This window comes from Haliotis cracherodii, unplaced genomic scaffold, assembly GCF_022045235.1.
Source record: "Haliotis cracherodii isolate W230 unplaced genomic scaffold, xgHalCrac1.p SCAF_4, whole genome shotgun sequence".
Classification (NCBI taxonomy): Eukaryota; Metazoa; Mollusca; class Gastropoda; order Lepetellida; family Haliotidae; genus Haliotis; species Haliotis cracherodii.
In genome coordinates, this window is record NW_027266297.1 from 7,388,136 (window position 1) to 7,676,493 (window position 288,358).

At 41.0% G+C, this 288,358-nt stretch overlaps 2 protein-coding genes across 3 annotated transcripts; both read right to left on the bottom strand.

The window, feature by feature from the left end:
- Window positions 1-29,143: 29,143 nt before the first annotated feature.
- On the bottom strand, window positions 29,144-158,410 carry LOC139478649 (allatostatin-A receptor-like). Of its 2 annotated transcripts, none has more exons than XM_071261209.1 (7): window positions 158,275-158,410; window positions 153,830-154,529; window positions 85,372-85,493; window positions 62,672-62,795; window positions 44,962-45,164; window positions 43,265-43,403; window positions 29,144-31,965 (listed from the first exon to the last, which is right to left on the bottom strand). In XM_071261209.1, the coding sequence occupies exons 2-7, from the start codon at window positions 154,112-154,114 to the stop codon at window positions 31,537-31,539; spliced, it is 1,302 nt and encodes a 433-aa protein (XP_071117310.1). In that variant the 5' UTR covers window positions 154,115-154,529; window positions 158,275-158,410; the 3' UTR covers window positions 29,144-31,536. The 2 variants fall into 2 exon arrangements, with proteins under 2 accessions (XP_071117310.1, XP_071117311.1); XM_071261210.1 differs by lacking the exon at window positions 158,275-158,410 and adding an exon at window positions 156,244-156,296.
- LOC139478471 (uncharacterized) lies at window positions 154,459-155,361 on the bottom strand. The gene has a single exon (XM_071260941.1). The coding sequence runs from the start codon at window positions 155,359-155,361 to the stop codon at window positions 154,459-154,461; it is 903 nt and encodes a 300-aa protein (XP_071117042.1).
- Window positions 158,411-288,358: the final 129,948 nt, after the last annotated feature.

Here is a 288,358-nt window from a genome sequence, read left to right on the forward strand (position 1 = left end):
GATGTAATTTCACTTCGTTGCAGTACATTAATGTGCTTTTAGGAGTGTGGTGACTTAGCAACGCATTTGGAAACAACCTTTATAGGGTGTGTGGACACTGGACGAGGATTATGTTCACCTATTCCCTAGATTTGCCCCATAATAGTCGATTGTATTTACAAACATTTCATACCAGTGGTAAAAGGTATCTGGGCTCATAATAAAGTTTTTAATAATTAAACATAAATATTATTCGTGATATTGAGTCGGTTTCTTCTGTGTATATTTCTTAGTCTCGCCCATTATCTGAATATAAGTTGTACATATGCTTATAACGAACTACGGTTATAACGACTTAAAGTTAGTAGTTCCTTTGAGTTCGTTACAACCGTAGTTTACTGTACTACGAATCTCTGGTCACATATTTCTGAAAATCTTTCTAACATGTAATTGAATAAAGAAAAAAGGTAACGGCTAAACATGTTCTTACCCGTCGACAATTCGCTGTGCAGGGTTGCGTCCCTTGGGCACGCCATAAACCTATAGTCGTGCTTTTAAATCCCTTTTCGCCCCAATTATGTTTCTCAATTTGTAAGCACCATACCCATGCTCGTGGGTTTCACAAAGTGGTAACGTGTGAGAGCTACATCACTTCGGGCTTTCCTCTCTCAGCAAGCTGACACGCCGTGGTGTAACTGGAATACTGTTCAAAGCGGGTTTATACCCAACTCACTCACTCTTTCCCGTCGAAATTTAAACTGCTCCAAACGCCCAAAAGAACCTTGTTTGTGAACCAATATTGCTTGGCAGAATCTTAAGTCCAAATCGTCCTATGGCCACGAGGACGGGCTGAGCACGTGTTTTACAGTCGAAACCTGATATCACAAAGTTCGATTTAGTTTCAGTTGTTACGTTTCTTATCCTTTCATCTGCTATTCTAACTATTTACTGTCTGTTTACATTATTTACTGTCGTTTACATTATTTACTGTCTGTTACCGTGACAACTTTTAGTTGAATGAGGCATACTTTCCCCTTGAATCACACCATAAATTAAATTACCCGTCAAGGTCTCGATGGGGTGTCGATGTACAGCGAAACGGAATTCTTCATTGGTGGTCAAGAGTATCCACTCTTGTCACAGTTACATCACACCTTTGACTTCTGTAAAGGACTTTTAATTTGTCATAGGGGAAGGATGAGTTGTGAGAGTAAGACAATAAGGGGTCACCAATGAATTACAAGAGTGGGGTTGCCAAAATTTGCCACAACTTAATTTTTATAAGGCGTGAGTGAGTTAGCAGTATTAGCAAAGAGAGTTTAATAAGGGGGGTGGGGGGTGATTAAATGACACCGTTATATTTTTTCAAATAAAAAAGTTTAACATTTGTACATTAAATACTTGGTCTGGTAATTTTGTAGTCGTAGGGATGGGGTAGGGTGGGGAAGTCGTGTACGAATGTTACATGTATTTGGGGGAGGGGGAGGGGGGGGGGGGTTATGGCCATTCCCTAAATAGTGGAAATGGTAAACCTGTTATTCATAACTTAGCCAAAAAAACTTAAGGAGTTGGAGGGTAACAACAACATCAACCGATCAACAACCGACATCGGCGCAACTGTACAAACGTACAGCGTAAGTGTTGACGTGTTGTTTCAGAAACAGGCGGTGCAGCTGCCGCTGATGCCGTGCGCGTCCAAACCAGCGTGCACGACATTGCCCATTTGAAGCGCCGTGTCTCGTGCTGAGATTTTCGAGGGGTGTTTACAGATCCTCAGTAACGAGAGGTATTTTATACTTGTCTGATCAAAGGACGTGTTTACCTCCATCGGCTAACATCTCATTGTAGATAAAGAAAATGAGATGAGGAAAGCATTAGCTACAGAGCTTGTCTGATGCTGGAGATCGGCTTGTTTTTAAACCATATCACATTCTCAAGAAGACGTCGTAGGCTTCGAGGGTGGTTCACTTTCTTCTGGTGGATGCCGCCATCTTGTCGGAAACCCGCGAGATTTTCCGAGATCTGTTATTTGTCTGATTTTTTTTTTATCCCAGTTATAGAGACGGACACGGTTCCGAAAGTTCTATGGTAACACACCGCTCAACAAGACTTTGTAGCACACTCCAGTAGTAAAATATACTGCACATCGGTAACAAATGCAGAAATTATGGTATTACGTTTAATGCGTTTATACGTGTACTCGATATGTCTACTTGATGCCCTGCTTCGGACCTTAACATATTATATATCCAGACATATCCTAATCCTTTATTATGGTTATTTATATATTGCACTGATTGTAGTTGATGCTTGAGTCCCATCAAAGACGTATATAGATAGGAATCTAGTATTTGATCACATCCTTAATAAGATCTCAGTTCTACGGCTGCCGTAAGTCGTGGAGTTACGATCGTCCATGCACGAAGATCGTTTTTATGTCAGAGCAATCTTATGCTCGTTGTTTCACCTAAGTGGTAATTTGTGGCAGATACCATTTATCGGTATATGGTCTCTGTTTGTGGATTAAAGACAAAGTTGCATGCCACACGTGGAATTGTCTCTGGTGATTGTATTTCATTATCCTTGAAATGGCATGCCAAGGTTTAGATTTATCTTATTTCATATGCTGATACGCTCAAAGCGATGCATTACATGGATGTGTATTACGTAACTTACAATATGTATATCTTTTACAAGCGTTGGGAGATTAAATATCAACAGTCTGTGAACACCCTTTTAGTCGCAGAATATTGTGATTGGCAGTGATAGTAATTACAGTAACAGGAGAAACGGTGCAGCATTCACTAGCTGGAAACGTCGTAATACTGTCGGGAAAGGTGTGTTTTAATCAGTTTCTTGAAATAGTCCAAGGATGGTGCCAATTTAATTTCTAGTGGGAGTTCATTCCAGAGAATTGCTGCGCTAAAGCTGAAATATCTCTTGCCAAAATATTTCCGTTTCCTCATGGAGAGAGTTAGTACATGTTTGTCAGCAGATCGTAAGGCTCTTGGTGGAGAGCGCTTGCTTGTTCGGTGAGGTAAACTGAACACATTTGGTGGTTAGACAGATATGCATGAGTTGTTCAGTTCTTGCACTGGCAGGTAACCAGTGTCAAGCTTGTAGCACTGGTGTTATATGTGCTCTCTAGGGTACACTGGTGATGATACGGGCTGGTGTATTCTGGACTCTGCAATTTGTTGAATAACTTTTCGGTCCTGCTGTAATATGTGCCACAGCAGTAATAGAATTGATAATTCGAGGGATCTCACAACAGCGTGAGCTGCATAGGTAGTCAAGGAATTTCGGATACAGCCGATGTTTCGCAGCTGGTAGTAGCAAGTGTTGTTATCAGCAGACGCTCGTAAACGTTCGGTCATAGGTAAATAGAAGATTACCATACTGACCAATGAGCATGTATCATCAACTGACAGAGTGATATACATCATAATACTTGAATTATGAATTTATTCTGAACCAACACAACTGAGCAAATAATTTCATAAAAATATCCCCCCATATATAAAGAATCTCGCCGAGCCTAATCTATCTAATCAAATCTATCAACACGAGTTGATAAAAGTGGCAAGACTCAGAGGCTTGCTGAGGATTTTTTCCACTTTTATCAATGAGTGTTGATATATTCCATATCAAGACACGAGGGAAAGATTTTGTTTATCATCCAACTTCATTCTTCCAACTTTTTCGGTTTGTAGACAGTAATAAGCAGTGTCAAATTATATCATATTTTAAGTGTAAAAAGTACTGCTAACAGCTTGAGTAGCTGAGCCATTAGTGATGTCATTTGATTCTGACGTCATGGTAACCAATGAAGTCACAATGGTCTGCAAAGTATTGTGATGCAATTTTAATGTAGCGATATCTACAATTTAGATATCGCTTGATCTCACCCAAGCGATATCTCCTGTGGAGCCAGTTTTGGATGATAAAATCGCGATCCCTATGAATATATTTCAAGGCTATGATTAACATCAACCAAGCAGATCATTATTACTGTCCACAGAGACAATGTTCCGTTTCGTTTCGTTTCGCACAGGGCACTAAATACAGTGTCTAGGTCAACAATGAAATAAGTGAGAGAGTCAGTGAGGTAGGTTCACTGTCAGTCTGAACAGTTTTCCTGTTATATCGCGGTGTGTCAGCTTCATGTGGGAGGAAAGCCCCAAACAATAGAGGTCTCAGGCCTCTACCACTTCGGTGAAACCAACGAGCACAGGTATGGTGCTGACAAAGATAGAAACATAATCAGGGCGATCTAGGATTCGAACCCACAATCACATATTTCTGGCGTGCCCAAGGAACGCTACGCTGCAACGCGAAATGCAGCTCCTTTCACGACTAGGCCACCCGTGTGCCACGAGAAGAGCAAAAGAACGTTCTTCAATTTTGTGAAATTTAGGTCGTCGAATCTTATATCCAGTTCACATGCTCAACATTTACTCACATAAGTAATTTTGCGTAACATAACATACGTTTGTATATGTATATTTACTATGCGTTCACGTGACAATTAAGTTAGGTGTTTAAATAAAGTTTGTAAATGGTGTGAGGCACACATATTCATGACTTTCAACATGAACAGAAAGCTTCCAAACACAGTGGGAATGAGAAGAGAGTTACCTTTTACAGAAATCTTCACACAAAGCAAAATGTGTTTGATTTAATCTGTACACACAGTTCTGACCCCTTGAAATCCCAAGAAAACACCGTCCGTCCAGAATTGGATGTCTGCCTAAAATGGATAATGTTGCACAGCGTCAACCTAAGAATACAGAACTGTTGAGAATATGTTTGGTGTTGGCAAATCAACAGATATATTGATTAGAATATACTATGACGTTGGCATATACGTTCACATTGGAACATATACATACGGTGTAAATTAACATTAACCTTTGCAGTTGCCTTATACCCCGTTCACACGCGCCTCTATACATATGTGTGTATATGTGCATACGTGTGTAGGAATACATACGTGAGTATACTTGTCATGTGAACGCGTTTACTCATGTGTGTATATTTACACCAGGAGCAAATTTGCATCATGTCTGGAGCAGGTGCAAATGTAAAATTGCCCTGTGTGTATATGTTGCAACGTGAACGTTTATGTCAAGTGAACGTTTATGTCAACGTAAGAGGATGATCTAATTAATATCTGTTCTGTTGCCAACACCAAACAAACTGTCAACAGTTGCCAACTTTTTGCGTATAGGCAGAGCTGAGCGGACGGTGTTTTCTTTTGGTTTCAAGGAGTCAAAACTTTGTGTACAAATTAATATGTTGCGGTGAAGTAACTCTCTTCTCATTCAACTTTGATTGGAAAACAACCTGCTTTGTGTTGAAAGTCGTGAACAGACTGACGAATATGTGTGCCTTAAACAATTTACATACTTTATTTACACACCTTAAGCCCCATTCACATGGACAAAATATACCCATGTAAGCAAATTTACTCATGGATTATATTTACTCATGTAAGCAAAAGTACATTTACATTGCGTTCACATGAAGTTTATGCAAGGCAGAAGTAAACATCATTTCATAAATAAATTGTGGACTTTTATCATTTGAGGCCATGTCGCTGTCGAAGATAGTCAACCAGAGGCGAAAGAGAGACTTTCCATACTTTCTTAGTATGGGATTAGTCTTAGGATTATGCCAGGAAAGAGAACTGTGGAAGAGAGAACGTTCTCAACACTGGTGGAGCAATGTCGTCAAACGATCATTTGATGATAAACTGTGGATCGATAACTTTCGCATGACACGCGAAACATTTTATGTTCTTTGCAAGGAACTACAGCCGTATTTTCCTGCACAGGAAATGTATGTGAGGGAACCATTGGAGCTGGATCACAAGGTGGCCATAACAATTTACTGGCTTGCTCCAGGAGCATTTATACTTATGTGTAAATATACTTTTACTAGACCTCATCGGGTGTAGCAAATATACTTTTACTCATGTCTCTCTACTCCTGGAGTATATTTACTCACGTGAGCAAATGCGTTCACATGCCACCATAAGTAAATTTACTTATGTAAGTATATATACTCACGTAAGTAAATGTGTCCATGAGAATGGGGCTTAAGATGCTTTTCATGTGAACGCATAGTAAATTTACATATACGCACGTATGCATAGTTACTTACGTTAGTAAATTTTGTGCATGTGAGCAGGGTATTAGATATGATGCAAATTTTCACCAGCAGTAATTATACACACGCGTAAACGCGTTTGTATGACTAGTATACACGCGTATCTATATTCACACAAGTGTTGAGGTGCATGTGTCCGTGCGCACGAGACCCCCAATAGTAACCCTTTAAGTTGACACGCAGCGATATAAATAAACATTATACATGAGGAATTTAATCTCAGTCACCTTCATTAAACTTAATGTCAAAGATTTCAAGTAACGGAGTACACAACAATCTTCATTACTCTACAGTGCTCTACATTAGCGGATACATTAATCACCGAAAAACGAGTGTCAATCTTCCCGTGGACGTAAGTACATAAACTATACCAACATATATGTAAATACACCCTTGTCTAATTTCCTAAACCAAACACTATTTCGCTTATTTGTAGCAACCGGTAAATGAAATTCTACTGACAACCGTTGTATAAACTCCATAACTCTCTCGCGGGCGGCTTAATTCTATCGGATTGAGTTCAAACAAGAGGTTTATGCCTGGTCGCCCGGGATGTACCCTTTAACAGCGGGTGTTAATTAAATCAGAACCATCTCAATCGTTCCTTTACCAAGAACTATTTATAAACATTTAGTCAATATATCACCCCTACAGGGTTACTTACTGACCTGTTGTCAGATCTATATTCCAGCGGTATTCTCGTTATCAGATTTCAGATTCCAGGTGAAAAGGTGCAACCGAGAAGGAAGCAGACGATATATTCCTCGGGCAACATGGCCGGACTGGCCCTCGCATTATTCAATTTACATATCCAACCAGGCTGACATTTGTTAAGGAAACAAACCTCGATGGATTACAAGTTCTTGGCTTCAGCTCTCTCAGCTTATATAGGTGTGTGTGTGTATGTGTGTGTGTGTGTGTGTGCGTGTGTGCGTGCGTGGTGTTTAATGACTCCCCAATACCAGAGCTGATGACTCGAGGGGTTGGGGTGTTCTCTGTCCATGTCCTGTCGTCTCCAGGGCGTCTCAGTGTGAACCTGGAATCACAGAAACAGTTACCTGGTTTCCGTTATCGGTGAAACGGCGTCCCAAGAATCGGTCTGTAGAAACATTTGCTGACGTGCAAAGTAGAATCGGGTCAATGGTTTTGAGACGTTTGCTTACCAAAGTACACATCACTCTCTTTTTCACAGCGAATACAGATCCAAAGCGGTTTACAACAGCTTCTCAACAGATCAGGCATAAACAAGGATAAGCCCGTATGAATACATCATCATAGCTCGAGCTTGAATCGACCATAGTTCCTTGATTGTTACATCTCTCTTCTTCTCCTCTTTCAATGGTGTTAGTCTGACCCTGATTGTGACGATACCGAGGACCGCCTTACCACCTTACAAGAATTTAACATATCTAATTTACCACACGTGTAAACTAGTTTATAAGTATGAATATTATTTATCTATTTTTAACATACCTATCTATAGAATTGCACTGACAAAATATAGACGTTGTCATTACAATTTGATAATAAACTGAAATAAAGACATTTTAGCATAGTTTTAATTCACGAAAGATAGATGCATGAAGGTCACCCACACCCACCCACCACCCACACCCACCCACACCAACACCAACACACCCACACCACCAACCCCCCACCCACCCACCCACCCACAAACACACACACCCAACACACAACACAACACCCCCCCCACCCACACACACACACACACACGCGCGCGGGCCCTAAATCATTCGTCGCTGATGACGTCACAGTCAGGAGTCGATTCCGGAGATGCGAAGTACGTTCGTACCGGTCTTCATTGGGCGTAGTTACCCTGGGTCTGCCAGTTCTTGGCCTGTCAAAGTTCTACTCTGTCTGTAACGTTGCATCGGCTTAGTTACAGCAACACGGGAACAACAAAAAGCTGGCAATGTGGGCATGGGTGGCTCCCATCTATATCATATCCAGGCCCCGATCGCGTTGTTCTGGTGTCAGTCGTGGTATTTCTGTGGTTTTATTTGTATCAGTGTAAGTGGTATGCCGTCCGTATCATTATTTACCCTTATTGCACGTGTAGTTTGCATGCGTCACTGCGTGACTGGTTTTTCACTTTTTCGCATTTTCTACATAAAAAAACGTGATGTGGATGTGTATCACTTTCTGCATGGAGCTTTGTTGTGTTTGGACGATGTGTTTTGCATTGATTAAGTTTGAACTTGTGTTTTTAAATTTTGCAATTTCATTTTAAAAGTGGTACAGTTTCTTTTGGCCGTCAGTTTAGAAGAAAGTAAAAAAATAGGAATTGTAAACCCCCCACAAAAGTTGAATTAATGTCTATCCATTTCAACATGCATGGGTTACACGTGACGTCACTGTATATGTTTTGTACTTCTTGAGTTTTAACACGAAGATGATTCCGTTTCAAGAGGCAGATCAGCATCTAGACTAACGCTTAGTCTCTGAAAATATATAATTTTGATGGAAAACAGGAAGAAATCCATTAGAAAAGGAGCCCTAGTAAGATGGGAGATTGAGAACCTGTGGAAAATCTAGACTTGCTTCATTTAGAGCTATAGAATTACATTAAGGGCTGGTCGGAAGAGAAAATAATATGGTTCAGTGACTGTGTGACAGGCCAATCAGCATCCCGTGAGGCTAGGATTCAGCTTTGCTTGTTTTATGGTAAGATGAGATTTGTGCCATGGGGAGAGGACCTTGGAATGTCTGCTGACAATGAGCTCTTGACTGCTAATGAGCCGTTGACAGTTTTATTACTGAGCAAGATGTTTTTGGATAGGAGCTTTCCTTGCGAAATGCTTAGGAGTTTATATATACATGCTGTGGCTGTTTGTCGCCTGATCCACCCAGCCATGCTGTGATTGTTGACCTATTCACCTCCAATAACTGTCGCCACCTTTCCAGTGGCCAATTACAGCTAACTCAGTTACATATCTGGCAGGAGTAGGGGGAATTTACTCCTAATGCATGACACTTGCAGTGATTGACTGCTGTGGGACATGGGGAGATTTGGACTCTGATCCTCCGGAGGACTTCTGCCACAATGAACTTCACGTTTGGCAGTGATAAGAACGTTTCATGCCACAACAATAATGTTTTGAATGGCTAGATAAACCAAATACTTCCACCACAACCACTGCAGTCACACATAGCCATGGAAGCTGGGTCTGTTTGATATGTTTTTGTATTGATCGAAGCCGTCTAATCATATCTGATAACTCAATAATTCATTGTTCTGTTGTCACGAATATAAAACGTCAACGCCAAAGAATAACCGGTCCTAATTATCCGTAGAAACAGATTCGATTACGCGCAAAGGGAAAAATAGCGGTGAAAATTAAAAACACTTATTTAAGAATCTTTGAAACTGAACCCGAGATAGTCTACACCCTAGATAGTCTACACCCTAGACGTCTACACCCTAGGCGGGGTACCGCAGCAAGGTCAAGGTCAACATAATGAAAACAAAATTGAAGGGGCATACTGAGAGAAACCTGATCTGTCTTTAAAAAAGCGTTTTGGTAAAATACAAAATTGTTCTGCTCTGACATCAAAATATCGATAACAAGTAAAACATTAATAGTTACCATGAAGGTCAAGCTACATTATCGATAGACATCGATGGGCGTTATGAAGTGAAGGAATTATGTTACTCACTGACCTTTCCATTGTGATTTATCCTGAATACATCTTGTTTAATCCGACATTTGAGTGTCCTTTCACACGGAAGGACGCAGGATGAGTGTCCTGCTTTGACCCCCTCGAATATAAATGTCATGGAATGCCTAATATTGACATGAAATTCATCCGTCATGTTGAAATGGTTGATAATTGTAGTTTCTGTCTGTCCAAAACGTTTGACAAATGTCAAATGGGTGGCTGAAAAGTTCTGAGCCAAACGTCACGCCGAAGACCCCGACATGGGTACAATGTGTGAAGCCCATTTCAGGTGTCCCCCGCCGTGATATTGCTGGAATATTGCTAAATGCGTCAAACTCACTCACTCACTCTGAGCCAAACTACGAAGGATGTATGCAATAATAATACACCCTTAACAGTGTGCATGTATTAAATACAAAACACTCCATGCTTACAGGCTGCATGTGCACCAAATACACAACAAGGTAGCATATTTCTGCAGACACGAAAGTGTCTATGTATTCACTGGTGATGAAAAACAAAACTGGTGATGGAAACAAAATGGCTGTCATCAAATAACTCCGTCTGGAAGGGCTAACTCCACCAGCTATGCATGTGGATATGTTGTTAACTTCAGGGGATGGGGCTCCTCCAGTTTCCAATTGACAGCTGAGTCCAAGAAGGGAAGAGAGTGCCTTGAAGATGATCCAAGATTGGGAAGACCTTCAAACGACCCAACTAAGTAAAATGTTGAAAAAATACACGATATGATTAAGGATGAATCAACAAACGTCACCTAGCCAGTAACACACAGTACACAGCCAGTGAGATAAGCTACATAGCCAGTAACACACAGTACACAGCCAGTGAGATAAGCTACATAGCCAGTAACACACAGTACACAGCCAGTGAGATAAGCTACATAGCCAGTAACACACAGTACACAGCCAGTGAGATAAGCTACATAGCCAGTAACACACAGTACACAGCCAGTGAGATAAGCTACATAGCCAGTAACACACAGTACACAGCCAGTGAGATAAGCTACATAGCCAGTAACACACAGTACACAGCCAGTGAGATAAGCTACATAGCCAGTGCTGCAGTTGAATATATTCTATGGATGGACATGACAAAGGTTTCAGCATGCTTGGCTCTAGGCTAAGGCTCAGTTTCTGAAAATACATAATTTTGATAGAAACAAATAGCTCAATTTGTATTGAAAAGGAGCCCGTTAGATGGGAGATTCAGAACCTGAACCTGAGAAAAATCTAGACTTGCTTCATTAAGGGCTCTGCATTACAGAAAGGTCTGGGAGGAAGGGGAAGTGATAAGGTTCAGGGACTGTGAGACAGACTTCCTTTGCGCCAAGGCTGCTGACTCCAGTCCAGAAGCTCTTCAGGTTCATCATCTCGCGTGAGATTTTAAATCGTTGTGAAGCAGACCCAGCTGACTTCGTTGAGCGATTTGTACCCATGGATGAGTCTTGGGTTCACCACTACCTGCCAGAGACAAAATCTGTTCCATCAGCTAGTAAGGTGATGGCTTCCGTATTCTGGGGTTCCAAAGGAAACCTACTGTGAACTACCTCCCAAGAGGTCAGATCATTAATGGCCAACATTATGCTAATCTGCTAAGGGAACTGCGTGAGAGCATCAAGGCTAAACGTCATGGAAAAGAAGGTATGTTGTTTCACCAGGACAATGCACCTGTGTACAAGTCTGCTGACACCAATGCACGACTGTGGTTTTGACCTCATTGAACATCCTCCACATTTACAAGATTTGGCATCGTCAAATTTCAAACGCTTCCTAATCTTGAAGATAGAACTGTCTGGCAAACGTCATTATGATGGCGTCATTTCTGCTGTGGAGGACTTGTCACAGCACCAGGAAGTACCCTGCTACACCAGTGGGCTCCAGGCACTCAAACATCGTTGGCAGAAGTGTGTTGACCTCGGAGGGGATTATATAATAAGCAAACTCCATCAATGCAGCCAACTACCTCATAGTCTGGCCCGGAAACTTTCAGCCAACACTCGTATATTATGTCATTATGGTTTTTGTGTCGTTTGACCTACAGAAGATGTATATGATCCAAATCTACCTAATGAATGACTGGATTCATACAGTTTGCACATCGGTTGTTCGATTCATACCTCAATTAACCGAAAAAAATACACAGTCAATGCTTATAATCAAATTCGACAACGTAAAACATGTTTTATCTACAATAGTTTAACCAAAAACAGTAGTATATATCAAAACAGACAAAAATGATAAGATTGATAAACATTCCAGGTGTAGGAATACATACTGTGGCGTGACATGAATCAGGTGATCGTTTAATTTATGCACATAACTTGACACGCCTACACAGTCAGTAGCCAATCAACGGAGAGCAGGATCAAAACAATGTTCATTGGACTTGTCAATTAAGGAGAGAGGTGAAAAGAACTGCAACAGTCAGACTGTAACGAACAGGAAGGAATATGTCCGGTAGAAGGCGGCTGTTTCAAATAACATGGTCAGTTATCGCAAGATTCAAACATTACTTCCTTGATTACGGTAAACACAGTTGGAAAAATGCTAGATAGAAATGAAACCCGAAGACATGAAAATTGAACCGAGGCGAGCGGGAAAAAAACAGGCGTTTGCTGTTTCATTCATTCTCGGCCTTCAGTTCCAAAGGGTAGTTTGGACAATGAATATGCATGAAAGTCGCTAAATGCCCCGTGCATGACCATACACGTGAGCAGAAAGGGAATTCCCTCGACTGTAATATTAGGATTCCGAAGTAATAAAAGTAGTGCGCCTCGGTGGGCTTGGCTTCATTTTTTACATTCATTGGGAAATGAATGCAATAACACGTGACCAATTCAGCTAATCAGAATGCAGGAATTTCAATGAACACAACGAAACTTTAACTATATATATATATATATATATATCACTTTCCTGAAGGAGGTCATGATTGTCACGATAACAGTTGCACGCATATCCGCTGAACGAGACCGCCTCCGTGGTCTGGAGGTCGAGCGTCAGTCCGGAGAGCGGTAGGTCCGGGTTTCGATCTCCGGCCGCGTCATACCAAAAGACTTTAAAAAATGGTCCCTGTTGAGGACTGGTCGGCTCGTATTCAGCAAACTGTGTCCGAGATGGGCTGAACTGTGGCATGGTATTTCATATGGCTGGAAGTATAAAATCAGCATCAGTCTGGACAAGTACAAGCGCGCACGCACGAGCACGCACGCGCACGCACGCATGCACGCACACCAAACTCCACACACGCACACCACAACACACCACACACACCACACAAACACACACGCACATCACAACACACCACAAACACACGCACCACAAACACACACGCACCACACACACACACACCATACACACGTCGCTGTATAACTGCACTAATCTTGGACGCGACGTGTAACCCTATTTGGTTATTTGGTGTAATCCCAGGGGGTTGTATACTCCCCAGGGAGCTGAGAATGATTGTTGAGTGCACACTGATCCATTGACCGGGGTAATAAATGTCTAAGCGTTTAGAGCATGCTTATGCATGGAGTACAGCGCCACATAAATGAACTATTATTATTATTATTATTATTATTATTATTATTATTATTATTGCCTCGGGAAGATGTACGATAATTTTAAGGACACGTTTTTTTACAAGATGTAACTCTCAGGGACATTTTGTTTTGAAAATAGTTTTGTACTTTGGGTCTATGCATATAAACTTTGTCTAAAACATGCAAGTGTTGACATGAAAAAGGTTAAATTTTCATTCCTATGCACATATCTATTTACGCTTACAACGATTTCTTAAAGTTTCCCCCATTTCTTGAATGATGTCGATCAGTTGCAGCAGTGAAACCGCTCCCAATAGTCTCCCCAATAGCAGCGTCGCGTGAGAAAACCATACACACTAGCCGCGACCCCGACCCCAGGGCAGTCTTCCACGATCAGACTCCTATACTTTATCACAAGACTTACCTCGAATAAAGTTTGTTTGTTTGTTGTTTAACGCGGCAATTTTGCAGCTCTATGACGGCTATTTGTAAGTGTTCGGACAAGGAGGACAAGACAGACAGAGCACCAGACCATTGTAGGTATAGTCCGTATTTGAGGTTGTTGTAGAAATACGTGTCCTGTTAACATCATTCCTGTATTAACACCATTCAGATCTTTTACATTGTTACCACACCTCTCTGTGTTTGTTTGTTTGTTTGTTTATTGTTTAACGCCGCACTAAGCTACATGATGGTGGTCTGTAAATAATCGAGTCTGGACCAGATAATCCACTGAATGAAATCATCAGCATCAGTAATTGGGATACGATGACATGCAAAGTAGTTTCGCTTCAAATATTTAATTCGACCAAGGTTATTCTGTAACAAGCCCTAGGGCCCATGGATCAGGTATTAACTACATCGTGGCGTTTCTTCAAGTTAAATTGACTGGGTTCTCCTTGGATGATTTAAAGTACATGTATTTCTGCGCATAATGTTTGACATTGTTTACCACAGTCTCTGACATACGATTCCAAAAAGTCCAACAGTGTTTACCTTAAAGCGTCACTTTGTGTTATACTATCCAAATGTCTCACGCAGTTTACCACCGCCAACAAGAACGCATGGGCCACATTTTAATACACAGTGTTTATTCCTATTACAGGATATTTACCATATCATGACACACATGGGCTATAACCTCTTTAAAAGTAGAGTCCAATGAAAGATTCCTACTATACTATCAGCATGTGTTTAGGTATCACTATCAAAAACTTTTCGCGAACACCTGGTATCATCACTATTTGATAGCGATTCATATACACAGTAAGTGATTTATGTGGTAAGAAGACTGATCAAGCTCCCAAACACAACTTTGTGACAGTCATAAAACACATGACCTTGGACAGCACGTGCAAAGGATGGTATGTCAGATTTACCATTGTCACTCAGACTCGGTTGTGAGCAGACGCATATTGCCTTCTTGGAACCAAACGCCCAAAGACACTTGATTAAACACATTCAATCATGAGCAAGCAGCATCATTGATGATGGGACGCCTGCAACGTTCTGAACATTAACCACGGTGATGTTGCTGAAGAGCGTAGCCAAAAACGCTGTATGTTTCTCAACCTGTCATCAGCAAATGCCAAGAAACACATTACGTCGATGATCGACGCCGCTATCGACGCCCAAGGACATCCAGCCTAGGACATGTACAGATGAGTCAGAACGATGGCACTACTCCCACACAGATAAGGGACCGGATGCAACAGGCAACTGGTGTGAGAGCACAACCCGAGACGGTGCGAAATCGTCTGTGAAGTCGACGTCAGCGTGTCATCCCACAACTTACTGCACGTCATTTGATGCGTCACTAGTATAGGATGTCAGCACTTGGATAATCGACGTTGGGCTAGTGTCATGGTTTCTGAGGAATCGATGTTTTTCTCTCGACTTCCTGGCTGAAGGAATCGAGTTTGGAGACGCCCTAATGAAGTTTAATGGACGTTAACGTCGTGCAGCATGATCGTTTTGGGGTCGGGTCCATAATGTTATGGGGTGGTAGCACATTGACTGGCAATATTGTCCATGGCAGGTTCAGAGGTCAGTAGTATCGGGACAACATCATTGCAACACTTGGTGCTGTTTGCACAACCCATTTGACAACGTTTTATGTTTCAAGATGATAATGCGCGTGCTCATTGTGCCAGGATTGTGACCAATTTTTCCAACAGCAAAATATCCATGGCCAGTATTTAGTCCTGATCTTTCTCCCATTGAAAACGTCTGGGGTGTCATTGGCTGATGTGTACGTCAACGTCAAAATACACCCACCACTATAAATGAACACGATGCTGCTCTCACTGGTAAGTGGAACAACATGAGTCAAGCTGACATTAGTCGACTAATCAGAATCGACCCCTCGAAGAATGTGTGCATGTCTGGCCAACAGAGGTGGTTATCCGATATACGTTGGCTGCAAAATTCAAATTTGGAATTTGACCCCGGACTTTTTTTACGACCAAGTGAGCCGCAAACTCATCACGCCAACCGTTAGAACCAATTAGATCTGGTCCCCTTCTCTCCAGCAGTATTATATGTTTTCCAATGTCCAAAGCCATATAGATCAGAAGATATGTCTTTTCACTTTCCTCTACCTTTTTGGCATATTTTAAAATTAAATAACATTATTTCTGGGACTAAATATTAGTATGGCCACTATCCAAATGTCAAATCTTTGGTCTCTTGGGGACCCTAGGGAGTGTTATCCATAACAGTACCATCAGGAATCACAGCGCGATATCAGACATAGTGATCGATTGCAGCAGTGTCACGACTCCGGAGCTGACAGTACAACTCTGTCACTGGAGAAACAAGGGGATGGTGCTGCAACTGGGGGATCTACTGTGTCCTCCCTTGTCAGGTTTCTGTCACACCACAGGAAAGCAGACCAATTTATGGAGATATCATTAGTAAAACATATTTTTCGGAATTGATTTCGATTGATGGCGCCAAACAGTCGCGACTCCAAATTGTAAAATTGACACTTTTCCTGACGATGAATTTCTATGAATATCAAGAATATTTTTTCTCTCAGGTGGCATTTAAAACTATTTCAAAAAGTGAAATTAGACTTTTAAATGTAGAAATATATACTTGTCTAATTAGATTCTTAAAAAAATATTTTTTTGCAAGTGTAATAAAACATTTCCTTTCCTGATTTATATACTAAGCAGATACTGGCAAGAAATGGACAGTAGTTTCCGTAAATGAATATATTTATACTGTTATCCAGAAGCTCGAGCTAAATAATTATGCTAGACAACACACCAGTGCATCGTGGCATGTTCTTCAAAGGTAAATGATAACCTTCTTGCATCCCGGTACCACACTGTGGGATAACCACTTGCACCCAGGTTCCACACTGTGTGATATATAACATTTTCGCACCCCGGTAACAAACTGAGTGATAACCTTCTTGCATCCCGGTACCACACTGTGTGATAACGTTCTTGCACCCGGGAACACACTGTGTGATAACTTTCTTGCACCCTGGAAACACACTCTGTGATAACTTTCTTGCACCCTGGAAACACACTGTGTGATAACGTTCTTGCACCCCGGGATCACACTGTGTGAAAACTTTCTTGCACCCTGAAAACACACTGTGTGATAACTTTCTTGCATCCCCGTACCACACTGTGTGATAACTTTCTTGAATCCCAGTACCACACCGTGCTTTATTTCCGACACCGCTCGGCAAAGTCCGGCGGCCGTCGTGGTACATTGCATTCTAAATAAGAGAATAAATGACCCTCATATTTCATTCTTTTGTGTTTTAATGACGCACTCTCACAATGTATTGACTTGATGTATGTTATCAAATAGTAGTTAGTTAACTATTTGTATTTACCCCATGTTTAAAAACACACGTTGGCTAAGCGCCCCAGTCTATTGAATTCCCCGGATGTCCAGTAGAGATTCACCTCTCCGAGGTCCGCGCGCAGTATATTTATACTTCTGTCAGGATGTTGTGTCTGACCCCCAGGCTTTTCGTTAGATCGTTTACGATTGTCTCGCTACTTGGTGGTCATGCGAAATTCGGGTTTCGTTAGTAAGTGATTACCTAGCACTTTTTATCTAGTACTGACTTACTCTGGTCGTATTGAGCTAAACGTAGTGACTAGGGTTTCCAGTACTCAGTTTTTCTAGTTATCCGTGGATAATCAACCTTGTCTAGCTTTGGGGGAATTTTAGTATTTCATTACTCAGTCAAAGTGACTGAATCACTAGTATGTTAGACTAGTTTGATATTCTGACTTTCCCGTCTATTTTATTGCACTAGTGGCTTATTTTAGGGATAGACCCTCTGTGTTTATTTCCCGTTATTTAACCCAGCCGAGGTTATTCACCCATTAGAGTATTGAGTTAACTGACTCAGGTCTTAATTGGCTGTCTAGGCATCTTGTCTGTTTCTTGTCAAAGTGTTGCTTTAGCTACTCATTATATTACTGTAATACAGTTGCTTAGCTTAGCCGCTTGTGTATTTACGCTCATTTAATTAATCTGTGATCTTTGTCAGTGTATATTGGGTTTATTTGATCCTTTTATTGTCATCTATTGATACAATCAGCTGTTTATGATACACCTGTGAACCTATTACCACGTTTTCATTATTACTTTATTCTTGTTTAATGACACCCCTCATCATTGGAGCACAGCTCCGTGACAATAGATAACAGTTTTGCACCCTGGTACCACATTGTGTGAGAAATTTCTTGCATCCCGTTACCACACTATTTGATACCTTCTTGTACTCTGGTATCACACTGGTCAATTATGTTCTTGCACTCTGTGTTACACTGGTCAATTATCTTCTTGCACTCTGCGTTACACTGGTCAATTATCTTCTTGCACTACGTTGTCCCGCTGCACGATGAACTCCGCTCTCTCCAACGTTATGGTATAATTGTTGATTAACAGATTTAATGTCAAGGGAAGGACTGCTTGTATCGTGTTTTGAATTTGCGCCACCATGGGTGTATTATAACCTGTTCTCTTACATACCACCAGAGGCGGGACTGAATATACTCACCAAAGCAATACTACAATGGCTGTCCCGTTGGAGTGGCATCCGGTGCTTGCTGATACGTGTGAGCCCCATAGAGAACTCCTCAACGCGGGAATCGGACCCAGTGTTCTACTGGTCTCTGCGTATCCATAATGTGTCCAACTGGATATGAAGGATACAACCGGGATGATAGGAAATGTAGGTCAGTGTTTCACAGGGATGGATCTGGTCGAGTTGCAAGGACTCAGTGAGGTGAGGTGTGGTGTGGTGTGGTGTGGTGTGGTGTGGTGTGGTGAAATTGGGTTTAATATATACTTCGTAGGCTTCGAGGGTGGTTCACTTACTTCTGGTGGATGACGCCATCTTGTCGGAATCCCGCGAGATTTTCCAAGATTCGATATTTGTATAAAAAACTCTCCTATTTAGGGGAGGTTGTGAAATGGGGTATAACCTCGATTATTCTACTTATTGTACGCGATGTGTGTGAGTGTGTGAGTGAGTGGTGTGTGAGTGGTGTGTGTGTGAGAGAGAGAGCGAGAAAGAGGGAGAGTGTGTGTGTGTGAGTGGTGTGTGTGTGTGAGCGTGCGTGCGTGTGTGCGTGTGTGTGCGTTTGTGTGTTCGTGTGCGTGTGCGTGTGCGTGTGTGTGAACGTCTTTTGGTATGATGCGAACAGGGAGGACGCTCAAAAACAAACACCAAAAACAACACTAACAAACAAACCCAAAGACAAAACAGACATAAACCAAACAACTGAGTTTTTCAAAGTGAATGTATTCATGAATACGTTGTTTTCATGCTAGGTCCAGTAGATGTGTCGGTGTTTACAGATAGTAAGATGGGAAAAGGGGAGATCACAACACCAGCTTCATGCATCACTTCCAGACCTCATCCGTGGCCTAGTGATAGATACAGCATCTGCCCGAAGAGCGGAAGGTCGGTGGTTCGGTCCTGACCTCATCATACCGAAAGACGTTATCAGATGGTACTTGCTTCCCTGCCTCGCGCTCGGCATTAAAGAGATAAAACAAGGACTGGTCAACTCACACAGATTTACGCACATATATGCATGCATGAATGCATGCATGCACTTCGCTATGTATGGGGCCGGCACACAATATTAGTATTATGATTCTGCTACAGTATGTGCAGCTGCAGCAGAAGCAACACACCTCCTCCCCCAGAATATCAAATGGTCGGCCCCAAAGTGCAAAAATCGTGAACGCCACGCTAAACCCTCTAAAACCTTAAACCCAATTTCACTTGTCATCCTATAGAAATACATTCTTCCAATTAAACACACCAAGGATTTTTTAAAAATAAAACAGGATATTCTTTCATTTTGTTCAGAGCGGTGGTATTTACTATATATTCAGCTGGCGAAAAAGAGGATTCATTTTATTTTCATTTTTTAGCGGGACCGTAATTAATGACAGGCGAGAGATGAGAAACACACAAACTAATACAGGCGGCTTGCTACAAAGTGCGCGCTGCAGGATCTTCTAAGACGTGACCTTGACCGCCATTAATCAATTTCCTACAAGAGGTTATTATTGTGGCACTTGTTTCATCCCAACGAAAGAATAGAATTAGTTGGGGTGAGGAGAAATGGGGTTTAACGTAGCCTTCAAGATAATATCACACGGAGACTTTATCGTAAAGATAACTCATACTATATCCTACAAGTAAGTATGTAATGTGGGTTCCATGCAGTATCCTGGTTGAAGGGTTCAAGTTCGTTTAGACATAAATCTAGACTGATCTCTGAAATGAAAATATTTTACACTAAAGACAGTTGTTACATTATCTAAATATAATGTGATAAAAAGAGGCCAAGTCAGTCTTCATTTTCAGGCTGCAGTAATCTAGACTTGCCAACCATTATAGACCTGCGTGCGCTGTAGTGGATATAATTGTTTCAGTGTATATTTCTTTGTTGTTTAACGTCGAGCTCAGCAATATTCCAGCTAAATGACGGCGGTCTGTACATAATCAAGTCTGGACCAGACAATCCAGTGATTGACATCACGACCATAGATCTACGCCATTGGGATACGATGACATGCATCATCAACCAAGTCAACGAGCCTGACAACTAGAAACCGTTAGTCGCCATTTACGACAAGCATGGTCACTGAAGACCTATTCTAACACACATAATTAGTTCCTCACACATAGAATCAGTTCACAACACACATAATTAGTTCCTCGCACACACAGAACCAGTTGCTCACACACAGAGTCAGTTTCCCCCACACAGAATCAGTTCACCAGGCATAGAATCAGTTCACAACACACATACTTAGTTACTCACACATAGAACCAGTTGCTCACACACAGAATCAGTTCACCCCGCACAGAATCAGTTTCCCCACACAGAGTCAGTTCTTCATACGCAGAATCAGTCCACCACATACAGAATCAGTTCACCAGGCATAGAATCAGTCCACCACACACAACACCAGTCCACCACACAGAATCAGTTCCTCGAACACTGAATCAGTCCACCACACACAGAATCAGTCCACCACACACTGAATCGGTCCACCACACACAGAATCAGTTCCTCGCACACTGAATCAGTCCACCACACACTGAATCAGTCCACCACACACAGAATCAGTTCCTCGCACACTGAATCAGTCCACCACACACTGAATCAGTCCACCACACACAGAATCAGTTCCTCGCACACTGAATCAGTCCACCACACACTGAATCAGTCCACCACACACAGAATCAGTTACTCGCACACTGAATCAGTCCACCACACACAGAATCAGTCCACCACACACAGAATCAGTTCCTCGCACACTGAATCAGTCCACCACACACTGAATCAGTCCACCACACACAGAATCAGTCCACCACACACAGAATCAGTTCCTCGCACACTGAATCAGTCCACCACACACAGAATCAGTTCCTCGCACACAGAATCAGTCCACCACACACTGAATCAGTCCACCACACACAGAATCAGTTCCTCGCACACTGAATCAGTCCACCACACACTGAATCAGTCCACCACCCACAGCATCAGTTCCTCACACACAGAATCAGTTCATCACGCAAAGAATCAGTTCATCACGCAAAGAATCAGTTCCCATTCACCCAGAGCATCACATACAAGTGCACTCTGAATCACTTCATCCTGCACCGGTTTCATTGCGACATCCAATGCCGACGCAATGGCGACGTGCATGTCGACGGGGCAGTTATTGAAGACGACTAATGGATTTAGGCTATAAAGGACATACTATTAAACAATACATTGCTGTGTTGATCCATGACACATTGAATGGGTGTTACACGCATATATTCTCTTAACAATGTGTATCTTTACACCATACACAAGTGAAGTAGTCTAGAAGTCATAATTCACAAGACCCTTGAAGATTCCGGGGTAGGAGAGGTCTTCAGCAACCCATGCTTGCAGGTAAAAGGTGACTATGCTTGTCGCAAAAGGCGACTAACGGGATTGGGTGGTCATCGATCCCAATTGCGTGGATCGAAGCTCATTATGTCAATCACTGGATTGTCTGGTCCATACTCGATTATTTACAGACCGCCGTCATATATAGCTGGAATATTCCTGAATGCGGCGTAAAACAATAAACCAACCATAATTCATAAACTTCATATACCTTATCCCAACAGAATGATGTTAAGTCAGCCTGTAACAGTAGCATTAAAGTATTGCAGTGTACGTACCGAGAGCGTGCATACTCTCTCGTTGAACATCTCACCCGATCAACAGACTTCGATTTTTTATATGTCCACGTGGCTGGCCCAACGGGTCGAAGTATGTACAGGCCTAGTAGACACTACTTGGGCAGAGCTTCTGATATTCGCTCAATCGTGACATGGTCCATTTTCTGATGTTTGTTAATAATTTGTACATGAAACTTAAGCTCTTTAACATAGTTATTACATCAACAGACTGAAGTATACCCATTCACACGTCTCCTCCAGTGACTGATCAAACACAAAACTGACGATGCTCAAAGTTTATTTTACACGTCTGATACAAATCGGATGAATAGTCCATATTGAAATGACCTTTGTATTTAGATTATAAAGCTAAATGTTATGTTGGCAAATGATACTGTAAAGTGTCTGAGACAATCAATCGACTGATCGGTTTCTAGCCGCTGATCACATTCCCCGAAACGTTTATAGTTGGAATAAATTGAAACAGCCATTACAATAAAATGCTGTATATAATTTTTACGAACGGACACGGGTGATTAAATATTTGTTGAAACACAACTTCAATATTTTAAACAAATCTGTGGACCCCGTTCTCCACCGACTAACACTTAACCTAGAAATAAAGTTATCTTTTTTACAAATATATATGTATATTATATAGATTCAAAAATCCAAATGGAGTCCGAGATAATGCGTAATTTCAGGCTGACTTGCTCAATCATTCTAAACTTGAGTTGGACGCCATTTTAAATTTATTCTCTAAGGTCTGGGAGATTGATTAGTCCTGACCTCTCTTGTCACAAGTATGCAGTAATTTTGATTGAATTTTGTCATTGCTACGTGCTACCTCAACAGGTGTTACAATTTGGGTTCATTAACGGAGGTGAGGCTTCCTCCTGACCAAATGCATACCAATAACGAAATCCAATCAACATTACCGTCTACTCGTGACAAGAGAGATCCAGACTAGTCTGTCTCCAAGACCCATGAGAATACATTAAGAAAGGAGTCCAACTCAAGTCTAGAAAGATTGGTCAAGTCTAGATTGTCTCAGCTGTTGGAAATTAAGCATTGTTCTGGCCTCCATCAGAATTATAATATTTTTTTCATATTTTGTAGACCCGTGAAGATTCCGGGGTAGAATAGGTCTTCAGCAACCCATGCTTGCCGTAAAAGGCGACTATGCTTGTCGTACAAGGCGACTAACGGGATCGAGTGGTGAGGGTGGCTGACTTGATTGATGCATGTCATCGATCCCAATCGCGTGGATCGATGCTCATGATATTAATCACTGGATTGTCTGGTCCAGACTCGATTATTTACAGACCGCCGTAAAATAGCTGGAATATTGCTGAGAGCGGCGTTATACAACAAACAAACAAAACATATTTTGTAGATATAACCTTTAAATAAGAAACTTTATACCTGGGACTAATGTCACTCAAGGTCCATGCGAACAGGGATGCGGTGAGTTCCAACCTTATCCAACATGTCTCATACGTGACCAACATAACGCTCACTCAATCCATTGACTGGGATTCTGTCTACCTAAACGACAGACAGACATTAAACATAACATTCACCCTTCCTCGGCATGAAGTGAAAACAAATAGCGGACTACGTGACGTTTGTTTGTGAAGTATAATTGCTCTCGCCAAAATAACACCAGCAGAACAGTTTGTTGTGATTTTCATCGCCCAAAACAAACTTCCGAGGTGGAGACACGTCTCCCTGTTTATTTATATACGCAATATAAGACGTTACGCATGCGCACATATAACCGGATATGGCGTGAGCCAACAGTGGAACCAGTTTACTCTATCCGTGCACCGCTCAAGTCTCACAATGACAACACGTTGGTATCAACAGAATGCGGGTGATCATTTGTTGAAAGAAAATTACCAGCTTTAAAAAAATATTCTACGGTCTACGAGGAACTTCGGAATATCTGCCCTGAATGACTTAATTTTGTAACATTATACTATTTCTCGAGGGACAGATGATCCCTAATTCCGATTTGTGAGTGTGTTATTCTGTATATCACCTATAGTCTTTCATGAGAAAATATTGAAAATTGTGGGTTCCGCGCCTATGTGGAGACATGTCATTGTTGAAACATCAAAACAATTGTTTTAGATAACGTGCTGATATGACGATACGTTGCTATGGGCCGCTTCGCGAGCAACGAAAACATTGGAACAATTTGTGCGAACTAGACAGTCAGCAGGAAGGCAACAGCATCATGCTCAGTGGGAATGACACTGTGAAAATGTGTTTAGAATGTAAACACATACAGCACATGCAAGAACTGTTTCAGATCTAAACATGATTAGGAACTTGTTTAAATCCTAAACGGAATATAAGTTTGGTGTGTCCTATCTAAACACGCTTAGGGTCTAAACAGATGAAATGAGCTATCGTCTCTCAGCGTAAACACCACCCAAACACAACAAACACAATAATCATGTTTGGACTGTAAACATGTTTATGGCCATATGCATTCCATTGTGTATTCTGCACGTTTAGAATAAGTGCATACTTTTGGCAAACATGGATTTTGAGTTAAAGCCAATTTATTGCACCTGGCACTGTCCCGAGTTAGCGCCATATACCGATACCAAGGTCTGGTCAGACTGCGCCATCTATCGGTCTCCATGTAGACTCTTGCTGCCAGACAGAGTCATGATAGGATTCTGATTCAAACAGTTGATACTGATGACATTGTCCTGGCCATTGCATTGTTTGGCGGAACTGATGTCACCTCTGGATAGCTTTTGGGACTGGCAAACAAGACATGTACCTGTTCATGGTCTTGTAAGACTTCTTGGACACGAGAAAGCCTGGTCACGTCCATCTTTTCCTGCAATTACTGGCTGAGATCAGACATCTCTCTGCAGGGAGAAATAAGACAGCGGAGTGTGTATGATGAGAGACTTTCAATCTCAATTGTGATGTACCAACCGACCATGGTCTGAAGAACATAAAGCCAGTCATTCAGCATGTTGTTGTCTTAATGCATGATCGAACCAGTATCTGTACAAGAGTTGCTGAGGCTCGCAAAGACGTATTCACCGAGAAAAGTAGATCAATTATTTCCATTCATCCCACATCAGCTGACATGTAAAAAGAGTTGCATTTCAAGCTGACCACTGTAGGGAACGAAACTTGGAGGCGGAAACAGACCTCCCCACTAAAACTGAGAGGGGATGGGCAATGTCAGCAGCTCATGGCTATGAGCCTTTCGTGGTCATGACAAGAACTTCTGAGATGCTGCTATAAGTTTGAGAGAGGTGCAGAGCAAGGTGTGACAGTGCTGTGCCACATTTGATTAGTACACCCGTTTGCACATTTAGTTTCCACCAGATAGCCAAAATATTAGCCATGTACAAGCATATTTGATTTTTAAAAATTTTCTGTTATGTACCATATGGGAATACGATATTGGCACAGTTATAATTGGCTTTGATTATGTATTTCTTAAAGATATGCCGAAAAAGAAATGAAAACATATTTAATTCACACTTTAGATTACCTAAATCAACATAAATAGTAATTAAAATATAGTTATGTATTTTAGAGATGTAGCGTTAGGTCAAACATACCAAAACGTTCATTGTTCATAGTATATTTAGGTTGTGAATACTATATTGTATATTATACTAGAGTTTAATTCCTCCATGGTGGCCATAAAGGATTTGGCGGCCATATTTTATTTGTTTGGGTGGCCCCATATCTGAAAATATTTGGAATGTCATTACCTACAACTTTCATGCCTTTATCACAAAGTGCACAATTTTTCACGAAACGGTTGCCCACCTACCGCGATGTGGTGTTTGAAGTGATGAAAGCGTTGTTGCAGCGACCAGCTTGCGCCATCTAGCGATACATAGGTGTGGCCAGACAGCACCATCTACCGGTACCAGGACGTGACCAGCTTGCGCCATCTACCGATACATAGGTGTGGCCAGACAGCACCATCTACCGGTACCAGGACGTGACCAGCTTGCGCCATCTACCGATACATAGGTGTGGCCAGACAGCACCATCTACCGGTACCAGGACGTGACCAGCATGCGCCATATACCGATACATAGGTGTGGCCAGACAGCACCATCTACCGGTACCAGGACGTGACCAGCATGCGCCATCTACCGATACATAGGTGTGGCCAGACAGCACCATCTACCGGTACCAGGACGTGACCAGCTTGCGCCATCTACCGATACATAGGTGTGGCCAGACAGCACCATCTACCGGTACCAGGACGTGACCAGCATGCTCTATCTACCGATACCAAACTGTGACCAAATTGCCCCATCTACCGGTTTCCAGTGTGTGACCAAATTGCGCCATCACCGGAACAAGTGTGACTAGCTTTGGCAATGTACTGGTCTACCGCACATGCTTAATATGTAGTTGGGTTCGTACAATGCACTCTGTTTTTATCAGCGATTTCTTATGATTATCGATTGTCGCTTTAATGTATTGAGTATTTGATGTGCGTAAATTTCATTTCTTTGTTAAGGGTTTCCGTGAGTTTGTGTCTTTCCGAAGTGCCCTAAAGGGAAACAAAGACCTGTGTTATTCCATGGACAAATGACAGAGTATTTGCTGAAACAACCTCTCTGCCTTCCTTCCAGAACAATGTCGAGTTTGGATTATCGCCATAAATCAAACACCCGTTGAAAGAAAAGAAACACATTTCAACTTCTGTAATTGACGGCGGACGTCAACGCGCCATTGTTGGTTACGCGCTTATCGCGGATTAAGTGTTGTCGAGGATGGGGTTCCACTTGAGCCAGACACACATAACAAGATATCCTATAGTGGCTCCATTGAGAGGGCGGCAGACAAACCCGGCATGTGTGGGATTGAGACAGCACAGAGCCTCGCAGGTTGACTCACAAGTCCACAGCGGCTGTGTTCAATAGTTAGATTATCTTCCTGAGGAAAGGGCGTTACTGATTATAAAAGTCCAGTTTTGACCCTTCCCGAACTAAGCTGGAATTCCGGAGTTACGTTTTGGCTGGACTAACGAGTCTATGCATAATCAAATCAAAATCGAGTAACGAACTAGACATCCGGTTCGTAAACAACATGAATTTAAACGTGCAGATTTCGGTCGACTGCAGGGTTTGCAAAGCATGTGTAACGCCAACTGGTGACAGATATGTTGCAAATCATTCCATGTTTTTAATGAAGGTGCTCAAGTGATCCGTTTTATTATAATATAGATCTTTATTATCGATCATAGGTTCCGTTCCACAAAGCGCTCGAACAGCTACGACTGTCGTAAGCCTATGTTAAAGAATGGGAGTTACGATCATCTCAGCGCTAAGATCGCTTTGTGGAACGGGACCCAGATCGTCTTCACTGTGCGCCGCCATTTTGTTTGAATGCAAGTGATATAAGAAGTGGAATCTGATTGGTCAATAGGAGGGACATAGAAGGGACAGAACTCGTAATAACCACTGGTGGCACTACTACTATCGAGCCTGGAAATTTTCTTAGTGAACTAACGCCCTTGCCTCGGGAAGATGTTGTTGGATTATCTGTTGGTGTGGACGGCATAACGAGTTACATGTCAGTAGCGGGTGTACGGGAGTTTTGAGATAGAAGTCTGAAGGTCGAGTAGTTGGGGCGGGTGGTATGCTGTTTGAAGTGATGAGGTGAGGTAATGTGAAATGGAAATGTGTGTGTGAGAAGTACATTGGTGTGGCGATGGAGAGCAGAGAGCAGTGGATCCACTGTGAGTGCTTTAATGCTGTCTGTTGTAGCAAATAAGCAGATTAAATACACGGACACCAGCACCTTCATTGGTGGATGTCGAGGTGACATTAACATTCAGCGAGAGAGGAAAGGGTCTGCTGGTAGAGCATGTGAAGTACCGGTTTAATTCTCGTTTGAATGAAAGGTAGATCTCGACACTCAAAACACGAACGTATTTTTACACAGAATACCACGCAGTTTATTCATATGTATTGTTTTACAGAACACTTTCAATCAAGATTTAGCGCCGACGTGTGTAGAAACGTAAATTCCATTATGACGTAATTAGGTCACGTGTTCAGTCTTCAGGACTTTTTTATAAGTCGATGACTGTCTTTATCATTTACGTGACTGATATACAGGGGTTTGTCTAAAATAAGAATTTGTTCGCAACACCCTCAACATGCTTAGAGCTATTCCGTAAGAGAAGGGCACGGGTGGCCCGGTTATCTGCGCAGAGTTGCGTCCCTTGGGCACGCCAGAAACCTATGATCGCGGGTTCGAATCCCGGGTTCGAGTCGAATTTTTGTGTCGTGGTTGCTCGTGGGTTTCAGCAAAATGGTAAACATCTGAGACCTGCAACACTTCGGGCTTTCCTCCCACATTAAGCTGACACACCGTGTTATAATTGGAATACTGTTAAAAGCGGCGTTAAATCAACTCACTGACTCACTCGCTGGTAAGATAAAGATACTCAGTCAAATAAATCGCTACCTCTTCATGAAACAATATGATTTTATGAAAACAATCGCGATTTCATAATCAATTCAAACTACTGACATACACACTTTGTACTGGAGGCTGAATTAAATGTTTGTGTGCTGTTCGTAACGACTCACTCAGCAATATTCCAGCTATATGACGGCGGCCTGTAAATAATCTAACAGACCAGTGATTTGTATTGTGAACAACGATTCACGCACTCGGTGTAGATTGACACACTCTTAGCCATTGGGCAGAACTCCCCCTTTCTCACAGGTCTTCATGTCAAAACATTGATTTCAGTGAAATTGGCGGAATGCATCGAGAAAATGAAATATTCACAATGGTTACCCCCAAAATCAATGACAAAATCAACTGCCTTTCAACGTGAAGAAATATCGCCCTACGGCTCGACAGTTTGTAAAAACATCTAAAAGTGAGGTCTTTTTATATGGCTATTGGTGGCATCAGGCGACTAGTTTCAATTGATGTTTGTAAAAAACACGAACACGAGGTTTATTGTATCACATGACTTTAATCACAACAGACAGGAAAGAATGCAGTCATGAGTTCGTGTCCTTGGCGTAGCCACATGACCAGCTCTGCCTCCAAAAGGCACTGCATTGTATAGTACATCAGTACATCTTGATTCCAAGCATGTTATCAGACACAGATACGAAAAACATTTTGATTTCACCATGTTTATGGAAATCACACAGACACAACTGTTCCACAGTACTGACATTTCGTTTCCTTAACATAGAGTTTCATTTATCAAAAATAGTATATCAGATCCGATGTTTAAAGGTCATCAAACGCTCATTCCGAACGCGGTTTGTTCCAAAAAGAGCTTACGATCGTGCTGTTTTTAGCGTCACTTTGTTTTTTCTCTCATTAGTAGTTATAACACTGTCCTGTGCAGAAAGGTACTTCCACTGTGGCGTATTCATGTCACGTGTTACTTTGGGTCTGATAACCTTTGGATATCGCTCGATAGCCTCCTTTAAACAAATTGAATCTTTTTCAGCCAAACATCGTTTCCAGAATCGTAGGTGCTGTCACAATGCCGTCTAATTTGGGATCTAATTAAATTGACATGCAGTATGCTTCAGCTTATACACGTACAGAATGTATTGATGGCCAGATTTTACATGTTCATAAACACGACGGACCACTGATGGGCGCTCCAGTACACAGCTCAAATCAGCGGCGGAAGACTTAATAAAAGTCGATTCGTAATTCAATGAGTAGGACGCAAGCCAAGCCGTGTGTATATTCTGTGCGATCATGGAAACAGTACCGCAACAGAGAGTCATCAAGCAGAACATATTCCAAAGAGAAAGGACCCGTGAAGATCCGGGTAGAATAAGTCTTCAGCAACCCATGCTTGCTGTAAAAGGCGACTAACGGGATCGGGTGGCCAGGCTCGCTGACTTGGTTGATGCATGTGATCGTATCCCAATAGATTGGATCGATGCTCATGATGTCAATCACTGGATTGTCTGGTCCAGACTCGATTATTTACAGACCGCCGTCATATAGCTGGAATATTGCTGAATGCGGCGTTAAACAACAAACAAACAAACAAAACAAAACAAACAAACAAACAAACAAACCAGAGAGAAAGCAAATACAGCCACCTGCCACCCTGTCTATTCTGCAAGTGTACAATGATGGAACCTATCTCTCCTAATCGTGCTCACCTCACAAACACAGCGTTACATCACCGCCTCCATATCTTTCACATCACAGCAGCCCCATCCTCGTTTATCTAGGGTATTATATCGAGATTCTATTGTGATATATGCCCCAAATTTTCGTTTCGGATGTGATGCCGCAGTAAATCTTACTTTAGGAAAAATGTCTTCTCGTCCATGAGCTTGTAATTAACAAGTAATCAAATTACCTCGCCTCGGCATTTATCTTCATTTAAAGTTGCGCCTCGTATGAGCTTTATTCGTTATTCGATGGTGTTTGGGAAAGTTGGCAGTGTTTTGGCGACCATTTTTAGCCTGGTAACGTTTAGATGACGTTTGCTATTTATTGCTCAAATCCATTTTTCAAGTGATTAGATTCTGACGTAATGTAGTTAACATTCAAAATAGCGCCCAAACGCACATTCCAAAGGGAGAAAAGTCTTAATTTATGCTACAGACGTTCAAATTTCTGTTTTAGACGACCCGCAAAAAGGGTACTGATATCGCCGCTTGTTTTGACTGGACGGTGAGTGTAAGTGTTATGTCACGCGACCCTGACTCAGAACGAGGCTATAGTGGTGCATAAGTCCAGGGATTATAGCATAACATCACGGAGATGCGATACACTGGGTAATCGAGGATGCAGCAGCCCTGGGACGTGTGTCTGTCACACAGCCAATCTATATCGTCAAACCTGAGTTCTTCCAAGATCTTGCGGCAATGCAGGCCATACACAACGTGCAAGTGTCTTCAGTGTGTAGAAGAATGGTGCGGCACTACAACCCCTCTAATATAATGACAACGAGAAAGAAACAACACTTTCAAGGCATTTAACCCGGTGAAAATATGACATACCCGTATCATGCCTATCCTAGCGGAGTCGCATTACACAGCCATTGATCAGTCTATATCTTATTAAAAAGTAAAATAATAAAACATGAAAATATAATATACAAAACAAAATAATAACTGAAGAAAGTTAATTACAAATAAATAACAAATAGATAAGTAACTAGTAAATAAATAAATAAATAAATAAATAAATAAATAAATAAATAAATAAATAAATAAACTGTCCGTCTACTTATCCAGTCCAGTCTCGTTCCCAAATCAGTGGAAAAATTTATTTTCTACAATCTGTGAATCATTCAATAATGTTATCCAGTATCATCATCATCATCATCATCATCATCATCATCATCTGTTAAATAATTGTTTTTCTTTTACCTCACCAACACATTTATTAATTTTTACTCTGTAAGTTTCGCCAACTCAATATATTCCGACGACGTCGCAACTCGAGGAGCCATGGTGACGGAGACGTCACTGCTGATCTTGTCGTTTGGATAGACAACGCGGCCATTAGACTGCATCACAGACGTCCGGGTGCTGTTGAAGGATCTGCTGAAACGATAAGCTCGGACGAAAGCTTTGCCCTTGACGCATGCGCACAGTGCGTATTTGAAGGTTTGTCTGAAGTTCTTTGACATGAAGGCGTAGACGACGGGGTTGACGCAGCTGTTGACGTAGGCCATCAACCAGAAGGCCATGCGCATGAACCTCAGCCAGTCGATGTGGTGATGTCCCAGAACGCCGAACGCAGTGAGCAAGTTGTTGAACATGATGGGGCCCCAGCAGACAGTGAACAACAAGACCACCACCATCAGCATCACGACAACCTGGAACAGCAAGGGCGGACACCTAGGTAGCATCTTAACATGCATCATCTAAAATATTTACCCACGGATTTACCTGGGTTATTTATCATATAGTTTCAGGTACTCAAAACCTTTAATTACAGGGGTCCATATTAAAAAAATGGGAACCCAACTCCCAAATGTGGGTCTCAGAGAAACGCCAAAATATGAATACAATACTCAACCAGTGACGCAAGATTGCGCATGCTCAGAGGGTGTTTGCTTAAAATAGATATGGATTTCCCGAAGTGTTAGCGCTGGAAGGGCGCGAAGCATTCGGCATGTGATAGAGCGACCGTTTTGGGACAACGTTTGTCTAACATTTAATTCCATGTATATTTTAAATTTAAAACTTTAAATTATAGTTTCACTCACTCACATATCGGTGTACAAACAAGTGAAACGCATTTGCATGCTTTAAATGTATTTACATAAGAATTGACTTCAATATTTTTTGCTTTTTGGGAGGTATCAACGTAAAACACGGTGTCCATACTGTGTAAATCCTCGTAGCAGATTGAAGTGACTTCTTACAAACAAATAGGTCAACACTGATAACATCACAGACTGCTTATTTAATCATTAACACACAAAACATGACGGCAACCATACGAAATCGGCGACATATCAATCATCGCATTAATGTAACACAAACTCCGCCCATTCTATTTTCAGCCAATCAATATGTAATTTTAATTCACTAGTTTCACTTGTTTACGTGACTATCACAGTACACAACACAAACTGGCAGCGGTCGTAACCCTTACAGAACTGTTGCTCGAAAACAAATTGTAGAAATTATTTCTATAAACCATGTAAATAGCTTTTTATGTACGAACTATATGCGGAGGGATACGTCGGTATGCGGTCTACACTAAACTAAAAGGTACAATATCACTACTCCACTGTTCCCCGAAGAAAGGTTAGACCCACTGGTACAGTTGCTACTTAAATATTGATGCCATGTTGTCATAGAAACAATAATGACATCAACAGTGAATCATTATAGAGTTCTCAATCTCAGTACATTGTTTAAGACAACAATGATGATCGCACAACCGTTTCGTTTTTTTCCTGAAGATTAATGATTAACATTTTTGCTTTGTACAAACCCCCAATTAACCTACATTTATATAGTCTCCATTCGTCTTCTACACATGCGACATGCATGGAATTTGTGTTTTATATGCCCGCAATTGCAACACCCGCATTCCACACCATTGGGGGTGGTGTCAACACTCGAGCTCATTTTTATGTACTGATTGTGTGACGGTAGGCTATCCAATTATATAATGGTTGATCCCTGTTCAACTATCGTTGTTGTTTCAGAGGTGAAACGTGTGATTTTAGATCATTTTCATACACAGTGGAGTCAAGACGTGTCACAGCCTCGCAGTTATACTGGTTCAGGGGGAATACATTGAGATTATATTCTAATTTTAAACTTTTACTTGGTGCTGAATATTAATATGTAGAAAGCGATATCCCCAGAACACACAGGAGAGTATGAGCAAGTTTTAGATGTGGTGTTGCCCATATTCGTGTTGGGACAGGGCGTTTTCATGGGGCTGTTCTAAATGAGAGAGTCTGTCTGATGTGACGAATATCTTAGTGTATTTTCCATTTATATAATTGTCTCTCAAAAATACATATAGGCGTGGCTAAAATTTCATTGTTTTTTCTCTATACTCAATGTATGCTATTGAGGTGAGACTATAATAAACAATCTGTCTGTCTGTCACTGACCTAAACTCGCCAACTACTGATAAATTCTATCTGCCGCTAAGACAGACTTTAGAGCTGAACGATAGGAGCAACATTTGGTAGATAGTAGACTACTTTTTACCCATTCATCACACATTATTGATTCCGGTTGTGTGGATAACGTCAATCTCTTCAATTATATGTATCTTGTTAACACTGGCGTCATCTGCATTGTTAATATGTCATGCTCCCCATCCGGTCATTCACCTGATGAGGAGGCAAGAAGTAGTCCTGAAACGTGCATGTAAAGTAAACAATTTGTTCACCATACTACACTTTGCTTGTTTACATCCAACCTCTAAATGCCGATAAAACACTGAACTTGAAACGATAATCAAAACATATAACAGACGTTCTGTTTTTTAATCAGTTTAGTTAAAGATATCTATGTTTACCCTGAATGTAAGTCTTGTTTTGCTACAACCTATATCAGGAATGTACGCCCGCAGGTGTATACACACGTGGTTCCTGATATCTCGGCCACGACGACATTACAATCCATCAGCATTACGTCGTTGCCACGACGTTCCTGCTCTGATAAAGAGAAACCAAGAGATGCACACAGTGAGGTGTGGAAAGCAAGTCAGTCTCGGTATTAACAGGTTCTCTGTTTGCTACACTGCAACCAGTAACGACCTGAGCGCCTGTTAAGATCTGTAGACAGAGCCAAGTCAACATTACCACGTGAAGGTAATCACCACTTCTTTTCAAGGTGCTCAACACGAGGAGATCCATTTTTGTGGATCATTATCTAACACGACTGTGGAAACATATTTTATTTGCTTTGTTGACGGCAAAATAAATAAATCTGACAGGTTTTAGATATCTTGTGAGCAATATGTTTTTATTTGGCACATACCTTTCGGAAAGCTGTCGGCATAGTCTCATTATGTCTTATGTCGCTTTGTATGTTTGGATCCTATTGGATTGTCATCAAACACGTGATAAAAACATTCCCAGAAATATCATGATAGATTCCGCACATACTAGGCATTTGACCAACTCGCTTGAAACTAATCCCTATTTCCTTTTATAAGTAACGATCATAACAGTTCCATGTTACCACAGATGTGTATGTTACCTGTAAGTAACGTGTGGTATCTTATGTTACTGACATGTTACCAACATGTTGCCAGTCTGTATCCCTTATATAACATGTAATTCACCTTAAGTGTATGTGTTATTCCATGTAATTACCTGTGTGTTACCTTATTTCATGGATATTACCTTATGATACCTTAATACATGGTTATTACCTTATGTTACCTTAATACATGGTTGTTACATGCATATTACCTTAAGTTACCTTAATACATGGATATTACCTTATGTTACCTTAACACATGGATATTAGCTGTATATTACCGGTATGCTACCTTATTACCTGAATATTACCTGCACATTACCTTTATATTACCTCTTATAAATGGATATTACCTGTATATTACCTGAATATTATCGGAATGTTATCTCCGTATGCCCCCTCCGTATGCCCCATGTTACCTGTAGGTTACCCTTTTCACCCGTATGACTGCACACCACCTTCCCCTCAGACACCTCTCCACCGTCTACACACGACCTCCCCCACGACCCTACCCCATCTGCAGGACCATGTACCACACCCCGCGATCCCCCATCTGCACACAACCTCCCGCCACAACCCTCCAACCCCCATCGCCATTCCTATCATATCGCATTGCCAAATGTTTCCGTTTCAAATGCACCTGATAATCAGGTGTCGAATGTTCGTTTGAGTATCTCTAAAGTTAAAACCCATATTGGTTGAACAGCTAATTCCTGCTCTTAACATAAGCATTGGATGATGAGGATAAGGTCTTTCAAAGATGCTTAGTATATTATTTAAAGCTCTTAAACAGCTGAACCGCAGAGATGGAGATCTGGACGAGTCTTCTTCAGTACTGTCGGAGTGTTACGGAATTGGAAAAACTGCATCCAAACTGCTCTAAGCTCTGAAATTTTGCGGTCGGTGTATATTGTGTCGGGAATTAGCAACAGGTGCGAAGTATTTGGGTATAGGATCACGGTTAATGGCCCTATTAGGATGAACGGAGATCCAGGCAAGTGTCTAGAGCTCGTGAACTTCTCAGACAAGTGTCCTTCATGAGATTATTCAGATGCAATGTTTGCCAGGTGATGTTGGCTGCCAATTCTGTTCTTATGATAGGAAGGATAATAATCGATCTCAAAATAAACTATTTATTGCTGCATGAGAAAAAAACACAAAACTCAGGGAGGCTAGGAATATCTCGAACAAAGTCTGGGTCAAAATAGGTCACGGAAGCCTGCCGTAAGAGGCACTTTTGTATCTGGAATGTATATGTGTGCTTTGTAGTTACTGTGCATCTATTTTGTAGGTTGTAGAATACAGCCACTGTTTCTTCATGGAATAATATACAATAAATATCTTATCTCACAGCATTTCTACAGCCTAAATAAACTTTCGCTTAGACTCATGTCCGACCGTTCTACTGATTTAGAGAGTTGAGCGTAAGTCTTACTGTATAGTCCCTGCGCTACATGTCACGCAAGATGGACAGCAGAAACAAAATCGGGATAAATATTATTTATTATTTTTCTATTTGAGCATTTACGGAGAAATGGGTCCTGAAAAAGCAATAAACAGACTTGCCTCATCACGGAAGATAAGACGTCACCGATAGGACGTCTGTCATCAGTTGATGCGTACGCAGTGTAGCCATTATTACAATTCGATCATGGGTAGAGCAGATTAAAGTATTTCGACATTAAGCGAGTGTTAGTTGCTGGTTGCGGGAACTGGAACCGCCAGTCTTCAGTTCCTGTCGGTATTTTGAATATTTGACTCTGGAATGATGCTTAATATCAGATGTATCGTAAAGCTGCTATTCCAATCATACTTACAAATCTTGCCATGTTTTCTTACACCAGACAATGGTGAAATCATCATTTTAAATTATATAATATAGAGTTTTATAGATATTTTAAAGTAGCTTATTCTCAACAATAATAAAAATGTATGATTTTGGTCAAGTTGACATTCAATACTTGAAGAGTACATTTTAGATATATATTTTTATCCGACTGTTTAATGAATATATTAATCCATACGAAGTTTGTCAACACATGTTTGAACATTTCGCTGAACCAGATCACAAACAATTTTGAAAAAAATATGGTCAAGGTCTAGTTGCCATTCAATACATGAAGAGTACAATTTAGATTTAACTTGTATTCGACTGTATAGTGTATCAATAATTCCGCGAGTACACTGTCAACACACGTATGTACTTCTCGCTATATCACAAACAATTTTGAAAAACCTTAAAAAAAATAATATTTGGTTCAGTCTTGTCATATCGTAATCATTGATTGTGATAATTTTCTCCTTCTGGACACAACACAAACGGCGTCATACGACTTTTGTTCAGAAGTTGTTTTGATCAAGGTTACAACATTCAAGGCCTCAGTAAAGTTTTCTAATTGTTTATGGTAGACATGTGGAGCACATTTCCAATCATTGACAGAAGATGATGTCTGATGCAATTCATTATTTTGACTTGTACCATACGTTCGCGTGTTTTATTTCAGGTGAACAAGTGACCAGCCTTTGCATGTGTTTGTGACGGGTGACACCGGTGGGACGGGACACGTTCACATTTTGGCGAGCACCTGGTATCATCACTATTTGATAATGATTCATAAACGCATGCTGGTGATAAAGTCGGAATTGTAAAATCGACTCTGCTTTTGGCATAGATTTCTTATGAAAACATTCTATTATTGACCATAACTTCTTCATTTTATACACCATGTCGTCGATCCTATTTTCACTGATACCATAGCTTCAATACCGTTTAAAGATATTCTACTATTCTCCTCTTGTAGCATTTTGGGGATATATCCACCAATCCAACACTGCCGTGGTGATTCAAAAACATATTTAGGTTCTGACTTCATTATGAAATATACTTGCTTTTATCGTGTCAGGATTTTAATATATGACAGCGGAAAAAAGACTTTGACAGCATCCTGCAGAGAGGTACACTAACAACGTTGTCCACACTTCAGATAAGATGTCACCGATACGGTCGTCATTCATCATTGGGTGTATACAGAGTGTCATCGTGTATATAAGCAGGTCTGGGGCTGAACAGATTAAAACATATCCTGTTTGGACCTAATGAATGTTGTTCTTTATGCATCAGTTTTCTCCTGGTAAATGCCCTTCGTAGGAATGCAAGGCTAGATGGTGTTCAGTATATTACTGTGGAGTGAAGGATTTGATTTTACCCCGTAGCAATATTCCAAGAATATCAAGCCGGGCACACAAGAAATGGGCTAAATGCATTGTACCCACGATGGGAATCCAACTATGGCATTCTGTGTGCAGTGCGAACACTAGGCTACCGTTTTAGCCATTACGTGGAGATTACCGGTTAGAATTAGAGCCCAGCAATCTAGACTTGTTGTGTGAGCCGACAAAGGATCGGGTGGTCAAGCTCTATGAGTTGATAGCGTGTCAACGTGTCACAACTGCGTTTCAAATAGTTTTATGACAGACTTGGTGAAGTGTTGCAGGTCGTTGTCATACAAGGGTTAATGACAGACTGGGTGTAGTGTTGTAGGCCTTTATCATACAAGGGTTAATGACAGACTGGGTGTAGTGTTGTAGGCCTTTATCATATAGGGCTGAATGACAGACTGGGTGTAGTGTTGTAGGCCTTTATCATATAGGGCTGAATGACAGACTGGGTGTAGTGTTGTAGGCCTTTATCATATAGGGCTGAATGACAGACTGGGTGTAGTGTTGTAGGCCTTTATCATATAGGGCTGAATGACAGACTGGGTGTAGTGTTGTAGGCCTTTATCATATAGGGCTGAATGACAGACTGGGTGTAGTGTTGTAGGCCTTTATCATATCGGGCTGAATGACAGACTGGGTGTAGTGTTGTAGGCCTTTATCATATCGGGCTGAATGACAGACTGGGTGTAGTGTTGTAGGCCTTTATCATATAGGGCTGAATGACAGACTGGGTGTAGTGTTGTAGGCCTTTATCATATAGGGCTGAATGACAGACTGGGTGTAGTGTTGTAGGCCTTTATCATATAGGGCTGAATGACAGACTGGGTGCAGTGTCGTAGGCCTTTATCATATCGGGCTGAATGACAGACTGGGTGTAGTGTTGTAGGCCTTTATCATATAGGGCTGAATGACAGACTGGGTGTAGTGTTGTAGGCCTTTATCATATAGGGCTGAATGACAGACTGGGTGTAGTGTTGTAGGCCTTTATCATATAGGGCTGAATGACAGACTGGGTGCAGTGTTGTAGGCCTTTATCATATAGGGCTGAATGACAGACTGGGTGTAGTGTTGTAGGCCTTTATCATATAGGGCTGAATGACAGACTGGGTGCAGTGTTGTAGGCCTTTATCATATAGGGCTGAATGACAGACTGGGTGTAGTGTTGTAGGCCTTTATCATATAGGGCTGAATGACAGACTGGATGAAGTAATGTAGGCCGTTATCATATAGGCTTAGTGACAGATATGATTTAGCAGCGCTTGGGATAGTAGCTTGATGACTACCTTAAAGTTTTCATGGAATGTCCGATGCAATTCCCTACCATGAGTTCCCGTGGTTTTGTCAGGCGAACAATTGACTTGTCTTTGCATGTGTTTGTGACGTATGCCACCGATGGAGCAGGATACGCTCACCTGTTCGCGAAAACCTGGTATAAACATAGCATAAACATGTATACGATATTGTCGCAGTCGTCTTCCACTGCTTTGAGCAGAGATTTCTTATAAGTATGGAAAGGGTTTTGTGCCTTTTATTTATCGGAATTCACTGGCCGACTCCTCCGGCACCTCCGATGCCAGGAAAACAATCTCACGGCAACTTCCGGGGCGTATAAGGCGCCGCAATTCGCTTACAGAGTTACGTCCCTTTGGCACACCGGTAACATGTGATTGTAGGTTCGAATCCGTGTTGTTTGTATTTCGAGGTTTGTCAGCACCATTACCGTTCTCTTGGCTTCACCAAAATGGTAAAGAGCTGAGGTTTGCATCACTTCGGGCTTTCCTCCCACATTAAGCTGACACGCCGTGATGTTACGTGACTACTGTTCAAAGCAGCGTGAAACCCAACTCACTCTTGACAACTTCAATGGAGTTGGAGCTATTTACTCAGCCTTTCAATGAAGGATAAAGGACAATTTGTAGAGATGAGGGCCTCCGCTAGATGAACGGTGTATCGGCCACAACGATTTACCGACATCACAATCACTTCACGGTCGTACTTTGCGACCAGCCTAATGAAGAGGCCAGGGCGCCACTTCGGGTTGGTTCCTAATGGCCACGAAGTACAGTGTCAAACAGGGTAATTAACTTCCGGTTAATGTCACGTGGACACAGTATTTATGCCCAAATGTCTGCATGGATGGTGAATTTAGGAGATGGTTACAGCGAATCGAAGTTGTCGTCTGATTATAGCTACAAGCGTGAAATGCGAGGTTCCCTCAGCTCGATAAAATCAATGTCCACAGAAACAAATGCAAAGTCAGGAAAAGTTATTTTTTTTAAAGAGTGGCTGTAACTGAGAACCGTCAAGCCCTGTGTAAAAAGCCAGATCGACGTGTTTTTCTATTGCATCACCTGCCTGATGAAATGAACAAGCCATTTATATTTAATTTTTACTGCAAAACCATTTCTAGTATCAATCATTAGCCATCGTTGCTGAAAGAATGACACTAAATATAATCGATACCATGAGCATTACTTTGAAAATTACTGCCGTTACAAGACGCAGAGAGAAGAAAGTTTCTTACGACCTGAGGCTAACGTTTTTAAAAAAAATATTGGACCATATTATTGTTTTCGCAAAATCCGTGGTTCCCGAACGCATCCCGCCACAATATGAAATGGTCAGTTCCTAAATGATATCACGTTTACTTGCAGAGATTTGCTTGCTTTGACCAAGTGATCAATATGGAGAGCAACCATTCACGTCACCGGGGAACGGTGCCACTAAGTCGGTGGTTCTTTCTTTAAGTGGACCGACTCCGGGGTGTAGTGGATAGAAAATCTGTTCGGACAGATGAACGTCGGGGTTCGATCCCCGGCCGCATCATATAAAAAATGATTGTGCTTGTGCGCTCTGCTATAAGGGGATAAGAAAAGGACTGGGCAGCGCCAGTATACTGTGTCTGGGTTGAGTATGCATGTTAAAAAGGGGCATAGTATCTGAGTAGGATAGCGATATTATTCATGACTAGTACAAGCAGCCACAGCCACACAACCACACCCACACGCACGCACGCACGCACGCACGCACGCACGCACGCACGCACGCACGTCGTTATTTAAGGGCAATAAACTATGGCGCGACATTAAACCTAATTTTATCTAGCCTCACCTCCCCATCAAAATACTTCTCACTGTGATCATCCTGTCATTGCGACCATCACGTGATCGCGTTTTACCAATACCACTTATGCCCAGCATAAATCTACTAGAACGGCGCCTGATAATATGTTTGCATTATTTTCGAGTCTGAAGAACCCACTTAATATAATTTTCATAAACTTTCAGGTGAAATAGTACAAGTAGGAATGGAAAGAAAAGAAAGGGTATAAAAGAAAGGATATAAGAGAAAGAGGAACGTATTGAACAGCAAAAGAAACACAAGTTTCATTTAAAATATTTGAAGAAATAGGACACGAACATGTCAAATCATTTTAATTCATTTATTTTTCTGATAGGTCAAACAGATGGTAATAACTTAGAGGGCATGTGTTTGATTACCATATGAATGTTCACAGAATATCGTCATTCTCAATAAGGTACCCCATGAGTGCCCAAATGACAAGTGTCTTGCAGCCTCAATGACGTCCGCCCATAGCTTGTATGGCCTCCCCGACCAGCTATACAAGTGGTGCAGCCCAGTCGAGTTGATGAATGTCTGATAAAATGCCCAAGGAAGCTGGTTCCTCTTCCACACCAGTGTAGCTTCCAGCTGCTGTGGAGTTAGTGGCTTCCTTGTGGTTGCCAGTCGACGTCCAGTCTCTTCCCAGATATGTTTATTTGGTGCCATATCGGTTGACGGAGAAGGCCATGGTATCACATCGATGACGCTCTTTCTCTGAAACAACATGGAACCCTTGCCGTGTGGAGACGAAGGTAGTCCTGCTGGAACACTAGGAGTTGAGGATGAGCTACGAGGTCTAACACACGTTATTCGCTATAGACCATTGCTGTCACACGTTGACGGAAGACGTGTGCAGGCATCCTTTGATGAAATCTAAATCCCCCCCACACCACATCTCTCCCTCCTCTCCATACAATGCGTCCATCGGCGTTTGACAGGTGGAGTCTTGATGTATCTGAGAAGACTTGACGCCACTGTTACGTCGCCAATGTCGATGCTGTTTGGCACAATGCAGACGTTGCTGTAGGTGCCGAAGAGTAAGAAGTATTGGGCCAATATAAGGGCGCCGACACTGGATCCCTGCTGCTCTCAGAGGATGACGAATGGTGTTGGATCACACTGGACCATGTGGGCCTTGGAGACTGGCAGCTGTCGGATTCTGAGGAGTGACATCCGGATGTGTCGACCTTGAGCTGCAGTTGTTACCCTTGGCCACCGGGAACGGCGTCTCTCCTGGACACTGCGTGTCTGTTGATGACGAGTTATGAGTCTTGTGATGGTGGCCATGGTGGTTAAGGCGTTGATCCGGCTTGCAACTTGCCGATGGCTATTCCTATCTGTATTTTGGTTGGTTCGAGATGCTTCTTAAACCGACTGTAGTCGCAGATTCAACTGATTATGTTTTTCAATTTCCGTGGCTTACAACGGACAGAGATGACAAAAAATGCACGCGAGTTTTCATTCGTATTATATTGCATGTGCAAAATGTGCCGGAGATGACACCGTTGCGTTTATGCAATGCGTTCAAAACAGTGTTGCTTGAGCTTTTATACCTACAGTAAACTACGGTTATAACGAACTCAAAGTGACTACTAATTTTAGTTCGTTATAACCGTATTTCGTTATAAGTACATCACGGCATGACTACAACAAGTAGTCGGGACCAAAAAGTAAGTTCATTTTATCCGTCAGTTCGTTATAAGCGTGTTCGTTATAACCGTAGTTTACTGTAATTCCTTTCTGTTTTGGAAGTTTACAATTCAACGCGACTTTCAATCCCATTAATATTTAAATATTCATAATATCTATATTTATATCACAAACCTATATATATCATCTTTTGATGTAACGTAATCGGGGATCGAACCACCGACCTTCCGCTCTCCGGCAGACGTTCTATCCACTAGACCACAGATACTATCGAACTACGAATTCCATATCTGTCCATCATCCAATGCTGACCAGAACAGAATGTTCTACACAATCATGAAAAACAATGATCACTTTTGACATGTACACTGTGGGCCTATGTTCTTTCAATAAAACAATTACATTACTGGAATTGACATGGAGTAATGGTGATAGTCCTACCTGCTTTCTGACGACATTGTCATCTGAGAATGTCTTCTTTGGTTTGTGGATGCCATGGCTAGTGAGCGGCGTGGTGGCGTCATGGTTCTCCCATCGTACCCCATTGCTGCGGAACTGACATGGCGCCGACGAGATGACCCTAGAAGCGGAATGAAGTGTCAGGATGATCGCTGAAATACACCAGGGTCACTAGTCCTGTGTGAGGAGAGGTTTTACTCGTAACTCGACAATGTATGTTCAGGGGTTTTGAGACCCGTGATGACCCGTGGTAGAATAGGGCTTCAGCAACCCATGCTTGCCGTAAAAGGCGACTATGCTTGTCGTAAGAGGCGACTAACGAGATCGGATAGTCAGGCTCGCTGAATTGGTTGATGCATGTCATCGTATCCCAATTGCGTGGATCGATGCTCATTATATCAATCACTGGATTGTCTGGTCTTGATTATTTACAGACCGCCGTCCTATTCCTGGAATATTGCTGAGTGCGGCGTTAAACAACAAACAAACAAATCAGAGGTGATGGCAGGCTACAGATATATGGCTAGGACATAGGGCATCCTTGATATGCCTAATCAACTGAGACAGAAAGTATATCAGTTGAGGTGATCAACTAAACAAGTACTATTTTATACGTGATTGTGGCAGCTGAGTGAAAGTTTAGATTTCTTTTACAACATGCACCCAGATCACTCAGGCCTCCACACACACACACACACCAATTCACCTTCCAGACCTCCACACAACCCACCTTCCAGACCTCCACACACACACCAATTCACCTTCCAGGCCTCCACACAACCCACCTTCCAGACTTCCACACAGGCACCAACCCACCTTCCAGACCTCCACACACACACCAATTCACCTTCCAGGCCTCCACACAACTCACCTTCCAGACCTCCACACACACACCAACTCACCTTCCAGGCCTCCACACAACCCACCTTCCAGACCTCCACACAGACACCAACTCACCTTCCAGACCTCCACACAACCCACCTTCCAGACCTCCACACAGACACCAACTCACCTTCCAGGCCTCGACACAACCCACCTTCCAGACCTCCACACAGACACCAACTCACCTTCCAGACCTCCACATAACCCACCTTCCAGACCTCCACACAGACACCAACTCACCTTCCAGACCTCCACAAAAACCACCTTCCAGGCATCCCCACAGACACCAACTCACCTTCCTGACCTCCAGACAGACACTAACTCACCTTCCAGACCTCCACACACACACCAATTCACCTTCCAGGCCTCCACACAACTCACCTTCCAGACCTCCACACACACACCAACTCACCTTCCAGACCTCCACACACACACCAATTCACCTTCCAGACCTCCACACAACCCACCTTCCAGACCTCCACACAGACACCAGCTCACCTTCCAGACCTCCACACAACCCACCTTCCAGACCTCCACACAGATACCAACTCACCTTCCAGACCTCCACACAGACACCAACTCACCTTCCAGGCCTCCACACAGACACCAACTCACCTTCAAGACCTCCACACAACCCACCTTCCAGGCCTCCACACAGACACCAACTCACCTTCCTGACCTCCACACAGACACCAACTCACCTTCCAAATCTCAACACAAACCACCTTCCAAATCTCCACATAACTCACCTTCAAGACCTCCACACAACTCACCTTCCAGATCTCCACACAACTCACCTTCCAGACCTCATGCTAGCCCGCATGCCGGCCACCTTCCAGACCTCCACACAGATGAAGGAGTAGGCGACCACCATGAAGCAGATGGGGACGAAGAACATCATGATGAACATGTACATCTCAAACAGGATGCTGAACATGGGCGGGTGCCATTCCTTGATGCACCAGTATGCCTTGTGGCGGACCCCAACTTCTTTGTGAATCTGAGAAACAAAAGTACCTCCGTCAGAGAGAATTACACAACAGCAACAGTTATTACTACACCTCTGTTCCATCTTTTACAGAAGAACAGCAGTCTTCCTGATGGCGTTTGACACTGCCTGTCCCGATGGATTGGCAACTTTAAAAATGACCATGCCCTCAATTTTTATCAGTCTCAACTGGGGGCGGTCGGGTAGCCTAGTGGTTAAAGCGTTCGCTCGTCACGCCGAAGACCCGGGTTCGATTCCCGACATGGGTACAATGTGTGAAGCCTATTTCTGGTGTCCCCCCGCCGTGATATTGCTGGAATATTAATAAAAGCGGCGTAAAACCATACTCACTCACTCACTATCAGTCCCAACTAACAAATGGGAAAAAGCGTATAGATCTTTACCTGGATTTACTACTTTCAACATGATGTCGAATGCAGTGTGTGTTCATGGCTGCTAAATTCAGTGACGTTATCTCTGAAGTAACTTATTTAAATCTACACGTCATTCACACACAGTTCAGTTAGTCTTCACCTTGAAGCAAATCTATTTTTTCCCTTTCACTACAAATAGACAACGGAAAACCCTGATGATTTTGTTCAACAAAAAAGATTAAGAAGGTACTTTATTTGCTGGTCAACAGGGACTGACAGTCAGATGAATGGCCGGTCCAGGCCTAACTTTACTAAAAACTGGCAATTACTAGTAAACGGGAACACTGGAACATACCAATATTTCCGTCGGAGAGAATTATACTACAGACGAACATGCTAATATTTTCGTCGGAGAGAATTATACTACAGAAGACCATACGAATATTTTCGTCGGAGAGAAATATACTACAGAAGAACATATAAATATCTCCGTCGGAGAGAATTACACTACAGACGAACATAATATATGACTATTTCCGTGTCAGAGAATGCAACTACAACAGAACATGTAACTATTTCCGTGTTAGAGATAGTAGAGGTGCGAGAGTAGTGGTAGTGTTGACAGCGGTAGCGGTAGTGCTACAGCGTCATTGTAGTATGACGCAATGCTATTCCAGATGTGGTGTGAATTTACCAACTGTTTACGTACAAATAGAGCAGAGAATGCAAAGGCAAATCATCTAAAACGTTTCGTATTTACAATGACGATAAACACTGTTTCTTTCAGATTGGCGGGTGTTATTATGTATTCGATGAGAGGAACATTCTCCCTTTGTATCTCAGTTTAACCTGACAAGACCTCAAATCTGATAACACACAATGTGCATCTCGTTGCTAGGTAGTTGGAGCTATACCCAGTAAATGTGAAACATAAACTGACGGGCAAAAGAAACAATATCAAAGTATTTTTTATTTAAAAAATATCACATCAGCACTGAACTGGAGTTTTCAATGTCAAACAAAATCGCATGAACGCAGCTTCATCATTACTGAGTTTTAAAAATCCTGCTTCTTCCCGAATATGGAAATGTGCATCACGACAAAATGGCTCGGAACGGTATACACCACAATCGTACCGACCACAACAGCTGACATGCCGAGACTGACGGCACAAGAGCGAGAGAGAGCAATTGGGATGTTGCAGTTGGGAGCACGCCATGCCCATGTTGCTCGCATCTTCAACTCCACCAGAACAACGATAACGAGGCTGCAGACACGACTCACACAAACAGGTCGTACAGATGACAGGCCAAGAAGTGGAAGACCCAGGGTCACAACCGCCAATGAAGATCGGAACCTCCGCATCTTACATCTACACAATCGTTTCGTCACTGTGACATCATCATGTGGTCAGCAGAAGGACAGTTGCCAGGCATCTTCGACAACACGGTATTCGGTCCTACCGGCCCTTTCGCGGAATGACCTTGAGCCGTCGTGACCGACGTAACCGCCTCCATCGGACAAGAATGGTACAGCGGTGGCAAAACAGGAACTGGCAACGAATTCTATTCTCTGATGAGAGCAGGTTCCAGTTGTATCGAGTTGATGGCCGTGTGCGTGTGTATCGTCGGAGAGGAGAGAGAACAGCACAATGTTGTGTTCAGGAGACCGTGCCATTCGGTGGTGGAAGCGTCATGGTCTGGGGTGGGATTTGCAGGGACCGTACAACAGACCTGGTTGTTTTTGACCGTAATTTAAATGTTCAAGTCTACATCGACCATGTATTGCGTCCTGTGGTGCTTCCCTTCCTCCAGAGGAATCCCAGAGTAATCTTCCAACAGGACAACGCTCGCCCCAACACCGCCAGGATCACCAGAGACTTCCTAACTGCAAATAATGTAAACCTTTTGCAATGGCCAGTAAGATTGCCTGACTTAACATCCATTGAGCACTTGTGGGACTATCTGGACAGACAAATAAGGGAATGAAATCCCCTCCGTCAAGTCGTCAAACGTTGATTCAGGCACTGCTGGAAGAATGGCGAGCCATCCCCAATGACGTCATCAGGGATCTTGTAAGCTCTGTGCGGCGACGTGTCCAAGCCTGTATTCAGAGCAATGGAGGCCATACAAGATACTGACAGTAATGCATTTGTGAAAAAAATGCGTTTTCTGTTTTCTTTCAGATAATTTGTTTACTCCTGTGTCATTCCTTACCTGATATTGAAGTTCCTGTAAATGCCACCTTTGTGGAATTTGAATCAGAACATTGTCAGATAAATTTTCTTTCCAACTCGCAACACTTTATTTTTGTGAATAATTTGATAATGTTATCAACACCAAATCAATGTCGGTATAGTTTCTTTTGCCCGTCAGCTTAGATTGTAGTTTCGAGAAATTCAGTCTTAGGCGATACGACAGGCTCCGTGGTCTAGTGGTAGAGCGTCCGCCCGGAGAGCGGAAGGTCCGGGGTCCTATTCCCGGCCGCGTCACACCAAAAGTCGTTAAAAGATGGTACTTGTTGTTACTCTGCTTGGCGCTCGGCATTAGGAGCTAAACAAGGACTGGTCGGCTCGGATTAAGTATACTGTGTCTGAGTGGGGTATTCATGTTAAACTGCGGCATGGTATCTCAGTGAACTAGCACAATAAATCGGCATCAGTCCAAACTAGTACCAGCAGCCACACACACATGTTAAACCTTATTTCACCTCACCTCACTTTAAACGATACACCGTATCAAAAGGGTTACAAGGTTATCATACGATGAATACGAGCCAGTGAAAATTTTGTGTAAATGCCCACCTGTCTCAGAAACAATAGTATATTCACACAGACGATGTATTATAATATTTATAGAAGAGACTCCGGCACTCTAATAGATACGTCTAAGTCATCAACAAAAACATAGCGATAAAACGTGAGAGGATTTGAATGCGGAAACAGGATTTCGATCGTGCAAAGTGATCCACGTTTCTTTCCCACAGAGAAGATCACATCGGAAGTTGGACCAGGTTTGGCGCCCGCTGGCAGCACTTCCTGGAACTGATGCATTTACATGGCACCAATCTCAGAGAGGAACTGTTGGCAGTAGGTGAGGAGAGAGTGTTCTCAATGCTACATATCTCATCAGCACACCACGGGCCTACAGGGAAACCGGAAATGACGTCATCTTCTCGCATACCTAGGTGTAAAAAGTCAACAGAATGTTCCTGTCGACCCTACATGTTCTACGTTTGATTAATTGGAAGGTATGAGGCCCCAGATGGGATATATCCGCACAGTTTATACAAGTCTGTTTGATTCCAAAGAAGCGCTTTATTACGTTGAACACCAATGCAGAGATGGAATATGTCAACAGACAAAAGACCCACCATCACAATTAATTTTTCAAAACCGTGTACATGGTTACAGTATATTAATAAAAGAACCATTTTCATATTGGAACGACACTCGGTCACAACAATGTGACATACAGGGATGTAACACAGGAAAATGACACAACACCGTGATACAACAACGTGACAAGGGCGTGACACAACATCGTGACACAACATCGTGACACAACATCGTGGCGCAAGGACTTGACACAACATCGTGACACAACACTGTGTGAGTGAGTATTGTTTTACGCCGCTTTCCAGCAATTTCACGGCGGGGGACACCAGAAATGGTCATTACACATTGTTCCCATGTCGGGAATCGAACCCTGGGCTTCGGCGTGACGAGCGAACGCTTTAACCACTAGGCTACCCGACTGCCCCAACTCAACACTGCAACACAGCTTCGTGGCGCAAGGAGTTGTTTCAAGAAGGCGACACAACACCGCGACACAACACTGCGACACAACACCGCGACACAACACCGCGATACAACAACGTGACAAGGGCGAGACACAGCATGTGACACAAACAACGCAACACACGTTCATGGCACAAGGACGTGACACTGGTAACTCCCATACACGTGACAGTAACGACCCGCAGTGAAACATTGATTGTTAGATCGAATCAAGTTATTCCTTATGTAACAGTTTCCTGATATGAAATTAATTTCCTCACCATATGGAAGGAGCGAGGCAGAATATCGCGATGACAGCGTTGCAAAATAAAATCTCTTTCTTAACGCACGCACGCATTTAAACGGAATTAGGCTGCAGATTCAACGACAAGAAACAGTTGTGTCTCAGCGATCCGTCCAACTGCTCGAGAAAAGCAGTGACAACAAATAAACTTTTGTCGCCTAACGAACTTATGCAATCAGCGGTCATTTTGATTTCCTCACTCAGGCGGGAAAAAAACCTGAATTAGACGCCGTCAGCGGCCTTGGTCTCAACAAACGCAGGCTCATGGCGTAACGTATCGACATATTTAATAGTCTGTACAGAATGTATCGTACATTTGCAGGTGCAGGTACGAGGGATGGTTAAAAGGTTCTAACTTTCTACTATTGGCCATAACAGTGAGTGAGTGAGTGAGTGAGTGAGTGAGTGACACCAGATGGCCACAACAAAGTGAACTTGGCAATGTAGTACATTGTTTGAGTTGTTCATTGCAAGCGTATTTGGTCTGTTGGGGCCGTTTGTATATTAGTGACAGTCAGTTGAACGTGATCAAAATGGACACAGCAATGGAAATCAACGAGTATCGAGCAGTCATCAAGTTTTTGATTTAGAGAAAAGTACTCCCCAAGAAATTCATGACCGCATGTCACAAGTGTAAGTGCCCCAGCTACTCCACTGTTAAACGCTGGGCAGCTATGTTTAAGGCTGGGAGAACAAGCCTTGGTGATGACCCTAGGTCTGGACGTCCCTCAACTTCCATCAATGAAGATTTAATCAAGGAGATAGAAAACCTTATACTGTCAGATAGACGTTTTACCATTGTTGAAATTGAGGAAGACACAGGTCTAAGCCAAGGATCCACTGAAACTGTTATTCATGAACACTTACAGATGAAAAAGATATCTTCTCGTTGGTTGCCAAAGTTTCTGAATTCTGATCTTAGAGCTAATTGAGGATTTCGTCAAATTCAAAAACAGATTATTAACAGGTGATGAATCATAGATCTACCACTATGATCCCGAGACAAAACGTCTAGCCATGGAATGGTGCCATTCCACTTATCCGTCACCAAGGAAATTCAAGTCTTCAAGATCCGTGAAGAAAGTTATGACCACTGTATTCTGGGTTGCAAAGGTTGTGATCCTTAAGCTTGTTGATTACTTAGAAAGTAAAAATACGATTACGGATGCCTACTATGCTGATTTCGGCGAGGAATGCTGGCTGCTGGAGTAATACTACTTCATGACAATGCCTCTTCTCACACCTCTCGACATGCAAAGGCTGCTGTGTGACAATGTGGGTTCGAAGAGCTTCACCCTCCATACTAGCCAAGTAGTAGAAGCAGTAACATGACAAGGTCCAGAATGGACTATGTATGTACGGTGACTGGCCCAGGGTGTCACTATGTACGTACGGTGACGAGCTTGGGGTGTCACTATGTAATGACGCTGACGGACCCAGGGCGTCACTTTGTACGTACGGTGACGGGCCCAGGGTGTCACTATGCATGTACGGTGACGAGCCTAGGGTGTCAATATGTATGTACGGTGGCCAGCCCAGGGTGTCACTATGTACGTACAGTGACTGGCCCTGGGAGTCACTATGTATGTACGGCGAGGGACCCGGGGTGTCACTATGTATGTACGGCGAGGGACCCGGGGTGTCTCTGTGTATGTACGGTGACGGACCCAGGTTGTCACTATGTATGTACGGTGAGGGACCCAGGATGTCACAAATACCCCTAGATTATATCAGATGTTATCATCAGCTCCGTCTTCCTCTTTATTATCGCCAACATCATCATCTTCATCGTCAGCATCACAGTAGAAGACTTGGTCCCCAGCATCCCATGCTAACAAGAGCCCACAACCGTGAATGAGATGGTCATCCTTGATGACATGACTGATTGCGTGTAGCCGTGATACGATGTCATTGATCATTACACATACCTTCAATCCTTTTTTTTCCGTCTAGACCCAGTCATTTGCAGGTCGACGTGATATTGTTGGAATCCCGTGACATTGGCGTTAAACCACACTCCCTCCCCCAACTACAACCCCCGTGTCCACAACGTCATCAACAACGTCCCTTTACCTTTGCACAATACCTCTCTCGGGACGACCATCCTTATCATTGATCAGCTCTCTCGAGCATCCTAACTAATTACATCAGCTTTATCCTCAGTAACGTATCCGTGAACAGGCCCCGTATTACCAAATCATCATAGAAAAGGCGGATCTTTAAGTCTTCTTTGTTTGATGATAGGAAAGCAGCGGTTTTTTTCGTTGCGTGATTGTTGATTATAGCATTACCCGAGAAAGCAGGATAATCAATATACCAGTACAGCAGCAATGACACGCAGGCGTGATAGTTGTAATTAACTTTAAATTATATTGGAAAAATCCTGAGGTCGCCAAAACTGATTCCAGGTATAAAAAAAACAGATAAAGTGATTGTGTGTGCTAAATGCCGAATAGCCGAGCAGAATATAATGAAACATGTCAGGCCCAACTTAGTTTTTTTGTACTTTTTAACCTTTTTAAATATCTTTGTTGAGAACTCGTTTATTGATTTTGCAGAGTATTTATGTTTAATGTTAACAACGGTATAAAATATTTACTTTTGCATTGGGAAACATGGAATATCTTGTAATATAATAATTTCCGAAAACTGATTGAAGATAAGCACTATTCCCTCTTTGTTTTTTCTAGTTGGGATTATTGAATTAGATGATGCCGATGTGTGCTGAAAAGTACAAGATTGCTGTTTTTTGTTCAAGAGTGTCGCAATTACAGGGTCATATCATATGATGCAAATGGTCAGTGAGTTGGGGTAACTCTGCTTTGAACGGTATTTCAGTAACGGAGTGTCAGCTTAATGTGGGAGGAAATCCCGAAGTAATGCATGCCTCAGACGTTTACGTCATTGGTGAAATCCACGAGCACGGGTATGGTGCTGATACACCTTAACACATGAGCAGGGCGAAACAGGACCCGAACGAAGACAATCAAGGGACGCTAAACTGCACAGCGAAATATGGCGCCTTAGATGACAAGGTACAGTTCTTCTGTTCCCCGCTCGAAATGTCAAACCGTTGGCATTACATTTGCAACAAACAAACCGCAATTTTATGTCTCGAATTAATGATGTAAGACGCCATTCTCCTATACTTACGACATTTTCCCAATGAAATAGATTCAGGGGGAATAACTCTAAGTTTCTTTTCTTTCTTAATATCGTTTGCTGTTTCGATGATTGTGAAAATTGAACTAAGTACATAAATACCGAACTGTGGTATTCTTGCCGATTCGGACCAAAGCAGGCATATATAATTCATACCTGCTTTGGGAAGATTAACTAACATGAAGGGTACATCAACTCATGTCCCCCACGAGACCGGTGGTCCACTTATAAGGACGCAGGCATTGCTTCGAATATTTACTGACCCCCGTCAAAAAGTTGGATACTGCTGATGGCGGCAACAAATAAACAAACAAACAAAAAGTAGGTTCCTTCATTTGCATATTTGTCGGAACGCGATACCAAGTTAATATGATTGGTTTATAGAATCAATAACAATATGCATTATATAATAACGTTTAATAGCTTCATAAAGTTCCAATATATAGATCCTGATTCCAAAGGCGCCCCCAACAAGCGTGCAATCTCCCTATCTTTAAAACATCAGAAAAGCTTGGCTTACTCTGGTTTAACCTTCTTAACTAAACTATTCAAGTAAGGAGTACGTCAGAAAACATAATCACGTTTAATTAGTAAGTGGTGCGCCTATTATATATCCTTCCGAAAATTTCTTTGTCAACAGTGAAGTACATTAGTATTGAGACCGTCTGTCCCGACATCAATAGATGTCAGAATAACGATGCATATCTAGTACAACAAAGATAGTCCTGTCTCACAATACACTGACACGCAACATCATTGACAGTCTGGAAGATTCTAATGAATGGCGGGTAATTACCATTGTATACCGACGGTAAACATTTTCCAATCTGTCTGTTTTGAAAGTAGAGGATTGAGTTTTTTGATTGGCCCAGAGGCGCTCGTTGCCTCACCGGATGTGACGAAGGACAAGAAGGAATTGTGTAAGTTTTTATGTAGTACCGAATTAAAAGGCGTAGGCTGTTACTTCTAATCTCTCGAGCTGTCTGACACAGTCACCGACACAGTTACCTCCCCTAAAGGTTACTACGACCAAGGACATTAGGAGAATAGTGCCCTGTTTAAACGGGTTTTTCAGTCTGTGCCGATTGTTTTGAGCGACATGTGATCATTGAAATGATGGTTTAGACATTACATTTCGTTAAGGTTGCTTTTGAACCACAATCTATATGTGACCTCAGCTTTCCTAAGATTTGACCCCAAGGTGAAGGCCGATGGGTTAGTTCGGCTCGATATTTCCGGTATTGTGGACCCAGACGGTTGACACGTTGGCGATATTACCTATTGTGGGCTGCCGTGCCACTGTAGGTAGCAATTAAGGATATTCATTGCTGTGTGAGGCCGTTTGCTTCTGCTTCTCTCTGTATGCATGCATGTCTGTATGTCTGTATACAAATATGTCTGTATGTCTGTACAATATTCGCCGTATTAAGCGCCCTGCTCTTATAAATAGTAATCATTATACGTGCCCCTTTTTTAAGACTGAAAATGTACACGACAGTCCGTATGTTCTTGTGTATATTACGGTTATTTACAGAAAACAACATCGCAAAATGGGAATACGATTGCCAAGTTACTATTATCGAACACGTTTTAGTTTCATAAACTTATGGGGGCGGTCGGGTAGCCCAGTGGGTAAAGCGTTCGCTCGTCACGCCGAAGACCCGGGTTCGATTCCCGACATGGGTACAATGTGTGAAACCCATTTCCGGTGTCCCCCGCCGTGATATTGCTGGAATATTGCTAAAAGCGGCGTAAAACCATACTCACTCACTCACTCAGTCATAAACTTATGAACTGAGTTTGTTCACTGGCTACCTCTCGATCTTTGAAAACAAATTGAACTCGCTGTCTTTGGACATAATAAGCGCCATAGCTCTCATTATGGCGAATACAGCATGTATCTGTCTGTCTATCTGTCTGTCTGGGCACCTACCTGTATATCAGTATCTGTATGTTTGTGTATGTCTATCTGTGTCTGTATGTGTCTGTCTGTCTGTCTACTGAATCCAGAGATTTAACGAATAGTGTAACGGGTAGTGTTTTCTGGATGAGGAATTTTATCTACTTTGATGAAACATATACTCCTTGCAATATTGGTTTTTTTTCTGTGTAATGCATGTGTTACAAGTGTATGTATGTATGTATGTATGTATGTATGTATGTATGTATGTATGTATGTATGTATGTCTCTCTCCCCCTCTCCCTCTCTGTCTGTCTATCTCTGTCTCTTTCTCTCTCCCCCTCTCTGTCTGTCTGTCTTTCTCTCTCTCTCTGTCTATTTCTTTCTCTCTATTCCTATCTCTTTCTTTCTCCCCTATCTCTCTGTCTATCTCTTCCTCTCTGTCTAGGTCTGCCTCTTTTTCCCTCTCTCCCTCTCTCTGTCTGTCTGTCTTTCTCTCTCTCTCTGTGTCTATTTCTTTCTCTCTATTCCTATCTCTTTCTTTCTCCCCTATCTCTCTGTCTATCTCTTCCTCTCTGTCTCTGCCTGTCTTTTTCTCTCTCCCCATCTCCCCCTCTGTATCTCTCTGTCTATTTCTCTCTCCCTTCTCTCTCTATCAGTGTGTCTGTCTCTTTTTCTCATTCAAAACATCGCCACACTACGATCTGTCGCCTTATTTAGAAGTCGGAACAGGCGAGCAAACAATTCTCTGATCACTGTGTGTTCTACAACTGCTGGGTGCAAATATGACAGGGACTCTGTTTCCTCACAACATACAATGGCCGAAAAAAACAGAAATTGTGAAAGCGAGCACCGATATTTATTATAACCAAGACAAATGACAATGTTGACACGCAAAGGACATGACCTAAATCCATGTCAAACTTGCATCTCAACTCACCAACGCCATTTCAGTGCTACACGTGTCTTAAAATTATTATTTAAGTCAAACAGTTCCACACTGAACTCACCAACGCTATTTGAGTGCCACATGTCTTCAGATTCTTATTCAAGTCAAACAGTTCAACACAGACTCACCAAGGCTATTTCAGTGCTACATATGTCTTCAGGTTATTATTCAAGTCAAACAGTTCAACACAGAACTCACCAAGGTGAGATCACTACTACATATGTCTTCAGATTCTTATCTTAATGACAATAGTTCAACACAGACTCACCCACGCTAATAGTTTACCACTAAGAACGACATAGAAATCAACGCCCTGACACTCGGGACTACCAACAGTCTGTGACGAAACTATTGATATAACGGTGTAATCATCGCTCTAATTTTACTACGTATCTCTTCACACTTGTGAATTAAGAACTGACTTCAATATTTTGCGATTATAGAGATATAAACGTAAACATCGGCGTGCACGCCATGATAATCTGCTTATTTAATCATTAACACAACAACCGCTGCCAGCTCCACGAATTCAGTGACTTCGTTCAGCGTAATGATGCAACACAATCCCCGCCTACTCTATCAACAGCCAATCAGGAAACAGTAGCCCGCTCATGGGCGTGGCTTCATTCTTGTAAGTTCATGGAAACATACGTAAACGTTAGAAATGCGTTTGGGTTGTCAGTCAAATGCCATGGAATCACTGCAACATATTTATAATTCTTTAATCGTCCTATTTTTCAAGAGGAAGTGTAATGTTACGAAAGAGACACCAGGTTACTGAACATAAGATAGAACACATTCCTGTTATAAAGTCTCCATATTAAGGTGTTGAAACGCGTAATGAACGCTTCAACGGTCGGTAAAAATGGGAGACATAAATAAGAGGATATGTTGGACATCTGTCTGGTCTCTATACTATGTTGTACTGAACAACCTACACATTAGTATACCACTCAAAAGAAGTTTAAGAACACCCGCTTGTTCCATGTTACTAACTTAATGTCATGCTATGACAGAGTAGATAATAAAAGCAGTTTACTGATATTTCAGGAAATGTGAATGAGAAGCTTCAAACAGATCGGATTTATCAAGGCGTCTCAGCTTTATATCGTCTTTTTCAGTGAAAAACTTGCCTTGCCCTTGCATGTGTTTGTGACGGTGGCAGCATGGGCTTACCTTTTCGCGAATACCTGGTTTCATCACTATTTGATAGTGATTTATAAACACATGTTCATGATATAGTCACAATCGTACAATGGATTTCCTAGGAATATGGAAAGGGTCGTGTCGCTTTTATTTTTATTCTAAAAAATGTCTGTTTCAGAAAAGTGAGTGAGTGAGTTGGGTTTAACGCCGCTTTTAACAGTATTCAAGTTTTATCGTGGCGTGTCAGCTTAATGTGGGAGGAAAGCCCGAAGTGATGCAGGCCTCAGACGTTTACCACTTCAGTGAAACCCACGAGCACGAGGATATGTTGCTGACAAACCTAGAAACATAATCGCGGTGAACCAGGATTCGGACCCACCATCATAGGTTTCTGGCGTACCCAAGGGACGCAACTCTGCACAGCGAATTGCGGCACCTTATACGACTGGGCCACCCGTGCCCCCTGTAAATACACCCGTGTCCGTTTTAGAAAAGGCTTGAAAAGTGGAATGTGTTGTCGGTCGTAAATTGTCCTCTTTCAAAGAAATAAATTGCATTTCCTGAAGAACTGATTGAAAGATATATTCTGTGTCAAACAAACATAGCAGGCACACTCGTTTGTAATGGTTTTAAATGTGGCAACCTCCGGGGAGAGAATACGCAATACCACCCGCAAACTTTAAAACACATGACGTTTATCGACCTTGTGAAATACGAAAGTTATACAGGCTATTTCATGTGTCGAGTGAAATGTCTCCTTTCCCCCGTCACGAGATGAGAGAAACATGATATATCCCTCGACACATGGTATATCCTATTAATTGTAATATTATACCCTTCGTGTAGTTATCTACCGGAATATTACTTTTTCCAAACAAATTAAAACCCTCCCTACCAGATAGGAAAGCGAAGGGATAAACCCTGGTCAAATTAAAAAAAGGCGCTTTGCCAAACGAAGTGTCGATTGACGAGTTAAATGAGAAATTTACATTGCATAACAAACAAATTTCAAGACAATAACAAACGTCAAGAAACGATATTAACTCCATTAATGACCATATGTTATTAGTTTGCCTGGTCAATGCGGAACTAATGTAAAAAAGGAAGTCAACAGTTTGTGTACGGGCCAGACACTTACGATAAAGGGGGACAATTTGCGAGGAGATAACTCTTGTATGACAACAGTTCCGTCAAAGCGTTATGTTCACTGCAGTGAAATATCAAGTGTTATGTTCACTGCAGTGAAATATCAAGTGTTATGTTGCAATGAAAATATAACATTCCTTGTGTTCATTGAAATTCCTGCATTCTGATCAGCTGAATTGGTCACGTTTTATTGCAGATATTTCCCAATGAATGTAAAACACTAAGCCACGCCCACCGAAGCGGACTACTTGTATTACTACTGAATGTCGGGGAATCCAATATTACAGTCGAGGGAATTCCCTCTCTGCTCACGTGTATCGTCATGCACAGGACATTTAGCAAAATCCATGCATATTCATTGTCCAAGCAACCCTTTGGGACCGAAAGCCGAGAAGGAAAGAAACAGCAACGTGCAGGCTCGCTCGACTGTTTTTCCCCACTCGCCTTCCACAACTTTCATGTCTTCGGGTTTCATTTCTAATTAGTATTTTTTCAACTGTGTCTTCCCGTTCTCAGGGAATTAATGTTCGAATCTGGCGGCAGCTGAACATGTCATTTGAAACAGCCACCTTCTCTCGGACATGTTTTTCCGGTTCCATACAGTCTGACTGTCGCCTCTTGCCTTTATTGACAGGTCCAGTGAACATTGTTTTGATTCTACTCTCCGTTGATTGGCTACCAACTTTGTAGGCGTGTCAAGATATGTGCATAAATGATACAATAATCTGATTCATGTCACGCCACAGTATGTATTCCTACACCTGGAATGTTTATCAATCTCGTCATTTTTAACTGCTTTAATATAAACAACAGTGTTTGGTTAAACTATTGTATGATTTCGTTGTCGAATTTAATAATAAACATTGACTGTGTATTTTTCGGTTCATTGACGTATGAATCGAAAAACTGATGTACAAACTTTTGTAAGAATCTTGCCCCATGAAACAAACAACGTTTGTCGCCAAGCCAGAACTACTTTGTTGGCCTAGTAACCGGGAAGCATGCAGTTTCTGAAGGTACACCTGGACCCGTAATGCAACAGTCTTATCGTCACTTAAACACGACTTTCTGCGCCTAACGAACAACATTTGGAGTCACGTCATTGCTACTTTCTTTTTCTTGTAATCAGAAAACACCGAAATCTGAAGGTAAAACTCGTCCAATGATGCCGACAACGTTGTCGTCACGTAAACTAACGACTGTCCTGAAAATCAGGTAACATAGAGTTATTTAAGTAAAATAACCATAGTCATCACTTATGGGACCGATCATTTGATTGATATTTCAAGAATTTTCTTCTCCTGGCAAGCAACGTTTGTCGACATGTAAACGCTACTTTCTTCTCCTAACAATGAGGAAACATCGAATTCTGTAGAAGCAAATATGACACTGACTATAAACGACCCCCTCACCAGCACATGATCGAATACAACGCCTACACGATCTTTTAAGGGTAATATATCTTCACAGCATTTTTCTACATATAAATTGAATCCTCTCAAATTAATCTTGGATTTATAAAAGTGCCAAAGAATACCCTCAAACGGAATATCTGATGCAATTATTAATGAACTATCGTGTTCCTACAAAGTCTATATGTTTATATTGATTGTTTGTCAATGTTTATTGGTGTCTACGGCAGCGTCAACTGTTTGATGAAAACGAAGAAAGCCTGTACGCGATTCTGACGGAATGTTGAACCAGAGTCATAGTTACCAGTGCCCTATATTTTAAAGTCAGGGGGACGATGTTAACGGGGATTTATTGTGGACAGTGATATCAAGAGTGAGAGAGTGGGTTGGTGGGTTGGTGAGTGTGTGTGTGAGTGAGTGTGTGAGTGAGTGAGTGAGTGAGTGTGTGTGTGTGAGTGAGTTTGTGTGTGTGAATGTGTGTGTGTGTATGAGTGAGTGTGTGTGTGAGTGAGTGAGTGTGTGTGTGTGTGTGTGTGTGTGTGTGAGTGTGTGCATGAGTGAGTGTGTGTGAGTGAGTGAGTGAGTGAGTGAGTGTGTGGGTGAGTGAGTGAGTGAGTGAGTGTGTGTGTGTGAGTGAGTGAGTGAGTGTGTATGTGTGTGTGTGTTTTTGGGTGGGTGGCTGAATAGTTGAGTGAGTGAGGTTTGCCAAATATAAGAGTCCAAACTGAGATAATGAAAAACCTTGATTGACACGTGTGTATCTAAATATATATCAAATCAATTTCAAATTCAAATCGTACATGATTCAGTTTTTTTAGATCAAATTTGTCTAGAGATTTGTATGGCGGTGGTGATATAATGATCACTGGTTGAAATTAACCTGCAGAAATAAAACTATTCTTCGCGAAACTTTAAAAATATGACACTTATATTTCCCTGAATACTAACTTATTTGCCTTAACGTTTATTAATGCGCAATCGATATTATCCCAAGGCTAGATCGTATCTCATGGATACACATAACGCAATCTCTACGTTGATTTCTATTCCGTCACCATTACACGCTGACATTTAATATATCACCGATGCCATCAGTTACCCAAAGGCATGGCGGTACGCCCTTGACGTCATGTTGTTACGGAACACGACACTGAGATGGGGATGCTGATACTGAGTGAGATGCTGCAAACACAATTTGGCCGAACGTCTCTTCGGTGTCTTTTCCCGGCGAGGCCGATACCTACACTTCCCACACAGAAGAATGATAGTGTATGTTTGCATGAGTTAATGTATAATCTGTTTGATGTCGCAGCGTGTACATGTATGAATACATAGTGAGTGAGTGAGTGAGTTGGGTTTAACGCCGCTTTTAACAGTATGTTACATCACCGCGTGTCGGCTTAATGTGTGAGGAAAGCCCGAAGTGATGCAGGTCTCAGACGTTTACTACTTCGGTGAAACCCACGAGCACGGGTATGGTGCTGACAAACCTAGAAACATAATCGGGGCGAAACGGGATTCGGACCCACAATCATTGGTTTCTGGCGTGCCCAAGGGACGCAACTATGCACAGCGAATCGCGGCGCCTTAGACGACTGGGCCACCGGTGCCCCCTATAAATGCATAGAATAAAATATACTTTTATGCATAACGTCGACCTGTTGAGCTAAAGTATCCGCACGAAGTCCCAGTGCTACCCAGAGGGAATTTGGGGAACTTTGTGCCAGTGCTAGACTAACTTCTAGTTTCATAACTTACAGAAAACAACAACAGTTGTTAAAATATCTGAATAAAGATATGATAAAAAGGAGTCCAGGTACTCTCTTCATTTCCTGATACTGCAATAATCTAGACTTGCCAAACATTATAAGACTTGCATGGGCTGTATTGGATATTTTTGTATCAGGTTCTGTAAGACAGAGCATCAGTTTGAATCTCCAGAAAAATCAATCTTTCTACTACCTCTTTTGAGGTTATGCTCTTGGCCTATTATTAGGCAGGGGCGTCAAGTTTGGCCGTCGATAACCCTCATTGATCCTACAGCTGGCGATTAGCCTTCAATGACGGACATGGCATCACATATACTACTCAAAAGAAGTTTAAGAACACCCAGTTCTTTCATATTACTATAGTTAATCTCACATGCCAAGACAGATTAACTATAGTAATATGAAAAAATCGGGTGTTCTTTAACTTCTTTTGAGTTGTATACATCTATATGTCGCGAATGAAAGTTTCTTATTCTCAACATTTGGTCGAAATGCCATTCTACCGGTCATTAAGAGTGAAGGAGTGGAGTGAAGAGTGGTCATTAAGAGTGAAGTCAAGGAATACCAGAATCTGTAAGTAGCCTGAAGTGTTTTTTCATGTAACTTTTGGGCACGCGCACGAAGTGGCCTCAGCGCTGCGGCGATCGTGACGCTATACTTTAACTCAGACTTAACTTTAACCGGTGGGGCAGGATACGCCCACCTTTTCGCGAACACCTGGAATCATCACTATTTGATAGTAATTTTTTAACACATGCTTACGATATTTTCGCTGTCGGAATTAATCATACAATGGAGTAAGGTTTTAGTTTATGTATGATTATGGAAAAGGTTTATTACGATTGTTGTCGTGCTGACATCGCAAGTGGCCCCAACTGGGTACTTTGTTTATTTGTTTGTTGGTTGGTTAACGCCTCACTCAGCAATATTCCAGCTATATGACCGCGGGCTGTAAATAATCGAATCTGGATCAGACAATCCAGTGATTGACATCATGAGCATCTATCCACGCAATTGGGGTACGATGACATGCATCAACCAGCGAGTCTGATCACCCGATCCCGTTAGTCGCCTCTTACGACAAGCATAGTCGTCTTTCAGGGCAAGCATGGGTTACTGAAGATCTATTCTACCCGGATCTTCACGGGTCCCCAACTGGATACGGATTTGACGACCCAAATTTCACAGAATTGAAGAATGTTCTTCTTTTTCTCTTCGGGCACAAGTGTCCCAGTCTAGTAAGGAGCCACCATTCGCGGTACAGAGTTGCGTCCCTTGGACAGGCCAGGAAACTATGAGTGTGGATTCGAATCACGCCACGCGCCGGCTATGTTTCAAGGTTTGTCAGCACCATACCCGTGCCCGTGGGTTTCAAAAGAAGTGACCAAAGTGGTGAACGTCAAAGACCTGCATCACTTCGGGCTTTCCTCCCATAATAAGCTGACACGCCGTAATATAATGTATAGCGGCGTTAAACCCAAACTCACTCACTCTCACTATCTTTTCTTCTCGTCTTTATCAAATTAACCTGCAACATTCACTTTGGGTGTTGATGGATAAAAAAGCATGTCTGACTCACCCTGCCAAATATGATGGGGATAGCGAAGATGAAGGAAAACACCCATACAAGCACCGCCACCAGCCGCGCATGCGTGATGGTGCACACATATTTTGCTCTCAGGGGATACCGAATTGCAATGAATCTGAAATAAAAGAAAAACATGTCAGTGTGTTGAAAAACATTCACCTCGTAATTGAATATCAAGTGTAGAGAAATGCAACAACTACCTGGTTGTTTTGTGTGGTACATTTGCAAAATAATTTGTAAGATAATCATGTTTTCAGGACACGTTGATAGATGCCGGGAACTGAAATTACCTGCGCCGAAGGAAGCAGAAAGCCACTTACTCGAGTTGCAATTATAAACTTGGAGATTTGTTTTCGCTATTTGACCGCAAGCATGAACCATATTAGAAATCGCGTTGGGTAGAGATACTTTGTACTGTACTTTGATATAACAGTAATCAGAGGTGAGGTGAAATTGGGTTTAATTGCGCGTCCAAGATAAGTGCACTTATACAACGACGCGCATGCACTGAATTGTGAATGTGTGTGTGTGTGTGTGTGTGTGTGTGTGTGTGTGTGTGTGTGTGCTTGTACTAGTCCAGACTGATGCCGATATATAGTGCTAGCTTACTCACTAGATACCATGCAACAGTTTAACTTGAATACCCCACTCTTCTCAGTGGGAAGAAAACGTGGATCACTTTGCACGATAGAAATCCTGTTTCCGCATTCAAATCCTCTCACGTTTTACCGCTATGTTTTTGTTGATGACTAAGACGTATCTATAAGAGTGCCGGAGTCTCTTTTATAAATATCATAATACATCGTCTGCGTGAATACACTATTGTTTCTGAGACATGTGGGCATTTACACAAGCTTTTCATTGGCTCGATTTCATCTAATGATAACCTTGTAACCGTCCCTCCCCCCCCCCCCCCCCCCCCCCCCTCCCTGTTCGTGTGATGAGACCCCAGAATGGCCCCGATTATTAACCTTGGACAATTGAACACCCTACAGTGAGGTGTTGCACCTAGAACCAGCCCCGGAACACCCTACAGTGAGGTGTTGCATCAAGAACCAGCCCCGGAACACATTACAGTGAGGCGTTGTATCTAGAACCAGCTCCGGAACACCCTACAGTGAGGTGTTGCACCTAGAATAATCCAGAGCTACCCTACAGTACGACGTGCACATGGCACCATAAATATACCCCCAGGCCACCCTACAGTGAGGCGTGGCACCTAGAACCTCCCCCGGGCCATTCTGAATGGCTCTTAGAGTTTCTTCCGGACACCCTTCAGTGAGGCAGGTCTGTCCCTTCTCCTTGTTGAACTGAAGAAGGTTACATCAACTGAGTCTTGGGACTCAAAAAGCAAATCTTTTCCTTTCATAACGCTGTTCATCAGTCATACTTCTGTATATTAACACTTTTGGTATGACACTATCATCTGGCACGACTGACAAACACTTTATTTTTCAAACATGAATGTGTCGGATACGTAAGACGATAATGGATAGCTTCATGTTTTACACTCTCTGTCGTGTGTCGGTTGCTGGGGTGTGATGGATGCAATGGAGAAGCGATGAAGTCGAACCATTTTAAAAATCTGAAATGGTTCCACTTTTTAAGGGACCGTTACATGGAGGAGTAAACTTTGGTGAAGACGCTGTTTTTCACAGATTATATGTGTTCGCCATTATGTCCCATTAGTCAAACACCTGACCTAACGCCCGCTTTGCATGAAGTGATCACCGAATGTTTTTTGTTCGCGATTGTGAAATGATAAGCCCGCCCTCTGCTTTTCCCAGCTACTCAACTCTGAAGGCTTGTCTTGCATCTTCTGATAACATGGTTAGGTATTACTCGAACAATTTTCAAGACATTCAAACCAGATTGTCAGTCAGATGTATCCATACTTCATGGATGTATTGACAAACAGTAATTCAGCATCAACTAGAATAATCATATTGGTTTATTCATTACTTGCCTTTTCTGAAGTCCTCTGCCGGAGTATTGCATGAATGTTGAACGGTCTAAAACACCACAACTCACTCACTCACTATTTACAGTCATATATACATGTATATAGAGAAAATATGCCGATTCTCATTCTAAAAGAAATGCTATCATATGAATTACCTTTATACAGATCAATTTACTGGAGTGAGTGAGTGAGTTGGGTTTAACGCCGCTTTTAACAGTATTCCAGTTATATCACGGCGTGTCAGCTTAATGTGGGAGGAAAGCCCGAAGTGATGCAGGTCTAAGACGTTTACCACTTCTTTTGAAACCCAGGAGCACGGGTATGGTGCTGACAAACCTACGTGTGGGTGCCTGGTATCTAGTGACAGATTGGAACACCAGTTGAAAATCATTTTATTGATTTAATGGATTTTCTTAAATATCTTAAAAGGACAAAAAGGTCGATATTTGCATGAATTCTATTTATAGTGTAGCTAACTAAACAAAATACAACTTAAACAGGTGCCTTTCTGCTGACTGAAAACATGTTGTTATTAATGTTTGTGTTATTGGAATGAAGAACGGGATGAATTGTTATATTAAAGACACCACTTTGACAAACTGACATTGATAAATTCATGATCATTCATGACCATTCATCTCAATTGTAAAATAGGTCTGCATGCGTGCGTGCGTGCGTGCGTGCGTGCGTGCGTGCGTGCGTGCGTGCGTGCGTGTTAACAGCGTTGGACATTTTGATAACCTGGAAGCGTATTGTTTCTTTCATTTCAAGTTCAAAACGTTTTAAATTTATCTTAAAACATAATACAAAGGAACCCTGATACTATTTTCTTTTCCTGAAACTGCAGTCATCTAGACTTGACTACACTGTTAAAAAAAAGAAACGCCTAGGGGTTTGAGAATTCCAATTAGATTTTTTTCCCCAGCAATCGTCATAAAGACAATTCTTATCTTTGATTCCCGTTAATCATGTCATGTTTGTTGTGCATTGGGCGCAAACACATCTCAAAATGTTTTTTGTAAACGTTTATCAGCAAAAAAGGAAATTGCAAAAATGGAAATTGCTTTCAGAAAAGGTTTTCAGCACAATGCACGTGCAAAATGTTGGAAACAGGAGTAGAGACCCTGGCTATAAAAGACCGTACAAAATTCATCAGTTCATTACGAATTTTCTGACGTGAACGGAGATCGAAAAATGCAGCTGATTTACAGATTTACTGCAGCTGACCGAAAGAGCGCCATTGGACGTTTGGAAGCAGGGGAGTCCCAGACACTTCAACGTTCAACAAAGCACCATATCGCGACTATGGGATCGATATTCCCGCACTGGTATGCGAAAAATTTCCTACCAAACCATCAGAAATCGTCTGAGGGAAGTGGGAATTCGAGCGAGACGACCAAAAGTTGGACCTGTCTTGCGACGTCTACACCGTCAACGACGTGTCCGGTGGTGCAACAGAGTACATGCATGGGATCTCAGGAACTGGCGACGCGTTTGGTTCAGCGAGTCACGTTTTCTTCTTCAACGACGGGATGGAAGACAACGTGTATACCGATGTCGACATGAACGTTGTGCGCCGAACTGCGTTCAACAGGTGGACCGATTTGGTGGAGGGAGTGTCATGGTGTGGGGAGCCATATCCAACACGTGTAGATCACAGTTAGTGGATGTCCAGGGCAATCTTACAGCAAACCGATACATAGACCAAATTCTGCGTCCTCACCTCCTCCCAACTTTGAACCGCCAGAGGGAGCTGTTCCAACATGACAACGCTCGGCCCCACACAGCACGTGCAACAGTTAATTTCCTTGTTAATGAGAACATCAATGTCCTTCCATGACCGTCCAAGTCGCCTGATCTCAACCCAATTGAACATTTGTTTGACGAACTTGATCGACGCGTCCGTCAACGTCACCAGCGTCCCAACACACTGGCACAACTCGCCAAAGCCTTACAGGAGCAATGTCGAAGCACACGAAATAATCCTACGACTTGTGCAATCTGTGCCAAGGAGGTGTCGAGCAGTGACGGCTGCAAGAGGTGGTGTGACCAGGTACTGACCATGACGCCCCCTTGTGGTTACACATGGGCTGGAATTTATGTTAGTAACAGAAAATCTTAACGTCACTGGTTCAAAACATTTCAATTTTTGCTGATAAGAAGGACCGAAGAGGTTTTTTTTCAGAACTGTATGTCCAGTCAAAATATTTTTTTAAATATGAGAAAATAATATTTTTTCTGGAACATTTTTTTACTCTCAAAATGCCCCCCCCCCCTCCCCCATATCCTGCCAACAATATCAAATGGTCCAAATATCAAATGGTATTAACGGTCTGTTATTCAGCTCGTATTTCTTACGTACTTAAAACAGACATATCTACTCGGGCTAGGTACAAAGGTAAGTATTCAGGAGATAAATCGCACACTTTGTAACTGATAAAACACACCCAACTGATCCAAACCCACTGGCACCTGTTTACCCCTACCGCCCCCCCCCTCCTTCTCCCTCCCAGCAAACCCTCTTCCAGTTAATTCCGCGATGGTAACACGTTAATTCCGCGATGGTAACACGTTAATTTCGCGATGGTAACACGTTAATTTCGCAGATGTACAGCGTTAATTCCGCGATGGTAATACGTTCATTTCGAAGTCGTACCGTGGTAATTCCTCAAACGTTTGCAGAAATGACCACGGTAAAGAGGTAATTATCTGAGTTGCGTCCCTTAGCCACCAGGATCAGACGATCGCACCAGTTTGACTTTACCTTAAGCTGACACATGAAATAGTGTTCAAAGCAGCTAAAGACCTTACACGCTCACAAAATCTATAAGATGTGACATATGTCTTCCCGTAACGTGCGTTCTTCGTCATCGGCAAGACAAAGGGTGACGATATATTTTCAGCGAAATTGAGAGGATATTGTACATCTGAAAGACTTTAAGGTGCGAATAACGGAATATCTGAAGAACATATACCTACACTTGTTTGACTCACTAGACCCTGCAGGTGCCACGCAACGATCTCGTCAACACACACTCAATGACCAGCGAAACACAGAAGGACGTCGCCAGAGGGAAGAAAGCAGGACCTCGCGAGTTCAAAGACGGGAAGCTGGCATAAACTCGATGCGGCGGATCTCGCCAATTATCTACCAATCTGTTCTTTGAGTGGTCAAAACAGAAGCTAAATCTTGTGCACATCAAAGCTACATCTACACACCTCATCGTATCAGTGGGTGTGAGAACCCGGCGTCAGATAAGCTGTAATTCTCTTATCTTCATCGTGTTCTTTGATGGTCTTACTAGCATCACATATCATGTTGTAAGTCCTGCACATGTCCTTCTAAAGGTTTTCACACACATATTCAATACCCCAAAATGCCTCAAATCATATCTCATACAATGAAAACCGAAACGTTTGTCATGTTTGATGTCCTTATTGGGCGCTGCCGGAAACCTATGATATACCACACGGATTTGTCCGTGCACTTTACTTAAAGTAGCGCCATTTCACATTTGGTTACTGGTGGTTCTTGGCTACCGGGGATATTGAACATCAAAGTGGTGTTGATGTTGATGTTGAACACCTACTCACGCCGATGCACTAAGTGAAGCCACTGTGATGAACATGTATGTGTCACCATCACCAGCGGGTGATCCTGGCTTCCTGAGATATCAACGTAGAAAACATTATAAATTCAACAGGAAATTATAGGGGCAACGCAGCATCCATTTCGTAAGGTGAGATGATCAATGGTTCCTCGCCCCTTCTAACGCATAGGCTGTACAGATGGGAGGCCAACCACCATACAATTACCACCAAAGTAGAGGCATAAAATTCTTCCGACATCAGAACAACTGAACGGCTATTCAAATCTAGATGAATCAATTGTATTTAAAACAGTCGGTGTAATTAAAATGTAATAACGTGGAACTGGAGAGATTGGCATCAATGTATTTACAGTTAAGTGGTGGTGTAAACTTTTCCATCTCAAGAATGAGAGATTACCTTTAGTTATGCAGAAAACATGACACTAAGGTGTCTTGCAAAACTACATTGGCAACACTAATTGAAAACATGCCCTATAAGTTTTTGAGACAGATCATGGTAATGTATTTTATCTCTTTCTGAATGCCAAGGTAGACTTACAGATGACATCAATTACGACTGGTTCCTATCTATACAGTCAACATCTAAATGGTCAATAGGACAATCAGCGATATCCATCAATGCTTAATGTGGAATCCTATCTGACATCAGACTTATCACAGAACTTCAAGAGTCCAATTGGAACACTTAGTATCAACAATTTGAAGTTGAATGTAGAAGTAGGTAGCCATTTCAACATTTGTCATGTGACAAACTGGAGAGCAAAAGAAACTATACCTCTCAATTGAAAATAGCGACAATCTCTAAAAAATGAACTGTAGCTATAGTGGCGCTTGGTCAACACTCAAAGAATTCGTCTACATGGTTTTATTTTCAAAATATAATTTGATTTAAAACTTTTGCAAATTAAAATTACTTTTTCGCAGAATACACAACAGCTGATGGGTATGTTAGACATCCTATCTTAGAAAATCAATAAATGTGCTTTTTCGGGCACAAATTTACATTTCAAACACGGTAGGGGTCTTTGGTTGCAAATTCCTTTCTTACCTCTGTCTTCAGTGAACCAGTTTATGTATACACAAAATTAACAAGCCACAGATTACTTTTTACAAACCGTTGCAGGAATGAGTGATGGTTAAATAGACATAATCGAATGTAACAACAGTTCTTTCAATTTCCAATTACCTAAAAAACAAACTTAGAAATCTTTCTTTTGCACCTCAGTTTGGTTTCTGGGAATACAGTTTGAAGAACAAGAAGAAGTCTGTGGAAGGGGGTGGATACCATGTTATATTATTAAGTCAACACAATTCTAACTTAATGAAACACCATTTACTATTATTAACTTACCTTCCCACTGATATAAAATTAGTACAACTCAGGAACTCCAGACAAGCTTAATGAATATAGTGCTGGCTGATTTCTAGGTACAGTGTACCCACGAGATAACACAGTGACCTTATAACACAAGATATATATTAGCATGTAGATCCATATGTCCTTTATATGATTATTATGTTGTATGAAGTTTCCGATTGACAAATGCTCTTGGGTTTCTTTCCGAAATTGTTGAAGAATATATGTTGACATAGCAATTTCCTGCCGCTGTTGATGCAGTCGCGTCACATGCTTACAGCTGGATCAGGATACGTCCACAGGTACATTAATAATTCTATATTATACCAGGGTTGATTGATATATTCTGAGCCTTACATGGAAGGACGTACGTAAGAATGAGTTTTCATGTTTGTGTGGATATTACATTATGACATAGAGGCATATCCAGAAAGAGTCAACAGCAAGATTGTTTCGCTGTGAAATTTCATGATAATAGGTCCTGTGACATTTGGAGTGAGTGAGTGAGTGAGTTGGGTTTAACGCCGCTTTTAACAGTATTCCAGTCATATCGCGGCGTGTCAGCTTAATGTGAGGAGGAAAGCCCGAAGTGATGCAGGTCTCAGACGGTGAAACCCACGAGCACAGGTATGGTGCTGACAAACCTAAATCATAACCGGGGCGAACTGGGATTCGAACCCACAATCATAGGTTTCTGGCGTGCCCAAGGGACGTAACTCTGCACAGCGAATCGCGGCGCCTTAGACCACTGGGCCACCCGTGCGCCCTGTGACATTTGGATCATGGATAAGTGAGTGAGTATACTTTTACGCCGCTTTTAGCAATATTCCAGCAATATCACGACGGGGGACACCGGAAATGGGCTTCGCACATTGTACCCTTGTCGGGAATCGAACCCGAGTCTTCGGCGTGACGAGCGCACGTCTTAACCTCTAGGCTACCCGACCGCCCCGGAACATGGATAAACTTGAGGAGTATTCTGGAGTCCACAGATACAGATAAGCATCAACATAATAGTTTCTTCATCACCACTGTCTGCCAACGTAATCAGAGTCGGCGCCTTCGTGCTTGCCACGTTCTTCAGGTATGGTGAGACAGTCATTACACATATAGCTGCGTTGTGACTAATCAAATCAGGTTCAAAATGTCGATCGTTATCGATGTAGAGTGACTAGCCTTGTATTTGTTTGTTGTTTACACCACACTCAGTAATATTCCAGCTATATGACGTCGGCCAGTAAATAATCGAATCTGGACCTGACAATCCAGTGATTAATATCATGAGCAACGATCCACACCCTCGGGTTATGATGTCACGCTATCAACCTAGTCACCGAGCCTAATAGCCCAAAGTAGCCTTTTACGACCCTTTTTCTAACCAAGAATGCCGACGAGGTTGACAGCCCTTTAATAGAAGATGTAAAGATGCTGAAACAACCTGTCTGTGTTTACCCTCCGCTGTGACAAGGCCATTCACGAAACAAATATCAAGTTAATGAATGGTGCCACGAGCAAGAAGCAACGTTGCCTAGTAACGTAATAAAAGGCGTATCCCCGAACAGGCATTTATCTCAAAAGGAAAGTATGATTATGATATACCTTGCTGTCACTTTGTTCGCCTAAAACACGACAACCTACCATACGCTACTCTGATATGATGTGCATACTAGCTGATTCATCGTGAGCACGGGGCTAGCCTTTATGAGCCCAGTGTCATTGGTTTAATGGCCTGGAACGTGTCGCTAGAATAACACAGTCATAATAACTTATTAATGACGTCATGCACGTGGCGATAAAAATAGCTGCAGCAGCTTACAGCTACATCGCACACAAAGGAACGTTTTTGTAGCCTTATTTTGAAGCTATTTATATAATGAAATCATAAACTTTTGTTTGGCTTCCTAGTACGAAGCGGTTATTTAATAATAATGCCCATATTTAACTGTTTTTAGCGAGAAAATAAACACTCTAATAATTTGGAAGTGTTGCATGTATTCGAATCAGGTACCATTATACGTTATTCAGGATGTTGATGATCTTATGAGTTTGGAAGAGGAGGACTTCTATCGCGAACCAGAAATCTATCATCGTTGGTTCAATTCTTGGTTCGCCTTTATCATGTTTCTAGGTTTGTCAGTACCATACCCGTGCTCGATAGATTCACCTAAATGGTAAAAGTCGAAGAGTTGAATCACTTCGTTTTTTCTTCATACATCAAGCTGAAAATGAAGAGAGCATATGGGCTCCTTTTCATAATAAATTGTTTTATTTTGATCATTTTTTATTAACTTTTTTTTCTGAAAATATTTTCAGTTCAGATGTCTCCTGCAGTCTATATGATGGAGAAATGGCCACTATTCCGTCTGTCTATTTTTAGCCGATATTCGCACAGGAAAAAAACACACTTGGCGTTCTTCTTGCACAAAAACAAAAACTTCACCCTAGAAATAACATACTTAAAAATTATAAACAACGCGTATCCGACACTCGCATGGAAATCTATCAAAGTCAACAATTCCCCAATGCCTATATGTCAAGCCACTCTCTGGGAAATCGTTTTATATTTCGTATCCTGTTTGAATGTCCTAGATATGTCCTAAAAAAATATACCAATTGCGGCCACGCATCCGTCCAAAATCGATTTTAACAGCCCTTGACTGTTGCCGCTTTTCCAAAGTTACAAATGAAATCTCGTGATTTAAAGAATCACACAAACAAGGCGACTAAATCCATAACAGAAAACAATGGCAAGAAGTTATCCCAGCAAGAGAGGTCCTTAATTATTTATAAGCCCAATAATCAAATGTAAGATATTGCGGATGTTATGCTACCAAAACTGACACTCTTTGGAATGGAATGTGCCAATCTAAACGGCACTTGTTTCTCAGAATCCAGATTACTTTGTCAAAGACATCGACCTTCATCACATGGTGTCCCGTCTATCATCCGACAGCCTCGCAACAAGGCTTGGTTCAAGATTCAATCAATACTGTTGGGTATTTAAAGAAATCTACATTATATCATTCTCTTGACAATGCGTGAGGACTTTTGTAAAAGGAGGCAAAGACTTGCGTTACATGAATACCGATATTCTGGATTAATACTATTATAATTTGAGGGATGAAAGCATTTTATTATCGACCCTATACTGCGTCAATACGTTTGAACATTGTGGCTTATATTACTAACCCTAACTTGGGTCAATAATTTTGGATATTGAGGAAAATAAACACGTTATATAAATTGCCTGAAAGAGTGTCGATACTCTTGAATAGTGAGTGAGTGAGTGAGTGAGTGAGTGAGTGAGTGAGTGAGTGAGTGAGTGAGTGAGCGAGTGAGTGAGTAATTATTGCTTAATGCTGCACCAGCGACGTTGCAGCTATTTGGGACGAGTTTGAACATTGAGGGGAATATACATGCCATATATATTGTCTGAAAGAGTGTCAATACTTTTGACGTTATATTATTGGTCTTATACTTGTTTACTTGAGTGACAGATTGAGTACATTATATAACAAACTATCCAGGGTTAATACCAACGAATATTGAGAGAAATACACACGTTTCCATGGTCCCTACACTGCCTTAATAGTTGTGAATATTGAGGTAAGGTGGTATAATGTGTTCCCGAGCCCTTTCCCTTTTTGTGAACGATATATGCTCCAACTATATACGGCAGTTGAGCGGATCTTAGCTATATAACCATCTTCGCGATGCATGTACTTTGATTAACACGTTTTTCAATTCACTGCGTTTATCTTTACCTGCTAGCTGGGCCCTGTTTAACCAATCGATCTTAACGCTAAGTCATCGTATCGCCAAGGCCACTTTGTGGAACGGGGCCCTGGGCTACCATCAATAGTTTTGACTAATATTGTTTTAGTCACATTCATCGATAGGTATCTGGACAAGCGTAATATAATATTCATTCTCCACTGAATATTGGGAATAATGATTTTGACACTGTTTTGAAATGTTTTCGTCTTATGGCAGGTGTATTGCTGGGTGCGTTGTTAGGCAAAAAACAAAAACTTTTTTTATGCGAATTGTGAGTGGCGGGTGCTACCGGTAGACAGGACATGATGATTGTCCTATTCGCGACGGCCTGGTGGTCACTAACCTTTAATTTCAACACTATTTCACATTTCACGCCCGATGGAATCTGTTTTGGCAGCTAACGAAGACTGATTATTCTTTGTCGCTGATGTTCTATATTTTGTTCTCATTAAGGATAGATTAGGCCTGTTTGGACTTACTTTGCTGGTTTCTAATCGATCCGTGGATCTGGAATGTTTACGTTATCTGATCAGTGGAATTAGGTTTGAATATCTTTTGTGTTTTTGTACACTTCATGAACAAGAATGATGCGTCAGGCAATACCCGTGTCCTAGCCGTGGACCCACACTTTACTCTGCCCGTGTCGTGGACCACCCACACTTTACTCTGCCCGTGTCGTGGACCACCCACACTTTACTCTGGCCGTGCCGTGGACCACCCACACTTTACTCTGCCCGTGTCGTGGACCACCCACACTTTACTCTGCCCGTGCCGTGGACCACCCACACTTTACTCTGCCCGTGCCGTGGACCACCCACACTTTACTCTGGCCGTGCCGTGGACCACCCACACTTTACTCTGCCCGTGTCGTGGACCACCCACACTTTACTCTGCCCGTGTCGTGGACCACCCACACTTTACTCTGCCCGTGTCGTGGACCACCCACACTTTACTCTGGCCGTGCCGTGGAAGACACACACTTTACTCTGCCCGTGTCGTGGACCACCCACACTTTACTCTGCCCGTGCCGTGGACCACCCACACTTTACTCTGCCCGTGCCGTGGACCACCCACACTTTACTCTGGCCGTGCCGTGGACCACCCACACTTTACTCTGCCCGTGTCGTGGACCACCCACACTTTACTCTGCCCGTGCCGTGGACCACCCACACTTTACTCTGCCCGTGCCGTGGACCACCCACACTTTACTCTGCCCGTGCCGTGGACCACCCACACTTTACTCTGCCCGTGCCGTGGACCACCCACACTTTACTCTGGCCGTGCCGTGGACCACCCACACTTTACTCTGCCCGTGTCGTGGACCACCCACACTTTACTCTGCCCGTGCCGTGGACCACCCACACTTTACTCTGCCCGTGCCGTGGACTACCCACACTTTACTCTGCCCGTGCCGTGGACCACCCACACTTTACTCTGCCCGTTCCGTGGACCACCCACACTTTACTCTGCCCGTGCCGTGGACCACCCACACTTTACTCTGCCCGTGCCGTGGACCACCCACACTTTACTCTGCCCGTGCCGTGGACCACCCACACTTTACTCTGGCCGTGCCGTGGACCACCCACACTTTACTCTGGCCGTGCCGTGGACCACCCACACTTTACTCTGCCCGTGCCGTGGACCACCCACACTTTACTCTGGCCGTGCCGTGGACCACCCACACTTTACTCTGCCCGTGCCGTGGAAGACACACACTTTACTCTGGCCGTGCCGTGGACCACCCACACTTTACTCTGCCCGTGCCGTGGACCACCCACACTTTACTCTGGCCGTGCCGTGGACCACCCACACTTTACTCTGCCCGTGCCGTGGACCACCCACACTTTACTCTGGCCGTGCCGTGGACCACCCACACTTTACTCTGCCCGTGCCGTGGACCACACACACGTTACTCTCTGTGCCGTGGACAACCAAAGTTTCACTCTCCGTGCCGTGGACCACCCATACTTTACTTTGTCCGTGCCGTGGACCACTCACACTTTACTCCCCCCCCCCCCCCCCCCCGTGCCATGGACCACTCACACTTTACACTGCCCGTGTCGTGGACCACTCACACTTAATACTTCCCGTGCCATGGACCACTCACACTTTACACTGCCCGTGTCGTGGACCACTCACACTTTACACTGCCCGTGTCGTGGACCACTCACACTTAATACTGCCCGTGTCGTGGACCACTCACACTTAATACTGCCCGTGTCGTGGACCACTCACACTTAATAGTGCCCGTGTCGTGGATCACTCACACTTAATAGTGCCCGTGTCGTGGACCACCCACACTTAATACTGCCCGTGTCGTGGACCACTCACACTTAATACTGCCCGTGTCGTGGACCACCCACACTTAATACTGCCCGTGTCGTGGACCACTCACACTTAATACTGCCCGTGCCGTTAACCACTTGTACGTTACTCTGGCGTTTTGTAGAACACCATCACATTACTATGCCCGACCACTATTCCCATATTAGTTTAAATACTTCCACGAATCAGGATTTTCTCACTCAATGTCATCTACAGGGTGTCCAAGCTGTCTGAAAGACATTGCTATCGCCAGGTAGGAGTTGGGCTTGTCGCTGAGATTATTTTGTAAGGACGTAGCAAGACATACTAATCTAAACCACATTAATGAGTGAGTTCGGTTTAACGCAGCTTTTAACAGTATTCTCGTTATATCACGGCGTGTCAGCTTGATGTGGGAGGAAATCCAGAAATGATGGCAGTCTCAGTTGTTCACCACTTTCGATGCTTACATGCTCCATTAAATTAATGTAGGTATCGTTGATGGGTCAGTGACAGAAACCTATTTCAGTACTTTCACCGGACAGTGATATTGTGATAGCTGAGTGATATTGAGAATATATGACTTCTTGTTCATTAGTGAGTATGACGTATTGACAGTCATTCCCCATTTATAGATATGCGCCCGCTGGTTGTCAATTGACATTCCGATATTAACTGACGGTAGGTGTATCAAACCAGTGTTTGATCAATGCATTTCAGCCATAGCTGGTTCTTTTGAAGTGGCGCTTGCCAATTCTATACTCCGGCGCTAGCGATGGGGTCGTGACGTTGCTGAAATTGAGTCGTCGCCAGACAATAGTCATTATTGTTGCGAGATGCGACATCGCCATCTATTGGATCTCAGTAAGAAGCTCAAGAGTATCCTTGGACAACGCAAAGGAAGAGTCAAGCGATATGCTAAATGAATAAATGATGGCGACTTGAATACACCTCCAGATTCTCTGTCAACCAGGGCAGTGGATTTCATAGTTCCTGCTTGTTTCAGAGGCCGAGAGTAAATAGAAAATGACGGCCGGAAATTGATTCGGAAATTAACCAGAAGGGTCAGATTTGAAACTGTTTTTTTTTTGTTAATAATTGGAGTTTGCGAAAAGGATACATATATGTTGTTTGTTGTTTAACACCGCTCTCATCAATATTGCACTATATGACAGCGGTCTGTAAATAATGGAGTCTGGATCAGACAATCCAGCGATTGACGTCATGAGCATCGATCTACGTAATTGGGATACGATGACATGCATTAACCAAGTCAGCGACCCTGACCATCCGATCCCGTTACTCGCCTCAATACGACAAGCATGGGATGCTGAAGACCTATTCTAACCCGCATCTTCACGGGTCGGGATACATTTATAACGGCCGCATATGTTTTACATGTTGTGTTGATAATCAAAAAACTTATATTATAGCAACACTCGTCAGTTGGTAAACGTGTGGAAATCTGATTAATTCCAAGCGCTAATTGAACAGTTATTGTAAGCAGCCATACATACACGGTGGTCTCAGACATAAGGTGAATGTGAGAGTGAGAGAGAAATGGACTGCGGGATTGGCACCTGTTGACAGACAGGTAAGGTGATAATCAACAATGAGGAATTTTCATGTTTGACTGAATGTTTTCGTTTTTACAGACATCAAGCTGGTGAATCTTTTCGAACAAGACAGGACAAGGCCGCCCTTGTATGAACTTTATATTGATCATTGCCGCTTGGGATGGATAGCTGGTATGTATGTCTAATGACAACTTGGGATGGATAGCTGGTATGTATGTCTAATGACAACTTGGGATGGATAGCTGGTATGTATGTCTAATGACAACTTGGGATGAATAGCTGGTATGTATGTCTGATGACAACTTGGGATGGATAGCTGGTATGTATGTCTAATGGCAACTTGGGATGGATAGCTGATATGTACGTCTAATGACAACTTGGGATGGATAGCTGATATGTATGTCTAATGACAACTTGGGATGAATAGCTGGTATGTATGTCTAATGACAACTTGGTATGAATAGCTGGTATGTATGTCCATTGACAACTTGGGATGAATAGCTGATATGTATGTCTAATGACAGCTTGGGATGGATAGCTGGTATGTATGTCTAATGACAACTTGGAATGGATAGCTGGTATGTATGTCTAATGACAACTTGGGATATATACCTGATATGTATGTCTAATGATAACTTGGGATATATATCTGATATCTATGGCTAATGAAACTTGGGATGAACACCCGATATCTATGGCTAATGACAATTTGGCATGAACACCTGATGTCTATGGCTAATGAAAACTTGGGATGAATACCTGAGATCTATAGCTAATGGCAACTTTGGATGAATACCTGATGTTCTATGGCTAATGACAACTTGTGATAAATACCTGTTATATATGGCTAATGACAAGTTGGGATGTATAACACAATATGGGGGCAGTTTTAATGTGCGATGTTGGAATTTCATGAAGAGTTTAATGAAACCATTAGTTAATGAAGCTTTGATACAACGGGGTCCTACATGTCCAAAGTGTGTGTGAGTTTGTATGGGCATGTGAGTGTGAAAGTGTGTGTGTTTGTGTGCGTATGTGTATGTATGTGTGTGTGTATGCGTGAGTGTGCATGTGTTTATTTTTGTGTGTGTGTGTGTTTGTGTTTGTGTGCGTGTGCGTATTATGAGCGATAGTGAGTGTATGACAGTATTGGGTGACTATATAGATAAAAGCGACGGAAGCCTTCCCATTCATGAAATAGTGATACCAGGTGTTCACGAAAAGGTGAGCGTTTCCTGCCCTACCGGTGGCACCTGTCACAAACACATGCAGAGGCATGTCAGTTGTTCCCCTGAAACACATGGGAACATATGGTAGAAGTCAAAATAGGGAATTACATCGGACATCGGTTTTGTCACTTATGCGTCACACCAGGGAATGTACTCCACATGTCTGTCATAAAACGCTTTAAAAGCTTTATTGAGGCCTTGAATGTTGTAGCATTCATCGAACAACTTCTGAGTCGTATGTCGTTCACAGCGAGTCCACTTCTCGTGCATTTAATACGGGTCCTAGACTTTTAGCAATGGTGAAAACCACGATCACGGCAAACCAAGAACCAATATGGACGAATATGGGATAATAACCCTCTCCCATTGGATCCTGACACGACAAGAAACGTAACTCTGCTCAGCGCATTACGGCGCTCTTGGCCCGCCGTAATATACTGTACTTTTGATAGTCCATAAACCATCTGCGAGATTTCCTGCCGGCCTACACCATGTCGCATACATCAGTTCGGATCATTCGCCGTTTGATCCATTTATGAATTCCATTGTCTGAGATTAGCTGTGCAGTGAAGTTAAGAGATTGATATATGCTACAGTTGATTTAACTGAACATAACTGGAGAATTAATTGACCATTAGTCATTAATACACCGTTAATCCAAATACAGCCCTATGTTCACAGACCGCCTCGATAGGGTGGTATTATAACGTCTTTTTAATATTTATCAGCAGGGTAGGAAATCAACACAGAGTGCAAGGAGCGGCGTTTTTGCCAGTATAAGGGCGGTGTGTTAGCTCGTCTCGCCGAAGACCCGGGTTTGATTCCCCACTTGGGTACAATGAGTGAAAACCTTTCTCGTGTCCCCCGCCGTGATATTGCTGGAATATTGCTAAAAGCGGCGTAAAACCTACTCACACACTTTCCAGAATAAACCGGGATAGTTGGAGACTTTTCACTGTTCCGAGCCCCTTTGGGACCAGAAGTAGAATGTGACCCCCGGCCAACCCTTCTATACTAGTCGTAAGAGGCGATTTAATTGGGGACGCGAGGTGCCAGCAGCCTATGGTGGTCGAAAGTGGCGGCCAAATAGATCGGGGTGTCAGGCTCGGTGACTTGGTTGATTACGTGTCTTCGAACCACCGTCGTAGAGGTGGAATATTTACGAGTTTGGCGTTAACAACAAACACACACTTTTCCTTGTACTGCTGAACGGAAAGTTCTGACATGCTGACAATTCATAGGAATAAGAAACATCCAGAGAAATAGACCTTTCAAGTAAATGGGGTTCCCACTGGATCTACTTTCAGTAGATTGTACTTTGACTCTTTGTCTAGACTTAATGTACGACACAATACGTATGACACATTCCGGGGGAATGCAACATTAGATTTAAAACGTCAACACCAGAGAACAACCAGTCTCGATTATCCGTCGTAACAGATGCCATTGGGTGTAAAAAACAAAATAGCTAAGAAAGTTTAACTTATATGAATGGATAACTGACAACACGTCATTGAGGGAAGAATTCGTTCCAACTCCTGTGTACACTGATATAATGATGGCAGGGGTGACTGACGCCAGTTACTTTAACGTGAGACAGGTCCTTGCAGTATATCTATCCTATGAAAATCTAGAAATAATGTAAGTGGTATTTACAAATAGAAAGCGACAAAAAACGCCAGGGAATAACCAGTCTCGATTATCTACCGAAACAGATTCCAGTGGGTGTAAAAATCATTGATGACACTAGGTGTTTGCGGGAAGGGTAAACATATCCTGCTCTCCCGGTAGCACCCACCAAATACACAACTTGCATAAAAAGTAACATTCGTGACCAACTCGTGTTATTCCGGGACGAGGGCGAGTGATGACGAATTAATCAAGTGATCAATGGAACAGAATATTCAGTGTCACGATAGTGCATTTGCTAAATTTGTTGAAACTAAAAACGATATGTCTGATGTGTGCAGGTGCAGAGATTCTGCAGATTATAAGCGAGAATGGTTTTACGCCGCTTTAAGCTATATTCCATTATTCCATCCATATCACGATGAGGGGGGGGGGGGGGCTTCGGCTTCAGACATTGTCGAACCACGTGTTCGAGAAAAGGTGAGCGTAACCTGTCCCACAGGAGGAACCCATAATAAATACATGCAAAGGCACGTGAATTGATCACATGAAGACAAACACGGTTTCAACTCAACATAGGGAAGTGCATCGAAAATCCTTTTTTGTCACTGATGCGTAAAATTGGGAAATGTCCTCCATCATCATCAATTTTGAAAGCTTTGCTGAGGCCATGAATGTAACCCTGATCAAACAACTTTTGATTTTAGAAAACAATGGAATCACTCTAACGTCAGGCTGGTGATTAGGTAAGCTGACCTGCCCTTCTGTTAGGTTATACAACCTTCATGTATGAAGGTCAAGGTCACAATAAGGCTGTGCCATTAAGACCCTACAACGATCCCACGCCACGTTGTCTCTCAAGTATTACTAGGATGAGGATGCTATAAACATGCGATCAGCACACTTGGTTGAACCGACTGCATCAAGACAAACATACCCTTTTCGCGAATAGCTGGTGTCATCACTGATTTTCAGTGATCCAGTCGTAATATTTTCATAGCAGGTTTGTTTTTTACGCCGAATGGAATCTGTTTCGTAAGATAATCGAGGCATGTTATCCTCTGGCCTGGCGTTATATAAGTCTCTGAGGAGAGCCAACAACGCTTTAGGAACCACAAAACTGTTTATTTTAGGACAACCACCATTTCCGGTGATCAAGTTTTATTATGCTACATAAAACCCGAAGCCGTCAGGTCAGCAGAATGCTGCGAAACATCAATCAATTCGATTTTTTTCTTATAAATTTTATCAAGCGAATGTGTAATGGATGCAATATTGTCTCCACACCGAATACAATTATTATATTTTTCGGATTTGGAAAGTAGTCATGCGCAGTGATAAGTCAGGTCGATTTCCAGGATTCAAAACCCATTAAATAAAGTTTTATAACCATCCTGATTGCAGCAAGGCAATGGTGTCTCCAATGCAAATATGAAGTACCTGCTACTTTGTCTGTCACATAGTGTTAGCTCCGGTGAAAGCAATTCGCCGAGACATGGGGATAGATTTGTAGGCACACGTCTAACGATACCCTATCCCGCAATGAAATAATGGTAATAAGTGGAGCCAAACGCCAGTCTCCACGTCACGCTTGATGACCTGGAGTAGCAGTTACATATTAGTATGTTCTAAACGGAACACATATTGCCTGTTATTATTATTGTTTTTATTGTACAATTACGCGCAGTAAACGCGAAAGAGAGCAACTACACTCAAACACAGCCAATTGATTTTCTGTCAAGAAATATTCCAGCAGCTCAAGCCTTTTGGTGTCTACATTTCACAACTTTTGAGGTACATTCGAGCATGCTCTTTAAAGACTTCAAAAGGGCGTCATGCGACTCTTGATCAAAAGTTGTCTTATCGGGGTTACAGCTTTGAAGGTCATACTCGTAGTAATGTTTTCAAAATGTTTTATGGTATTACATGCACATGTGAGCCCCATACGACTCAAAAGTTGTTTGATGAGGGCTACAACATTCAAGGCCTCAGTAAAGTTTTCAAAAAGTTTAATGGTAGGCGTGTGGAGGACATTTCCAAAGTTGATGCTTCAGTGCCAAAACTGATGTCCGATGCAATTCCCTATTTTGACGTATTTGTCCAGGTGAACAATTGACTTGTCTTGCATGTGTTTGTGACCGGTGGGGGGGATACGCTCACACTGCTTTTGGACACCATGATTATGGATTTTTGTTTGGTCGCTATTTTTTAGTGCTCGTCTTACAAATAAACATTTAGAGTTCACACATTGCTAAGCTCACGGGGATGTGCTATGAATGAAGAGTTATGAATCAAATAAAGCTGAATCAATTGAAAACGTCCCTGGAGTCTCCACACATATAATGCTACAGTGTCATCAAATGTCTCTTTGATTGCACTCTCGACGCCGACAAGTTTTCTGTTGCATAATACCGTGGTTGACGCCGATCATGGGGGTTGAACCATAACTCAAACTCCTAGACAACCATGGTTTAAGATAATAAAACATTAATCTAACATCGCATCAATCCAACGTCGCAATATACTGATAATTTACTGTTGGAAATATAAGGCGTGGAAAACACGATTTGTCATGAAATGATTATAAATGAGTTTTTCTATATCCCAGACTCGACCATAACCACTGTTACTACTGTCTAACATGTTCTGTTAACAGTAAATCAAATTCATTGGAACCCAGCGTTCAACGCGCGCCCACTCCATCACGATGCACAGATCATGCTGCTCTTAAACTTAGCGCCCGCTGGTGATGATTTCCTGATAGTGAACCCAGTACACGCGGGATTGGATAAAGGTCCCTCACTTGGGTTTTAAATGGTGTGAATGTGTCTGGGGGGTTTGGTAATTGGTACCCCGGGCAGTCATTAAATAGACAAGGAAACTGAAACGTACAAAGACAGATCCTCCACCCTTCTCTGCAGCATGGCAAGTCTATTTCATTTCTATTGAAGATCCTACCAAGCGCCACTGAACAGTTAATTGTGGGGTATTAGGCGATACATGAATAAATACTACTACTACTACTACTACTAATGATGATGATGATGATAATAGTAATGACGATGATGATGACATCAAATTGGACTTCTCCCAGGAAGCGCTGCCTAGTTAAACTCACCCAGAACTTTTCGGAGAATGTGAAGGCTCCCAAACACTGCATCCTTCTGCATTACCCAGATTGTCAGAAGGGCTGTATTCCTGGTAGCAAACCCGGGTACTCTCCCAATGTCAGTCAACAGATTGGGAGGTACCAAACCTAAGGCACCGAGAACAACGGGGAGTCGGACAACTTGGTACTTGGGATGCAAGCGTGGCATTTCGAAAGCGAGGTCTGCATATTTGCCATGTTTTTCCTCAATCTTGTCAATCGCATTATTGTCAAAAGGGACATAAAATTCAATGATATAAATGATTTCATTGGCTTTATCAAAAGGACAAGATCAGATGTGTTGGCCTGGTCACGTTTGAGGCTGTATACGGCCAGGGGCTTTCTGTTTGCTGCACAAGACCAGTCTTTTCCCACTCGAAACCGTCAATGTGTGATTTTACAACAAAAGGTAAATATGAAATGTTAAATATGAAATGCATTCAATGAGACACATACCAAACTCGGACACAGTATACTGACTCGGAGCCGACCAGTTCTTGTTTTATCCCCTTAATGCCAAGCAGCAGGCAGGGTAACAACAAGTACCATCTTTTAACGTCGTTTGGTATGATAATATATACATCTACAAAATCCAAAAGTCCAAATTGACCCAGAACAATCTCTAATCCCTAGAGCTGAGGCAATATAGACTAACCAAATCATGCTAGGCTTGACTTGGACTCTTTTTTAAATATAATGCTCTAGGGTCTGGGAGAAAGATTACCAATATCGCAACGGTATGCACAAACGGCCAAACTTGTACATCCAATATGAAACAAATCCGCCATCAGACCGACCATTTTCAACAACAAAATACAAAGCTGACAAAACAATATGAATGTCAACAAAGAAATTTGATTCGTTTATGGAAAGACGAGATCCGACAGGAAATGACCAGTTCGCATGTCTTTCCAAATCATCTCGTCTGCGTTGTGTGAAAAAGATGGGCCAATAAAACCAACAGCTTCTTGCAGCTCAGAACACACGGAAACATGAGACTGCGGAAGCTATTATGGGAAACATGAAAACTAATTGCACAAGGCTTAAATACTAGTATTTCTTTCAAGGCGTTTCTTACGGCAAAACCTTTTTATTAAAGTTTGCAGTGTGCTCGAAGACGCGAGCACACAGCTCAGCAAGTCTAGTCTCTGATGGGGGACATATGTTTTACATTCCAATGATGATCAAGGGATATGTGGGATACTTTGAAGTCTGTGATTCGTAAAACCTGAAGCCTCAATACCAATATGGATCGCTGTGACATCTTAGGCGACTTGAGTAAATTTATTGATATTATGTTAACATTGATCTTGGAACACAATACAGAGAAGAAAAGAAACAAAAGATGCATTTAATCATTGAAACAAATTTGTATCAAATTTAATAATAAACAGGTATGTAATTTAATCTCACTATTTATACGAATATTTTATCATAGGAATTCTAGTGCCACGCCATGTCATGTCAAAGAGACATGCGCAGATCAGGGATGATCCGGGTATTTTGTGGTATGTTTGCAAAAAATGCAAAACATCATATTAGTTTAAAGCTGCGTGACCCTGTGAAACAAGCCGTACTGATTTTGTTCTTATTTTAACTGAATCAATATTATGAGTGAGTGAGTTGGGTTTTAACAATAGTCCAGTTCACGGCGTTTCAGCTTAATGTGGGAGGAAAGCCCGTAGCGATGCAGGTCTCAGACGTTTATCTCTTTGGTAAAAACTACGAGCATGTGTATGGTGCTGACAACCTAGAAACACTTTATGGGAGAACCGGGGTTCGAACCCACAATCATAGCCTATGGGACTTCACACATTGTACCCATGTGGAGAATCGAACACGGGTCTTCGGCGTGACGATCGAACGCTTTAACCACTAGGCTATCCCACCGCTCCCAATACTCATGGTAGTGAAATGAGTATCTATCGTTCTGTGTTCATGGCAGTTAAAACAGTACCTATCACCCTTTGCTCATAGTAGTGAAAGTGACTATCGTTCTCCGCTCATGCTCGTGAAAGGAATACCCACCACTCTATGCTCATGGTAGTAAGAGAGTACCTACCGTTCTATGCTCATAGTAGTAAGAGAGTACCTACCGTTCTATGCTCATGGTAGTAAGGGTCCACACTGAACAGATCATGGAGACGTTCTGTATGTAGTGGACGGACTTGCACATAAACTCGCCGTACTGCCACGTGAAACTGAAGAAAGCTGCAAACTGAAATATACAAAATAGAGACTATGTAATATGTACCTGTCAGATATAGCAAGACTGTCAGGTATAACAAGACTGTCAGGTCCAACAAGTCTGTCAGATATAACAAGACTGTCAGTTATAACAAGACTGTCATGTTTCACAAGACTGTCAGGTATAACAAGACTGTCAGTTATAACAAGACTGTCAGATGCAACAAGACTGTCAGTTATAACAAGACTGTCAGTTATAACAAGACTGTCAGATGCAACAAGACTGTCAGTTATAACAAGACTGTCAGTTATAACAAGACTGTCAGATGCAACAAGACTGTCAGTTATAACAAGACTGTCAGTTATAACAAGACTGTCAGATGCAACAAGACTGTCAGTTATAACAAGACTGTCATGTTTCACAAGACTGTCAGGTATAACAAGACTGTCAGTTATAACAACTCTGTCAGGTATAACAAGACTGTCAGGTATAACAAGACTGTCAGGTATAACAAGACTGTCAGGTATAACAAGACTGTCAGGTATAACAAGACTGTCAGTTATAACAAGACTGTCAGGTATAACAAGACTGTCAGATGCAACAAGACTGTCAGATATAACAAGACTGTCAGTTATAACAAGACTGTCATGTTTCACAAGACTGTCAGGTATAACAAGACTGTCAGTTATAACAACTCTGTCAGGTATAACAAGACTGTCAGGTATAACAAGACTGTCAGGTATAACAAGACTGTCAGGTATAACAAGACTGTCAGGTATAACAAGACTGTCAGGTATAACAAGACTGTCAGTTATAACAAGACTGTCAGGTACAACAAGACTGTCAGGTATAACAAGACTGTCAGGTATAACAAGTCTGTCAGTTATAACAAGACTGTCAGGTACAACAAGACTGTCAGGTATAACAAGACTGTCAGGTATAACAAGACTGTCAGGTATAACAAGACTGTCAGGTATAACAAGACTGTCAGGTATAACAAGACTGTCAGATGCAACAAGACTGTCAGGTATAACAATACTGTCAGGTACAACAAGACTGTCAGGTCGAACAAGACTGTCAGGTAAAACAAGACTGTCAGATATAACAAGACTGTCAGGTATAACAAGACTGTCAGGTAAAACAAGACTGTCAGGTAAAACAAGACTGTCAGATGCAACAAGACTGTCAGATATAACAAGACTGTCAGGTATAACAAGACTGTCAGGTATAACAAGACTGTCAGGTATAACAAGACTGTCAGGTATAACAAGACTGTCAGATGCAACAAGACTGTCAGGTATAACAAGACTGTCAGGTACAACAAGACTGTCAGGTCGAACAAGACTGTCATGTTTCACAAGACTGTCAGGTATAACAAGACTGTCAGTTATAACAAGACTGTCAGGTATAACATGACTGTCATGTTTCAGAAGACTGTCAGGTATAACAAGACTGTCATGTTTCACAAAACTGTCAGATGCAACAAGACTGTCAGGTATAACAAGACTGTCAGGTACAACAAGACTGTCAGGTCGAACAAGACTGTCATGTTTCACAAGACTGTCAGGTATAACAAGACTGTCAGGTATAACAAGTCTGTCAGATATAACAAGACTGTCAGGTATAACAAGACTGTCAGGTATAACAAGACTGTCAGGTATAACAAGACTGTCAGGTACAACAAGACTGTCAGGTATAACAAGACTGTCAGTTATAACAAGACTGTCAGGTATAACAAGACTGTCAGGTATAACAAGACTGTCAGATGCAACAAGACTGTCAGGTATAACAAGACTGTCAGGTACAACAAGACTGTCAGTTATAACAAGACTGTCAGGTATAACAAGACTGTCAGGTATAACAAGACTGTCAGGTATAACAAGACTGTCAGATGCAACAAGACTGTCAGGTATAACAAGAATGTCAGTTATAACAAGAATGTCAGGTATAACAAGAATGTCAGGTATAACAAAACCCGTCAGGTATAACAAGAATGTCAGGTATAACAAGTCTGTCAGATATAACAAGACTGTCAGATGCAACAAGACTGTCAGGTATAACAAGACTGTCAGATGCAACAAGACTGTCAGATATAACAAGACTGTCAGGTATAACAAGAATGTCAGGTATAACAAGACTGTCAGGTATAACAAGACTGTCAGGTATAACAAGACTGTCAGATATAACAAGACTGTCAGGTATAACAAGAATGTCAGGTATAACAAGACTGTCAGGTATAACAAGACTGTCAGTTATAACAAGACTGTCAGGTATAACAAGACTGTCAGATGCAACAAGACTGTCAGGTATAACAAGACTGTCAGGTATAACAAGACTGTCAGGTATAACAAGAATGTCAGGTATAACAAGTCTGTCAGATATAACAAGACTGTCAGATGCAACAAGACTGTCAGGTATAACAAGACTGTCAGATGCAACAAGACTGTCAGATATAACAAGACTGTCAGGTATAACAAGAATGTCAGGTATAACAAGACTGTCAGGTATAACAAGACTGTCAGTTATAACAAGACTGTCAGGTATAACAAGACTGTCAGATGCAACAAGACTGTCAGGTATAACAACTCTGTCAGGTATAACAAGACTGTCAGGTATAACAAGACTGTCAGATATAACAAGACTGTCAGGTATAACAAGACTGTCAGGTATAACAAGACTGTCAGGTATAACAAGACTGTCAGTTATAACAAGACTGTCAGATATAACAAGACTGTCAGGTATAACAAGACTGTCAGGTATAACAAGTCTGTCAGATATAACAAGACTGTCAGGTATAACATGACTGTCAGGTATAACAAGACTGTCAGGTATAACAAGACTGTCAGGTATAACAAGACTGTCAGGTATAACAAGACTGTCAGATGCAACAAGACTGTCAGATATAACAAGACTGTCAGTTATAACAAGACTGTCAGGTATAACAAGACTGTCAGATATAACAAGACTGTCAGGTATAACAAGACTGTCAGGTATAACAAGTCTGTCAGATATAACAAGACTGTCAGGTATAACATGACTGTCAGGTATAACAAGACTGTCAGGTATAACAAGACTGTCAGGTATAACAAGACTGTCAGGTATAACAAGACTGTCAGATGCAACAAGACTGTCAGATATAACAAGACTGTCAGTTATAACAAGACTGTCAGGTATAACAAGACTGTCAGGTATAACAAGACTGTCAGGTATAACAAGACTGTCAGGTATAACAGGACTGTCAGGTATAACAAGACTGTCAGGTATAACAAGACTGTCAGGTATAACAAGAATGTCAGGTATAACAAGACTGTCAGGTATAACAAGAATGTCAGGTATAACAAGACTGTCAGGTATAACAAGAATGTCAGGTATAACAAGACTGTCAGGTATAACAAGACTGTCAGGTATAACAAGACTGTCAGTTATAACAAGACTGTCAGGTATAACAAGACTGTCAGGTATAACAAGAATGTCAGGTATAACAAGACTGTCAGGTATAACAAGACTGTCAGATATAACAAGACTGTCAGGTATAACAAGAATGTCAGTTATAACAAGAATGTCAGGTATAACAAGACTGTCAGGTATAACAAGACTGTCATAACAAGACTGTCAGGTATAACAAGACTGTCAGGTATAACAAGACTGTCAGATATAACAAGACTGTCAGATGCAACAAGACTGTCAGATATAACAAGAATGTCAGGTATAACAAGACTGTCAGGTATAACAAGAATGTCAGGTATAACAAGACTGTCAGGTATAACAAGACTGTCAGGTATAACAAGACTGTCAGATATAACAAGACTGTCAGGTATAACAAGAATGTCAGTTATAACAAGAATGTCAGGTATAACAAGACTGTCAGATGCAACAAGACTGTCAGGTATAACAAGACTGTCAGGTATAACAAGACTGTCAGGTATAACAAGAATGTCAGGTATAACAAGACTGTCAGATGCAACAAGAATGTCAGGTATAACAAGACTGTCAGTTATAACAAGAATGTCAGGTATAACACGAATGTCAGGTATAACAAGACTGTCAGGTATAACAAGACTGTCAGATATAACAAGAATGTCAGGTATAACAAGACTGTCAGATGCAACAAGACTGTCAGGTATAACAAGACTGTCAGATATAACAAGACTGTCAGGTATAACAAGACTGTAAGATATAACAAGACTGTCAGATGCAACAAGACTGTCAGGTATAACAAGACTGTCAGATATAACAAGACTGTCAGGTATAACAAGACTGTCAGGTATAACAAGACTGTCAGGTATAACAAGACTGTCAGGTATAACAAGACTGTCAGTTATAACAAGAATGTCAGGTATAACAAGAATGTCAGTTATAACAAGAATGTCAGGTATAACAAGACTGTCAGATGCAACAAGACTGTCAGGTATAACAAGACTGTCAGGTATAACAAGACTGTCAGGTATAACAAGAATGTCAGGTATAACAAGACTGTCAGATGCAACAAGAATGTCAGGTATAACAAGACTGTCAGTTATAACAAGAATGTCAGGTATAACACGAATGTCAGGTATAACAAGACTGTCAGGTATAACAAGACTGTCAGATATAACAAGAATGTCAGGTATAACAAGACTGTCAGATGCAACAAGACTGTCAGGTATAACAAGACTGTCAGGTATAACAAGACTGTAAGATATAACAAGACTGTCAGATGCAACAAGACTGTCAGGTATAACAAGACTGTCAGATATAACAAGACTGTCAGGTATAACAAGACTGTCAGGTATAACAAGACTGTCAGGTATAACAAGACTGTCAGGTATAACAAGACTGTCAGGTATAACAAGACTGTCAGTTATAACAAGAATGTCAGGTATAACAAGAATGTCAGTTATAACAAGACTGTCAGGTATAACAAGACTGTCAGGTATAACAAGACTGTCAGGTATAACAAGACTGTCAGTTATAACAAGACTGTCAGGTATAACAAGACTATCAGATGCAACAAGACTGTCAGGTATAACAAGACTGTCAGATGCAACAAGACTGTCAGGTATAACAAGACTGTCAGGTATAACAAGACTGTCAGTTATAACAAGACTGTCAGGTATAACAAGACTGTCAGTTATAACAAGACTGTCAGGTATAACAAGACTGTCAGATGCAACAAGACTGTCAGGTATAACAAGACTGTCAGATGCAACAAGACTGTCAGATATAACAAGACTGTCAGGTATAACAAGACTGTCAGGTATAACAAGAATGTCAGGTATAAAAAGACTGTCAGATATAACAAGACTGTCAGATATAACAAGACTGTCAGATATAACAAGACTGTCAGATATAACAAGACTGTCAGATATAACAAGACTGTCAGATATAACAAGACTGTCAGATATAACAAGACTGTCAGATATAACAAGACTGTCAGGTATAACAAGACTGTCAGATATAACAAGACTGTCAGTTATAACAAGACTGTCAGATATAACAAGACTGTCAGATATAACAAGACTGTCAGATATAACAAGACTGTCAGATATAACAAGACTGTCAGATATAACAAGACTGTCAGTTATAACAAGAATGTCAGATATAACAAGACTGTCAGGTATAACAAGACTGTCAGGTATAACAAGACTGTCAGGTATAACACGACTGTCAGGTATAACAAGAATGTCAGGTATAACAAGACTGTCAGATATAACAAGACTGTCAGATATAACAAGACTGTCAGTTATAACAAGACTGTCAGATATAACAAGACTGTCAGGTATAACAAGACTGTCAGGTATAACAAGACTGTCAGGTATAACAAGACTGTCAGATGCAACAAGACTGTCAGGTATAACAAGACTGTCAGGTATAACAAGACTGTCAGATGCAACAAGACTGTCAGGTATAACAAGACTGTCAGGTATAACAAGACTGTCAGGTATAACAAGACTGTCAGATGCAACAAGACTGTCAGGTATAACAAGACTGTCAGGTATAACAAGACTGTCAGATGCAACAAGACTGTCAGGTATAACAAGACTGTCAGGTATAACAAGAATGTCAGGTATAACAAGACTGTCAGTTATAACAAGACTGTCAGGTATAACAAGACTGTCAGGTATAACAAGACTGTCAGGTATAACAAGACTGTCAGATGCAACAAGACTGTCAGGTATAACAAGACTGTCAGATATAACAAGACTGTCAGGTATAACAAGACTGTCAGGTATAACAAGACTGTCAGGTATAACAAGACTGTCAGGTATAACAAGACTGTCAGGTATAACAAGACTGTCAGATGCAACAAGACTGTCAGGTATAACAAGACTGTCAGTTATAACAAGACTGTCAGGTCCAACAAGACTGTCAGTTATAACAAGACTGTCAGGTCCAACAAGACTGTCAGGTATAACAAGACTGTCAGTTATAACAAGACTGTCAGATGCAACAAGACTGTCAGGTATAACAAGACTGTCAGGTATAACAAGAATGTCAGGTATAACAAGAATGTCAGGTATAACAAGAATGTCAGTTATAACAAGACTGTCAGGTATAACAAGACTGTCAGGTATAACAAGACTGTCAGGTATAACAAGAATGTCAGGTATAACAAGACTGTCAGGTATAACAAGACTGTCAGGTATAACAAGACTGTCAGGTATAACAAGAATGTCAGGTATAACAAGAATGTCAGGTATAACAAGACTGTCAGATATAACAAGACTGTCATAACAAGACTGTCAGGTATAACAAGACAGTCAGGTATAACAAGACTGTCAGGTATAACAAGACTGTCAGGTATAACAAGACTGTCAGTTATAACAAGACTCTCAGGTCCAACAAGACTGTCAGTTATAACAAGACTGTCAGGTCCAACAAGACTGTCAGATATAACAAGACTGTCAGATATAACAAGACTGTCAGATGCAACAAGACTGTCAGGTATAACAAGACTGTCAGATATAACAAGACTGTCAGGTATAACAAGACTGTCAGATATAACAAGACTGTCAGGTATAACAAGACTGTCAGGTATAACAAGACTGTCAGGTATAACAAGACTGTCAGATATAACAAGACTGTCAGGTATAACAAGACTGTCAGATATAACAAGACTGTCAGGTATAACAAGACTGTCAGGTATAACAAGACTGTCAGGTATAACAAGACTGTCAGGTATAACAAGACTGTCAGATGCAACAAGACTGTCAGGTATAACAAGACTGTCAGGTATAACAAGACTGTCAGGTATAACAAGACTGTCAGGTATAACAAGACTGTCAGGTATAACAAGACTGTCAGATATAACAAGACTGTCAGGTATAACAAGACTGTCAGGTATAACAAGACTGTCAGGTATAACAAGACTGTCAGATATAACAAGACTGTCAGGTATAACAAGACTGTCAGGTATAACAAGACTGTCAGGTATAACAAGACTGTCAGGTCCAACAAGACTGTCAGGTATAACAAGACTGTCAGATGCAACAAGAATGTCAGGTATAACAAGACTGTCAGGTATAACAAGAATGTCAGGTATAACAAGACTGTCAGTTATAACAAGAATGTCAGGTCCAACAAGAATGTCAGGTATAACAAGACTGTCAGGTATAACAAGACTGTCAGGTCCAACAAGAATGTCAGGTATAACAAGACTGTCAGATGCAACAAGACTGTCAGGTATAACAAGACTGTCAGGTATAACAAGAATGTCAGGTATAACAAGACTGTCAGGTATAACAAGACTGTCAGGTATAACAAGACTGTCAGGTATAACAAGACTGTCAGGTATAACAAGAATGTCAGGTATAACAAGACTGTCAGGTATAACAAGACTGTCAGGTATAACAAGACTGTCAGGTCCAACAAGAATGTCAGGTATAACAAGACTGTCAGGTATAACAAGAATATCAGGTATAACAAGACTGTCAGATGCAACAAGACTGTCAGGTATAACAAGACTGTCAGGTATAACAAGACTGTCAGGTCCAACAAGAATGTCAGTTATAACAAGAATGTCAGGTATAACAAGACTGTCAGGTATAACAAGACTGTCAGATGCAACAAGACTGTCAGGTATAACAAGACTGTCAGGTATAACAAGACTGTCAGGTATAACAAGACTGTCAGGTATAACAAGAATGTCAGGTATAACAAGAATGTCAGGTATAACAAGACTGTCAGTTATAACAAGACTGTCAGATATAACAAGACTGTCAGATATAACAAGACTGTCAGATATAACAAGACTGTCAGTTATAACAAGACTGTCAGATATAACAAGACTGTCAGGTATAACAAGAATGTCAGGTATAACAAGACTGTCAGGTATAACAAGACTGTCAGGTATAACAAGAATGTCAGGTATAACAAGACTGTCAGGTCCAACCAGACTGTCAGGTATAACAAGACTGTCAGATATAACAAGATTGTCAGGTATAACAAGACTGTCAGGTATAACAAGACTGTCAGATATAACAAGACTGTCAGGTATAACAAGACTGTCAGATATAACAAGACTGTCAGTTATAACAAGACTGTCAGGTATAACAAGACTGTCAGGTATAACAAGACTGTCAGATATAACAAGAATGTCAGGTATAACAAGACTGTCAGATATAACAAGACTGTCAGGTATAACAAGAATGTCAGGTATAACAAGACTGTCAGGTATAACAAGACTGTCAGTTATAACAAGACTGTCAGGTATAACAAGACTGTCAGATGCAACAAGACTGTCAGGTATAACAAGACTGTCAGATGCAACAAGACTGTCAGATATAACAAGACTGTCAGGTATAACAAGACTGTCAGGTATAACAAGACTGTCAGATGCAACAAGAATGTCAGGTATAACAAGACTGTCAGGTATAACAAGACTGTCAGGTCCAACAAGACTGTCAGGTATAACAAGACTGTCAGATATAACAAGACTGTCAGATGCAACAAGACTGTCAGGTATAACAAGACTGTCAGATGCAACAAGACTGTCAGGTATAACAAGACTGTCAGGTATAACAAGACTGTCAGTTATAACAAGACTGTCAGGTATAACAAGACTGTCAGGTATAACAAGACTGTCAGGTATAACAAGACTGTCAGGTATAACAAGAATGTCAGGTATAAAAAGACTGTCAGATATAACAAGACTGTCAGATATAACAAGACTGTCAGATATAACAAGACTGTCAGGTATAACAAGACTGTCAGATATAACAAGACTGTCAGTTATAACAAGACTGTCAGGTATAACAAGACTGTCAGGTATAACAAGACTGTCAGATATAACAAGAATGTCAGGTATAACAAGACTGTCAGATATAACAAGACTGTCAGGTATAACAAGAATGTCAGGTATAACAAGACTGTCAGGTATAACAAGACTGTCAGTTATAACAAGACTGTCAGGTATAACAAGACTGTCAGATGCAACAAGACTGTCAGGTATAACAAGACTGTCAGATGCAACAAGACTGTCAGATATAACAAGACTGTCAGGTATAACAAGACTGTCAGGTATAACAAGACTGTCAGATGCAACAAGAATGTCAGGTATAACAAGACTGTCAGGTATAACAAGACTGTCAGGTCCAACAAGACTGTCAGGTATAACAAGACTGTCAGATATAACAAGACTGTCAGATGCAACAAGACTGTCAGGTATAACAAGACTGTCAGATGCAACAAGACTGTCAGGTATAACAAGACTGTCAGGTATAACAAGACTGTCAGTTATAACAAGACTGTCAGGTATAACAAGACTGTCAGGTATAACAAGACTGTCAGGTATAACAAGACTGTCAGGTATAACAAGAATGTCAGGTATAACAAGACTGTCAGGTATAACAAGACTGTCAGTTATAACAAGACTGTCAGGTATAACAAGACTGTCAGGTATAACAAGACTGTCAGGTATAACAAGAATGTCAGGTATAACAAGACTGTCAGATATAACAAGAATGTCAGATATAACAAGACTGTCAGGTATAACAAGACTGTCAGGTATAACAAGACTGTCAGGTATAACAAGACTGTCAGGTATAACAAGACTGTCAGTTATAACAAGACTGTCAGGTCCAACAAGACTGTCAGTTATAACAAGACTGTCAGGTCCAACAAGACTGTCAGATATAACAAGACTGTCAGATATAACAAGACTGTCAGATGCAACAAGACTGTCAGGTATAACAAGACTGTCAGATATAACAAGACTGTCAGGTATAACAAGACTGTCAGTTATAACAAGACTGTCAGGTATAACAAGACTGTCAGGTATAACAAGACTGTCAGGTATAACAAGACTGTCAGGTATAACAAGACTGTCAGATATAACAAGACTGTCAGGTATAACAAGAATGTCAGGTATAACAAGACTGTCAGATATAACAAGACTGTCAGTTATAACAAGAATGTCAGGTATAACAAGACTGTCAGTTATAACAAGACTGTCAGATATAACAAGACTGTCAGGTATAACAAGACTGTCAGTTATAACAAGAATGTCAGGTATAACAAGACTGTCAGGTATAACAAGAATGTCAGGTATAACAAGACTGTCAGATATAACAAGACTGTCAGATATAACAAGACTGTCAGGTATAACAAGACTGTCAGTTATAACAAGACTGTCAGGTATAACAAGACTGTCAGGTATAACAAGACTGTCAGGTATAACAAGACTGTCAGATATAACAAGACTGTCAGGTATAACAAGACTGTCAGGTATAACAAGACTGTCAGGTATAACAAGACTGTCAGGTATAACAAGACTGTCAGGTATAACAAGACTGTCAGGTATAACAAGACTGTCAGGTATAACAAGACTGTCAGGTATAACAAGACTGTCAGGTATAACAAGACTGTCAGGTATAACAAGACTGTCAGGTATAACAAGACTGTCAGGTATAACAAGACTGTCAGATATAACAAGACTGTCAGATGCAACAAGACTGTCAGGTATAACAAGACTGTCAGATATAACAAGACTGTCAGGTATAACAAGAATGTCAGGTATAACAAGACTGTCAGGTATAACAAGACTGTCAGATATAACAAGACTGTCAGGTATAACAAGACTGTCAGGTATAACAAGACTGTCAGGTATAACAAGACTGTCAGATATAACAAGACTGTCAGATGCAACAAGACTGTCAGGTATAACAAGACTGTCAGATATAACAAGACTGTCAGGTATAACAAGACTGTCAGGTATAACAAGACTGTCAGGTATAACAAGACTGTCAGGTATAACAAGACTGTCAGGTATAACAAGACTGTCAGATATAACAAGACTGTCAGGTATAACAAGACTGTCAGATATAACAAGACTGTCAGGTATAACAAGACTGTCAGGTATAACAAGACTGTCAGGTATAACAAGACTGTCAGGTATAACAAGACTGTCAGATGCAACAAGACTGTCAGGTATAACAAGACTGTCAGGTATAACAAGACTGTCAGGTATAACAAGACTGTCAGGTATAACAAGACTGTCAGGTATAACAAGACTGTCAGGTCCAACAAGACTGTCAGGTATAACAAGACTGTCAGATGCAACAAGAATGTCAGGTATAACAAGACTGTCAGTTATAACAAGAATGTCAGGTATAACAAGACTGTCAGTTATAACAAGAATGTCAGGTCCAACAAGAATGTCAGGTATAACAAGACTGTCAGGTATAACAAGACTGTCAGGTCCAACAAGAATGTCAGGTATAACAAGACTGTCAGATGCAACAAGACTGTCAGGTATAACAAGACTGTCAGGTATAACAAGAATGTCAGGTATAACAAGACTGTCAGGTATAACAAGACTGTCAGGTATAACAAGACTGTCAGGTATAACAAGAATGTCAGGTATAACAAGACTGTCAGGTATAACAAGAATGTCAGGTATAACAAGACTGTCAGGTATAACAAGACTGTCAGGTATAACAAGACTGTCAGGTCCAACAAGAATGTCAGGTATAACAAGACTGTCAGGTATAACAAGAATGTCAGGTATAACAAGACTGTCAGATGCAACAAGACTGTCAGGTATAACAAGACTGTCAGGTATAACAAGACTGTCAGGTATAACAAGACTGTCAGGTATAACAAGAATGTCAGGTATAACAAGACTGTCAGGTATAACAAGACTGTCAGGTATAACAAGACTGTCAGGTATAACAAGACTGTCAGGTATAACAAGAATGTCAGGTATAACAAGACTGTCAGTTATAACAAGACTGTCAGATATAACAAGACTGTCAGATATAACAAGACTGTCAGATATAACAAGACTGTCAGTTATAACAAGACTGTCAGATATAACAAGACTGTCAGGTATAACAAGAATGTCAGGTATAACAAGACTGTCAGGTATAACAAGACTGTCAGGTATAACAAGAATGTCAGGTATAACAAGACTGTCAGGTCCAACAAGACTGTCAGGTATAACAAGACTGTCAGATATAACAAGACTGTCAGGTATAACAAGACTGTCAGGTATAACAAGACTGTCAGATATAACAAGACTGTCAGGTATAACAAGACTGTCAGATATAACAAGACTGTCAGTTATAACAAGACTGTCAGGTATAACAAGACTGTCAGGTATAACAAGACTGTCAGATATAACAAGAATGTCAGGTATAACAAGACTGTCAGATATAACAAGACTGTCAGGTATAACAAGAATGTCAGGTATAACAAGACTGTCAGGTATAACAAGAATGTCAGGTATAACAAGACTGTCAGGTATAACAAGACTGTCAGGTCCAACAAGAATGTCAGGTATAACAAGACTGTCAGATGCAACAAGACTGTCAGTTATAACAAGACTGTCAGGTCCAACAAGAATGTCAGGTATAACAAGACTGTCAGATGCAACAAGACTGTCAGGTATAACAAGACTGTCAGGTATAACAAGAATGTCAGGTATAACAAGAATGTCAGGTATAACAAGACTGTCAGTTATAACAAGACTGTCAGTTATAACAAGAATGTCAGGTATAACAAGACTGTCAGATGCAACAAGACTGTCAGGTATAACAAGACTGTCAGATATAACAAGACTGTCAGGTATAACAAGAATGTCAGGTATAACAAGACTGTCAGGTATAACAAGACTGTCAGGTATAACAAGAATGTCAGGTATAACAAGACTGTCAGTTATAACAAGACTGTCAGGTATAACAAGACTGTCAGGTATAACAAGAATGTCAGTTATAACAAGAATGTCAGGTATAACAAGACTGTCAGTTATAACAAGAATGTCAGGTATAACAAGACTGTCAGATATAACAAGACTGTCAGGTATAACAAGAATGTCAGTTATAACAAGAATGTCAGGTATAACAAGACTGTCAGTTATAACAAGACTGTCAGGTATAACAAGACTGTCAGGTATAACAAGAATGTCAGGTATAACAAGACTGTCAGGTATAACAAGACTGTCAGTTATAACAAGACTGTCAGGTCCAACAAGAATGTCAGGTATAACAAGACTGTCAGATATAACAAGACTGTCAGGTATAACAAGACTGTCAGGTATAACAAGAATGTCAGGTATAACAAGACTGTCAGATGCAACAAGACTGTCAGGTATAACAAGACTGTCAGGTATAACAAGAATGTCAGGTATAACAAGACTGTCAGATATAACAAGACTGTCAGGTATAACAAGAATGTCAGTTATAACAAGAATGTCAGGTATAACAAGACTGTCAGGTATAACAAGAATGTCAGGTATAACAAGACTGTCAGGTATAACAAGACTGTCAGTTATAACAAGACTGTCAGGTCCAACAAGAATGTCAGGTATAACAAGACTGTCAGATATAACAAGACTGTCAGGTATAACAAGACTGTCAGTTATAACAAGAATGTCAGTTATAACAAGACTGTCAGGTATAACAAGACTGTCAGGTATAACAAGAATGTCAGGTATAACAAGAATGTCAGGTATAACAAGAATGTCAGGTATAACAAGACTGTCAGATATAACAAGACTGTCAGGTATAACAAGACTGTCAGTTATAACAAGACTGTCAGGTATAACAAGACTGTCAGGTATAACAAGTCTGTCAGATATAACAAGACTGTCAGGTATAACAAGAATGTCAGGTATAACAAGACTGTCAGGTATAACAAGAATGTCAGGTATAACAAGACTGTCAGGTATAACAAGGCTGTCAGGTATAACAAGACTGTCAGGTATAACAAGACTGTCAGGTATAACAAGAATGTCAGGTATAACAAGAATGTCAGGTATAACAAGAATGTCAGGTATAACAAGAATGTCAGATATAACAAGACTGTCAGGTATAACAAGACTGTCAGGTATAACAAGACTGTCAGGTATAACAAGAAAGTCAGCTATAACAAGAATGTCAGGTATAACAAGACTGTCAGATATAACATGAATGTCAGGTATAACAAGAATGTCAGGTATAACAAGACTGTCAGATATAACAAGAATGTCAGGTATAACAAGACTGTCAGTTATAACAAGAATGTCAGGTATAACAAGAATGTCAGGTATAACAAGACTGTCAGGTATAACAAGACTGTCAGGTATAACAAGAATGTCAGGTATAACAAGAATGTCAGGTATAACAAGAATGTCAGGTATAACAAGAATGTCAGGTATAACAAGACTGTCAGATATAACAAGAATGTCAGGTATAACAAGACTGTCAGATATAACAAGAATGTCAGGTATAACAAGACTGTCAGTTATAACAAGAATGTCAGGTATAACAAGACTGTCAGGTATAACAAGACTGTCAGTTATAACAAGAATGTCAGGTATAACAAGACTGTCAGGTATAACAAGACTGTCAGTTATAACAAGACTGTCAGGTCCAACAAGAATGTCAGGTATAACAAGACTGTCAGATGCAACAAGACTGTCAGGTATAACAAGAATGTCAGGTATAACAAGACTGTCAGGTATAACAAGACTGTCAGATGCAACAAGACTGTCAGTTATAACAAGACTGTCATGTTTTACAAGACTGTCAGTTATAACAAGAATGTCAGTTATAACAAGACTGTCAGATGCAACAAGACTGTCAGTTATAACAAGACTGTCATGTTTCACAAGACTGTCAGGTATAACAAGAATGTCAGGTATAACAAGACTGTCATGTTTCACAAGACTGTCAGGTATAACAAGACTGTCATGTTTCACAAGACTGTCAGTTATAACAAGACTGTCAGATGCAACAAGACTGTCAGTTATAACAAGACTGTCAGTTATAACAAGACTGTCATGTTTCACAAGACTGTCAGTTATAACAAGACTGTCAGGTCCAACAAGTCTGTCAGATATAACAAGACTGTCAGTTATAACAAGACTGTCATGTTTCACAAGACTGTCAGGTATAACAAGACTGTCAGATGCAACAAGACTGTCAGTTATAACAAGACTGTCAGTTATAACAAGACTGTCAGATGCAACAAGACTGTCAGTTATAACAAGACTGTCATGTTTCACAAGACTGTCAGGTATAACAAGACTGTCAGTTATAACAAGAATGTCAGGTATAACATGACTGTCATGTTTCAGAAGACTGTCAGGTATAACAAGACTGTCATGTTTCACAAGACTGTCAGATGCAACAAGACTGTCAGGTATAAGAAGACTGTCAGGTATAACAAGACTGTCATGTTTCACAAGACTGTCAGGTATAACAAGACCAATGAGACACAAAGAATTCATTTGAATGGAGCAGGACTACGTCAGATTAAGAGAGATGGGCCCATGCTATACACTGATTGAGGACAAGGATGACGTCTGGATTTCATCCTTCTTATTCTTTCAATGCAACGCACAAATGTCGGTACCCTAATCAAATTAGTGATCAGCATATCACACTTACTTGACAAAGGTATGACCATCTATACATATAAAACGTCAACACCAGAGAAAAACCATTATCCGCTGAAACAGATTGCGGGTTGGATTCCCAACATGGGTACAATGTGTGAAGCCCATTTCTGGTGTCGTGTTTTTGCTGGAATATTGCTAAAAGCGGCATGAAACCACACTCACTGACTCACTCACTCACTGTCTTCATACACACAAAAGCCTATGACACTTAGCTGGAGATGATAAAAAATGATTCTGAAAGATACAAACACTATTCAAAGATACCATCTTTGTCATGTACACTGGTCAAAGATAAGATAAGATGTTTGTCATATACACAGGTCAAAGATAAGATTTTTGTCATGTACACTGTTCAAAGATAAGATATTTGTCATATACACTATTGAAAGATCACATCTTTGCCATATACACTTTCAAAGATAACATCTTTGTCATATATCCTGTTCAAGGACAAGCTATTTGTCATATATCCTGTTCAAGGACAAGATCTTTGTCATATACACTGGTCAAAGATAAGATCTTTGTCATATTCATTGTTCAAAGATACCATCTTTGATATATACAATGTTCAAAGATAAGATGTTTGTCATACACTCTGTTCAAAGGTGAGATATTTGTCATACACACTGGTCAAAGATAAGATATTTGTCATATACATTGTTCAAAGATAAGACATTTGTCATACACACTGTTCAAAGATAAGATGTTTGTCATGTACACTGGCCAAAGATAAGATAAGATGTTTATCATATACACTGTTCAAAGATAAGTTGTTTGTCATATACACTGTTCAATGATAAGATGGTTTTCAAATACATTGTTCAAAGATAAGATATTTGTCATATACCCTGTTCAATGATAAGACATTTGTCATATACACTGTTCAAAGATTAGGATAAGATGAAAACGCGATGTATGAATGTAGAATGTAGAATGCACATGGCTGATACAAGTAACAGTGAGTGAGTGAGTGAGTTGGATTTTACGCCGCTTTTAGCAATATTCCAGCAATATCACGACGGGGGACACCAGAAATGGGCTTCACACATTGTACCCATGTCGGGAATCGAACCCGGGACTTCGGCGTGACGAACGAACGCTTTAACCACTAGGCTACCCGACCGCCCCTACACTAAACAGTGTCAGTATCCATGGTTATATTTTCAGGAAAGGTGTTCATGAGTTTTCTACGTATTTTGCTTTGTTGTATACATGCAGTAAATGTCAGTTTTATATGTTTGGAATTTCGTCAGGTACATATATTTCCCCCAGTACAAGGTGTGAAGATCGCCTCCGTGGTATTGTGGTAGAACGTTCGCCCGGAGAGCGGAAGGTCCGGAATTCGATTCCTGGCAGCGTCAAACCAAACGACGTTAACATATGGTACTTGTTGTTACCCTGCCTGGCGCTCGGCATTAGGGGGATTAAACAAGGACTCGGAGTCAGTTTATTATATCTCCTAGGGGTATTCATGTTAAACTTCGGCATGTATCTCAGTGTGCTATAAATCGGCAATAGTCCGGATTAGTACCAGCAGCCACGCACACACATGCATACATGTGTCGCTATCTAAAGGCTATGTCAGGGTGTCCTGAGGATATGACCTTTCAGAACCGAATTTATTCTCATTAGAAAATAGACGTCACGCCAACAGCTGGAACCAATCCGAATGTGCATCATAAACTTAAAATTCTGCTTTCTGGTTTTTCAGTAGCAGATCATTTTGAAAGGTTTTCTTTATTTCAATTTAAAAATACGAGGGAACAACTCATTTTGATGGTTTGGTGAAACTTTTTTATGTCAGGAACACTACATTAAAAATAACAACTAGTTGAGTGACGTCGTAGAACTCAACTGAAGTTGACACACTGTCAGATCTGAGAAAGATCTTTTAAGCTTTTAAGAGTTTTCAATAATTAAAAAACAACTTAATGCGCTAATTATTACACTTTGAGCAAAGCGGTGTACATTGAGCAAAGCAGTGTGTCTCCATGATCAGAAACAGAGCCAGTGAAGTTATCAAGCAGGTCCTGGCAGCGTAATTCCAAACGACGTTTACATATGGTACTTGTTGTTACCCTGCCAGGCGCTCGGCATTAAGGGGATTAAACAAGGACTCGGAGTCAGTTTACAATGTCTACGTGGGATATTCATGTTAAACTTTGGCATGAATCTCAGTGTACGGGCACTATAAATCGACAAAAGTCCGGACTATTACCAGCAGCCACGCACTAACATGCATACATGTGTCGCTATGTAAGTGCAACAATCTTAAACCCGACGTTAAACCCAAATTCAGAACACCTCACCCCACATGGTGTGAAATATAAAGGCTAGTTTGTTATTGTATATTGTAATTCACCTCACTCACTCGCATACTGACGCATATGCTCATATTAACCAGCAGCAACAAGGCTGAAACTTTGCATGGGAGATCCAAACTTTTCCCACTCTTAATGTACGACCGAAGTCAATTTGGTTTCCACAGCAACGAATTTGCAAACAGATAAATTGGCCATTAATATGCAATTCATTTGATGAGGTAATGTTATTTGCATGTTACAACCAATTGACTTTGGTAACGGTGATTTTTATGTTGATTTTATATTTTATATTTTCCTGAAATTGTGGAACCAATGAAAAGGAAATGACATGAATCACCCGCCCTTTACTTTTCCATTTTTTCTAGATTTTCAAATGGTCAGAATTTCAAATTGGTTTCCATGACGACCAATTGCAGGCATTAGACTTGGCCATATAAAAGCCATTTTTACTGATGATCAGTGGAAAATGTTTCGACTTTAAAAGACGTGGCGTCACCATTAATATGTTGTGTATGGGTCATTAATCCGTCTTGAAATATGAACACTATAATTTATATAAGTAATAATATATAATTTTTCTGCATGTCTTAAACCATATATGATTGATTCCTTAATACTATGGTGCTAATGAAGGAGGATTATCTCTTGATTTAATCACTGTGTTTAAAAATGTTCTACAAGATTACCAAGGCATGTATTATTTTGGAATTATACAAGATTTGTTGCTAATATGTCATAAAATATCGATATTCCTCATACGCTTTGAGTTATTCATTATATTTAAAGCTCTAACAGACAGAACAAAGTAACACACAAGCACCAAGAATACATAGCTTCAAAAGCAGTACCACTGGAATACTTCGGTGCAAAGCTGCGGCCCTTGGACACGCCAGAAACCTAAAAATGTAGGTTCGAATCCTGGTTCGCCGTGATTATGTTGCTAGGTGCTCTTGCGTATCACCTGCATCACTTCGGGCCTTTCTTCCATGGCCTACATTAAGCTGACACGCCGTGATGGAATACTTTTCAAGGCGTTGAACCCAACTCACTCACTCACCCACTCACCATAGATGTATGGAAAGCTCTTTGAAATGAGCATTTGTCAATATCGCTAAAATAAATCAAAACCACAAAAATATTGACTTTACAGCCATTTGAAGTTAAAGAAAAATAATTATTTTCGGTGATTTTTACCTGTCTATCAGTAACCCTTATACTCAAAGACAATGACGAAAATCCCTAACAGTATGGCATCTACCGAAAGAGAAGACCCTGAGCAGAAATCTCAAAACAGGCAAAGAAAGGTCATGGAGGAAAATGGGACAAAGAATTAAAAACACGAACGAAAAACAAAGAAATACGCGCATACATTTTCGCTGGACGAAATGTGCGTGGAAATTTTCCCGAAATTCCAAATACATTTTTGAGATCCTTAGAATACCACCTTTGTGATGGCATACTAGAAACTATTTCCGATACGACTCTAATGTTCGGAACTGTTGCACAAGCCCCAGGGTGTCCTGAGGATATGACCTTTCAGAAACGAATTTATTCTCATTGGAAAATAGCCGTCACGCCAAAAGCTGGAACCAATCTGAATGTACATCATAAACTTAAAATTCTGCTGTCTAGTTTTTCAGTAGCAGATCATTTTGAAAGTTTTCCTTAATTTCAATTTAAAAATACGAGGGAATACCTAATGTTGATTGCTTCGTGATTTTTTTATGTCAGCTCTGAGAAGGATCTTTTAAGCTTTTAAGAGTTTTCGATAATTAGAAACAACTTCATGCATACGTATTACACCTTGAGCAAAGCAGTGTACCTTGAGCAAAGAAGTGTTGCTTGAGCAAAGAAGTGTGTCTCCATGGTCAGAAACAGGGCCAGTGAAGTTATCAAGCAGGTCCGGAGCAGAAGTAAAAATGCGAACAGTCTACTGAAGACAATGGCGGACGACGTTTTATTTTCGGATTATTTAAAAATACTTTTGCTGATAAACAGAGGGAAATTGGCACTGGTACCTTTTTATGGGTGCTTTTTTGACGGTAAATGTGTTACCTCATGAAGTCCAAGCAGTCAGTTAATATGCTGGCCATTATATACAAAGTCGTCTACAAAGATTACAATAGTCTGGTTTTAGTGAATTGTAGTCTTGAGATTCTCCTTGTCTTTTGTCATGCATAAAGTATGGACACTAGGTCTATATTGCACCCACAATCTAAAAATGCTGATCGCTACTCCAGACGTGGTAGGTTTAGCGTTACACGTAGAGGAATTAAGCCTTAGGGCTATTACACGTAAAGATGGTAAGCCCTAGGACTAAGGAAGTCTACACTCTTGTTTTGCTTCATGCATATCAAAGACCCCCATCCCAGGTCTCTGTTTAGAGAAGACATTTACGCTGTCATTTTAAACTTGCGTTTTAGCTTGTCTGCTGAAAACCGGCGTGCTTCATGCACACGCCAGGGGCTGCATTTAACCTTCGAGACACCGTAACGTTAGTTAAAATACTGGATATTCTCGCGTCTTTTAAAACAAGCCAAATATGTAAAAAGTGCGAGAATGGGAGATCGCGAGAACGTGAAAGTTGAATTTTTCTTATTGAGATTGTGAGATTGTCCCACTGTCGTTTTCGCATGTTTTCGAATTTTAAGAAAATGTACTACGTACTCAAACAGGAGAAGACGCGAGAACGCGAGAATGTCTATACAGTTTTCCATCATGGGAAGCTAGTTTCGAAAATAGGTCTTCAATATCCAATTGATGTAAATGTGATTTCATTGGATCGGGTCGTCAGCCTAGGTGACTGGATTGATTGTCTTTTCGAATCCCAACAAAGTGAGACGATGTTCATGGTATCCACCACTGGTTTTCTCTGGCACGATTATTTAGAGGAGACCCGCGAAGATCCGGGTTAGAATTGGTCTTCAGCAACCCATGCGTTTCGTAAGAGGCGACTATGTTTGTCGACTAAAATAACGGGTTCGAGTGGTCAGACTCGCTGACTTGGTTGATGCATATCAACTTATCACAATTAGATTGATGCTCATGATGCCAATCGCTGGATTGTCTGGTCCAGATTTGATTATTTACAGACAGCAGTCGCATAAATGAAATATTGCTGAGTGCGTCGTTTACAAACAAACAAAAATTTACAGGTCTCGGTGCCATAACTTTGGTTTTGCTGACTGGGACGTGAAACAACTGAAATGTCTTTGAAGGACGCAGCGAAGTTAACAACCCATCCCTGTATAACACGCCTAATACGCTTCAACACGAACATGTCTTGATCTATCAACACAGTAAATACAGAGAAAGGCATATGTGTTTGAACGTAAATTCTGTTAGACACCAGGATAAAGAGATTGGCATCACCGTATACAAACATGTTTAATTTCCAACCGCTTCTAATGAAAAACCAAAGCAAACAGTGACAGAGAGCTCACACGATATTTATTTGTCTTGGAGGCGGAATGTCGGAGATTACAATATGTGTGCCAGTATTCAATTAGTTCTCGTGATCCATTAAGGGAACCGTGAGATAGGCGTTATAAATATCCAGAGATCTTTACAACAGCAGGAGAATCATTAGTTGTGTATTTTCACACTTTATCTGAAGCAAACACAAACGACCAGCCGCCAGACATTTTGCAGTAACTTGTAATTAACAGGCTTTTCTTAACACAACTAGTTATGTTTTCGTGTTTAACTAAAGTGTACTTTAACGATTCGCAGTTTTGGGAATCCAGGTTAAACTGGCCCCCAACATACATGCAGGTCGTAAGGTGCGACTTAGCCATGCTCCAAGGCTGTACGGAAAGAAAAGTCCATGGATGAGTAGTTATTCTATCCTCCTAATAGGCAAGTCTAGATATGTGGACAGTATTCCAGGCTCCTATAGGGACAACTTGTTCTTATTATTTACATGATCTAGATATTATGATTTAAACTAATAATTGCCTAAGAGACTTGTGCAAGTCTAGATGCAACTGCATGGGCTTGGTGACGTGGTTGAGTGCGTGTAAGTGTACGACGTCAAAGGTTGCTTATAATATAAATCAGTGGTTTGTCTGGTCCAGGTTGGATTATTTAGAAGCCGACGTCATATTCCTGGAATATTGATTAATTTGGCTGAAGCCTATTTTTGCGCTTTACTCAGTCAAATTTCGAATCTGTTTAGACGAACAGACACACGCAAATTTTCTTTCGAAGGTATTGCCAAGAGTGAGTGAGTGAGTTGGGTTTAACACCACTTTGAACAGTATTCCAATTGTATGACGGCGAGTCAGCCTAACGTGGGAAGAAAGCCTGAAGTGATGCAGGTCTCAGACGTTTACCAGTTTGGTAACTTGTATGGTGCTGACAAACCTAGAAACAAAATTTTGGAGAAGTGGGATTCGTACCCAGAATCATATGTTTCTGGCGTGCCCAGGGACGTTTCACCAAGAACAGGTACAGTGTCATTTTCAGATTTAGTACTTCATCATTAAGACACATTAATCGCTGGTTTATTCAGGTAGAAACACACGTAATGATACACACCACCGTGGCTAATGGGTATCAAACATTATCAAATCTTGATAGACTGTTGTTCATGTGAATATTCTGTCACCTTAACTCTAAAAATAGAGGGGATGTGGTGTGAAATGGGGTTTAACGTTGCGTTCAATATAACTTCACTTGTTTAGCGACGTGTTTGTCCATTTATGTCCCCTTAATGCCATGCGCCAGGCAGGATAATAACAAGTTTGTTTGTTTCTTGCTTGACACCACACTCAGCAATATTTCAGCTATAGACGTCAGTCTGTAAATCAGACAATCCAGGGACACATCGATCCCGTTAGGCGCCTCTTAAGACTAGCACGCGTAACTAAAGACCAGGACCGCCTCCGTGGTCTAGTGGTAGAGCGTCCGCCCGGAGAGCGGAAGGTCCGGGGTTCGATCCCCGGCCGCGTCATACCAAAAGACGTTAAAAGATGGTACTTGTTGTCACCCTGTCTGGCGCTCGGCATTAAGGGGCTAAAACAAGGACTGGTCGGCACGGAGTCAGTATACTGTGTCTGAGTGGGGTATTCATGTTAAACTGCGGCATGGTATCTCAGTGTGCTAGCACTATAAATCGGCATCAGTCCGGACTAGTACAACCAGCCACGTACACACACACACACGTGCATGCACGTCGCTATATAAGTGCAATAATCTTGGACGCGACGTTAAACCCCATTTCACCTCACTAAAGACCAAATCTTACCCTGATCGAGACGGTAACAAGAACCATGACTTAACGTGCTGTGGTGTGACGCGGCCAGAGTATCGAACCACAGACCACATATATCTACTGTGGATATTGCTACTGTTTAAGATCCTTGTCCAACGATGTTACAATCTCATCAAAAATCTCCCGATGTTCCTTGTTTAAATTTTACATGAACATGTTTTACCTACTGGTAGAGCAGGGTCGGACCTTTTCGCGAACGCCTGGTGTCTCCACTGATTTTCAGTGATCCATTCATATAATTTTCATCACTATTTTCCCTTTTACGCCAAGTGGAATCTGTTTCAGCAGATACTTCTTTACTCAGTGACTTACCTTTAAAACAAAAACGTGTGCGTGGCCCGTGCTACCGGTAGATCAGGACACGCTTATCCTTTTCGCGAACACCCATATCATCGGTATTTTTCAGTTATTCCTGCATTTAATTTTCATATCTGTTCAAGACTGATTATTCTCAGGCGTCGACGTTTTCATACGTTCAAAACGCAGTTTAAAATTTACCCTTTACTGATCAAGGCTAGGGCAAGCTATGAATGTCTGTATGAACCGATTACCCTCTTCTAATAGACGCCGAATATCATATGGGTGCGGAAACATCATGGAGCTATGTATCTTATCTGCACGATTGCACATGTAAGTTAAAAAAATGAAAGTGGGATTCTGCAATCTCTTTCCTGGCTGATTGCAACTAGATGGACAGCTTAAGAACCTTCCTAACGCCATTTACACTCCTTTGAAAAGTTTCACCCTTGACCCTCCCTAATGCAGGGCAATTATTACGTGCTAGCCAGGCATTGAGGCCATAATCTGCACATCGGCGGGACAGCGTGCGCTCCCCGCCGTCAATTAACGTTACCGTCAGGGAGTCACGTGATTGGTTTAAGTGCTACCGGGTGTGTTGTAAAACGGGAACCTCAAGCCCTGAGTATGTAAAAATGTTTATGAGTCAATGTTTTGAACACATTGATGCTCCCTTGGGAGTGCTGAATGTGTGCAACTAAAATAAATAAATGGGAAAACCCCATATACCCATTTTACTGAGTAGTGAGTGAAGGAAAAACAGAAAGAAACTAGAAATTCAAGATATATCCTGAAATCCATGAGAATAAAGCGGGTGTGATCTTTTAATGCTTTCAGTTTGTTGTCTAAGCTTAGGTTGTCTTAGCTCTGCCCTTTGAATCCAACCGACGCTCTCGCTCTACACCCGACTTCCACCATCTACATGCAAACTCCATCTTTCATACCCAACACCGAACTGTACATCGACCCCCTCTATTAACAATCACCTCCCCGTTGCCCCCCCCCCCCCTCCCCCTTCAACATACAACACCCGAAACCCGTACTGCAGACCCGCCCTCCGCTACATACACTCACCCGTTGTTGCCATAACCCCCCAACCCCCCCAACCCTAAACATCCGAACCCCGAACTGTATCCAGGCCTCTGCTACTTACACTCACCCGTTACCACCCCCCCCACCCCCCCCCCCCCCCCCCACCCCCTCACCTCCTTCAACGCTTCACCCGAACTCTGCATCCGGCCCCCGCTATTTACACTCATCCGCGACCCCCTCCCTCCACAGCAGCGACCCTGTATACACACTCCGCTCCCCAACACCTACCCGAACCTCCTTCATGCATCCGACCCCCTCTCTACATCCATCCGATGCTCTTGCTCTACACACACCCTGACCCATCTCTTCGCCCACTCGAACCCCTCTACACAACACACACCCTGTCGCCACACCCACCACGAACCCTCCCTCTAAACCTACCCGCACCTCCTACCCTACCCTCTCCGTCTACACCCTGTACACAACTTATTGTGGTCTGATTAGGGCGTCTATAATATGTTTGGCGATACCACAGGGTGATACAATCGCACCTTTCATCTTGAAGGCACAGTAGGCTTGAAAGCAGAGCCGACCACGTGATAGCTTAGATCTCACACCACACAGCTTAAGACAGGCTATCACCGACAGGAGGGTGTCCTGTGCCAACCATTCTTCCTTGAAACAAAGGTATTCGGGATCTGTACCCTGGAAGAGATATACAAACTGAAAGTGTCATTAGTAAGAAAGTCTCAGTCTTGACATGCCACCGGTGACGGTCGTGTCATTTGGGTATTTCTTATGCTTTCGGAAAGCCTTTAGTCGTTTTTAATTACAAGTATGCACAACTCAAGTTGAGGATCCCTGGGAAACAGAGAACAGAGTGAGTGAGTGAGTGAGTGAGTGAGTGAGTGAGTGAGTGAGTGAGTATGGTTTTACGCCGCATTTTGCAATATTACAGCAATATCACAGCAGGGGACACCAGAAATGGGCTTCACACACTGTACAATGTGGGGAATCGAACCCGGGTCTTCGGCGTGGTGAGTGAACACTTTTGCCACCAGGCTACCCCACCGCCCCAAGGCGTGAAGAGGAGAGCTGATGAGGCTATAGCGGCTCTGTAATTCACGTTGCCGCCAATGTCAGTTATCCCATCGACAAAACAGGGTTAACCACGCACATATTTAAACACTCGGGCGAATTAGTTCTTCCGTATACGTTTTTTATAATAAAATCCGTGTCCGAGGATGTTTTGCAGTGTGTGTGAACTTGTCGACCGTATATCTTCTACCGTTGTTAGTCGCCTCTTACAAGCATGGGTTGCTGAAGACCAAATCTAACCCTATCTTCACGGGTTGATGGGTAATTGCCCGAACAGAGATTACATGGAGAAAACGACCCGTGAAGATCCGGGATAGAGTAGGTCTTCAGCAACCCATGCTTGCCGTAAAATGCGACTATGCTTGTCGTAAAAGGCGACTAACGGGATCGGGTGGTCAGGCTCGCTGACTTGGTTGATGCATATCATTGATCCCAATTGCGTGGATCGATGCTCATGATGTCAATCACTGGATTGTCTGGTCCAGATTCGATTATTTACAGACCGCCGTCATATAGCTGGAATATTGCCGAGTGCGGCGTAAAACAACAAACCAACCAACCAACCAACATGGAGAAAACAGTATTTTCAGGAACATGGATTTGAAGAATATCCTCTGCACGTCCAAACCGGGTTCAAACGTAATTTCCGACCATAATGCATTAGGGGCTGGTCCCATTACCCCCTTTTGAAAACCGCACCTTGGGTTATAGTTACATGGGAAGCTCTTGGAATAAAAGAATATAAGTCAATTTAACGTTTCCCAAAACTACAAATACATTTTTGAGATTCTTAGGAAAATTTCTGTAATAATGACCTATTTCAAAGGATTCATCTGGGAATTTCTTTTTCGACCCTAAAAAATATTTGTTGTAACCCCGGATGTTCTTAGGATACCTATCACTTTGATGAAAGTCCAACATTTAGGGAATTATCGGACAAAATGGCTGATCTGAGTAAAAGTTGAAAAATGTGGGATTGCTGACCTAAAGTGGAGACCACTATTGGAATGACAGCGTTTGTGACGTCATAAACAATTCTTTGCGGCGTATTCATGACGTCACGTTGCTAGGGGCAAACAATGAAAACAATGGATTGATTGCTACGATCTAGCCAATCTGCATGAAACAAACAAAGAACGTTCAGCGAGATTCACTGGGTACAAGTTCACCTATGTACATGAACGTATCCCACACAGGCAACCTCGCCCGTGCTGCTGTCATATCATTTCTGCCCTCAGTGCATTCCGGAAAACCCAATGCCAAAACGGCGTGCATTAACATCGTCTAAAACAAACGAAAGTCAAAGAAAGTGTGTAAAGGTGCGTGTGCGTGCGTGCGTTTCAAATAGACCGCCTCTGTGGTCTAGTGGTAGAGCGTCTGTCCGGAATGCAGATGGTAGCGTCATACCAAAAGACGTTACTTGTTGTTACCCTGTCTGGTCTTCGGCATTAAGGGGCTATCACACAGGTCGGCTTGGAGTCAGTATACTGTGTCTGAGTGGGGTATTCATGTTAAACTGCGGCATGGTATCTCAGTGGGCTGGCACTTTAAAATCAGCATCAGTCTGGACTAGTACAAGCAGCCACACACACATGCATGAAGGTCACTATGTAAGTGGGAAAATCTTGTACGTGACGTTAAACCCCATTTCACCTCACCTTGTGTCAAATATATTTTACTGAAATATCTTCCGACATTATTATCTATAAAGACATATATTGACAATACAAGTACTGGAGTGAACTGAGATATTTCTGTTTCAGTTCTTCCTATTTGTGTAATGAAATTATTATATTTTTTTAGAAAAGTTACCACATCTATTTATAATGCCAGTCCGTAAATACACACACCTGGTTTTGATTAAGAACGACACGAGACATGCAGGCGTACATGGAACAAACCCAGACATGTGATGGTGTCAAACAGTGAAAGCAGCTTCATCATTCTCCTGTCCCACAAATGCCTTGAGTGATATATGTATATTATATTACTACAGACATGAACCTGACTAGGTGCCAAATACTTCGGGTTAACTTTCTTAACAGTCAGCACGTTTGTGCAGAACTACGGTGCTTCATTAAAGAAGTATAATTGTAACTTGCAAAATATGAAGTTATAATCTTTTGTCATATGACTGATGAGTCTCAGCAAAAAGACTTCAGAAGAATCAATTAGATATCCTGGAAGCCATTACTGCGTGGAAGTTAAGGTTGTATAATATACATAAAACCAGCGATCAGCTCCCCGTAAAGACATGTCCATGCACTCACTTGCGTTGGGTTGTACGCCAACAATGTTTAAGCAATATCGTGGCGAGGGACACACATTGTACACATGTGCAGAATCGAACCCGGAACTTTGGCGATGTCTTTTATTCCTTTTCTACCCCACCATCCCAGGATAGTGTAACAATAGTGGCCCTAATCTTCCATGCAATCATTTACCTTGTAGAGTCATACAGTGTTCCAAGAAACCAAAGAGGAAACGTCTCCGACCTGCATCACTTCGCTAGTGTTCAAAGGCGTTAAACTCAACTCCAACAAACAATTACTTCAGGCCGCTGTGTCAAGATGAAACCTCATTGTCAAGAAGCCACTATGTCAAGAAGCAACCAATTTATCAAGATGCAGCCAATATGTCAAGATGCAACCAAAATGTCAAGATGGAACCACCATGTCAAGATGAAGACACTATGTCAAGATATAAACATTATGTCAAGATGGAACAACTATGTCAAGCTGCAGCCACTATGTCAAGATGCAGCCACTATGTCAAGATGCAACCAATATGTCAAGATGCAGCCACTGTGTCGAGATGAAGCCAGTATGTCCAGATGCAGCAGCTATATCAAAATGCAACCAATATTTCAAGATGCAGCTAATATGTCAACATGCATCCATCATGTCAAAATGCAGCCGCTATGTCAAGATGAAGCCACTATGTCCAGATGCAGCAACTATGTCAAAATGCAACCAATATTTCAAGATGCAGCTAATATGTCAACATGCATCCATCATGTCAAAATGCAGCCGCTATGTCAAGATGAAGCCACTATGTCCAGATGCAGCAACTATGTCAAAATGCAACCATTATGTCAAGATGCAGCTAATATGTCAGGATGCATCCATCATGTCAAAATCCAGCCGCTATGTCAAGATGCAACCACTTTGTCAAAATCTAACACTGTCACGATGCAGCCATTATTCCGATATCACCCTTCTTGTAATGAAGCCATTTCAATACATTCATCTGTTAGTTGGGCACCACGTGAAATAGACATACAGCATGCGCGACAACAAGCTCCATTGCTTCAATTGATCATATAACTGACCAAATAGTCAACCTGCATGACATATATATGCTAAGATAAGTGGCTTTAACAAAGTGGGTTTTAACGTCAGACAGGTCTAGATCAGTCTCAGGTAAGATACAATGTCTCCTTTACCGAGACGGAGAACAGAAACGTCCATCCCTTGAGATTTGACAAGGGCAGCATAAGTAGAGCCTCAGCCGTAACATTGACGCCGTATTAGATACCTATTGACCTTTGATTGGATGACCTTGGGGATAATATTGGTCGATGCTGTGTCCCTGACGCCAGTCTGCCCAGTATCTGAAACTGTTTGCCTGCTCCAGGGCTCTGACTAATGGCCTATAATTGACCTGATTGAATGATACGGAAGCTTAATATTACAGTGCTGTCACATACCGGGAAAGGGGGACAAGTGAGATCATTATGAGATTATAAAATAGTATTTAGTTCATCAGTGGCACTACTGATACAGAATTGTCTCCGTACAAATGGTGACCACACCGGGGGTTGAACCTGGTGCTGAAGGACTGGAAGACGAGATGAAATGCGGTGTTGAATGGGACAAGGTTGTTCAACTCAGTGTCTTAACCTTTCTGAATTGTAGAATGGCATTTGAGGAAAACGCCGTACTTGCACAATACTGACACATGCTTCCAATAAGGTCAAATTGTCCCTGCTCTGCTCCATAAAGCGATCGTACGGCTACGACTGTCTCAAGTGTTAAAGTGTTAAAGTATTGGAGTTACGATCATCTTAGCGCTGAGGACGCATTATGGAACGAGGCACTGGAGAATTTGTCAAGAATGAAAGCAAATGTCATCTGAAGTTGACAACAATGTGGGAGATGCTGGACTTCGTCATAGATAACAACCATGTGACATTTTGAGATAGGGCATTTAGGCAAGAAGTAGACATCTCCATGGGCACCAATTTTTCACACCTTCTTGCGGATCTGTTTCTTTATGCATATAATTCGGAATTTCTGCTCAGATTGGCAAATTCAATAAAAGGTAATATGTCCAAGAAATTTAGCTTCAGGTATATCGATGATCTGATATCGTTCAATAACAATCAAATAGGCGTAAAACCACACTGACACGCTCACTACAGTAAGATAATATATTACCATTCCATACTTAAACATCAATACCCTTACAACGTTGGTTGTCTTTATCAATATATATACCATCGTTTCCAGCGCCCCACTCACTCACTCACTCACTCACTACAGTAAGATAATATATTACCATTCCATACTTAAACGTCAATACCCTTACAACGTTGGTTGTCTTTATCACTAAATATACCATCATTTCCAGCGCCCCACTCACTCACTCACTCACTCACTACAGTAAGATAATATATTACCATTCCATACTTAAACATCAATACCCTTACAACGTTGGTTGTCTTAATCACTAAATATACCATCATTTCCAGCGCCCCACTCACTCACTCACTCACTCACTCACTACAGTAAGATAATATATTACCATTCCATACTTAAACATCAATACCCTTACAACGTTGGTTGTCTTTATCACTAAATGTACCATCGTTTCCAGCGCCCACTCACTCACTCACTCACTCACTCACTCACTACAGTAAGATAATATATTACCATTCCATACTTAAACATCAATACCCTTACGACGTTGGTTGTCTTTATCACTAAATATACCATCGTTTCCAGCGCCCCACTCACTCACTCACTCACTCACTACAGTAAGATAATATATTACCATTCCATACTTAAACGTCAATACCCTTACAACGTTGGTTGTCTTTATCACTAAATATACCATCATTTCCAGCGCCCCACTCACTCACTCACTCACTCACTCACTCACTCACTACAGTAAGATAATATATTACCATTCCATACTTAAACATCAATACCCTTACAACGTTGGTTGTCTTTATCACTTAATATACCACCATTTCCAGCGCCCCACTCACTCACTCACTCACTCACTCACTCACTCACTCACTACAGTAAGATAATATATTACCATTCCATACTTAAACATCAATACCCTTACGACGTTGGTTGTCTTTATCACTAAATATACCATCGTTTCCAGCGCCCCACTCACTTACTCACTACAGTAAGATAATATATTACCATTCCATACTTAAACATCAATACCCTTACAACGTTGGTTGTCTTTATCACTAAATATACCATCGTTTCCAGCGCCCCACTCACTCACTCACTCACTCACTACAGTAAGATAATATATTACCATTCCATACTTAAACATCAATACCCTTACAACGTTGGTTGTCTTTATCACTAAATATACCATCGTTTCCAGCGCCCCACTCACTCACTCACTCACTCACTACAGTAAGATAATATATTACCATTCCATACTTAAACATCAATACCCTTACAACGTTGGTTGTCTTTAACACTAAATATACCATCATTTCCAGCGCCCCACTCACTCACTCACTCACTCACTACAGTAAGATAATATATTACCATTCCATACTTAAACATCAATACCCTTACAACGTTGGTTGTCTTTATCACTAAATATACCATCATTTCTAGCGCCCCACTCACTCACTCACTCACTACAGTAAGATAATATATTACCATTCCATACTTAAACATCAATACCCTTACAACGTTGGTTGTCTTAATCACTAAATATACCATCGTTTCCAGCGCCTTGTTCTTGCCACACTTCTCCAAACCCATAGAGGGCGGTCGGGTAGCCTAGTGGTTAAAGCGTTCGCTCGTCACGTCGAAGACCCGGGTTCGATTCCCGACATGGGTACAATGTGTGAAGCCAATTTCTGGTGTCCCCCGCCGTGATATTGCTGGAATATTGCTAAAAGCGGCGTAAAACTATACTCACTCACTCACTCTAAACCCATATCTGAACAGCAATTGTTTTACATCCAAGGCCCAGCGACTTCGTCCCCTTTCTGTCTTTCCTGAATTATACATTATAGCTATGTCTCGAGATAACATTATCCCCCTGACTTAATAGTCGTAGCCAATACCTTATCCTCTTATCCTGAAAAACCCACAGGAAAAAATCCTTTCCAGATGTTTGTGACGGGTGCCTCACCATTTCGAGAACACCTGGTGGCATCACTGACTGAAAATGATTGATGACATGCTGCATATGATGAAGTTGTACTGTACAACTGTACAACGGACTCTGCTTTCGTGCGATTTTCTTATGATTATGGAAACGGTTTCATTTGAAACAGACTTCTAAAAAGTATATTTGACAAAAAAACCCACCTATATTTTTCACAGATCAAATGCTTTTTACGACTTTGCCGGGTCACGTTCATGCATGATAAACTTAAGAATCGTTTCCTACTTTTAGGAGAAGACAACAAATACGATAGGAATAAGGACAACATATTTTCTTTGCACGCCTCCTCCATCTCTAAATATTGTCCAAGGAGTCACGATCATTGTTATTTTTAAATGTTACATTTTTACTGTTTGCAGTCATTGAACATGTACATAGAATGCAAGAAGCGATATCCATTGTTACTTGTTGCTGTGACTACAATGGGGGATGCTTCATTACCTTTTGACATTCTGACACAATCAGGGGACACAAGGACCAGCGTGTTCATCACACGACGAACAATACAATTAGTGAGCGTGTGAGCTCGGTTCAACAGTAGTTGAACAGTAGCTGAGTTATGTGTGAGAAACCTTAGATGCAGGTCTTAGATGTCCACAACTTTGGTGAAACCAACTAGCATGGGCTTGGTGCTGACAAACCCCAAAACACAATCGGGGAGAACTGGGATTCGAACCCACGAAGTTGTTTGTGACATCATCACGCCATGAAATCTTTGGCAAGACAACACATTTTCGAGAATCGTTAAACACATTGCGAAAAAAGATTGTATTTAATGAAACGCTTGCCAAGACAAATGAACCCACAATCATCGGTTTCTGACGCGCCAAAGGGAGGCAACTCTGCAAAGCGAATTGCGGCGCCTTAGAAACCGTGGAATTGGCGATGAAATAATATTATATGATAGATGGGGAAGGATGGACATATTCTTTGATGTCACAAGCATATCTGTGTGTATATATATATATATATAGGGTACTCATCTTCGACTGCTCTTAAATTACACTGTTGGCACATTCTCAGTTCTCTTTTTACCCGTGAAGATCCGGGGTAGAATAGGTCTTCAGCAACCCATGCTTGCCGTAAAAGGCGAATTTGCTTGTCGTATGAGGCGACTAACGGGATCGGGTGGTCAGGCTCGTTGACTTGATTAATGCTTGTCATCGTATCCCAATTGCGTGGAACGATGCTCATGATATCAATAACTGGATCGTCTGATCCAGACTCCATTATTTACAGAGCACCGTAATATATCTGGAATATTGTTGACAAACAAACAAACATATATAGGGAGGACTGTTTGGCAGTAAAATGCCAAACGCTTAAATTCAATAATGAGCTTTAGATTCTTATGATATTACATATATATACAGATTCAACCTGGTAGTTTCTTTGGAGGAGGTCGATGGTTCAGACCCGATTATATGCTATGCACCACCTCTTCAAGATGTCGCTGGAGAGTTATACTGGGGATCTCATGCATAAGAGGTACGACACCCAGGTAGGAATAAATAAACTTCACTAATTTAATTCAACAATCAGTCATACCTACTTGTCAGTCAAGACATGATGAGGTCGTTTTACGACTATGTCGTATTGGCCACAGTCGGTTTACCCACGACGAACCTCGTAAGTGTATCCCTAGTAATGAAAGGTTCACCGTGAAGAATATATTGCTTGACTGTCTGGACTTTGCATTTGCAAGGGATTCACATTATCCAACAGTAAATCTGAAGAATCGATTTTCCTGTGAGCGGGCATCTCATCTTAAGTAACTTGAGTGAGTGAGTGAGTATAGTTTTACGCCGCTTTTAGCAATATTCCAGCAATATCACGGCAGGGGACACCAGAAATGGGCTTCACACTTTGTGCCCATGTCCGGAATCGAACCCGGGTCTTCGGCGTGACGAGCGAATGCTTTAACCACTAGGCTACCCGACCGCCCCTCAAATATAACTTGGTATTCATGACTCACTTGTGTATATATCAGCTTGTTCTCGTCGCTGTATGGCGGAAATAATGCCGATGTGACGTTAAATATTACTCACTCACTCGAGATGTCGCGATTCTGTGGCCAGAATGGTAGTAAATTAGCACTAATGGAACTCTAGGGTAGCCTAGTGGTTAAAGCGTTTGCTCGTCACGCCGAAGACCCGGGTTCGATTCCTGACATGGGTACAATGTGTTAAGCCCATTTCTGGTGTCCCCCGCCGTTATATTGCTGTAATAGCGGCGTAAAACCATACTCATTCACTCATGCAGATATCGTCCAACACCGTTAATGACCGCACAATGGACAGAATCTCTTTGCTACTTTAATTGAGTAACTTCAATCAACTGGGTTGCAAAGCATATCTGCATTTTCCCGAAGACAGCTGATGTGTTTACCGAAGGATTTGCTCTTGATAAACCTCCTCGGCCATCTTGACAACCTTCCCCGTAGCGTGATGATATCAACATTCCCGCCACGACTACCACGATCTGCACGGACTGTTCATGTGTTTAAAAGGACGGAGCTCGTGGTTTTATCGCCAATGAGAGCTGCCCTCAAATCGTAATCTGGGCAATTACACGTTCTTCTTTAGGGCTTATCGTCCCTGAGAACGTCGAGCAAGGTCGCTTCCAAAGGGGATTGTACGCGTGGTGGTCTATAGGCGTTAGCGGGATAATTAGCTGACAAAAAATAATGTGATGAATTCGCTATCAATAAAACCATGTCATAAAATGATAATCACGCCATTAAATGAAGCATAATGTCATTTGCGAGAGGACAAATGGAGATATTTCTAAAAACAAATTGTTTGAAGAAAGTATTTCCCTCACGCTGGCTATACGGCAACGAAATCTCACTAACGTCAGCGAGTTCTCTCTGGAGAAGCGAGTGGAAACACTCTTTTTACCTTCCCTTCAGGCATGGCTCTTAAAAAAGGATGTCTTTTATCAACGCTTTGACATCAACGCATAAAACTGTGCTTGTTTTAGAATTCTGGTGAATGGTTTATTTCATGTCCGCAAGATATTAAACCGCAGTGCTCCATTACAGTATTTTTCTACGTATTAACATCTTTCGACTTTCTTACAGGGTACAGCGGCTCAGTAGTCTGAGGCGCCGCAATTCGCTTTGCAGAGTTGCCTCCCTTGGGCGCGTCAGAAACCGATGATTGTGGGTTCGACTCCCTGGTCGCCCGCATGTTTCTAGGTTTGTCAGCGGTATACCTGTGCTCGTGAGTTCACCAAAGTGGTAAATGTCGGAGACCTGCATCGTCTCGGGCATTCTTCCCCCGCCGTGATATAACTGGACTACTGTTAAAAGCGGCGTGAATCCCAACTCACTCACTCACCCCACGCCGTGATATAACTATCTTACTTGCTAGTCTTTCTTACTCAACAACGTAAGCCCATCCATACCTAGGTGTATAATATTGACAAGTGTTTTATTTTCTTACAGTTTTTTTTTTTAATATTGGTTAGTATTACATAAAACCAGACCCGGGTTCGATTCCCGACATGGGTACAATGTGTGAAGCCCATTTCTGGTGTCCCCCGCCGTGATATTGCTAAAGGCGGAGTAAGCACTGTAAGTCCCCGTCATCCCCACGTTAGTGGTCAAGCTTTGGTTGCCAGTGGTCAATAGCCTGGTTTGAAATTCTATTAACTAATTGAAGAATTCTTTGTTTTACTTTTGCTCATGTTTGTTTTATATGTAAACTGTGATACTTACCTTACTGTGTTACTGTCCTTTGTCGACAGGAATTTGATAATAACTATTTTGTTTTCATCGCGATATGGCTGTAATGCTGCCAATGCGATGTAAAAGTTTAACTCACTCACTCACTTACCAAACAAACTGGTGAGTTGAAATGGGGTTTCGCATTCAAGATTTTGCAATTAGTTTGTGATGTGCATGCACGTGTGTGTGTGGCCGCTTGTACTAGTTTGGATGTGTGTTTTTTAATAGTGCACAACCCATCGAGATACCATGAACAGTTTAACATGGATATCCTACTCAGACACAACACAGTGATTCCGAGGCGCCCAGCTTTTGTTTTATTCCATGCCGAACGCCAGGCAGGGTATCAATAAGTACTATCTTCTAATGTCTTTTGGTATGACGCGGTTAGGGGATCGAACCACTGGCCTTCCGCCATCACTGTCAGCAGCGTCTACTGTTTAACAATTGCAGTAGTACAAGACCGGTCAAATGTTGGTCTATTACAACAGTTAATCGCCCTTTAAAAGAGTTTCTGCTTAAGACCAGTGTCGATTTCGTTTTAAACGTTACACATACAGTAAACTACGGTTAAAACGAACTGCTAGTTTTAGTTCGTTATAACCGTAGTTCGTTATAAACATATATACAGCATAACTACAACACATAGTCGGGACCAAAGAAGTAAGTACGTTATATCCGTCAGTTCGTCATAAGCGTGTTCGTTATAACCGTAGTTTACTGTATGTTGTTTGTTTGTCGAGCAATTACCATCAGCGAGACTTGCGCAAGACTCCAAGGCATACTTTCTAGATTTTATAAATAATAAGAACATGAAGAACAACTTGTCTCGATTAATAACTGGCGTCCTTGTACTGTCCACTTATCTAGACTTGCCAATTATACGGCTAGAATTACAACACATAAATATAATTACCATTCAATACAGCACAGCAGCAAGGCTACATTTCTCATTTTCATTGGTACTTTACAGTGCGGACATTTTATTCAGATTTCATGGAATGACACATTGTGCTTACAACTAAGCTTTTCAATAAAGGTTTGATGCCTTGTTCAATCATTCAAGAAATGTTAATATTTACTAAATATGTCACGTCGCTTGCAATTGTCAGCACGGAGCTTTCGCGCCTCGTCACTCACTGACACTTGCCCACGTAATACTAATTGTATGTATGGTGCATGCTTCAAGAAGAGCAGGGCGTGCTTACCACCCGAACACCTGCTGTCATCAGTGATTTTCAGTGATCCATGCGTTTCCACATCTAAACGTTTCAGCAGATGGTCGAGGCCACTTATTCTCTGGCGTCGACAAGTTGAATTTGTGTCATTGTGATGGTCTCAACACAAGATTAACAGAAAAAAATATCAATGGTGAATATTTTTCGAGGTATTTAACACAGGCTGAACTGTGATCCGACAGATCAGGAATACGGATTTGCAACCAAAATTGTCGATGTATTTGTTTTGCTCTTCAAGGTAAAAGCGGGATGACGCGCGTCCAATTCAACCGGATGAGACGCTCTTGCAGCGTAACACGCGAAACGTGAAGGGAGCGCTTGTAATGAGTTGTGATGGCGGTGTGAGAAGTATGAGGCCCTGGGTGATGACAGAGAATGGATTAAGGTTATGGAGTAGAGTGGTGACCGGGGTAACTAACTTAAGTGAGCTCTCACAGATAGACAGGCTTCATAATGACAGTCAGACATCGTCCATGGAACAATCTGTAGACGCCATGTGATTGTTAAAGTAGAACAAAAGATGCATCGCAACCAATACAGGAGAAAGTACACAGGGAGGCTCATACTCATGCCAATACAATAAAAGGCATTTCATGAACTTTCAGTGGAATGATGTCTGAAGAAAATATGTTATTATCTGTGATTGTAACAGCTTGTTTCAATGTACATAGACTACTCACGACTTGAAGATATACTAGACAAAAAAAGTTTGCTATCGTTAATATTTTGGGGGATATTTTTATGAAATTATGTGATCAGTCTTCATTACCAGAAATACCCCCAAAATAGTCACGATCGCTAACTTATTTTGTTCATTACATATTCTGTGTATAATTTGCATAATAATGACTGAAATAGTTACTACACATATAATGTTCGTGATTATGACTTGAAAATATAGATTCTGTATAATGTTCATGATTATGACTTGAATATATATATATATATATATATATATATATATATTCTGTATAATGTTCATGATTATGACGAAGATATATATATATATATATATATATATATATATATATATACATATATATATATATATATATATATATATTCTGTATAATGTTCATGATTATGACGAAGATATATATATATATATATTCTGTATAAAGTTCATGATTATGACGAAGATATATATATATATATATATATATATATATTCTGTATAATGTTCAAGATTCTGACTTGAAGATATATATAATATATATATTCTGTATAATGTTCATGATTATGACTTGAAGATATATATTCTGTATAATGTTCATGATTATAACTTGAAAATATACATTCTGTATAATTGTATAATGTTCATGATTTTGACTTGAAATAAGTATTCTGTGTAATGTTCATGATTATGACTTGAAAATATATATTCTGTATAATGTTTATGATTTTAACTTGAAAATATGTATTCTGTATAATGTTCATGATTATAACTTGAAAATGTGTATTCTGTATAATGTTCACGATTATGACTTGAAGATATATATTCTGTATAATGTTCATGATTATGACTTGAAGGTATATATTCTGTATAATGTTCATGATTATAACTTGAAAATATACATTCTGTATAATTGTATAATGTTCATGATTATATGACTTGAAAATATATGTTCTATATAATGTTCATGATTATGACTTGAAAATATGTATTCTGTATAATGTTCATGATTATGACTTGAAAATATATATTCTGTATAATGTTCATGATTATGACTTGAAGATTTATATCCTGTATAATGTTCATGTTTATAACTTGAAGATTTATATTTGTATAATGTTCAAGATTATGACTTGAAAATATATATTCTGTATAGTGTTGTTTTCAGCTTCAGTTGCAATACCAGATATTTTTAATTTGAAACAATGAGCCTGATATTTTCAAAAGAAAAACACCTGACAACAATGTAATTTTTGTGGCTGATATCTTTTTCAAAGGCCTTAGGCATTGTAATTGTTTTCAAGACATTTCAGGGATAATTGATTTTTGTAATACAAACACAGGGAAGAACTCTCGGAAAATCTTTCGTTTGGAATTACACATGGGTCAGCCTTCTTAGAACATTCCGAAAAGAAGTGACCGGTAGTGAAAAAGGTAACAAATATTACTCAGGTTCAAGATTAATTATTTAAAGTATTGACTTTTTCAAAATAATAGTCTCGAAATATACAGTTTAAAAAACAGAAGCGATACAATAACCTTCTTAGATAAAAAGTTAATTTGACCGCAACCTGTGACATTTATGACAGTACTCGGACGTCAACTGACTTCTCTTACTGTAACGGTGACAGGTTGTAGAAATAATTAATTTTATTTCTAAAATAACTTGATTAAATAACAGTAGTTTATATATTTTAAATGTTTCCTTTAGCACCAACTGGGTTGAAATAACTCCTCAATAACTATCTCATCACCCCGTGAAGATCCGGGGTAGAATAGGTCTTCAGCAACCCAGGCTTGTCGTAAGAGGCGACTAATGGGATCGTGTGGTCAAACTTGCTGACTTGCTTAAAGCATGTCATAGTATCCATTGATGTCAATTACTGGATTGTCTGATCCAGACTCGATTATTTACAGACCGCAGTCATATAGCTGGAAAATTGCCGTGTGCGAATTTAAAAAACAAACAAACAAACAAACAAACAAACAAACAAACAAACAAATCTAACCACCCCGACCTTCGACCTGGCTGAACTTGACTTCATATTGCTTCAGAGTTGTAGTGATCGTTATGAAAGAAGTACTCAGAGTTGGTTGGCTTCTTCTTTTACGCCGCACTAAAAATATTCCAGCTATAAGACGGCGGTCTGTAAATAATCGAGTCTGGACCAGACAATCCACTGATTGACATCGTGAGCATCGATCCAAGCAAGTGGGATCGATGACATGCTTTAGCCTGACAATCCGATCCCGTTAGCCGCCTCTTACAACAAGCATAGTCGCCTTTTACGGCAAGCATGGGTTGTTGAATACCTATTCTACCCCGGATCTTCACGGGTCAGTACTGAGAGAGGTACCACCGGTACTAATTAGTTAGCTGTTTACAGTTTACATAATTCGTAACAAACTTGATACAGTCGATGTATCTTGATATAGATGTGTGGAAATATGTTTGTGACTGATTAGCTTGTCTACGATGGACATATGCTGCAAAAATCGACGCTGCTTTGCCACCCTGCCACGATGTGAAAAGGAAGTTGTTGTTGGTTGGTTTTTGTGTTGTTTAACGCCGCACTCAGCAATATTTCAGTTATATGACGGCGGTCTGTAAATAATCGAGTCCGAACCAGACAATCCAGTGATTAATATCATGAGCATCGATCCACGCAATTGGGATCGATGACATGCATCAACCAAGTCAGCGAGCCTGACCACCCGATCCCGTTAGTCACTTTTTGCGACAAGCATAGTCGCCTTTTACGACAAGCATGGGTTGCTGAAGACCTATTCTACCCCGGATCTTCACAGGTCTGGAAAGGAAGTAACGCACCGCCTAGGCGGTCCTTACCGATACTTAAGCGCGTCCATAGGGAATCCTTTATTTGTTTCTCAGATGTTTGGGTTAAAAGCAAGACGATTGGGAATGGATACGATGGTAGTGAATGTTTGTAGAACTGCAATCATTTCTCCTGGTAGACATATGCGAATATCAATGGTGGTGAGTGATAGTTCTCACAGCTCGCAGGCTCCTCTACTGGGATGCTGGGCGTGGGCACTGCCTCATCAACCCCTCTCGTGGACTCACTTTTATGAGTAATTAATTCATTGCACCCTAACCCTTGTAAGACAAATGGTTCACAAATATCACACATGGCATGGACGGACGGCTACATATCCACATACTTTAGCAGCTTGCTGGTTTTTCGGAGGGTTGTCCGAGAGGAAGGTTCAGTTCACCGCTCGGAGGGTTCTGCTAGCCATCATGTGTATCCCCCGTCCCGTGTGTCATCTATCCCGTGTGTTCCTCATCCTGTGTACCCCGTCCAACCGTGTCCTCCTTGCATCCGTCATGAAAGTCTCTACTTGTCTGTGTGCCCCCCCCCCCCCCCCCCCCCCCCCCCCCCCCTTCAACACCCCATCCTTCGCCCGTCCACTGTGTCTCCCATCCTTGTCGGCGCTACATCAAATCTACACCATAACTATTACTCTTCTTCTCCTGGTCCAAGGAGGAAACGCCCCGCCGTGTCGGAGCGTCTGACATTAACACCCACAATGTACTAGGTGTGAGGGTATTTAACACCTCAAGGACCGAGTCGTCTGTGTCATCTGCAGTAATTACCGACTGTCTGTGCTGCGCTGGGAAGTCAATACATTTGCCTAACTCGTGTTACTGAAAATCAGTCGCGATCGCCATATGAGATGTTCGTATATTTCCTTCAAAAGTGACCGACGTTCCCGCTGGGAGCTTGTCTTTACCTCCGAGTAATGCATAGGAAATATCAGGTGATGTACGACTCATGAAATGTGCTACTTCTATTCAGCTGATATACGTACAAGTGGCTTGGCCTACTGACTCAATCGCAATCCAAGTGGTAGCAAATTGAAGGCCCTAGTCTGGGAGAATAATATCTGTCCAATTGCAGGCTTGCCTCCGGGTTAACTGGCCATTACACCGATAATGACCTTTAGTCGTTAATCATGATTTCATCCTCCTAGTCCGAGGTGGGGCAAGGAGGCAAGGGTTCAACAACACTCTACAGTGATATTTGTAACAGAGAAGATGGTGGTGACGAGTGTGACACTGAGGTATTGTGGGGTTTAACGACACTCTAGGGAGATATTTGTAACAGAGGGGATGGTGGTGGGTGAGTGTGACACTGAGGTATCGTGGGGTTCAACGACACTCTAGGGAGATATTTGTAACAGAGAGGATGGTGGCGGTGAGTGTGACACTGAGGTATTTTGGGTTTAACAACACTCTAGGGAGATATTTGTAACAGAGAAGATGGTGGCGGTGATTGTGACACTGAGGTATCGTGGGGTTCAACAACTCTCTATGGAGATATTTGTAACAGAGGGGATGGTGGCGGTGAGTGTGACACTGAGGTATCGTGGGGTTCAACGACACTCTAGGGAGATATTTGTAACAGAGAGGATGGTGGCGGTGAGTGTGACACTGAGGTATCGTGGGGTTGAACGACACTCTAGGGAGATATTTGTAACAGAGAGGATGGTGGCGGTGAGTGTGACACTGAGGTATCGTGGGGTTCAACGACACTCTAGGGAGATATTTGTAACAGAGAGGATGGTGGCGGTGAGTGTGACACTGATGTATTGTGGGGTTTAACGACACTCTACAGATATACTTAAACTCTTAGTTAGAGCTGAGATATACTGCGACTCTGGAGACTTTGGCGAGCAGGACAGTACTGCGGAAACTGCCAGTGATACACACTCGCAATAGTTTCATGACGAAGTCTCGGTCGACAACAAACAAAAGACGTAAGGAGGCATATATCTTGAATTTTACTTCCACACGTTTTCGGGGCACGGGTGGCCAAGTCATCTGAGGCGCCGCGATTCGCTGTGCAGAGTTGCACCCCTTGGGCACGCCAGAAACCTATGAATGTGGGTTCGAATCACGCTTCGCCCCGATTATGTGTCTAGGTTTGTCAGCACCATACCCGTGCTAGTGGGTTTCACCGAAGTGGTAAACATCCGAGACCTGCGTCACTTCGGGCTTTCCTCCCGCATTAAGCTGACACGGCGGGATATAACTGGAACACTGTTAAACCGGCGTTAAACCGTTAAATCATGTGCCTACATCATATACCATAGAATCTAAATCGCTAAGTCATGTGCCTCCATCATTCAGCCTAGTATCTACATCACTAAGTCGTGTGCCTAAGTTATGTGCCTACATCATATAGCCTAGTATTTATATCACTGAGTCATATGCCTACATCATATGGCCAAGTATGTTCATCATTACGTTATGTGCCTATATCATATAGCCAAGTATGTTCATCACTAAGCCGTGTGCCTACATCATATAACCTAGTATGTTCATCACTAAGTCATGTGCCTACATCATATGGCCAAGTATGTTCACCACTAAGTCATGAGCCTACATCATATAACCTAGTATGTTCATCATAAAGTCATGTGCCTACATCATATGGCCAAGTATGTTCACCACTAAGTCATGAGCCTACATGATATAACCTATTATGTTCATCACTAAGCCGTGTGCCTACATCATATGGCCAAGTATGTTCATCACTAAGTCATGTGCCTACATCATATGGCCAAGTATGTTCATCATTAAGTTATGTGCCTACATCATATAACCTAGTATGTTCACCACTAAGTCATATGCCTACACCATATAGCCTAGTATCACTAAGTCGTGTGCCGAGATGATATAGCCTAGTATCTTCATTACTAAGTCATATGCCTCCAACATATAGCCTAGTATCTACATCACTAAGTCATATGCCTCCAACATATAGCCTAGTATCTACATCACTAAGTCATATGCCTCCATCACATAGCCTAGTATCTACATCACTAAGTCATATGCCTCCAACATATAGCCTAGTATCTACGTCACTAAGTCATATGCCTCCAACATATAGCCTAGTATCTACATCACTAAGTCATATGCCTCCAACATATAGCCTAGTATCTACATCACTAAGTCATATGCCTCCATCACATAGCCTAGTATCTACATCACTAAGTCATATGCCTCCAACATATAGCCTAGTATCTACATCACTAAGTCATATGCCTCCAACATATAGCCTAGTATCTACATCACTAAGTCATATGCCTCCATCACATAGCCTAGTATCTACATCACTAAGTCATATGCCTCCAACATATAGCCTAGTATCTACATCACTAAGTCATATGCCTCCATCACATAGCCTAGTAATTTCATCACTAAGTCATATGCCTCCATCATATAGCCTAGTAATTTCATCACTAAGTCATATGCCTCCAACATATAGCCTAGTATCTACATCACTAAGGCATATGCCTCCATCACATAGCCTAGTATCTACATCACTAAGTCATATGCCTATATCATATAGCCTATTATCTACATCACTAAGTCATATGCCTACATCATATAGCCTAGTATATACATCACTAAGTCGTGTGCCTACATCATTTAGCTTATTGCCTACATTATTTAACCCACCCCAAACCACAGCCCATATGTCCACAGGCTGCATAATTATTAGCTTTCCATCAAATGTCAGGTTAGCAACACAATGTTCACGTCACCATAATGTTCACTTTCTTCATAATTCAGAATGTGAAAGGCAAAAAATATCAACGTCATCATCATAAATTTGATTTATTGATGTGATTCGTGCCCTGTCTAATACAGATAAACATGCGCTTGAGATAAGTGCACGTTAATGTTACACACGGCGATAAAAGCAAGACAATGGCGTCCGTGTCCGCTGCACTTGTTAATTACTCCAGCGTCTGTCTTTATTTGAAGGATAGTTTATACACGTGCAGCTGATAGAAAGTTTAGTGCCAAAATAAACTTTAAACTACAAACTTTGTTAACGTGTGATACCTTCATGTGATAACATTGTAACTTAACGCCGTGATGATTACAACATCGCCAGTCGCGTGAAGTACAGCCGTGTTACAATTTATCTACATCAATCAATCTACACTTGATCACTAATATCCCACATATTTATACAGGCAGATAAATGACAGTCAATGTCGAAAATACTTTGGATCTGCACAGTATTTTCATAGATGGATAGCAATAGGCCCAGTAAACCAACATCTTTCATTTGTTTCGGGATCATTTCGCAGTGAGGTGAAGGTGAAATGGGGTTTAACGTCGCGTCCAAGATTATTGCACTTATATAGCGACGTGTGTGTGTGTGTGTGTGTGTGCGTGTGTGGCTGGTTGTACTAGTCCGGACTGATGCCGATTTATAGTGCTAGCACACTGAGATACCATGCCGCAGTTTAACATGAATACCCCACTCAGACACAGTAAACTGACTCCGAGCCGACCAGTCCTTGTTTTAGCCCCTTAATACCGAGCGCCAGACACCAACAGGGTAACAACAAGTACCATATTTTAACGTCTTTTGGTATGACGTGGCTGGGGATCGAACCCCGGACCTTCCGCTCTCCGGGCGGACGCTCTACCATTAGACCACGGAGGCGGTCTCATTTCGCGGTGTTACTAAACACAGATGTGCAGATGTAATCTTATCTTACCTTGGGTTGAACGACGGTTTAACAGTATTCCAATAACATCGCGGCGTGTAAGCTAAATGTGGGAGGAAGCCCGAAGTGATTCAGGTCTCAGACGTTTACCACTTCGGTGAAGTTGGGTCGGTGGGTTACAGCGTGGACTCGTATCGCCACTGATCCGGGATCGACTCCCCACCTGGATACAATGTGTGAAGCTTATTTATGGTGTCACCACCTTGAAATGGCTAGAATATTACTACGCGCGGCACAAAACACGATTTACACTCTTTAAAAGTGGAAAATGTGTGTACATACGAGGTTTTACGCTTTTACGATGAGAATGATACTCTTCTCTTAACGTACATGGAATGCTTGAATAACGTACAAGCCTTAACAAGATTAAGCAAACATTTACATAACGTTTTTTGGGTGCTGTTCATAACGTCATCCGATCGCGATTCTAGAACGCATTGGAACAGCTGAGGGGCTGATTGTAGAACGAGGGGAGATGAAATGAAATGTGGCCAAACCTTAATTTTGTTTCTGCGGATGATGTAGACAGATTATTCTCCTGCATTGACAAGTTGTCGTGTTCAAGATCACATCACTTATTTTTTATGTTGGTTGGTTGGTTGGTTTATTGTTTAACGCCGCACTCAGCAATATTCCAGCTATATGACGGCGGTCTGTACATAATCGAGCCTGGACCAGACAATCCAGTGATTAATATCATGAGCATCGACCCACGCAATTGGGATCGATGACATGCATCAACCAGGTCAGCGAGCCTGACCACCCGATCCCGTTAGTCGCGACAAGCATAGTCACCTTTTACGGCAAGCATTGGTTGCTGAAGACCTATTCTATCCCGGAATCTTCACGGGTCCATTTTTTATGTGCATGTACGTGCGTGTATGAATCCAGGTTTATGCCGGTGTTATAGTGCAAGCACGCTGAGATACCATGCCGCAGTTTAACATGTATATATATCCAGTCCTTGTTGAATCGCCCTCATCCCAGCGCAAGGCAAAGTAACAACAAGTACCTTCTTTTAATGTCTTTTGGTTTGACGCGGCCAAGGATCGAACCACGGACCACTTTCCGTACAATGGTTCTACGCTATGGTAATAATCTGGTTGGCGACCTAGAGTCGGTCTTGTATGATAGTCTGCGGAAAGCGGTTTTCAACTCGTCATTGTGCGACCACAACCCAGAGCCCATCACAAAGGAGTCCTCATCCTGTGATCACTGAGTGGGCGTTAGCCATGAGAGATACTTAATGACACTAATAGAAATGTTCCCTTCGGTCTGATATTTTGGAAAATAATCAATACTAAATGAATCAGTTCTGGTTTAATCTAAACGGCAACAACAACGGATGAGAAAGTCTGAAAATAAATATTTTGATTCGTTGTAAAATATATCCTTAAAATCCATTCACTGACCCAGGTCTTTGGAATAATCTAGTGCAAATCAAAATGGTGTAAAGCCGAGCGAAACGGTGAAGCTTTGAAGAACAAAAGCGAACGTTTTGGGCTCCAAGAATTAAGAGCAACATCGAATTGAATTATAAAAAAAGATGGGGAAGAAAGTTTAATTGAAGCTATGATAAACAAGAAGTATGTTGTCGAGCAACGGTATCGTGACGACCACCACGTATCACAGTCAGATTAATGGATTTCCAAAGAATGAACACAGGCATACAGAGACACAAAGTGTGGATTCTTGTCTGGAAAGTGACAATTCTATGATAAAGATATAACTGTTTTTATTTTGTCAGTGTAGAGATTGGGAAAAACATGAAACTGAACTAGCACCGTGCAGAGATTTCAGAAATGGCCGGAAATGGTTTCAGGTTGGGAGCTAACCACTGCAGAACGCCACCTGCATTCCTGATAAGCATCCAGGCTGCTTCCGTTGTAATTATAAAAATACCCGGTGTCTATAATAACTTCTCCATTGCACCTTTACAGGGGAGCATGTATATTGTGGGGAGTGGAAGGCCTTGCTACTTTCTTTGCCTGCTGTAATATGCCTCCTAATCGGGTAGTAAAGCGGGCGTCTCAAGAACCGCTCAGGGGAATGAAATGAGTGCGGGAACACTATAGCAAATTGAACGCTAAACGGATTTCCCAAGTAATACCATCTCCCAGCCCAACCAATCAACCGATCAGTCATACGATTACACAGAGATTGTGAATAAGAAACATGACGTACATTCAGATGGATTGCAATGACGTTTTGAAATCGGTGTCGATATGTCCGTCAACGACACAACTTTAGGGCGCAGTTGTAATTATATTTCCAATCCTATTTCTATCATTGCATTAGTTCATATCATGCAGAATTACTCGCTATGACTCTATACCATCTGGTGTCATCCTGTTACAATATTACTTCGTGAAGGTCCTTAAATTATCGATTCCACATTTAGATTTGTTCTTTTTTTTAAAGCAGAGATACCAATGTGTGAAGACTGATGTTGTAAGCATGAACTTCATTGTTGAGTGAGTGAGTATGGTTTTACGCCGCTTTTAGCAATATTCCAGCAATATCACGGTGGGGGACACCAGAAATGGGCTTCACACATTGTATCCATGTCGGGAATCGATCCCGGGTCTTCGGCGTGACGAGCGAACGCTTTAACCACCAGCCTACCCGTCCGCCCAGCTTCAGTGCTCAAACTCCCCGTGTGGATTTAAAGCGCATTTCCCTTTGGTTACAAATCACAAATATATTAAAAAAATCTATGTAAAAAACGAAATACTTACATCGAAATCTTTGTCATCGATCTTTGATAAAGGAGTCCAGATCGGAAACACAGACCGTACAAACATACAAGTGTGACTTGTAAAATAACGACATTAAAAGATGACGTATGAAACCTACGGTAACCGTGGCTAGCATGTCGACGTGCCCTCCTTGAGTGAATCGGTGCTGGTATTTTCAGTTACTGACTTGTATTGCTTGGGCTTGATAATTTTCGCTGGAATATTGGTGACAAGTGTGAAACAATGTTCGATCGCTCACTCACTAACTAACAGACATCGCTAGCCAAGTCAACGGTCAAAGAAAACATCTATGACAAGATCCTCTTTTGGCCCAGTACCTACTTAATTTGCACTTCTAGAAAATAAAAATACTTTTAGAATTGTTAGGTATACTATCAGAAAAAAATAATAAGAATGAGAACTAGATTTTAGTATCTCCGAAACCTGTTTTGGACTTGGCTGTTTGTTTGTTTGTTGTTTAACGCCGCACTCAGCAATATTGCAGCTATATGATGTCGGTCTGTACATAATCGAGTCTGGACCAGACAATCCAGTGATTGACATCATGAGCATCGTTCTACGCAATTGAGATGCGATGATATGCATCAGCCAAGTCAGCGAACCTGACCACTCGAGCCCGTTAGTCGACAAACATAGTCGCCTCTTACGACAAGCATGGGTTGCTGAAGATCAATTCTAACCCGGATCTCCACGGGCAGGACTTATAATAACATCAAACAGAGATGTGAGGCTAAAATCTGTTTAGTTTTTGAGAAGTACACCTCAAATATTTAAACATTAACAAGTCTGTGAGTCAAAACTATTTTCATAGGAGATTTAGATAAAAACAGTACAAAAAAGGGTAAGAAAACAACCTCATCAAAAGCAGATCTTTGTGCTCGCTACCATTACACACTGGTCTGAGGACATCACTTTACAGGTCATGTCAGAACGGCATTTCGACTTTGACCGAGTGACGAAATGACTTACTGGAAGTCGACATTAGCCAATCAGAAATTATATTTTTCGATATTAACGGCCCTAGTTTCGAAATGGCGACTTCCAATTCAGATAACGCCTTGGAATTATTTTGACAAAGTTGTCGATTCAAAATTTTTAAAAAATAAACAAAAGAAACTTCCGGAATGTCTAATCGATGGCCGAGATTGTATGCCAGTACTTTCCGCAGCTGTGGAAGGACTATTCCGTCTTAAATAAGTATCCCATGGAGGCGAGAGCATCAGTCGAACAGTCTGTGACGGTCGTTCGGAATATTCCGTTTTATCCGATCAGAAAACACATTCGAACTTTCACGATCTTGTAAGTGACGCGCTGATTGGTCGGTGAAAATATTGTTACAGCAAAACAAACCTGAAGGGTGGAGGACACGGTCTGGTGTCAGATAATGAGTAATTTAAACCTCTCTAAACTGACAAGCGGTCCGGTTTTTAAAGGTTAGCTGACATTTCTACAATCATAATCATAAGAATTATCTGCGAAAAGACGAGTTCCTTATATGACTCCAACCTTGTAATACACACTAACAATTGATTTTGTTATACCTCTATTATGAATCTTGCAATTCCATTGGTTAGTCCGTACCATGTGACAAAACAATAGATTTCAATGTAGACACCAAATCTTGTGACTGACACTGATCTCGAATATTGACTCGTCACATGATCAGTATTGACCTGTCACGTGATGAATATTGACTCGTGTGCTAGAAAACAAGATGGCGTCTGGTACTAACATTTCACAATTCATAGCTAAGTTAATGTAATGAAACAGATATGGTTTTAACTTTAAAGTGAATTTCGATATAACAATGCTAATGATTACTTTTTATGAGGTCAAAATACGAAAACAAGTACCCTCGGTCCGGTCTGACCATTTTGGCATATTGACCTCGTCAAGAGTAATTATTTGTTTAGTATTATTGAAGGGGAAACTACGGGTTTCACACTTCCCATCACACAACCCACCACGCGTCATGTGTCACCCAAACGGAACCCGGTCTTCCCGTGGTAATCTAATTTTGGGTTGTAGAGTAGTTTGTATTTCTCCTGTGCCGACTGTCCTTGTGTGACGTGAAGATATGCAATATTGATAAGTATTTACCTTCAGACGTATATTAATTTACCAAGCTGAAGTAAAACTTGTATTGTAAGACAACTGTAATTTATTGATGGCCCTTAATGTAAATATTATATAAAAAAGTGTTGTTTTTTTAACCGGAACAATACTTGATCTGAAACCTGTAAACATCGAAAAAAACAACCCATACAAGTTAGAATCGCTTTGAATATAAACCATGCTCCACTGAGCTGACCTGATATACTGGAATCTTTATTTGGCTGAGCCTTTCGTACAATGAATAAATATTGGATTGATTCTACAGTATATGTCTATGCGTGTCCTTGACCATTCGAAGAATGTCTTCACCGTCTGGAGATTGTGTTCATCCCATAAAGATGACAGTTTATGACTTTGGTGTACAGGATGAAGAGCTATTGCTGGCTTCATCCCTTTAGGCTCTTGCATAAAAGAAGGAGGTGAGGGGGGGCTTTCATCACTGTCTGTGATTGTCATGAAACAGGACTTTGAGAAATCGATGGATATATTGTCTGTGTCGAGTCGCATAAACGAGCTTTTGAAGTGAAGTATCGTTTGTGATGAAGTTAAACATCCTTGATGACGGAACCGCCAAATCAAAAGATTAAAGTCTTCTTTTTAGATTTAACCATTTCAAGGTTAACTGAACATCTAAATAGTGGGCTTGTTTGGCCGAGCTCAGATATTCCACATCATACAAACTGTGATTTTCAACCGAAGTGCTTTTGGCAAGAATCTGTTTTATCCATTTATCTACTTAGAACGCTGGAATGACTGAGTACAATTTAAGCATACAGGACAAGACCCATGCTTCCAGTTCCGTCTGCCACGGCGACGGGGTTGGCGTTGGAGAGCTGGCATATCATAGATGATCATGTCTCATCGTAGTTTTCAGATTTGGTGATCGAAGTTAAAATCCAAGACATGTTTCCCTTTACTTCTGTACATGAGCATGTAGATTGCGACTCTTCCTCTCCAGACATGCTAAATACGATTTGGTAATGGCCTCGCTGACATTTGAGGCGGAAAATGAGATCTCACAGTTGAAATGAACATGTAACGATTTGTTATTCTTAGGTTCAAGTGAAAGCCATAAATATGCAGCCTCACGGCGAGTTCCACCATCAAAGATTTAAGAAGACAAATCAAATTTTAAGAAAAAATGGTACCCTCATAAGTGTCTATATGTAGCTTTTGACTCTTCGTATATGCCACGGCTCTCATAAGAAGGCAATAACGTTTTTTTGGACTCGTTTACTCTCGTTTACGTGTCATTTTGGAGGAGCGGAGTTTTGTTGAAGCTGTGAAAGTATTAAGAGATTGCACTAGGTGTGCTTACACCTGTCAAAAAACATCTCTCGGAATAAATGCCCCATGACCACAACTGCTCATAATTCGTTTCCGAAGCCCTATGTTGTACAGCATTGGGTCTGAGGGGAACCCACACTAAACATATATAAAAAGACCAAAACACTTGCTATAATGAGTAAGTGCTTCAGAAAAAAAAGTTTTTTGGTGAAAAAAAAAGATGTTGGTATGAGGCAAACCGAAGTAGGTGAGGTAGGAGGCAGCCAGAGAGAGACGAGAGGGACGACGGTGAGAGAATTATTGGAGTTGTTGTAAGGGGAAACATGGTTAAAGATAAGCTTGAAAGACGGGATTTATCTCCAGCTATCCAACACGCAACCAACAGGTATCATGAGATCTCCTGACTACACCAGATCCGGACGCCAGTACATGCAGTGGATCCGGAATAGTAAGACCGTGAGTGAGTGTGTGTTTAGTGGCGTGGTCATTGCGTGAGTGAGTGAGTTGACAGCATGGGTTTTGTTTTTTTATTATTCAACGCCGCACTCAGCAATATTCCAGCTTTATGACAACAGTTACTGTCTGTAAATAATCGAGTCTGGACCAGATAATCCAGTGATTGACAACATGAGCACCGATCGATGCAATTTGGGACACGATGACATGCATCAACCAAATTAGCGAGCCTGACCAAACGATCCCGTGAGTCGCCTCTCACAAGCAAAGTCGCTTTTTACGGCGAGCATGGATTGCTGAAGACAATTCTTACCCGGATCTTAAGTAACATGGCGAGTGAGAGGGTGGCATGGCGTGTTTGTGAGTGACTGAGTGGCATGGCGAGTGAGTGAGTGGTAGGTATGGCGAGTGGGTGAGGGGTTGAGTGGCATGGCGAGTTAGTGAGTGGTAGGTATGGCGAGTGGGTGAGGGGTTGAGTGGCATGGCGAGTGAGTGAGTGGTAGGTATGGCGAGTGGGTGAGGGGTTGAGTGGCATGGCGAGTGAGTGAGTGGTAGGTATGGCGAGTGGGTGAGTGACTGAGTGGCATGGCGAGTGAGTGAGTGGTAGGTATGGCGAGTGGGTGAGTGACTGAGTGGCATGGCGAGTGAGTGAGTGGTAGGTATGGCGAGTGGGTGAGTGACTGAGTGGCATGGCGAGTGAGTGAGTGGTAGGTATGGCGAGTGGGTGAGGGATTGAGTGGCATGGCGAGTGAGTGGGTTGCACTCACGAGTGAGTGAGTGATTAAGTGGCATGGCGAATGGGCGAGTGGCATGGTGAGTGGGCGAGTGAGTGACATGGCGAGTTAGTGGGTGTCATGGGGAGTGATTGAGTAACATAGCGAGTTGGCGAGTGAGTGACAAGGCGAAAGGGTGAGTGGCATGGCGAGTGGGCGAGTAAGTGACATGGCGAGTTAGTGGGTGTCATGGGGAGTGATTGAGTGGCATGTCGAGTGGGCGAGTGAGGGACATGGCGAGTGAGTGAGTGACATGGTAAGTGGAGGGGTGGCATTATGAATGACAGTGTGGATGGCATGGTGAGGGAGTGAGTGACTGAATAAGAGAGAGAGAGAGAGAGAGAGAGAGAGAGAGAGAGAGAGAGAGAGAGAGAGAGAGAACTTCATCGGGATTAATAAGTCTGGATCACGCAAGCCAGTGACTGTAAACATGAACAACGACTGGAAGTGTGATATGGCGTCTGAACAATTGTTAATTTTCAAAACGTCATTGAAAATATATGAATGGATCATTAAAACACAGTGATGCATCCAGGTGTTTGCGAACAGGGTAAGCGTATCACCCGCCACTAAGTAAAGAGGGCCGTCATATAGCTGGAATATTGCGGAGTGCGGCGTTAAACAACAAACACGTGTGAAGGCACGCTTCAGGTTGACAAACGACGTGTTTGGTAAATTTCTTTAAATGTCTGCATAGTATGTCGGGAATTCCTCAACCAGGCCTTTGATTGAACAGCTAAGTTGTAAGCAAAAACATATCTTTCTATAAGATTGGAATAAAATGTAATGCTTTAAAGATAAATGTAAAAACATGACGTTTGTATCAATTACTGTTTGACAGCAGGTGTGTGTTCCTGTGACGTAAGCCGCACTTGAATTGAACATTGAAAGCTGTCATGAGGAAGAATTTCCTTGATCGCGTTTTCAGTTACAAGAACCGCGTAGTACTGCAAAGACGCTAGACGTTTACGGTATCCCTTTCAGAGAATAACACTCGTACTCTGCTACAGCCGCATCACGACCAGCCTTCCAACACCATAACGAACAGGTGTGCTGCTCATCGCCAGCTCTAGCAGCTTCATCTTCAGGGGAGAGCGGCGGTGCTGCTGCAGTCACCGAGTCTGTCTCGAGTAGTCCAACAGAAAGTTCAGCTTTCGTCAAATTAATTGTGCCAATCTGAGTTACGGCGTGTCGGCGAGATTAGGCAGGGCGTCTGTGGAGTCTGGCAGACACATATGAAGGTTGGGGGTAGGGTAGAGGGGGCCAGACACATATGAAGGTTGGGTGTAATGTAGAGGAGGCCAGACACATATGAAGGTTGGGGGTATGGTAGAGGGGGCCAGACTCATATGAAGGTTGGGTGTAATGTAGAGGGGGCCAGACACATAGTAGGGTTAGGGGGTATGGTAGAGGGGGCCAGACTCATATGAAGGTTGGGTGTAATGTAGAGGGGGCCAGACACATATGAAGGTTGGGGGTATGGTAGAGGGGGCCAGACACATATGAAGGTTGGGGGTATGGTAGAGGGGGCCAGACACATATGAAGGTTGGGGGTATGGTAGAGGGGGCCAGACACATATGAAGGTTGGGGGTATGGTAGAGGGGGCCAAACACATATGAAGGTTGGGTGTAATGTAGAGGGGGCCAGACACATATGAAGGTTGGGTGTAATGTAGAGTGGGCAAGACACATATGAGGGTTGGGGCTGAGGTGGAGGGGGCAAGACACATATGAAGGTTGGGGGTATGGTAGAGGGGCCAGACACATATGAAGGTTGGGGGTATGGTGTAGGGGGCCAGACACATATGAGGGTTGGGGGTGAGGTGGAGGGGGCCAGACACATAAGAAGGTTGGGGGTGAGGTGGAGGGGGCCAAACACATATGAAGGTTGGGTGTAATGTAGAGGGGGCTAGACACATATGAGGGTTGGGTGTAATGTAGAGGGGGCCAGACACATATGAAGGTTGGGTGTAATGTAGAGGGGGCCAGACACATATGAAGGTTGGGTGTAATGTAGAGGGGGCCAGACACATATGAAGGTTGGGTGTAATGTAGAGGGGGCCAGACACATATAAGGGTTGGGTGTAATGTAGAGGGGGCCAGACACATATGAAGGTTGGGTGTAATGTAGAGGGGGCCAGACACATATGAAGGTTGGGTGTAATGTAGAGGGGGCCAGACACATATGAGGGTTGGGGGTGAGGTGGAGGGGGCCAGACACATATGAGGGTTGGGGGTGAGGTGGAGGGGGCCAGACACATATGAAGGTTGGGTGTAATGTAGAGGGGGCCAGACACATATGAAGGTTGGGTGTAATGTAGAGGGGGCCAGACACATATGAAGGTTGGGTGTAATGTAGAGGGGGCCAGACACATATGAGGGTTGGGTGTAATGTAGAGGGGGCCAGACACATATGAGGGTTGGGGGTGAGGTGGAGGGGGCCAGACACATATGAGGGTTGGGGGTGAGGTGGAGGGGGCCAGACACATATGAAGGTTGGGGGTGAGGTGGAGGGAGCCAGACACATATGAAGGTTGGGGGTGAGGTGGAGGGGGCCAGACACATATGAAGGTTGGGGGTGAGGTGGAGGGGGCCAGACACATATGAAGGTTGGGTGTAATGTAGAGGGGGCCAGACACATATGAAGGTTGGGTGTATGAGGGGGCCAGACACATATGAGGGTTGGGTGTAATGTAGAGGGCCAGACACATATGAAGGTTGGGTGTAATGTAGAGGGGGCCAGACACATATGAAGGTTGGGGGTATGGTAGAGGGGCCAGACACATATGAAGATTGGGGAGGAGGTAGAGGGGGCCAGACACATATGAAGGTTGGGTGTAATGTAGAGGGGGCTAGACACATATGAAGGTTGGGGGTATGGTAGAGGGGCCAGACACATATGAAGGTTGGGGGTATGGTAGAGGGGCCAGACACATATGAAGGTTGGGTGTAATGTAGGGGGGGGGGGGGGGGGGGGCAGACACATATGAAGGTTGGGTGTAATGTAGAGGGGGCCAGACACATATGAAGGTTGGGGGTATGGTAGAGGGGCCAGACACATATGAAGATTGGGTGTAATGTAGAGGGGGGCAGACACATATGAAGGTTGGGTGTAATGTAGGGGGGGGGGGGGGGGGCAGACACATATGAAGGTTGGGTGTAATGTAGAGGGGGCCAGACACATATGAAGGTTGGGGGTATGGTAGAGGGGCCAGACACATATGAAGATTGGGTGTAATGTAGAGGGGGGCAGACACATATGAAGGTTGGGGGTATGGTAGAGGGGCCAGACACATATGAAGGTTGGGTGTAATGTAGAGGGGGCCAGACACATATGAAGGTTGGGTGTAATGTAGAGGGGGCCAGACACATATGAAGGTTGGGTGTAATGTAGAGGGGGCCAGACACATATGAAGGTTGGGGGTATGGTAGAGGGGCCAGACACATATGAAGGTTGGGTGTAATGTAGAGGGGGCCAGACACATATGAAGGTTGGGTGTAATGTAGAGGGGGCCAGACACATATGAAGGTTGGGTGTAATGTAGAGGGGGCCAGACACATATGAAGGTTGGGGGTATGGTAGAGGGGCCAGACACATATGAAGATTGGGGAGGAGGTAGAGGGGGCCAGACACATATGAAGGTTGGGTGTAATGTAGAGGGGGCCAGACACATATGAAGGTTGGGGGTATGGTAGAGGGGCCAGACACATATGAAGATTGGGGAGGAGGTAGAGGGGGCCAGACACATATGAAGGTTGGGGGTATGGTAGAGGGGCCAGACACATGTGAAGGTTGGGGGTGAGGTGGATTGAGCCAGACACATATGAAGGTTGGGTGTAATGTAGAGGGGGCCAGACACATATGAAGGTTGGGGGTATGGTGGAGGGGGCCAGACACATATGAGGGTTGGGGGTGAGATGGAGGGGGCCAGACACATATGAAGGTTGGGGGTGAGGTGGAGGGGACCAGACACATATGAAGGTTTGGGGTATGGTAGAGGGAGCCAGACACATATGAAGGCGGGGGTGGGTGGGAGGTGTCGAGGGAGGTGTCATTACATGGGCACCACATGTTCTGATGCTGATTATGCAATGAAATATAGAAAATATGATATTGCACCCATCGTGGAAAGAGGAAAACGGCGTCAATTATGACGGGAACATGGCGGTTTATGAAGTTACCAATTGACAGCATAAACTATTCATACAGAGAATGTCATGTGAACTGAAGTTAGAGTATGTGGAGATTATTGATCACTAACACCGACGTAGGTATCAACGTTAGATAACATTGTTATAAATGTTTACCGATAACAGCTACTTTTATAGCGTTTTTGCAGCTCTGTGTATAGACAGAAGACTTTATTCATAAACAGTTACATATGGAGTGTCAGTTTTTAAGTGTCACGAGATAAATGTAAGGATCTAGGAATGTCAATGTGTGGGTCTAGGAATGTCAACGTGTAGATCTGGGAATGTCAAATTGTGGATCTCGGAATGCCAATGTGTGAACCTGGGAATGTCAATGTGTGGATCGAGGAATGTCAATGTGTGGATCTAGGAATGTCAATGTGGGGGTCTTGGCATGTAAACTTGTGAATCTTCATGAGCAGATCTAGGAATGTCAATGTAAGGATCTAGGAATGTCAATGTGTGGATCTAGGAATGTTAACATGTAGATCTGGGAATGTCAATGTGTGGATCTAGGAATGTCAACGTGTGGATCTAGGAATGTCAATTTGTGGATCTAGGAATATCAATGTGTGGACCTGGGAATGTCAATGTGTGGATCTAGGAATGTCAATGTGGGGATCTAGGAATGTCAACGTGTGGATCGAGGAATTCAACGTGTGGATCTGGAAATATCAATGTGTGAATCTGTGAATTTAATGTGTTGATCTGGGAATGTCAATGTGTGGATATAGGAATGTCAATGTGGGGGTCTTGGCATGTAAAATTGTGAATCTGTTAATCTTCATGAGCAGATCTAGGAATGCCAATGTAAGGATCTAGGAATGTCAATGTGTGGATCTAGGAATGCCAATGTGTGGATCTAGGAATGTCAACGTGTGGATCTAGGACTGTCAATGTGTGGATCTAGGAATGTCAATTTGTGGATCTAGGAATATCAATGTGTGGACCTGGGAATGTCAATGTGTGGATCTAGGAATGTCAATGTGTGGATCAAGGAATGTGAACGTGTGGATCGAGGAATTCAACGTGTGGATCTGGGAATATCAATGTTTGGATCTGGGAATGTCAATGTGCGGATCTGGGAATGTCAATGTGTGGATCTGGGAATGTCAACGTGTGGATCTGTTAATGTTCATGAGCGGATCTAGGCACGTCAATGTTTGGATCTCGGAATGCATCTGGATCTAGACATGTCAAAGTGTGTATCAAGGAATGTCAACGTGTGGATCTAGGAATGTCAACGTGTGAATATATGAATGTCAGAGTATGGATCTTGGGATGGCAATGTGCGGACGCATGTGTGGCAATACGTAAATGTCGGCATGTGCATGTGTCAATGCATGTACGGAAACAAAGGAAGTGCGTCCAGGTACTTCATTTAAAACACATCTGTGACGTCATTCTATAGTTTGAACGCTCCAATATTTTTCAGTAGTGGAGAGTTGTTTGTAAACTATACATTTTCTTAAACCAACATTGGAATTTCCACTTGAAAATGAGGGAACTCTTTTTTAAGATTTATTGACAAGTGAATAATTTCATTTTTTTCCCGAAAACATGTGTCGCCAGCCGGGGTTCGAACACTGATCGTTTCATTTCAGAACGTGTAATTGTCAACCTCAGCTTCGGCGGCACACGAATGTATGGTGTGAAATTAACTATTAAATATTTTCATAATTTTGCATAATGCTTAAAACCTGAAAATAATATTATATAATTTGTGTTAGAGCAGGTTACCTACAACGATGTTCATATTTATAGCAATTAGTTAAACCTTTGACGAGAAAAAACAAACCAGGTAAATATCCTTGTTCGGGGCTCTATATTTCACGTCAGCACGTATTAACAATGTGGAAGCGATTGATAAATACTAGTTTAGGACACAACGAAATTATGAAGAGCCGTGTACCATGCATTGTAAATGTCAGCTCTAGACGGAGCTTGGCGCACGTGCAACAGCGGCAGAGAACGCATTTCTCGTGCTTCACACAAGGGCGACTCACGCAGTATGAGAACAGACAACAAAGAGTTCTGGTTTATTTTTCAAACATTTTCCACAACAGAATATTTTGTGAAAGTGTAAAAGTAGGGATGGGTTTTAAGTTTGGGAATATCCTCGTAACTCTCAGTAGAGGTATGACAATGTATTTCAAACAATGTCCAGGAATACGTGAAACTAGTCACGGAGAGGCCCAGGGTTGTACGTGTTGTGGATAACAATTATGTCTTGTATTTCGCCGCCGTCATATCAACAAAACATGTCGTGATATTGCAACAGAACGTTTCCTTTATTTCTCCGTTCATAAATCAATACGCTATTTCCCCGTTTATATAAGGTATGAATGAAAACATACGTAGCTATGCCAATATTAGGAAACATGCTTTCACGAAACCAACACCCTGTATGGCTGGGGCGGGTTACACAACACCTGGACGCTAAATATATTTCTATTCTACAATTTTTGCTTATTTTCACACGCACGCACGCACTCACACACACACACACACACACACACACACACACACACACACACACGCACGCACGCACGCACGCACGCACGCACGCACACATTGGAATTTATCATATAATGGGTAGGTTTCTCGACAGGATAAAGCCAACGGATAAAACGATATCCGTTGGGGTCAAATGCGGATAGATATCAAAGGTCAAGTAGGGACTACTTTTAGTGTTGATAAACAAAAATGGCGTCGCCCTTGTCATTCGGCAATCGAGTCAGAATTAACCATCGAGAAACTGGATAAACTACAGAGATAATTGCTGTCATTTTCAAAAGAACAGTCTAATAAACAAATATTTACCATCCACAAATACTCGCGTGATAACCTCTATATACATATGTGTGTTTCATATTGGATTATCTTAAAAAGTCAAAGTATCTATTCAAACATTAAAATGTTTTTACATGTGTTATGGCAAGATAGGCTCACATATTATCGCTAAATATGTTTCTTTGGTGCAAATTTAGAACATATTAATGCTATTTAAAACAAAGAATAATTTACTAAATCGATAAAAAATTATTTTTTATTTCAGTGGTGTTGATGGGCACTGACGCGTTGAGTTCAAAATTGCTCGCCTAAATAACGCAGACTGTCATACGATCCGGTAAGTGACTACATCGTGTCAAAATGCCACACGGAACAGAAATTTATGAAACAATATCGGCATTAGTTATTGCTAAATGGAAACTACGTGACCATGTCAAACAATACCCTTAATCAGAAGGCTCATAGCGATAGCAACCGAGACGGTGTATCAATAACGTTTGTTTCACATCTGAGGCTCGTTTGATACATTACCCAATGGCATATAAAACAATTCCCACTCCGTCTATTACGTATAGAGATGACTGAACATTGTATACATGATACCGAAAAAAGTATATTTATCTTACAATCGTCTTTGCATGCATATCGTTGTACAGACAGTCAGGCCGCTAATTGCCTGTGTTCCTGAAAAGTGGTTCTTCAATAGGGTTAACACACAACCATGTAATTTGTCACTTGGTAATCGCTTGACAACGTATACAGCATTAATTGAGATTTATTGTAGCACAACGATAGCATGTAATTCTGTACCGTGTATAGTATTGCATTAATCAGTCTGCGAGAGGCGACATGCAGTACATCAAGAACCTCGTCCACAGAAACACCCCTACTCGGAATATTACCACGCGAGTCACGTTTACCTGTTCTCTGCTATCTCAACGTAATGACGCATATACACAGTGCTCCCAAGGGGGTCGTTACTGCCGTGCCATTCCATGTTGAACACGCTGGGGTTGAACAAGACCAAACGTTATCTGTTGTTTCTTTTTAAGATGTGTATTTTTATGTTGTACAATGCAGATCTAGGGCCACTTGACGTATAAACGTGTCCCTTGTTGAGGATATGTGTTACATGAAGTATGTGTAATCAGAGATTATGTACGGCCTCTGGAATTGTTACTCAAGATGTCTTGTCAGTATGTAAATGTGTAAACACACAGTCTTCTCTCATCCGCATGAGTGGGTGTGTGAGTGAGTGAGTGAGTGAGTGTGTGAATGAGTGAGTGAGTGAGTGAGTGAATTGGATATTTCTGTTATATCACGGAGGATCAGCTTGATGTGGGAGGAAAGCCCGAAGTGATGCAGGACGTAAAACCCAGTAACACGGGTAGAACAGGGCGAACCGGGATTCGAACCGACGATCCTAGGCTCTGGCACGCCTAAGTGACGCAATAGATGGCGCCTTTCGTGATTGACTCCCTGGGCAGTATAAATATAACATAATGGGTAACATATGCTGACTAATGTTTGGAAAAAGCACCGAGGGCGATCAAAGCAAGGATAACTATTTAGGGAATATGTGTCATGTCCAGGATTCCGTATATCTCCTGAGTGAATCACACATTTCAGGATAAAATGTAATTTCATATCCCCATACATACGCCCTGCACTAATTGCACTTAATCGAGACAAACTATGTTTTCCATTTTCATTATTTTTTGGAAATAAAAGCGACAAAACCCTTTCCAATTTCATAAGAAATTTCTGCTCAAACTGAGTCGATTTCGACTATACATATCACGAGCATGTGTTTATGAATCACGATGAAATTGTGATGATACAAGGTGTTCGCAAAAAGGTGAGTCATTACATCGGACATAATGTTTGTCACTGATGCGTCAAATTTGGAAATGGCCTCCACATGTCTACAATAAAACTTCTTGAAAGGTTTACTGAGGCCTTGGATGTTGATGAAACAACTTCCAAGCAAGTGGTGTATGACGCTCTTTAAAATCTTGCATAAAGAGCATGTCCGATTCTATCTCAAAAGACACCAAAGGCTGGAGCTGCAGGAATATGACGCAAATATCCCTGAGCTACAGGAAGACGTTTGTATAGGCCAAGGTCCCTAACAATATGTCGTGCAGAATTTGAACTGTATGTGATGACAATACGCCGGCACTCATGTCTGTAGTTCTGAATATATATCATCATGATAGACACAATTGTTATGGATAACAACGTCTTTAATACCAGTACATCAGTAAAAATTGTGTCTATCTTGTCATCCGTCAACTTCTAAGTAATGCCTATCAAACAATATATCACCATGTTCTTAATCATAATCAAGAATAGAAATGTTCCAACTGCAACCCCTGCAGCTGAGCTCTATAAAGTCGTTTCGCATCAGGAGTTTCATGTTCCGTATAAACGTAGATGTAAGTGAAGGAAGCAGGACACGCATATGTTGATGTGAGTATTCAGTACCGGCCCCCATACCCTTTGTGTACTTTGTGTAAAAGAAGGCGAGGTATTCCAAGTGCCTATGTATGAACGTTCACATGTTAGGAATGCCTGCATCCGATTCCATGAAATTTTCTGATTTTCTGTACATGTGGTCTTGCATTTATGAGCATCTGTTTAGCCATGGCATACGTGCACATCAATATCTTTAACTCATGCTTCCACAGGATATACCTTCGCCAGGTGTTCTTGCGTTTCACTACTTCACACGGGCTGGGATTTTATTGAAAAACATAATTTGTCCCAGAAAATGCTTGTAAAACATATTTATGTTCCAGGCTGTTGAAATTGTTTATAAAAAATGTACATTAAATAATTACAAAAAAGCTCATAAGTTTCATTAAACTATATCTGGTTTTGCAATAAAATATCTCGTTTCCTGGCACAATAATCTTGAACGCGACGTTAAACCCCCTTTCACCTCAACTGTACATATGGGGGCACGGGTGGCCCAGTCGTCTCAGGCGCTGCGATTCGCTGTGCGTCCCTTGGACACGCCAGAAACCTATGATTGTGGGTTCGAATCCTGGTTCGCCCCGATTATGTTTCTAGGTTTGTCAGCACCATACCCGTGCTCGTGGGTTTCACCGAAGTGGTAAACGTCTGAGACCTGCATCACTTCGGGCTTTCCACCCACATTAAGCTGACACGCCGTGATATAACTGGAATACTGTTATAAGCGACGTTAAACCAACTCACTCACTCACTCAACTATACATATACTCCTTAAAACAGTAGGTATACCCAGAAATAACATAACATTTCCCACATTGTAAGAAATATTAGTTTCTACTAATAGTTGTATGGTAATAATGAAGGCATTGGAAACATTACTACCGGAGTTGAAGTAAGAGAGTAGATGTTATGACCGCCAACGATCAGGGATAAGATGGGAAATTTCAAAATTGACGTTTTGGATCAGTTGTGTGTAATACCTCCACGATTACATTCACCCAAGGGGCATGCTGCGCATGAGTCCCCCAATGGCTAGTCTGACCCACTCCTCTTGCAACGCATGGCCAAGTTCAGCCAATGTGGTCGGCAGCCATTGACGTTGACATAACATCTCTCCCTATTTCGTCCCAGACATGTTCAATGGGGAAAGGTCTTGGCTCATTGCTGGTCATGTTGCTAGAGGCGCGCATTGACGATTCGTGCACGGTGAGCAAGGTCGTTGTCGTTCACGGCCTTCAACGTTTCTGCAACCGCCTCCGTGGTCTGGTGGTAGAGGGTCCGCCCGGAGAGCGGAAGGTCCAGGGTTCGATTCCCGGCCGCGTCATACCAAAAGACGTTAAAAGATGGTACTTGTTGTTACCCTGTCTGGCGCTCGGCATTAAGGGGTTAAAGCAAGGACTGGTCGGTTCGGAGTCAGTATACTGTATCTGAGTGGGGTATTCATGTTTAACTGCGCCATGGTATCTCAGTGGGCTAGCACTATAAAATCGGCATCAGTCCGTTCTAGTACACGCAGACACACACACACAAATGCATGCATGTCGCTATATAAGTGCAATAATCTTGGACGCGACGTTAAACCCAATTTCACCTCACCTCAACGTTTCTACGCTGTGCTCTCTGGTATGTTTATGAACATATTCGAGCAATGTGTGCGCGCAAACTAGCATGTGTTGGCAAGTACTGGGCTCTGCTGTTGCTCAAACGCCGATGCTGCACATTAACAAAATTTAAATATATTGTTGCCTGGGGGTGTCAGCATGTGTTTCAATAATGCTTCTTTAGGGAACTTTTCATTATATTTGTGTGTCGGTAACACTGCAAATGAGTGAGTGAGAGAGTAAGTCGGGTTAAAGCCACGTTTTCAATATACCAGATAGGGGAGGGGTTGGGGGTTTGTGACGGAAATGTTGGCTATACACATTTGTCGGGAAATGAAACCAGATCAATCCATCTGACGTTCATCTATCCAACCGGGCCCATTTACTCTAAAGGGCCATTACCTCTCTGCATATCATTAGGACCTTCTCCTAATTGTCTTGTTCTTAATGTCATCAGAGACGAATTTCGTACTTCACAATAAGAAATACGAATTTGTCAGGTACATGTGGTACTCGTGTCTTAACAGTCATTTTGTGCATTTATCCTGCAAAATACGAATACAATGATGTATACCACTTCAAGCTGAATTTGGAATTTACTCGATTCTGATTGGTCTATCAGAGGGTATTAAATTACAGTAAACTCCCTCTGATCGAAACAGCTGGTTTGACGGCCGCATCACCGCGGAAGCTAATATTCATTGAATAGCACTTTTTCAGTCATTGTCGGTAGGCATATTTGAATAATTATATCTACAATTACAGGTTACAAAATGCACAGATGCGGTTACTACAATATTCAAAGGATGTGTGGCAATACATTTCGTGCAGAAAACACGTTAGAAATCTGGAACGGGAATGTATTTACGTTTTGGAGACAACATAGAGCTTGGAGTCTTGGCGCTTTTCTATATACGACTGACGTCATATCTTTTGCGTCACAATGGGAAATGTGACGTTATAATGGTGACGCGCGATGTAGAGGGAAAGCCTTGCAAAGCTTGCTTTGTTTTCTTTAGGGATGCCCACCTCATGTTGGCTTACCAAGTTGCCGTACTTATATGCTTTCAATGCCTGTCATATGTTCGAGTGAAGAATTACGGTGTAAAAAAACTATTTGAGTATATACAGCGCCATATTGTGTTTGGTGATTCCGTAATTCAGATCGATAACCCACTCAAAACACTGTATTCAACATATGCCGCTTCACTCAGTATATTTGCATTATCAAAGAGTTCGCGTTTTATTTAGTCATGGTAGAATGGAGATAAACATACTGTGATTTCAATGTAGAGGTAGGTTACCTGTTGATTTAACCGCGCTTAATTTAACCTTTGAAACCTCACGCTTCGCTTTCGGTTCCAAATTCAATTTAGCGCGGTTAAATCTACAGGTAACCTACCTCTACATTGAAAACACAGTATGTTTATCTCCTAATTTACTCTTGACATTTATCTAAATCGATTCCCCTGTCACTTAACCAGCTACGTGTCTCCCAAGATAATGTTGTTACAGTTCCAGTCCGTAATTGGCAGCCTGTTAACAACGAGAGATATGGTACCTGCCGTCACGGCTACATATATTACTATTACAGTTAACATTGGAGATCATCCTCGAAATAATGCATCAGATTATGAGCTATGACATCCACAGCCGCGTTCGGGAAGGTTCGACCATCAACCATCTGCACATCCGTTACGTTATTATTTCATTAACCAGAATGGAATCTTTACGGCCTGAGGTATTTTCCAGTGCATGTAAACAAGCACATGTGTACTCAACAAGTGGGGCCATGTTAACACTCACAGACACACAGACACACACAGACACACAGACACACACAGACACACAGACACACACAGACACACACAGACACACAGACACACACACACACACACACATACACACACACACACACACACACACACACACACACACACACACACACACACACACACACACACACACACACACACACACACACACACACACACTTAAGGACTTAAACCTTCACCGGGGAAACGGATATTGCCTAACCATAGTATTCCCACCCAAACTTATTGGAACTTTTTCTGTTCAATAGTAATGCTCACGGGGTTTATATTTCAGCAACAAAGCCTGCATTCAATTACAAATAAATCTAGCTAATGGAAACAAACAGAATGAAACTAGAACATCCTGAAATAAACTTACACTATTGCCATTTCCACGTGTTTGTTGCGTTGGCTAGAGTACGGCCTCGTTATGTCGATCTCTCTGTTTTATGTACGGGCACCGTGCTAAAGATAACCTTCTAGAGATCAAACGGAAACGCCATGGTTTACAAGGGGCTGAAGTACCCTTTGCGATATAATCCAGTTATCAAATAGGCTTGCATGGACCCTGGGCTATGCCAGTCGTACGCAAACCACTTCTGAGACATTGTTGGACTTATTTGGTGTGTATATATAACAGAGACACGTCCATCTATGTAGCCGTTAGGAGAAGAACGTTGGTGTAATTTGTTTACACTTAAAAAACGGGGCACGGTATCCAGTTAACTATAGTATCTCATACAGAACTTGAAACGAATATACGAACACTCTCAAGCAAGTCTAGATTTCGCCACAATATTGCAGCTCTTTCACAGTGGACTGTAAATGGTTGAGCCTGGACCAGGCGAGCTAGTGATTAACAACATGAGCATCGATCCAAGTAAGCGGGGTACGAATTCACCCTATCTTGGGGCTCCTCTCTATTTATGGTCAAGACAATTTTGACAAAAATAAACCTAAAATATTTTCTTTTTCTCCTTTCTTTATTTGTTGTTAAACACCACACTCAGCTATTTTCCAGTATTTACGGTGGTCTGTAAACAATCGACCCAGGACCAGACAATCCAGTGATTGATATTATGAGCATCTGTGCACGCAGTTGTGATATGATGACAGGCTATCCACACGATTGATTTAGTCGCCTCTGACGACTAGCATAGCCCCTGGGTACCTGTATACGTATCCGGATCCCCCACGTTTTTAAAACATATTCATTACAAAGACTTAATGACTCTTTTTAAAAATAATTTCATTTCAGAGATTCAGCCTTAGTCTAGCTGTCCGACAAGATTCTGTATTAACCAAGCAGAGATTGGAACTGTCTCTGTGCCACCATCATTCTATCCAAAATATTTTGCTTGTCGTTAGAGGCGACTAACGGGATCGGGTGGTCAGTCTCGCCGACTTGTTTCATGCATGTCATCGTATCCCTATTGCCTGGATCGATGCTCATGGTGTCAATCACTGGATTGTCTGTTCCAGACTCGATTATTTGCAGACCGCCGTCATATAGCTGGAATATTGCTGAGTGCGGCGTTAAAACAACACACAAACAAACTATTTAGAATATTATGTCGTGAAACTGTTTATTGAACTCGTTGGAATAGCCATTGTGGCGTCATATTTAAGTGTCACTATGACGCAATACGTCAACGTTATTGTGATGTCATGCGCCTATATTATATATACAATGGATAACCCATTCTCCAATAAATATAATCGTTATCACACATCGACAGTTCAGTCGATAACGTGGTTGAAATGCTCTTCGGACATACATACGTTCTCCAGCTAAAATTAATTCAATTAAAACTTAGATACCAAAATGAAATACAAATCCGCAAATGAGAGGTTAGGTATATTAAATCATCCATTAATCACAATAACTTCGCAATACGTTTAGGTTAAAATATACGTATCAAAACAAAGTCACTTCAATTAAGCCTATCACTTCAACGATGTTGGGATCGAAGCAGATGTGTGTTGACACTGACGAAGTGGGGATACTCAAACAATAATATATGTGTAAATTGATTACAGTATGACTGCACACTGTGCAAATCTGACATCATTTTATATATCAAATGTCATCTCAAAAGCTGAAAATAATGTCATGATGCACTCCGCTGATTGAAAATCATATGTTCTATATACGTATTTATGCTGGTCAATAGAACATAATCCTCAGGCAACGAAATGCATGTTATGTTACTGAATCATATCAATATGTATAATGATAATGTGTGTTCTTATATTGCGCCAGCCTCCATACACTCGGTGTATGCTCGAAGCGCTAAACATGTTACCCCGATCAATGGATCAGTTAACATTCGATTTTCATTCTCAGCTCCCTGGGAAGTAACATCCCAAGCAGTCGTGTCAGTCGCCAGGAGGATAACAAACACATTTTCATCTCATCCTACCTGGTACCCATTTTACTGCTGGGTGAACAGAGACACATTTAGGACAAAGTCACATGCATATGCTTCTGTTGCATGAACTATAACTATCCACTATTTAATTTGAACGGTATACACCGTAATGATGTAAGTAATGTGTTGCGAAATATATTGTATCTTACCTTAATCGGGACGCAAATTGTGACAAGCAACAAATCTGCAGAAGCCAGACTTAAAAGAAACACGTTGGTGACGTTTTTTTGTCGTCCGTAGTATGCGATGGAGAAGATGACGAGAGAGTTGCCCACGACGCCGACCAAAAGCGTTATTGAGTAGACAATAACTGAAGGGATAAACTCTTCTAAAGGGAGGTTGTTGACGCTGGCGTCATAGTCATACTCGTACTCGTAGTAGTCGTACACATCGTAATGGTCCCTGTCGCTGAGGTTGCCACTGACGTTAGCCATCGCGGAGAGGAATATCCCGAAACTATCCTTTTGAATGATCTTTACTGGCGTCCTTTGGAACGAATGAATGCACAGAAACGATAACTGTCGGCATGCTGTGACCGGGGGTAGTGTTGATGTGGACAGCCACGTGTTGATGATGCTGGTGATCAGCTGGGCTCCTCGACACAAGGGCAATTCTCGCCTCGGGGCTTGGGTCAATGATTACAGGAATATTTCATCACAATTCCTCAAGCGAATGGTGAGATTGCTTTCATTTGCTTCAAGTTGTAATATGATGGAGTCTAAATAAACTTGTACAATTACTCTAGCAGAGCCTCTGCTGTTGAGCGAGCTTACAAACATTAATTCTTTCCGTCTCCTAGTCGTGGCCGTCTATTGGCTCTCCAACCATAGTTCCCTCCCATTAGCGGTCCTGCCGGAGAGAGAGACGGGTTTAACACAGCATTATGTGGGGGAGGAGAGAGTGGCGGGGGTGGGTTGCGGGGAGGGCAGAAGATAACGCAGGGTGGTAGAAGGAGGGGTTTGGAGGTGATAGCGGCAGGGTGGTGGAAGGTTGGGTAGGGAGGGGAGAGCGGCAGGGTGGTGGTAGGTTGGGTAGGGAGGGTATAGCGGCAGGGTGGTAGAAGGAGGGGTTTGGAGGGGATAGCGGCAGGGTGGTGGAAGGTTGGGTAGGGAGGGGATAGCGGCAGGGCGGTGGTAGGTGGGGTAGGGAGGGTATAGCGGCAGGGTGGTAGAAGGAGGGGTTTGGAGGGGAGAGCGGCAGGGTGGTGGTAGGTTGGGTAGGGAGGGTATAGCGGCAGGGTGGTGGTAGGTTGGGTAGGGAGGGTATAGCGGCAGGGTGGTGGAAGGTTGGGTAGGGAGGGGAGAGCGGCAGGGTGGTGGTAGGTTGGGTAAGGAGGGGATAGCGGCAGGGTGGTGGAAGGAGGGGTTTGGAGGGGATAGCGGCAGGGTGGTAGAAGGAGGGGTTTGGAGGGGATAGCGGCAGGGTGGTAGAAGGAGGGGTTTGGAGGGGAGAGCGGCAGGGTGGTAGAAGGAGGGGTTTGGAGGGGATAGCGGCAGGGTGGTAGAAGGAGGGGTTTGGAGGGGATAGCGGCAGGGCGGTGGTAGGTTGGGTAGGGAGGTGATAGCGGCAGGGTGGTAGAAGGAGGGGTTTGGAGGGGATAGCGGCAGGGTGGTGGTAGGTTGGGTAGGGAGGGGATATCGGCAGGGTGGTGGAAGGTTTGGTAGAGATATGATAGCGGCATTTTGATAATAGACTGACGTCCAATAGAAACTATACCAATACAAAGAAGAAAGACAAAATCAGGTTCCGTGTTCAAAACATATATATTAATGATAGTGGTGTTTCAGCATGTTGTGAAAATAAATATATTCAAAAAAAACAAAAACGCCAACTGTTCGAGTAACAGTGACTCAAAATGTCTCATGGGTGTCAAAATGTGACGATCCACAATGTCAGCGTCAGAACATCTGTCCAACAACAATATGTCAAGTCTCTGGGGAGTCAGTAAACACTGGATTAATAGCGAGCATGTCCACCGTGTGCATCAAAGCACGCCACATCACGCCGCTGCGTCTACGACGTCAAGCGCCGGATGACATCAGTGGTACTCCGTTACCATACATACAGAAGGGATTGCGCCATGTCCATGACTGGTGGTTTGTTTGGCTGTTGTTTAACGCCGCTCTCAGCAATATTCCAGCTGTATGACGTCGGTCTGTAAATAATCGAGTTCGGACCAGACAATCCAGAGATTGGCATCATGAGCATCGATCTACGCAATTGGGATACGATGACATGCATCAACCAAGTCAACGAGCCTGACAACCCGATCACGTTAGTCGGCTCTTACGACAAACACAGTCGCCTCTTACGACAAGCATGGATTACTGAAGACCAATTCTCATGACAAATGTTCAATGGGGTTCATATCAGAAGAACACGCAGGTCATGACATAACAGGAATATCCATGTTGATGGGGAAGTCCTGCGTCAGCCTTGACCCCTGGCGTTGTCTTGCTGGAAGATTATATCGTGTTCCTGTTACAGAAATGTCAGCTGGACGGGTCGCAAAACTTCATCTCTATACCTCTGTGCATTATGGTTGCCTCGAATGATAACTAACCTTGTTTTCAAGTCCTCACAGATTCCTCTCCAGACCATGACGCAATCTACTCCATACGCTTGAATATCCTGGCGCTACGCGTTCACATAGACGTCTGTGTTCACATCCTTGCACCATCTCTTCCAGCAAAACGTGCTCTCATCAGAGGATAAAACTCCCCAGTCCCGCACTTGCCAAAGTTGTACCTCCTGAAACATCTCGGTCGGTCACGTCGGTGTTGGTGCCTTAACGTCCCTCCACGTCACTTAACGTCACATAGCCGAGTGCCATCGATGCAAATGTCGTCGTTTCGGAGATGGAGAATGTGCACAAGTGATGTCTTGAATAGGCGTGTGCCGCGGTCTTCCATTCCTAATTCTGTCAGTTGTCTGCCCTTTCTGCCGTGAAGGGACAATCAACATGGCCTTGGAACTCACGTACAATCAAACACACTTTGCAATGCGGTCATGCGAGGCTATGCAATGCCCCTCTGTGCTTCTGAAAAAAACGCGACATTTGTTCTGTGTTAGTCGCCTCTTTCGATAAGCAAAGTCGCCTTTTGCAGCAAGCATTGGTTGCTAATAACCTTTTTGGTTGTATTTGGGCGACATATTTAAGCAACATGTCATTTCCACTCTCCAAATTATAAGGAAACTGAAGTAATTTGTTCTTGGTATAGTTTCTTTTTTTGGGTCAGTTCATAAGGCAATATCGTTGTGTGATAGAACACCATAGAGTCATATTGACAATAATATTATATTTTCAAACTAAATTTGCATAAATTTAAAAAAAGTGATAAAGTAACATTTGCAACCTCTTGTATAGCTACGATAAAGTGACATTGTTACGTCATTTATGAAAACTATTAAGTGGCTTTACAACTCGATCATGACAATGATAAAGTGTCCTTACAACCTCGGGTATGACAATGATAAAGTGTCCTTGCAACCTCGTGTATGACAATGATAAAGTATCCTTGCAACCTCGGGAAGGACTATGATAAAGTGTCCTTGCAACCTCGTGTATGACAACGATAAAGTGTCCTTGCAACCTCGTGTATGACAATGATAAAGTGTCCTTACAACCTCGGGTATGACAATGATAAAAAATATTGCAGCCTCGTGTATGACAATGATAAAGTGTCCTTGCAACCTCGTGTACGACAATGATAAAGTGTCCTTACAGCCTCGTGTATGACAATGATAAAGTGTCCTTACAACCTCGGGTATGACAATGATAAAGTGTCCTTACAACCTCGGGTATGACATTGATAAAGTATCCTTATAACCTCGGGTATGACAATGATAAAGTGTCCTTACAACCTCGGGTATGATAATGATAAAGTGTCCTTATAACCTCGTGTATGACAATGATAAAGTGGCCTTACGATCTCGGGTATGGCATTGATAAAGTGACCTTACAACCTCGGGTATGACAATGATAAAGTGTCCTTACAGCCTCGTGTGTGATATTGATAAACTGTTATTGCAGCCTCGTGTATTACAATCATAAAGCGTCCTTACAAACTCGGGTATGACATTGATAAAGTGTCCTTACAACATCGGGTATGACAATGATAAAGTGCCCTTACAACCTCAGGTATGACAATGATAAATTAACCACGTAACCGCATGCACAAAACAAGGTAACCTCCCAGATCGTGTTCAACAAAAATGAGTACAGCTGAACCTCCTGTACACCACTCTCGGGTATATTACAATGACGTTTTCGCCTGTCTCCATATTTCCCTCTCTGTCGAAACATTACTAATTTAACAAAGTGTCTCAAAAACACCTATTAACATTCGAACACAAATTCCATCAAACACATTACAAGTATATATCATCCCAATAACCGAAATCAATTAAAAAACAATAATGTACGTAATTCAACTCCCAGTGATAATTACACAATAACACTGTGCCAACGCTTATATTATAAACTCAATATATTTCCTATTAAACATAAGCACAGATGTTGCATTTAACAGAACATACTAAGAGATGGAGTTTACCGTTTAGAATGACTATTTTAATCTGCCAAAGGTCTCACCTAAGCCATGTCCAGCTAACAACGTCCGCTGCAGTAGTCGTCGTGTGTTGTTACTGAGGACGTCGAGGGTCCGACGTACGGGAGAGAGACCTTAGAGGGACTCGGAGGCTTATCAAATCAATTACTTCGTGTTGTATTTCCGTAGCCACTGACTATCTCAACCGCTGTTGAGGTTCTGCCAACTGCTCTAATTGATCGCTCAACGAGATACTCAAAGGCTTACTATAGACGGGCGAGCTACCGACATGCCGGCGTGTCTTGTTTTCCTCCCCCGTGTCTGCTTATGGCTACAGTGCCACGCTTAGGCTCATATTACAAACATGGATTATGGATCAACTGCGTTTCTCGATATTCTGATGTTAGATAAAACTGATGGATTTCGTAACAATAGAGCACGAGGAAAGTGGGATGCACTAATAATGATGATGATAATAATAATAATAATAATAATAATAATAATAATAATAATAATAATAATAATAATAATAATAATAATAATAATAAAAAATAAATAAATAATGGTAATAATAATAAATATATAATTCTAAAACGAGCAAAGGATGTGGGACATAGTCTCAATGTCAGTGTTGATTTTGTTGATGGTTCTGTACTGCTGGACGGTACAGAAATGTGTGTCAACCAAGCGAAGTGCAATATCAAGTCGGCCCAGACCTCATTTTTTCAAGGAGAGGCTCTCTGAACGACCACTGCATCGAGTTTATTTGCAGTGTCTCGAGAAGATCAGCAATCCTGCAGGGTCCTTCGCTTGGATGAAGTCGTCTGGCCTGAAAAGCGAAACAGAAGGATTTCTGTTTGCTGCTCAGGACCTGTCACTTCCCACTCGAAACGGTCAATGTGTGATTTTGCATCAACATGTAAATATGAAATTCAGATTATGAAATGAATTTAATGAGACTGTCCAGCACATTGTCAGTGTATGCCCAGCTGTGGCATAAACACAGTATCTTGAACGACATGATGATGTAGCTCGATCATTTTATTACCGTCTTCGCCATGCTTGTGGTTTTGACACAGAGGTCCATTCATGGTACGACCCGGAATATGTGGAGGGCGTCATTGAAAATGATAAATACAAAATTCTTTGGAATAGGCCCATTTACAGCCTCAGATGTATCAAGGCCAATAAACCTGATCTTGTCCCTTTTGATAAATCCAATGAAATCATTTATATCATTGAAGTTTCTGTCCCCTTTGACACTAATGTGATTGACAAGATTGAGGAAAAACATGGCATATATGCGGACCTCACTTTTGAAATGTCACGCTTGCATCCCAAGTACCAAGTTGTCCGACTCCCCATTGTTCTCGGTGCCTTAGGTTTGGTACCTCCCAATCTTTTGACTGACATTGGGAGAGTACCCGGGTTTGCTACCAGGAATACGGCCCTTCTGACAATCTAGATAATTCAAAATTCAAAATGGGAGTCTTCACATTCTCCGAAAAGGTCTGGGTGGGTTTGACTAGGCAGCGCTTCCTGGGAGAAGTCCCATTCGCTCTCTGGGCTGCCTGCTGGGGGCAGGGTCCCTGAGCCTTTGATGAGCCTAACCAGCCTGACTGTGTCAGGATCACCCAAACCCTCTTTGCTGCATTTTTAATTTCTAATATAAATAATAATAATAATGGGGCATGCTCAACTCGGTAGTTGCAGCTTGTAATTAAATCCCTTACACTTTTTCCTGGGCCAGGATATTAAATTCTTCTGTAGTTACGTGCGCTAAGGTATTACATTTTAGCTGACATGACTTCTTTAAGGAATAGAAAATAGATTATAATTTGACAGTAATGATTCCTTTTTTTCCAATTACTACTTCTTCATGAATCTTTGTGAAATGCAATGTCAGCATTTTTACATTTTAATTGTTCTAACTGTGCATGATATATAGGAGTAACTTTTAAAATAAATATTAGTTTTGTTTCAACTGTGCGAATAACGTGAAAACGCATTCATGATTATTAATGGTCATCTAACAGCTTTAGTCAACAGGAAATATGATATTCAAATACTTTTATCCTTATTTATATAGGGCACAAGATATTGGGGCAAACCTTGATGGAATTAGAAACATCGTGTGAACTACATGAAATATTGTAAAGAAAAACACCTGTCCCGTTTCTCCTTTGCCTCCTATTGTAAAATACCAATATTCGAAAATCTTTCGCCAGGTAACCATAATTAGGAAGACACTGAAGATGTTCTTTGAAACTGTAACCCATCCGTTACAGTCGATTGTATCTTCGGATCGCTTGTCCAAAGAATACATACCGTCTGTAAATTGTCACAAAATGCAGAGAGAGTCATTATGTTCAACGTCTGCAGACATATTTAACTGTCCGTGAAACAGATGTGCGTAAATCGATGACACATGCTGTTTAGGAAACACGTATCTATGTGGCTTGTGTGCATGTACTAATCTGAGCACACAGCCGACACATAGGTGCATCAGATATGTCAGGTACACTGGTAAATATCTCCAATCCGTCACTGAACACATCTCCAATCCGTCAATAAACACATCTCCCATCCGTCACTAAACACATCTCCCATCCGTCACTAGACACATCTCCCATCCGTCACTACACACATCTCCCATCCGTCACTACACACATCTCCCATCCGTCACTAAACACATCTCCCATCCGTCACTATACACATCTCCCATCCGTCACTATACACATCTCCCATCCGTCACTATACACATCTCCCATCCGTCACAATACACATCTCCCATCCGTCACTAAACACATCTCCCACCCGTTACTATACACACCTCCCATCCGTCAATAAACACATCTCCCATCCGTCACTATACACATCTCCCACCCGTCACTACACACATCTCCCATCCATCACTACACACATCTCCCACCCGTCACTACACACATCTCCCACCCGTCACTACACACATCTCCCATCCGTCACTACACACATCTCCCATCCGCCACTACACACATCTCCCATCCGTCACTATACACATCTCCCATCCGCCACTACACACATCTCCCATCCGCCACTACACACATCTCCCATCCGTCACTATACACATCTCCCATCCGCCACTACACACATCTCCCATCCGTCACTATACACATCTCCCATCCGTCATTATACACATCTCCCATCCATCACTACACACATCTCCCATCCGTCACTACACACATCTCCCATCCGTCACTACACACATCTCCCACCCGTCACTACACACATCTCCCATCCATCACTACACACATCTCCCATCCGTCACTAGACACATCTCCCATCCGTCACTACACACATCTCCCATCCGTCACTACACACATCTCCCATCCGTCACTATACACATCTCCCATCCGTCACTATACACATCTCCCATCCGTCACTATACACATCTCCCATCCATCACTACACACATCTCCCATCCGTCACTACACACATCTCAAATCAACAACGATCCCACTTTCACGTGTCACCACAATTCACGCAGTGCCAGCACACCTATTCATAGAGATGACGTCACATGTTCACAAGGAGGAGGGGCGGTCGGGCAGCTTAGTGGTTAAAGCGTTCGCTCGTCACGCCGAAGACCCGGGTTCGATCCCCGACATGGGTACAATGTGTGAAGCCCATTTACGGTGTCCCCCGCCGTGATATTGCTGGAATATTGCTAGAAGCGACGTAAAACCTTACTCACTCACTCACAAGGAGGAACGTCAACTTTAGTGTCTCATGTCTGATGCCTTGGTCACCACTCCGATGTGTGAGCACGGAAGGTTTACCTTTTACACCCATCAGGGTATGTTTTGTTATCTTGAAGATCCGAGCGAGTATTTGAAGATCGACATACTATATATACACATCCATTTGGGATGACATTTGCTTGATAATGGCATGCATAATGTGATCCATCTGTTTCTTCTGAATCTGACAATGTTGTCTACACCGGAAAAACGCCACTGCAGATCCAACAAAGGGACTGTGAGCATGGTGTATGCACGAAGGAGCGTATCTGATGTCAAGGGCGTCAATGTCGGGCGAGAGAGAAATGGTTATCCGGTTTTGATAATTAATCCATTTGTGCGATGCATAAAGGGAAACAACATACATTCTTAATGTAAATTCCGATGTTTCTTGATCAAAGATGTGGTAAACGTGGAGTTCCAGTGTATCCTTTCCAAAAAGGTGGCTGAGTGGGTTAGGTCGTTGATTTTTATGCGCTGGCGATTAGGTGCCTTACTCCTAGAGTGTGGGTTCGAATCTTGGATGGGTCTCCACCCCAAAAAATGAAAATGAAGCAATTGTTGGAGAATCTGGACGCTGCAATGTGTTTGTAGGTTGCCAAGCAATATCACGGCTGAGGACACCAGAAATGGGCTTCACACATTGTACCCATGTCGGGATTCGAACCCGGGTCTTCGGCGTGACGAGCGAACGCTTTAACCACTAGGCTCCCCGACCGCCCCTTCAAGTTTTGAAGATAAATAGGAAGCCACAGGCCCATGCTATTACAAAATGCTGCAAACAGTAACACACTAAAGTGTTATAGGGCAGTGTAATGTATTCTTGAACAACGTTGTAATTGTATTACATAGTTTCTGTTAAGATTCAGTTGAAATTCATAACATGTTTTAACAATACTCAGTTGTCGGGAATTTATAACTGTCAAGCAGTGATGTGGAAGTATCTATATTTAGATGCGTTTGGGAGTCAATTGTTATGTAGAATCTTCTGCTATATAGAACAGCTATATGGACTAATTAATCATGGTTTGGAATTTTCAAGAAGGGATTTAGACAATATAAGTGGGACAGGCGCATGCCTGCATCATCTCACATTACATCAAGACCAACGGTTGTGTTAAGATGATTTTTTTTCTATCCTGAGTATCAAGTCTAGGCCTATTTTGGAAGCTTGAACACTGTTGCTGCAAGGTGAATAGTATTTTTCTCTGTCCGTTTTGCTACCACTGCTGTTGCATGTCATACTGACATTTTTATACTGCCATTGAAGTTTGTACTGCCGCTCAGTTGTGTACTGCTATTGTAATTACTTTGCATTTATTTGTATTGATTTCTTTACCTAGTTACTTTTATAATACAATCGTTACTTGTATAACCTCTCTTTGTTGATTGTTGGTTTCACACTGAGTTCTGTTGCGTATAGATTTCTGGCTTGACTAGTTGTTTCAATTTGGAAATCAACACGTAACAAAAAGTAATTAACATTATATTTTTTATGATATAAACATTCCCGTAGAAACATAATTCCATTTTTTTAAAGCGTTTATCAATTCATCATCTAAGTACATCCAAGTTATACCAAAATGGTGGAATAATGAGAATTATCACAATAGATAACGCATAAGCAATACTGATTTGAGGGTGTACATGCCAAAACATGCCAAAACACCTACAGCTTATTACAACAAAGTTCACAGTTTAATGCACACCTAATCCCCTGCCTGTTACCTTTGTCATTTAATGGAATAACCCCAAGACTATTTATAAACATTTTATTTTACTAATCAGTCAGATGATATTCACAATAATCAAATTAGTTTAGAACTAATCAGTCAGATGAAAATCACAATAAATCACTAGCCAAGTTTCAAAAGATGACCAACAGCATCCAAATATTGGATGGGTTTCTTTAATCCCTGGGCTAAATGTTCTTTTAAGCGGCTCAAGCGATACTTTGCCGCTCGGTAGACTCGTTTTCTACACCTGGGGGCAGCACCAAAGTCGATCTGTGAAATCCGGGCCCGATCAGCATGTTCCACCTTCTTGATGACTTCAATGAAGTGGTAGATGTTGGGATGTCGATGGGGTAGTCCACGGTTCAGCCTGCTGCGGAATCCTTCCAGATTGTTGTTTGTTCTCGGACCTATCGTTGAGTGATGGTTCCACAATGGCAGTGGTAATCGTGCTCTGTCGTCAACCCAGTTGACAACCACATAGTCATTGAATTCAACAGCTCTTGGAACGTTGGGAGTGTCATCCATGGCTTCGATCTAGGTGTCTTGAATAACTGCTTGTGGAAGCAGAGGCAGTCCAGTAGCTCTTCCTATCCACTTGTACACTTCAAGGTCTTCTTTGTACGGAACAGCAAGTCCTAAGTCCTGTGTCTTACTCCATATGGATTGGCCGTAATGAAATAGGCATCCATTAGCAGATAGGATTTCTGCCTCCACAGCCCGAATTGCAGCCAACTCAAAGTCAGTTTGTACGCACATTGGGATTAAAGGACCGCTGAGTCTCTTTTGAACTTCATTCTTTAGCAATCGGAAAAGTCTGTAGTAGGTACTACCTGACGATCCGGCAGTAAGGCATAGACAAGAGGGTATGTTGTAGATCCGTGTCTTGCATGGATAATGTATACTTGGTTCCACAGACCAGGACAGGCCGTGAAAATTCCATCCATGTAGATGTACTCCGCTGAATGAAGGGCTTGGAGGTTTTCTTTTATATGAAAGGCCAGTATCTTATCACCATAACCATCAGCGTCTCGTGCGTCCTCGTGCTTTAACTACAATAATGGAGGGCAAAACTATACTTTATTACACTACAGATAGAGGTAGAGTAACATTTATTGCTTTTCTGAGATGCTGAATTTAAGACTAATCTTGTGTTTTATTAGAAACGGGTCTGAAAACAAATCTGTTATAAGCTGTGCTTTAAATTGAAAATCCATCTAATTCGCCTGTACCCATACGTTAAAACACAAACTACGTTTGAAACATAAAACATCGCTAAAATTGGTTGTTTAAAATTTATGTTTTAACACATTTTATTATACGTTCAGTGTGTGATTATCCATAATTTCATTCCGCAATAAGAAGGATCTTCATATAAAGTTTTATGATAATCTGCTTCAGTTTAATCACCTGACTCGGAAACATTTACTCAAGCGCATTGTTGGGCCGAGCTAAAACACATGTAAACATAGCCGACGTTCGATGTCGTTGGTTATAAGAGTAACTGGTCCTATTAAGAGTTACCAGATCGGCTCAAATACACTTGTCCTGTTAGGAGTTATTAGTCCTGTTAGAAGTTCACGCGTCTTCTGTTGTAAAAAATGCAGCTTAGCTTCCACCACTAATGTTAGCAGACTGACGCAGCTGCAGTCCATGAAATAGTGTGCTTGCCGAGTTGGTTGCACTACACGATTTAACGACCGACGTGAAGCGTTGGCCTGGTCATTGCTAATATTGATTATAGTGAATAGGCCTTATGTAAGAATTGACTTTCATTCAAAGTGAAAGTCAAATCTTATATTTTTTATCACAATTTCTTCTCTCAAAGTATGTTTGCCTAGTTATATACATTGTTATATTTAGTAAGCGTGGCTTCATGTTTACACTGACAGCAATACAACAACCAGCTGTATCGCGGAATAAAATAGTTCTTCCATAAGAGAGGTGATATGAGCGTATGCATGCACAACTTGCTCTTCAGAAACATCTAAACAACACATAAATTCAAATGATATTACCATTAGATAAGAAAGGTCTGTTAAGAACAACCTCAGTAAGTCAGTCACAATGATAGCGCGTCGTAATAATTTACATCAAGTACAAGACGTCAAAATGGCCGACACGATAAACGTGACGGTAGAGATTACGGAAGTTGTAAATGATCCTGTGGCGGTTGCATGTTTTAGTCGTCATTGATCAATTGGCCGATCATTGAACGGTGATTAAATATGTGACAAATAGACGCTAAGGTAAATTTATAGATTGCTGTAGACTGTCACTGTCAGCCTAGACACAGGTCGAGTCGATACTACGATAGTTTGTATGTTCATTTCTTCGTTTAGTTCATTGGGATGTATTCGTGAACGATCATGCAGTCAAACTCTGTATAAAACGCTGAGTTCCAGATTAAAGGGTCTAAGAAAATAAGAATTAAAGCTGCTGTATTTATTCGTGCTAGGGAATTCCCAGGGCTTCCCGCAGGAATGTGGAAGCAGTCCGTCAGGGTTTGTCATTTCAAGAACACGGTTGCGTTTAAAACGCATGAACGTCAAAATGTGTCGTTCATGTAAGAATTGAACGTTAAATGCTCATGATATCAACCACTGGACTGTCTGGTCCAGACTCGATTATTTACAGACCGCCGTCATATAACTTGAATATTGCTGAGTGCGGCGTTAAACAACAAACAAACAAACAAACAAACAAACAAACAAACAAACAAACAAACAAACAAACAAACGAGTTGATCGCGAACACCGAGGAACCCCGGAAAGTAGTTCCGGCAAAAGCTCACACGATCAATTTCACAAAAAGATGTTGACATCGTGTGAACTTTTCTGTCCATTCACAGGTGTGTGAACTCCAAATATCAGATCACGTGACTACCCATTCAGCCATCAGCATGAAAGAAACAGTGTAAACCTTAAAGTATGAAATTATACACTTATGAACGCCAATTTCGCTCTCATGCTTGAAGCTAAGGGATTGGTGTAAAATGACATCAGTTCTATCACCTTTTCCCTTGACTCTGAAACCTAAAGACATGTCCATATCTCTTTGTAACATGATACCAAAGCTCCTTAAAATCCGTACAAAGAGGGATACAGTGCTGGATCCACCACGTGTACCACCAAATCTCGGTCTCTAAGATCAACAATAAACCCTAATACAATCAAGGAAGGACTTCTTTCTTTAGATTCACAGAAAGTATTTGAGGCAAGTGAAGACATGTGGATTTTCAAAAACTCAATAGGGTTTGCTTGAATTTACAGTCGCAGAAAAGTACCAGGTTCAATTACGTCACAACGTTTGATTTTTTAACCCGCACGACAACCTGAGCTGTTTCTTTCTGCACATGATTAGGAACTTGCTGCATGAAAACAGGGGATTTGTACATGATAACAAAATAATCTCTTCCAAAAGACGGACTACTGTACGATTCAGGCGATATCATATGCACGACTCTGTTCATGAATCAAGGTCAGCGATGACATCAGGTGTTCATGAAATACTGTCAACAATGACATCAGGTGTTCATGAAATACTGTCAGCAATGACATCAGGGGTTCGTGAAATACTGTCAGCAATGACATCAGGTGTTCATGAAATACTGTCAGCAATGACATCAGGTGTTCGTGAAATACTGTCAGCAATGACATCAGGTGTTCATGAAATACTGTCAGCAATGACATCAGGTGTTCATGAAATACTGTCAGCAATGACATCAAGTGTTCATGAAATACTGTCAGCAATGACATCAGGTGTTCATGAAATACTGTCAGCAATGACATCAGGGCTTCGTGAACTACTGTCAGCAATGACATCAGGTGTTCGTGAAATACTGTCAGCAATGACATCAGGTGTTCATGAAATACTGTCAGCAATGACATCAGGTGTTCATGAATACTGTCAGCAATGACATCAGGTGTTCATGAATACTGTCAGCAATGACATCAGGTGTTCATGAAATACTGTCAGCAATGACATCAGGGGTTCGTGAAATACTGTCAGCAATGACATCAGGTGTTCATGAATACTGTCAGCAATGACATCAGGTGTTCATGAATACTGTCAGCAATGACATCAGGTGTTCATGAAATACTGTCAGCAATGACATCAGGGGTTCGTGAAATACTGTCAGCAATGACATCAGGTGTTCATGAAATACTGTCAGCAATGACATCAGGTGTTCGTGAAATACTGTCAGCAATGACATCAGGTGTTCATGAACTACTGTCAACAATGACATCAGGGGTTCGTGAAAAAATGGGCGTATCCCGCCCCTCCGGCGCACCCTTCTCCACATGTCTCCAAAGCTGAAACATGTAATGGTCTCGTTTGTACCTCGAAAGTTGAGTATTTTAGACACCAAAGAATAGAGTTGCTGGACTATTGCTCTTTTTGTCTTCTTTTCAAGTCATCAATATGATGAACTAGTTGTCATACCATTTGTCTCGTGAACATCACAAGGGCATACAATAACGACAAGGATGCTTCCACAGTTTTCAAAAGAATATGAGCTTATTGACGCACTATTAATAACAACAATCGTATACTTTCGACCGACATCGTGTAATGTATATATATTTTATATAACAACTGACACCCGACAATGGAGATTAACCTTAATAAATCATTTATGTTATTAAATCAAGGGTATATTGTCACAACAATACCCAGAAACTAGGCGATGTATGTACTTTATAAAGAAAGTGTGTATATATTTAGTTTTTAGAGAGGGAATATTTATACAATATAAACACACCACAGAATAGCCCGCAGAATACCGAAACGAAACCAAAACATAAATTATCTTCTTTTAATCTATCGCCCATCGTTTCCTAACCATTACCCAACCAACAAGATTATTTTTCTTTCCTCCGTTTTTCGACTTGTAAACAAATGACACCCTGAACAGGACTGATGGAAAAAAGATTGCACCTCTATTTTCTTAATGATTACTCCGACCTGGTGGGTAGTTTCAGGAATCCTTTACCTTTACATGTTCATCTGTGTCATATTTAGATCCATGCATCGGAAATATCAGAGAGAAAAACAAATATTCAAAAGACTTTATGACAAGTAGGGGTGGCTTAAACATTTCAACAGTCAACCAATCCTTTATGTTGAGAAATATTCAAGCAGCTCTAGCCTTAAGTGTTTACATGTACATGTACCAACGTTTGAGGTCCAATCGAGCTTGTTCTTACTGCGGAGATTCAAAGAGTGTTATCCGACTCTTGCTGAAATGGGACAGTCGGGTAGCCTACTGGTTAAAGCGTTAGTTCGTCACGCAGAAGGCTCGGGTTCAATTCCCGACATGGGTACAATGTGTGAAGCCCATTTCTGGTGTCCCCCGCCGTGATATTGCTGGAATATTGCTAAACGCGGCGTAAAACCATACTCACTGACTCACACTCTTCATGTTTATGGAAAGGGTTTGGCGCTTTTATTTAATATCTTTGAGGAAGATCAATAGCCGTCTGAAGTCATTACTTTGTAGTTGAACGGCTTTGTGTGGTGGACACCGCATTCAATGTCTAGCTACCACAGTAGCACATTGCACAATGTAGTATTATTAATCTGGTTAGCTTAACCACAAGGAAAACCCTTCGTTTTTTCATATTTGAGGTTTTTGCATCGTTTGAACGTAATAAAATAATTGCCTTGTAATGTGTCCGTCGTTGTTGGAAAATCTTTAATACTTTCTTTCTTTCTTAAATCAGTAGGGCTATTGATGAATTCACGGGAACGTGATACCTCAGAGAATGAATGAAATGCTTGTAAGGAACTTCATCATTAGCAGATTAAGGCGTTATGGTTGTGTTGTGGGACTTTTTTCACATGCTTTTGAGGATGGAGCACGTGTTCGGAGGACGTAGGTTGTTCTGTTGAGATTTATTTCAGGAGGATGTACATTTCTGCACATCTGGTTGGTTTTATCCTTTATTTTTTCAGGTTTCAACACAAAGAAACGTGACTACGTGGCTCACCTATGTGGCGGACTGGGACTATATAGATGTATATACATTCACTCGTTCACTCGTATCACAGGTACACCATACTTATTGCATGTGGTGTATGTAGCTATGGCTCAGTAATAGACACTTATTGCATGTGGTGTATGTAGCTATGGCTCAGTCATAGACACTTATTGCATGTGGGGTATATAGCTATAGCTCAGTCATAGACACTTTTTGCATGTGGGGTATATAGCTATAGCTCAGTCATAGACACTTTTTGCATGTGGGGTATATAGCTATAGCTCAGTCATAGACACTTATTGCATGTGGGGTATGTAGCTATAGCTCAGTCATAGACACTTATTGCATGTAGTGTATGTAGCTATAGCTCAGTCATAGACACTTTTTGCATGTAGTGTATATAGCTATAGCTCAGTCACAGACACTTATTGTATGTGGGGTATATAGCTAGGTCAGTCACAGACACTTATTGCATGTGGGGTATATGCTTGGTGCAAGACAATACCACAATACATGATCAGATGCTTGATGCCAGACAATACCACAATACATGAACCGATGCTTGATGCCAGACAATACCACAATACACGAACCGATGCTTGATTCCAGACAATACCACAATACATGAACCGATGCTTGATGCGGAACCATATTCCATTCACTACAGGTAAACATAATAGCCAATGAAACCACGGCGTATCAAGAACAAGCATGAATACATGAATTAAACATCTCCTGGTAGAACAAAGTTACACAACAGAACCCCATAGAACAAAGGAAATCAGTCATGGTGCTTCCACAGTTTTATATAAGAATGTTTGTAGAGCATAACGCATCAGTGACGATTTTAATCATACACAATTTTACAGCCATCGTATAATGCATCGCTTTTATAGAAACAGCAATTGGTACAACTGTACTACTATTCAGATTTTAGCAAATCATTTGCATGATCTGTTCAAGTTATTTATCTTTCAAGGACGATCAATAGCCACCTGAAACCATTACTTTGTAGTAGATCGGCATTGTGTGGTGGAAACAACATTCAATGTCTAGATATCACAGTAGCACGTTGATCAATGTAGTACTGTTAATTAGCTTAACCTGATCACAAGAAGGACAAGGAAAACCCTTCCTTTTTTACGAACGTGTAGTTTTGCATTGTTCGAAAGTAATAACAGTAATTGCTTTGGATTGGTCCCTTAGTTGTTTGGAAGTCATTAAGACCTTCTTCCTTAAGTCAGGGGGCTATTGAATTCATGAGAACGTGATACCTCGGAGAATCACTCGAAATGCTTGTTAGGATTTTATCATTAGCTGATTAAAACTTTATATTTTGTGTTGAAGGACCTTTTTTTATACGTGTTTGAAGGCAGTGCACGTGTCGTGAAGACGTGGTTGTTTCTGTGGAGACTTACTTCAGGAGGACAATAGCGATTACAGATCAATTGTACTCTTGTACTGTAGGAATAGTGAGTGAGTGAGTACGGTTTTACGCCGCTTTTAGCAATATTCCAGCAATATCACGGCGGGGGACACCAGAAATGGGCTTCACATATACTGTAGGAATAACAAACAGTACATTGTAAATGAAGCCAGATATACGAGATTAAAAATGATTAAAAAGAATGAACGTGCTGGTTCGATACAAATTAATATAGTTGAACGAGCTTGCTCATGTTCTTTATTACTGAATCCTAATGTTTGCTGTCCTGTGAAGATAGACGACGCAGTGTCTTGCACCAAACGGCCTTGTCGTGTGCTTCCATTCATCTGCAGTATCAAGTAATTCTGTTGTGCATGTTTTCTGGAGGAAATTCACTTAATGTGATTATTATGGCATTTTAGCTATTCCCATTTCGAGTTCCCATGTCGTAATGACATCATTCGCATAACAAATGTTTATCCGACTGCTGATAACTCACCAGAAATGCAATATGTGAAGATGGTATCTGGATAGATGAAAGCTATATGCACGAGTCCAGGCCTCCATGCTGCACCATAGATTGAACCCTGGGAAGCAATGTGTTGTGGTTACTTTTGTTGTATAATGAACATGGGTTTGGTTTCTCATAACTATAAGAAGCAAGAAAATCGAAATAAAGATATTTACGTCATTTTCTCCACATGCCAATGCTTAGGGATGTACGAAACAAACTGAACAATATTGAAACAATATGACAAAAAACCCGAGTTTATTGCACTGCCCCGTGGTTTGATCTAAAGAAATCCTATTTTGTTTGTATTTTGTTGATATTTACCCACGAAGGCTGGGTTGCCTGCCTTTACGTGCTTGGATTATCATACACTTGTTTTAAAACTAGGACTAGGAACCAGTGTGTGCGTAGTGAAATATACCCATACTATGCAGATGAACAAGGAAATAAATATTTATCGATGCAATAAACCAATACAACTAACTTGCAATACGACCCAACAAATATGTAAAGGATGTCATCTATCAGGAACAAAACTTTAAATACGATCCCTACATACAATAAAGCTTCGATGCCTACCTGCTGTACTATTACTTGAATACGCCTTAAACATGGCATTATTTGATATATTCAGAGGTCTGTGTATTCCTAATATTGATTGATACTTGATGACAGGTTTTACTTTGATATTAAAGATTCCTTTTAATCTTCATAGATTGATACAATTTTCATCACTATTTTGCCTTTTTCGCCAACGTAATCTGTTTTTCTGAAAATCGAGACCGGTTAATCTCTGGCCTTGACGTTTGATATTGATATTTTTTAACACTAAATTGGACACGGTTTATTGATCACCACATCACAGATACAGATGTTAATGATCTGTAAATGACAAATAAGGACGTCATTAAACGGGCATTTCAATGTGTTGATGGGAAATGAAAGAAACTTTGGTTCACGATCGGCGACAGATAACACTTATATATACACTTAAGTGTAAGAGACTGAGTTTAAGAAAAGTGATACCTTCATTGTAGTTAACAAAACACTTGATATTTTCAAGTAGTAAAGTCATGTAAGGCATATATTGTTTTATGTGATGCAGTCAATGTATTGCTTGCATGTAGTGCCGTAAAAGTACAGACATAAACGTTATTGCATAGGATGTTTGTTGTCAACACTTATCTTTGTTCTAACATTTCGTACTGGCATTTATATTTGATTATCCCTAACTTGCCAAATAGTGTATACACAGCGTTTTCATATGTTGCACGTAAGTAAAGTGTGTATTCTTCCATATGTGTTCAACACAGCTAAACACATTTTGTTCAAAGTGGGATGCAGGAAGTAAAAATAACACAATACATGTAATGATATATTATTCCATGTGTATAACACTCAAGTAAAGTGTGCACTGTGTGTTGCAGCAAAATAAAACATATATTTGGGAATGACCATGTGATACATGTATTAAAGACACCACCACTGAGTATATATATTTGGGAATGACCATGTGATACATGGTTTAAAGACAACACCACTGAGTATATATATTTGGGAATGACCATTTGATACATGGTTTAAAGACAACACCACTGAGTATATATATTTGGGAATGACCATTTGATACATGGTTTAAAGACAACACCATTGAGTATATATATTTGGGAATGACCAAGTGATACATGTATTAAAGACACCACAACTGAGTATATATATTTGGGAATGACCATGTGATACATGTATTAAAGACACCACAACTGAGTATATATATTTGGGAATGACCATGTGATACATGTATTAAAGACAACACCACTGAGTATATATATTTGGGAATGACCATGTGATACATGTATTAAAGACAACACCACTGAGTATATTTATTTGGGAATGACCATGTGATACATGGTTTAAAGACAACACCACTGAGTATATTTATTTGGGAATGACCATGTGATACATGGTTTAAAGACAACACCACTGAGTATATATATTTGGGAATGACCATTTGATACATGCTTTAAAGACAACACCACTGAGTATATATATTTGGGAATGACCATTTGATACGTGGTTTAAAGACAACACCACTGAGTATATATATTTGGGAATGACCAAGTGATACATGTATTAAAGACACCACAACTGAGTATATATATTTGGGAATGACCATGTGATACATGTATTAAAGACACCACCACTGAGTATATATATTTGGGAATGACCAAGTGATACATGTATTAAAGACAACACCACTGAGTATATATATTTGGGAATGACCTTGTGATACATGTATTAAAGACACCACCACTGAGTATATATATTTGGAAATGACCATGTGATACATGTATTAAAGACACCACCACTGAGTATATATATTTGGGAATGACCAAGTGATACATGTATTAAAGACACCACAACTGAGTATATATATTTGGGAATGACCATGTGATACATGTATTAAAGACACCACAACTGAGTATATATATTTGGGAATGACCATGTGATACATGTATTAAAAACACCACAACTGAGTATATATATTTGGGAATGACCATGTGATACACGTATTAAAGACAACACCACTGAGTATATATATTTGGGAATGACCATTTGATACATGCTTTAAAGACAACACCACTGAGTATATATATTTGGGAATGACCATTTGATACATGGTTTAAAGACAACACCACTGAGTATATATATTTGGGAATGACCAAGTGATACAAGTATTAAAGACACCACAACTGAGTATATATATTTGGGAATGACCATGTGATACATGTATTAAAGACACCACCACTGAGTATATATATTTGGGAATGACCAAGTGATACATGTATTAAAGACACCACCACTGAGTATATATATTTGGGAATGACCTTGTGATACATGTATTAAAGACACCACCACTGAGTATATATATTTGGAAATGACCATGTGATACATGTATTAAAGACACCACCACTGAGTATATATATTTGGGAATGACCAAGTGATACATGTATTAAAGACACCACCACTGAGTATATATATTTGGGAATGACCATGTGATACATGTATTAAAGACACCACAACTGAGTATATATATTTGGGAATGACCATGTGATACATGTATTAAAGACACCACAACTGAGTATATATATTTGGGAATGACCATGTGATACATGTATTAAAAACACCACAACTGAGTATATATATTTGGGAATGACCATGTGATACACGTATTAAAGACACCACCACTGAGTATATATATTTGGGAATGACCATGTGATACATGTATTAAAAACACCACAACTGAGTATATATATTTGGGAATGACCATGTGATACATGTATTAAAGACACCACAACTGAGTATATATATTTGGGAATGGCCATGTGATACATGTATTAAAGACACCACAACTGAGTATATATATTTGGGAATGACCATGTGATACATGTATTAAAGACACCACAACTGAGTATATATATTTGGGAATGACCATGTGATACACGTATTAAAGACACCACCACTGAGTATATATATTTGGGAATGACCATGTGATACATGTATTAAAGACACCACCACTGAGTATATATATTTGGGAATGACCAAGTGATACATGTATTAAAGACACCACCACTGAGTATATATATTTGGGAATGACCAAGTGATACATGTATTAAAGACACCACCACTGAGTATATATATTTGGGAATGACCATGTGATACATGTATTAAAGATAACATCACTGAGTATATATATTTGGGAATGACCAAGTGATACATGTATTAAAGACAACATCACTGAGTATATATATTTGGGAATGACCAAGTGATACATGTATTATAGACACCACAACTGAGTATATATATTTGGGAATGACCATGTGATACATGTATTAAAGACACCACAACTGAGTATATATATTTGGGAATGACCATGTGATACATGTATTAAAGACACCACAACTGAGTATATATATTTGGGAATGACCATGTGATACACGTATTAAAGGCACCACCACTGAGTATATATATTTGGGAATGACCATGTGATACATGTATTAAAGACACCACCACTGAGTATATATATTTGGGAATGACCAAGTGATACATGTATTAAAGACAACATCACTGAGTATATATATTTGGGAATGGCCAAGTGATACATGTATTAAAGACAACATCACTGAGTATATATATTTGGGAATGACCAAGTGATACATGTATTAAAGACAACATCACTGAGTATATATATTTGGGAATGACCAAGTGATACATGTATTAAAGATAACATCACTGAGTATATATATTTGGGAATGACCAAGTGATACATGGTTTAAAGACAACACCACTGAGTATATATATTTGGGAATGGCCAAGTGATACATGTATTAAAGACAACATCACTGAGTATATATATTTTGGAATGACCAAGTGATACATGTAGTAAAGACAACACCACTGAGTATATATATTTGGGAATGACCAAGTGATACATGTAGTAAAGACATCACCACTGAGTATATACATTTGGGAATGGCCATGTGATACATGTATTAAAGACAACACCACTGAGTATATATATTTGGGAATGACCATGTGATACATGTATTAAAGACAACACCACTGAGTATATACATTTGGGAATGGCCATGTGATACATGTATTAAAGACAACACCACTGAGTATATATATTTGGGAATGACCATGTGATACATGGTTTATAGACAACATCACTCAGTATATATATTTGGGAATGACCAAGTGATACATGTATTAAAGATAACATCACTGAGTATATATATTTGGGAATGACCAAGTGATACATGGTTTAAAGACAACACCACTGAGTATATATATTTGGGAATGGCCAAGTGATACATGTATTAAAGACAACATCACTGAGTATATATATTTTGGAATGACCAAGTGATACATGTAGTAAAGACAACACCAGTGAGTATATATATTTGGGAATGACCAAGTGATACATGTAGTAAAGACAACACCACTGAGTATATATATTTGGGAATGACCATGTGATACATGTATTAAAGACAACACCACTGAGTATATACATTTGGGAATGGCCATGTGATACATGTATTAAAGACAACACCACTGAGTATATATATTTGGGAATGTCCATGTGATACATGGTTTAAAGACACCACTGAGTATATATATTATAGAATGACCATGTGATACATGTATTAAAGACAACATCACTGAGTATATATATTTGGGAATGACCATGTGATACATGGTTTATAGACAACATCACTGAGTATATATATATTTGGGAATGACCAAGTGATACATGGTTTAAAGACAACACCACTGAGTATATATATTTGGGAATGGCCAAGTGATACATGTATTAAAGACAACATCACTGAGTATACATATTTGGGAATGACCAAGTGATACATGTAGTAAAGACAACACCACTGAGTATATATATTTGGGAATGACCATGTGATACATGTATTAAAGACAACACCACTGAGTATATACATTTGGGAATGGCCATGTGATACATGGTTTAAAGACACCACTGAGTATATATATTATAGAATGACCATGTGATACATGTATTAAAGACAACATCACTGAGTATATATATTTGGGAATGACCATGTGATACATGGTTTATAGACAACATCACTGAGTATATATATATTTGGGAATGACCATGTGATACATGGTTTAAAGACATCACTGAGTATATATATTTGGGAATGACCATGTGATACATGTATTAAAGATAACATCACTGAGTATATACATTTGGGAATGGCCACGTGATACATGTATTAAAGACAACATCACTGAGTATATATATTTGGGAATGACCAAGTGATACATGTATTAAAGACAACATCACTGAGTATATATATTTTGGAATGACCAAGTGATACATGTATTAAAGACAACATCATTGAGTATATATATTTGGGAATGACCAAGTGATACATGTATTAAAGACAACATCACTCAGTATATATATTTTGGAATGACCATGTGATACACGTATTATAGACAACACCACTGAGTATATATATTTGGGAATGACCATGTGATACACGTATTATAGAAAACATCACTGAGTATATATATATTTGGGAATGACCAAGTGATACATGGTTTAAAGACAACACCACTGAGTATTTATATTTGGGAATGACCAAGTGATACATGGTTTAAAGACAACATCACTGAGTGATGTTTGCTTTTACCCGATACAAACAGTTTAACAAGAGACTTGTTCCCCAAACCGTCAACATATTGTACTGTTTCCTTTTCTAATTGCCTCTCATAAGTGAGATTAAGTACGATGTAAATAACTGATCATACAATGCTCCTTTCTGAATGCAATGAATAATCTGTTTGTTCGTCATGAGATGTTTTGTTAAAGTTGCATTTGAAAAACATTTTTGATGCTTTTTTAGCATTTTTGTTATAGAAATGAAACGGACTACGAAATGGACATATTTTTTTACCTAATGTAATCCATTAAACTTGGCATGGTGCAGCCATGATTCACCTAAAGGAAACCACGCAGAGTTAATTAATATGATAAAATCAGCTAATTACAAGTAGAGGCATGATGGTTTTGTATAAAATGAGACCAATCATTTCACGGCGAATACCTTTGAATGTCAAATCTAGTTGTAAACACATCATATAGTTTCATCTGAAAGGAAACAGTACACGGTTTATCAGACGTTGGTAGAACTGTGGATGTAATAACGATCATCAATACTTTTTCCCAAGAACCAGTATATATAATATATTAGCCGTGGAATCCAGCAGCACGTAACTAGGAGAGGGGAACTATCATCGTTACTGCCTTATGGCTAGGTAGGGTTTAACCCTTTTAATCTTTGAATAACATCACCGTTAAGAAATAAAATGTCTTGATTGGAGGACAATGGTATATCGCAATAGTATGGTCATTGAGATATTAAATAAGATTAATTCAATGATGCGGTTCGAACCACGGACCTTACGATTTAAGGCCGGACGCCTTGTCCACGAGGCCAAAGTGGTTCATCCTATCAACAGGGTTACAAGGTAAATATATCGTCACGAGAATGACTTCATGCCCAGTGACATGTTTGGTGAGAATTTGTTACACCTTTGGTGATATTATAGATTTTAGACCATGACCACAATGGCGAAACCAACGAGCACCGTATGGGGCTTCCAGACCTTAAGACATACATGTACGCAGGGGGAACCCACGATAATGGGTTTTTGCTCAGCGAAGTATGGCGCGGTAGACGACTAGGCCAGCGTTAAATCGTTTGTAGATACTGACACTTTACATGTTTTTAGTTTTTAATAGATATCATTTTCAATTCATGTTTTAAAATATGAGATACATATTTGCAATATGAAAAAAAACCCAAACCGTGACATATCACGTGTGTATTCTTGGCTGAACTAACTTCCTGTGACAAATCACAGCCTATGGGAACCTAATACTCAACAACAGTGATGTCAGTGAAATAAATGTATAATCCTTCTTCTGTCTGATATTTATCTGACAAACATAATCAACGTCATGACGCTTCTCCTTAATCTTTCCAGACAGATTACTTCTATTTGTTAAAAGTGTCAGCGGTGCAAATTTTTCTCTCTGAATTTTATTTTGAGGACAAGCACTGAAACCCCCAAAACTTAAGAATTCTTAATTATTTTTCATTATCTGTAGGCTACATTATATTTCTAGGCCCCATTCTATGATAGGTTGGCAAACCCAAACATTATCACGCAGATAGTCAGTTAGGCTAGAAATCATCACACAGCACATCAGTCAAAAATAGAAGACTTCTTACGCTACGTAACGAATTCAGTGAGATTTTGCTTAAAATCGTTTTGTCGTACCTGATTGAAAAATGCACAATTGAAATTAGGCTATTGACACTTCGAGGAATATTCAAAATAAGTAACGATGTGTGACCTTGCGTGACTGAGTGATTGAATGATTGAATGATTGAGAAATTAAGTGATTGAGTGATTGAGGGAGTGTTGTAAAAACCCAGCCAACAATATATGAGATTTATCACAACGGCTTGCTACTTATCGAGCCTGACCAAGGCAAAACAGTGAATGAAAACACAAGCAGCGATCCACTCCCTTGGGTCCGTTGACACAAAATCAGCCAAGTGATATACAAATGTGTGAGTGAGTGATTTTACTACAACTGTAATGCTTTTGGGCATTACGGTTGAAAGGAAACTATTTCCTAGTATTTGCTTCTGAACTTGCCAAGTTCCTTGTTAATGGTATGAAACAAGTTTGTAACCAAAACATCTTTATTGGGATAAGCCTGAGGCACTTTAGTGCTGAAACATGATAATAGCATGTAGCAAACTGTAGCAGCCCGGTACCCCTTAGGGAAGTGAAGTAAATTGGGGTTTAGAGTGACGTTCAATATAATTGCAGTTATGTTGCTTTTGTGCGTACGTAGTTTCTTGAAAACTTCTTTTTCGACTCTACATCTGTTGTTCTCTCACGTTTCATGGCATCTCGAGAAAGCGTCTTTGCGTGGTCGTTGATGGTAGCCAGTCAGACAGCCACGGTGATGCCGCTACAGGCCTCCTAACTGTGTGTTGAGCAGGTGCATGCCTCGAGTACTCCTCACTGACTGTGGGTGGGACTGGTGCTGTTGACGTGGATGGGTCGTTATCGGCTCCAGATTGCTACATGTACCAGATATCGGCAGGTGTAGGGTCCCGCATCTCACAGAGCTCGGGGTACTGCCTTTGGATGACTGCTTGGTTTGTTTGTTTGCTTTTTGTTTAACGCCGCGCTCAGCAATATTTCAGCTATATGACGGAGGTCTGTAAATAATCGAGTCTGGACCAAACAATTCAGTTATGGACATCATGAGCATCGATCCACGCAATTATGATATGATGACATACATCAACCAAGTCAGCGAGCCTGACCACTAAACCGTTAGTCGCCTCTTTCATCAAGCATGGTCGCCTTTTACGGCAAGCATGGGTTTTCTACCCCGGATCTTCACAAGCCGTGTGACTTCTTGGGCCTCAGTTGTAAGACGTTACTCTTACTTAGGTTTTTGTTTTGTTATTGATCCAAGATTATACAATAGTTTCCAAAATGATGCCCGACGCATTTCATCAATTTGACCATTATGTTCTCGTGATTTTCAGGTGACGGGTGCGACTGGTGGAGCAGGATGAGAACAGCTGGTATCAACACCAGTTGATAGTTAATTAAAAGCACATGAAACGGTCATAACGCACAAGGGACGCTTTTAGTAAAATTTGTTTATGATTTTGGAAAGGGTTTTGTCACTGTCTTTAATCACTTTGAGGAAGATCAATAGCCACCTGAAGTCATTACTTAGTAGTTGAACGGCGTTGTGTGGTGGACACAGCATTCAATGTCTAGCTTCCACAGTAGCAGCTGAACAATGGAGTACTGGTAATTAGGTTAACCTTATCACAAAAACGACAAGGAAAACAATTTTTTTTTCAAAGGTGAACTTTTTGCATTGTTTTAAACTAATAAAAATAAGTGAATTGTATTGGCTCTCCGTTGTTTGGAAAACTTTAATACTTTCTTTCTTAAGTCAGTGGGGCTCTTGATGAATTCATAGGAACGTGATACTTCGGACCATCATTGACATGCTTGTAAGGAACTTTATCATTAGCTGATGAAAGTGTTTTTGTATTGAGGGACTATTTTTCATACGCGTTTTAAGATAGTGCACGTATTGTGAGAACTATTTCAGGAGTGAGTACTTGGGGCAAAAGTTGTGGGTGCTGTGAAATGGGAGGTAATCATTGCAGAGATCACTCGTATTATGTGTATGATAAACAGGTGCACGGTATATGTAAGATGTACTGTTGCACGTCGTATCACGTGTAGGATATACCGTTATAGATCAATCACAGACTCCTATTACTTGTAGGATATACTGTAACACAGTTATAGATGCATCACATACTCCTATTACGTGTGGGATATACTCTTATAGATCTATCACAGACTCCTATTACGTGTGGGATATACTCTTATAGATCCATCACAGACTCCTATTACGTGTAATATACTGTTATAGATCAATCACAGACTCCTATTACGTGTAATATACTGTTATAGATCAATCACAGACTCCTATTACGTGTAATATACTGTTATAGATCAATCACAGACTCATATTACGTGTAGGATATACTGTTATAGATGCGTCACAGACTCCTGTTACGTGTGGGATATACTCTTAAAGATCCATCACCGACTCATATTACGTGTAGGATATACTGTTATAGATGCGTCACAGACTCCTATTACGTGTGGGATATACTCTTATAGATCCATCACCGACTCATATTACGTGTAGGATATACTGTTATAGATGCGTCACAGACTCCTATTACGTGTGGGATATACTCTTATAGATCCATCACAGACTCCTATTACGTGTAGGATATACTGTTATAGATGCGTCACAGACTGCTATTACGTGTGTGATATACTGTTATAGATGCGTCACAGACTCCTATTACGTGTAATATACTGTTATAGATGCGTCACAGACTCCTATTACGTGTGGGATATACTCTTATAGATCCATCACAGACTCCTATTACGTGTAGGATATACTGTTATAGATGCGTCACAGACTCCTATTACGTGTGGGATATACTCTTATAGATCCATCACAGACTCCTATTACGTGTGGGATATACTCTTATAAATTATAAATCCATCACAGACTCCTATTACGTGTGATATACTGTTATAGATCAATCACAGATTCCCATTATGCGCGTTGTATACTGTTATAGATCAATCACAGACTCCTATTACGTGTGATATACTGTTATAGATCAATCAGACTCATATTACGTCTGTGATATACTGTTATAGATCAATCACAGACTCGTATTACGTGTGTGATATACTGTTATGGACCAATCACAGACTCGTATTATTGCTACAACAAAGTCATGTCCTCGTTTTACATGTAAGATATATTGTTATAGCCTACTCGTATTGCGTGTAGGATGTACTGTTATAGCACTCATGAATCCAATTGTATGTAGAATATTTTGTGATTCTGTGTATCGAGTTGTCGTTACATTCCCTGCACTCTTCATCTCGATCCCTTGGCAAACGACAACAATAATTACAATTGTGATGATCATCAAGACCAAACTGACTTATATATATAATGTATATTTACGACTTTCTTGTGTTCTGCCTGATCACAGAAAGGAAGCCTGATCAGTGGATGATACTCCTTATCAAAACGTTATGTGATCAGTGTGGTTGTAAGGCAATTAGCATTCCTTATTTTTAAGTTTTCTGTAATACTGAATCCTAATGTTTGCTGTCCCGTGAAGATAGAGGACGCAGTGTGCTGCACCAAACGGCCTTGTCGTGTGCTTCCATTCATCTGCAGTATCGGGTAAATGTGTTGTGCATGTTTTCTGGAGGAAACTCAATTCTTGTGATTATTATGACCATTTTATCTATTCCCATTTCGAGTTCCCATATCGTAATGATATCATTACAATATTTATAACTGAAACTCACCAGAAATGTAATATGTGAAGACGGTTTCTGGACAGATGAAAGCTATATGCATCACCCAAGACCTCCGTGTTGTACCAAAACTTGATACATACATTTATGTAATAACTTTACAATGAGGCGATGGTTAACTACATTTTAGAATTCTTCCTTGATCAATATACTTCTTCCACGCTCTGACTGAAGGGAAACAATGTGTTGTGGTTACTTTTGTTTTATGATTAGCGCCATTTTGGTTTCTTATAACTACAAGAAGCAAGAAAAACGAAATGCCATGCTTTGAGAGATATGCTAACCAACCCGAACGTTGATAAAATACCGATATGAATAAGAAACCCCGAGTTGATTACCCTGGGTAGATCTAAAAAATCACACCACAAAGGTTAAACCCACGACAGAGGTATGGGCTTCCAAACCTAGAAACATACTCGGAGAAAATCGGGGATTCGAACCCACATCATTGATTTCTGCACAGCTAATTATGGCGCCGTAGATGACCGGACCACCCCTGCAACCGTTACATCGTTAGCAGTTACTGACATCTTAAATGTTTTTAGTTTTTCGTAAACAGCACTTTCAATTCATGTTTCAAAATATGAGAGATACATTTGCAATAAACATTGAAAAAATCCCAAACCCGTCTGTTACATATAACGTGTGTATTCTTGGATGAACTGGTGACGTCCTTTGATAAATCGCAGCCTGAGAGATCCAAATTCTCAACTGAAGCGATATCAATCGAAATTAAATATTTTTGCCTGATATTTAATTGACAGCAACGTCATGACTCCTCTTCTAATCCTGCCACGCAGATTCCTTCTCTTTGTTAAACATTTGAGCGGTGCTAAATTTTCATTTACTTTTTTGATATTTATCTGTGAATTCAATTTTGAGGACAGGGGCTGAGACAAAAAAGCCTTTATAATTCTAAATTATTGTTAATTGTCTGTAGGCTACATTAATAATATTTTCAGGCCCATTCAATGAAAGGATGTCAATCGAAAAAATTATCACGCAGATAGTCAGTTAGGCTAGAGATCAAGAGCACATCAGTCAAAAATAAAGATTTGTTCAATGAGATATGCTTCAGACTATTTCATTGTTCCAAATCGACAAATAAAGAGTTGACATAAGGCTTTGGACGCTTTGAGGAATGTATTTTCATATTTAGACCTTTAATGAGTGAGTGAGTTAGACCTTTAATGTGTGAGTGAGTGAGTGAGTGAGTGAGTGAGTGAGTGAGTGAGAACAAAACCCAGCCAGCAATTTATCAGTTTTATCACAACGGTCAGCAAATTGTCGAGCCTGGATAGGCAAACCAATGAATGAAACCACGAGCAACGTTCAAGGCCCATCGATTCATTCACAGTTAGTTGGTTGGTAGGCAGGTGGCTTGGTGGGTGGGTGGCCGGCTTGATTGTTTGGTTATGTTGGTTGAGTGTTAGTTGGGTTACTTGAGTTAATTTAGTTAGTTAGTTTTTACAACTGGTTTCGTTTTTTCGTATCATAGTTCAAAACAAACTATTCTTTATTATATGACGAGAGTCTTTATTTTTGAACTTGGTTATGGTATGAAACAATTCATAACCAAAACGTGAGACACTTTACTGCTGAAACTTGATAATGGTATGGAGCAAACTGTGGCAGCCCCGGGAACCATTAGTGAGGGGAGGTGAAACGGGGTTTAGCGTCGCGTTCCATTGTAGTTATGTGCATTTGCGTGCGTGTCTGCTTGTACTAGTCCACCTTGTTTTTAGTGCTAGCTCAATGAGATACCATGCCACTGTTTTGCATGGAAGCTCCACTCAGACGCAATATGACGACACCGAACCCATCACTCCTTGTGTTATCCCTTCAATCCCGAGCGCCAGGCAGTCTAACAGCACGTGTTATATTTTGTCTCGTCTTTTGGGATTGAACCAGCGACCTTCCGCTCTCCGGGCAGACTCTCTGTCCACCCAAACATAGTGGCGGTCACCGTTAGTGATATTATGCATCGGTGTAAATAATGTTCTTCACTCTTGAAAAAGGTTTTGTTTATTAGATTGTATGAAAACTTCTATTTCGACTCTATATCTGTCGTTCTCCAACGTTTACGGAGATCTCGAGAAAGCTTCTGTGCGCTGTCGCTGGTGGTAGCCAGCCAGCCAGCCACGGTGATGCCGTTACAGGCCTCCTAACTGTGTGTTGAGCAGGTGCATGCCTCGAGTACTCCTCACTGACGGTGGGTGGGACTGGTGCTGTTGACGTGGATGGGTTGTTATCGGCTCCAGATTGCTACATATACCAGATATCGGCATGTGTAGGGTCCCCCATCTTACAGAGCTCGGAGTACTGCTTTTGGATGACTGCTTGGACGTACGTTGTTGGGTTATCTGTCGTTTATGTTTTGTTGCCGATCAGAGAATACAAATGTATGTCTTATCCGCATGCAGCATGAGAAAAATTAGGGACAAAACCCTTTTCATAATCGCAAGAAATCTCTGCTAAAAGCAGAGTCCATTGTACGATTCCGACTATATCAAAAGCATGTGTTTATCAATCACTAATGTTCGCGAAATGCTGAGCGTATTCTGAACAATCGGTGCACCCGTCAAAAACATATACAAAGGCATGTCAGTTGTTCATCTGAAACAACACGGGAACATATGGTACAAGTCAAAGAAGGGAATTGTATCAGACGTCATTGAAAACAGACTCTCTTGTTGGAATGCATATAAGGAATATTGACTTGTTATCATTACGAAGATTAATTAATTAATACAAACTTAATTGAAATGAAGATTTATCTTGTGTTTGACAAGTGGGATGACTTTCCAACAGTCTACTTTCCCTTTGTGTCGATCAATATTCCAGCAGGTTCGGCCTCTGGTGTCTACATTTCCCAGCTTTTGAGGCACAACCGAACATGCTCTTTTTGCGAAAATTTCAAAGAGCGTCAAATGTTTCTTGCTCGGAAGTTGTTTCATGTGGTTACTTTTGAAGTACGAAGAAACATGTTCTGGATTTGAAGGCGTTTTGGTGGAAGTAGGTAATGTGATGTGACTCGGTAAATACAGATATTTGACTTGAATACGTGAATTCACTTACATACTTCTATTTAATTCAAATTCATTCTTTTATGCAAGAAACGAAATATATTATTCGAGTATGAAACAATCTGGAAACTGTCTTTTCGTAGGCTTTTTTCATGTGGACGCACTGAATTAAAACTATCCCAACACATTCCAAATGTAACAGCAAGTCCTCGCTAATTCCTTTTTTGACCTGAATGTTTTACAGTTTATGTTGATTTAATCTACCGTGTATTTATTCAGCTCCAGAAACATTATAGAAAAGTTGTATGAAAGAAGCAGCCTCAGTGATATGAATCCATGCGAGCTTTCTTCCAGAAGATGATTCTGTCAAGAACCCAGCTTCTTCCCAAAAAGATTCGCATCGTTCTCGTGCCTTCTCGCGGCATGTGGCGAGATAGGGGTTTCCGAAAGCTGTGTGTTTTTGTTAGTGTAATGTACATGTGATATAAACACATCAAACTGGGGGTCTTGGCAGCAGGCGTTCCGGAGGATAGGCAGTCTCCCCTTCCTTTCTGGAGATTGAGATGCAGATTTTCCTTGATATGTCTGTATCTGAGTCTCCCGTCCCGAGTTGTTAAAGTGCAACAATCAGAAAACCAGCATGACACGTGTACACACTTGCAGGTTTGTTGACTGTATCACTACAGACAATCAGGTCCGCTAATGCAGCGGGTATATGCAGCACAGATGTCGACTGACAACAAGGATGTGGGCGTCTGGTACTGCCGCATCACCAAGTAAAAACTACAACTGGTTCTATGATCATATGGTTAAATTTGAAACATTCACATTCCGACATCCTTTATGCGCTACTTCTACTACAACCTTCCCATAATATGTGTCTTAAAATGGCTACTACTGCTGCTACTACTACTACTACTACTTGTCCAGCCGCGATTATTTACAGACCGCCGTCATATTGCTGAGTACCGCGTTAAACAATAGAAACCTAAAACTACTACCAATGTCACCAACTCCCCTCTTAGACCAGTCTCAGTTTATCATATTAAAATACATATAATGTTTTCACATCATCTTAAACAATCCACAATGAAAGTACGACAAAATAAAAATTAAAGCTGCAAGCAGCAATGGCGGGCTCCAAGTAACACTGTGCCCAAACGTCCATGTTCGAATCCTCAAAGGGTTTCCTTGAACCAAATCCGTCAAATGTAGGCACCACTTGCAGGGTATCGTCGCAAGGAAATTGGCGTGTGCCAGGGTGTCCAGGTCAGTTCTCAAACCATTACCGACCTCGAACATGTTCGAATCCATAAGAGGTTTGCTTGTGCCAACTCTCTCAAAAGATAGTCACCCGAAATCGCTGCTACGAAATTGGCGTGTTCCTGGGGTGTCCCAAATATTAATCAAATATTACCACCAAGCGGTGTTACTTTTGGCATACAACCAATAACAATAAATGAGATGCATATGGAACACTAACTTCATGTAAACTTGTAATAGTTTCTGTGGAGAACCTTACAAGATATGATCTTTAAAGCAAACTTTCGTTGAAAAAAATGATCGAAATCAAAATTCAATACGGCCGTAACTAAAAGAGATATCCAAAATCGGCTATTAACGTTTGATGTGTTATGTATGGAGACAATTATCAGAAAGTTTGAAAGCATTTCATGCAGTGGACTGAAAGTTGTTTGCATTTGAAGACAGGTACCCAAAAGACACTGTGGAAACCTTGAATCCAAAATGGCTGCCAAACCACGTAACCAATGACCAAAGTCAAAGAAAAAAAAATGTCAAGCAGCTCAAGCAGCAGATACATGCAAGGTTTCAAAGTAATCGGATAAACGGTTGCGGAGCAATAGGGCGAAACACATCTTTCAAATATTCTTTTCTTTTAGTTATCTGCCCTTGGCCTTTGGGCCTACATCCTTGGGTTTATGGCGGGCACTAGTACCTAACGGTCTACAGACACACACAAAATTTGAATGAAATCGAGCCAGTGGATATTTTTCTAGCTCTGGTACAAAAATCGGCGGAATAATAATAATATTAAATCAAACGCTACAGGGGGCCTCTAGAGCCTTTCGGCTTGGTGACTCTTTAACAGGCTGTAACTTCTTTGTCAGTTGGGCTCCAGTCAAACAGATTAGCGTTCTGCGTTCGTCCGGGACCCGGGTTCCTGTCGCATTGCTGAGATAAAGTGCTAAACCTGTTTCCCACCTCGTTCATAAATTCAAATCCTCAAAGGGTTTACCTGTACCAACACCGTCAAATGTAAAGAACCTCTTGTGAGACATCACCACTACTAAATTGACATGTGCCTGGGTGTCCCAGGATGTTTTAACCAATTTCCAACTTCGACCATGTTCGAATCCTCAAATGGTTTGTTTGTACCAACGCCATCAAATGTAAGGAACTGCTTGCAAGACATCACCACATGTGTCTTAAAGTGTTCTTAACCCATGTTTGACTTCGACCATGTTCGAATCCGCATATGGTTTGCTTGTACCAACGCCGTCAAATTTGATAAACCGCTTGTGAGCCATCACCACACGTGTCCTAGGGTGTTCTTAACCAATGTTTGACTTCGACCATGTTCGAATCCCCATATGGTTTGCTTGTACCAACGCCATCAAATGTAATAAACCGCTTGTGAGACATCACAAGTGTCCCAGTGTGTTCTTAACCCATGTTTGACTTCGACCATGTTCGAATCCCCAAATGGTTTGCTTGTACCAACGCCGTCAAATGTAATGAACCGCTTGTGAGCCATCACCACATGTGTCCCAGTGTGTTCTTAACCCATGTTTTTCTTTGACCATGTTCGAATCCGCATATAGTTTGCTTGTACCAACTCCGTCAAAAGATAGTCACCATTTGCAGGACATTACCGCTACCAAATTGGCGTGTGCCACAGTTTCTCAGAACGTACTAAACCAATTTCCGGCCTCGACCATATTCTAATCAGCAAATGGTTTGCTTTAAACAACACCGTCAAAAATAAGGTACCGTAGCAATTGGCAATTGAGAAATGAACAATCAAGCCAGCGAGCCTGACCACCCGATGCGATTAGTCGCCTCCTGTGACAAGCATAGTTGCCTGTTGAGACAAGCATCGGTTGAAAAAGGCCAATTCTAATCCTGGTCGTCAAGGGTAGTACACATAATACTGAACAAGACTGTGGAGAACGCTTGCAAAGCCAGTGAATGGGGGTGTATGGTAGATTTATGAGGCGCTTCCTTCAGTATTTGTACTCAAGTCTGATTTTTTAACTTAAATCAAATAATACCACACCAAGCAGTGGTGCTTTCAGTATGCAAACCAGGACAAAATGAGCTACATATAGTCTCAAAGCTTCATGCAAACTTTCAATAGTTTCTGTTAAGAACCTTACAAGCTATGATCTTAAGAGTAAAATTTCGGTGAAAAAAATGATCAAAATCAAAATCCAATATTGCCGCAACTAAAAAAGATATCGGAAAACGGCTATGCTAATTTGTTGTGTTCTGTATGGAGACAATTCTCAGAAAGTTTGAAAGCATTTCGTGCTGTGGATTCAGAGGAGATAGTATTTGAAGACAGGTACCCCAAAAACCCTGTGAAAACCTTGAATCCAATATAGCTGCCAAACCACGTGATCAATGACCAAAGTCAAAGAACAAAAAATATCAAAGAACTGAAGCAGCAGATACATGCAAGGTTTCAAAGTAATCGGATAAGCGGTTGCGGAGCCATAGGGCGAAATACACCTTCAAAAAATTCTTGTTTTTCAGTTATCTGCCCTTGGCCTTTAGGCCTACGGCCTTGGGTTTTTGGCGGGCACTAGTACCCAACGGTCTTCAAACACACACAAAATTTGAACAAAATCGAGCTGGTGGTTATTTTGCTAGGGCAGGTACAAAAATCGGCGGAATAATAAATAATAATAATAATAATAAATAATAATAATAAATCGAACGATTACAATAGGGCTCTACAGCCTTTCGGCTTGGAGCCCTAATAAACGAAAACATTGATTCTAAACGTCATTAATGCATTCGGAACACACCAATGACGAGGAATCATATATACTTCGTTTTTTAAACTTTTTTTTACGATATTTATCATGGAAAGAGGACATTCTTCCAGTCTAACCCTCCTTGTCCATGTCAGTTCCACCATGCGCACACCCTCCTTCCACCACTTCCTCCGTGCCTCTCCACCGCTTCATCTGCGAAGTGCTCATCTCAATGGCTCCCTGGAATACAAAAGGTTAGCAGGAGATGATAGATGCGTTTGTGTATACATCCTCCCGCTCCTCCTCGAGCTGGGGCTAACATTGGCTTTCCCTGTCAGGTGTGTGCTCGTCCTCGGTAATTGTCTTACACGATAACAGATGAGGGAGCGCAGAGGAACCTATCTACCCCTAAAACAATTTATGAGCCAATGGTGCTGGCTATAAACAACATTTTCTCTTTCAGAAACGAACTCACTACAACAGAGTAAGCATGGGATGGTTTCGCTTTCCGGAGATGGCGAAGGAAATAAGATAGAATCTAACAATTGTACTTCCCTACTTCAAGTCCCGTCTCATTTCATGTAGCACTGGAACCTCAGAATTATTACATTGGGAGCTTTGTGGGATTATTACATTCGAGGCGATATGGGATTATTACATTGGACGCTTTGTGGGATTATTACATTGAGGAGATGTGGGACTATTACATGTGAAGTTTGTGGGATTATTATATTGGAGTTGATATGGTTTTTTTAATTTTAAGATTTGTGTGATTATTACGTTGGAACCTTTGTGGAATTATTACTTTGGAAGTTTGTGGGTTTATTACATTGGTAGCTTTGTGGAATTATTAAATTTGAAGCTCTGTGGAATTTTTACATTGTAAGCTTTGAGAAATTATTGCATTGGAGGCGATATGTGATTATGACATTGGTAGCTTTTTGGAATTATTACATTGGTAGCTCTGTGGAACTATTACATTGGTAGCTCTATGGAATTATTACACTTTAAGCTTTGAGGAATTATTACATTTGACGCTTTGTGGAATTATTACATTTGAAGCTTTCTGGAATTATTACATTTGAAGCTTTGTGGGATTATCACATTTGAAGCTTTGAGGGATTATTACTTTCAGAAGCTTTGTGGGAATATTACATTGGTAGCTCTGTGGAATTATTACACTTTAAGCTTTGAGGAAATATTACATTTGACGCTTTGTGGAATTCATACATTAGTAGCTTTGAGGAATTATTACAATTGAAGCTTTGTGGAATTATCACATTTGAAGCTTTGTGGAATTATTATTTTGGAAGCTTTGTGAGAATATTACATTGGTAGCTTTGTGGGATTATTACATTTGAAGCTTTGTGGAATTATCACATTTGAAGCTTTGTGGGATTATTACATCTAAAGCTTTTTGGGATTATTACATTGGAGGCGATGTGGGATAATTACATTTGTACTACCACTCTATTACATACTGCCATTGTAATTGATGTGCAGTAATTTGTATGGATTTATAAATCTAGTTAATTTTCTGATACAATTGTTATTCGTTTGTTGGTTTCACACTAAATTCTTTTGCGCACATATTTCTGGATTAACATATTGTGTTGAATTTATTTCTTCTAATTGCCTCTCATAAGTGAGATAAAGTACGATGTCAATAACTAATCATAAAATGTTCCTTTATGAGTGTCAGGAATAATCTGTTTGTTTGTCATTAGATGTTTTGTAAAACTTGCATTTGAAAATCATTGAGATGCTATAAAATTTCTATGGATATAAAAACCCACTGCGAAATGGACATTTGTTTCCAACCTGATTAAACAAAATGTCCACCATTAATCTTGGCATGGTACAGCCATGTTTCCCCCCACAACAATTCACGCAGAGTTAATGTATCTGTTTAAACCAGCTAATTACATGTAATAGCATCAGGGTTTTTTATTGGCCATAAAATTGGCCAATCATTTCCCCGGTGAATATGCTGCCTTCGTATGTCAAATCTAATTATAAACATATATAGTTTCCGTTTGAAAGGAAACAGTACACATTTTATTACACGTCGGTAGAACTGTACATACCACAAAAACAACCAATACTACTTTCCAACAACCAGTATATATAATATATGAGCAGTGAAATCGATCTGGAGCAGCTGGTAACTAGGAGAGGGGAATTTTCATCTTCATTGCCTTATTATTAGGTAAGTTTGAATCCTTTTAACTCCTTTTAATGTTTTAATGACATTCCTACCTGGGAATAGAAAGTGTTGATTTAAGGACAATTGGACTCTATATTCTGCACAATCGGTGCACCCATCAAAAACATATACAAAGGCATGTCCATTGTTAATCTGAAACAACACGGGAACATATGGTACAAGTCAAAGAAAGAAAGGAATTGTTTCAGACGTCATTGAAAACAGACTCTCATGTAGGAATGCATATGAGGAAAATTGACACGTTATTATTACGAAGATGCCTGGAATGATTAAATTATCAATACAAACTTAATTTAGATGAATAACCAGCAACAAGAATGTTTGACAAGAGGGACTTTCCAACAGTCTACTTTCCCTTTATGTTGAACAATATTCCAGCAGCAGGTGCAGTCTCTGCAGTCTACATTTCCCGAACATGCTCTTTCTGCGAAAATTTCAAAGAGCGTCATATGCGTCAAGTTGTTTGATCAGGTTACTTTTGAGGTACGATGAAAAAATTATATAGAGTTTTTAAAATTTAAATTCATTCTTTTGCAAGAAACGAAATATATTATTCGAGTATGAACAAATCTGGAAACTCTCTTTTCGTAGGCTTTTCTCATGTGGACGCACTGAATTACAACTATCCCAACACATTCCAAATGTATCTGCAAAGCCTCGCTACTTCCTTTTTTTACCTGAATGTTTTACAGTTTTTAAAAATTTAATCTACCGTGTATTTATTCAGCTGCAGGAATATTATAGAAAAGTTGTATGAAAGAAGCTGCCTAAACTATCAGCGATATGAATCCGTGCGAGCTTTCCTCCAGAAGATGATTCTGTCAAGAACACAGCTACTTCCCAAAAAGATTCGCATCGTTCTCGTGCCTTCTCGCGGCATGTGGCGAGATAGGGGTTTCCGAAAGCTGTGTGTTTTTGTTAGTGTAATGTACATGTGATATAAACACATCAAACTGGGGGTCTTGGCAGCAGGCGTTCCGGAGGATAGGCAGTCTCCCCTCCTTTTCTGGAGATTGAGATGCAGATTTTCCTTGATATGTCTGTATCTGAGTCTCCCGTCCCGAGTTGTTAAAGTGCAACAATCAGAAAACCAGCGTGACACGTGTACACACTTGCAGGTTTGTTGACTGTATCACTAGACAATCAGGTCCGCTAATGCAGCGGGTATATGCAGCACAGATGTCGATTTCGACAAGGATGTGGGCGTCTGGTACTGCCGCATCATCAAGTGAACGACTACTGGTTCTATGATCATGTGGTTTAATTTGTAACATTTCAACATTTCTACTTCTACTACAACCTTCCCATAATATGTGTCTTAGAATGGTTACTACTGCTACTACTACTACTACTACTACTACTACCACCACCACTACCACTACCACTACCACCACCACTATCACTACTACTACTACAGTCCAGTGAAGATTCCTGTTTAGAATTGATATTCAGCAACCGATGATTGTCGCAAGAGATGACTAACGGGATCGAAAGGCGAAGACCGATGCTCATGATGTCAATCACTGGATTGTCTGGTCCAGACGCGATTATTTACAGGCCGCTGTCATATTGCTGAGTACCGCGTTTAACAATAGAAAACCAAACCCACTACCAATGCCACCAACTCCCCTCTTAGACCAGTCTCAGTTTACCAAATTAAAATACATATAATGTTTCAGAACATCTTAAACAATCCACAATGAAACTACGACAAAATAAAAATATACGAAAACATTGATTCTAAACGTCATTAATGCATTTGGAACACACCACTGACGAGAAATGATATATACCTCGGTTTTTAAAACTTTTTTACGATATTTATCACGGAAAGAGGACATTCTTCCAGTCTAACCCCCCTTGGCCATGTCAGTTCCACCATGCGCATAACCTCCTTCCACCACTTCCCCCGTGCCTCTACACCGCTTTATCTGCGAAGCGCTCATCTCAATGGCTCCCTGGAATACAAAAGGTTAGCAGGAGATGATAGATGAGTTTGTGTATACATCCTCCCGCGCCTCCGCGAGCTGGGGCTAACATTGGCTTTCCCTGTCAGGTATGTGCTCGTCCTAGGTAATTGTCTTACACGATAACAGACGAGGGAGCGCAGAGGAACCTATCTACCGCTATAACAATTTATGAGCCAATAGTGCTGGCCATAAACAACATTTTCTCTTTCAGAAACGAACTCACTAGAACAGAGTAAGCATGGGATGGTTTCGCTTTCCGGAAATGGCGAAGGAAATAAGATAGAATCTAACAATTGTACTTCCCTACTTCAAGTCCCGTCTCATTTCATGTAGCACTGGAACCTCAGAATACATCATTGGAAGCTTTGTGGGATTATTACATTCGAGGCGGTGTGGGATTATTACATTTGAAGTTTGTGGGATTATTATATTGGTAGCTTTGTCAGATTATTACATTGAAAACTTTGTGGCATTATTACTTTCAAAAAATTGTGGGATTATTACATTGGTGGCTTTGTGGAATTATGACATTGGTAGCTTAGTGGAATTATTACATTGGAGGCGATGTGGGATTATTACATTAGTACCTTTGTGGTATTATCACATTTTGAGCTTTGTTGGATTATTACGTTGGAAGCTTTTTGGGATTATTACATTTGAAGCTTTGTGGGATTATTACATTGGAGGCGATGTGGGATTATTACATTGGTAGCTTTGTGGGATTATTACATTTGAAGCTTTATGGGATTATTACATTGGTAGCTTTGTGGGATTATTACATTGGTAGCTTTGTGGGATTATTACCTTCGTACTACCACTCTATTGCATACTGCCATTGTAATTGATATGCAGTAATTTGTATGTGTTTATCAATCTAGTTAATTGTGTAATACAATCGTTTTGTTTTTTTTCACACTAAATTCTTTTACGTACATATTTCTGCGTTAACATATTGTGTTGAATCTATTTCTTCTAATTGCCTCTCATAAGTGAGAATAAGTACGATGTCAATAGCTAATCATACAATGTTCCTTTGTGAATGTAATGAAAAGTCTGTTTGTTCGTCATAAGATGTTTTGTTAAATTTGCATTTGAAAATCATATGGATGCTTTATATTTCTATGGAAATAAAAACCCACTGCGAAATGGACATTTGTTTCCAACCTGATTAAACAAAATGTCCACCATTAACCTTGGCATGGTACAACCATGTTTCCACAACAATTCACGCAGAGTTAATGTATGTCATTAAACCAGTTAATTACATGTAATAGAATCAGGGTTTTTATATAAAATGAGGCCAATCATTTCCCCGGTGAATATGCTACCTTCGTATGTCAAATCTAATTATAAACATATCATATAGTTTCCGTCTAGGAAACAGTACACATTTTATTACACGTCGGTAGAACGGTACATACAACAAAACAACCAATACTACTTTCCAACAACCAGTATATACAATATATGAGCAGTGAAATGGATCTGGAGCAGCTGGCAACTAGGAGGGGGGAACTTTCATCTTCACTGCCTTGTGACAAGGTAAGTTTGAATCCTTTTAAATCCTTTTAATGTTTGAATGACATACATATCTGGGAATAGAGTCTGTTGATTTAAGGACAATTGGTGTGGGTGGTTGCGGAAATTCTTAGTATGTCGCGATAAAGGGAGTCAGGCAATGAGATATTGTATAAGATTAATCCAGTGACCTATCGATTAGAGGTCGGACGGCTTGTCCACAGGGCCAAAGTGGTTCATCCTGGCAATAGGCTAACAAGGTACGGATATCATCTATGGGCAATAAAGCAATATCTTATTTTGTATTCAGTTTGATGAGAGAGTCATATACATTAAAACAATAACCACAATGGTGAAACCCACAAGAGGGGTAAGGGGCTTCCAATCCTAGAAACATACTCAGAGCGAATCTGGGATTCGAACCCACGATTGTAGGTTTCTGTACAGCGAATTATGGCGCCGGAGACGACTGGACCACCCTTGCTTCCGTTAAATCGCTCGTAGTTACTGACACCTTAAATGTTTTTAGCTTTTAATAAACAGGGCTTTGAATTCATGTTTCAAAGTATGAGTGATATATTTGCAATAAATAAGTTTACCCCCCCCCAAAAAAAAACCCCAACAAAAACAAAACAAAAACAAACAAAAACAAACAAAAACCAACTATGACATTCAACGTTTGTATTCTTGGATGAACTCGTCGTAACGTCCTGTGATACATCGCAGCCTGAGGGAACCCAACACTCAAGTGAAGCCATATCAATCGAAATGAAAGCGCGATATTTATTTGACGAACATAATCAACGTCATGACTCCTCTTCTAATCCTGCCAGGCAGATTCCTTGTCTTTGTTAAACATCTGAGCGGTGCTAAATTTTCATTAACTTTTTCGATATTTATCTGTGAATTCCATTTTGAGGACAGGCGCTGAAACAAAAAAAATCTATATAATTCTGAATTATTGCTCATTGTCTGTAGGCTACATTTTTAATATTTCTTGTTCCATTCAATGATAGGTTGTCAACTGAAAACAGTACTATGCAGATAGTCAGTTAGGCTAGAGATCATCACTCAACACATCATTTAGAAATAAAGATTTGTTCATGCTGCGTAACGAATTCTATGAGATTGTGCTTTAGAATATATATTTATTGTGGCTCATCGACGAGTTGAAATAAGGCTACAGAATGCATTCTCATATTTTGACCAAGCGTGAGTGAGTAGGTGGCTAGGTGGGTGGGTGGGTGGCCGGCTTGGTTGTGTGGTTGTGTTAGTTGAGTGTTAGTTTAGTTAGTTTTGACAACTGGTGTTTTTTTGTATTACAGTTCACAACTATATATTAGTATATTACGAGAGTCTTTACTTCTGAACTTGGTTATAGTATGAAACAATTTATAACCAACACGTGAGACACTTTACTGCTGAAACTTGATAATGGTATGGAGCAAACTGTGACAGCCCGGGAACCATTAGTGAGGTGAGGTGAAATGGGGTTTAACGTCGCGTTCCATTTTAGTTATGCGTATGTGCATGTGTGTGTGTGTGTGTGCTCGCGTGTCTGCTTGTACTAGTCCACCTTAAAACAAATTGTTTTGAGTGCTAGCCCACTGAGATTCCATGCCCTAGTTTATCATGGATGTCCCACTCAGACACAATATACCGACAACGAACCCATCAGTCTTTGTTTTATTCCCTTCATGCCGAGCGCCAGGCAGTCTAACAGCACGTGTTATATTTTGTCTCGTCTTTTGGATTGAACCCCCGACCTTCCTCTCTCCGCGCAGACTCTCTATCCACCCAAACGTAGTGGCGGTCACCGTTAGTGATATTACGCATTGGTGTAAATAATTTTCTTTAATCTTGAACCTTTTAATGTTTTCTAGATTGCATGAAAACCTCTTTTTCGACTCTCTATCTGTTGTTCTCTCACGTGTCACGGGCATCTCGAGAAAGCTTCTGTGCGTGGTCGTTGGTGGAAGCCAGTCAGACAGCCACGGTGATGCCGTTACAGGCCTCCTAACTGTGTGTTGATCAGGTGCATGTCTCTAGTACTCCTCACTGACGGTTGGTGGGACTGGTGCTGTTGACGTGGATGGGTTGTTATCGGCTCCAGATTGCTACATGTACCAGATATCGGCAGGTGTAAACGTAGGGTCCCGCATCTTACAGAGCTCGGAGTACTGCCTTTGGATGACTGCTTGGACGACAGTTGTCGTTGGGTTATCTATTGCTCATGTAATGTAATCGATCTGAGATCCGCACGCAACATGAGAAAAATTAGCGACAAAACCTTTTCCATAATCACAAGAAATATCTGCTAAAAGTAGAGTCCATTTTACGATTCCGACTATATCAAAAGCACGTGTTTATTAATCACTAAAGTTCGCGAAATGCTGAGCGTACTCTGCACAATCGGTGCACCCATCAAAAACATATACAAAGGTATGTCAAGTGTTCATCTGAAACAACACAGGAACACATGGTACAAGTCAAAGAAGGGAATTGTATCAGACATCATTGAAAACAGACTCTCATGTAGGAATGCATATAAGGAATATTGACACGTTATCATTACGGTGGAATGATTCAATTATCAATACAAACTTAATTTAGATGAATAACCAGCAAGAAGAATGTTTGACAAGAGGGATGACATTACAACAGTCTACTTTCCCTTTATGTTGAACAATATTCCAGCAAATGCAGTCTCTGCAGTCTACATTTCCCGAACATGCTCTTTCTGCGAAAATTTCAAAGAACGTCATACGTTTCTTGCTCTGAAGTTGTTTCATCTGGTTACTTTTGAGGTACGATCAAATAATGATATTTTAAAATTCATATTCATCCTTTTATGCAAGAAACGAAATATATTATTCGAGTATGAACAAATCTGGAAACTCTCTTTTCGCAGGCTTTTCTCATGTGGACGTACTGAATTACAATTATCCTAACACATTCCAAATGTATCTGCAAAGCCTCGCAACTTCCTTTTTTGACCTTCCTTTTATTTTAATTTAATCTACCGTGTATTTATTCAACTCCAGAAATATTATAGAAAAGTTGTTGAAAGAAGCAGCCTAAACCATCAGCGATATGAATCCGTGCGAGCTTTCCTCCAGAAGATGATTCTGTCAAGAACACAGCTACTTCCCAAAAAGATTCGCATCGTTCTCGTGCCTTCTCGCGGCATGTGGCGAGATAGGGGTTTCCGAAAGCTGTGTGTTTCGTTAGTGTAATGTACATGTGATATAAACACATCAAACTGGGGGTCTTGGCAGCAGGCGTTCCGGAGGATAGGCAGTCTACCCTCCCTTTCTGGAGATCGAGATGCAGATTTTCCTTGATATGTCTGTATCTGAGTCTCCCGTCCCGAGTTGTTAAAGTGCAACAATCAGAAAACCAGCATGACACGTGTACACACTTGCAGGTTTGTTGACTGTATCACTACAGACAATCAGGTCCGCTAATGCAAAGGGTATATGCAGCACAGATGTCGACTGACGACAAGGATGTGGGCGTCTGGTACTGCCGCATCACCAGGTAAACAACTTCTGGTTCTATGATCATGGGGTTAAATTTGTAACATGTCAACATTACAACATCCTTTATGAACTACTTCTACTACTACCCATAATATGTGTCTTAGAATGGTTACTACTACTACTACTACTACTACTACTACTACTACTACTACTACTACTACCACCATCTCTACTGTTTCTACTGTCCAGTGAATATTTCTGTTTAGAATTTGTATTCAGCAACCAATAATTGTCGCGACTAACATGATCTGAAGGCGTAGACAGATGCACATGATGTCAATCACTGGACTGTCTGGTCCAGTTTCGATTATTTACAGACCGCCGTCATACCGCGTTAAACAATAGAAAGAAAAAAAACTACTACTACCACTGCCACCACCATCCCTACTAGACCAGTCTCAGTTTATCATTTTAAAATAATGTTTCACATCACCTTAAACGATCCATGATGCAAATAAGACAAAAGAAATAAAAACATTGATTCCAAACGTCCTTTATGCATTCGGGACACACCAATTCAATGACGAGGAATAACATATACCTCGTTTTTTAAAAGTTTTTTCCAATACATATATCACGGAAAGAGGACATTCTTCCAGTCTAACCCCCCTTGCCCATGTCAGTTCCACCATGCGCACACCCTCCTTCCACCACTTCCCCCGTGCCTCTCCACCGCTTCATCTGCGAAGTGCTCATCTCAATGGCTCCCTGGAATACAAAAGGTTAGCAGGAGATGATAGATGAGTTTGTGTATACATCCTCCCGCGCCTCCTCGAGCTGGGGCTAACATTGGCATTCCCTGTCAGGTGTGTGCTCGTCCTAGGTAATTGTCTTACACGATAACAGACGAGGGAGCGCAGAGGAACCTATCTACCGCTATAACAATTTATGAGCCAATGGTGCTGGCCATAAACAACATTTTCTCTTTCAGAAACGAACTCACTAGAACAGAGTAAGCATGGGATGGTTTCGCTTTCCCGAGATGGCGAAGGAAATAAGATAGAATCTAACAATTGTACTTCCCTACTTCCAGTCCCGTCTCATTTCATGTAGCACTGGAACCTTAGATTTATATCATTGGAAGCTTTGTGGGATTCTTACATTGAGGAGATGTGGGAGTATTACATTGGATGCTTTGTAGGATTATTACATTGAGGCGATGTGGGATTATTACATTGGAGGCGATGTGGGATTATTACATTGAAAACGTTGTTGGATTACTACATTTGAAGTTTGTTGGTTTATTGCATTGTTAGATTTGTTGGATTATTACATTGGAGGCGATATGGGATTATGACATTGGTAGCTTTGTGGAATTATTACATCGGGAGCTTTGTGGAATTATTACATTGGAAGCTTTGTGGAATTATTATATTAGTAGCTTTGTGGAATTATTACATTAGTAGCTTTGTGGAATTATTTACAATGGTATCTCTGTGGAATTAATTCATTTTAAGCTTTGTGGAAATATTACACTGGGAGCTTTGTGAGATTATGACATTTTAATTTCTGTGGGATTATTACATTGGTAGCTCTGTGGGATTATTAAATTGGTAGCTCTGTAGAATTATTACATTTTAAGCTTTGAAGAATAATTAGATTGGATGCTCTGTGGGATTATGATATTTGAGGCTGTGTGGAATTTTATTGGAAGCCTTGTGGGATTTCGACATTGGAAGTTTGACATTGGAAGTTTGTAGGATTAATTGATTAAGGGTGTCTGCTCGCAGTATTGAGGGTATTTAATCTCTTATAAAATATTCATTAAATATTTTGATGTAGCTGTCCAAATGAAAAAAAAGGTGTTGACACCAGGTGTTAGCGAAAAGGGTAATCATGTCCTGCCCTACAGGTAGCAACCGGCACTCACACAATTTGCATGAAAAAATAAATGCATGTTGCCTGACGCCGCAAAGCAACCCGTTCCAAAAACGGAAAATGAGAACTCACGTGTGTTTCCATGACATTCCGAATAGGGATCCGTGACCGCTCTGTAATTTGGTTCCGTCTCTGCACAGACGGGCATTGCGAAACAAATAACTTGATGTACCATATCCGCCTTTGCTTTGTAATATTTCATGGAAAGTTGCTGAATATAACGTGGTAGCCATTTTCAATCAGTATTCATCAAGGGGAAACAATCATCACTGCTACTTGGGTATAAGTTTACCTATAAACAAATATTAAAGAGGGATTGTATGACCAAAGTAATATTTGTAACATTCTCATTGGTTCGACGCAATTTCGCGCATAAAATATATCGGTAGCCGGACGAGTGTTCGTGCCGGTTACGGAAAAGGCCGAGATATAGCGAGTGATGATGGAAATCGAGCAACTAGATCTGTAGCATCAGTAGATTGTAACTCCTTAGAACATTGCACACGCACTGTATTATATTTACGAGGGACTAAGACGTACGCTATCGTATTTCTATCACAGATTAATGTCCCGATTCTTCTTCTAATGTTACACACAAATCTCATACGATTAGATTAACACAAGTTGTAATATGGTTGAAGGAGCTGAGCTTCCTTGAAAAATGAAACTGGATGCACTTAGATATCAGATTATTAGATTTTTACAAAATATTTATCCTATATGCAGGATGCCAGCTTGGTATTGCGGACTTTTTCTTCGAGTTGAACAATTCGTTTACCCTTACAAAATCAGTAGAATCTAGGAGTAATCACGCTTATGCATCCAGCGAGTGCCCCATCACTAGCAGGAATTGCCGTGGATAAAAATGCGTCTAGCAAATGCCCCAATCACTAGCAGGAATTGTCATGTATAACAATGCGTCAAGCAAATGCCCCATCATTAGCAGGAATTGTCATGTTTAACAATGCGTCAAGCAAATGGCCCATCATTAGCAGGAATTGTCATGTATAACAATGCGTCAAGCAAATGGCCGTTCATTAGCAGGAATTGTCATGTATAACAATGCGTCAAGCAAATGCCCCATCATTAGCAGGAATTGTCATGTATAACAATGCGTCAAGCAAATGGCCCATCATTAGCAGGAATTGTCATGTATAACAATGCGTCAAGCAAATGGCCCATCATTAGCAGGAATTGTCATGTATAACAATGCGTCAAGCAAATGGCCGTTCATTAGCAGGAAATTTTCATGTATAACAATGCGTCAAGCAATTTGCCCCATCATTAGCAGGAATTGTCATGTATAACAATGCGTCAAGCAAATGGCCGTTCATTAGCAGGAATTGTCATGTATAACAATGCGTCAAGCAAATGGCCCATCATTAGCAGGAATTGTCATGTATAACAATGCGTCAAGCAAATGGCCGTTCATTAGCAGGAAATTTTCATGTATAACAATGCGTCAAGCAATTTGCCCCATCATTAGCAGGAATTGTCATGTATAACAATGCGTCAAGCAAATGGCCGTTCATTAGCAGGAATTGTCATGTATAACAATGCGTCAAGCAAATGGCCGTTCATTAGCAGGAATTGCCATGTATAACAATGCGTCAAGCAAATGCCCCATCACTAGAAGGAATTGTCATGTATAACAATGCGTCAAGCAAATGCCCTATCACTAGAAGGAATTGTCATGTATAACAATGCGTCAAGCAAATGGCCCTTCATTAGCAGGAATTGTCATGTATAACAATGCGTCAAGCAAATGGCCGTTCATTAGCAGGAATTGTCATGTATAACAATGCGTCAAGCAAATGGCCCATCATTAGCAGGAATTGTCATGTATAACAATGCTTCAAGCAAATGGCCAATCATTAGCAGCAATTGTCATGTATAACAATGCGTCAAGCAAATGGCCGTTCATTAGCAGGAATTGTCATGTATAACAATGCGTCAAGCAAATGGCCCATCATTAGCAGGAATTGTCATGTATAACAATGCGTCAAGCAAATGCCCCATCATTAGCAGGAGATGTCATGTATAACAATGCGTCAAGCAAATGCCCCATCATTAGCAGGAATTGACATGTATAACAATGCGTCTAAAAAGTGCCCAGTCACAAACCTTTGTCACCATATGTAGCCGTTTATATAGATGACTTCCCTATCACTAGCAGGTGTCATCATGTGTACCCATGCGTCTTGTAATTTCCCCATCACTAGCAGGTGTCACCATGTGTACCCATGCGTCTTGTAATTTCTCCATCACTAGCAGGTGTCACCATGTGTACCAATGCGTCTTGTAACTTCCCCATCACTAGCAGGTGTCACCATGTGTACCCATGCGTCTAGTAATTTCCCGATCACTGACAGGTGTCACCATGTGTACCCATGTGTCTAGTAATTTCCCGATCACTGACAGGTGTCACCATGTGTACCCATGTGTCTAGTAATTTCCCGATCACTGACAGGTGTCACCATGTGTACCCATGTGTCTAGTAATTTCCCGATCACTGACAGGTGTCACCATGTGTACCCATGCGTCTAGTAATTTCCCCATCACTAGCAATTGTCACCATGTGTACCCATGCGTCTAGTAATTTCCCCATCACTAGCAGGTGTCACCATGTGTACCCATGCGTCTTGTAATTTCCCCATCACTAGCAGGTGTCACCATGTGTACCCATGCGTCTAGTAATTTCCCCATCACTAGCAGGTGTCACCATGTGTACCCATGCGTCTAGTAATTTCCCCATCACTAGCAGGTGTCACCATGTGTACCCATGCGTCTAGTAATTTCCCGATCACTGACAGGTGTCACCATGTGTACCCATGTGTCTAGTAATTTCCCGATCACTGACAGGTGTCACCATGTGTACCCATGTGTCTAGTAATTTCCCGATCACTGACAGGTGTCACCATATGTACCCATGTGTCTAGTAATTTCCCGATCACTGACAGGTGTCACCATGTGTACCCATGCGTCTAGTAATTTCCCCATCACTAGCAATTGTCACCATGTGTACCCATGCGTCTAGTAATTTCCCCATCACTAGCAGGTGTCACCATGTGTACCCATGCGTCTTGTAATTTCCCCATCACTAGCAGGTGTCACCATGTGTACCCATGCGTGTAGTAATTTCCCCATCACTAGCAGGTGTCACCATGTGTACCCATGCGTCTAGTAATTTCCCCATCACTAGCAGGTGTCACCATGTGTACCCATGCGTCTAGTAATTTCCCGATCACTGACAGGTTTCACCATGTGTACCCATGCGTCTAGTAATTTCCCCATCACTAGCAATTGTCACCATGTGTACCCATGCGTCTAGTAATTTCCCCATCACTAGCAAGTGTCACCATGTGTACCCATGCGTCTAGTAATTTCCCCATCACTAGCAGGTGTCACCATGTGTACCCATGCGTCTAGTAATTTCTCCATCACTGACAGGTGTCACCATGTGTACCCATGCGTCTAGTAATTTCTCCATCACTAGCAGGTGTCACCATGTGTACCCATGCGTCTAGTAATTTCCCCATCACTAGCAGGTGTCACCATGTGTACCCATGCGTCTTGTAATTTCCCCATCACTAGCAGGTGTCACCATGTGTACCCATGCGTCTTGTAATTTCTCCATCACTAGCAGGTGTCACCATGTGTACCCATGCGTCTAGTAATTTCCCGATCACTGACAGGGGCTGCCATGTGCAGCCATACATATGGCGACTGCTTTTAGCAGTTATTAGCAAATCAAACACTTTTCCATGTGACATATTATTTTGGCGAAAAAGCTTATGAAAGATTAGCAAGGCTATCCAAAACGCTTTCTAGATAGACGTCTTATCTAATATAAAGGTGTAAAGAATCATTATATTTTTTTTATTGTTATGCAACTTAGAGACAAAACATCATAATACTCATTACAGGATTTAAATACATGAAAAACCTGTTTATTGACAGAGGATATTTCAAAACATTTGCTACACTAACGAGAGAGTGTAACTCGGTTGGGACATATCCACTGCAATATAGTTGATTAAAATGTTTACCTAACCAGTGATAGTGACATGAAAACGTTAATGACGATGAAGCAGAAATAGAAACAGTGGAATATAACGGCGCAAAAAAACCTTTCCATCATTAAAAGAAATCCCTGCTGAAAGCAGACTTGATTGTACGATTCCGACTATATCATGAGCATGTGTTTATGAATCACTATCAATAGTGATGATGCCAGGTGTTCATGAAAATAGAACAAACAAATAAAATAGACATGTAGAGGTGATTGTCAACACTGATGAGGAATCATTGGAACCTAGATTATAAACAGGTACATAGTAATTATTTCCAACATTGTTATTCTCAAAAACACATTTATACATAAATACAAAAAGATGTTTTGCTTGGAGACCACGACGAATGTATCCTCTTAAATAACATGTGATATCATTATATCTGTATATACACTTGTAAACGTACAAATATAATCTAGACTTTCAAGCATATGTTATAAATTATAGACTACTGTTATACATAAAATATTACATGTAAAAGGAGAATAACGATTTTAATTAAAATGATTATGCTGTATTTCAAACAGTACAAAAGTAAAGAAATATGTAGTTTACTAATTTGAAAATAATTCTTTGCTTAATAAAACAGTCTGTCATGCAGAAACAAAGATCTAATAAAGCCCATGAAAGTCTATAATAGCTGTCAAGTCTAGATTACTGCACTTCAGGATGAGACTCTCTGCTCAATTTTATTACATTTCACTATATGTTACTCTATGCTAAAAGAATTGATTTTTTGAGTGTATATTATTAATAAGTGTGCTCATGTTTCTTATTGAGGTTATGTAGATATTCTGGTATTGTGGCAGACACGGCAAACACATAGCACTATTATATTAGAAGCTCGCCCGGATCATATGCTGGAGGCCCCAGGTTGTAGTGATCCACGCGGATCTGGAGGGTATGAGAGCGATAAGTTCTTAAAGCAGGGATGTGTGCTCTTCCATATGTAAGTATTAGCTCTTTTGAACGAAACTCTGTATGCGATTATAGAAACATATATGCAGTACCACCAATGCCATTGTAAGAATACCAGTACCAGTGAATGAATACCGCTGTCACTATAGGAATACCAGTACCGGTGAATGAATACCACTGTCACTATAGGAATACCAGTACCAGTAAATGAATACCGCTGTCATTGTAGGAACACCGGTACCGGTGAATGAATACTGCTGTCACTGTAGGAATACCAGTACCGGTGAATGGATACCACTGTCTCTGTAGGAATACCAGTGCTGGTGATTGAAAACCACTGTGACTGTAGGAATACCAGTACCGGTGAATGAAAACCACTGTCACTGTAGGAATACCAGTACCAGTGAATGAATACAGCTGTCACTGTAGGAATACCAGTACCGGTGAATGAATACCGCTGTCACTGCAAGAATACCAGTACCACTGAATGAATACCATTGTCACTATAGGAATACAAGTACCAGTGAGTGAATACCGCTGTCACTGTAGGAATACCAGTACCGGTGAAATAATACCGCTGTCACTATAGGAATACAAGTATCAGTGAGTGAATACCGCTGTCACTGTAGGAATACCAGTACCGGTGAATTAATACCGCTGTCACTGTAGGAATACCGGTAGGAACTCGGTAGGAATACTGGTACCGGTGAATGAATACCAATGTGACTTTAGGAACACCGGTACCAGTGAATGAATACCATTGTCACTATAGGATACCAGTACCGGTGAATGAATACCACTGTCACTGTAGGAATACCAGTACCAGTGAATGAATATCATTGTCACTATAGGAATTCAAGTACTGGTGAATGAATACCGCTGTCACTGTAGGAATACCGGTACTGGTGAATGAATACCATTGTCACTATAGGAATACTGGTACCGGTGAACGAATACCACTGTCACTATAGGAATACCAGTACCGGTGAATGAATACCACTGTCACTATAGGAATACCAGTTCCGGTGAATGAATACCACTGTCACTATAGGAATACCAGTATTGGTGAATGAATTCCGCTGTCACTGTAGGAATACCAGTATCGGTGAATAAATACAGATGTCACTGTAGGAATACCAGTACCGGTGAATGAACACAGCTGTCACTTGAAATACTAATACCCTTGTGTCAATATAACTCTGACAATGATCAGAAACTCCAGTCATGCGTATGAATAGCAGTACCGGTGTTTGAATACCACTATCAGTGTATTAATACCAATAGGAGTGTGTCGCCATAGTACTGTTGTTATAACCCTGATGGTGGTTTAAGCGTTAGCTCCTCACGACGAGGCCCGGGTTCGATTTCCGACATGGGTACAATGTGTGAAGCCCATGTCTGGTGTCACCCGCAGTGATATTGCTGTAATAGTGCTAAAAGTGACGTTAAAACACACTCACTCACTATAAAGCTGATAATAATCAGAAAACCCATGTAGTTTTTATTTGGCTTGAATTCACAAGACCTCTCGCTGAAGTGCTGAAACTGTAGACGCTAACTATGCGGACGGAATCGGTGCGGTCCGCTATCCATAATCGGACAACATCCTTATCCCAGCATCTACGGGGAGTGACGGTATTGTTCACAAAGGGGAGATCCCCAACACGTTTTCCTGATTTAGATAGCCGTTCAATTACGAAGACATCCAGCTCCGACCCAAGGTGCATAAATCCTATAATGCGCCGTGATTATTGAAAACGGTTCTTTCATTACAACATGGCGCCCCCCTGTCAGCGTTAACAACCACGTGTCCGACATCGGCCGATGCAGGCTTAAGATGTATTAGGCTGTATTAAAGACATGTGCAGGCAAACGTAGCCCCTATGATGAGCTGGACGTTGTAATCAGCTGATAATCCCCGACACAAGACTCACATTCTTCAGACAAGGGTTACGGACAGGGGAGACCGCCGCCAGCCCGTCGGCCATGACCCGCTAGTTTTGTCGTATTAGTAACGGAAGCGAGTGACTTGAGTCAGGCCAAGATGGTCATCGAACGGTCAGTTGGTGTTTAAAGAGAATTCTGGACATATTTCGGGTGAATAATTACATTTTGATGAGTTATTTGTGAAACAGTACATAACAGTGGTCGGTGTGGACATAGCAGTGTGTATCCATCTGCAGACAATGCACGGATGCCATGTCTGACCGGGCAACTGCAGAGGCTTGTGTTATGCTGAGACTTGTCTGGTAAACGTGTCGTAAACCGTGAAGCAGAAACATGTATCTCCAAAACATTTTAGCTCTTTATATAATTAGATAATAAATTAGAAGTATATTTTCTTTCGCTATCTTGCTGTACAATTTCAAGTTTTTTCTTCTATGTAATAAAGGCTTATTGGCAATGTTGTATTACCTTCACACGTAGCATACCCTAACCTGAGACAGACATGAATAAATGTTACCTTATTCAAAAATGTATATCTTAAAAATTATCCAAATATAAAAGAAAATCAAAAAGGAGCCCAGAACAAGTTTCAACTTCATACTAGAGCTGAGGCAATCTAGACTTGCCAAATCATTCCAGACTTGAGTTGGACTCCTTTTTAATTATTCTCTATTGTCTGGGAGACAGACCATCACTCACCTATAAACTTCCACAAGTGGTGATGATTAGTGGATGGTTCATCTCTGCACAGATACCCCTATCTCCCCTACACCCAAACACCCGGATCCGATTAAGCTCTGACACCGTTTCTCTTTATTAGGTGTAGTGAATAGTTCAATAGGAGATGCACCCCACACGTTTGTTTGCACACAAACTCATTGACCCTTATCAGTGAGTACATTGTACTTACTTCATAGTAATTTATTTCGACTTTGACATTACTGACACCGTTTCTCTTTATTAGGTGTAGTAAATAGTTCAATAGGAGCTGCACCTAAATCGTTTCCCCTACTCGGTGTAGTTAATGGTTAAATAGGAGATGCACCCCACACGTATGTTCGCACACAAACTCAATGACCCTTATCAGTGAGTACATTGTACTTACTTCATAGTAATTTATTTCGACTTTGACATTACTGACACCGTTTCTCTTTATTAGGTGTAGTAAATAGTCCAATAGGAGCTGCACCTAAATCGTTTCCCCTACTCGGTGTAGTTAATGGTTAAATAGGAGATGCACCCCACACGTATGTTTGCACACAGGCTTAATGACCCTTATCAGTGAGTACATTGTACTTACTTAATAGTCATTTATTTCGACTTTGACATTACATGTTAATTTGGGGTCAGCAAGTCTACGAGGGACGAATAATGACCTCATTATGAGTATATTCAGAGCGCTGATCTTTGACAAATCATTTACGAGGTAGTTTTGTAAGATGAAGACTTTCATTGTTACCAAGCAACTGAACACGTCATGCCCGAACTGCTGGCGTACAAGCTGCATTAAGTTACATTAAGCTCTATTTGTGATAAAGCCAATGCCAGCTGGTAATATATTATACATTAGCAATGGGTGCTTTATCGATTTGAGAATCCAGTTTCAAAACTTCGAGCTATCATGTTAACCTTTCCTCAAAAGTAATCAGGTAATTGTTTGGAGTTACTAATGAATAAATTAACACGTTTGAAACGTATAACGGTTGAAGCGTCATATGACAGTTCAAAATTGTACGAATTAAGTTCTGTTATACACTGTGTGTACTAAGTCTGCACTAATACTTCATACCCTAGACTGATTTATAACTCACGCTGATACCAGTAAAAATACGTCCTATGTACTTAATTAATTGTCTAGACTGACGCTTAGACTCTAAAATATTTGTATTAATAAAATCAAACGACTCCATAAATTGAAAAGGGTCCCTGGTGAGATGGGCCTGAACCTGGGTAAAATCTAGACTTGCTTCATTTAGGGCTATATAGCATTACAGTAAGGGCTTGACAGAAGGGAAAATAATATGGTTCAGAGACTGTGAGACAGACTGTTAATGGTCGTGTAAGTGACTAAATCAGGTCGTCAGGCTTGGCTGTTTGTCGCGTCCTGATGGCGTGGATCGTTGTTCATGTCACTGCCTGGTCGAGACAATTTACGCGTTGTGGTTGCACAGCTAGGCCATTGCTAGCTGTGGTGTTATATAACATCTACTCGCTTATTACTGTTTTCAAGATTGAGGTCTTCAATACTTGACGCCCCACGTCTTACTGCATGTTACAAGTAAGACGTTGTGACCATTATCTGCCTATTGGACTGGTAGGCGTCTGCATGTTCTATGGATAACAATATGTCGAATTTCTTAAAAGCGGCGAATAGCGGAGAGATTTGTATTTATGAGTCCCGAGAAAGAGCGGAACGTTTCTTCGCAATAAAAGTATAGTGCTCAAAGTAATACCGTGGTGGGGGAGGTTAAACCTTTTATGAGCACTTCTCAGATCGATGTGCACTGCGCACAGCCGGCGTCAACCTCGGCGCTGCCGCCTCAACAATTCGATGGTACTTGCGTCTTGCTCCATGATGCACGTGGTTCTAGTGGACACACATAAACATACTAGAGACGCAGTGGACACATTCAGGTGTCCTCCTGTTTAGAGCACAGACGCCACTGCTGCTTGGTAGATATGTAGCATAGAGAAAATATGTAGTATAGTGAAGCTATGTCGCATAGGGAAAATAGTTGTTATAGAGAAGATCTGTGGTTTAGGGAAGATATGTAGTGTAGAGAAGAGATGTAGTGTAGGCAAGTGTAGGCAAGATATTGGGAAGATATGTAGTATACAGAAGGTATGAAGCATAGGTAATATATGTAGCAAAGAGAAGATATGTGGTATGGTGACAATACAGTAGTTTAGTGAAGATATGTCGGGAAGATATGTAGCATGGACAAGATATTTAGTATAGTGAAGAAATGTAGTATAGTGAAGATATGTAGTATGGTGAAGATATGTAGTGTCGGGAAGATATATAGCATAGGGAAAATATGTAGAATAGTGAAGATATGTAGTATAGTGAAGATATGTAGTGTCGGGAAGATATATAGCATAGGGAAAATATGTAGTATTGTGAAGATATGTAGTATAGGAAAGGTATGTAATCTGGAGAAGATATGTAGTATAGTGAAGATATGTAATTTAGAGAAGATATGTAGACTAGAGAAGATATGTAGTATAGTGAAGATATGTAGTATAGTGAAGATATATAGTATAGGAAAGGTATGTAGTATGGAGAAGATTTAAAGTCTAGTGAAGATATGTAATTTAGAGAAGATATGTAGACTAGAGAAGATATGTAGTATAGTGAAGATATGTAGTATTGGTGATATGTTTGAGTGAGTGAGTGATTATGGTTTTACACAGCTTTCAGCAATATTCTAACAATTTAACACCAGCAATGTGGGGAATCTAACCCAGATCTTTGGAGTGACGAGCGGACGCTTTAACCATCAGCCTACCTCCTCCCCCCCACCTCCCTCGATGAGATAATAGTATTGGTGAGATTTGGTGCGTGCGGGGGGGGGGGGGGGGGGGGGGGGGGAAGGACATTTGGCACAGGCCTGACTACTCGTCAACTTCGGGCAATGTACAGTATCAAGGGCGACATCTGTCGCCACTAATTGGTTTAACCAAAGGTTTAAAGCCTTGTCCCGCAATAAGCTGCCGCACAATAAAAACTACCGTTTAAAGCGGCATCAAACCAACGTTTCAGCACCGTCATTCAGACAATACATTCAGTAATCAGCTGTGGCTCGTGAGCTTGCTATGGCCTTAATGATTATTTAAATGCTGGCGACTGTGTGTGATTATATACATTCCGAATATATTCGTCACTTTATTTGCCTTCAAAAGAAGAGCAGTACTCTGTTGAACGCAAACAGAACTCTATCACGCCATTTCACCGGCCCATGTAATAAATAGTTCCAGCAACCCCATCTTTAGAAACGTGATTTGGAACAAATGTGTATCGCTCTCTTCACTCAGAGTTAGTCCTGGGCAACACTTTAGTGTAACATAAGAACAACAGCCTCTAGGATCCTAATTATCAGGAATTTGAAATGATTCTGTGACCTGTTAACTTTGATGTTGTGTGATTGATTCCATGTCTGCTACCTCGCACAAGAAATGTTATGCAGTATTCATTTCAAGCACGAAAAATAACATTTTAAATGGTCATTTATCAAAGTTAATTGCACTATACGCCAGCTCCGCTGATAATACACTGCCATGTCGTCATCCCGCAGTAATGTACACGGGAGATTCCTGCGGATACAGATGATCAGGCCACTGACAAACGTGTTGAATCAAACAAATCTAGGCATTTAAAAAATCGTTATTAAAAACTTTTAGTTTTTTTTATGATTAAGTTGAAAACGATTATTTCATGAAGTGGATTCAGGTTTCACAATCTCCATGAACGATACTAAAAAACAAGTCACGGAGACGGAGTTGACATTCTTTAGTTTCAAAAACATTTTAGCCAGCCAGCCAGTCAGCCAGCCAGCCAGACAGCCAGACAAACAGACAGACCCATGCTTGCCGTGAAAGGCGACTATGCTTGTGGTAAAAGGCGACTAACGGGGTCGGGTGGTCATGCTCGCTGACTTAGTTGATGCACGGTCATCGATCCCAATTGCGTGGATCGATGCTCATTATATCAATCACTGGATTGTCTTGTCTAGACTCGATTATTTACAGACCGCCGTCATATAGCTGGAATATTCCTGAGTTTGGCGTTAAACAACCAACCAACCAACCATCATTAAGCCTACAGTGAGGACATACATATAATCTTAAATGGTATGGTACATGAGTGTATCTTCCTGTATCTGTCATAACTCTACAATTACCATATCTAAATCTTGTGCAAAAATATTTCTCAAAATGTAAAGGAATAGCAATGCACAGATATTTTTCCACGTGCAAAAGTGTCCAATATTAACGTAATTGGAACATTAATGAGAAGTGTTTAGTTTCGAATACTAGTACCAGTTTTGTTTAAGATTGTCAAACGTCTTAGTTTAAATAACAAATAAAATGTTAATATTCACAACATTCAGTCTTATCCATACAAAACCAAACCCATTTTGAAATAGAATATGTTTTATATGTGTAGCCCATGCGACTCTGCCAGTATCATCAAGACATTTCAACATTAAGTAACATTGGTAAAATACCACAGCACAACACGCAAGAGGCATTTACTTATGCAGTTGCTTGTAATATATAAAAATATTAAAAAGTATATTTCACGCTTTATGTCGCGATGCATCTTCATTGCCGTGGTCGGCTGTCCCACATCATCAAATCTTTTGATGCGGGTTCAAACCCCGCTTGCGGCTCATGACCTCCGAAGAATTTGCAATTATCAAAATTAAGTTAGAATTAGTTCCGTTAAGTGTACATAATTGACATTTGGGTTGAACATAATATAGGTATTATTAACAATTCCTAAGTATGACCCAGTCGTTGAAATAATTGGACACTAGCACCGAGTGGTTTACTTATGCACACCGTGACTAAGATAAAAGAACGTAAGTACCTAATATTTTGAATGATATATATACAAATAAAAGCGACAATCCTATTTACATAATCATAAGAAATCTCATCCTCCCGAGGTTCGTAAGAAAATGGTGGCGCTCAGTCAAGACGATCTGATCGATAATCAAGATCATTATTGTAATAAAACAGGTCTTATCGCGAAGTGCATCAAATCATTTGAGCACATTGATTAAAAACATGAAAAGATTTGGTAAAATACCTGTCGACGCCCATTTGACGGTACACATGCTTTGCAAATCCTGCAGTAGAACGAAATCTACACGTTGAAATCCATGTTGTATACGAACCGGATGTCTAATTCGTTACGCGATTTTGATTGGACTATGCACAGACTCGTTAGTCCGGCCAAAATGTTACACCGGAATTCCAGCCTGGTTCGGCAAGGGTGGAAAGTGGACTTATACAGTCAGGTAACTCCCTTGCCTCGGGAAGATGGTGACACAGGATCAGCCAAATAATTCATGTTAGAGCCTGACCACCTGATCGTGTATATTCACCACGACCGACATTGCCATTACTAGTAAACTAAAGTACTCACACACTCATTGTCTGTTCGCGAATATCAATTCCAACATCGTCTCTTCACACTAACTGCCAGGGGCCCCGTTCCACAAAGCGATCTCAGCGCTAACTCCCATTCTTTAACACTGACTTACGACAGTCGTACACTAAGATGGCTTTGTGGAACGGGTCCCAGGACTGCGTTCGGAGGCATGAAGTGTGAAATAGTGCGAGGACTTTCTCTTGTACAAAGCGCACATAAAATATTCAATGCTCACCGCCACACAACAAACTTATCTTGAAAAGACATTGCCGGATATCGGCCAGACTACTTCGGGTTATCTGCGGTTCATGACGACACCTGCGGGACTTGCAGGAATACTGCAGGAATACTGCGGGACACCTGTGGGACTACTGCAGCACATCAACACCTGCTGTTTTAACGTAGGACTACAGATATCAGGACATCTGCGGGACTTCTACGGGAGTATATCGTGAGAACAACATGGGAGTATATCGTGAGATCAACATGACGTGGTCTAGTAGCAGAGCGTCCGCCCGGATCGGAGAGCGGAAGGTCGGGGGTTCGATCCCCGGCCGCGTCATACCAAAAGACGTTAAAAGATGGTACTTGTTGTTACCCTGTCTGGCGCTCCTCATTAAGGGGCTAAAACAAGGACTGGTCTGCTCAGAGTCTGGGTGGGGTATTCATGTTAAACTGTGGCATGATATCTCAGTGGGCTGGCACAATTAATCGTCATCAGTCCGGTCTAGTACAAGTAGTCACCCACACACACATACATGCATGCATGCATGCACGCCGCTATATTGGTGCAATAATCTGTGACGCGACGTTTAACACATTTTACCTTCACCTTCTGGACCAGACAATCCAGTGATTGACATGAGCATCGATCAACGCAATTCGGTCAGCGAACCTGACCACCCGATCCCGTTTATCGCCTCATACGACAAGTGAGGGTTGCTAAGACCGGATCTTCATGGGTTTACTCACAGGTGATATGAAGCTATGTGTGTTCGTCACATCTTTTCTCCCAATCAATGAAATATAAAGATACGATGTATTAATAAACCAACAGAAATTAACTTTGTAAACATCCCGGTTAAGTTAAATTAGGCTAAATTATGGTACATGTTGGTTTTTTTGTGGTTTATATACCGAACAAAACAAGAATATTTTTTCGTGGTGAGGACTGGGCACACGATTTCATAAAAAATATTCAAAAATATAATCATGAGCCTAACCCGTTTTGTTCAGTATATATATGAAGACTGAGATATATTCATCCCTGACAAATATCTGACCGATAAAACATCTGGAGGTTTGTTTTAGTCTTGTTATATCTTCTAAACAGAAAGTTTATTTTCAGAAGGGAAATATGTACGTAATTGGATTCCAATTGGAAGGAAGAACCATTCTGGAAGAACTCTGCGTCTCGGCTTGAATCTGAGACTGCTTAAAACAACTTATTTTTGTCAAAGAGGCAGAGAATTCGACATGTTTTGCTGGTTTCGTTGGCAGTTGAAGGCGAATTTGACATATCTCACTGAGCAATAACAGCTATGTTTCACACAAGAACCAGAAATAGTCGCGTTATCATCGTAGTTGTCTTCTTTTTGAATAGTTCCATATACATTACACACAGTTTTGTGAAACTGTGAGGCTATCAAGATCCGAGATCGTGGCATTTTGTTAACTAGCGCTGCTATCAGCATCAGTTGAAACCGATATATTGACGCTTCAGCTTATGACATCTATATTTCTCAATTGTAGGTACCTTGGTGCTTGTACATGCAACACATATGCCATTAAAGACTCATTTTGCATTCAATGAACTTTTCAATCAAGGTTTCACCAGTAAAGTCATTGATCATTTTCTATACATTCAGAGGATATGACATTAAATCTGACTCTTCGCTTGTCAGCATGGTGCTATGCCATGCTATGACCTTTATATCGAGTTTTCACACCTTATATGCCCGGTCACACTTATATAATGAAATTATGTAAGTGGCAATTGCTACCGGTAGAGCAGGACATGCTTACCCTTTTCGCGAACACTTATCATCACTGATTTTCAGTGATCCATGTGTAGAAATGTCATCACTCGCCTTTTACGTCATGTGGAATATGCTTCATCAGGTAATCGAGACTGATAATTCTCTAGTGTTGACGTTTTGACCGACACAGAGATCTAAAGCGGAGTGTTGATCCTGAATATCATATATTAGGAGCACAAATTATACAGTCGAACCTCGTTGTGTCGAATATGCGGAGACCTGGGATTCGAATTCGACGAATCCAGTTCGACATAGTATAAATGATAATACATAGAGACGGAATTCGCAGGAATCGGAAGGTAAGTTCGAGACATCCGGAATTTTGACACATCCAAGTTCGACACATCAAGTTTCGACTGTACATTATTTGTGATAAAGATGGATAATTATATCCTTATCATACAATGGCATCATCGAAATAATCGAATTTTGAGTAGTATATCTAACAAAGGTAACATTAGTAAATACTGCCGGAGTAAACCGCCTCAGTTATAATGTAGTTCAAAACGAATTCCTGCCATGAGAAGCGCTAAAATATGCAGAAACCTCTATTTAAACTTTTTGGGAACGCTAAGCAAACTTTATTGAAAGGTACCTCATCGATGTATGGAACTAATTCATAGTGAGTGAGTGAGTATTCTTTTACGCCGCTTTCAGCAATATTCCAGCAATATTGTCGTAACTGCTTTCGGGCGTCAAGTGCGACCCTACTACAGTATTGCCGTTCCCGGTCATCATGGTCAATTACGCCATGACTTTGCAACTCGCCTTGTCCGCAGCGGCTCGGCTCCGTAAAGGAGTGATTGGTCTAACGACGCTTACTCCAAGTTGTCTCTATCAGCATTTATACTCGCATAATAAAGAAACGCAACACCAGCTTTATACTCACATAGTTTCACTTACTCTCAGCCCATCTATTAATACAGGACAGGATCAGACCGGTCAGCATCGTCACTAACTGGGGAAAACGGGATTCGACTCGATCGATTGCAAACCGCGCTCTCCTCTCCTAATGTTAAAGTATCATTTTATAGTGTTCGGGCCTGGCCTGTCTTTGTCACATGTCACATTACCTCATTTTGATTCGTTAAAAGTTAGATCTGACCATGAACTCATGTGTGTCGTAATCGGAAAAATATAGAAGCCTACGTGCCAGATTACTCATCTCTCTATTGATTTTGTGACTCGCCCCGGAAGTTCCAAAAGAAATATACCTTGAATCTCTCTGCTTGTTTCATTTACTAATGGACGATAACCTGGAACCAATACAATGATATATTATGAAATGTCAAGAATATCTTGTGATAAATGTGAAATGTCTTTTATCTATTGATTCCTTTCGAACTTAAAGTTCTCTGTCACAAACTATATCTAATGCAACCGCCCATTGCAGCTATAACGGTTTTATTTGTTACCATTTTCTGATTTTTTTAAGATGTATTTTTAACCTTATAACAATATCACAGCGGGGGAGACCAGAAATGAGCTTCACACATTGTACCCATGTGGGGAATCGAACCCGGCGTGTTCGGCGTGAAGAGCGAACGCTTTAACCGCTGGAGTATCGTACCGCCCACTTATTAACAGTAGTGGCTAGGTGATCTCATTTCACATTTATTTCATCATTTTTTGTTTTGTTTATCATTTAACGCTAATCGATAGCAAAGAAGCTGTGTCCAAGTTTTAAATACCAGATATGTGGGATTATATATCATCTGACCATGGAAACACTACATTCGTAAGTATTTGTGTACACTCACCAATATTCCAGCTATATGCCGGCAGTCTGTAAATAGTCGAGTCTGGACGTGACAATCCAGGGATTGGCATCAAGAGCATGTGGTAATTATAGACTTATGACAGATACAGGAAGATACACTCATGTACCATACCATTTAAGATTATATGTATGTCCTCACTGTAGGCTTAGTGTTAGTTGGTTGGTTGGTTTGTTGTTTAACGCCGCACAATATTCCAGCTATATAACGGCGTTCTGTAAATAATCGAGTCTGGACCAGATAATCCAGTGATTGACATCATGGGCATGGTTCCACATAAATGGGATCAGTGACAAGCATCAACAAAGTCAGCGAGCCTGACCATCTGATCCCGTTAGTCGCCTCTTACGACAAGCATTGGTTGCTGAAGACCTATTCTACCCCGGATCTTCACGAGCATATCTCGTCATGGTCGTTATCCATTGGAGGATACTTGGAAAATCTAACCGAGTGCCTTTTAATCTAAAGTTTGGGAACATAAAAACTTCAAAACTCTGAGGCTTGTCGAATCATGTCATGTGATTGTGTAATGGTAGCCGATGACATCACAATGGCCTGAAAAGCGTTGTGGTGCATTTTCATTGATATTTCATGTGGAACAAACGGTGGATCATTAATATCTTAATACATGACTATAGGCAAAACGTATCATATGCCTACTATCTTTATATTTTCAAGGGCATAATTCTACATGGCTGTTAAACGTCCATCCGAGGTGTTGCGAGGAGTTTTCGTGACATATTTAATATCAAAAGAAATGAGGGTGAGATTATATTTATCATCCAAAATCATTCTTCCTACTTTTTCAGGTTGTAAACATTGTCTTTGGTGTAAAAAAGACAGCTATCCAGAATCAGTGGCAGTTAGATTATTAATATCCTTTGATTGTGAAGTCAGGATAACTGTGACGTCACAATGGTCCGTTGAACAATATGATGTAAGTTAACTGAAGCGATATCTGACGTGGAAGCCAGTTTTGGATGCCAAATGAATATATCCAATGTTAGTCCAAGATATCATCTGCGAACCAGGCGTCAACGGCGCTGCAATTAGCTGCTCAGAGTTACGTCCCTTTGGCGTGCCAGGATCTAAGGAGCGTGGGTTCATATCCCGGTTTAGTCTGATTCACGTTTTTTTGGTTTGTCAGCTTCATTTCGTCAAAATGGTAAACATCTAAGACCTGCATCACTTCATGCTTTTGTCCCACATCAAGCTCACGAATGGTTAAAGCGTTCGCTTCCCCAAATTTATACAATGTGTGAAGCACATTTCTGGTGTCCCCCGCTGTAATGTTGCTTGAATATTGCGCTAAAAGCGGCGTTAAACCATACTCAACTCACTCACTTACCCCACGCCGTGAAATAACTGGAATAATGTTTAAAGGGCGTTAAACACAACTCACTCACTAGTTCAAGCATATGTTGTCTGTCATCACAGCGTCACCGATACCCTTCGTGCACTGCGACCAACGTCGGCTCAACTCATTTACTTAACAAGCACAATATGACATGATTCCTGGTATCATTTTCTGGAGGAAAATATAATTTGAAATAAGATATCACTATTGGTATATTGTGCACGATAAACATTAATTTCACTTTATAGACTACATTTATCAATAGATTGTCATGCAAAAACCCAATCAACAATGTTTAATCGATCTTCACGTATATAGAATTTCGCCCCGTCAGGACCTAACGCTGCGAATTACGCGGTTTAGATATCTCAGTTTCAGACTCAAATATATATTTGCCAAATCATCTCTTTGATATAGGTGTCACTTTATTTTTAACATCCTTTTGTTTTACAAATCACAATTATCAAAGTTATTGGGTTTCACAGAATTGTTGTGGACGACATTGAAGGGAGTTTTTGTTTTATTATATATTTCAGTGTGAAAGACCGTGTTTTCTGAAGTTGAGAAAAGTGATATTTTCATTGCAATTAACATAACACTATTATGTAACTGCAGTGAACATACCACTTTGACGGAACTATTGTTAACTAAGACAAAATTGTTATGGATGAACAACTTCTTTATTACAATTGGGCGACGTTTCCGTGTAGATTCTAACACCGTTATCAAGCAAATGTTAGAATCTACACGGAAACGTCGCCCAATTGTAATAAAGAAGTTGTTCATCCATTACAATTTTGTCTTAGTTACCATTCCAACTTCTAAATGCCACTCAAAGAAGGAACTATTATTATATGATTTAGATATTCATATGTGTCCTTTCCCCGTCACTCGAAGAGAGAAACATGATACTTTACTCGAATTCTCTTCTATTAAATGCGTATACTTACATTATAGCATGTTGACTGATGACGAAGTAGAGATAATTTATGGATAACAACTTCTTTATTTACTGTTTTGGTATAGCCTTTCTTGACAACGGTGTAAGGATCTACACCGAAACGGTCCCTTTACAGAAAACAAAGAAGTTGTTATCCATAAATTATCTACTATGTACAATATATATACTGTATACATAAATATTGAGATGCGAAAGTTTCATCCAAGCTAATTTGGCTGTCTCTTCACGCAGAGGTCATCTTCAAGGTCACTCTATGAAGAGTTTCTTACTGAAATATGTAAAAGCATAATGAATAGTTCAACAATTACACTGATCTTTTATAGAAGGAGTTATAGCTTAATGGTCGGCAATGCATCGCAAATACAGCTTCTGACATAACCGTAGGCTGCCCTGAATGTTCCATCATCGTTGAATAATTAGATTTCACCACAAGAGGCATATCAGTGGCCGTCCTCGTTGGTTCTCGATGTGTTTGGTGTTGTCTGTCCTGATATAAAGACATTCGTCACCTCTTGCGCTCTCGGGATTGTTGCTGGGTTCCATCAAACAACGAGACACATTAATGAATCGAACTCTAGCTATATATAATCTGGGCATATTAAGCATTGTCTTAACATATCTTATAGAATACATTTTGGTAAGATAATCATTCTTAACTAGTGGATTGAACTATGACAACATGATGTAGAAGCAAGCAGTGTCAACATGGCGTCACCAATCATTGGTATTCTGTAACGCCAAACCCCTTTACACATGACGAACAGTGGTGTTTGACGTGTGAAATCATTATTAAGCATGCATTTTGTATGGATGAGTATTAGCTCACTAACACGGCATCGTTATGAACACCTGTATGCATTATCTCCAGGTTGAATTATATTGGGGCTGTTGTGTGGACAAAAGCCAGAATGTTCATCTGGAGACTAACTCCATAGTCATGCCGTTGTGATGTATTCGAAAATTACATGTACAAATAAGGATGAACAATTCCTCTAGTGAGAATAACGATTATGTCGTTTCACTCAAAGGCTAGGAAATGTTCGTTAATTGGTTAGATCCTAAATTCACATGTTAAGTCAATCGGTGATGTTGTCACAATCGGCCTTACAGGACAAGTTCTAGATCTGCTGTTATGTTGCCAGTTTGCTGTACAACAGGAAGAAAATTCAGACAAGAGTGATGTTGTCTTATTCCCCCTTTCACTACGACCCCGAAAAGGAAACTTTCGAAATTCGTGATGATTCGGCCATTAATGCAAACTTTCGTTGCTACTCGGGTTAAAAAATATGAAGAATGCCAGGAATGGGTTAGGAAACAAGTACGAATTACAAGATTCATGTACGGATCATGCACGAAATGTAAGAATCACCTACGACTAAGTTACGAATATGCATATGCCGAATGTTGTTCTTACTTAATTCTTACATGATTCTTAGCTGACTCGGGACATTCGTGGCTGTTTCGGGATGTTTTCGGGTTGAGGACAAGAAATTTTGGAGACACGAATCGCTAAGAAAAGCCAAGAATGCAAAAGAATCGATTACGAAGCTGTTACGGAACATAAGACTGAATTAATTATGGATGGATTACGATACAGCCACGAAATTGCAATTCGGGGACCCTTCCACGAAAGTTGTTGACAAACAAAAACTTTCTCGCCGATTCGACGAACTGTACGAATGTTTGGGAATCAAATAAGAATCATTTAAGAACTTCAAGAAATGATTGAGATTTATCTACGAACATGAAAAAATCCTATTCGGGGTGATTCGGGATATTCGTGATCGTAGTGAAATGGGGCCATTAGTCAGCTGTGCAATAACAGAAATTAAAACTCAACAGTGATGTTGTCAGTCCGCTGAACAACATGTAGATAGATTCTCCACCGACGGTCATGTTGTGATCAGTATGTTCACAACATATTATATATCCTGTAGGGAACTATAGTAATAAAACTGAATTAACACATTTGTGTTGATCAAATATAGTCTCTTTTCAAAGTCTATTTTGTTTATTCAACTGTATATAAGAAATTAAGATCTGCTGAAGCCGAATAATAGATACACTGCCGCACAAAAGAATGTATACTCCCATGTTTGGTTGTGGCTAAAAAACAAACAAGAAATGGTTATTCGATGGTGATGCATTTGACACCGTTCACATAGCACTATTGTGGTTTGGACATTAAGTTTGCAGTTTCTCGGCAATTGCTGTGCCTAGTAACGTTTTGATAACGTTTGGTCAAATGCAATTTTCAAGTGTATATATTTTCGCCGGACAGTTTATCTTGTCAAAATTGCCAAATTAAAGTGGTACTTTGCTTCTGGGTTATGGAGAAATAAAAAGGTTTGAACATTCTTGAATAAACCAACATACTCGTTATTCTCATAATACGATCTGTGCAATCTCGTTTTAATATATAATGTCACCATGAGGTCGTTATAAAGTTCCAAGAAGTTCAGCGGTTCCTCATGATTATTCGACCTTTGCCATGTGCATGCTAGCCCATGGATCAACTCTGCGGGGATCTCACTAACTAAATAACTGCCCTGATTCCATCACACGCCAGACTGGACTTGAGCCTCGCATGAACCGTGTGTCCAGCCATTGCTAATGATAGTTGTTGGTTAATGTAGTTAGGATACAAGATAGCCAAATCTCCTGGCAAATGTAGCTTGAGATAGATTGTCATCAAGCTTGAGGCAAGGGTAAGAGTGTAATCAGTGAAGTCTGGTGATAACTGACTCACAGGTCGGCCACTCTGCGGCTCAATTACCTCAGTGGTGTTTCACTTCTACATACCTTTGTCATACCATCAGTAAGGTTATGGGTTACTACGGCAAAAATGAACACGAAGACTTGCAATTGCGTGTACTGTCATTGCATCTCGTCAATAATATCGGGATACGCGCGTGTCAACTGGCGTGAGCTGATATGAGAACACGGTCTTCCACAAGTAAATGGTGTGTTGTGTGTGTGTGTGTGTGTGTGTGTGTGTGTGTGTGTGTGTGTGTGTGTGTAGGGGTAGGGGGGGGGGGGGAGGAATCAGAATCCTATATTTTTAATTTTTTATAGATATTTTCTTTAGGAACTTGACATTTATGTTAAGAACAATACTTGGATGATGGGGAACTTGGATGATGCTTTACAAATGAGGGGGTGGGTCAACAAAGTATGATACCTTCCATGATACCCCCCAATCTCCCCACCTTCACACCCCCCCCCCCCCCCCCCCTAAAACAAACAACCAGTCCCTGACTCAGTTTTCAGTCATTTACACTGATCACCTGTGCACAGATGTGCGGATACACCATGCATGAAACAAGTTTATTGATTGCAAATCTGAATATGCCCCTGTGGTAAAATTATTCATTTCCATAGTTGGATTAATATGAGAGCGTGTGCATTGCTGATTTAATTAAGGGAATGTCAAAGGACACCTAGGGAACGGCGACGTTCGTGTTATAACCACTCCGACTTGGTTATAGACAAGGATGACTTTACTTGGCATTTGGACCTTCTGAGGAATTGAATTTCTATCTTGGGCACTAAAGAACACACACGTTTCATGACATTATTTAATCATAGAAATACAAGTATTTTGATGCAGCTTATTTATATAGACTTGATGGATATAAATGAGTTTCCATAGAAACAATAGATGGATTAATAATAACAGTAGATATGGGAGTGAGGTGAGGATAAATTCTTTAATTGAGGTTTAACGACGCGTTCAAGATTATTGCACTTATACAGCGAGTTGTATGTGTGTGTGTGTGTGTGCGTGCGTGCGTGCGTGCGTGCGTGCGTACGTGCGTACGTGCGTGTGTTTGTGTGCTCGGACCAGTCCTAACTAATGCCGATTTTATAGTGCTAGATACCATGCCCCCAGATTAACCTGAATACCCCACTCAGACACAGTATCCTGACTCCGAGCCGACCAGTCCTCGTTTCAGCCACTTATTGCAGAGCGACAGACAGGTAACCATCTTTTAACGTCTTTTGGTACGACGCGGGGATCGAACCCCGGACCGTGGAGGCTGGGCCGCCCAATAGATATGGACAACACAGTGGTTGGTGTTTCCTCCTTCTAATATGCTGTTGTTCAATGAGGTGACTACATACTGAACACATTGGTGTTAGTGTCGTGACGAACATGGCTCATGATGTCTTATATAGTATCGTGAGGAACATAGTTAGGTCAACAAGTTACTATAGTATTGTGAATATGGCTTATGAAGTCAACTAGAGACTTTAGTATAGTGACGAACATGGTTTAAGAAGTCAACTAGAGACTTACGTATCGTGACGAACGTGGCTTAAGAGGACAGCTAGGGACTTTAGTATCGTGACGAACGTGGCTTAAGAAGTCAGCTAGCGACTTAAGTATCGTGGCGAACATGGCTTAAGAAGTCAACTAGAAACTTTAGTATCGTGACGAACATGGCTTAAGAAGCCCACTAGAGACTAAAGTATCGTGGCGAACATGGCTTAAGAAGTCAACTAGGGACTGTAGTATCGTGGCGAACATGGCTTTAGAAGTCAGCAAGGGACTTTAGTATCGTGACGAACATGGCTTAAGAACTCAACTAGAGACTTAAGTATCGTGGCGAACATGGCTTAAAAAGTCAACTACTGACTGTAGTGTTGTGACGAACATGTCAAAGTGAAACAAACTAATTAATTTTAATTTCGTGACGTTCATTTTCGGCTCTCGGCATTGTTCCTGTTTACTAAATTATATGCTAGTGTTTATCACACAGACACTATTTCACCCACTCTGCAGTATTTCGTATAAAAGAAACTATAATTAAATGAAAGGTTTATCGCGTTTATAGCATCGGACAAATTTATACTCTATACATGCCTTAACTCACAAAATCCAAATCATATATGATTTTTTATATTGTCACACGCAATCTAAAGCCTTTGGTAAACACCATCTGGGAGTGTTTAAAACCAGAACATCAAACAGAAATCCCTATACCCTACAGGACAATATGTCCTCTACATCTGTAACTGACAAACATCTCTAACCAGATGCAACATGACACACAGTTGCATTCCTTCAAAGGAAGCACGAAATTGTTGGAATATTGACCTTAATCCTGTGGCCGGCAGTTTTCATCACAGACGATATGGCCATTGGCGTCCGTTCCTAGAAGGTTATCTCTTAACTGTCAAGGGAGACCAGGCCAGCCTAGTGTCGTGGGAAGGGGATTACCGATGAGAGTGCTGCAACAATCTTGTAGGGCTTCTTACACTCACATCCCAGATCAAAGACGTACACCCAATTAGAAACTAACACCAGGCGGATAATTGTCCTTTATATGCCAGATTCGCTTATTCAGTAAAACGTACTTTCAATTGCTGCATAATCATTTTCTCAGAGTTAAGTGTTCTCTTCTACTGAATGTTTTTCTCCCGGTAAATAGAAGGGTTTTTAACCTTTTAAAGGGTTATTTTTTAGTTGCAAGACTGTTGTAACGTGACAGGTTTAATTATGCCTTGCAGGAGGATGGTGTTCCTCTACGCATCTCGCAGCCATACTCCCGAAGGAGCTCTGTACGGTTGAGATAACTGGCCACCTTCTGAAGGATAAGCTTCTTTTTAGATATAAATCGTACTTTTTAAAGGTCATGTAAACGTGTTGATCTGATGAAGTACGCAGAGGTGATACGAGACATATATCCGCGCTCTTCATTTTCCAGCTTTGGTAACTAATAATTCCTATAATCTATTCTGGAAACCAGTTTAGTATGAAATTTTAATGTTTGTCTAATTATTGAATATCTAACTTATTTCTGTATGATAAAAGTCAAATTCCTGAAAAATAGGAATTTTGTAGACGAAAACTATATATCACGTTAGAAATAAAAAAATAGTCGTGAGGTATTCAGTGTCGTTTGCAATGGTTTGTCGTGCCAATCTTCTTAGGGCATGTTATACGCAAGACATTAAAAATAAGTTTCTTTTCTTGACATGCTCCGAATAGTACATCTGTCCAGTTGTATCATCGATCATTATAACATTACTAATTCAGATATGATTTATTTTGGTTGGTTGGTTGGTGGGTTTGTTGTTTAACGCCGCCCTCAGCAATATTCCAGCTATATGACGGCGGGTCTGTAAATAATCGAGTCTGGACCAGACAAGCCAGTGATTAATATCATGAGCATCGATCCACGCAATTGGGATTGATGACATGCATCAACCAAGTCAGCGAGCCTCACCACCCGATCGTGTTAGTCGCCTTTTACGACAAGCGTAGTCACCTTTTACGGCAGGCCTGGGTTGCTGAAGACCTATTCTACCCTGGAACCTTCACGGGTCGATTCATTTTGGAGGTGATGTCGGTATATCCCAATGACATGAACAAAGCGTAACCTTTAAGACATATCGTACTCAAAACTACAAGGTGAAAACTTACTAGAATATCATATGTACAAACAAATTGTTGACGTGTGGCTACTAAATAAACATAATTGCTTGTGTATGAGAGGGTAATATGATACTATATTCCGGCTATTTCACAGGGGGACACTCTATATTGGGTATATGCAATTTCTCCATGTTGGGAATCGAACCAGGGCCTTTGACGTGACGCACCAACGCTTAACCATAAGGCTACCCAACCACCCCTTATTCATATGAATTTAAAACTCAAGTTTGTTTGTCTTTTGACGAGTCAACATTCTATCAATGACGGCCTGTAAATTTTCGACTCTGGACCAGACTATACAGTGATTGATGTTGTGAGTACTGTTCCCCGACGTCTGGGAACGAGGGCACGCTATCAACCAAGTCCCCAAGCCTGCCCTCCAGATCCAATGATCGCCTCTTACGACGGAGAGCTGATAGAGAACTATTCATACCAAGAATAACCGTGGGGGATAAAACTCAAGTAAACAGTACATGGACATATATTTGAAACACGTTCAAGCAAAATAAGGATTTGTAAAATTAGTAAAATCTGTCTTTGCCTATTTCACTGATTCACATTCCCAGCTATTTAACGTTGGCCATCTAGCCCACTGATTGAACCCTTGTGACTGCCGCAGGAAGAAGGGGTATTAAAGTGCTATCTTAACCGAGCAATGCATTTCTCTGTTTTAATTTGCTGAACACTTTTACCGCATTTCCTGTAATTGACTTTTCACTTTGTCACAACAGATGTTACACAAATCAAGCCTATTTCGATCACTCGATAAGAAGGCGTAGCGTCTCTTTCATTAGCGCAATGTTAAAGGCTCTGGTTCAATTTGTGTCTGCCATTTTGGTGACGGGATGGGTAAAGCATTTAATGTCCTCCTCCAAATGCGTTTCAGACAACAGTGCAGCATGTACCTTAATATTTACATAGACGCATTAGCCGTGGGTTAGTGAGTGGTCTTTGAGTGGGCAGGGAAAGGTATGGAATCCTAGAAGGAACATTATCGCCCTTACAAAAACTAGCAAAAGGTGTCAAAATTAATCAAGTGCGTTTTTACCTTAAAATAATAGTAAAATAAAAAATTCTATTCAAAATGTGACAACGTGACAATTCGACAAATGGCCGCGTTGTGGCATCGTCGCGCTCTGGTTAATTTGGACACTTTAATGTATTTTTTTTGTAAGGGCGACGAAGCAACAACGCGACCATATCCCTTCTAGGACTCCATAGAAAAGTGCCGTTTGCACTATCTGTTATAGATAAACGCATGTTCTATTCATAGGGCTCAATATTTGGCTGTGCTCTTAGACAGACAGACAGACTCGTCGCAGTAATCTATCCAGATAAAAGAAACAGTTGCGAGAACAAAAGGTTCAACTTTGCCTCGTCCTTTGTGTACCGTCATATTCTAACAAATTACTGCCACTCGTCCCTTATCAATCACCTAGAGGTGAATCCCTAATATGCTTGTTCAACATCAATATTTGATCATATGTTGCCATTACTCCGCCATTTTGTTTTGAAAAATGACAGGGAATTTTGTATCTCGCGTGTATGCATTCCCATATTGTGAAGATTGACCACAATTTGTTCAATATACAAAACATATTCAGCACTAGCCGCTAGTGAAACGTGTTAACAACTTTTGATCATAGTCAAGGCCTAAGTATGGTTTTAGGTTGAACACTTGACTTGTCTTTGCATGTGTTTATGAGCAGGGTACGCTCACGTTTTCGCAAACACCTGGTATCACCACTATTTGATAGTGATTCAAAAACACATGCTTATTATATAGTCGAAATCTTACTCTGCCTTTAGCGTCAATTTTTTATGATAATGATGGTTTGGCGCCCGGTATATACACTTCCAAGCTATTGAGACTCCAAAGGCCGGTTTTCTTCCTTTGGTTAACTTTGTTGTTGAAATACCTCAAAACATCTAATTGGTAATAGAGTAGTTAAATCTTTTCATCTCCAAAATAACACGGATCGGCGTGAAGAAACATTGCTTGGATGTAATAAATAAGCTGCAGGGCAAAAGAAAGAATACTCTTGAAAATTGGATTTGATAAAAAATAATTACCAACGTTTTCTAAAGGGTTACGAGCTGAAACAGTCGCCTAACATACAACAATGATACCCGTATCAAATACATCACCATCGAATTACCATATTTGTTTGTTTCAGTTTTTGGCACCATAAAAAATGGATGTATGTCCGGCAGTTTAGTGCAGGTTTTGAGGCATTGTGACTGTTATTTACCTTGCAAATTATCTTGGAAAAAAACAGTTCTTCTAATTTTCCATAAAATTGCTTTCCGAAATGAGTTAATTTCATTATGGTTGTGCCTAGCCATATGGGGTGTTCGTTTCAAAACGTTATTCCAAAATTAATTCAATTGTTTTTTATCAAATAGGAGTCCATCCAGCGACTATATCTTGTGCTTATGAAGCACTATCTTTCTAAAAAGTGGACTTAGTCAACAAAGCGACAAAAACATCATAAGAAATCTCTACTGAAGGCAGATTCCATTGTCAAGAGATTAACGGTAATGTCAATAGAAAAGTTCAAGCTTGCCTGCAATACCATCAACGCCATTTAAGGACAAATTATTTAAAATCAGTAAACTCTCTGCAACAAATATTGTCAGAAGGTTTATATTCCTGGTAGCAAATCCGGTTACTCTCCCAATGTCAGACAACAGATTGGGCGGTACCAAACCTAAGGCACCGAGAACAATGGGGAGTCGGATAACTTGGTACTTGGGAAGCAAGCATGATATTTCGAAAGCGAGGTCTGCATTACTTGCCATGTTTTTCCCTAATATAATCAATCACATTCGTGTCAAAAGGGACAGAAAATTCACCAAAATGGTAAGCATGTAAGACCTTCATCAATTCAGGCTTTCGGCCCACATCAACATTCAGTGATGTTAGACTAAACGCACACATTCATGACGATAGCATGAGTAAGTGAATGAGTTGAGTATGGTTTTCTTGGCTTTTAGCAATATTCCAGCAATATCATGACGGGGACACCAGAAATGAGCTTCACACATTGTACCAATGTGAGGAAACGAACCCGGGTCTTCGGCGCGATGAGCGATTGCTTTAAAACACAAAACTACCCAACCGCCCCTGATGTTAACATGAATGACTGTCAGTCATGAAATTTAGTGCATTTACCTTCGGGCTGGACATGACGTTCATCGTCCAAATGAAAGAAAAACACAGGCGTTTCCACTCAATTGAAACTTTCGACAAACATACGCTGTTTTAATGAAGACATATTGAGCCGCGCATCTGCGTTAAATTATAAAGTCGATTTTTTCTGGACAAATCTCTTTTTTTCATCTGAATCAATTCCCAATTTTTGTAAAGTTAAAATGTATGTCTGTCAACAATGTCCAATGTTACTTCCCATATTTCCTACCATGACGCAATGAAGTGTTATCACTGTCAACCCATTGCTAATATTTTATGTGTTTAACACACGCCATTAATCACTCGACAAGCAAACACACAACATGTCATACCAGTTCTATATTTTACTCGGTCTTCTTTTGCGTGTCATCGTTATTATCGTGTGAAACGTCATATCATATTTTGCACGGTCATGTAATCGTACCTGTATTACATGTATTAATAAAGAGACCTGTCCTAATACAGCACCCTCAATCAATTATGGCATGTGTTTCGTTGAAAGGAAGCGATGTTCAGGTGTTAGTATTTTATCGATTAACAGCTCTAGCTGGGCTCTCCTTTCTTTCAACACACGCCCGCTAGTACTGTTAATACACAAGTCAGGAGAAGAATTTCAAGGCATGTACATACGGCAGAATAAATCCCTTAGAAGGTACACAACGGTAATGGTAAACTTGAAATGACACCGAGAACTGAATGTTCAGACATCTCTAGAATTCAATGCTGTGAAATATTCTTTGTGTTGTTTTTTCTCCTCGGCCTATGTACAACACATACAACTCCACTACCCATCTGACTCTAGGAACCCGGTAGAACAATTCATTTAAATAATGTCAGTGACGTTGGAGCTTTATGGTCGCAGCATGCTTTAAGAAATATCAAGAACAGGTACAGTTCCCGAGGAATATCTTCTGATGTGGTAAAGATGAGTGAGTGAGTGAGTGAGTATGGTTTTACGCCGCTTTTAGCAATATTCCAGCAATATCACGGCGGGGGACACCAGAAATGGGCTTCACACATTGTACCCACGTCGGGAATCGAACCCGGGTCTTCGGCGTGACGAGCGAACGCTTTAACCACTAGGCTACCCGACCGCCCCTGGTAAAGATGAAGACGTTAGCCATGCAAACACCACCTTCCCAGACAGACATGTTATATAAGTCATAAAAGACAAGGGAACATGTACATACACTGACGACTACTTCAAAGTATCTGAAACAAAGTCTATACAGTGCCATGAAAGCTGCTGCAATTTTCCCGTCATTATCCATCGCATTGCTTTCTGCCTTGATGTGTTCCTTTGTGTCTGGTTCGTTCCAAAACGAGGAATGGAGCCAAGATGAATGTATGCATGTGCTATGTGTGATTCAGTGACAAAAAATTATCCACAAGACTGTATGATAACTTACCAATAGTCAACTTTCCCTTTATGTTGAAAATATTCCAGCAGCTCGAACCTTTGGTGTCTATAGCTACATTTCACAAAGTTTGAGGGACACTCGAGCATGCTCCTTCTTCAAAGATTTAAAAGAGCCCTTGCTCAAAAGATGCTTGATCAGGGTTCCATCATTTAAGGCATTAACAAAGCTTTCAAATAGTGTTATGGTAGACATGCGACGCATCAGTGACAAATATTTGTCGATGAAGTTCCCTTTTTTGACTGGCATGATGCTGTTCCCGTATTTGTTCAGGTGAACAACTGACTTGTCCTTGCATGTGGTGGTTGCCACCGGTGGGGCAGGTTAGGCTCACCTTTTCGCGAACATCAGGCAACGTTTGTTTGATAACGGTTCATGAACACATGCTCATTACACAGTCGGTATCGAAAACTTGAACAAAGGACTCTAGATTACTTATGACTTCATGGTTTTGTCGCTTTTATGTATCGAACCGCATTAAACATGGCGGTTATGAGAAAACTTGTATTATCTTTTTAAGGTCTTTATGCTCATTAGCCACCGTCAGTTTACTTTTTGAAATATATTCTTTTGGAGGGGACAGCTACATGAGTTTTGGAAGCCGGGATAAGCCGCTGAAGAGACATATAGCCTCCTTACAGGAGATAGGTAGCCTACCACTCAAGAGACATATGGCCCCCTCACAGGAGATAGGTAGCCTACCACTCAAGAGACATATGGCCTCCTCACAGGAGATAGGTAGCCTACCACTCAAGAGACATATGGCCCCCTCACAGGAGATAGGTAGCCTACCACTCAAGAGACATATGGCCTCCTCACAGGAGACAGGTAGCCTACCACTCAAGAGACATATGGCCTCCTCACAGGAGACAGGTAGCCTACTACTCAAGAGACATATAGCCTCCTTACAGGAGACAGGTAGCCTACCACTCAAGAGACGTATAGCCTCCTCATAGGAGACAGGTAGCCTACTACTCAAGAGACATATAGCCTCCTTACAGGAGACAGGTAGCCTACCACTCAAGAGACATATAGCCTCCTTACAGGAGACAGGTAGCCTACCACTGAAGAGACATATAGCCTCCTCATAGGAGACAGGTAGCCTACCACTCAAGAGACATATAGCCTCCTCATAGGAGACAGGTAGCCTACCACTCAAGAGACATATAGCCTCCTCATAGGAGACAGGTAGCCTACCACTCAAGAGACATATAGCCTCCTTACAGGAGACAGGTAGCCTACCACTCAAGAGACATATAGCCTCCTTACAGGAGACAGGTAGCCTACCACTGAAGAGACATATAGCCTCCTCATAGGAGACAGGTAGCCTACCACTGAAGAGACATATAGCCTCCTCATAGGAGGCAGGTAGCCTACCACTCAAGAGACATATAGCCTCCTTACAAGAGACAGATAGCCTACCACTCAAGAGACATATAGCCTCCTTACAGGAGACAGGTAGCCTACCACTCAAGAGACGTATAGCCTCCTCACAGGAGCTGGTAGCCTACTACGCAAGAGACATATAGCCTCCTCACAGGAGACAGGTAGCCTACTACTCAAGAGACATATAGCCTCCTTACAGGAGACAGGTAGCCTACTACTGAAGAGACATATAGCCTCCTTACAGGAGACAGGTAGCCTACCACTGAAGAGACATATAGCCTCCTTACAGGAGACAGGTAGCCTACCACTGAAGAGACATATAGCCTCCTCACAGGCGACATATAGCGTCGTCACAGGCGACAGATTGCCTCCCGACCAGGAAACATATAGCTTCCCACACAGGAGACAGATTGCCTCCCACACAGGAGACATATAGCCTCCTCACAGGCGACAGATTGCCTCCCGACCAGGAAACATATAGCTTCCCACACAGGAGACAGATTGCCTCCCACACAGGAGACATATAGCCTCCTCACAGGCGACAGATTGCCTCCCGACCAGGAAACATATAGCTTCCCACACAGGAGACATGTAGCCTCCTCACAAGAGACAGGCAGCGTCCCAATCATAAGATCAGAATCGTAGTATCTGTAGTTCTTATTATGAAATACACATTATCTGGTTGATTACAAAGCGTCGTGGATCCTCAAACCTGGAATTCGACATGTTTGCCATATATCTTATTAATTGTCAAAATCGTCACTGACATTTGATAGACCTCTAATCATTTCCTTCTGCATTCTTCTAACCAGGCGGTTCGTTGTAGGGGTATATCAGGCAACTGTTGTCTCATCTCATGGTTACAGCGGCGTCAGGTGTCTGTGTACACAAGGAAAGCATCGCTGCTGAAAATTGATAGTGTTGGTATTAACAATATGGATGATAGTTTGTGTTCGCAAGCTGTCATTGAATATTTAACATGCGAATCTTATGGTTCAGGTGGTAGGGTTTGGTATTGTATTGATTTCTCAAACGCCCTCCAATGTAAAATGATAATGTCATGTACACGTAACGACGCTGGAAGGTAAAACAGGTGGCACCATGCAGATAAATACAAAGCCACAACACTCCTTCCATAATCATTATATTATTCATTAATAATTAAAAAGGGCGAATTGTTTTCCATATCAGTCATAAGAAATCTCTTAAGAAGACGAGTTCGACTATATCATGAGCATGTACTTATAAATCACTATCAAATAGCGATGATACCTAGTTTCCTTTCCCATCGGTGGCCCCCGTGACAAACACATACAAAGGCAAATCAATTGTTCACCTGAAAAACAACAACGTGAACTTATTGTACAAACAAAAGCGAAAAAAACTTTCCATAATTATAAGAAGTCTTTGTCAAAAATAAAACAAAATAGAGTCGATAGTACGATTCCGACCATGTTATGACCTTCTGTGTATGAATCACTACTAAATAGTGATGATACAGGTGTTCGTGAAAAGGTGAGTGTATCCAGCCCCGCCGATGGCACCCATCACAAACACATGCAAAGGCTAGGCAATTATTCACCCGATTTTTTGTGGTTGGTTTGTTGTTTAAAGCCGCACTCAGCAATATTCCAGCTATATGACGGCTGTCTGTAAATAATCGAGTCTGGACCAGACAATCCAGTGATTAACACCATGAACATCGATCCACGCACTTGGGATCGATGACATGCATCAACCAAGTCAGCGAGCCTGACCACCCGATCCCGTTAGTCGCCTCTAACGACAAGCATAGTCGCCTTTTACAGCTAGCATGTGTTGCTGAAGACCTATTCTACTGTAATGAGTACGTCATTAATGACTTATATACAATCGTGAACATATATGCGTGTAATCGTCTTGGGCTTTTCTCTCACTTATCAGTGTACAGCAATGATGCAGTGGGGGGTTTCACAAAACGAGTCAATATGGCCTGCTCTTTCCTTTGCAAGTTCGTGAATAAACACATCAGAGATGGCTGCAGGAATACGCATTACACCACTGCATCTTGTAGAGCAGAAATAATGTAAAATTGGTTGCTCGTGGTCGTGTCATGATAGAAACTCACAAGGAAACGTCCTTCGGAAGTGCAACGGGTGAAATATATAACAGGAAAATACTAAGCACCACCTGTACACAATATAAACTGATCAATTAAATCGTATCCTGTTTATTTGTAACTTCCTGACGAAACATATTTTTATTATTAACAGAGTGAAATACCCATAGTAAGAATGACAAAATCGATTGTCTAATGACAACCTGTAACGGTTAATATAAAAAATATAGACTCGCTCGTGCAGAATGTTAATTCATGTATATACAAATATTCACATTAATATGATAAAATTCGAACTCGTGTATGGAATCTGCATCACACAGATCGGCAGATTGTTTCAGCGGGGTTATATAAACATATTGTCGCTATTTTATCTGACCTCGCATGTACAGAACTTCGGATTCTTAATGGCTTGGACACATTCTGTTATTTTCAATGTATACCGCTGACATGTATGGTACAATTATTATGTTTGCGCTCGAATTGCCGAACTGTACATTTGCAAGACACCAACCGCAATTTTGTATCTCGAATTGTTTATGCAAGACCATATTTTCCGAATGAAGAGATGTGGAGGGAATAACTCTCAGTTTCTAAGTGGATAAATACCTAACTGTGGTTTCTTCGGGCTCGGGGAGCATAAAATAACATAGAGGTTATATCAACAATTGTCTCACCTTACATATAATTCTAGCTTCTGATGAGTTAAGGAGCGGGCAATTATTTTCCATTTAGCCTGCACATGTAGCCCGCTAAGAAATCAATCTGCACACACCATAGGTAACTTGCTTATCTCGCAACCGTTTCGTTGAGCTGAAATAAACCTATGTTGTTCCGAATGCATTGGGTAAAGGGAATAACGCAGATCGTTTGCGTCGGTTGCTAGCCGTTTAAAGGGTTTACAGTCGACCTCATGCCCCATCTTGTGTATGGACATATTATAAGCTTGGAAAGCTCATTGTATGTAGATTATGATGTGCCCTGATGTGGCGGCCAAACGTGGTCCTTTTTTTAGGGATTTGAGGTCACGTGACACAACCTTCAATTTAAAAAAATCGACTCAAATAAGAATTATTGCTTTTTCATTGTTAATTTTTAAATCTGACATTGTATGAAGCAACCAAACATATTTCGAATACTCTTTAATGTGTTCTTTAGGAAAGAAAACAAACTTATTATGTGAGATTCGAGGTCACGTGACACTACCTTCAATTTAAAAGAATTCGACTCAAATAAGAAATATAGCTAGTTCATTGTTATTTTTTAAATCTGTCATAGTATGAAGCAACCAAACATATTTCGAATACCCTTTTATGCGTTCCTTTGGAAAAAAACCCAAACCCAACACCAGTATAACAGAAACAAAAGTTAGGAAAATTGTTGGATACACGTAGGTCATCGTTGACATTTTTTGGAAGGTCAGGCCTATACGTACTTAGGAATGCAGGGTAGGGACACACTCCAGAATGCCATCGTCAAGAAACAGCTTCGGGCAGAGTGAAAATGTAGACTTGGGAAAAGTTCTGAGCTGAACGCACGCTGCGTATGTAGTCAGGGCCACAGGTGCTTTGTGCTGTGCTCGTCCTTTCGTCTTCTTTTGGTGTTGTTGGTTGGACGAAACGGGAAATTCAGTGTATTGACACCCTCACACGAGGAGTCATGTCGGAAAAAGACAATGTGCGGTCCTCGATTTCGAATTGTCACGCTTGCATCCCAAGCACCAAGTTATCCGACTCCCCATTGTTCTTGGTGCCTTTGGTTTGGTACCTCCCAATCTGTTGACTGACATTGGGAGGGTATCCGGGTTTGCTACCAGGAATACAACCCTTCTGACAATTTGAATAATGAATAAGCTGCAGTGTTGTGGAGTCTTCACATTCTCTGAAAAGTTCTGGGTGGGTTCGTCTAGGCAGCGCTTCCTGGGAGAAGTATCATTCGCTGTCTGGGCTGCATGTAGAGGGGACAAGGTGAGCAGCCCTGGGCTTATGATGAGACTACTACTACTACTACTACTACTACTACTACTACTACTACTACTACTGCTGCTGGTTACATTTGTATAGTATATAGTATAGTGCTTATACAACACAGAGTATTAACGATTCAATGTACATTCACTCTGCATCCTCAGCTCCCTAGGGGGTATGCAACCCATGATGCATTTGTTTTTAAGCCCCTCCCCTGACGAGAACAGCAAATAGTCGGTCCCTTGTGACATGTGTTTCAATGTGGGGCAGTTACGAAATCCAAGTAACTCTCAGTTAAGTTCGCAGAGTGCAGTTACCCATCACTTCACGTGGAGTGGACTTAAACAAGTACTGGTGATAGCGTTGGACCACAAAACAACAGAGGCGCCCATGTCGTGCTTCCGTCACGTCAAAATACAAATGCAAACTTCCAGGGAAGCCAAGTCGGTTCTTATCTAAAATGAATTTAATGTCAAATGACGTGCCTAAATGTATCAGTTCTTTGAAGTTGTTGCTTAAAAGAAATTTATGCAGCGCTTGGAGATCTCTGAAGTATTCATTTTGTTCGCGGAGCTTTCTTTTTGTAATTCTCCTGCTAGGTTTCATTATTTCGGCCTTGAGGTGAGTTGAGATAAAATGGGGTTTGACGTCACGTTCAAAGTAGCTGCTTGTAATGGTTAGGACTAATGCCGGTTTTATCGTGTTCGCCCACTGAGATCCCATGCCACAGTTTAACACGGATAATCCACTCAACGCAATATACTGACTCCGAGCCTACCAGTCCTTGTTTTATCACCCTAACGCCGAGCGCCAGACAGGGTAACAACAAGTACCATATTTTGACACCTTTTGGTACTTCGCGGACGGGGATCCAACCTCCGCGCAGATGCTCTATCCACAGTCCATGTGGGCGTTTTTTCGGCCTTAAAGTTAACGTTAGACACCACATTCTACTAGAACCGAGGTTTCATCCAAGAAACACACAGAACATCTTCCATGTTGACATTGCCTGTTAACGGTGACACAAATAGCATGTCTCACAATGCCTCGATAATAACATTCCTTGTTTCTCATGTTAACCGTTTTATCATGTAAAACCATTTTAAAGTTCTATCATCGAAAGTAGTATCTCTTCTCTCACAAATGGCACAGTGACAACAAGCAATATAGTTCAAGCTGAAACTTGTATTTCATACAGGCAGATAGGCCCATATTAGAGCACAACATAATTACTTTGTCAGTGATCGCCTTTCGCCGCTAAATAATGTCCCATTATGACTTATGATATAATTATGTCGGCTAAATACAACTTTTTCCAATTCGTTTAAAGACCACAGGCAGCAGCGATCTATCAGCAGAGGTGTGGAAAGTGTTCATGATCTCAGGTCCCCAAACATCCTCGCGGGATTGCGACGTAAAATATACAGAAAACTACGGTTGTAACGAACACGTTTATATCGAACTGACGGATACAAAGAACTACGTTTTTGGTCCTGTCTATTTGCTGTATATATTCCGTACATTTGCTTATAATGAACTACGGTTATAACGAATAAAAATTAGTAGTCCCTTTGAGTTCGTTACAACCGTAGTTTTCTGTATGTTCAATGTTGACTACATTTTGTAGTTGCAAAAGACCACTCTACACCCCTCGGTATTGTCGGTATTTTTTACCCTGTCCACATGCACAACATTTAGTAATGTAAGTAATTTTGCACATGTGTAACTATACATACGCGTGTATATGTAAATTTACTATGCCTTCACATGAAAATCAACTTAGGTGTATAAATAAAGTAATCTTAATAGTGTAAGGCACACATATTCGTCAGTTTGTTCACGACTTTTAAATCAAAACAGGTTGTTTTCCAATCAAAGTTGAAGGAGAAGAGAGTTACTTCACCGAAAGTTTTCGCGAGAAGCAAAACGTGTTTGACTTAATTTGTACACACAATTTTGACACCAAAAGAAAGACATCGTCCGCTCAACTCTGTATATACGCATAAAGTTGGCAACTGTTGACAATTTGTTTGGTGTTGACAAAAGATCAGATATAAATTAGATCATGCTCTTACGTGAACATAAACGTTCACGTTGCTACATATACACACAGTGCAAATTTACATTTGCACCTGCTCCAGACATGATGCAAATTTGCTCCTGGTATAAATATACACATATGAGTAAACGCGTACACGTGACAAGTATGCTCACGTATGTACACACGTATGCACATATACACGCTTATGTATAGAGGCGCATGTGAACGGGGTACAAGTCAATTATTTTGAAAATGATGACAATTAACTGCGTTATTTCTCCAGATGTGCTGAAGAATTTGATAATTAAACGGTGGAGCATTTGCTTATTCCATCTTCATCATAATCATCATCATCATCATCACCATCATCATCATCATCATCATCATCATCGTCATCATCGTCATCACCATCACCATCACCACCACCACCACCATCATCATCATCATCATCTTTTTAGCGGACTACAGTCAGAGCTTTATCGTGAAGTCTTGCGGTCAGAGCTATATCATGGCGGCGTATCATTGACAGATACACAGGTCTAGCGTTGTCGACATTGTCACACCAAACTAAAGAACGAAGTTTAGTCGATGTTGTCAGATACGCAGGTATATTGTAGTTGACATTGTCAGAATTACAGTAGTTTAGTTGATCAATATGGTCAGAAAGGCAATTCAGTTTAGTCAACATTGAGGGATACAAGGTCATGTCGCGGTCCAACACACCCATCATCCGTTCCGGAAATCGACATGGAAGCGGTGTCTTTCTCGAAGAAAGTTTTTTATGTATAGGGAAATGTCGTTAATGACGGCAGAAACATGAATGTGAATTATGTAGATTTCTCATTTGGCGACATATGGCTATGACTGAATCTGACGGCTTCAAACATCCGGAACATGCCGTCAGTGATATAACGGAATAACTTCAACGCCTTTTTGAGATGCTGCTGACAGGGCTTTCGACAGCATCTCTGACATTGGAGGCACCTCCTGTAATTCCCTTCTTTAAGATGCAGGACGAAACAACATAGTAATGCAGAGATAATATATTTATGGAGATAGCTGAAAGTTTTGTAACAGCTCCATGACATGGTTGATGTCTTTTGGAAACTGAAATATCTTTTACACGAGTTTTTATCATAAATAATATGAGAAGCTCTTACAGTGAAAGTCTAACTACCATATTCGTTATTTACATCTTTACTGTGACGCTGACATATTCATGTTAAGGGAAAGAAACTCCTTTTATAATCTGATATTCGGGACAATGTAGCAGTCATTTTGTTCTATTCATTTTCGAACACCTGCTTAGTTGCCAAACACACTTTTTGCGTCATACGGTGACAAGCTGATTGTATCCAGATACTGATATGGACTAAGAAGTCTTTGTGGTATAATACATGTGTATAGAAAGTCGAGCCCGGAGAGTCGAAGGTCGGTGGTTCGATCCTCTGCCCGTGTCACACCAAAAGACGGTAATACATGATACTTGTTCTTGCCCTGCCTGGTGCTCGGTATTAAGGGGATACACTCACACACATTCCCAAGAAATCTCTGCCCAAAGCAGTGTACGATTCCGACTATATAATGAGCATGTGTTTATGAATCATAAATCATGAATCAGATAGTGATGACACCAGGTGTTCGCAAAAAGGTGTTATGCGGCACCGGTGGCCCTGTCCCAAACATATACAAAGGCAAGTCAATCGTTCACCTGAAAAAACAAACACGGAAACAATTAAACAAGTCAAAATAGGGACCAGCATCAGACATCGTTTTTGTTACTGATGCGTCAAATTTGGAAATGTCCTCCCCATGTCTACCATAACGCTGTTTGAAATAGCTTTACTAAGGGCTAAAATGTTGTAGCCTTGATCAATCAACTTCTGAGCAAGAGTCGTAGGACGCTCTTTAAAATCAACACGGATCATTGTAAAAGGCAACACGTAGAATTGTGTCCGCCTTTCGAACCTCATGATCACGAACTTCCTCGAGGTAACTCTCGCTGTCATGGTGGCCCGTAATCAGAGCAGTGTCATGTAGACTTGCGGTCAAAACTATTTCATGGCGGCCCGTAGTCAGAGCTATTTCATGGCGGCCTGTAGTCAGAGCAATTTCATGGCGGCCTGTAGTCAGAGCTATTTCATGGCGGCCTGTAGTCAGAGCTATTTCATGGCGGCCTGTAGTCAGAGCTACTTCCTGGCGGCCCGTAGTCAGAGCAGTGCCAGTGTCATGTAGACTTGCAGTCAATCTATGTTATGGCGGCCCGTAGTCAGAGCTATTTCATGGCGGCCCGTAGTCAGAGCTATTTCATGGCGGCCCGTAGTCAGAGCTATTTCATGGCGGCCTGTAGTCAGAGCTATTTCATGGCGGCCTGTAATCAGAGCAGTGTCAGTGTCATGTAGATTTGCAATGTGTGAATGTAACCTATCACCAAGGTACATGTTAGAATTCCTCCAAACAGTTCATTAGAAAAGAAGTATGAAAAAAGAGATTAGAGATGGTTGTTTTGATTTGAAACATCTGTTTGATCAATCAAAATGATATATATATACCTAATTAAAAGTCATGATGGAATTTTCCTAGCATGCAAATGCTGTTAATTGTTGTAAATCGTATTTGCTTAAGATGACCGCTAATGCCACATAAACACGCACGCACACTTACACATTCAAAAACACACAAGTCCCCCCACACGCACCCTTACACATTCTCACATACCCGCGCGCACACTTACACATTCACACACAAGCAAGTCCACACGCACGCACACTTACACAATCACACAGACACGCACACACACTTACACAGTCACACACAGACAAGTCCACACGCACGCATACTTTCACATGCATATACACACAAGTTTACTGGCACGCACACTTACACATTCACACACAACACGCACACTAACACATTCACACACAGACAAGTCCGCACGCATACTTACACATGCACACACACACAAGTTCACACGCACGCACACTTACCCATTCACACACAGACAAGTCCACACGCACGCACACTTACACATTCACATGCACGCACACTTACACATTAACACAGAGACAAGTCAACACGCACGCACACTTAAACTGTCACTCTCACACACACTTACACAGTCACACACAGGCAAGTCAACACGCACGCACACTTACACTGTCACTCACACACACACGCACACTTACACAGACACACAGACAAGTCCACACGCAGGCACACTTATACAGTCACACACACGCACGCACACTGACACAGTCACACACAGACAAGTCCACACGCACGCACACTTACACATTCACACGCACGCACACTTACACATTAACACACAGACAAGTCAACACGCACGCACACTTAAACTGTCACTCTCACACACACTTACACAGTCACACACAGGCAAGTCAACACGCACGCACACTTACACTGTCACTCACACACACACGCACACTTACACAGACACACAGACAAGTCAACACGCACGCACACTTAAACTGTCACTCTCACACACACTTACACAGTCACACACAGACAAGTCAACACGCACGCACACTTACACTGTCACTCACACACACACGCACACTTACACAGACACACAGACAAGTCCACACGCAGGCACACTTATACAGTCACACACACGCACGCACACTGACACAGTCACACACAGACAAGTCCACACGCACGCACACTTGCACATTCACACGCACGCACACTTACAAATTCACACACAGACAAGTCCACACGCACGCACACTTACACTGTCACTCTCACACACACTTACACAGTCACACACAGACAAGTCAACACGCACGCACACTTACACTGTCACTCACACACACACTTACACCGTCACACACACGCACGCACGCACGCACACTTACACAACCACACACACACACGCACGCATGCGCACAAACCTCTATCTACAGACTATACCGTTCTGTACGTTCACAACGCTCTTAGCAAGGACATAGAACTTTAAAGCGGACTCCTTGTACACAAGTAACAATGCCATCACTCATCACGGTCATACAAGGTTCGCTTGAAATGTGCTCCATTTCAATGTCTATCGTGTCAGCAGGATTGAAGTCAATTTATGTCATATTTAAGATTCTGTGACATTAACGTTACACTTTAACTACACATATATGCTTTCTCAAGCATGTGGTGTTTTATATGAGATTAATACCTTGTGGCTGTGCCTCTTTTTTCATTTGTGACAGGAGATTGATACACGAAGACGCCTTTGAAGACAACGTTCCTCTAAAATATGTGGGTGTTTATTTAAAAATAACTTTAAAAAAAGTCTAAACCAAATAATAACCGCCGTGGATGGAAAAGTTTAAGCTGTGTAATGTAGGTCTGTCTATCGTCGAGAATCAGACTGAAAGCGAACTCATCATCAAAAACAGAGGTTTTTATCAAAGAAAAGAGAATCAAACAATTCTGAACAAAGATTCTTGTAATTACATAGATTCCTTTACAGATGATGAAGATAAAAGATGAAGATGAGATAAAAATTGTCCGGCTTTAACACCACTGACTGTAACTCCGATTTCAAATTATTCATAAAAGTGAAGTCAGACCAGTGTAGTTATAGAGAGGTACACAAAATACGTGGTCTAGGCCACCAGTTGTCGGACTTCTAATGTCTAAAAGCATCGGTAGCTGAGTGGTTATAAATTAGGTCGCTGACTGACTTTGTATGCTGACAGTTAGGTGTCACACTTAGAGTGTAGGTTCAATCCCGGATGGGACCCCACCCCTAAAGAAGTAATCAAATTATTTAATTTAGTTTTCTAAGAAAGTGTTATCCCAAATATAGCATATGCTACTAGTTAATATAAAAATAGAAAAGTGGAGAAATTGTGTCTTTTATCTTAAAAAGCGTGCTTATGAGTAGTGTGTGAATAATTTACTACCACAATGTCTCGCTGCCCTGCAATAGCCAAAAACCCGTGTGCATCATACAGGGTAATGATATGGAAATGAGTGATTATAATAAGAAAGAAGAAGAAGAAGAAGAAGAAGAAGAAGAAGAACAACAACAACAAAGTAAACAAAAGAACTTCAACCAACATCAAACACACCAGTACCATACTGGATCCTACGTTGTGTCCTTGTTCAAATGTGAATGTGAAAGATATTGACTTTGATTTCACTGACAATTAGCTTGGTTAAATCTGTTTCGACACCGTCCAAAAGACGTAATACTGGATTCTTTAGATGTAGCAGCGTTGGTGCCGACTGCTCAAATTAAATTTATACTGCTATGTAGGGCTCAGCTGGGGACGGTAGATTTCTTTGAGATTGTTGTGCAACATGAAATAGTTACAAAGCATTTTCTGAATCGGTGGCTTTTATGACAGAGGAAGGATCAGCCCCAAATAGAAACTCGTTTAATATGGATATAAAATAAAAAAACCGAATATATAACTTTTCGTAAAAAAATCAATAATGGCAGCTGACGTTTGTATGTATTTTCATCTGAAAGTACATACTTGAGAGCACTGTGTCAGTTTAAAACCATATTGTGCAGTCCTTATTATAAGTCACTGTAAGACCAGCCGCATCAGTGGCATGGGGTCGGGTATCGATCTGCAGGAATCCTTGCGTTCATGTTTTAGGAATGCAAGAAAAATATGTTTTTTGCACAGCTCGAAGTATCTTGTGTGGAAATGTTCTAACAGCGTAATGTCAATATAAATCGTCATTGCCAGAAAATACACTGTCTATCAAAAATGTGTTTCGATCCTGAAGATATATCTCAACACTTTCCTTTTCCCATAATATTTACACGTTTGGTATCCAACATGTTTAGGATTGTGTTTGAGAACTAAACGTGTTTAGGGTTAAAATGGCGGAAAGGGACCTTATGGGTGCTAGGATACAATTGTGCTGTGACGTCATAAGACGTATAACGTCAACTTATATAATTACTTCAGTGAAGCTCGACATGTGCGCGGGCTGTATTAAAACACCCTATTTTTCTCTCGTTAGTTCGTAATGTAATAAAACATTATTTCAAAAACTTTCAGCATACATATCTATTTTCAGTTCATCAGACATTGTGTCTAATAACTGCAATTATTACATAAACAGTTAAAAATGAGTCCAAATGTTTGATGACATGTATCCCTGTAATAAATATGAATTGAAGCTTGCGAATTGTATTTTTTGTTCCGATAATACTGTAGTTTTAAAATAAAATGAAAACTCAAAATGTGATTTTTAACCTATAGGGTCTCTCATTTCATGAGGGGCACGGGTGGCCCAGTCGTCTAAGGCGCCGCGATTCGCTGTGCAGAGTTGCGTCCCTTGTGCATGCCAGAAACCTATGATTGTGGGTTCGAATCCCGGTTCACCCCGATTATGTTTCTAGGTTTGTCAGCACCATACCCGTGCTCGTGGGGTTCACCGAAGTGGTAAACGTCTGAGACCTGCATCACTTCGGGCTTTCCTCCCACATTAAGCTGACACGCCGTGATATAACTGGAATACTGTTGAAAGCGGCGTTAAACCCAACTGACTCACTCACTCTCATTTCATGCTTAGTCACACATATTATACCTCTTATCCATATTTGACATTATACCCAGAGATATGCACTTTATTTAATCATGACAAGTTCTAAACATGTTTAGATTATTAGGATCATACATAATGATATGCATTTTGTCGGAAACATGTTTAGATTAATGGGATATAGTGATTAGGTGTCGGTCAGGATGTGAGAAAATTGCTCTGAATATGTTCAGATGGACCACGTTAAATGAATATTCCCTTCAGGTTTTAAACACATTCCTAAACATGTCTTGCATGTGTTTACATTCTTAACACATTGTTTACAGTGTCACCAACCTCAATTATCCACCAAAAACACTGGGCTCAAAAGGCAGAAAAAACCTAAGTCAATCAATATCCGATATGACGTCAGGCTAAAAGTCAACTACTCAAAAACACGCCGGTATGCATAAGACAAAGAAGGTACTTTATGCCTTTTTAGGCCATGTTGCGTATTGCTTAGGGCAAAGTCATTGCGATGTTTTCCTTTTGATGTTTTATTATAGATGTGCTTAAAATATTTACAAAGGCGAAAAACTTTCAATCATGCTTTTATGTGCAACTGCGAACTAATTGCGTGATTTCCCCATGTGTTAAAGTGTGAATTTGGCTCGGTAAACAAGGGAAACTATAATGCCGTCTCTTCCCCATCTTCTTTCCATTGGAGAATTTAGAAAAACACATCTTAGAAAAAAGTTCAATGCCCTTCATTCAGACCAGCGGGCATCCTTAAGTTCAGCGGGCATCCTTAAGTTCAGCGGGCATCCTTAAGTTATACGTCCGTTTAGTTACATAGAATGAGTGAGTGATCAGCGAGTGAACTTGGTTAAAATTCTGTTTCGCTCCGATTCGGCACGTGTCCAGTTGGATTTTCTCCCATATAAATGGGTTCCAGCCTCGGACCAACTAGCTGTCTTAACAAATCTGATTCAATTCTCCGAAACACATTAATGTTTTGTTTTGTTTGTTTGTTGTTTTACGCTGCATATTCCAGCTATATGACGTCGGTATGTAAGATAATCGAGTCTGGACCAGACAATCCAGTTATTGACATCATGAGCATTGATTTACGATTTGGGATACGATGACACCCATAAACCAAGTAAGCGAGCCTGACCACCCGATCCCGTTAGTCGCCTTTTATGACAAGCATTGTCGACCTTAACGGCGCGCGCGCGCGCGCGTGTGTGTGTGTGTGTGTGTGTGTGTGTGTGTGTGAGAGAGAGAGAGAGAGAGAGAGAGAGAGAGAGAGAGAGAGAGAGAGAGAGAGAGAGAGAGAGGGAGAGAGAGAAAACCCAAACCGATGCAGGTCTCAGATGGTATTTAATCGGAGCGAACCGGGATTCGAAACCACAATCATAGGATTCTTGCTCTGAGAATTGCGGCGCCATAGACGACCGTTCCCACGTGACCCCCAAGTTACATACAGAGACAGGAAATATTGAAGATATTATTCTGTCGATAAAAGTTGTGGGTTGTATAAAATCGCCGCTTTGACGAAATTCAATTCGTCGACAATTACCACTTTATCGAAACCCACTTTGTCTAACGACCCATTGATCATAAACAAGGCGATTATGGGATTCGAACCTGCACAGCATCATGGCACGCACAAGGGACGCAACTCAGTATATGTTGCTATGTTTAAAAGATGGCATTTAGAAATGAATGAAAAGGATGAAATGGAATTGGAAATGAATACTTATGGAATAATATTCATACATTAAACAGGGACATTTAATATAAATTCAATCAATCAATCTTTATTTCATGTACTGAAAAGCCCAAAGGCCTATAGTACATATATACATACAGTAGCAATGGGTGCATTAGGAATTACATATATGGTGACCAAATATCACATCAATAATGCAGAGGATCTGATGTTCATTGCATGGTATATATTCATTGAAAGATATTTTGTGACTGTTTCGTTTTGAGATGACATGATATAAAACTTGTCTATTCTAGGATTCAGATAAAAATGTGTATGTATGTATTCTTTTCTGATATTTGCATACAATGGACAGGCTAGCAAAACATGGTATTCATCTTCCATCTATCACGGCAAGCACAATATTTACACAATCTGTTTTCCCTTGATATCGCTAAATGTCTACCATTTTCTATTAGAAGTTTATGAGAACAACATCTGAAACGGGATAGTGATGTTCGGATTTTCTTATCCAAAGATATTTTTTTTAGGAAGAATCATTTAAAACAGGTGTAATGATTTAACTTATTGTGTAACTTTAGTGAAAAGTACCACTTTTGAAAATATATCTTTTATCCTTTGTCTTAGATTATATACGAAACGCTCTGGTATTGTTGCATGTTGCTCTCTCCAAATGTAAATCTCCAAATATAAATTCGTGACATAAACTGTCGGGCAAAAGAAGGTATGCACCCATGTTTGAAAGTGGTTTCACATTTATTACATTTGACCACTTTCTAAACAGCATTGTGTGTTCATCGCCTTCCGCGATGGGAACCTTGTCAATTTACATTTGTCCATATACCCGATCTACACTACCTGTTGTCGGACTTCCATTGGTGTGGAAACCTCTATTGCTGAGTGTGATAGATCGCGGACTGTGTGTGATGGCGATTAAGTGCCTCACTCTGAGAGTGTGGGTTCGAATCCCGAATGGGACAGAACAGCCCAACACTACTAGAAGTTGTACTTTACAAACAAAGTGTCCCTGGCAATAATATCATTTATTACACGTTAAACTTGAAATGGTCATTCGATGGTGATGTATTTGATACGAGTATTTGATTGCGACTGTTTTCAGCCTAGTAACGTTCTGATAACGTTCGTACTTTGGTCAAATCCAAATTTTAAGGGTATAATTTTTTTTGTCTGGGAGGTTACTCAGTTACTTTTCAAGGTGTCCCACATTCCAAGCGCTATTTAATCCCTCACTGATGCTTGCGGGCTTTTCTACATATAAGCTGTAACTAGTTGTTATAAACATTTGTGGGTCTTCCACTATGAAGTATATGGGTCGCGTGTTACTGTTAGGCCTTAAGTTGTTTGAATGGCTTCTCTTTAAGCTATAAAGAGAACATCACTTCAGATGTTATTTCCTTGCAAGCACTGTGCAGCTACCAACAAAGATATATTGTAGAAACACATTTTTTACACAATGTATCGTGTAACAGATGAAAGGAAATAGGGTTTAAGATAACTGCACTTTTATAACGATGTGCATGAATGCGTGCATGTGTGCGTGAATGTATGTGTGAGTATGTAACATGTGTGTGCTTGTAGTCCGCACTAATGCCATTTTTAGATGCTAGCCCACTGATATACCATGCCGCAGTTTAACATTGATAACCTTCCCAGACACAGTCTATCGATTGCTAGCCGACCAGTCATTGTTTTTCCTCTTAATACCGAACGCCGGGCAGGGTAACAACAAGTACCATATTTCAAAATGTTTTGTTAAACGCGCTCCCCGTGTTACAGATCTAGACATTGATAAAGCTGAATGACATAAGCGACTCAAAACGATACAAAATATACTGGTCATTTTACAAGAAGCACTTTCTCGCAACACGGAACTGATCAGATCATTGTCACATCGTCGCAACGACAAAAATAAGGGTTGTGTCACAATACCGTTTTAAAGAAACCCTTATAGAAAAGACAATCAGTTTTAGGACACACGAAATCTTGCACTTTTCTGTATTCTACTGTGGCATCATGTATTTTGTGTCAAAATAATCTGTGTGACGCCAAAATAGTGCTGCGTTGAACTGAAACCTTAAGGCTTAGTGGTGTCCAAGTTGGTTTCGAAGTAGCCGCATTACACACTTACAGTGCCCGTAAAATATGCGGGTAGCGTATGATGACGACAAATAATCATGTGTTTGAGCTTACACAGCGTTTTGCTATCTTTAGAGGGCTGCTATATCATCAGTGTTTTCTTTAACAGCAACCCACTCAAAACATTGTTCTCTCAACCAATGTTGCTTCACATAATATAGGTAAGGTGAGGTGAAATGGGGTTTAACGTCGCTTCCAAGATTATTGCACTTATATAGCGACGTGCATGTACGTGAATGTGTGTGTGTGGCTGCCTGTGTCAGTCCGGCCTGATGCCGATTTATAGTGCTAGCCCACTGAGATACCACGCCGCAGTGTAACGTGAAGACACAGTATACTCCGAGCCGACCAGTCCTTGTTTTAGCCCCTTAATGTCGAGGGTCAGACAGGGTAACAACAAGTACCATCTTTGAACGTCTTTTGGTGTGACGCGGCCGGGGATCGAACCCCGGACCTTCCGCTCTCCGGGCGGACGCTCTACCACTAGACCACGGAGTCGGTCTCATATAATATAACACCAAAGAGTTAAATTTTATCACGGTAGAATGAATATAAACAGTCTGTATCTTAAATGTAGAGATAGGTTATCTATACATTTATCAGCATTTTTAAAGTTGCATTTTACATTCGATCAAGCGCAGTTAAATAAAGTTTTGTGTAATGGAAAATATTCTCGCCCATGGGCCAAACCTTTTTCTCGCCCATGGGCGAAATATTTCAATATCGCTATAACATCGTTGAATTAAGTTAAAATGAGTTAAATTTTGTGTCATGATACGTGAAGGAATGCATTAAAATATATTGGCGAAACAAACACATAAGTTTTGTATAATGGAAAATATTCTCGCCCATGGGCCAAAACTTTTTTCAATTTCAATATCGCTATAACATCGTTGAATTAAGTTAAAATGAGTTAAATTTTGTGAATGATACTTGATGGAATACAATTTAAATATTTGCGAAACAAAAACATGAGTTTTGAGTAAAGGAAAATATTCTCGCCCATGGGCAGGCCCATTGGCCAAACTGGGCCTGCCCATTGGCGAGATGGTGTAAATATTGAGTTTTTTAACTTTTTTTCATTCATTTTTTCTTCCTTAGTATGTTCCCATGAAAACAGCATGCTTATTTTTGTAAATACCTTTGACCGAGACTGGGAAAAGACCTTAGAGTTTCTGGACTTTGGGGTTTCCAGAATTAAAATGGGACGTGTTAGTGTTAAATAAAGAAGGTATACACCAAAGTTTGATGGTGGCTAAAAAGGAAACAAACATTATAGTTGTGCTTTGGACCTCCGTTTGCTGTGTTTCGGCGACTGTTTTCAGCCCATCAGTGTTTTAATAACGATTGTAATTTATTGGTAAAAATACAGTTTCCAAGTGTATACATTCTTTTGCCCGATAACCCAGCCCTACGTCGAAAACACACTGTGTTTATCTCAAAATTTTAACAAATGTAGACATATCTGAGTGATTGTTAGCTCTACGTCGAAAACACACTGTGTTTATCTCAAAATGTTAACAAATGTAGACATATCTGAGTAATTGTTAAGTCTACGTCGAAAACACACTGTGCTTATCTCATACTTTTAACAAGTGTAGACATATCTGAGTAATTGTTAAGTCTACGTCGAAAACACACAGTGTGTATCTCATAATTTTAACAAATGTAGATATATCTGAGTGATTTGCAACTCAAATACAGAGGGTTCACCGGTTTTATTTGCAACTTGCAGCAATATATACCAGAAATATCATTACAGGGTACACCAGAAATGAGCTTCACATATTGTATCTGAGGGGAATCGAACCAGGGCTTCAACGTGACGAGCACAACCTTCGTCCACTGGGGTATGTAACTGCCATTTCAAATATTGAATCAGCGTTATCTAAGATAAAACGCTAGACTTGTAATTGCCAATTTCGAAATATCTGCCCCTGTACCCCCGTGGTAAGTGGGCACGTGTTCGTATATGTAATATACCGTTATTTGTTGTCCCTAGCAATGACATGGTTGCAGTCATCAGTTTACAGAACATGGACAGGTTTAATCAAGGTTCGTTGAAGCAAACTGTTCCACTATAATATAATTCATTGCAAAATAATCTTGTTGCAAATTGGATTCTCAAGGTAATGCTACCGACCAACTAGTTGATATTTCGAGGAATGGGGGTATATGCCGGATGAAACATAATTGTTTGGCTCCACAGCCAAAAAGATATATTGGAACGCCGACCGGATTAACGCTAAATGTGCACACCAGATTGACACATCAATAAAAGCAAAACAGAAATGAAGCCAATGCAGTGAAAAAAAACTTTACAGATTGATTGCTTAATCATTAACCCAAAAACTGTAGTCACGATACGAAATTAGTGAAATCGTCCAGTGTAATAAAACAGAAAGAAATTAGTGGTCGTGGCCTATTTTGAAGTTTATAGAAATCTAATCACAAAAATGTTTCGTTAGCCATTCAAATGCGATGGAATAAGTTATTTTATTTATTCCCGATTTCCATAAGTCTGATAACAGGGTAACCAGATGCCTTAATGGCCATTCACAGATGAACATATTCAATTTATGAGGGCATATGTTTTTAAAAGATGTGCAATAGAAGATATGTAAGCTGGAAAAATGATCTGGTGTATCGACTTTGTGTCAGACAGTCGTATCCCACTCACATGTAAGAAGCAGCAGTTTAAATAGAAAACCATTTTCCCCTGGTCGATCATAAAGAAACATTTACTTGAAACATATAGACTCCAGGACACAGCATCAGCTTTACTCTAATATTTACAAATCCATGTGCCTAGTATATGTACATTATATATTTACCACAGTCACCATAAATCAGCGCGTTTGGCGTGTTTAAAGAAAGTTTGGAATATAGATAAATGCGGCTCTAGAGAACAACCAGATGATTTTTAATGGTTCGGTTCAACATAATACATTTGGGTTCATCTTAATATATACTGAACAATTAACATAGGGACCATGAATATGTTTTGGGATATTTTGATGAAATTGGGTGCTCAGTCGTCTCCACAAAACAATATCCCCCAAATATTCATGATCCCCAACACTTCTGTATGTATAAATACATTGATAGAGCTGAAATAGTGTTCAAAGAGGCCAACTCACTCACTCAATTAAATAGCAAAACACAATATGTAAACTTTTCCTTCTAAAATATTTTAGGAACACACATGGACATTCTGCTTGTTTTGTACTTTTGTCCAAATGATTTAGCCATTTTAATCGTTTGGAATATGTACACCTGGATATCCATCAGTGGTTAATATAAACTCCGCCCGTGAAGATCCGAGTTCGACAAATGGGAACGGGTGGTCAGGCTCGGCGACTTGTTGATGCAATCACAAGATTGTCTGGTCCAGACTAAAATCTTTACAGAGCGCCGTCACACAGTTGGAGTAGTGCTGAGTGCGACGTTAAACAAAATGATATAGACACATTTCTCTCAGTACCTGTCTTGTGAAGGGTGAGAATTTCATTCCTTACCAGTCGCATCGTCCTGTGAAGGGGTGAGAATATCATTCCTTAATTGTAGCACCCATCTTGTGAAGGGGTGAGAATATCATTCCTTAACTGTAGCAACCATCTTGTGAAGGGGTGAGAATATTCTTTCTTACCTGTAGCAGCCGTCTTGAGAAGGGGTGAGAATATCATTTCCTACCTGTAGCACCCGTCTTGTGAAGGTGTTAGAATGTCAGTTCATACCTGTAGCACCCGTCTTGTGAAGTGGTGAGAATATCATTTCCTACCTGGAGCACACATCTTGTGAAGGGGTGAGAATATCATTTCCTACCTGTAGCACCCGTCTTGTGAAGGGGTGAGAATATCATTCCTTACCTGTCTCACCCATCTTGTGAAGGGGTGAGAATATCATTTCCTACCTGTAACACCCGTCTTGTGAAGGGGTGAGAATATCATTCCTTACCTGTCGCACCCATCTTGTGAAGGGGTGAGAATATCATTTCTTACCTGTAGCACATATCTTGTGAAGGGGTGAGAATATCATTCCTTACGTGTCGCACCCGTCTTGTGAAGGGGTGAGAATATCATTTCATACCTGGAGCACCCATCTTGTGAAGGGGTGAGAATATCATTTCCTACCTGTAGCACATATCTTGTGAAGGGGTGAGAATATCATTCCTTACGTGTCGCACCCGTCTTGTGAAGGGGTGAGAATGTCATTTCATACCTGGAGCACCCGTCTTGTGAAGTGGTGAGAATATTATTTCCTACCTGGAGCACACATCTTGAGAAGGGGTGAGAATATCATTCCTTACCTGTCGCACCCATCTTGTGAAGGGGTGAGAATATTATTTCCTATCTGTAGCACACATCTTGAGAAGGGGTGAGAATATCATTCCTTACCTGTCGCACCCATCTTGTGAAGGGGTGAGAATATCATTCCTTACCTGTAGCACACATCTTGAGAAGGGGTGAGAATATCATTTCTTACCTGTAGCACACATCTTGTGAAGGGGTGAGAATATCATTCCTTACCTGTAGCACACATCTTGTGAAGGGGTGAGAATGTCATTTCATACCTGGAGCACCCGTCTTGTGAAAGGGGGAGAATATCATTCCTTAACTGTAGCACCCGTCTTGAGAAGGGATGTGAAAATCATTCCTTACCTGTCGCACCCATCTTGTGAAGGAGTAAGAATATCATTCCTTACCTGTAGCACCGTCGTTTTAAGGTGTAAGAATATCATTCCTTACTGGTAGCACCGTCGTTTTAAGGTGTGAGAATATTCTTCCAGTCAAAGTAGAATCTCGAAAAGATTCTTTTCGGCTTTTCTAATTGCATTCAGGAAAAGGCAGTGATAAGTTTATCCTCGTCGGCTTTCAGCCTGGCATGCAGAAGCTTTCCTAGTCCCTCGGTAGGTTTAATGAATAACATATTCCACGTTCATCACGAAACGTTGTTGTTTATGTTTAATTTCAGTGACACCCTATGCTTTGAAGTACTTGATATATGCTTTAATTGGTCCCAAGAGTCCCAATACTCCATTCGGTATAACTTCAGTTACTACAGGTAGTCATTAAGTATCCTGAATCACCATCTACAGCACACGGTGCCTGACACATCTCTGGGGTAAAGCGGTGAACAAATTCACATCGTAAATATGGTCTACAGAGATCCTGCAATTTCTGATGATTCGTCGCAGGAACAAACTGTCTGTCGGTTTCCTATGTAATTAGAGTGACATTCTTTTTTATTGTTGTTTATGTCTCATTTCAGTGACATTCCTTTTCATTCACCTGATGCAAAGATCGACTTCCAATAATTACCACTTTCGGTCCTCTCCACATATATATTCATGTTTACTTCGTTGTGGTCCAACAGCTATGGACTGTCTCGAGACTATCGACAGCGAAAGTATTCTGGATGCTCGCGAGTGCACAATACAAATCTCGAAAATCACAATGGTGAAACAGGTAAACAATCATTATTAGAGATTTGTATTTGATCCTTACCCTCTCTCTCTCTCTCTCTCTCTCTCTCTCCATTCTTTCACTCCTCTGTCCCTCTCTCCCTCCCCTTTCTCTCTCTTCTCTCACTCTCTCTCTCACACACTTTCTCCCCCCTCTCTCTCGATACATACGAGTCAGTCATCCCAATAATTACCAACTGTTACCAAAACAGTCGTTGTGGATGTTCAGCGGATGTCTGCCAATTCTAGTTACAGTCCGATTTTGCTCACAGTACTGAAACAACCTGATCACGCGGTTTGATGCTCAAAGTGGATGCAAGAATCAGCATCACTGAGTACCTGTTTTAATTACCTGTCGCAAGGATAAACTTGCCCATACAAAACAGGGTGAGAAATATAACACACATTTATTGACAAAAAATGTCCGCTCTTTTGCAGTAGCAGTAATTTAAACATAACAATATACATTAATGGCATTGTGAGCCTCCTTTGTGATTTAAAAAAATATATAAATGAATTCAATGCTTGACAATTACATTTATTATCAGGCCAACATGCCACTAGAGTATAGTAAATCCATACATTTGTACATGACAACGTGAGTCTGATCACTACAAAATGACTTTGTGTCTGTGTAACAAATAACATTGACTGTTTCTGTAAAATTATTGTTGATCTGATTGCATTGTTTAACACGATTTAAATTTTTAAAATTTGAATAAACATAATGATATTCTTGTAAGTATTTATCTCCATGGGGAGTATACAGAGCACTAGTTGTGCCGTTGAAGTAGCTTAGTACTGCAGTATGTTATTTAACTCGGTGCTGTGGAATAGACCTGGAGTACTCCTGTGTTATCACTACTGTGAACTAAAGGACTGCTACAGTGTACTCCATCCAATGTGACACGTGAACATCCGGGGTCCGCATCCCATGACTATGTTTGTTGTAGTGGGCGACTGGCGGACCGGGTGGTCAGGCTCGCTGACTCAGTTGATGCATGTCATCATATACCAATTGCGTAGATCGATGCTCATGATGTCAATCACTGTATTGTCTAGATCAGACTCGATTGTTTGCAGACAGTCGTCATATAGCTGGAATATTGCCGAGTGCGGCGTTAGACAACACATAAACAAACAAACAAAGGGTTAGGCTTGGTGCTCCCGGGCACTAACACAGCATTCACTACCAGGATGTGATGACCTGGCACGTCGTGCTCTTGTATATATCTACCCGTATGAAGCAAACTTTTATATATCGCATCACAGCTTCACCGTTGTTAATTCCAACCGTGCACCAATCACTCCCTTATAAGCACATGCAGATCTACCCCAGCAAGCAACCGAGGCGATGTTGATAGTGAAACATAATAGGTGCGTCAAGTGTTGGCCTCACAGCGGAAAATCCAAAAATATCCTATTATCATTAACATATGACTCATATTATGATATCTGGAAGGAGTTTACATGTGTAACATAAGATAACAATGTATGCCATACACCAACTATCTAAATGTTATCAAAATCATATTGGGAGTCATTGAAAACACAGTTTTATTTAGTTTTGTTTGAGTTTGAAAATATCCATGAGACAATTAAGAAAACATATTTGCTCAGTCGTTGAATAACCTTTCTGAAACCTGTCAGTATCCCTGAAAGGATGTTATTGTCGATTATACACGTATTTAATCTTACCGCTCAGCGGAATATAGTTTCCAAGGCATGCTAATATGGTAATTGATCGAACATTTTCAAGATTATTAACATCGCCTTCGTTGTTAGGTTTGATGATGCCTGTCAGCCATGGATCTGTGGTGTCTCCATTGTCCACCGTAATATTAAATAATTCAAAGTTATTCGGAATGGAAATGTATTGGTCGAGAAAAAAAGTCGTTTTCCAATCTCAGGCTAAACCGACTTCTTGAGGTTGACAATGTCCAAACCCTATACATCTCCTCTTATTTCCTTAACTGGGAACAGATACCTTGGTGTAGTGGATATAGCGTCTGTCCCGAGATCGAAGGTCGGTGGTTCAATCCCAAGGCCGCGTAAAACAAAAAGACGTTAAAGGAAAGGACTTGTTACTTGTCACCTCGACTTTATCTTAGTGGTTCTCTTATCAAATTCTTTTATTGTCAAGTCCATCCACGTTAAACACAGTATAATCTTCTCCTATATTCAATTAACGAAAAAAGACAAAAGGTATATCCCAAGGGATTTTCTCTTCTTTGTTTTGGCTTGATAATTAATATTTCCAGAAATACGACAGATCAGTTTCCGCTACACGGGTGATACTGGATCTGATCGTAGACACATTCTTTATAATCTTTATGTATAGCTTTTTTATATGCTTGTTTACAGGTCGCATTCTGAACTTCTTCGGAGGGGCTAATTATATATCGACGTCTAGCTTTCTTATAGGTCCTTATCATGTTGAGGCACTCTGTACTTTACAAATTCCGCTTGTTACGTTTATGCGTTTTCTTATTACTGTTGTTCCGTCGGGATTCAAGAGTATTGAGGATGTTACACGGATTGAAGAAAAAAAAACCATGTCGTTCAGAAAGCGGAAAGAATTCCATGGTTGTTCGCTCTGTTGTCAGAGCTGGATCCGATAGTAGTGAGAATTACATATAACTGAGACAACGGCATGAATTTCCAGCTTGTTCCATAATTTGGTAGTTGTTTCAGACAGCCTTGAGGGTGACACGATTCCTGACTAGTTTCAAGCGTCAAAGCTTACATTCTGTCAGGGCTCATTGTATAACTGCTGGCACAAAAGAACCAACGGTCATTTAGACGCGCGGTATCGCTTAATGAGAAAACCTTAACCAGTATGGCGATATCCGACTAATTGTTGACCGTGGTGCGACGATGGGCGATGAAATAGTCGATATTCACTACATTGCGTGAGAGCGATGTTAACAAGTCAGTTGATCGTCTCCCGTGAATGTTCGCCTCACTTCTCATACACTGTGGAAGTGTATTAACCTGCCCTTCCACCAACTAACGCCACGACGCAAGTTATCACATTATACAGACTCCTGTGCTTGTGGATAAAGCGCCATTCAATTGCGAGCACAACTGTGTTTACATGTCATTACACATATTCTGATCTCAACCACAAACGTCAGAGTCCAACAAGATCCGATTTTGATGTTTTCACCACGATGAGTCAACAAAGTGAGACAAACTGTCAATGGCCTTGTTGGGAAAATATTGAAAACTTTTCAAAACAAAGTGTACACGCTGCAGTTACTGAAGTGATGAAACCTTTGTTCCATAAAATAAGTTTCCGAAAATAGACAAATAGAAGAAAAAGTATGAATCTAAAACTTAATGAAAAGGATAGAGCGATTGAGAACCGACTTTCAAGACAGGAGTTTCCATGGAAACAACATGACAGGTATTGTCAAGAGCAATGGTAAAAATGGTGGCAGATGTTGCAAAATCCGTTGAAGTTGGTTCTCTATGGAAATCCCGATTTATTTCAAGTTTTAGGGAACCTGGGTAACCCAAAATATTCCTAAACGGAGATCTGACCAAAACTAGACTGACTCTTGTCCGCCAAGCCGCGCTACTTAATATTGAGAAGGAGCCAGTCTGAGTATATTGTCGATACGTCAAGGGTGGTATGATCTATAATTCCCATACATTGTCAACACGGGTTGTATACTCTATGATTCCCCCGTGAATACATCGTCAATACGTTACGGTTTGTATACAATAAGTTCCAAATCACCCGTGAATACATCGTCAATACGTCACGGGTTGTATACCCAATGATTCCGTAGTCACCCGTGAATACATCGTCAATACGTCACGGGTTGTATACCTAATGATTCCACCGTCCCCCGTGAGTACAACGACAATACGTCACGGGTTGTATACTCTATGATTCTCCAGTCACCCGTGAATACATCGTAAATACGTCACGGGTTGTATACGCTATGATTCCCCCGTCACCTGTGAATACATCGTCAATATGTCACGGGTTGTATACCCAATGATTCCCCAGTCACCCGTGAATACATCGTCAATACGTCACGGGTTGTATACTCAATGATTCCACCGTCCTCCATGAATACATCGTCAATACGTCACGGGTTGTATACTCTATGTTAGGATTATATTTAAGGGATCCCACAGCTCCGTCATGCCGCATTGGGATTACATTTAAGGGATAGATAGCTCCGTCATGCCGCATTGGGATTACATTTAAGGGATCGATAGCTCCGTCATGCCGCATTGGGATTATATGTAAGGGATCGCACAGTTCCGTCATGCCGCATTGGGATTATATTTAAGGGATCGCACAGTTCCGTCATGCCGCATTGCGATTATATTTAAGGGATCACACAGCTCCGTAATGTGACACATGGATTATATTTAAGGGATCGCACAGCTCCGTCATGCCGCATTGGGATTATATGTAAGGGATCGCACAGCTCCGTCATGCCGCATTGGGATTATGTTTAAGGGATCGCACAGCTCCGTCATGCGACATTGGGATTATATTTAAGGGATCGCACAGCTCCGTCATGCTAAACTGAGATTATATTTAAGGGATCGCACAGTTCAGTCTGTTCATGTATTTGTTAACCTATTCCAGTGAAATGGTATGATAAGGGCCCGTTTCTTTTTAAATTAAATAATCATCATAAAATGATTAACATTTTAACAAATCATCATGAAAGGCATCACATGTGAACACTAATATCTGGTGTCATCACGGATATCTCAGTGATCCATTCAAATAAGTTTCACCGCTATTTTCCCTTTTACGCACGATGGAATCTATTTCGGCAGGTACTTGAGGCGTAGACGGCATTCAAAGAAACTTACAACACTAAATGCACTGCTCTGTCCCAAATTCAATTGTACGGGTTTTCAGGGAGCGTTTTTCTAATATTTGAACAAGATTGAGTCTTTGACCCTAGCTGACGTTCTTAGGAGATGTGGATAAATACATGGAAAACCTCTGGTAAAGGAATTCATCTTGGATCACAACTTAGATTTTCTATTGTTGTAAGAAAAATAAGCTTTTGTAGTTATTGTAGCCATGATTACATAGTTGATCATGTCATGAGTCCAAAGCATGCACGTGAAAGAAGGAAGAAAATGATTGCTATTTGAATATGTCTGATAATTGGCAGACTAATATTTCAAAGTGTCCCTCAAATGAAAGACTTGACATTTCCAGTTGGCCAAGGAGGGTCCACATCCAACCCTAACCCTTGTCCTAGCCTTAACTGTAACCCTAATCCTAACCGTTACCCTACCCCTAGCCTTAACCCTAACCCTAACTGTTACCCTAACTGTAACCGTAACCCTAACCCTAAGCCTTAATCGTAACCCTAACCGTTACCCTAGCCCTAACCCTAACCCTAGCCCTAGCCTTAACTGTAATCCTAACCGTTACCCTTGCCCTAGCCTTAACCGTAAACCTAACCGTAACCCTAACCCTAACCTTAACCGTAACCCTAACCATAACCCTAACCGTTACCCTAGCCCTAGCCTTAACCATAACCCTAACTGTTACCCTAACTGTAACCCTAACCCTAACCCTAACCCTAAGCCTTAACCGTAACCCTAACCGTTACCCTAGCCCTAGCCTTAACTGTAATCCTAACCGTTACCCTTGCCCTAGCCTTAACCGTAAACCTAACCGTAACCGTAACCCTAACCTTAACCGTAACCCTAACCATAACCCTAACCGTTACCCTAGCCCTAGCCTTAACCGTAACCCTAGCCTTAACCGTAACCCTAACCCTAACCCTTACCCTAGCCCTAGCCCTAGCCTCAACTGTAACCCTAACCGTAACCGTAACCCTAGCCCTTCTCTAACTCTATAACTAAATTTAAATACTTGAAATGCTTGCTTGTTCCCATCATATATATATATATATATATATATATATATATATATATATATATATATATATATATATATTACATAAATGCTGGCCATGGGTTGTTTGAGTTATAAATAATGAAGCAGGGGTTACAGGTGGACTGCGATAATATACAGTGCATGAAATTGTCAAATGTAGTTTTAGATGTTCGTTACTTAAGCCTGACTATAGTCAACAATTATCACTAAAACGAAAGCGAACTCAAATAAAAAAGTTTGACCACTCACTTATCCAGATTAACCATGCAGTGTAGCATCGTTGCTTTTCACGGTACGTTACCCTATCAGTTACTCGAACATTTTGAGCGCTCATGCAGTTAAAAGAAACCAGAGTTTTCCACATGCATTGAGGTCACTGACGGATTGGGAATTACTGCGCACCTCTCGAGACATATCAAGAGAAGGTAGGTGGCACAGTGGTTCAAGCGTTCTCTGTAACGCCAAAAGACCGGGCTCGATTTCCAACATAGGTACAATGCGTGAAGCACATTTCTGGTTTACTCCGGCTTTGTAATGCTGAAAAAATTGCTAAAATCACTTCTTGAGTTTTCAGTGTGTATTTGTCTTTTTTCTCATTTCTAATTTGTTCCTTCAGGTTTGGTTATCAGGCTTAATAAATGTGACGTGTTTCTTCCAAAGACACCTGTCACGGCAGTTTGTCAGTGCCCCATGTCAAGCTCTTCATTGATCTTGTAATGCTTGTGGACACATTCGTTTTGCAGTTTGTCGCTTTTCCCGCTTTACATTTAAAACATTCTCAGAGGACGATGCCAGCTGACATTAATCAATACAGTCAGAAACTTGTTTGTTTCCCTACTAGTATTTCCTCCGACTAAACTTTGTTACGATGTGAGTTCCAAATTAAAATCACGATTCGTTTCGTACAGAACTAACTTGGGAAATCATTGCATGACCACACAAGGTTAATTAACAAATTATACTGAAACACACATTGTTAGGTTAACAATCACAAAACACAACACAATGGGTCAGGTGGCAGCAGCAATAGGTGTCATCATGATTGACATCATCAGCATCGATCCACGCAGTTGGGATCAATGACAAGCATCAACCAAGTCAGCGAGCCTGACCACCCGATCTCGTTAGTTGCCTCTTATGACAAGCATTGTCGCCTTTTACGGCAGGCATGGGTTGCTGAAGACCTATTCTACCCCGGATCTTCACAAGTCAGTGTTGGAAGCTGACAGGTTGTCCCATCTGCAAAAGGCAAGCAGAAAAAGAGGCAAATCAGGTCATCAAAGGCCTCGAAACGCCCTCGTGTCGCTATAGGTAGAGTCAGATTCTAGATGTTGTTCCATTCCGAAACGACCAAGCCTGCCATGCTTGTCAACAATATCAAAGGATGGTTACTCTAATTTAATAACATTCGTTAAAATCTGGCCACGACAACACTCGACATATTCCATGTGCTGCAACCGTTTGCTGACACTAACAATTACAATAAAGAACAATCCCTATTCAATAACAAAATCTCTCGCAGAGCATTTTTGGTCATCAATAATATTTTCTTTACTCATAATTTGATGTGGTGATGTGCTTTTGAAACAACAGACCGATTACTTGTTTGTTGTTTGACGCCTGCACTCAGCAAGATTCCAGCTATATGACGGTGTTCTGTAAATAATTGAGCATGGAACAGACAATCTAGCAATTGGCGTCATGAGCAACGATCTGAGCAAATGGGATACCGCCATGCGATCCATTCAGTCGCCTTTTACGACAAGCGTAATTGCTGGGACCTGTATTCATACCCAGAATTATTTACACTCCTCCGTTAAAAACATTCTGCTGGAACATCACCTCACGAAGGAACGAAACTTCCCAAATTCATATATTCTAAGAAATGAAAATGTAATCCGAGGCTCATATGACCAACGTTTGAAATGTACGTTTCATTTCCCCCATATTTGTACATACTTTGCAGGACTTGAAATAAAAGAATATCAATGTGACCATGAACATATATTACATCGGTGTGTAAATATGGTAATTGCTTTCATATATTTTCTGGCGTGAACAATTATGGCATATATGCTTTACAAATGTGACACAGATTTTATCCATTGATAACATTTTCACGGCTCTGTTTCGGCGAATAAACAAGACTGGTTATTATTCTTGCATTGATGTTTATTTATATGTTTACAAGTATTCTATGTTTCATACACTTCTAAATGTTCGGAAAATTACTATATTTTTCATATATCTCAATGTCTCGGTACTGAACCAGATTATGTTACCAACGTGGGCTGGTTAGTGTGTTGTAGCAACCACGTAAGCGAGGTAATGAGATAATGAGTAACACTTTGCTGTGAAGCATTAACGTTTCCTCGGTACTCTGTGTAGTTATCAATCTAGACATTATCGATGCACCGCATCGAAAAGTTATCAGCTTCTATCTTAAGATTGGTTTGTTGTTTTACGCCGCACTCAGCAATATTCCAGCTATATGACGGCGGTCTGTAAATAATCGAGTCTGGACCAGACAATCCAGGGATTAATAGCATGAGCATCGATCCACGCAATTGGGATCGATGACATGCATCAACCAAATCAGCGAGCCTGACCACCCGATCCCGTTGGTCGCCTTTTACGACAAGCATAGTCACCTGTCACGGCAAGTATGGGTTGCTGAAGACCTATTCTACCCCGGATCTTCACGGGTCACTATCTGAAGAATGGCTTAGAAGTAGTATAATGTAAAGGTTTTGAATATGATGTGAAGCGCAACAAGGAGACTCAGTTGTGTTTCGTTAAGTTGAACCTGTTGAACCTAAGGCATTCGTCGCTGATGAGGTCACTGTCAGAAATGGATTCCGGAGATGCAAAGTATGCAAGTACCGGTCTTCATTGGGCGTAGTTACTCTGGATATGCATGTTCTTGGATTTACTGATGTCTGGTTTGTAATATTGCATCAGGTTACTTCCAGCAACACGGGAGCAACCAAAAGTTCCAGCAACGTGGACATGTTTGTGTCAGTGTGAGTGATCGATATGCCATCCGTATAATTTATATAGCCTTATAAAAAACGAGCGGTGGACATGTATCACTTTCTGCAGAGAGCATTGATGTGTTTGGACGGTGTGTGTTGCATTGATTTAGTTTGAAATGTGTTGAACATGAAGTGCGATAGGAAAACAACTTCATATCAAATTCGTTAAAGCGGACAGCGCGTGTTTTTTTGTATGTAAGCCTCCACATTTTGGTACGGATAATGAAACCTACTAAATACACTTATGTTCAAGCAATATCACGGCGGGGGACACCAGATATGGGCTTTACACATTGTACCCATGAAGGGAATCGAACTCGGCATTCGGCATGACCAGCCAACGCTCCCCACTAAATACAGAAAAAGTGGGTGTACAACTATACCTGGGAACCCCTTTATTCAGAAATTATATATAAAGAGATGGCATTGTGGAATTCAACGTCGGACTGTCTCCCATGGTATCCGTCGCCATTCTTCTTGTAAGGCCTGCCCAAGCTGTTTCAAATTCTGGAAACGAGAACCCTTCGTCCTAGAACATCCCAAAGGTGTTCAATCGATGACATGTCTGGAAATTTGGCTGGCTAGGGCAATGTTGTGACACCTTGCTGCCTCAGAAGCTCTGTGAAGGACGTGCGCTGTCATCCTTGAACTCAAAGCTCTGACCTACGGGCCCGGATGTCTGAATGGGATGTCCAGTCGGCGAAAAATGTGGTCCACCTACGTTGACTGGTCAGCTGCTCTTGCACGATCCATTCTGTTGTTGTATGTGATGCCAGGCCAGACCATGATGCTGCCACCACCGTACATATCGTGCTCTTGGACTGTTGCCGGATAGTACCACTCGCAACACCATTTCCAAACACGCTGTCTAGCATCTGTAAAGGGTAATGAGAACCTCGAACCCATGTGAAGTGTTCTTTCAATTACCAATAGACAAGTCCTAACTTCCGACTCCACTTATTCATCGGACGACAAGTGACAAGCCAAGCCAAGCCCGAGCACGTATTGTACGTGCGTTACGTTACTATGTTTTCCAAACCGCTAATAATATTACATGAACGACTTCTGTTTATTAACATAATTTATCAAACAAAACCTAATATTTTACACCATGCAAATATGTTTCTTAAAGATTTCGAAAACGGTCTATAAATATGTTCTACCAACATTCCACTTAAGAGGATACTTCACGTTATGAATATTCTAAAACTTTCAAGACTTTACTTCAACCAGAATTTGTTTTATCTGTATTCACAACGGAAAACGTAAGAAAACATTCAATTAAATATCGACTTGGTTTAGTAGAACTATTTGTAAATAAAGAAAGAAATTGCCCATTGAAATATCGAAAAGAATTTATCCATTATGTAGTATAGAGATAGAAAATGAAATTCATTTTGTGTTTTTCTGTCTATTTTACAATGAACTTCAAAAGAAATACATCAATGATTATTTAATATCAGTGTCACGGATATATATCACGGACAAAATATGAATCTACTATACTAAATTTTCTCTCTATATATAAACAATGCATCAGCTAAAAGACAACTAATCAGACAACGTGTATATCCTTATGTGTAAAATTAACGATAGTATTTACAGCCGTAACTGTCTTGTATATGGACTGGAGGCCTATGTAAATAAACGTCTTTTGACTTAACTCATCAGAAAACATGGTGAATCTTCAATGCCGCTCTTGACGACCTCCCAAACGCCCGTGCGTACTGTTTTGTGAGGCCCCTGTATGCCACGGTCAGACGCATTCCTCTGAAAGGCCTTCCCTTACCCACTCTAATATATCACCCTTTCGACTGATTGGTCTGAAAGATATACTACCATCCTACCGGAATCTCTCCTTACACTCCCTTTTTATGTTGAATGCATAGTTTAAAGGGATTTAGATCTAACTTAGAGTACTTAAAGTCCATGTTTCAGAAAAAAATACCATCACTTGAAATAGTCTTTGCAAAGTCACTGTTCTGTAGTTTTTTTACATGTTCCCATTCACATTCTATGCCAGCATGTTAATATCCCTGGGCAGTTTGTCCTAAAGGTCTTTGATATCAGTTGCCCCAAACATTAGGATCTCGCGCACAAACTTGCCGTCAACAATCAGCCTGGACAGATTAGTGTCTTTTTCCAAGTTTCTTCTCACGCTCTTTGTCCTTAAATCCCGAGAGCAAACAATCACAGGCACGTATTTCATCAGGTTGTGTTACTTTGTGTTGTCTGTGTGACTTGGCTATCTCCATTTGCTGTACCTCGCCCCTCGCCATCCCCATCTCACCAGCAATGAATGACTTCAATAGGTCTTCAGAGTCTTCTGTTTTATCAGGATTGTCTACGGTCTGGTCTTAAGTTTGCATAGATGATTGCAACCCACAGGATATAAGGTCATTCCGTCTACTCTCTGTCTCCTGTTGTTACGTCTTGCTCTCCAGCTGTTGAATCTTTAGTACACGTTTATCATGGTGTGATTTTGTTTGGTCAACAACATATTCACTAGTCTTCGCGTCCTCTCTCAGCTTTGACATACTCTCTATTTCATTTTGGATGAAGGTAATTTTGGCGGAAGTTGCCTTAATATTTGATTGCACGTTATTGAAAAGTCCATCAAGTTTGTTTAATCTTTTTTTCAATTCCGTTAATGTTAACATTAGTTTTTTCACTGTGTTGTTGACGTGGTAATGTGTGTTGTGTCCATGTTTCATTGTTTCAGTGATTGATGTTAGCTCCGACCGCGTGGCCACGATTTCCACGTGCAGCAATCGATCTTGGCGGTGACTTTGGCCGTAGGGTGATGGGACTTTTTTTCCTCTTGCTTAGTGCTCGGGTCTGCGTGATCAATCTTGAATGTTTCCTGCCACGGTGTTATGTATTTCAGCATTCAAGGTCTAAGGCTTGAAGGTCAAGGTTTCCGATGAATTGCTCGAGCTACTCTCCATCATTTTCTGTGCTTGAAAAAATAATAATATACTCACACGCAAAAGAAACGCAAGTCGAGTATGCAGTATATGTTATTTATTTTCAACAGTAAAGACAAGAAATTCTAACACGGCAAGATTGACAAAATGTTGACTGAAGACAGTTTAATGGATTAAAAGGCAGATGTTAAGGGCTCGGGTCAATACCAAAAATGTCAGTCAATACCTGGTGTGACCACCATCAGCATTGATAACTGCCACACATCTCCTGTACATTGAGTGGATCAGACGATCCACACATCCAGAGCAGCTGTGCGTAGTTCATCGGCAGTTGTAAGGACTGGGCGCACATTGTGCAGACGCCTTTGAACCTTATCCCACAAGTGTTCGATGGGGCTGAGGGCTGGCCACGGTAGAACACGGATGTTGTGTTGTTGCAGAAAGGCCATGGTAGCTCTGGCAACATGGGGATGAGCATTGTCCTGCTGGAAAATGTGTTGTTGATGTTGTGCAAAAAATGGAACAACGTGGGGTCTGATCACTCGGTCGATATACCGCTGAGCAGTGACGCCGTGTCCCCGACCTTGACCAGCATTCATAAAAGCACATGGGTCCAAGTCTCGCATTAAGTTCAATCCCTGCCCATATCATGATGCTAGGTCCACCCCATGGATCCCTTTCCTCAACGTTTCTGTCAGCGAAACGATCACCTCGACGCCGCTATTTCTGACTCTTCCGTCGGCATGGGAGACACAAAAGCGACTTTCATCAGAGAAGATGACACGCCTCCACTCACGATGACGCCAATTGCGATGACCCTGTGCCCCCTGAAGTCGTGCTTGTCGATGCCGTGGTTGGAGAACAGGACGACGTGCTGGTCGGCGACATCTGAGGTGGTTGGAGCGGAGACGTCGGATCACAGTGTCCCGGCTAATGTGTCGATTATGTGTTCCTATGGTCTGTCGAGCACTTTCACTTACAGTTAGGAACGGATGTCGCTGGTGTTGACGGGTAATCTGCCGAACTTGTTGAGGTGAGGTGACCTTAGGACGACCGCTCCGAGGAAGGTCATCTGTGGTCTGTGTAGCATTGTATCGATGCAGGAGACGGTAAATTGTGGTTATGTTAACTTTGAAATGACGGGCAACATCTTGGACAGACTCTCCAGCTTCCAAACGTCCGATAGCCTGGTTTCTCTGAATTTGAGTTAGGCGTGGCATTGTTGACCAAGGAGTGGTAGTTCCAAGAATCGGCCTCAGTTTTATACCCACTACAGTTCGTGACAGTTCGTGCATTTTCGATTTCGCGAGAAATGGGTGCACGATACCCACATATTCATTGAAATGGTGCGTTTTGGCGATTCGTTTTTTATGTTGCGTTTTTACTCGGGGCTTCCAAAATGCAACCAAAAATATTGATAACACCATCAGGCTTCTCTACATGCTAAAACTCGTATCAATTTATGGTTCCGTGTTTGCGACCTATTTGCTTCAACCACTTGCGTTTCTTTTGCGTGTGAGTATAATATGCAGGTTTAATTTGATCACTGTAATAATATGTACAAGGCGTGGTGTGTTGGAACCTGATTCACACTTGCAAACGAGATACAAAGTTTGTTTTGTTTGTTTGTTGTTTAACCCCAAACTCAGCAATATTCCAGCTTTATGACGGTGGTCTGTAAATAATCACGTCTGGATCAGACAATCCAGTGATTGACATCATGAGCATCGATCCACGTAATTGGGATACGATGACATGTATCAACCGAGTCAGCGAGTTTGACCACCCGATACCGTTAGTCGCCTCTGCCTCATTTAGATGACAGCTGGGATCATAACTGAAAAACGCTCAAAGTGACGCTGGCCCCATCTCACAATATCACAACGCCTCGCTATATTACTTATTTTGCATTCTGTATAGCCATTCACATTCTGCTTTGTGAGTGGAGGGCAGAAAAAATTATTGATAGTAGTATGAATCGATTAATTTGTGACTGCCACTAAATTGGCTAATGGAATATGCTGACGAACATGGATGTGTAATTCACATGTGGTACCGGGGCGGTCGGGTAGCCTAGTGGTTAAAGCGTTCGCTCGTCACGCCGAAGACCCGGGTTCGATTCCCGACATGGTTACAATGTGTGAAACCCATTTCTGGTGTCCCCCGCCGTGATATTACTGGAATATTGCTAAAAGCGGCGTAAAACCAAACTCACTCACTCACTCACATGTGGTACCACAGAAGACACAAATACCACATTTTTTGATAATCACATTACTTTTTAACCTTTTATCTTCTGCATCATACATAATATATGTGAAAACTGACATAGTTCATGCATTCATAAATCAAACTCTCAGTGCTAAAAATTCAACTTTCAGTAAATATACTACCACTCACGAATAATATAAAGACATTAATAAAACGTTTGCACTAGCCCCCACCATAAAGATGTAACTATACATACTGTCACCCTCTCTATGTGCCATCTTGAGTTAATAACGGTAAATTTAGTAAATGGCAACTTTATTAAAACAACAAACGTAAGACACTTATAGGAGATCTCACAAATAGCCCCATAAAGCACGCCATATGGCATGTATGTTATTCTTTTACGTGTAATATACTAGATACGCTGCCAAAACATATTATGTTTTGTATTTGTAGTGTTTGGTAGGTTTCCAACATAAACATAGTTATTTCTCAGAAAACCGCATCAGCTATCTTGCAGGTATTCGCAGCGATTAGTCTATAAGAGTATGGCCGACATTTAACTGAGTAAAGTAAAGGCCGTTCCTTTCTCTTGCAAACTGATCTCGTCTCTTGTGAAGTGTTCAGTGACATATTCTAATACTACATCCACTCTCGCACTCACAACTGTCCGAAGGCCTTGCAATTGGATGAAAGGAAGTAATTACATTGGAACTCAGGTTGCATAATAGCTAATAGTTTTGCATAATAGTTTTTATTGAGCTAGACCTTTACCGAAATATGGTTAATGAGGTCATATGAGTCATGGTGGCAAACGTCATCAACATCAATGTTTCAATAAGTTGAAAATTTACAATAATCTTGTTTTTCTACCAGTAATTTGAGCAGATAAACCTATTCAAATTAATACCCTTGATATCCGAAATGATACATAACTTTCTAAAGCACGTAAACCTTTGTATGACAGATGAGGACCAACCTCCTAAGTGTATGTCTTGTGATGAAGGGTTCACCGTTTAAGCATATATTGCTTGACTGTGTGGACTTTGCAATCGCAAGGGATTCACTTTATCAAAGCGTAGGTCTGAAACATCTCTATTCCCGTGTCAACGAGCATCTCATCCTAAATTACTTGGAAGAAATTGCTCTGTATAATATTTTTTTATAAAATATGTAGGTGAATAATTAAAGGCTTGTTTTTCAAAAAAAATGAAAAAATGGCGTGGTGCTATAATCAACTGACAGGGGGTTAAGTACCGTAAAATTATTGTCCCCCCCCCTGTGTGACACGTAATCCTATCATAATCGATTATAACTATCATCGACCAGTGTTTTTAAACCAACTCATTGCTGCATAATTTTTAATATTGGCTAATAATGAGCACCACCACCAGTGGCTAAAGTGATGACGTAAATCCTGCTGGGGAATCTTGCAGGAAGCAGAGGTACTGTAAGTCCCAATCATCCCCAGGGAGGTGACCTAGCTTTCGTTACTGGTTGCCTATAGCCTGTATTTTAGACAGTATTAATGATATTGTTATGCTCAAATATGTTTGATAAATTGTTTTTAAATGAAGTATGTTCAAATATGTTTCATAATTTGATTTAAAATATATTTTTTGTATAAATAACTAAATTGTAAATATATTAACTTGGTCTCGTCGCTATATGGCTGGAATAATGCTTGGAATAATATATGGCTGAGATATTTTAACTCACTCACACACACACACACAGACACACAGACACACACACACACACACACACACACACACACACACACACACACACACACACACACACACCTTTGGGACAATTACATTATGGACAAAGAAATGTTCCTATTTCAAACTTTTGTCAATTTAGAAAATAGTTTGAAATTTCGAACCTATGACAATCAAAGCAATGCTTTTGCAATACAACGCCATGAACAGGTATTTACTAGGGTATCAACTTCAGAAGTCATGCCTGGACATTTCTGCAGAACTGGTCAGGCATTTCCTACTGAAGTTGCTTTTGTTTCAAATTGAACAGTGATTTTAGAATGCGGCGTTAAACAACAGCCAAATAAACAATTGATGAAGTTTGAAATGTACTAACTGAATCAGTCGCTGCAGAAATGTGTTTCCCATTAGGTAGCATATTTTATATGTCTCTTCAATCATCTATTTCCCCAAATGCATCAGTAATGGTAAAGTTTAGATGAATGTTTCAACCATCTCTTACAGGCTTTCAAATATAATAGAAGCAAGAGCATTTAAACATGTCTTCAACTTAAAAAAATAATTTGTAATTTACAGCGATTCGTCTTCCGAGAAACTGTTATTGCGGAATAATTACAGTTGCAAATTACGACATGAGTTAATTACGATGTATTAGTGTAGTGTGAGATATATATGTCGTAACAAACTTGAGAGATCCAATCTCTTTAAAATCAGATCTTTGCTCCGGCACGATACCCGAGGACACGTCCACAAAATGTCGCGTAGTGAACTTTCTTATCAGTCAGCGTCAACCCCATTTATAAGATAAGATGAACAATTTGACTGCACTAATTTTTTTTTCAATATTTCCTACAAGATTAATTATTAATATGTCAACAAGCCGCATCAGGCCATCTTTGGCGTAACCAATTGTAATTGTGCCGATTTTCACACTATAACTAGATTAGAACCAGATGTATTACTACATACGACTAATAATAGTTAACGCACCTGAGATATTTGTGATGCAACTTCAGTTGATTGTTGTGCGCTTGCGAAGCTAAAGGTGCATGTGCGTCAGTCATCTGACTTTCTGCAGAGCGAGTTGACAGAGTCAGTCTTGGCCTGACTTTCTACAGAGCGAGTTGACAGTGTCATTCATCGCCTGACTTTCTACAGAGCGAGTTGACAGTGTTAGTCTTCACCTGACTTTCTACAGAGCGAGTTGACAGTGTCTGTCTTCACCCGACTTTCAACAGTGCGAATGGACACTGTCAGTCTTCACCTGACTTTCTACAGAGCGAATGGACAGTGTCAGTCTTCACCTGCCTTTCTACAGAGCGAGTGGGCAGTGTTAGTCTTCACCTGACTTTCTACAGAGCGAGTAGACAGTGTTAGTCTTCGCCTGACTTTCTACAGAGCGAGTGGACGGTGTTAGTCTTCACCTGCCTTTCTACAGAGCGAGTGGACAGTGTTAGACTTCACCTGACTTTCTACAGAGCGAATGGACAGTGTCAGTCTTCACCCGACTTTCTACAGTGCGAATGGACAGTGTCAGTCTTCACCTGACTTTCTACAGAGCGAATGGACAGTGTCAGTCTTCACCTGCCTTTCTACAGAGCGAATGGACAGTGTCAGTCTTCACCTGACTTTCTACAGTGCGAATGGACAGTGTTAGTCTTCACCTGACTTTCTACAGAGCGAATGGACAGTGTCAGTCTTCACCTGCCTTTCTACAGAGCGACTGGACAGTGTCAGTCTTCACCTGCCTTTCTACAGAGCGAGTGGACAGTGTTAGTCTTCACCTGACTTTCTACAGAGCGAGTAGACAGTGTTAGTCTTCGCCTGACTTTCTACAGAGCGAGTGGACGGTGTTAGTCTTCACCTGCCTTTCTACAGAGCGAGTGGACAGTGTTAGACTTCACCTGACTTTCTACAGAGCGAATGGACAGTGTCAGTCTTCACCCGACTTTCTACAGTGCGAATGGACAGTGTCAGTCTTCACCTGACTTTCTACAGAGCGAATGGACAGTGTCAGTCTTCACCTGCCTTTCTACAGAGCGAGTGGACAGTGTTAGTCTTCACTTGACTTTCTACAGAGCGAGTAGACAGTGTTAGTCTTCGCCTGACTTTCTACAGAGCGAGTGGACGGTGTTAGTCTTCACCTGCCTTTCTACAGAGCGAGTGGACAGTGTTAGACTTCACCTGACTTTCTACAGAGCGAATGGACAGTGTCAGTCTTCACCCGATTTTCTACAGAGCGAGTAGACAGTGTTAGTCTTCGCCTGACTTTTTACAGTGCGAGTGGACGGTGTTAGTCTTCACCTGACTTTCTACAGAGCGAGTGGACAGTGTTAGTCTTCACCTGCCTTTCTACAGAGCGAGTGGACAGTGTTAGTCTTCACCTGACTTTCTACAGTGCGAGTTGACAGTGTTAGTCTTCGCCTGACTTTCTACAGTGCGAGTTGACAGTGTCAGTCTTCACCTGACTTTCTGCAGAGCGAGTGGACAGTGTTAGACTTCACCTGACTTTCTGCAGAGCGAGTGGACAGTGTTAGTCTTCACCTGACCTTCTGCAGAGCGAATGGACAGTGTCAGTTTTCACCTGACTTTCTACAGAGCGAGTGGACAGTGTCAGTCTTCACCTGACTTTCTGCAGAGCGAGTGGACAGTGTCCCTCACTCGCGACTCCAAGACCATATAATTCTGGCCAAAAATGCTTACCATACCACTGTCCAGATAACATGCTCTCTCGTAATTATCCCTAGTTTCCGTAGTTCGAGGCTGCGCAATATCCAGGAAAAAAATACCAGTTGACAATCACCTCATTTCGAGACAGACTTCAAATTTACGGCGTGACACTTGTGTGACATACTGTGCTTACTGGGATCAGGTACCAGGGTCCCCGGGTCATTATAGTCGGCAGGGAGGCTGCACTTTCGCCTTTAACTTAACTTTAATACGAGCGTCATCGTCGCCATTAATGATCCAGGTGCACGGCGACGAGAAGTCTAACACCTTTGAGCGTTATATTACCATCAACGAAGACCTACATCTCAAGTTTCCCAGAGCAGTGATCATCACTGCTTCAGAAGTTATTAATCATAATTAGTCTGCTGGATTTTTTCGGAAGAGGAACTTTCAAGTACACACGAGGAGTGGCTAAAAGGTTCCGAGCCTCAATATGATGGGCTGGGTTGATGGAGGTGCAATTAGTGACGGAGTTTCTAAAAGTGTTAACTGTACTTCAGTGAGTTAGTGTGCCAAGTAATAATTTAGCATTTAAGTCCTAGCACACTGTTTAGAGTTAAACGATTGAACAATCTAAACACACATTTAGGAAACTTGTCGGCCATCTTGAAATTGGCGGCCATCTTGATTTTTTTGTAGGTTTGTCAATAGGCGAAAACTTTAAGTAATAGTGAAGATCCTTTTAGAAACATGATATGGCTATTTCGCAACACAGCACATGCTTTTTTCATCAGAAGATTGAACCTCATCTGAAATATGGAAGATACATCAATAATTGGGGCCATATAGAATGATGCAAATTAGACATATTTCCCAAACAAGGATTGCTTGGGACTTTCAGTATGTTGTTCTTGGGACCTTATAGAAAAGCATTGTGGTGAAACAAATTCTGTTGCAAATTGTTCCAAGTTGAGTGAAATTATGCCATAGATTGCCTGGACTATTGGTTTCTAATTATTTTTCAACATCCCCTCCAAGGTCCCCATACTTACACCAAGCTGGATCCCATTCGTGTAGAGCTTTCTTCCTGGTGGTGTAAAGGGTCCTACATGGCAGAAATGAGGCTTCCGGTATTTGCATATGTGTCTTTCTTCAAGTCTTGGAAGAGGTGGAAATCTGGTGAAGACGGAGAATGTTCAATCAGTTGTGCACAGGTGCATTGCTCGGGCGGAACAGTACACCTTTAGTAAGTTTAATTTGTCGCTACATTTAACCTTGCTGTTGCCTTAGCTGATTAGCATAATACTGGCTTGTAATAGTCTGTCCTTTCAGGAGGTAGTGCACCAGTAGGATTTTATTGGGATCCCTAAAAACCGAACCCATCAGCTGATGGAACAGAAGGAGGTGTAGTCTAGTCTCTGGCTGACAGTGGTGAACCTAAGACTCATCCGTGGTTGGTTGGTTGGTTTGTTGTTTAACGCCGCACTCAGCAATATTCCAACTATATGACGGCGGTCTGTAAATAATCGTGTCTAGACCAGACTATTCAGTGAATGAGATCATGAGCATCGATCAACGCAATTTGGATCGATGACATGTATCAACCAAGTCAGCGAGCCTGACCACCCGATCCCGTTAGTCGCCTTCTACGACAAGCATAGTCGGCTTTTACGTCAAGTATGGGTTGCTGAAGACCTATTCTACCCCGGAATCTTCACGGGTCACATCCGTCGTAAACAAATTCCTGAACAAAGTCAGTTGGGAATGCTTCAATAAATCTGATCAACTGGTGACAGTTGAAGGTTATCCTGATCTCGAATCATCTTCGAGACCATCTCTTCCTCGCTTGAACAACGCTGCCCACCTCATAACAGTGGCAAAGGAAGGCACGTCATCCCCAACAGTTGTCACAATGACCCTTTCCATATCCACCAGAAATCTCTGCATAAAGCAGAATCGATTGTAGAATTCCGACTATATCATGAGCATGTGTTTAGGAATCACTATCCAATAGTAATGATACCAGGTGTTCGTCTTTTTTATATTATTGCTAAGTATTTAACATCAGTTAAATTCACATTTATCACCAACACAATCTAGTCTTTATTTCTAAAGACTTGATATTCGTGGACTGGCTATAAAAGCACTGATCGGTCTATTTATTGAACTGAGTAAGCTGAATTAGTGAAGCTGGGTTAGCTTAAGCTCCCCTTTTTCATTGTCAACCTGACATCTCATAGCGGTTACAGGCAGCAATAATTGAAAAGCATGTGTAGTGGCATAAGCATAAATTTGGTGAATGACCTTCTTGAGAGAGAGAGGTGTTTATGTGTCTCACTTTATGTACAGTATATACAGTTTTCAGTTGGGTTCGTCTGTCAACAAGGTTAGTTCATAGCACCTTTAATAATTCAAGACTGATATCCTATAATGGCTAACGGGGCTGTTACAACAGGTGTATGCTAAACTTTCAAATCACTTATTTAAAGAAAAATATAGATTTAGAAATAGCACATGTCATAAGCGACTATAATTATAAGGGGATGTAGTTTTTTGTTTGTTGTTTAATGACGCACTCAGCATTCTTCCTGTTACCCAAAGGCGGCCTGAAAATAATCAAGTCTGGGCTAGACAATCAAGTGATTGATCAGGGTACGATAACACACAATCAATGAATTTCCAACCCTCCACCTATTCTGGGTCGTACCATGGATGGACCTGTGGGTCAAAACCACAAGCATGCCGAAGACGATATTAAAAAGAATGAGCGAGGCACTCCATCATGTCGCTTAAGATTCTGTGTTTGTGCCAAAGCTGGGCATCCAATGACGATGTGTTGTACAGTCTTTTGAAATTTCATATTTACATTTTGATGCAAAGTCACACATTGACGGTTTCGAGTGGAAAGTTACTGGTTCTGAACAGCAGACAGAAAGCCCTCTGTTTCACTTTTCAGGCCAGCCGACTTCATCCAAGTGAAGGACTCTGCAGGGTTGCTGGACTTCTCATTATATTGCACATGAACTCGATGCAGTGGTCGTTCAGATAGCCTCTTCTTGAACAACTACTGAGTCTGGGCCGATGTGATATAGCACTTTGCTTAGTTGACACTATTTTCTGTACCGTGCATTCTTCTTCTTCTTCTTACTTCTTCTTCTTATTATTATTATCATCACTCCATGTGTTCGCCAAAAGGTCAGCATGTCCTGCTCTACCAGTAGCACTTGCCTCATGAACCATAATTGCAATAAATAAATTAGTTCATTGTCGGTTGCATAGTTACAGTTTTGTCAAATATCAATATAACCAAGCATGAATGACGTGCAAATTTCGTTATCGCAGGATAAGATGAATTATCACCAATCTGTTAAAGTCGCACAATCCAATTCTAAGCTTCACAAAATTCTGTCGGAGTCCGTGTCTTTACAACATCGTATTGATCGTGACGTACATAGACTCTGCAAGTGTATCGCATGCAGTAGATGAACCCCTATTAACACTAAGTCAACACAGACGCCAAGATATCAATATTCCACAGGTGTGATTGAGAGCATGCACCTCTGAAAATATAGATTCTGGAAAACCCTTGCAATCACGATCACAAACACCATGGATATACATTGTCCGTGACCCGTTAGGGTTGGAATTATCATAGCATAATGAGGCAGTTATAAGAGATCAATATTGAAATATATATAATTGATTATCTGACAGCAAATTCTTGAAAGTGTCTTTGTTATGACAGAATTTTTACTTTGAATTAAATTTACCATAGTGAAACAATCCGTCATAGACAGGTCTTTAGACAGCATAATGGCAAAATTTCCAGACAAATAATAGTGATATTCGTCTCCAAATCATTAGATTAGCATTACACACATTATGTCTCTATCCCAGGCATAGGGCACAACCGACCAAGCTTAACTTGTAATCAGTGCTTTGAAAGTATGAACTGTGAAGCAGAAAAAGACATTTATTGTGCAGATTTTGTAATACAATTTTCGACAGTATTCTTGACTACAAAAGATAATTGTATCGTTTAGAATTTACCATTACATCAGGAATCTATGTCAAATCGCCATTTTAAAATATATTGTTCTTCAAGACAATGTTGTTTCATTTTCAAGTAATTTTTTTTATATATAGCATGAGAAGTCTAAATGTAGTTATTACATGTCTGGAAGAGCATATTTTGAATATAATTTAGTCTATTATGTTTTGGTTTACCATTAATATCTCTTCACAAAATAACCCAGTAGAACTTTGTACATGAGACAAGAAAGTTTTGCTGGTTTTCCATTTATAAGTTTTGCCCAGTAGGTGGTCATTTTAGAGTACACATCAATATGCAAGGGTTTTCTTCCATTTTCACCGTGCAGCACATGTGCGACACTGAGTGCTTTTACATTGTGTTCTCAGTAAGAAAGCATTCAAGTTACCTCTCAGGTGGAAGGTTTACATTCATATTGCCATCTCATCCACCATGCCTTTGACACTCTTATCTGATTACTTGCCATGAAGAGAACGATGATTATGATGATGATGATGATAATAAATATAATAAGCTTATTTATAATGCACCAAACCCACACAATACATTAATACTTCGGTCATAATAGCTATGCGCTCGATTTGCTTTCTCCGCTGCCTGAGACAATTGCGCGGATCGATGCTCATGATGTCAATCACTGGATTATCTGGTCCAGACTGGATTATTTACAGAGCGCCGTCATATAGCTGGAAGACTGCTGAGTGCAACATCGAACATCGTCATCATTGCAGTATCAGCAGTTTTACATCCTATGGTTTAATGCAGGTCAGACCCGTGAAGATCCGAGGTAGAATAGGAACCTATACTTGTCGTAAAAGGTGACTTTGCTTGTCGTAAGAGGCGACTAACGGGAACGGGTGGTCAGGCTCGGTGACTTGGTTGGTGAATGTCATTGTATCCAAACTGCAGGGATTGATGCTTATGATATCAATCACTGGATAGTCTGGTCACGGATCGCCGTCATATAGCTGGTATATTAAACAACAAACAAACAGTGCAGGTCAGGACCCAAGCCTGGATTCTGGAAACATTGCCCCCCGTTGTTGTAAAACGTCAAGCCAGAGAATAGCCAGTCTCGAATATCCGCCGTAACTGATTCCATTTGGTGTAAAAATGACAAATAGCAGTGAAAATTACATGAATAGATCCCTGAAATGCAATGGTGAGACCTGGTGTTCGCGAAAGGATTTCCTGCAATACCGGTATCGCCTACCACCCCGATTCAAATTATGCGTGGGTCAGGCATGACTGTAACTCTCCAATAACTGTTTGTTTCATAATTCAAGCCACAGATTATGATTTTTTTCTAAATTCGAGATGGGTAAGCGCTGAGGTGTTACCAAGATTTGTAGGAGTCAGGCTATCCATCTACTTTACGCGCAAAGACCCTAAGGATTCTGGGGTAGAATAGGTCATCAGCAACCCATGCTTGCCGTAAAAGGTGACTTTGCTTGTCGTAAAAGGCGAGTAAAGGGATCGGATGGTCGAACTCGCTGACTTGGTTGGATGCATGTCACCGATCCCAATTGCGTGGATGGATGATCATGATGTCAATCTCTGGATTGTCTGGTCCAGAATCGATTATTTACAGACCGCCGTCATATAGCTGGAAAACTGCTGAGTGCAGCGTTGAACAACAATCAATAAATCAATCCTCTCCCTGGGAAGTATACAACCAAGGTTGCCCGTGAGGCTCTAGAAGGGTAACAGCTATATTACCATCAAACAAACCAACTATTCGCGCAAAACCGGTATTGTATCAGAAACATTCTTAGCCACGGCGCTGTTAAAATCTGCCAGACAATATGAAGTAAGCTAAATTTATCATTTATCAGTTATCTTTTGAACCTGCGATCGTGTTTGCCAAATCTAAACGAGGAAATCAGGTGAAATTAATTAAATTTAAAGTCGCGTTTAAGATTTTTTCACTAACATAGCAACGTCCATGCACGTGTGTGTTTTGATGCCTGAACCAGACCGGACTTACGAATATTTTGTAGCCTTATTCCACAGTTAAACATAGCTACCCAACTCAGACATACTATACTGACTTCGAGTCGGGTCTTTCAAACTCTTTCAAGATAAGAACTTGACTTTTGAAGCCCTGATGGACTTCCGTACATATGGGCCCAGTAGACCGCTATGGTCGTGAAGCGAAGAAGATCTTGAGCACTTTCCACACCGAACTCATGGACGTGTAACATCACCTCCACGATATTTCCTATCATCCAACAAGGAAGTCATCGAGGGGACGGTTGTGTTCAAGATGAAATGCGCTGACGGTTTGGCGTTTCTCATAGCAACTATCTTGAAAATGTAAGCTTCATTTCATCTTGGGAAGGTTCTCCTTTCATAATGATAATGATAGTCATTGCAACATAATGGTGATCCAGGTAGGGATTTTATACAGGACAGTACTAACAAGCCTTCTCTCATCTTCTTCTTCGTTACAGTAGATCGGGACACGAAGACACTGAAATTAGTCTTCTCCTTTGATATCCGTCCTGTATGAACAAATCTTGTCCAAACCTGCCAACTAGTGAGTACACGATAAGCTCTTAATTAAAGAAAACTGATGTGGATGTTTCTTTATTTTATTTAATTTACGATAAATGTTGATCTCTTTTTTTCTTTTCATTAAAGTGTCATAATGCAATATGTTGGGGATTTTATGTAGTGAGGTTGGTTGGTGGGTTTGTTTGTTTAACGCCGCACTCACCAAGATTCCAGATATATGACGGCGGTCTGTAAATAATCGAGTCTGGACCAGACAATCCAGTGGTTAACATGAACATCCATCCTCGCAATTGGGAGAAAATACTTAGTTGTCATAGCATTACAAAAATGCGATCATACGCAAGAGTCAGCGAGTGAATCGGAACAGAATTCCAATTATATAACACGACGTGATAGTTTAATGCAGGAGAAGAGCTCGATGTGATGCAGGTGTCGGACGTTTACCACTTTGGTGAAACCCAGGAGCACTGGTATGGTGCTGACAAACCTAGAAACATTATAGAGGCGAACCTGGACTCCAAAACCACCATCATACGTTTGTGGCGTGTCTAAAGCCACCCTGACACTTGCACGATTTTCGTTCCGGCAATGGCTCGCACTTCGGCGTGCCAATGATAAAAGTCTTCGGGAACGAGCGTGAGGAGTGTGTGAAGGGTGCGGGGGTGCGTGCCATGTCGTAGAGAGAATTTTGAAATATTCAAAAATTCGGCACGCATCAATTGTCGTGCCATGTGCGTGCAACTTGCGTGAACCATGCGTGAACACTGCACGAACTCAGCGCGAACACTGCCGACGGTGCGTGTCAATGCGTGCCATTGGAATTCACTACACGCTCTGACACACCATGCCACGCATTGGTCACGAACTGTCCACGTTGTGGGCGCGCCTGTTCGCGCCGCGTTCACGCATTCGAGCGTGTCGCGGAGTGATCGTGCGGTCGTTAGGGTGTTGTCACGACTTGTTCACGTAATCATGGATCGACCAGCGCACGCATAGGTCGCGCACGTCACGAACCATTCGCTCAATGCACGAACTGCTCAGGAAGTGTTTACGCATTGTTCGCGCGTAGTTCCCGACCAATGAGCGACGACGGCGCTCGCGTCAATGCGTATGTAAGCGGGTCCTTGCCATTCTGCAACTTGCTAGCAAACGGACAACATGCCTTACAAGGAGAAAGTCCATAGAAGTGCGAAGTCGTCGGGGCAATGTGTGGCGATGCGTGAAAACAGCGGGAACTATGCGTGTCGTGTGTGACACTGCGGGACATTGAACGGTAGACGTGAACAATGCGCGAACAATACTTAAAGGGCATAATCGCGGCTTCACACTCCGCTGCGTACCACCGAAATGGCACGCCTTGCCATGACGCATTGCGCGGCATTGCAGGGACAAAAATCGCGAAAGTGTCATGGTGGCTTAACTGCACAGTGAATTGCGGCGCCCCAGACGACTGAACCTATCTTGACACCTGAAACAAAACAATATAATTAACAGCTGCCATGAACTGCCTCAGGCTCTTTTACTTTTTTAGTTGAACATTGATACCGTTTACAGCCATTTTGCGTTGTGTAGGTGGTCTAGCTGGTCTAGCTGGTCGAGTAGAAAGATGAAAATAACTTCAGTGTTAATTTGCGAATCATGAGCTTTAAAAGAGAATTTTAAAATCAAATTAAAAGTAACAATTGATTTAAGAAATACTTCCTCTTGGGCAAGATTTGATCCATACTTTTAGTTTATTATCGCAATTTATGAAGCCCCAAAATAGTTTCATTGCTTAAATCGGTGTGATCCGTTGGTTAGAGCTTAAAATAAAGTCTCGTTGTTCCTTCTTAAGCACCTCCAAAGTAGACAAAATGACCTTCGAAAGTGGCTTTGTGTTATATCGGGTACTAATTATTCCAACCGAAGATGCAAATATAACCCGTTATATGATTCGCAATTTGAAATAACACTATTCCTCAAACTACACGTCATAAATACATTGCATGTGGGCATCAGGATGCTATTTAAACTCACAAAATTCCGTTTACCATTTTGGCCATTTTGCATAAAACCGTGGCCATTGAACCTTAAGATTTCATAATCGCTACAAGAAGGGCCGCTGGTGTGGATTATGAGTTGTCAACCTTTTCTGAGATAATTGTTTTGTAATAATCCGTAACTGTCCAAAACAAAACCAACAAGGGGTCACTGTGCTTGCTATTGCACGGGTGACTGCAGGTCTGCGACCCTTGGGTATGCCAGAAACATATGATTGTGGCTCCGAATCCCAGTTCTCCCCAAATACTAGTATGTTTCAAGGTTTGTGAGCACTATACCCTTGCTTGTTGGTTTCACAAATATGGTAAACGTCTGAGACCTGCATCATATCGGGCTTTCCTCCCCTATTATATTGACACGTCAATGACACTGTTCAAAGCGGCGTTAAACCAAACTTACTAATTCACTATAATGGGAGAGATAATGCAGGTACTAGTATAATTTGTTAAGTCTATCATAATGTCACAAAAATGCCCCCCCCCCCCCCCCCCCCCCCCCAACCATCCTCATAATTAACAATGTGATCCATGTTGGGGGCGTCATGTAATGGCATTGCATGGTAGGGCGGTGATTACTGCTTTGATGATGCCGAGCAATGTCAGTTCATTTGTCTGTTGGAGTGGGTGTTGATGTAATACTAGTATCATGAAACGCGGGGTTTACGGTGGAGATTCCAGGGTAGAATAGAGTCCCAACGGCTCGTGGACCTTATCTCATCTCACCTCATTTACCCACTCACTCACTCTGTACATGAGATTATAGCTACATCCTACAAAAAGTTACCAGTCACCTGCGCATTTCAACATCTAAACTTAAATTTGAAAAATAATTACCTGTCTATCAGTTAGCTGATAGTTTTTGTACTATGTCCTGAGGAAAACGTCTTTCACGTTCATACACGTACATTTAAGAGCTTAAAGAACCTAGTGGGGCGGTCGGGTAGCCTAGTCGCTCGACACGCCGAAGACCCGGATTCGAATCCCGACATGGGTACAATGTTTGAAGCCCATGTCTGGTGTCCCCCGCCGTGATATTGCTGGAATATTGCTAACAGCGACGTCAAACCATACTTACTAACTAAAGGACATAGAAATATTATCTATCACCTCGACGGTACATTTGGGAGGGTAATATCTGATATTTACTGAAAATATACCTTAAATGCTGGACTTCCTCATGGATAATATAATATTGCTGAGTGCGGCGTTCCACCGAGCTTATCCAGTAAAAACAGTCTCATCTGTTTCACATTAAAGTGAGTGAGTGAGGACCGCCGCTTTTAGCATTATCCAGCAATATCACGGCGGGGGACACCAGACATGGGCTTCACACATTGTACCCATGTCGGGAATCGAACCCGGGTCTTCGGCGTGACGAGCGAACGCTTTAACCACTAGGCTACCCGACCGTTCCGTTTCACATTAAAATCTATGCATTAAGAGTCAGACTGACAACAGTCTATTCTCAAGATTGTATGACAAGAGGAAGGACTACAACTTTCCCTTTAACCGAGCAAGTTTTCAGACACACCAGCCATTGGTGTCAATCGAGTATGACCTCTGCGTAGATTCCAAAGAGCGTCGCACAAGTCTTGCTCAGAACTCTTACATCATTCAAGACCTCAGTAAAACGTTTTATTCGCAAATGGCCAGAAGAGTAGATTACCTTGTAGTGAAGGAGAGGGCTTTATTTAGCGAGAAGATGATAGCTGTCATCAACAAGTACTTCAGTACTTTTATGACGGTGAACACCACGAATGAGCTTGACACATGTTATACTTACCGGTGGAACGCGGACTTGACGAGCTATTCCACTTCACTATCTTATATAATTAATCTCAGCAATATTCGGGCTACATGACAAGCACTACAATTAGAACCAAGATTCGTCGTATACTGGCACGACTACAGGGAACATGTCCACACACAGAGATATCGAGTATAGTTCAGGACACACTTGTGACACACACACAGACAGACTTATAAACAACCCCCAATTGCAAGTATCATATGGCATTTTGGATGAAAGTGGATAGAGTTCTGGATACCCAGAAGACATTCCGGTTCATAGTTTCGTTTAATCAGTGGATGGTGTTTGCTTCCTTTGTACGGAGTATTGTAATAGTGTGTTCTGATAAATGTCTCGAGGAAAAGGAAATCAAATTACATGCTGCGACTGTAATCACAAAGTGTCGCTATCTCTCTTACTTTCAGAACATGGCCTTACTCCCTGAATGAAAGGGAATAATTGTAAATATTTTTCCCAAAGAAACCCTGAACCCAGACGCTTGCGGCAAAGGAAATGATTTGCAAAGGGAATTTACAATTCTGTTGTTGATTATGTTTCACATGTACTTGCTTTGACCTATACTAAAACACATTGTATACCTATTGTATGCTATCTATGTCCTGTAGTCCTATATACAATTTATGATATTTATATCCCTACAAGTAAACTTGTTTATGAAAGTTTTGACATATTTAAGTAACTGTACTTAGCCTTCTACAAGTAAACATATACAGCCACCGGGTCATTTAGGTTAAGTTTAAAAAACTTAGCAGGTAAACAAATGGAAATTTTAGGTAAATACAAATAACCGCTGGTTATCACAAGTAAACGCTGGAAATCACAGGTAATTGCTGGTTAACGCAAGTAAATGCCGGTAAAATTATTTATTGAATTACATCTGAAGTTTACTGAGAAAACAATATGTGAAATGCTGGACTTCCTCATTGATAACATCTACGTAAATTTTTTGGGTAAGACATTTAGGCAAGAAGTAGGCATCCCCATGGGCACCAATTGTGCTCCCCTTCTTGCGGATCTGTTTCTGTGTGCACATGAATCGGAATTTCTGTTCGGATTAGCAAAGCCAAACCAAGGTAACTTGTACAAGAAGTTAAACTTTAGTTCAGACATAACGATGATTTGATATCGTTCAAAAACAATCAAATATCCAATTCCTTTCCACTGATTTATCCACCTGAACTAGAAATACAGGAGACCACTGAAACCGCCTATTGTGTTTCATTTTTTTTTATCTCTGCATAAAAATTCAGAGTGACAAAACACTCTCGACAGGACAAGAGGGATGTCTTCAATTTTCCAATAGTCAACTTTCCCTTCATGGCGAGCAATATTCCAGCAGCTCCAGCCTTTGGTGTTTACATTTCACAAGTTTTGAGATACAATCGAGCATGCTCTTTCTACCAAGAATTCAAAGAGCGTCATACGACTCTTGCTTAGAAGTTGTTTAATGAAGGATACAACACTCAAGGCCCCAGTAAAGCTTTCAAGTTTTATGGTAGACATGTGGAGGACATTTCCCAATCTGACGCATCAGTGACAGAAATGATGCCCGATGCTTTTCCCTATGATAAGTTTCGTATTTTCTTTTTTGAAGAGGACGCTGCTCAACTGGAGTACTGCATGTTTAGCAATGTGTGAGATTGATGAAAAAAACTGCTGACGGAGACGGAACAGTTTTCACATTTCTGTTCCATAACCTGCACTCAGCATATCACCAAGTAGTCAGCACTCACTCCCACAGTAGTCATGTGGCAAACTGAGGACACCTACCTTCTGTATTAAAGAACCTGATATCTCCAATGACGAACTAAAAAGATCTTCTAAACTTATATGCCATGCTCAAACTTTATCTTACTCGTAGAAACTGACTCAGTTGTCTGATGATGTCAGGGAATTGAATTTATTTGGCAGTAATTAGGAAATTTGCTCTGGTGCAGTTAACAAAATTATTAGATGGTTCTTTGTAGTCGAAAGTCTTCTGTCATCCCACCTATCGCATTGTACCGTTCATCTGGTACATGTGTTGTATCTGCAAGCATTTCACTGGATTAGATAAAAAAGAAATCTCAGACGATGTGGGCCTCACAGATCACAGAAGGGAGGACACCTCAGTAATGTAAGATGGATTAGGACAACATGGATATAAACAAAAGAGGGGGACATCGCACATATATAACAAGAAGGGAGGACATCACATATATATATATAACAAAGAGAGGCCATGATAGGTATGTAACGATGGAGGACATCTCTGATAATTGACAAGGTTTAAGGACATCACAGATTTATAACGAGGAGGAAGGACATTACAGATATGTAACGAGGGTGGACATCACTGATAATTTACCAGCGGGAAGGACATCACACATGTATAACAAGGAGGAGGGACATCACAGATATATAACGAAGGAGGACATCACAGAAAAACACAAGGAAAGAAGACAGGCACATAGTGTTTACATGCATTCAGGAAAGTTCTAGCCATGGTCTGTGGGCGCTGCACTTGTGACTTCCGGTGTGTCGTTCTGTGACAAAGGTAGCCATTGTGTTATGATTACGCAAGTGATGAAATTAAGAGAATTTTACGTTTGTCTGTCATTTGTAATTTCTCAAATCCGATTGACCATAATCCACAATACCAGTGTCTAGACACCTCTTCGTTGTGTGACAAAGTCAAATGAACTAAAACACTATTCTTGTACACTGGAACAAACCTGTTCTATAATAGGCAGTAGTTGCCAAACTGATACCCAGTCTCGTTGAGTTACGGCAAACCGATAAACATATTAGTCATAACAAATCTAAAATTAGAGTAATACATGTAGGATCCTACTATTGATGGAAGGACTTAGCAGCTGGAGCATTCTCTAACAGGGCACAATGAAGTAATTACGTCCACTTCAGACGCCAGTTGTTGATAGTTAATTGAATAATATATAAAGAATATTTGCTATCTTGTCTGAGAAACAAAGCCATAAAACCAGAGACAATAATGACTTTCCACAGAACCTTCCTCTCACATAGCCTTCCCATAGACAATAATTATGTACACTCTGTATGCATGTAATAGACAGTGTTTGTAATGCTTGTAATACACGTGCTTATGGGCCTTTGTGCAACTGCACTGGGAGATAAAAAGTCAATACTTTCACATCGGCCCGTTTCGGTTGAAGTAGGTTTTCTGAAATTTGAGATCAGATTGTACGACAGATTCAGTTACTGTTGATCTGTTAAACTTGTCGAGTCATGGCCAGGTCTCTGTATAGAACAGTTTATTTTACAATATTTTAGCCGACATTTTAACCAAACATTTGGCACCACGTTTTGAAAAAGGCTGTCAAAAACTTAGGCGCACATTTTACCAATTGAACCTCATTTGCATCGTGTAACTTGTTGATATCCCCTAAAATGAGCATTGATTCCCATTATTTAAATTTTCATCTGTATCTTTGATGATTTGACTATTCCTGGCGTCACAAATTCATCTCGGCGATAGAGTGACCTTTATCAGGTCGTTAGAATACTCCCATACACGACATTTGAAATTGCACAGTAATTACTAAATCACACCAGAAGATATCCTTTAAAGCATATGTAGCCGGGCGTGGTATGTTGTTGTCCAGCCTCTGGGCTGCTAGTCAAAATATCCTTTAAAGCATACTGTGGATATCTTAGTAAAATGGGAGCCATGTTGGCTAAGGTTTTTTTATATTTATCTCTATTTTCTTTTTTCTTTTTTCTATTATTTATGAAACTTCACAAACAAACATTCAAGAGGCGAATGCATATATGCCTTGATTCCAGTAACTATCACAGGTATTCAACAAAAATTCAACATGGATATGAAATGATGTCTATTCTACAGTTAATGCCATATGAATTTGATACAGTAAAAGCGATAAAAACGAGTTCCGTAATCCTTAGAAACATCTTAAAAAGCAGAGTCCATTGTAAGATTCTGACCATATCATAAGCAGTTGTTCGTGGATCTGCTTTTGTAATAGCGGTTCTGACACAATAACTGTGCCGACTGAACACTAGATGTTGAGTGTTCATATCCAAATGTGGAATCGAGATCTGAATGAAACTGAACCTTGATCCATTAGAGATGAACCACATTCTCTATGGAAAACCATATGCGAGGGTGAAGACATATAAAATGGCAAAATTCGATTTTACATCATGTAAGTGATTGCCTTGACGCATGTTTCCTGGTATCACGAAGTATTCATGACAAAATGATTAAAGTTATGCATTTAATAATTTTAACACTGACTATAAAATCATGAAACCATTGCGCTCCTGGCGCATTTGAGTATGGTGATATTAAGTGATGTTCCCCTGACGATATTGGCAACTTCCTTTCACGCTCACGTAATAAAACAGCTGTACAAGACACCGGTGACCAGTCAAGCAAAACGTCAGGGATCCTTCG

Coding starts and splice junctions, on each gene's coding strand:
- LOC139478649 (XM_071261209.1), bottom strand. CDS start 154,114: ATGGCTAACGTCAGTGGCAACCTCAGCGACAGGGACCATTACGATGTG. Junction 85,494..153,829: donor CAATTTGCGTCCCGATTAAG/GTAAGATACAAT, acceptor TGTATATTTCAG/TTTGCAGCTTTCTTCAGTTT. Junction 31,966..43,264: donor ACAATGTCGTCAGAAAGCAG/GTAGGACTATCA, acceptor TTGCTGTTCCAG/GTTGTCGTGATGCTGATGGT.
- LOC139478471 (XM_071260941.1), bottom strand. CDS start 155,361: ATGCCGCTATCATATCTCTACCAAACCTTCCACCACCCTGCCGATATC.